The sequence below is a fragment of the Phyllostomus discolor genome, chromosome 9 (genome assembly GCF_004126475.2).
Source record: "Phyllostomus discolor isolate MPI-MPIP mPhyDis1 chromosome 9, mPhyDis1.pri.v3, whole genome shotgun sequence".
In the NCBI taxonomy this organism is placed as follows: Eukaryota; Metazoa; Chordata; class Mammalia; order Chiroptera; family Phyllostomidae; genus Phyllostomus; species Phyllostomus discolor.
Window position 1 is genome coordinate 82,634,794 of NC_040911.2, and position 223,937 is coordinate 82,858,730.

The window sequence follows — 223,937 nt, forward strand, 5'->3', positions numbered from 1 at the left end:
GTCTCCTGAGTACAAGCATTGTTAGGCTTCAGCAGCCTGAAGGGTGAGCTCCCCCAATACTTTCTAGTTTCGTAGAGCCCAGTAGAGGTGAGGGGCAAAGAGCTAACAGTCATCTCTTTCGTCTTCCCCCACTTACCGCCCCCCCCCCCGCCCACCCCCAAGAAGAACGTGCAGTTCTCCCCTGGGTCGGGAAGGCGAATGGCTGGCTGCTCCAGTGCCTCGAATGGGGTTCTGGGATGAGCTTGTCTCCCAAGTTGAAGCCCTTTATTATTTTTTTAATTTTTATTATTTTTCGTACAGAAAGCCCAAACCCTTTCCGCAGGAGCCCGCCCGCTACTGAGGGCCGAGCACAGTCTCTCAGCAGTTCCTTGCTGGGAAGGAAGCCTCCGGCTGCCCTCCAGTGGCAGGCGGGGTGTCGGGCGGCCCGGGTGAGGCTGACAAAGGAAGGCAGCCGAGAAGACAGCTTCACTTAGCGCGTGGCTCGGAGCGTCTGGAAGAGGGAGGGACGAACTACAGCCAATCCCCCCCTCCACTCCCCCCCCACCCCCCGCCTTGCTATTCAATGGTCCAGGTGGATCTTGGGAATCATGGGAATAGAGAATAATGGACTGGATCTGAAAGGCACAGCAGTTTTTTCATTCTGCTTTTATTTACTTCTGAATAGATAACACATTTACATGATTCAGAAGATTAAAAAGACGGTAGAGCGAAAAGGAAGCCTTCCTTCCACTCGCGTTCCCCAGGCTCCCAGTTCCCCTTCCCACGCGGCGGCAGCACGTGTCACGTGTTTCCTGCACGTCCGCCAGTGGAAAGTCGATGCAAATGGAAATGTTTCACAGGATCGGTACTTTCCTCTGCATGCTCTTGAGCATCTTGTCGCTTCGCTTTAAAATGTATCGTGGAATTTGTTCCATATTGATTCACATCAAGCTGCCTCATTCTTTTGGACAGCTGCATAATATTCCATTGCATAAACCTCATAATTATTTGCTTGGTCTTCTATTGAGGAGCTTTTAGGTGGTTCCTAATCTTTTGTAATAATGTTACAGCAAATCACCTTGTACATATACTGCTATGCCCAGGTAAGAGCGATTCACTTAGCTATTGCTATATAATGAACAAAGGGCTTTAAACAAAAAGCTTTTGTCATTGCTCATGTGAGTCGCTGGTGGCGCTGCTGATCCAGGCCAGGCTGGGCTCACTTTGCCTGGGCTCCTTGTGTCTGGATCAGAAGCGGGGCAGCTGGGGCAGGCGAGTCTAGGAAGAACGGGTCAATCACGTGTCTGGGAGTTGGCCAGTAAGGAGGGTGCTGGGCTACGTCTCTCATCATCCGGCAACGTGCAAGGCCTCCTGAAATTCCATGGCTGGCATCCTATTTCGTCACACTCTGTTGGTGTAGGCGAGGAGTGAGCTAGCCCAGATTCAAGAGGTGAGGAAATGGAAAAACCCCTCTCGGAGGGAGCAGTGGCAAAGTCATACTGACAAGGGCGCGATGCGGGGGGACATGACCTATTGTGGTCATTATAAAATAACATTTAAACAGTGGTTTTACCTTTTAATAGTTAGATTTACAGAAAGGTTCCAAAGACTGTGCAGAAGTCCTCTATACCCCTGCACCCAGTTTCCCTCATGGTTAATATTTTATGTTACTGTGATACATTTGTCACAACTAAAGAACCAACAGTGATACATTACTGTTAGCTAAACTCCATACTTTATTCATTGGTTTTTCCTTAATGTCTTTTCTCTGCTCCAGGATCCCGTCCAGAAGACCACACTGCATTTAGTCGTCAGGATCCCATCCGGAGCGCAGTACACACTCCATTTAATCATCGCAGCTCCTCAGACCCCTCTTGGCTGTGACAGTTTCTTAATGTCCTTGTTTATGACAACCTTGACAGATGACCACACTCCTCAAATAATCAAGTTTTCTGTGGAAGTTCCCTTAATTTAGGCTTGTCCAGTGTTTTCCACATGATTAGACTAGAGCTACCAGTTTTGAGGAAGACCACGGAGGTAAAGTATCATTGGCAACGCATTATATCAAAATCTAATAAAGAACATGCCATCAGCATCGCTGGTCATTAATGATGTTGACCTTGGTCACCCAGCTAGGATGGTGTTTGCCAGGTTTCCCCCATGGAATGTTAACTCTTTTTCTCCTTTTTATATTTTCTCTGTAAAAGGAAGTCACTCTGCACAGGCCACACTTGAGAGATGCAGAGTTGTTCTCTGCTTCCTCGAGGGGGCAGTATCTACATCAGTTATGTGGAGTTCTTCTGTTATCTGTTTATTCTCTCATTTATTGTATCAGTGTGGGCCCATGGAGATTTATTTTATATTTTGCATCATTACCTAAGTACTATGTTATTTATTTTGTTGCCCAAACTGTTGCAGTTCTAACTACTGGGACGAATGTTGGCTCCTGTGTCTCTTTGTTATGTCCTCATCACTTCCTTGCTTTCTGACACTAGGAGATGCTCCAAGCTCGTCTAATATACTTTCCACCCCAGCCCTAGAGTCGGCCATTTCTCCCTCAGTCCTCTTATTAGCTAATGGCATTAGAGGCCAAGATCTGGGTGCTGGGTATGCTCTTTGCTCCTGGGGTCCAGTCTCAGTGGACAGAACTAAGAATTATGCATATGGATACTAGCCTGCATATAGTAACTATAATGACTTCTGTATATTTCCACTAATATTTATATGAAGCTAAGCAGGAGTTCACGCTCGTGCCTCCAACTCAAATCCATCCATGTAGTTCATTTTGTCCCTTTCCCCTTGTTTGTCAATAACCTCTGACTTCCACGACGAGAACCTGACTCTCACCGTTGACCACCCCCTCACTTCATTGTTCAGTTCTGGGTCGCATGCGCAGGAGATGCGGAACTGCCCACCCACACCTCTGCGATGGCACTTCACCAGGCAGAGTACAGTGCTTGTGGACTGTTCTTCTGGTCTTTAGTCTTACTGCTTCCACTTGTTTCTAAAGTTATTTAGGTCCCCAGTGAGATTTGGTCATACATTTGCAATATAGTTAGATTCTTTTATAAGATCTGCGTACATTAAGGTGCGCTCTTTGTGCTGTAAAGTTCCATGAGTTCTGACAAATGGGTAGTCATGTATTCCCCACTACAGCGCCATGCAGAATAGTTTCATGGTTCTGAAATATCCACTGCACTTCACCGAGGCAACCATCTCTCTTCAAATCCCTGGACCCCAATGATCTGCTATTTGTTTCTATAGCTGTACCTTTTCCTTAATCATATAAGTGGAATCCAACGATCTGAAGCCTTTTGAGAATGGCTCCTTTCATTTAGCAGTATGCATCTAAGAGTCATTGACACTGTTGTGTGAATTAGTGGTGTGTTCCTCTTCATCGCTGAATAGTATTCTATAGTATGGATGCAACATTGTTTACTCAGTCACCTATTAAAGGGCATCTTCATAGTTTCCAACTTGATTAGGGATATAAAGAAAGCTGTTACAAGCACTTGTGTGCAGGCTTTTGTGTGGACATAATATTTCTCACCAGTTGGATAAATAACTGAAAGCACAATTGCTAGGTCATATGATGAATCTATTGCTAGCTTTATAAGAAACTGCCAAACTGTTTTTCAAACTAACTGTGCCATTTTTTCAATCCCGCCAGCAAGGAATGAATTCTTTTTCCTGTGCACCTTCATCAACACTTGGTGTTGCCATTTTTCTCAGCTTTTGTCCCTTTTAAAGGTATAGAGCAGCTGTTTGAATGGCATTTCCTTAATGACAAATGATGTGGAGAATTTTTTTTCCTATGTTTATTTGCCATCTGTACATCTTCTTTGCAGAGGTGTCTTTTCAAATCTTTTGCCCATTTTTAAATTGGGTTGTTTGTTTTCCTGTCGTTGAGTTTTAGAAATTCTGTGCTTATCCTGGCTATAATCTTTTGTCAGACGTGTCATTTGTCAACATTTACTCCCATTTTGTGGTCAATCTTTTTATTCTCTAACAGTGTTTTTTATACAATAAAATTTTAATAAGGTCCAACTTAACCAGTTTTTTTCTTTAATGGATTGCATTTTTGGTAGCGTATCTAAAACTTGTCACCAAACTCAAACTCAGGCAGATTTTCTCCTATCTTCTCTTCTAGAGTTTTATTGGTTTCTCCTCTACATTAAGGTCTATGAGCTATTTTGAGTTTAGTTTAGTCATTTTTCATATAAGGTATGATGTCTCCACTGAGGATGTTTTCTTCTCTTTTTGCATATGGGCGTCAAGTTGTTCCAACACTAGTAGTTAAAATATTATCTTTTCTGCATATAATTTCAATTTTTAAAAATTTACTAAAGCTTGTTTTGTGGCCTAAGATAGGGTGTTCTAGAGAACGTTTTCCATTAGAATCTTTACCGTATTAGTTATGGTCATTCTAAATTCCCTGTCTGATAATTCCAACATTAGTATTATATCTGAGTCTGCTTCTGATGATGGTTTTGTCTCTATGGCTACAATTGTTATTGCCATTTGGCATGTGTGGAAGGCTGGGTAATGGATCTTGAGGTGGGAAGATTATCCTGGATTATCCAGGTGGACTCTAAATGCAACCACATCTGTCTTTTTTAAAAAAGATTTTACTTATTTATTTTTAGAGGGGAAGGGAGGGAGAAAGAGAGGGAGAGAAACATCAATGTGTGGTTGCCTCTCACGTACCCCTAACTAAGGACCTGGCCTGCAACCCAGGCATGTGCCCTGACTGGGAATCAAACTGGTGACCCTTTGGTTCGAAGCCTGTGCTCAATCCACTGGGCTACACCAGCCAGGGCCACACATGTATTTATAAGAGGGAGAGAGAGGGAGACTCGACACACAGACAAGATGGTGATGTGACCACGGAGAAAATGATTGGAGTCATTCAACCCTGAGCCAAGGAGTGCTGGCAGCTACCAGGGAGGCCAGGAAGGGATCTGTCCCTTGAACCTGCAGAGGAATGCGGCTCTGCAGACACTTTGGTTTCAGCCTAGTGCAGCTGAGAGATTTTGGATTTCTGACCTCCAGAACAACATGAGAATAAGTTTGTGTTGTTTTAAGCCACCAAGCTCCGTGGTAATTTGTTACAGCAGCCTTGGGAAACTAACACAGCACACCTTGTAAATTTTTCTTGAAAGCTGGGCATTTTGTGTAGAATAATGAATACTGAAAGAAACAGGCCTTTAATGTAAGGATTGATGTTAATCTTGCTAGGAGTTGGGCTGCATTTAATGCTTGTTCTAGCTCTAGGTGCCTTGGGCTTCCGATTCCTTTGTATCCTTGTTTTTTCCCTCCCTTTCTGGCTCTGGAGCTCCCCTTTGTACCGGTCCTCTGAGACAGTGTGTGTCTCACACCTCTTTCAGCTGTAATTGCTCTTATTATGCTGGAGCTTTATTGCTGTGGTGGTCTAGTGGGGCAGAGGGAGGGCGTTCTCTAATCTAATTAAGTTTCAGGCTTCTAGTGGGCTTGCTTCTCATCTCAGGGGTGCAGCTTTTCGGAAGAGTTTCTGTTCCTCCTCCAGGGATAGAGCTATCCCCTACCTCCTTTTCTGGTCCTTTTCCCAGGTACAATATTCTAGCCTATTTCCTCTATTGTCTACGGTTTTTATTTTTCCCTGCCCTAGGTAAAACAGGAAGTCTGGAGAGGTTCCAGTTTCTTTTGCCTTAGCCACAATAGAGTCTCTGGGTCTGGGAGGGCTTCCCCATGGCTGTGCTTTGCCTCTCTCTGCTCCAGTTTCATGGGGAGCTCTGTCAGGCCCTCTGCATTGGAACCCAGTGAGGCTCCTGGAGGAAAAATCTGCAAAAGTGTGAGATGGTCCCCACTCCCCCATGACTGGGCACCCCAGGAGCTCCTGACTCTTACACTAGTCCCCACTCAGCCTTCAGCAGTTCATCAGAATTACCTCTTAAGTGTTCCCACCAATTTACGGCTTCGCTCCAGGGGAGCCAATCTTGGCGTTGTATCTCTTTGGAGGCAGCAGACTCCCTTGGTTTTTGGATGGCAGTTTGCCTTTGCAACCTCAGTTCTCCGATGGGTTCAAGGAAAGCCATTGATTTTCAGCTTGTCCAACTTTTTCTTGCTGTAAAAACAGGAATAATGGCTTTCAAGCTCTTTACATGTTGGAGTTGAAACCAGAAGTCCCTATTGTGGCCATTTTTATATCAATCTACCACAGCAAGTAAGAAATATTAAGAGTCACAAAATCACAGGACTGTAATCTTGGAGCCATAAAGACTTTAGCACATAGACTCAGAGCTGTGCAACTGAGAAAACATAAATTTAAGAATAAAACTTCCCCAGATTGAAAATCTCCATGGACTCTCCACGTCTTCCAGGCCAACGTGACATGAAATGTTTTTCGACATCTGTCCTGTCCCACCTGTCCAGCCTCACTCCTCACCACTTATCTCACCTCCTGCCCAAATCCCGCGGCCCTCTCTGCCCCCTAGAAAATGAACTTGACATCATACTCAGGGTTCCAGCCAAGGATTAAACTAATTGAAATACCCTGATGTACCTTGGACATTGTGGAGGACATGGCCAACCCTATTGTATTAGAGCAACAATCACTTGTTACTCTAGTCAGTGAATACAATTATAAAGCTCATATCACCACGTGTAATGTATAGAAGTATGAACAGTGGCCAGTCTCTATCATGCACCTAATTTGTGCCTGGTACCCTTCTAAGCCCTTCATTTGTAGCGATTTGTTTTATTTTCCTAACTGTATGTGGCAGGAATATTATTATTCCCATTTTAAAGACCAGGAAGCTGAGGCATAGAGAGGTTAACAACTTGCCCCGGGTTACCTAGATGCCAAGTGTCAGAGCTGGCCAGACTCAGGGAAGCTCCTCACTGGGTTGCAATCAGCGTGAAGCTCATACTATTTGCCAGTGCTCTGCTAATGCCAGATGCTTTATGTGCATGGTCTCCCACCTCGTGATAATTCCCACTTAACACATGAAGAAACGGAGGCCCAGACAGGTTAGGTGACTGGCCCAGGGTCACACAGCAAGTAAAAGCTGAAGCTAAAGTTCAAATCGGGTCTGCTTGCCCTAAGTTCCACACTCCCTCTTATTCTCTGCTTGGCTTCTGGGCTGCCCGTTGAGGAAAGGATGCCGTGACCACGCTGTCAGGCCAGCAGGCCCTTCCCTGCTCTTCCCTCAGACACAGTTCAAGGGTTGCTTCTGCTGTGATGTGCTCCTGTCCTCCCTCTCACCCCGCCCTCCCTCTCGCTCCACCCCAGCACCCCAGCCAGTCCTGTCGTTGTTGTGACCCTGCCCCCAGCCCAGCCCTCGGTGGTCTTGGGTTCCATCAGGACTCTGCTGGGGGACATCGAGGAGCCCTTTGTGTCACTGTTTGAGCCACGGTTCTCTCCTGTCCGCCAAATGGTGGCAGGAAAGTGCCTCCCTCTTAGGGTTGGATGAACCGTGCACCATCTCAGCCGAGTGCCCAGCGGAGCACTGACTGCGCTGTGTCATGATTTCCTGTGTGAAGGTCTATCTCCATCACGTGACTGGAGGGCGGGAATGGATTCTGATCCATCTCTTTGTTCCCACCGCCCAGTAGGGCTTAGAATAGGTATTAAGTAAACGTGAGATAAAAGGATAAAAAAACATGTACCTTAGACTCCTAGTCTTATAACTTCATACCTAAAATCTAAAAATGTTGCTTCACATCACTGGAAAGTTGGAAGGATCTTAGAGATCAGCTTCCCGAGGCTTTCAATCTTTCTGACAAACACCCACAGTTAGTAACACACTTTATGTTGCCATGTAGCGCACACATGTACACACTACACACACGCACGCACGGAAAGTTTCAAAAAATGGCATTTCCTCTTTCTATCTCCTGTCTTCTCTTTGTCCTCTCCTAAAATTGCTGGTTTTAGTTTCCATTTTAAAAAATGCTGGTTTAGTTTCAATACATTGATTTCATGACCCATACTTGTGTTGTGTCCTGTGGTTTGAAAAACGTGCCTGTAGCCCAGCCGCTCAGCCAGAATCCTCCTCCACATCCCGGGCCAGAGTCCTGGCCTCGCACAGCCTGCGAAGGGCAGCTTCCCCCTCAGACGGTGAGAGGTTTCATTGCTGAACAGCATTAATTGTTAGAAAGCCCTTCTTTCTCCTAAGATGAAACAAGCCACCCGGTGACTTCCCCACTGGTCGCCTCTGCCTTCCTGGTCTCTCTGGCTGCATGCTGTCGAGCTCACTTCACCCCACTGTGTTCCCCTGTCCCCCTGCTCCCACACATGAGCCCGCCTGAGTGCCCAGGGCCACTCTTTGGGCCTTGGTCTTCACCCTTCACCTCCTGTTGTCACACTTGTTTGCTTTCGTGGGGTGAGGGGCCCTGGAGCCGACCCATCCACAGCGGCTGAAGTCTTCGACTCCTGAACCAGGGGCGTGTGTTGGGGCCGAGTAGATATCAAAGCGCCTGGAGCCGTGGTGGGAGGGCAGTGCTAGTGATTTCAGGGACGCAAATGCCCCAGATCCTCCATTTAGATCCTCCATCTAAGGGTCCTCTCTCCTGAGGGGCCTCCTGCCTGCCCTCCCTGCCGGGCTGCCAAGTCGCGCCTGCTGCTTCCGTGGGAGTTTGCCTCCTTCACTGTGGAAGGCCGAGGGCCGGCGGCAGCACAGACCACACAGTCGGTGGCGCCTGGTGCACGTGGAGAACACACGGCCTGGTTCAGACATCATCGAGTGTTTCAATGACGGCAGAGCCGTGAGGCAAACACGGGTCCCTCTGAGTGAGGGCCTCTGCAATGTCAGGTGTCACACACCTGTGATGCCCACCTGGCACTTCGCAGGAAGCAGGCTCAGCAGAGGTTGTGAGTGAGGCCTGGGCCCGGGCTGGGGTGCCAAGTGCAGTATGTGAACCCAGGCCCTTGGGTCTTTAGTGATCACCTGGCCCAAACCTTTCCATGTTCATTTGTAAATCTGAGGCCCAGAGACAAGGCCCAATGTCAGCTTGCACGCTGGTGGCAGAGTCAGACCACGTCCAAGCCCTGGGACCTTCCCTCTCTTTCCTCTCCATGCTTTCCTGAACTGGTCTCATCCTGTGCAGTGTTTAGAAACCGTTCACATGCTGACAACTTGCAAATGTCTGTCTCTCCCCCAAGCCTCAGACTCTGGTGTCCAGCTGCCTACAGCTGCAGTGGCCTCCTGCTGCTTCTCTGCCCCTGCTCGCTCCCCGACCCTCTTCCAAAGTGACACCACCAGCCACCAGAGTGTGAGCTTTCAGTGCTCAGATTGGATCCTGCCACACCCCTGTTCTCTAACCACTCTCCCCTCACTCCCGCCCCAGCCTGTAAGGTCAGGCCTGAGGTTTCTGCCATAACTGGCAGCCCCCTCTCCCTATGCTGCCCCCTGGGTGACCTTGCTGTTGCTCAGCCACCCCCCAGCCCCAGCTCATACCTACCCTGCGAGCTGCATCCCTTCTCTGGAGCACTCTCCCGCAGATCTCCCATGCCTCCCGGCTCCATTCCCGGCTCCGCTCACATGCCCCTCCCCTGACAGGTCTTCCTGAGCACCTTGTGCCAGACACACCCCACCCCTCTCTTTCCCCCAGCCTTCTTGACTTTCCTTGTACCAGTTAACCTTCCCTGAAATTAGGCTGCATATTCATTTCATTATTTTCTGCCCTCCCCTCTAGAAAATACAATAGCTCGAGTAGCTTCCTTGAGGGTCAGGACCTGCCTCGCTCACCACTCGATGGCTCAGGGCCTTGATTGGTGCCCGGCACCCACTGGCGGTCTCTCAAGGGTTGTCGTGGGAATGAATGAGCTGCTAATGAAAGGAATTCATTCAGCAAAGGTGATCAGAGGCTTTTCTGTGTCAGGTGCTGGGTTAGGCACTGAGGACTCAGACACAGAGCAAGTGGACCAGCAAGGGTCTCTACACTCAAGGAGTTGTGTTGCTGTCTTAGGGAAAGACAGAGCCTTGGAGGAGCAGCAGGGTGACAGGGGTGGCTCATCCAAGCTGGGAATGGGCCCCATCTAAGAAGATGGATGAGGGTGAAAGCTAATGGGTCCTTGCAGCAGGGGGTGGGATGTTAGATGGCAATTTGCCGTGTAGGGGTCTTGACAGCCCCTATCCCCACCCCCACCCCCCCCTCACCTAGAAAGTCATGTTGGAGTTACCAGGTGGAAGAAGTATGAAGTGGGGGGTGCATTTCTTAGGATAGAAACTCACATCTATTTAGCTCAATTTTTATGCTTAGCACTTATAACCTTTTGTGCATAAGACTCAGTCACAGGTAGAGGTCACTCGTCCCTTGCAGATGAGGAAACTGAGACCTGGATTTGACCAAGGGCTGGGGCTGGTGCAACCCCTTCACTGAACTGGGTACACTTGGCAGGACTGGCAGCCTGAACCGGTTTTACATCCATGTCCCTTTCTGAGGAGCCTGGGCCTCTCCATGCCTCTCAGTCACTAGGCCCGGGCTGGGGCCCGAGCTCAGGAAGAGGCCTCTTGGGCCCCCAGACACATAAGAGGCTCAGCTTACAGACTGGGTGAGCCCCACTTCCTGCTGGTAGTGGAATCAGGAAGGAGGCTGGCATGGCTCCACTCACAGGAAACCAAGCCTCGCCCCGTGGGCATGTGGCCTGGCTGGCGAGCCCTGTGGGTGCCGTGACACTCAGACCGCCTCCCAGGTGATTCCCGTCTCCCCGCTTCTCTTCCAGCTTCCTAGCCTCACACAACAGGCAACATGTGGCTGCCCACCCCCTGCAGTCCCACCCTAGAGTCACCAGTCTCCCCCTTCCATGCAAACGGTGTGACTGAAGTTGTGGGGGCCATCGAGGTCTAGGTCACTGCCTCCAGGAAGCCTTCGAGAAGCTTTCCCATTGGTAGTGCTTCCTCCTTTTCCTTAGCCCCATAGCACTCCATAACTCTTCTTGTTCATTTATGCAACCATCCATCCATCCAACACACAGACACTTGCTGAGCGCAGGCTGTGCTCCCGGCAGTCATTCTCAGACATGAACAAGGACATGGCCCCTACCCTCGCAGAGCTTACTGTCCAGTCAGGGACACTGCACTCTAATGGCCTATTACGATTAAATTGCAGCTGTGATCTCCGCTATGCAAGAGAAGTACCTGAACCCACTCAGGGCGGGGGGTGGAGGGGGTATCAGGGCAGGAGACTTTCCCGGGGAAGGAGCACGTCGCCCCAGACCGTGCCGTCCAGTAGGGCAGCCACTAGCCCCGTGTGGCTACTGAAATGTGGCTAGACCCACAGAGGAACTGAATTTTAAATTTTATTTCCTGTTAATTACTTGAAATGTAACTTTTATAACTCAAGCAGCATAAAAATATGCATGTTTTGTTGTTAAACACAACTGTATTGTTTTGGTGGGACTACATTTCACTTTAACTGATGAAGATTTTTTAGACTGAAGAGGAAAATGAGGTAAGCTATCATACTATGTTTTATAGTGTTTACATGTTAAAATGATACAGTTTCAGGTATTGGGTTAAATAAAATATATTAGTGAAAATTAAGGTCTCCTGTTTCTTTTTCTATTTCTATCTGGATACCAGAAAATCTAAAACTCTCCGCATGGCTCACCCTGCATTTTTGGAGACAGAACTTGGCTGAGGGCAGATTGTCCTCTGGGAGGAGCTAACAGGTGGGCGGAGTGGGAAGGAGAACGATAGAGGAACCACATTTCTCAGGATTAGAACATTTATTTAGCTCCACTGTTATGCTTAGTACTCTAGACCTTCTGTGCGTAAGACTCGGCCACAGGCAGATACCACCAGCCTCTTGTTACAGATGAGGACCCCGAGGTCCAGATTTGACCAAGGCTCTTGGCTGGTGTGACCACTTCACTGAACTGTCCGCATTTTGCAGGGCGCCACCTGAACTGGCTTTATTGTTCTCTGAGCCGCTTTCAGCTCAGCTCCGTCCAGTTTCTCCTGCCTGCCCCTCTCAGTTTCTTAAGGCGGAGCCTACCCTTCTGGACACTGGCCGAAAGGTGCTCTGTAGTTGTTGCACGAACGGATGGCATGGATGACTCGTTTTATCAAACTTTTATGAAAAAGCTACTCTGTGTCAGGCTCTGTCAAAAGTCCCGTCTGAACTAGCTGGTTCTTTCAGTGCAGTGCCCACGTCATACCCTCCTCCTTGAGCCGAAGAGACCGCTGCCCCCACCCCTCCAAGTCCCTGCGGAGGGTTGGGAAGGGGTCATTTGTTCCTCCGCCTTCCTCAGAACTGGGTCCAGGTGTGGATCCTTTGCCGGGGGTGGGGGAGGGGTCCCTGTGCGTCTGCACGCATGTGTGTGCACTTGTGCATGTGTGCCCTTGGCCAGCTCTCTAGTGCACAATCTGATCCAGCTGCAAAACTCCGGCCCCTGGAGTTCATGCAGCAGTCTATGGCTTTGGGGGCCTTGAGTGGGCTACAGACAGGATGCTCAGTTTTGACCACACTCCTCAAGGGGGTGCTGTCCAAGAACCTCACCCCACCCCCTGCAATTCGGCATGGGGGAAGTTCAGACTGCACCCCTGCCACCCTGCCTCTCAGCTCTGCCATTCCTTTCCAGTTCCCTTTTCTCCTGCTCATGGCTGCAAGTCCACTGTGTGCTTCAGGAGACACTCAGAGAGGCTGACTTCCTCTTCCTACAACACTCCCCTCCCCGCTCCCCCACCTCTAGGAGTTACCGTTTAAGGGTGCCTAGCTTGGCTGAGATAGTGCTGGGCATGTGAGGGGAGAGATTTGATAAGTCTCCCTGTACCCCCATTCTCCCCGGCTACCCCCACAGTTAGCTGAGTGTGCAGAGCATGGGGCAGGTGGGGTAGCTGGTAGGGAGGGATGCACAGGCTGGATTTTGCTTCTTCTTAATCAGTCCTGAGCACATGTTCGGTCCCAAAGTTTCATTCATTATTACTGAGTACCTACTCTGTGTCCAGCACAGCGTTGCGTGCTGGTTGCTGGAGTGTTTGAAAGGCAGTAATCCTCATAGCCAATCATTTTTCATGGGAAACCAGAGAAAAACCAATAGTATGCATGTTTGGACTAGCCACTGGGAAGCCAAATAGAGCAGAAGCATATGGGGATGGGAGAGTCAGGAGCAGCCAAGGGGAGAAGCCCGAGAGATGCTGGTTGTGCTTGACATTTGCCTTCCCCAAACTTGGAGCCTGGCAGATAGTTCCGGGCAATGGGACGGGTCTTGGCTGACATTGTATGAGCTTAGGGGGTGATGGGGCAGGGTTTGGGTTCATGGTCCATGATGTACCTTTATCTTATTAGGTTGTGCATGCCCAGGCTCACTTCACCGGTCTTTTTCAGGCCGCATCCATTCATTTCCTGTGGTCCCCAAAGACATCCCTGGGCAGGGGCCAGAGCCAGCCCTGGATCACATCTCCATGAGGAGGGGGCTCACCTCCACCAGGGAGCTCTGTAGCAGAAGCCGGAGGGGAGCCAGTGCCTCCCTGTCCTGGCTGGAGGGACATAAGAGACAGTCGCACCCAGGTCCAAGGCAGGAGGCATCTCCCCCGCTGGAGACCTCAGCCCTGAGGGTTTGGTGTTTGGAAGGAAGCCTGGGCCACAGCGACCACTTCTCTCACACTGCTCCAGGCTGGGGGTGGGAGGGTGTCTGGGAGATACGGGCCCGCCCAGGCTGTCAGGACACCAGACAGTGCCTCCTGGGCGCAGGCAGAGCTGCATCTGGGGTGGGTGCTGGCACAGACCAGAGACGCTGTGAGCCTGCCGCCATGCCTGCCACACGTGGGCCGGCCCTGGGCTCCCTCCTGCCCACCCTGCTGCTGGGACTCACAGGTGAGTTTTGAGCGCTGCCCAAGGGAACCCTCAGGTCAGGCAGGGAGGCCCTCGGGGGTACCAAGTCCAGCCACCTTGTGCGTCGAGGGGTGGGAAGGGGGACTGAGACCCAGAGACCTAGCTGAGCTGTGTACCTGCTGGTCAGGGTGTTGTTTTACACCGTCTCCTCAATGTGGACCTTGTGGGACATAGATATGATGGGAGCTTTGGGGGCCAGGGGTTGGGGCGGGGGTCAGAGGGTGAAAGAGCAGCCCATCTCCCACCCAGTTTCTTTGATGTCAGCCCTGGTCTGGGTGGCCACCAGGTCTGGGTCAGAGAGGGCGTGGAGGTGGGAAAGACAGAGGGAGAGAGGAGGCCCTGAGTGAAGGAGCACCTGGTGCTGTGGGAAGAGCTGGCACCACAGGGATCCGGTCTGACCTGCTCCACATCCCCCCTTAGCCACTAATAGGCTGTGTGATCTTGGACAAGTCACTCAACCTCTCTGAGCCTGTGTTTCTTCCTCTGTAAAATGGGGATGATACCGATACTTCTCAGTTGGGATGTGGATGAAGATGAGTGCACACACTCATCTCCTTTGAAAGTATTTTACAAACCACGGGTGCTATGTGTGGATGGGGTGATAGCTGTCATTAGGGCTCACTCAGAGGAGAGCACTAGGCAGGAGGTACCAGAGCTCACTGCTAAGGAGACATATTCCTATGGTTCCCAGAGCCTTTTTCATCACCTGCCACCCTGTGCTGTCATTGCTGGTTTATTTGCACCCCTCCCCCCATACACACACCTGACCAGATGCTCCCAGGGGCAGGGATCCTGTCTGACTCACCTCTGTGTCTTCAGCACCCAGCTCACATGCTGGCTCAGAGCAGGGGCTCAGGGGATACTGCTCTCGGATCTCTGCAGACTGCCCTGAGTGGGAGGGAAGCCTCGAGCACTGCCGTGGTCCTGGGATGATTTTAGGAGACAGATCCTAGTTATGAGACAAAGTACTTTGTCCTGGCCCTGGCTCTGTGAGGACACAGGGAGCTGCCTCAGGTGGAAAGAGCCCCCATCGCTGGAGGTGAGCAAGCAGAGGACAGCTGCCCAGTGAGGCAGGTGCACTGTGTGCCGGAGGCGACACCTGGAGGAGGAGAAGGGCCAGCACCCTTGCCTGTGGTGATGCCTGACTCCACACTAGTGTCCAAAGTGGAAATCTCCATTCCCCACCACACCTCTCCCAGCCTGACTTGGTCCAGTCCCCACCCCCTCAAAAACTAGAACCACCATCCACCCAGATGCTCTGGAGAAAAACCTGGGAGTCACTTATGCATAATTCATTGTGTCTCCCATCTCCCACCTGGTCCATCACCAGGCCCGGCTGGCTCTCTCCTCCAAGTGTGCCTCCATCCCTCCATTTCCTCCCGAAGTCCACAGCAGCCTGCTCGCTGGCCTCCCTGCTCCCAGACACCACCCTCCGGGCCGTTGTCCACACAGCACCGCAATTGTCTTCAAAAGCGTGTGGATGGGCCCACCTTGCCGCTCAGCTACCGCCTCCCGGGGCCTCCCATCGCACTCAGAACAGGAGCGGAGTGCCCTCTCTCCACTCCCACAGGACCTTGCCCACTCGACCCTCTTTGCCCCCAGTGCTGCAGTCCTACTGATCCCTCAGCTTCCCGAGCCCACCACGCTCATCCTGACCGAGGTCTTCTCACCTGCTCTTCCCACTTTCTAGAATGTTCTTCCCCTGCCCCTTCTCATGGCTGGCTCCTCTCCATTCCTCAGTTTCAGCTCGAAATGTCACCTCCCCCAGGACTCCTCCTTCTAGAATAAGACTAAACCACCCTTCTAGAATAAGTCCTCCCAGCATTTCCTCTCTCTGTACTCTCTGGGTATCCCAGTTGCAATGATATTGTAGCCTGAAAGGACACTGGTGTTCGAGCTGCCTGTCACTACCAAACCCAATAAGCAATGACAGCGATTGAATCTTTAAGGGCACTTTACTCAGATGGCCGTCAATCTGAGAAGATGGCGGGTTCACACCCCAACAGACCATCTTGCCTTCTCTTTCTAGGCCTGACTTTTTATGACAGGGAATAAACAAGGTACGGTGAGGGCTTTGAGATTCAGGGAGGATTAGGTGAGCGAAGCTGCAGCATTCCTGTCCTGCGCAGTTAGTTATTCCCAGGGGCGGGCGGTGGCCATCTGTCTCTCTCTGGAACACAAAGGCCCGGATGCCTCCAGGTGTCCCCAGGCGGTAATCTTTAGCAGTGCCCCAGGAGGTCAGCGGTTCCCAGTAGCCAGTTGGAGCCTTATGTGTGGTTTCTGAAACAAAAGCTTTAACATACACACTACTTGTAACTTTTTACCTTAAGCTAACATTTCCAAGTCTTGAGTCCCCTATCCATATATTTGCTTGTTTACTTGTTACCATCTGTTTATATGATCCCTGAGGCTAGAACCAGACATGGTGCACAGTAGGTCCACAGGGCCTGGCAACACAGGCGCCTCTGATAGGCTGCCGAGTACCGGGTGCGTCCTGCTCTCAGCTGTAGACCCGTGCTCTTTCCCCAGCTGGGCAGCCCTCGATCACGCTCACCGGCCCGCCTCAGAGGACAGCCCCTGGGAATCCTGTGTCTTTCAACTGCACCGCTGGCCCCTTCAGCTCCTCAAACTTCAACGTCACCTGGATGAAGGACAGAGATGAGCGTCCAGCCTCAGCTCAGGGCCTGGTGACCAACAGCAAAGGCAATTACTCTGTCACCAGTAAGGTGTGGGTCACACTGGTGCAGCAAGATGTCTCATCGGAGATCACCTGTAAAGTCACCCACAGGGACCTGGCAGAGCCCCTGCATAAGACCATGAACCTCTCCCAGGTGCTCCGAGGTGAGTGGGCGGGAGGGTGGTGACACCGTTTGCCCAGCGGTGCTGGCTTCCAAAGCCTTCCCCCCAAAGCCCCATGTCGCTAACGGGAAAGTGAAATTCCTCGTTGCCAAGGCCCATCATGCAGTGCAGCCTTTAAAGGCACAGGCTCCGGGGTCAGCCATCACGGTTTAACCCTCTGCACTGCTGTACAGCGTGTGTGATGTTGAGCAAGTTGCTCAACCTCTCTGTGCCTCAACTTCCTCTCAGAATAGAAATAAAATGAAAACCTACCCCATAGGTGTCCTGTGAGGATTAAATGACTTATTTTTTTTAAGATTTTATTCATCCATTTTTAGGGAGGGAAGGGGAGGGAGAGAGAGAGAGAGAGAGAGAGAGGGAGAGAAACATCAATGTGCGGTTGCTGGGGATTATGGCCTGCAACCCAGGAATGTACCCTGGCTGGGAATCGAACCTGCGACACTTTAGTTCCTAGCCCGTGCTCAATCCACTGAGCTACGCCAGCCAGGGCTGACTTATTTCTTATAAAGCACCTAGAGTAGTGCCTGGCACACAGTAGGCTGTTTACAAATGTTTGGCATTATTATTATCTGGCCCTACTTTCCATTCCAAACATATATGTTCTATTAATATAGTTATTGTTTATTTTAAATATTTATTATCCATTCAATAAATGAGTATTGACTATGGGCCAGGTACTGTTCTAGGTGCTGAGGATATATAGCAATAAATAAAGCAAGTCCCTATCCTCATGGGCATTATATTTTAGTCACTCTTAAAATTATATTTCATGATATGAAATATTTCAAACGTGCAGAAAATACTATCCTACCCATGTATCCCTACCCATGTTTAACGTCTGTTAACCTTTGACTTCATTTGCCTTACATCGAACATACAGAAAAAAAAAATTAGTCTTTGAAAAACAAGTAACGGATGAAAGAGCGAGACCACCTTGCCCCTTTTGGGGCAGGCGCGGCAGGTGTAATTTCAACAGTTGCTTCTTCCTCTTTCTCCACCCAGTCGTCCCCGCCGTGAAGATCACCACCCAGCCCTCTCAGGCGTACGGCCCGCACCAGAGAGTGAATCTCACCTGCCACGCGAGCCACTTCTACCCCTCCCGCCTGCACCTCACCTGGATGGAGAACAGGCACACGGTCCAGACCGTGTTGTCTCCGCGGGTCACGAGGAACTCAGACGGGACCTACTCTCTGGAGCATGTGTGGCCGGCAGAGGCCAAGCCTGAGGGGAGCGAGTTTGCCTGCTGGGTAGTCCAGGATGATCAGCCCCCAGTCCAGGCCAACATCACCCTGCAAGCTCAGGCACCAAGGCAGCGGAAAGGTGGGTGTGGCCTGCAGCCCAGCCCCCCGGGAGGCGTGGCTGAGAGGGTCAGCGTGAAAACCTGGGCCAGGGGCTCAGAGCAGCACGGGATGGACGTGAAGGAAGTTTTATCACCTGGGTTGGTGATAAAACTCTCAGGCATCCACCCCTAAACCCCACTTCTCCCTCCCTCTCCCACAACCTTGCAAGGAAGGAGTGGGACTTCCCCTCCCCAGTTCCACACACTCTTCAGCTTGAAAGTTCTCCGCTTTAACCTTTGACTACAGGAAACTGCAGAGATTTGAGTGCTAGGCACCGAAGTCTTTCCTTGGAAGGATTTTAATCAAACTGGTTCACCTGGAAATTTCTGGAAGTCAATTTTCATGCGAGGCCCGACATGGTGGCTGCAACTGTGACCTTCTCTTTCTACTACTCAATTCGCTTTCTCCTTTCTCTACCTTTTACCCCCTCCACTTTATTCTCTTCCTCCTCCTCCTGCGCCTCCTAACAGCTTCTCATCTATCCTCACCCTTTGTGTCTGCAGTGGCTTTCTCCACTAGAGGGTGCTGCCGGCTAGCAGTTCAGACCCGGAGCAGCGAGCTGTTTTTTGGTTCGGCTTCTATCAGCTTGGGAGAAGGATAGACGGGCGGGAGGAGAAGGGCACTGAAAGCTAGAGTGGAGAGAAGGGAGAATTATGATTGGCCAGGCTTGGGTCATCCAGGGCTAGACCGGAGCATGGACTGACAGCTCTCCAGAACCCCAGGGAGTGGGGAAGGACTGCGACCTCCAGGAAGTAAGAGCTCCTGGGCCTGCGTGCGCCTAGGGTAGCCCAGCCACTACCGAGAAAGAGCAGATGGAATGCGCAGGGCTGGCGGCACAGCACATCTTCGCAGCACGGGTTTGACCCCGCACTCCACCTCTCCCGGACGGACAGACTGCGCCATTATCTGGCTGCTGTAAGGGCTCTCCGAGGGAATGATCCCCTTCACCATTCAATTTCTATATGACCTAATGTTTGCTGTCCAGTGGGAAAAAAACCCAAACTGGTCCTTTCCGATCAGAAGCAAGTTACATTATTTCTTTATTGACTTGTTTATTTAGCGACTGAATCTTTCCTCTGTCTTACTTTCCCCCTTTGCCTGCGTGCTGGCCCACTGGGGCAAGGTCAGCCTCCTGAGAACAGCACTCTGATTCTCCCTCACCCCTGAGCAGCTGTTCCAAGCGTCCTGTGGTCTGGAAAGGGGAAGGGCAGCTTCCTTTCCTGGAGTTTGGTGCGATGCACCTTTACAGTTGCACCTCCCCAGTCTGGCCCACAAAACCCTCCTTCATCACCCACCTCTGGTGTACTCCCAGCTGTGCCTCTGTTCGAGTTGGGCTGACACCTGCAGAGCATGCACTGTCCCCAAGGTGGCCTCACATGCCCATGTGACCTCAGACAGCCAGGAAAGGCAGCAAAGGGACCAAGGCTCAAGGATCTCAGAGCTGAAATTGGAAGGCAGGGCTGTCTCCTTACATGTTCAATGTGCTTTTCTGGGTTTCTCTCTTCCATCCTGCAGGAGAACACAAATCCTAGTTATCTCAAATCTCTTCTCAAATCGACTTTAAATACTCTGTTTCTGACATTTATTTCTTCCTGAATGGTCATAGCTGCCCATTCAGTTCTCACAATCGTCTCTCAAACTGGGGGGCCTCCTGCAAATCCCTGATGGGATTTACCTGTTGACACCTTCCTTACATGATGAGACTCTCAGCCTCTGACACAAACACTGGCTCCTGTGTTTGGAGGTGGTCGAGCTTGGAGTCTGATGGATCGGTGTCACATGGCAGGGCTGTCGCTGACCGTCTGTGACCCCAGGCACAGCACTGCCCCCTCCCGAGCTCAGTGTCCTATCTGTGCAGTGATAACTGTTGTGCATGCTGGGGACTTGTTTCCTGACTTCTGCTTGACCATGGGGCGCACAGTGGGTGCCCTCTGATGCATGGTTTGCTGTCCCCATGGTGCCCACACCAGAGCTGGTCTAAAAGTAGGAAACTATTAAACTTGTTGTATGTGATGATAGACCACTTATTGAGTGATTAATATGTGCCACGTATTCTACACTACTTTACTTACTTTATTTAGTAACTCTGAAGATTAAGAATCATCCCCATTTTGCAGATGAGGAAACCGAGGGTTAGAGTTGCGTTGCTCAGGCTCACCCAGTGGAGGACCTGGAAATACAAACTTGGGTTGAATGTGGTCCCAGAGCCTGTGCTCCTAACTTCTTCTCTGTGCCACCTGCTTTCACATGACCTGGCCTTGGGCAGTGAGGCACTCTTCCCTTCGCAGGGACAGAGGGCAGAGCTGGGCGGTGGTCACAGGCACAGACCCTGTAGGGAGACGGCTGGGCTAAAAACCTTGGCTCTGCTACTGACTGGCGGTAGGCTCTGGGCAGGTTACCTAGCCTGTCTAGGCCTCAGTTTCCTCAGCTGTGAAATGGGGACAGTCATAGCTTCCACCTCCTAGGGTTTTGGGGAGAACTTGGTGAGTTAGGCAGACCCCACCAGCAGGGTCATGTGGCATGGGCATGGCTTTGAGATGCAGGTGGCAGTCGGACTTCTTCCACGCTGCTGGGGTCCCCTGTAGTTTCATGGTCTGGCTTCTGATAACAGCTTCAGAAATGAACTCCTTTAAAATGTAGCCTTTAAACCCTGTGGACAAGGAGGCAATGAGGTTTCCTGACAGAGATGCTGAGGATTTGTTCTCCCTGGGACTTGGGCACCTTCGTGTCCTCTCACAGGGTGGTGTCTCCTTGCAGGCAGCAGCGCCTACCCTTGGGTCTTGCATGGCCCCCTCCAGCGATCTGAACCGGGCACCAGCATCCGCCTGACGTACACGTCCTCCGGGTTCCCCACACAGCAGGTCACTGTGACCTGGCTTAAAAACAACCACACGCTGCCACGCCCCCAGACCAGCGTCCACCTCAGTGGGGACACCTACAATGTGACCAGCAGTGTGCTCATCCCCCTGCAGGCGAATGACGTGCTCTCCCATGTCGTCTGCCTCGTCCAGCACAAGTCGAGACCCGCCTTCCAGAAAACCGTCAGCCTGGACCAGTACCTCCGCGGTAAGGAGTTCCTCTTTGTTCAGCCGGGTCAGTCGGGTTGCAGATGTCTCTGAGCCTCAGGCTCCTGGTGTGAAAAGTGGCCCATCCCCCACTTACTTATGGCAATGATTCGACACAACGATACCTTTAAAGTACTGAACACATGGCTTGCTTATATTAACCATGTAGAAGTGGCCATTGTTGTAATTTTTTATTATTACTACTATTCACGTCACCTCTCAGAACATGGTTTTCTCATCTGTAACATAGAGACAAAACATTTTCCAGGAATAAGTAATACATTTAATTTTATTATTATTTTATATGAAGAGGATGTAAAGGGCTCTGAAACTTCTACATTTAAGGGACCACGTTATCTTCTGATCATTACTCATACCTGGACAAGGGCCTAATTTTTCATCTGATATTTTTTGCCAATTTTCCTGGCCCGAACCAATTCTTGACAGGTGTGTGAATTCAGTGAGCTTATAATATATTATGCTTGGAAGGGATCGTGGTGACTGTTCCATTGTTAGTGACAGCTCCAAAGCCCAGAGAAGGCAAGTGAGTGGTCCAAGGTTGCACAGCAGTAAAATGAATTCCTGACTTGCATGCAGGACTTTAAAAAGTACAACACGTTTTCCTCTTTATTTTGTGTACTACCATCACGGAAGGAAACGCATCATCTCATAATACATAGATAAAGCTGTTGGCAATAACGTCTCGAATGAGCACAGCACGTGGTTGGAAAGCACCTCTGTGTGGGCTGGCTTATTTAATGTGTACAGCTGCCCTGTACTCTCTGTCCCACTCGTGGTTCACAGAAGGAAGCTGATGTTCGAGAGGTGAAGGCTCCCTGGGCTTGTAAAGCTGGTGGTTGAGGCGCATCTGACGTGATTGCTGGCTTCTGACTCAGCCGCTTACCGGCTGTGGCATCTCCTGCTAGTTACCTAAATTCTCTCAGCCTCAGTATCTGCCTGCAAAGTAGGAAAATGAGCCTTCAGGGATCCTTCTTATCTGAGTATTTATTATATAATTCCTTGGAGTTAGGACAATTGCGTAGAGAAGAAAAATCATAGAAAATGCGAGTCTCCACAAATGAACTGATTACTTATGAAACGAGCCCCCCACTCAAGGCTTCTCCTTGCTCAACAGTGCAGGCACCCCAGGTTGGGTTTTCTGTCATGGGAATGTTTTTGTGGGTGTCTTTGATCGGGCTGCCCTGAAGGCAGAGCCTGAAACTGGGACCTGGGTGTAGGTGGAGTAAGGGGTGGGGATAACAAGATGGGGAAAGTGGGACACCCAGGAAACAGGGAGATGTTGAACTGGGTGTCCCTCTGGATGACTGAAGCCCAGCGCCCCTGGGGGGCTTCTAAGGAACTGTGTAGATTAACTCTCAGGATGGTCCCACAAAAGAGGGGAGCCTGGGATGAGCCTGCATGAACAGGGTGGCATTTCATGGTTGTGGAAGAATCTTGAGGCAGGGCATCAGGGAAGTGTTTCGGGAATTTGAGTTGGGAAGTGGCACCACCTGGCACCACCCAGCACCACTGCTGAGAGCTGAGACAGTCAGTGGGCTGGCGGAGGTGTGTGGATCCCAGAAACTCCCTACTCTGGAGGGCGGGTCCTGCCTTGATGGATGTGTGTGTGGCCAATGGCAGGCCACACTGTGACAGAGAACCCACATGCACTGCAAAGTGAAGTTAGAGATCTGGGAACAGTTGTTATTTCAGAAAGTTGATGTGAACGGTGTTGGGGAACCTCCGAGATCATAGGCAAAGCCTCATGTAGTTCAAGATGGAAAAAAGAGAAAAACAAATCTATGGCCCAAATGATTCTGTAGGCACTTCAGAAGAGAACACAGTAACAGAGGCCCCTGTGAAAATTGATAGAACACACAAATAACTTTTCAAAATTTCCTGTGCTGTGAATGTGAAATTTAAAATGCAGGATTTGCTGATACTGTAGTATGTGATTCTGGGGAAAAATTGTGCCATCTTCCTCACACTCCCAACACTTATTCCTTCTACAAGTTGGTGCAGAGCTTTGACTATATTCTATACTTAATTTAAAATGTAAATCAATAAAATCATTTTTATAATTAGAATGTTTTTCAGGATGAAGTTTCAACCAATTCCTTTTTGACAATTTCTATAGATTTTGCATAAATTCCTTCTAAGTGGCTTTTTGTTTTGTTTAGTTTTCTGATAACAAGGAGCTTTTTGTGGTTATCTCATTTTTTAAAAAGATTTTATTTACTTATTTTTAGAGAGAGGGGAAGATCTGAGAAAGAGAGGGAGAGAAACATTCATGTGTGGTTGCCTCTCACATGGCTCCCACTGGGGCAAGTGCCCTGACTGGGAATCAGACTGGCGACTCTTTGGTTCACAGCCCACTGAGCTACACCAGCCAGGGCTCATTTGGTTTTGTGAGGATTAAGTAAGATGGCATATGCCCACTGCCCCAAATACTGCCATTCAGTGATGGAAGCAGTTATCCTCAGCTGTGCCCGGTATCTATCCTCCTGACCCTGCCAAGGACATCGGATAACCAGGAGACCCCACTGGTGGCTGGAATGGGCCATCTGAGCATCTTCATCCATCTATTGTTTTTGCCACCATCGAGAGCCCATGACACATGATGGTACCTTACCTGGACTGTTCTCCATAGCTGCCACGCCAGTGACCAAGCCTTCACCATCTTGGGTTTCCCCTTCTCAGGGTCCTGCTCTTTGCTTGGTGTGAATTCCTGCTTGTGTGCTGAAAGGGAGAGACTGAGTACAGATTAGGACCTTCTGGGGATGGTGTCTTGCTGTGGCTGTCGCACCCATTAGCATCACCGTTGATAGAATTTAATAGATCTGGGTGGGTTGAGTATGGAGAAAGGCTATTTTGGGATCAGATGCCCTTAGTTCTTTCAAATTACACAGCATAAGGAGTTACTCTCTCCACCATAGACCAAGAGCTGAAGTCTGTCTTAACTAGCCCTGTGAGAACTAATCTTACCTTAGACTATTTCATAATTTAAGAGTCTTGAGAACAGGGGAAGTGACTTACACAAGATCCTGCAGTTGGCTAAGGTGTCCGTGCGGGAACAGAATCTGACCTCCCATCCCTTGGTGTAGTGTTAGAACTACACCATGCTGTGTGTTCATATGAATTGTACTGAGACATTTCATGTTTTATAGTATTTAAAAATTCCCCAATTTTTCTTATTATCAATACATTCTATTGCACAGCTGAAAACTTGGTTGAAAAAAGTCTAGAAGTTGTTAGATCAAAATTTCAGAAGCCAGCCTTAAAGTCTGGGTGCCAGAGTAACATAAGGACATAATGGTAAAGCATACTGTCTCTGAGGTAATCCCAGCTGCTTGTGACCTGGTGAAGGTGTTGGCAGGCTGTTACTTAACTGCTCCAAACCCATGTTCCCTCCTATGTAAAACCTTAGCATCTTTGAGTCATAAAGATTTAGAGTGTATGAATCTTCAAGTCTTAGAATTACCAACTCATAGATTAGTCAAGTGGTTCATAGATTTTAAAAAAATATTTATTTATTTTAAGAGAGAAGGGAAGGGAGGAAGAAAGAGAGGGAGAGAAATATCAATGTGTGGTTGCTTCTCGTGTGCCCACACTGGGGACCTGGCCCACCACCCAGGCCTGTGCCCTGACTGGGAATTGAACCAGTGACCCTTTGGTTCTCAGCCCATGTTCAGTCCACTGAGCTACACCAGCCAGGGCTGATTCATAAATTCTTAAATGGAATTCAAAATTTATCTTTTCATTTTTAATGACCAAAATGGAAAATAAAGGATAGAGCATATGACTTTCATTTTTCCCACTCATTCTTCCATCCATCCTTCCTTCCATCCATCCATCCCACCATGCACTCACTCATGCATTCACACTGTCATTCAATCGTGCATTTACTTAGGCACACAGCTGTTGACCAGTGCCTACATCCTCCTCTGTACCAGACCCTGGGCAGATGACCCCATCCTTAAAGAGCTCCTGGTCTCCCACAGTGGACTTCCTATAGTAATTGTTTGCTTTCCCTGCTCTGTGTCAGTGCCCCCTGCAGTGTCACTGTCCCAGGCTTCACCTTCCTCAGACTTGGTGGCTATTACCTGTCATGTGCAGAGATTCTACCCACAACGTGTGCGTCTCACCTGGATGGAGAACTGTGAGGTGTTCACGGGAGCTGAGAAACCCACATCCAAACAGAATAGCGATGGGACCTACAGCCTGGAAAGCTTGCAGTTGGTAAATGCATCAGTGCAGGGCTCTGAGCGGGTGCTCACCTGTATGGTGCAGCACGAGGCACAGCCTCCTACCTTGGCCAATCTCATACTATCCCCAGCAGTCCATGCCACTTACAAGCCTACTGAAAGCCCAGGTAAGCTCACCTCTTCTCTTACGAACTGCTGGGTCACCTCTGTCTGCGGGGTGGATTCTGAAAGGCAATGGGGAAGCGTGCACGTAATTGTTAAAGGCTTGACCAACTTAAGAGTCTGTGATTCCTTAAATACCCAGAATGGTTTCTGGCCAGTGGCTTCCTTTAGATGTGGCCCTCTTGAAAGGTTCTTTCATTTCTGAGGAAAGAACAATCTCCCAGCTCAACCTCCTTGAAAATTCCTTAAAGAGTTCATCTTAGGATGCTCACTTACCTGCATTTCTATGATGGTCTTCAGCAATGCTCTCTTGTTAAAACAGTGTCTTTGGGTTATATGAAGATACTTGTCCATAACCATACATAACCACATAAGCACGCCTTTAAGACTTGCTTGAACCACCTTACCCTGTGGACCCCATGACATTTTCTGTCATGACAGAGACGGCCTTTGCACTTAATTCTTCTACAGGTTTTGACCTCTCCGTGCTTCGGCTTGGTCAACAATGGATGAGTCTAATGCAGTGTGGATTCACTGAATGAAGGTTCCTAACTCATAGGGTCCTTGTGAAGATTAAATGAATTAATATATATAAATTCTACATATATATCTACAGTAAATGTCAGCTACTATTATTTGAATTCCAACAAAATTATTTTAAAATTTAGTTCACAATAATTATAGTGTTGTAAACTCAGGAAGTGGAGTCAGTTATCCCCTCAGAGCCTCAGTTTACTCACCTGTAAAATGGTGCTGATGATACCAGCTCCTGAGATTGTATTAAAAGTTAATTTAAATGACCACAAGGCCTTGAGGACACCAAGCTCTGTACTGTGGAGGCTTGTTCCTCTGGATACTGGCACATTAGCTGGTGTGTGACACACGTTCCAAATCAGTATTTGTTGAGTTGAATTCAAGGTGAGGCTAAATGGTAAAGATCATTGCTTATTTCCAAGAGGAAGCTGAATGTAGAGAAAAGAACATGAGCTTGGAATCAAATAGAATTGGTGCAATTAGTAATTCTCAAGCTTTGCAGCAACATGACATCAAAGAAAGTATTTAAACTTGTGGAGCCCCAGTTGATGTTTCCTTCTGCCCACTGGTATTTTTAGGAACAGAGACACCGGTCCTTATATTTTTGGCTTTCCTCCTGGGCCTCAAGGTGCTGCTGGTGGTGAGTTTCACAGTTACCTACATCCACAGGTGGTGGAACCTATAACAGGTAATTTGGGAGCAGGCTGTAGTCCTTAGGGAAGGAGGTCAGACCATTGTAATGGGCTGGCAAGAGGAGTCCAGGGCATGCCCACAAAGTCACATGGCACCCACAAGGGTGATCCAACCCACAAGAGGGTGAACACTCATTTCCTCCAATGTCTCCTGGAATTCTAAGAGCTTTCAACTCTCAAGCACTTTGTAATAATGCGCTGAAGTTTGAAGGTTTTCAAATTAAGTTCCTTGGAACCCAGGAGGTGGGGGGGACAAGATATGCAGGTGGGATGAAGGTCAAAACTTTGAGACCAAAATTCCAAAGATTCCTCCATAAATTATTATATATTTTAGTTTTTATATATTATCTTTGTAATGAATAAGAAAGTATTGGTGAACTCAACTACCGCAATTCCTGTGAGGAACCTGAAGGGGCTGACTGCTGGTGAAGACGCATGTGGGTATGGGAGGGGTGCAGATTTCAGAAAGAAGTGTTGGGGTATAGTTTTGAGGGGCTTCCTTTCTGATCTGCACCATGAACCCGAGCCAAACAGAATGCCTGTCACTTAGCAGACGCTCAATAAATGTTTGTGGAATGAATGAATGAATGAATGAATGATTTTTCTACAGCTCTTCCCTGCACTGCGATACATTGCTTCCTGCCTTCTCCAAGGGGCTCCATTGAAGAGAAGAATCTGCAAGGACCTGCATGTTACCCAAGACCCCTCCCCTCACTCTACCAGCCCCACCTGCACCAAGGACAAGCTCCCTCCACACACCCTCCTGATGTTCCTCCCCACTGATAATAAATCTGAGTCAAGGATGAACTTTGGCTGTGGGGACTCGGGAATGTCTGGAGGCTGGTGCATGTAGAGATTCAGCCTGGCCGTGTCTCCACCCAAAACAGAACCAAGCAGATAAGAAGAATAGGTTTCCATCCTCCTCTGAGAGTGAACAACCCTTAATATTCAGAGTAGATTCCACTTTTACCCAAAACTTTTATGAGTATGATTTTATTTTAACATATTAGATATTTGAAATCACTGAGTTGAATAAACATTTTACTACTCTGAAATATATAAAGAATATTAAAGGTATTCATGAACCTAACACCTATCTTTGTGGAATATTAACATTTACCATTATACAGGGTCTGGCACAAATAACACCCCTTTTTTATTATAAAATCTTTTATTACAAAATTATAAGCATGTAATTCTGTAACATAACAATATCATACTCAAGCATACCATATAGCATTTTAGGTGAAAATTTTAAATTAAAACTATAAATAATTGCACCCATATTATTGCCCTACCAACCACACTAATGTGGGCGTTACTTCTGCCGGACCCTGCTGTACAGTATTCTCTGTTCCCTTTGAGCACTGTCCTGAATTGTGTGTTCATCGCTCTTCAGCATCTTACACTTTTACCACAATGTGTACAAACCCTTAAGTAATATCTAGTATTACTTTGCATGTTTTAAGTTTTCTGTAAATGCTGTCATTCTGTAGACAACATCTGGAACTAAATTTTTTATGCTTACCATTGTTTTGGGTGTTTGAATAATGTTGATATATGCAGCTTCATTTTCTTAATTCCCTACTGCTCTACAGTTTTCTATTATAAGAATAAGCCACAATTTATCTCCAGACAGGCTTGAAGCTTTCTCTGATGTTTTGCTAGTGCAGCTTCGCAACAAACATTCTATCTTTGTTTCCGGGCACGTAGGGAGAGTCCCTCCTGTTTCCCTAGTGCAGCCACAAAGAAGTAGTGTTGGTGTCATCTGGGAGCTTTTGTTACACAAAGAAAAGTTTTCAGTTTTTGATCAAGTTTTGCTCTTTCCATTGATACTTCTGACCTAAGCATATTTTTAGGTGTGTGTGTTGATGTGTATTTGGTAGGGATCTTTTTTTCAATTACAGTTGATGTTAAATAGTATTTTATATTAGTTTTTTAGTGTACACCACAGTAGCTAGACATTTATACAATTTACAAAGTGATTCCCTCAATATTTCTGGTATCCTCTGGCACCATATATAATTATAACAATATTATTGACTATATTATATTTCCTATGCTGCACTTTACTTCCCCATGACTGTTTGTAACCACAAGTTTGTACTTCTCAATCCCTTCACCTTTTCAAGCAGCCCTCCAACCGCTCTCCCATCTGGCAACCATCAATCAATTTGTTCTATTCCTTCCATGAGGATAAATTACCCAGCACTCACTGATACGCACGGACCTTTGCCATATATCACATTTCCATACATACATGGTTTTCTTTACAAGCTTTCTGGTTCATTAAGCTGCTTGTCTCATGGTCAGAACTACTTTGTCTTAATTAGGATAGCTTTGTAATAACTTCGATACCTCTTTTGGGCAAATCTTCCACCTTTTCTTTTGGGGCTATACTTGGCCCAAATGCATGTTAGAATGCCTTTGTCAAGTTTCACAAACAATCTCTTTAGAATTACTATAAAATTACATTGAATTTATATGTTTATTCAGGAAAATTGAGATGTTTTAAGTATTGCGTTTTCCATTCATGGTCATAATATACTTCTATTTATTTAGGTTTTCTTTTAAGACTCTCAGTTCACAATTTCACATGTTTCCCACCTCCAAAAATGCTCTGATGTGTTTCTAATTAGAGCTATCTTTAATGTTTTCTAGTTTATGGAATCTTTTAAAATCATAATTACTGTTTTAAATGATCTTTGAATACCCTTTAGGATGGTAATTGGTTTTGATCATCAATTTTACAACCAATAGCTTATAAAAAGTCCTACTAGTGCTCATAGTACGGGCATTGTTTTTATGTGTAACTCTTATAACAACGTTAATGTAATTATCTACAAGTAGTTACTGCCTTTATCAAAGTTACGTACGCACACAGTTAAAAAGTCAGCTAGTTCCATAAATCCTACATGTTGAAACTGGCATCTCCCTAACTTCTCACCATTTTCTGCCTCTGAGAAGCAACTATTTTCAGCCTTTGAACTGATTATTTTAGATCTTGTTGCCGCACCTCCTGTAGTGTGCTTCTGTTTTACTCCTCACTTTCTCACTCAAAGGCATCATTATGGACGTCCCACCAGAACGACGGAGACATCAGGTGCTGATACTCCTGACCTCATGCCGCACATGCACCCTTTCTACTCCCCATCACCCTACTACCATTACATTCTAATTTTGGATAACAGGATAGTCAGTGTCTACATTGTAATGACTTGAGGTTGATGTGTATAGCTGAATCTTGTAACATTCCCTGTTGTGCTGTGTTGGTCCCTCAGGTGTATGTATGTTGGTGTCGCTGCTGCCATGACCAGGATGCAGAGCAATTCCATGACCACAGAGGTCCCCTGTGCTCACCTTTACAGTAACCCCACCCCCACTGTGCCAACCTCTGCAAATGCCAGTCTGCTCTCCACTCTGTGGTTTCCAGAATGTGATATAGGTGGAATCATACAGTATGTGACATTTTGAGATTGAATTTTTTCACCCAACATAATGCCTTTGAGAAATTTACAAATCGTTGCTCATGTAAATAATCCATTCTTATTTATTTCTGAGTAGTATTCATACTTCCTTGTATGGGGACATCACAATTTATTTAACTATTCATTTGTTCTTGGACATTGTGGTTGTTTCTGCCTTTTTAAAGCTGCTATACACATCATGCATGGATTATATGTGGACATAATATTTCATTTCTCTGAGATAAATGCCTGGGAATGTAATTGTGGACATATAATCTACTTCCTTTCCCACGAGAAGTGAGGATACTATTCTGTTTGTTGGATGGAAGCACATACAAGTTCTGAGGTCCACTGAACACTTGCATTTGGCTATGTTTTTCCAGTGGTATCAATAAAGGGCTGGACTAGGGACCCATTGAGGAGCAGACCAGGTTCCATCCCAACATTGCCCAGGTTCTGGTGAACCCTCTTCCTTCCTTCAGCTGGGCAGCTCTTGGTGAGGCTGGTGAGGATGAGGCCACAGCTGGCTACATTCTAGGGTCTTGGACTTGGGAGTTTGAGGCACAGCACACAACCACAAACACTTCTTCTCCTGGGCCCCCAAGTAGGGCATCACCTTCAAGATCTCAGCTGGGGCAAGGGGCCCAGTGGAGAGCAGAGGCCCCAGGCAGGGGAAGCACTACTTCCTGTAGGCCTGTCCAAGTCTTTCTGACAACATAAGACAAGCAGCTGTTCACCCTGTGGCTGCCTTCTCTGCCTAATTCTATTTCACAATCTGGAAGCAGAAACTATCTCGAATCTGGAAGTAGGCTACTGTCTCACAGCCATTGCACCCCATCCTGAGCACTTCCTCTTGTATCACAGGAGGTGGGGCCTCTCTTCTCTCACAGAGCAGAGTCCAGCTCTCCCAGCACACATTACGACAGAGCAGGCTCCTCAGGCCTCCAGGATGCCTGTCCCTGCCTCCTGGCCCTGCCCTCCTTCTTGCCTGCTGCTGACTCTACTGCTGAGCCTCACAGGTGAGCACTTTTCGGGGGTACAATTCTCTTTCTCTACTCCTGGACCTCCTCCTGACCCTCAGAAATCTCAAAACCTGCAACAAAAACAGGGCACATCACCCAGTGCTTTCACAGAAGGCTTTAGAGCATGAGATCAGGGATCTGTGCTTCTTCTCTGTGGGTCTATCACCTTATTCTGGGTACCAGAGGCATCAAAACAGATGACACTTCAAACCACAACAGTAACAGCTCTGTGCATGTTAAAACCTCTAATCCTTACAACATCCCTGTGTGAGAACTACGACTATTATCCCCAACTTGCAGATGAGAAAACTGAGGCAGACACAGTAACTTGTCCAACATCACCTGTGTGAGGCAGAGGTTCAGCTGGATTCAAGTCCAGGCTGAGCAGCTCCAGAGCTCATTCTTTTAACCACGTGATTTGGGTTCTTAGTGGAGGCTGATTGTGGAAAATCAGAAAACACAGGGAACTAAATTGAAGAATAGTCATCTCCCATCAGGCTACTCTGAGACCCTGAGGTTCAAATTCTGCTGTTTACTCAGGAACTTTTGTTGATGATGTGTGGCATGGTTCCCCTGTGTCAAGTGTGTTACTGAGTGTTTAAAAATCTACTATCCTCAAATTATCCTATTTAATCCTCAAAACAACCTGTGTACTAGCATGTGAGTCCATATTCTGTATAGATTTGAGATGTATGTATCTGTGTGTGTTTGTGTGTGTAAGTGAGTGTGAGGGAGTGCACACACACAGATTTTTGAAAGACCTTTCCTTATTGTTTGCTTCAAATTGTTTTTTAGTCTACATGAAATGTGCATGAACAGATGTTTAGTTCTCTCTGTCTCTCAAACACCTTCTGTCTTTTCTGCTTCTCTAAACTTACCCATTACCTTCTCCAAACTTTTAGACAAGCAGGCATCTCTCTTGGTAAAGTGAGTAGAATTTTATGCATTATAATCTTGGCATCTTTTCCATGACTGATGGGGGTGAGAAGGAAAGAAGGAGATAAAAGATACAGAGTCTCCTTCTACTGTGATCTACATCTGTAGTTATATTTTTATCCATGTCTATATCCTCTAATGTTGGTTGAAGCATCATAGCTTCAGGAAGTAGGATGATAACACCTTTTTCAATTGCTTGAACACTCACCACGTTCAGACACTGTTGGACATTCCTGTGTCTGTAATCTCATGTGATCATCATTTCCAAGGTAGGTCTTTTCATCACCCTTAACTACATAAGAGAAAAGAGAAGCACGGAGAGGTTCAAGGTCACTCAAGAATAAATGGTAGAGCTACTATTTGAACTCAAACAGCCTGATCCTGGAGCTCATGGATTTCCCCATTACCCCACATCTATCCCATGAGATTTCTGCCATGTGGGCCACTGGGAGTGAGGCAGGGTGGGTGTTAGGGGGAGAGGGTTTGTGGTTTTCTACTCTCAGGTTCTTCTGCTTCCTGCACATACACAAGATGCTTTTGTTTTTCACTAAGTCATCTAGTTGGGAAACTCAGCTTCTGACATAAATACACAAATTGTCCCACTTAAGGTAAGCTTCAGCATTTCAGGGAGAAGTGTGACTGGCCAATTCTCATGTGTAATACAAATATTTATTAAATGCCTCCAACATACCAAAACATTACTGGAACTTGGGGTGTGCTGGTGAACAAAGAGACGAAGTAGCTGCCCTCATGGAGCTTATATCCCAGTGGGGAAATGACAGTAAACAATAGACATAATTAATCACTAACTATTATAGAAGTCAGAAAGTGGTATGTTTTAGGAGGAAATGAAAGCATTGCTGAACAAAAGAGTTGGGGGAATCTGTAAGTTGGGATGTGTGTTAAACAGGGATGTCTGGGTGAGCATCACTGAGAAGGGGAAGTTTGAGCCAAGAATAAAGAAGGTCAGGAGTCAGCCTTGGTGTTATCTGGGGGAAGAGCCTTCCTGTCAGGGAACAGCATGTACGAAGTCCACGGGAATAGAATCTTCTTGCTTTATGCAGGTATTCTAGCTTTATCTCAGTGTGAAAAGATTGCCATTGCAAGGTTTTGAAGAAAGAAGTGAGATAATGTGATATAAGGTTTAAAATATCATAGCATTTAGTTGAGAATAGACTACAACAGGACATAGAGAGAAGCAGGTAGAGCATTCATACAGACAGAAAGAAATGACTGGTACCAGGACAGTAGCTGGTGGAGACAGTGGGGAGATGGAGACCTGGGTGCATGCGCAAGGGGAACCACAGGGTTTCTGATGCACAGGATTCAGGAGCGAGGAGAGCAAAACTCCACGTGTTGGTGACGTGAGCATCTGGAAGAATGAAGGTGCCTCAGATGAGGCATAAAGAGCCTTTGGGAAAATTCAGGAGTTCACTTTGGACATGTTAACAGCAAAATGTGTTTTTTCATCCAAAGGAAAACATGAGTGGGCAGTTGGACATACAGCCCAGAGTTCAGGGAAAGGCCTGGGTCATGGATGTAGATGTGAGATTTACAGAAGCACAGACACAGTTTGTCATTCCCGCTCTTCTCCACGCTCTGATGTCTCTTTTGTCTTTCTTCCTCCTTTCCCTCCACTTCTCCCTCCAAGACTCATTCCTTTTTCTCCCATTTCTGTCTCGTGTTTTCCCCATCTTTCTTCTTCTGACTTCAAATTCAGTAAGTCTCCTGTTCTTGACATGAAAGAACCTGCCCTGTGATAGCACATGGCCTCCTTGGGGGCTGTGTGGTCACAAACATGCTAAGTGGGAGGGTCTCACCAGCTCACACTCTGCAAAGGTGACCCACAGATTTTCTCCCTGAGCAGAAGCTGAGAAACAGAGAAGAACACAGGGTTTATCTGTGGTGCCACAGCTGCCACCTCCTCTGAGAGACTGTTTTTTTTTTTTTTCTTTGTTGCCTGTGGTTTTGGTGTCACATTCAACAAATCAAAGCTACATCTAAAGTCATGAAGAGTTTTGCCTATGGTTTTTTTTTCCTAAGAATTTTAAAGTATTAGCTGTTATATTTAGGTTTTTGATTGATGTTGCATTTGTTTTTATTTATGACTTAAGATAAGGGTCCAACTTCAATCTTTTGCATGTGGATATCCAGTGTCCCAGCACCAGGTGTTGAAACACTGTCTTTGCTTCCAAGACCATTAAATGATCTTGGCATCCTCGTTGAAAATCATCTCACATGTATGTGAGGGCTTATTTCTAGGCTCTCTGTTCTATCCCATTGGCCTCTCTATTCTCACAACATGACAACACTACTGTGATTACTGTAGTTTTGTACTGAGTTTTTAAATCAGGAAATGTGAGTCCTTCAAGTACATTATTTTTTCAAGGCTTTCATTATTTGGGGTCCCTTGGCATTTTACATGAGCTTCAAAATAAACTTTTATTTCTTCAAAGAAAGCCACTGATATTTTGATAGATATTTTGTTGAATCTGTAGATTGCTTTAGTTGCTACTGACATCTTTATAATATTAAGTCTTCCAGTGCGCGAACACAGATGTTTTTCCATTTAAGTCTGCTGACACTTCTTTCAGCAATGTTTATTACTTTTCAGTGTACAAGTTCTTTCACCCCAGTGATTAAATTTGTTCCAAAGTATTTTATATATTTTTTGCTATTGAAAATGAAATTGTTAGTTTACCCTCATTTTCAAATTGTTCATCACCACCGTAAATTGTAACTGAGATTTGTTACTATAAAAATTTTAAGAATGTCTTTTTCTTTCTGATTTTACTTATTTAGATCTTCTCTCCTTTTTTGTTAGTCGATATAACTAAAGGTTTGTTAATTGTGCTGATGTTTCTGAAGAACCACTCTTGGTTTTGTTGATTTTTCTGTTGTTTTTCTATTCACATTTTATTTATTTCTACACTATTCTTTATAATCTTCTTCTTTCTGATACCTTAGGTTTGGGGTTTATTTTGATTTTCTTTCTTTAATTTCTTAAGGTGCATAGTAAAGTTATTCATTTATGATCTTTTCTTTCTCTCTTTCTTTTAAAGATCTTTTTATTTATTTTTAGAGAGAGGGGAAGGGAGAGAAAAATAGAGGGAGAGAAACATCGATGTCAGAGAGAGAAACGTTGATCATTTGCCTCTCATATATGCCCCAACTGGGACCAAAGGCATGGACCAGAGTTTACAGAACACAGGCTTGTGCCCTGAGTGGGAGCTACACCTGCAAATTTTGGTCTATAGGATGATGCCCCAACCAACTGAGCTACACCAGCCAGGCCTCTTTCTTCTTTTTAAATGCATACATATGCAGCTATGAATTTCCCTCTATGACTGCTTTGCATGCATCACATGTTTTGCTGTGTTGTGTTTTCACTCTTATGTTTCTTAAGGTTTTCTAATTTCTCTTGTGATTTCTTCTTTGACCTATTGATTTTTTTAGTGTGTTACTTAATTTCTTTTTATTTGTGACTACTTCACTTTTCTTCTGTGATTCTTTCTAGTTTTCTTTTTCAAATTGTTTCACCAGTCCACTGCTTGAATAGTTCTTCTTGTAGATTCCAGGCATGGCCTTGTCATTCATACAGTGTGACAATGCCACATACATATATGTTTTTACTTATAGCACTGGCTTCTGTAACTGTCATAAAGGTGCCCCTGGTACAGAGAGCCATGGGCCTTCAAAAGAGGTCTATGTCTTAGTTCCCAGAACCTGGGAATATTTTACTTCATATGGTAAAGAAGATTTTGGAGAAGTCATTAAGTTAAGACTTGATAGAAAGGTTATCCTAAATTTTCAGGTGGACACAATATAATCACAAGCATTTTTACAAAAAGGTGGTAAGAAAATCAAAGTTAGAGAAGAACAAGTAACAAAAAAAATCAAAAGGTTGGAGCTACAGGAAGCTGGAAATCACAAGGAAAGACATGTGGGCATCTTCTAGAATTTGGAAAGGCAGGGAACAGCCTCCAAAAATGCAGCTTGGCTGACAGCTTGAACTCAGTCCACTAACACCAACTTTGGATTCTGACCTCTGAAACTATAAAATAATCAACTTCAGTTGTTTTAAGCCACTGAGATTTTGGTATTTTCTTAAACCAGCAAGGCGCTATCGGGAAAAATCTCAGGAACTTGAAAGCTTCTTTTACTTCATACCTGAACGACATGTTCATTGTGTGTGTGGAGCTCTGCATGTCACTGTCACTCGGGTGTCCAGGCTGAGGGAGCAGAGCCCAGCATGACACGTGCATCTCCGTGGCAGAAGGAAGTTGCCCCCTAGAGGGTCTTGCAGTGAAATGCATGTCCCACAGCATACATTCCCACCTGCACACAGCTCAGTGGTTTAGAGAAGTCTCAGGGTCCCACCCTGCAATGGTCTGGAAGTGGGACACTCCATGAGGCAGAGAGTGCACAGCCAGAAATGTCTGGGGAAGCGTGACACTTCCAGAGGTGACGCAGCACTTAAATACATTCTTTGTTTAATTCAATGTCAATCATTTTATTATTGTAATGATAAGATGGATGACTTTTTTTTTCATATCCTCATTGCATTTATGCTAGGGATAACAATGCTTTCTGTGTTATAAATGTTAGTTGATCCTTTTAAAACACATTACTCACAATGCTTTGAATATTTGAGCATGCTTATTAAAATAAAAGACACTGACATATCAACTCTATTTGTACTGACATACATAAAAATTTTACAAATAAGGTACCCGTTTTCACTTACAATGGCAAAGATTAATTTTTTAAAATAGTATCTACAGTTTACCAGGGAGTATGCAGGTGGGGGTGGAAAGGTGGTCACACATATAAACTAGCTGGAAGTGTGAGCTGCACAGCCTTTTGGGGAAACCATTTGATAATACTTATCAAAGCTCTAAATGTATCTATCCCATTGAACCAATCATTCCACTTCCAGAACCTCTCTCAAGGCCATGACTAAGCACACACTCAGAACGTGGTCACAGGGTGCTCCCTGCACCACCGCTCACAGTGACATCTGCACACGACCAGATGTCTGACCCAGAGGAACACTGAGTAAGCGGTGGCCCTTCCCTTTCAGCAGGCGGTGGGCGTCCCCTCGATGCCACCCTCCCAGCCTCCCTCAGCTCCTCCCCTGCCCAGTGTCCACTTCCCACAGGGTCTAACCATCGCTTCCTCAGTGAGCTGACCCAGGGAACTGAGTCCAGGGAACCAAGGAGGAATCTTCTGGGGACCCGTGGGAAATGCACTTCTCACTGACAGACTGAGACATGAGAGGAAGAACAGCTTTTCCTGATCTTTAGATGCAATTCTGTGAGGATGTGAAGCTGCAGTTACAGTAGCAGCTCTCTGGACCAGTAGACAAACCTAAGGCCAAACACACTGAGGCTGAAGCAAAAAAGGTGTCCTTGATGACACCTCTGAGCTGCATGTGAGATAATAAATATGCTTGGTTACTTAAGTCCATTATGTTTGGACACTTACCTCTGGTCAAAATCATCCTAACTGACATTAGCCATAGAATAGAATGCTGTAGAGCCAGTGGAAGTTATGCCACAGCAGTATTTATAAACAGCAGATATGCAATTAGTAGAAAACATTACAAAATCATGTTACCATTTTGTGTTTAAAAAGTGAGTACATTCATTAGAATTCATTTGCCAAGAAAAAGTTTTAGATTAGTTATCTCTGCTATAGCTTGTCTTAAAAACAAAAACTTAAATGTTCTTTATTGCATAATTGCATTTTCTGTAACAAGCATGTGCAGGCTGCCTGAGAGATGCTGCAGGTGCAGTTTCAGACCTCTGAAACAACCCGAGTCGTGTTTTTACTGGTGCTCGGTCTTCTTGCCTTTCATTTGTGAAAAATGCGACACCTGTGACATGCAACAAACTGAAGCACAATAAAGCCAAGTGCGATACAATGGGGTACCCTGCACCACTGAAGGTTTGGCCATGCTTTGCTATTTCTTCTGTCAGTTCAATGCTATTTGGGGAGGAAGAAAAGGTAAACATGTGTTCTATTATGCTTTGGTAAACTGGAGGTATGCTGTTTTCCTTTTTCATCCTCATCTGAGGACACTGGTTTTCATTTGTTTTCAGAGAGAAAGAGAGAGAGAGAGAGAGAGAGAGAGAGAGAGAGAGGGAGAGAAGGAAACATCAATGGGACAGAAGCATCAATTGGTTGCCTCCCTACACACCCCGACCTGGGATCCTCACTGGAAGTGAGGATTGGACACATTCACATTCAGATGGGGAGTCCTTGAGCCTGCACAGGTACCAGGGATCAAACCCACAGTCTATGCTTGTGCCCTGTCTGGGAATCGAACTCACAGCCCTTCGGCTACAGGATGACACTCCTACCAACTGAGCCACACCATACAGGGCTAGGAATACACCTTTTTAATAGGAAAAGTTGTTTTTTTCTTTTTCTAACTGTTTTTTGAAATAAAATTTGATAGCATCAGGCATTAATTTTGTATTGACTACAGAATAAAACAAAACAGGTTTCATTTCTCTTGTTGTCTTATGATTACTTTGTACCATTTCATATCAAACTTTCTTCTGGGAAGCAAAAACAGTCCCTAAATGAAGGATCTTCAGGGGCCATGGGAACAGCAGATGATACAAGTCATTGATGGTAAGGATCCATTGGGTTTCCTAAGAGTCACTGCAACAAATGGTGCTCGTCATTCTACGTTCTTCAAACCTCCTTTCCTTTTCTTCTTCTCCCTCCAGAACCACTGGGCTTCTTTACAAGCCTGGCCTGCATCCAGGGTTAATGGGAACACAGCACACACAAGCCACTGCAGTTCAAACCCTAGTCCAAGTACCTATGGCTTTTATGAAGGTTTCTTTCAGTGCCGTGTCCCTGTAAAACATCCAGCCAATGCATTCATCCTCAAAGCTTCTGGTTGTTTCTTATTCTTTGTGTGTAAACACAAAGAATTCTGAAATTGAACCGTCACCTAGAAAATTTCTCCTCTTTACATCAACTCCAACTTGAAGCTCAGGTTCATCAGCACAGTCCCTTTCATGAGAGATGTTGAAGTTGAAATTAGGGTAAAAATTCAATGGCTCTTTAATAACTAATTTTGTCATTGTTATAAGATCAGCCATGGCTGCATCGGTGGCTCAGGCACAGAAGGACTGGCCGATGCGCTCCTTCTCCTCAGGCTGGATGGGTCACACCGCCAGCAGCCACTTGGCTTAGCTGGGCAGCCAAGCATCACAGGAAACGGCCCAGCACACACTCTCCATTGGTGGCACCAACCGGAACCTCTTGTCAGGGAAAGATTTAAAGCCACTCTTTGTCACATCACTTTATTCCTCTGTGCCTCAGTTTCCTCATTCTTAATAAGGTCTCACATTACAGGCTTGTTGTAAGGGTTACAGGTATGACACATGCAATGCCCTGAGCCCAGGCCCGCTCAGGGAGTACACTCAGTCAATGAAAGCTGTTGTTGATAAACACCTAACAAAACCCACCCAATCACACATGGAGGATAAATAACTGCTCTGTGTTTCCCTCCAGGAGGGGCAGGTGAGGAGCTGAGGGTGATTCAGCCTGAGAAGTCAGTGGCAGTGGCAGCTGGAGAGACAGCCACTCTGAACTGCACCGTGACCTCCTTTTCCCCTGTGGGGCCTGTCACGTGGTTCAGGGGGACAGGGCCAGGCCGGGAGTTCATCTACAGTCAAAGAGGAGGCCACTCTCCCCGAGTAACAAGTGTTGCAGACGCCACGAGGAGAAACAGCATGGACTTTTCCATCTGCATCAGCAATATCACCCCAGCAGACACCGGCACCTACTACTGTGTGAAGTTCCGCAAAGCAGAGCCTAACAACACGGAGCTCAAGTCTGGAGCAGGCACTCGGCTCACCGTGAGTGGTGAGTACAGTGTGGGACCCTCTGTCCCTGGTATGTGAGAAGAAGCCCATAAGAATAAACTTTGCTTTTAGAGCAGCAACTAGGAATCAGGTGTCATTGTGGGTGCTTATAGTCAGGGTCCGATTCCTGGTCTGATGTCACCCCTCCTGCAGGTCAGGAATGTTGAAGCTCAGGCCCCATGGCTGGTAAATGGTGGGAAAAGTCTGGAGTCCCCATCTGCCTGGTTTCCCAGCCATAGCCTTTTCCAGTGACTTGCCTGTCATGAAGTCAGACCTCACCGCCGCCTCCAGAGAGTGCTCCCCTCAGTGTGGCCGAGCCCCCCTCACTGACACTCACTGACACCCGCTGGGAGCCAGGTTCTGCCCTGGGTGCTGTGGGAGCTGCAGGGGACTGAGCAGGCAGAGCTCTTCTCCCATGAAGCTTCCTTCTCCTCCCTGCAGCTGGGAGAGATCCGTGCAGGGCAGGGAGGGGGACGTGTTTCTTTGTTTCCTCCTCAGAAGCATCACAGGAGAAGACATCCCTACGGGGCACACACTCCCTGTTTGCTCTGACAGCCCTGCTGGGAGGAGGTGCCAGAAGGTGGGCGCTCACTATGGGTCTGTCTAATAAACCCCCTTATTTCAGGGACCCGGTCACACTGTCACTCAGGCTCTGAGCAGAGTTTTCTCAGAGTGACCCTCAGCCTAAGAGGAGGTTCCCCATCTGGGGGCCTTTAGGGTTACCCCATTGAGTCAGCAAAAATGTTTACTTAGGGTTTTCTGCCAGAGGTCCAAGATCCTGAATCTTGGAATGTCCCCACACAAAGGACCTTTAGACATTCCTGCCTGATACTCCCATACACAGATGGGAACCTGATGCCAAGAGGGGACAGTGGTTTTGGTCACAGTCACATGGCCAGTGAGTGAGGGGATCGTTCCAGAGCCCAGTCTGAGTGCAGGCAACATTCCTTCCTGCCCTGTTGTTGAACGCTCTTTCCATGGAAGACTTGGCACATAGTAGGTGCCGAATGACCAGTAGTTACACCAAACCATTGAACAAGGAGCCAGAAAATCCCTTTCATTGTTTTCCCAAAGGTTCACATGCCTCTCACATCAGACCCTGAAGCCCAAAGTGATTAAAATCCACTTGATCCTTCAGCCCCATCCCCCCAAAACAAGCATCCACATCAGCACCTAGAGCTGCCTCTTCTTCAACAGCTGCCTCACCCTCCAGCATATGGAGACAGCATTGTTCATTGACATTCTGTTGATGGATATAAGTTGTTCCCAACCTCTGACTATCAGAACAGTGATGCAGGGGAGAACCTGGTCCATGTGTCACTTGCTCAAGGGGGAGATGCCCACCAGAAGTGGCGTTACTGAGTCAGAGGGTATGTGATTTTAATTTTTGTGGATATTGCCCATTTTTGTCCTAGACGTGGTAGCAGTGGAGTCTCCCCACAACCTCTGAATGTAGGCAGGGAAGGTGGCTTTATCCTGATTTTTCTGAAGTTACAGTAGTTCCCAATGGTGCGTCCCTTGCCTAAACAATCACAGGTAGTGAGTGACTCCATCTCGGGTCTGCTGCCTCCTGGTAGATGCTGCTTCTTCTTCCCCAAGCTGCCTGCCCAGAGGATGCCCTGGGTGAGGAAGCAGGGAGGCAGGAGTAGGCGGGGAGCAGGAGCGTTTCAGATGCCTTATCCTTCCTCATGGCATTTACTCTTATAACCGGTGCTGTGACAGGGGCTGTTGTTCACTGATGAAGACTCTGAGGCTCAGGGAGGGGCCTGACTGGTGAGCAGGTGGGGAAGCTAAGATTGACCCCGAACAGCCCGACTCACAGCCCCTGTTTTTTTGCTACCCCTGCATGCTTGCCAAAGTGTGCAGAAACCTCCACACCTCTCCTTTAAAATCTTAAACTGTTTTGTTCTACAGCAATAAACACTTTTTAAAAGGCTTCACAGGGGGATTGAGGGGTGAGTGGGCAACTTTACAACCCAGATCAGACAGGTATGCAGAAGTCTCACCATGTGCTGACCCTGCTCCTAATGACAGGGCTCAACACACAGAAGCATCCAGGAGGCTTTTCCACTCTGTGGTGCTGTTCATCCTTCCCTGAGCACCTGCAGGAGCAGCCTGGGGACAGTGGCCTTGACAGAGCAGAGAGGGGTCACAGCGCCCCCAGAAACACCTTGAATAATAATCCTGGATCTGCAGACTCAGAATAAGGAGGAACAGCCATTTCCTAGGGGCTGGTTGGGGCCCTGCATGAGCTGAGTTCATATTCTAGACTCGTTTTCCAGGAGGCCATGTCTTTTGTTTATTGCAAGAGGGTCTCAAGTCTTAGTCACTTGGAGTTGACTCCTCCCCATTATTCCTTAAAGTCAAAATTCTCTGAGAGAAAACAGGAGGCAGCCAGTGTTGGGACCTGTGTAGATGGACATGAACTGGGGGCCACAGCAAATACCCCAGGACCTAGTACTGGGTGAGGGACAGCCCCTCCATTTCTCTCAGCCTCCCTTTGCTCCTCTGTAAGATGGTGATAATCATGGGCTCCTCTGGAAAGTGGAAGAATTTGAGGTGCTCTGTCTGAATCTCCCAGCACAGAGTCGCTCCCCAAATCGTGTGTTATTTCACGGTCGTGGCCGACTGCCTCTTGCTGGCCCCTGTTTCCTCACCTACAGACAGTGGCCGCTCTCCCCACCCTCTGCAGGAAGGACTGAGGCTACAGTGAGCCTGGTGAGAGGGGCAGAGCCTTGGTGAGCAATGGTATCATCCCACTGCTGGCTGTTCTTGGGCAAGTCTCGGTGTCCCTGTGGTCCTCAGTGTCCCCATCTGTGCAGGGGTGATAGTCCCACCTCCCACTCAGGGGTCTGTGAGGGCAGGAGGGGATGTCTAGAAAGCCCCCAATGGGTGGGTCAGGGTGTCACTGAGCATCAGCTCCCAGCTGGTGAGCTTATAGGACAAGTCCCCTGCCTGGTCCCAGATCTCGGCTCTGCCACTTCCTGGCCTGTGACCTCTGACACATTGCTGCCCACACTGTGCCCGGTGTCCTCACCTGTCAGTGACAGCACTAACCTCACAGAGCAGCTCTGAGGACTGAGTGAGTGAACGCATGCATAGTGATCAGAGTGGTACCTGGCAGGTAGTAGATGTTCGATGACTATAGGCTATGACGCGCCAAAGACATAGGACCTTAGATGGGCCACTTTCTTTCCCAGGTCTCAATATGATGGGGTTGGAGGTGGAGTTCTGTGCTGTTCACCCTTCCCTGCTCATTGGAATCACCTGGGAAAGGTCCCAGAACCTGGATCCACCCTGGGAATTCTGGTTTAACTGTCAGACGTGGACCTGGCAGCTGAAGTTCTTCACTATCCAGAGGCAGAAGGCCCCGAAGTAGATGTTCCCTGGGGTCACAGAGGAAACCTCGTATTCTTTCCCCTGACAAAGGTGGCTCCCCCTGCTGCTGGAGCTGTGAGAACAACACCTTTGGGTGGTGGGGATGCTTTGGAATCTTGTGTGCCAGAGACAGCTCATCAGAGGCCCAAGAAAATGGGTGTGAGTGGAGGGGCAGAGACACCCTCCCGCAGAGCAGGCAGGGGGCTGAGAGTGGCATCCTGCACTCTCCAGCCCTCAGGATGCACAGCCCGGACACCCTGTTAGATACCAGCTCCATGGCTAGGGATGCTTCCCATCTTCAAACCCATGTGTGTGTCTAGACTGGGTCTGAAATCCCCACAAATACTCACTGCTCAGCCCCAGAGCCCTTCCTGCCCCAACACACCAGCTTGTCACTGCCGAAATCTCCTCTTCTTTTGAAAATGCTCCCAGTTTCTGTAAATATGCAGGGGAACACCTGTGGTCTGGTGAGTGAGTGTGTGTGCACATGCAAGTAAAAGATTTTATTTCTTTGTTTTTAGAGAGGGGAAGGGAGGGAGGATGAGAAGAAGTGGGAGAGAAACAACGTGTGGTTGGTTGCTTGTCGCGCAACTTGCACTGGGGACCTGGCCCACTACCCAGGCATGTGCCCGACTAGAAATCGAACCAGCGACCCTTTGGTTCGCAGGCCTGCACTCAATCCACTGAGCCAGGGCTGGTGTGTGTTTTGAAAGCCAATTTGTCAAATTTGTTTCCTGAGGAGATCATAAAAAAAAATTAAGTGAGAGAACATTAATTTGGTCGTTTCTTTTCTTTTTTTTTCCATCTGGATTTTTGCAGTCATCTGCTCTGTCTCCCCTGTTAGTGAGTCCACCAGGGCCGGCCTGCAGGGTGGTGGGAGGGTAAGCAGCTGAGGGGTACAGAGACATCAGCGCATCATCAGGAGCCCAAGAGGCTCCCGATCCATGGTAACTGATCCCAGCATCCATCCCCTCAGTGACATCCAGGCTGCTGGTGTTCTTATGACTTGACTTATTCAAGTGACACCCCCTTATCTATGTCCTCAAAACATTTGATGAGTTTTAGGAAGCAAGGTAGATATTTACGAATACAAAACTTTTTCATATTTGATGTGTACCGCCTGTTAGAGAAGGTGTTGGATGATAATTAACAATTTCAAGGCACCCTACAGAATCTTTCCACAGGGAGAGACTGCTCTTGGTTGTGACTCAATGACCCTTGGAATCAGTGCAGATCCTTTCAGGACATGGGGGTCTGCCTGCTTCCCGGGCCTGTGTCTGCGTCTCTTCTCATTTCGTGACCATTGGGAAATTAACCACCTTTGACTATCTCTCTTTGACTATCCTTTTGAACCCAAAACTTATCCAGGAGAATAACTCAAAATCAGAAAATCATCCCAAACCTATGCCTTGAAATTAAGCAATTGGCACAGATTCACCCCTACTGGAATATTTGTTGCAATAATGAAAATTATGGAGTAAACTTATTAGTGCTTGAAGGGAGAGTTCCAGATATAAATTAGATCCAGGTTTAAGACGGACCTGTGTTTATTTATTTTTGTGAAACATCTTCTGTTTCACTCAAAGCAAAACAATTTCTGTTGCCCAATTTCACCCTCCCTGTACCCTGGGAAGGAGGAAGTGCCTGCTGTCCCCTCTCACAGACGGGACTGGGATGTGCCCTGGCTGCCCCTCTCCTCGGCTGCCAGCCTGTTCCACTCCATGGGGTCCCGTCCCCACTGCTTCCCCCGCATTCACTCTGTGAACACTGCCTGTGAGGTCGGGGAGGTGTCAGGGGAGGCCAGACAGGGGAGTTAATATGAAGAGGGAGAGCGCTCAGTGCTGTTGTTCACCAGCCCAGACAGGTGAGAGGTCACCTGTGGGGGAAGGAAGGTGCACTTTGAACTCAGTCTAGAGCTGCTTGTGGGCCCTACCCCTCACTCAGAGTTCACCTCTGGGGACCAGAGTGTCCTGCTCTGTAGGATGAGGACAATGACACGCCCCCCCCCCCATTGTCAGAGGATAAAGACAATGTATGAGAAGGATCCTTACAGAGTCACATGCTTGTCATTGGTGGTGATGGTCACAATCATGTTCATTGTTCATTGTGCTCCTTTTACAGCCCAACCCTCTCCTCCCATGGTGTCAGCCCCCACAGGGAGGGCCACACCTGGACAGACAGTGAGCTTCACCTGCGAGTCCCACGGCTTTTCCCCCAGGAACATCGTCCTGAGATGGTTCAAAGATGGGAATGAGTTCCCAGCCTCCCAGACCACTGTGGACCCAGAGGGAGACAGCCCTTCCTATAACATCTCCAGCACAGCCAGGGTGCGGCTGGCCCAGGGGGATGTCCGCTCCCAGGTCATCTGCCAGGTGGACCATGTCACTCTGAAGGGGGGCCCTCCTCTTCGTGGGACTGCCAACCTGTCTGAGACCATCCGAGGTAGATGTCCCTCACACCCAGCCCAAGCCCATACCTGGCTCCTTCCCTCTAAGCCTGCTCCTCCCCCTGCCATTTGCTCCAGAGTGTGATTTCCCTGGAATCTAATTCCTGAACATGCTTCCCATCACCAGACACCTGGAGGTACCTGTCACTCACCACTGTTTAATGGCAGTGACCAGGGGAACACCTACCACTCTACTTGGTAGTTTCATCTGCTTTACCAAGAGCAATTCCAATAACTGGGCACCTACTATAAGCCAAGCCACTACGTGCTTGGTGATTTCATTTATTTTGCTAGAGTGATTATGTTCCAACTGCATGCCAGAGCTGTGCTTGGTTATTTTACTCCTATTACCCTGATAGAAGCTCCCAGTTCTTGAGCACCTACTGTATGCAAGGTGCTGTGCTTAGTGATTTCATTTACATGCAAAGAGAGCCCTGAGAGTTCTGAGCACCTGGTGCATACTTAGCACTGTCCTGAATTACCTCGTGCTGTGGTGGGGGAGCTGTGATATGGGCCCCTCCTCTGTGATCTGTGTGTCCATGAGGTCAGAGCCTCTGCCCTGTGCTGTTTCAGTTCCTCCCACCTTGGAGGTTTCCCGACACACCATGTCAGAGAACCAGGTGAATGTCACCTGCCATGTGAAGAACTTCTACCCCCAGCAACTACAGCTGACCTGGTTGAAGAACGGAAACATGTCCCGAACAGAAATGCCCTCAACCCGCACAGAGAACAGGGATGGGACCTTCACCTGGGGGAGCTGGATCCTGGTGAATTCATCTCCCCGTGGGGAGGCCATGGAGCTCACCTGTCTGGTGCAGCACGATGGGCAGCCGGCCGTCAGCGAGAGCCTCACCCTGGAGGCCTCCCCTAACCCGAAGGACCAGAGCACAAATGGACCCTCTGGTGAGGCCTCCACCCCAACTGACCAGCTCTATCTAAATTTTATTTTGCTTTTAATGTTATAAATAGTAATTAGTGCTTATATAGAGAAATCTAGGAACTTATCAATAGAAAGTAGAGTTTTGAAGGGAGGTCCCCTCTCCAAATTGCACACTATAAGAATCATCATTGGTAAGAATTTGACACGTATATTTATAGATCTGTTCACATCAATACACATTAAAGGAAGAAAGAGGGAGAGACGGAGGTGGTGTGTTCACAGTGTCCTGCCTGTCCCTCTCTTCTCCTAACAGTCCTTGCACCCACTGTCCACGTCAGCCACTCCCTCCTCCTTGGTGTTTCCACCCTGCTCCTGGTCTCCATTCCAACCTAGACTTTCCCATCCCCATCAGTAAGCTCACCCACAAATGCCTGAACCTGCTGCTCTGTGAAATTCCAGAAGGGGAGCCCTGAGGACATGGAGTTTGAGTCAGGACAGTCATCCAAGTGACCGTGGGCAGTCCCAGCACAGGCCTCCTTTTCCTCAGATTGGGACAGTGGACCAGCAGTCATCACACCCGTCTGCCTGCAGAGTTGCTCAGAGATTCCCTCATACACGGCTGACGTCTGCAGGGTCGGTGATTCTATCCCATTTTGTTCCTGATATGAAAATGTGTCATTCCTTTTTTTCCTCCATCAGTCTTGACAGAAAATTTTCAATTTATGGATCTTTTCACAGAACCCACTTATTGTTTCAGTAAGTTTCTCTATAATTTCTCTATTTTAAATTTCAGTAATATTTCTCTTCTTTCCTGTATAATTTCCTTCTTCCTGCTTGCTTTGTGTTGATTTTGTACCCCTTTTGCTTGTTTCCTGAGGGGAAAACATAGACTATTGATTTTAGACTTTTTAAATGCCACACCTGGGTTGCATTCTGTGCCTGGGGTGTTAGGATGGTGCCACTTCCGATGCCTGAATGCCGAGTTTATTCTCCCATCCTCAGGTCCCGAGCTAGTGTGCCTTTTGTCCCATGTCTCCAGTCCTCCTGTGCTGGAACCTGGTGTTATCTCCAGGGGTCAGAGCAGTGCTGAACAAGGAGAGCAGGAGAGATCAGTCTCTGCCATATTCCCTGCACCACCTTGGGTTTGCTTTTGAGTCTCCACCTTGCACGTGTCTCAGAGCAGGCTGCTACTTCTGAGTGCTTCCCATGGGCCTGGCCCCACACACTGCTGAGCACCAACCTGGAAACGGTTTTTGGGCTGTCTGGGTTGACTGGCTGAAGCAAAGTGCAAGATATAGACATGACCCTCTGCACTGGGATGTCACAGTCTGTACCAGTATCTGAGGATTCAGGCCACTGCAGTCCTGGGCCAACAGGTGTGGCATAACAGCACATGTCTTTTCAGTCATGTTTATGGTATTGACGTGTTTTAGTGTTTCTAGGTGAATGAAACCCTCTTGTGTCAATATAGCAAAATCCACATTTATCAATGCAGATTAATGGTGGATGGCTGGTTTTGATAATGAGAACATGGTTTTGAGTCCCCATAGTTTTTCTCTTTTTTTTTTTGTCTTTCATAACTCTAAATTTGCCACCTCCACTATTTCTATTTCCAGGTAACACTCAGTTCCAAACAGCCTTTTCCCCCTTGTTTCATTTTTGCATTTTCTCCATGGAAGTTGTGTGCTTAAAGTTGTGCCCGTCCCTTTTAAATATTCTTTTCTTCTTGTATTAGCTTCCTATGGCTGCTATAACAAATCACCACACATCAGTGCCTTAAACAACACAGGTTTATTATCTCCAGCTCTAGAGGTCAGAGGTCTGCAGTGGGTGGGCAGGACTGGGCTCCCCCTGGAGGCCCTAGGGGAGAATCCAGGTCCTTGCCTTTTACAGCCCTAGAGGCTGCCTGCACCCTCTGCTGAGGCCCCACAGCGCTCTGAGCTCTGGCCCTGTCATCACGTCTCCTTCTCTGGCTCATCTGCCTCCCCTTTCACTTACTTAGCAGGATCTGTGAGTACGTTGGGTCCACTTGGAAAATTTGAAAAAATATCCCCATTTCACTTTTTCGCTTAATCACTTTGACTAGATCCTTTTGCCAGGAAAGGTAACATAGTCACAGATTATGGGGGTTCTGTGCCAACCCTTTTGAGCAGATGTACTCTGAAGCCTTCTCCTATGGTCTGTGCTCTGATCTCCAGGACACTGTGCAGTATTTCAGCATTAGATGAACTCAGTATTGGTGGTGGTGCATCCCCAGTAGCTCTCAGCCCCTCTGCTAGCTGCCCTGTGCCTTGTGCCTGAGTGGGGGTGGGAAGGTGCCACATGGAAGATTATGTTGAAGGATTCGTTAATTTTTCTCTTTTGACTCAAAGTTACTTTGACTTTTCCAGTTGTTCTATTCACATAATACTGACACCCAGTTGTATAGTCCTTGGCCTAAATCTTAGCTTTTTCTGCCTTCTGATTCTAGATAAAAAGAATCTGTAATGTTATGAAGAAGTCTTCTGGCTCACACAAACTTTTCATTGTCTTTCTCCAAAGGAGTTATGCCCCAGCAATAGTCATCCAATCCCGTAGTCCTTATGATTATCATTTCTCAACTCACTTCCAAATGCCTGATGCCCAGGTATTCTCTTCTTCTGGTTACTCCATCCCAGTTCACCACCGGTGAAAATTTTAACAGTTGCAACAATAGAGCCTGCTGGGCCCACCCCTGCTGCACCTCCCACTAGTTCTGGGTCCTCTTGACCAGCCCCTGATGAGTGATCCAGTTTCCAAATTGCATTCTAGAGTTTGCTCTCCAGAAGACTCACAGTTGCCTCCCACAGGTCTTTCACCTTGGAAACAAACTCTAAGTGGATATGAGTATGGGAAGCTACTGCTGGGGGTTGTCAGGGTCCACATGCCTGAGAGGGTGCAGGAGCAGGAGAGGGAACTGCTGAACTACAGCACAGGTACCAGACTTGGTTGGTCTATAGGGACCTGACAGAAAAACATTCTCTGAGAAATGTTTAAATGGAGGGGAGGGAGCTGAACCTTTATACTTTTAGTCTAGCCAGTCCTCTACCCAGGCTGTCCTCTAGGAAGGGATGCAAACTTGACAATGAAGCTCTCTTCATCCGAGGGAAAGTCCCAGACAGCCTCTCAGCTGAGAATTGCCATTCTCTACCTTCCCACAGGAAATATGTGAATTCCTCAGTCCTACATTAAGTATTATTTTAATTGTTATGAATTTTAATATCTTCATTTTTTAATTAAGCAAAAATCTTAATGACCCTGTCTTTGCAGGGTCATTATAAACCTGCAAAGAATCTAAAAGTGTGCTCTCCAAGATCTGACTTTCTGTGTGCAGTAGAGCTGTTTCAGCTGACATGGACCCTGGGGTCACAGCCAATGGTGTTTCAGCTCCTCCCAACCTTTGACTGCATTTCTTCAAATGACAGTATGTTTTCCAGCCTGCAGCTCTCATGTGAAGTACACTGTTCCTGCAATTCTGAGAGTTTGGACTTGTCTGCACTCAAAAGACAAGGTCTTAGGGTCATCGTGTGGACAATAGCCATGTATTTCCTAAGTTTCAATCTCACTTATTTGTGACCTCCATAAACTCTCCGAGCTTCAGTTTCCACATTAGACTGAGGATAATACTACCTGCCTCATAGGGGAGTGAGGTCCTAGTTAGTAAATCAGGGGCCACACTCATGGGTCACTGAGCACAGGTTTTCTTCACCCTTTCCCTCAAAGAAGACAGCCCTGACAAAGGAGGAAGGAGGTGATTGAGGATGAGGAAGCTCTTTACCTTGATTACTGCCTTGAGCCTGAGAGCAAAGAAGGACTGAAGAGATTCAGAGCATTGGTGGGTGCAGGCAGCCTGAGTCAGAGCCAGTAGAGGCCCCTGGGAATGGTCTCCTCTAATGGCTCCTCCCGTTTCTCTGTTTTCAGGCCCAGGAGTATCTACTGATGTCCTTGTAGGGATCCTCCTGGGCTTCAAAGTGCTGCTGGTGGTTGGTGTCTCTGCCCTCTATGTCCACAGGAAGTGGAGACCCTGACTGTAAGTTGTGTGATGGGGAGAGCAGGCAAGGTCAGCAGGAGGGGCCAGTCCACAGTCCTCACAGGGTGAGAGGTAACATGGTGTAAAGAGAAGGTGACACATCTTCATACATACTCTCGGGAGTCTCTAAGATCCCTCTAAGAGATTCTCACTTCCTATGAAGTAGGTGGGGTGCTGCAGGAGGTAGCCTGGATCAAAGATGTTAAAGGGTTTCCACAATGTCTTAGGATTTCTCTGGAGGAAGTGGGCAGAGGGAGTTGAATGAGGGGCAGCTGAGAGGGTGGTTCTCTTGAAGACCATCTCAAGATTATTTGATCCCTGGGTATTTTGGAAGTTAAAGGAATTCCCACTGTGGAGTATTGTTGAGAATTCCTGAACCTGCTGCTCTGAGGGCTGTCCCGGCTCTGATCTTCCTTGTGACAGAGGGGAAGGGATGGGAAGGGGCATCAGTACTTGGGGAGAAAAGAAAGGCTGAGGTGGCAGAGTCTTATGCCACGTGCTGTATGTTCCCTCTTCCTGACACGCCTGTCTTCCTGACAGGCGTGTCAGGAAGAGGACAGCATGGAACACAGGAGACATGCAGGGAATACTTCTTGAATGATGAGCAGATAATTAAATGAGAACGTGTTTCTGCAGCCCCATCCTTCCTCCCCTGCTGCACGCCACCCTCCATCCCTGCAGTCTCCCTCCTTCCAGGAAACACTCAGCCTAAGGAAAAAAAGATTGACTGAAAGTGTCACTGACTCTTCTTCAAATGCCTCTCCCTGGAGCAGACTTGCTGCCCCCAGGCCCCTAGTGCCACTTCTCACAGTCTGTGATGCCTCCAGACCTGGGTCTTCATTCGTGGTCCTCTCAGACTCACACACAGAACCCCACATGGTCACCTGCACTGTTATCTCTCACTCATGACTTAAATGTGGTTGGAGGAAAAATGGGCTGCTGAGAATTGAGAACATGGAAGGGACGGTGACATTAATGGTATCAGACCTTTACCCGTCACCTTGGACCAGGAGCCACAGGAAGAGAAAGCAATGCTGTGACCAAATTGTACAGTTTGATGAGCAAGGTAGCCACCTTAATATTGGCAGTGGTTCAACAATGGAAACACCTTCTAAATAATGTTTTTCATTGCTCTTAAAGGACAGTATGAAACTGAGGTACAGCAAAATTTCATGTGAGCTGAGAATCCTCAACTGTTTCAACTGGGAGCTGGGCTAAGAGGCAGCCTGTGTTGGGACTGTTCGCATCTGGAGTGGTTTCATCTTGTGGAAGGGGCTGAGGGACAGGATCTTGATTCAAACACCACAGAATTTCACTTGTCATTCCTAGTGTTAGTACATTTTCTTGAATAGTCATTTTCCCCTTAGCGTATGCCTTCATGATTATCACTAGAGATTTTAAGTGATTTTTGAACACACACAGTCAATTAATATTCTTAAATGAATGAAGAAATGAATTATTTTCTTTCTACTTTCTTGGTATTAGCTTCCTTCTGTAAAGTGACATTTCCAGTAATGGCACACTATTTGAAATTATTTTTACTTGGAATATTAAGGTATAAAACTTTTTCAACAATGTGTTGACCTACAGTGTCTAAGTGTAGGAACCTGATGACCCATTAAAGACCACACCATCCTGTGGTACATCAGACACTGAGGGGCAGTGTGTTCACAGTTCTTTAGAGAATCAAGCAGAGAGGTTCCCTCTGAGGTCTGGTAGGCAGAGCCCTGGCTTCAGATACTGGAAAACCCATACCAGCTATGTGATGGTGGGCATCTCACTGACACTCCATGAACCAATTTTCTCCTCTGAAAAATGGGAATCATGCTGCCTCAAAGAAATGTAGGGGCTTTAAAGGGGAGAACAATGTGTGAAGCACACAGGGCCTGGAACAAGGTTGTGTGTGATAAGATCCTTTTCTTCCTTTGCTCAGGGAGGAACTCACACCATCTACAGGTTTCCAGCCTTGTGAAGATATGACATTGAAAGTTTTCCAGTGGCCTGGCAGCCTGAAGATGTCCTCAGACTTTTCTCTGAAAAATTTCTGTACTCACAGAATGGAACCTGGATCCAAAAATCACTAAAGGCAGCAAGAACAACATTTGTTCCGAAGTCAAGGGCATGCTTGCTAGCATGAGGGGAAATTGGAACAAATTCTAATGTTACTGAAATGAGGCTCTAACACTGAAACCAGACCTAATTGGGTTTTTTTGTTGTTGTTGTTGTTGTTTTATTTTGTTTTCTTTTTCCTTTCAGGAGATAACAGCAGACCTCTTCCCAGAGTCCCAGGTACCACCAGACTGAGCCAGATCAGACTGGTCCCAGAGGCACAGACAGTGCAGAAAGCAAACAAATGAACTCCACCTCACCCTGAAGGGTGGTCAGAGCCAAAGTTCTACCCCAGCCAGAAACTTTGTGCCCAGACCTGGTCCTCATAGACAGGATTCAGAGGCAAAGGAGTCCCAGGAATTTGCATCTGGCCAGGCACCTGTTGAGAACTGCCCTGCCTGGTTTCAGAAGCTGTTATCCCCTGTGGCTAAGGCTGAGTAAAGGACCTTGGGACCATAAGCAACTAAGGAGACAAAGCTTATCTTCCTTGTCAGGTTACCATCTCTGCCCCCTTTCTCTTCACCCTACTTGGCCCCAGGTGGATTGGGTAAGATTCCTCAAAAGAGGGATGACCTAAGATGGGCAAGGTTGAGAAGGACCCCTCAGGGAAGGACTTGAGGGTCTATAGAAAAAGGGGTGATGGACCCTTGCCACTTGGCTTTGACATAGCCTGAGTCCTCATTCTGTCTGCAAGAAGTCTCCTAATCTCTTGCCTGCCTTACTTCCCCTGTCTGACCAAAGCCTGAAATAATGCTGGAGGTGGGTGAGGTCCTGTGCTGAAAAAGGGCGGGTTCCCTAGAGCGATCAGGCCTGAGAAAGAATGCATCAAATCCTATAAAACCTACACTGCTAATACCCTCAATTTAAATGATAAGGGCCTAAGAAAGAAGTGAGCTTGTTCCCCAAAGTCTTATGACCCTTTAACTGTCTGGCCTTGACTCAGAATAAGCTCTCAGATTTTTTTGTTTGTTATCTACTGTTTAGTCATTTCTGCCTGACAATGATTGATGAGCTTTATGTATATGCCCTGTATTCCTGTGCAAACTGAACCCAATAAAATCTTGTGAAGGCAAGGGTTGAGGCGCTCTCCTCTGGAGAGAGAAGCCAAGGCCCTCTGAGGCTTTTTCTCCCCTTGAGAAAGGAGCCATGCCTTCCTTTTTCCGCCACAGGACTCAGTAGTCTGTGTGAGTCTGTCTCATCTCATCCCTAACATCGTGGACCCCAGGACCTGGGATCCAAGTCAGCCACCTAGATCTCAACCAGACTCTGCCCAGTAGAAATTCCTTTATACCTTCCAATTTCTTACCTTCGATGACTTAGTTTTAAGAATGTTCAAAAAAGACTCTCAAATTGGCCCTGGCTTGTGTGGCTCAGTTTGTTGAAGCATTGTCTTATAGGTCGAAAGGTCTCAGGTTTGATTGCCGATCAGGGCACATACCCAGATTGCAGGTTCTCTCCCCAGTTGGGCACCTACAAGCAGGCAATCAATTGATGTTTCTCTCTCACTCTCTCCTCCCTTCTCTTTCTAAAGGCAATGAAAAAATGTCTTATTCAATACACAAACTAGAATTAATAAATATGTATAGTTTCTCCAGCCTATCATCTCATAAACTAGCTCTCAGTCTTCATTCTGAGTGGAAAGGAGCCTGACCCGAGCCCTGGTTCTGGTCTTTGGTTCGGCAGCAGGACAACACACATCTTCTTAACAGAGTCCTGTTGTCTCAGACATTGGCTTCTCTTTGAACGTGGAACATAGAAATGGCTGACTTTCCTGGCTAAAATAAAAATGTTTTTTTCCTTTAAGCAAAACCTAATTGTTCAATGACATGTTAGGAGGCACCTGAACTCACTTTGCCCAGGAACTCACCAAATGTACTGCCACTAATGGAATCATTCCCTGAGAAAGAATTCCAAAAACTACTTGAGGGACCCCCACACATAGACAAAGGAAAAAAACTGACATTTCCACAAATCCAAGGGAATGAGACACAATCTCACTATGAAGTCTACCCCTACATGGGAACATACAATTACAAGGAAACACACAACCCCCAGCTTCTCCTTAAAGAGTGGGCTTTAAACCTAACATCTACCACCCCAATTCTTAAGGTTCCCCTGAGGAATGAACCCCCAAAGCAAGTAGATATGAAAGCCAATAGGGCTTGAATCCACAAAGCCCACTGTAAACAAGGAAGCAGTTCTTGATGGGCTGTGAGGACTTTATCTATCCCCCCAGGGCTCAGCACAGAGGCAGCAGAGAGAAATGTCCACCTTGTAGTGTCTCCCTTAAAGAGGCCCATTTGCTTTTCTTAAAAGCTGCAGCCTGAGGATCAGGCTCCTAATTTAGCCCACATCTAAGGACCAATAGTCCTCTCCAGACAACAGAGAGCTGAGTGGTATCATCTGCACATTTTCCCTTAGCTGCATGCCAGGTCCTGGTGTCCCCCTGAAGGAGCCTGTGCACATGACTGGTCCCTTAGCTCTTGTGACTTCTGCTCAGGGGATACAACCACCGATGGCCTGGCTCTGGTGGCCATGGGGCTTGTGTTAGTGGGTCCCACAGGCTGGTAGAGAACAAACAACAACAAAAATCATAGACAGCAGTCAGACCTCCCATCTCCCAGTCTTGCCCTGAGAGAGGTCTACCTGAATACTTTAGAAGCTTCTGCCTAAACATCCAGCTTCCAATCAGCCTGCAGCTAGGTGCAGACTGAGACCCTCGCCTCGGGACACTGAAGTGAAGTGTCACCTCAGTGACTGGGAGCCACTAAGAACAGACAAGGCAGCTTGGACAGTCACAAAGTCTGGAGAGACAACCAAGTGCTAAAACAGTGCTGAATTTTAAGATCCATCTTGTACAAGACACCACTTCATCAAAATTGGATGAAGTACCTCTTTTTTCTAGTGCACAGATAGTAACACAGAGAGTCAAGGAGAATAGAGAAGTAAAGGACTGTGTGCCAAACAAAAGAATAAAATAGAACTCCAGAAATATACCTTAATTAAATGGAGAAAAGTTATTTACCTGATAGGGTTTTTAAAATGTTCCTAAGGATGCTCGTCTGCCCAGGTGGGCAATGATGCACAATGTGATGATATCAACTTTGAGATAGAAAATACGAGAAAGCACCCAATAGAAATCACAGAGGTGAAGAATAGTATCACCAACTGAAAAAATCCACAGAAGGGGTTGACAGCTGACTAGATGAAGCAGAGGAAAGAGTCAGGAAACTCAGAGACTGGGCAGTGAAAGTCTTCCAATCAGAGCTTTGTCTCAGCCAGTGTGGAGGGGCTTAAAAAAATAATAGAACTACTTACTGTATGGCCCAGTGATTCCACCTGTGGGTGTATCTCCAAACAAAGAATGACATCTGTATCTCGAAGAGATGTCTGCACCCCCATGTTTATTGCAGCGTTACTTACAACAAATCAGGTGAAGTAAGTAATGTAATTGTCCATCAGTGGATGAATGCCTATATCTAATGGAATATTATTAATTCAAAAACAGAAAGAAATGCTTCCTTGGCAACAACATAAATGGAGCTTAGGGGCATTATGCTAATGTGATAAGTGAGACAAAAGAAGGACAAATGCTGTATGTTTTTCACATATTGTGGGGGACGCACACAAAATCAGAATAATCTTCTGGATGGTGTGTCCCTTGCAGTACAGGCTTCCCCCACTAGGGGGGTGTACTAGGAACCCATGTGGGTCAGTGTACCAGCTACTGTTGTGGTGACAAGCTGCATTTGACTTCAGTGAACTTGTTTTTGAAATTCTTTTCAATGCATTTGACCATTTCATGATGGGTGATTTACATGAACACTATAGGCAATGGAATTTTGTTTCCAGCTGGAGAAAATTGTTATGGAAATGGCTGTCATGCTACAGACAGCTTACAAAAGAACCTCTCTGAGTAAAACACAAGTTTATGAATGGTTGTCTCATTTTAACAAGGCAAAATGTCAGTTGATGATCAACCTCTTTCCTGGCATTGTTAGACCAGCCAGCTGAAGAAAATGTGGTAAGATTTCATCCAGCCATCTTGGAAGACTGACACTGGATGACTGATGAACTTGTGCAGCTGACTGGGGTGTGATGGACTTCCTGTCAGTGGATTGTATCTGAAGTGATTGTATCTCATTTTGGGCATAAAATGAGTTTCAGCAAATTCATGCCTCAGCTTGGTCATGCCTGTACAGAGAGACAATCACTTGGCTACAAGCTGTGCTTTGAAGGAGCAGTTGGAGACTGATATCCTGATTTCTTTTCCAAAGTCATAACAGGTGGTGAGTCTGGGTGCTATTGTTGCAGCCCCAAATGAATCAGAAATCTGCCGGTAACCAAGGGGAAACTGCCATTTCCCCAGGACCCAACAACGCATGATGAGTGAAGTGTCAAACTTGAAAAGAATGACTATTTCTTTGATGTGAGAAGGACTGTGCACCTGGAATTTTTTCCTCCAGGTCAAAGTGTCAACCAAAGTTTTTATCTTTGGAAAGTCTGAGAAGGTTGCATCACAGTTTGTGGAAGAAACGTCCCAGGTTGTGGCAAGCAGGTGACGGGTTCTTCCACTGTGACAACACACCAGCCCACTCGGCACTGAGAATTGAGCAGTTTTTGACCAAAACAGGTGCCTCACCCTCCCTGTTCATCCGATGTTGCCCCAGGCGACTTTTTTTTCCCCCTGGATGAAAAAAGTCCAGAAAGGGAAAGGTTTTGCTGACATGGAAGAGATGAAACAACAAACAGCAGGAGCACTAAAAGACATTATAATCCATGAGTTAAAAAATTTAGCAGTGGGAAAATGTCTGGATAGGTGTATTGCGTCCTATGGAGAGAACTCTGCAGGAGACTGAGGTTCAAGCATGTGAGAATAAATACACACTTTTTTATAAATGAATTCTAAACTCATGGATACCAAGGAGAGTTTGGGGTTTCCAGAGGCAGGTTGTGGGCATGGGAGAACAGGTGAAAGTGGTCAAATGCACACATGTCCAGTGATAAGACAACTACATTTGAGGTCACGATGTACAACATGGCGACCACAGTGAACAATGCTGCGTGCACATTTGAAATGTGCTGAAGAGCCAATATTAAAAGTTCTCATTCAAGGAAAAATTGACTTGGTGAGGTGATAGATGTTAACAAACTCATTGTGACAATCATTTTGCAATAATAACAATGTATATCGAATCATTATCTTGTACTCTAGTGTGCAAAGCTGTGTGTCAATTATGTCTCAATAAAACGGGGCAAAGAGCTAGACCTATTTTATTGAAAGCATTGCCTTTACATGTTTATGGTGTTAAAGCTTTTTGTTCTGTAATGAAATTATAGTGAAAGTTGATAATAGTCAATTGTGTTTAGCCTGATGTAGTAAAAGTTTAAGTTGCCAAAATAAAACTGAAAGTCTACACTACTGACTCAGACTGATGTAGGCCAATGGGACCACACACAGTCTGAATGCATTAGAGAGGTATCAGCAGCCTCAGCAGCAGAGATGGAAAAGGCTCTGGATTTCTTCCCCCACGGTTTTACTGCCAAGTCCTATATTCCAGTGACAGGGAGTTGGTGTAAACCCTGTCACACACACAGTCATCAGAGATCAGATGTCACATCAGAGTCAGTCCTGTGACTTCTGTGAAGTTCATTAGTCTGTCCCATTCCCATCTTCCTTCCCTCCTTCCTTCCCTCCTTCCTTCCCTTCTTTCTTTCTTTCTTTCTTTCTTTCTTTCTTTCTTTCTTTCTTTCTTTCTTTCTTTCTAGCACATTTAAGCATATAGTTCAGTACCATTAATTATATCCATAGCATTGAGAAATAGGTAGTAGGAATTTGTTCATCTTGAGAAAGTGAAACTCAGTAACCATAAAACTACCCCTACTCCTTCTTTCCTCCCATCCTTGGTGACCACAATTCTGCTTTCAGTCTCCATCAGTATGAGTCTTCTTGAGACCTCATAAAAGTAGAGCTGTACAGATTCTACTTTTTATATTTGTCCATTCTGTCTCCTTTATTTCACTTAGTATAATGTCCTCAAGTTTCATCCATGTTGTGGTAAGTGATGGCATGGTCAAAGTGGAAAAGATATATTAGGATGGTGTTCATCCCATTCAGAATCCCATCCATCCATCTATCCATTCATCCATCCATCCATCCACCCACCCATCCATCCAAGCACACGTTCACACTCTCACTCATTATACACTTATTTACACATGCATCTGTAAACCAGTACCTACATCCTCTTCTGTACCAGGCCCTGGGCAGAAGACCCATCCTCAAGGAGCTCCCATTGTCCCACAGTGGACTTCCTGCATCATTGTCTGCTTTCCCTGGGTGGTGTCAGTGCCCCCTAAAGTTGCAGTGTCCCATCTTCAATCTCCTTGGACTTCAGTGGCTCGTACCTGCCAAGTGCAGAGATTCTCCCCACAGAATGTGCATGCAGCTGTCTGGAGAACAGCCATGATTTCATGGAAGCTGAGTAACTCACGTCCATGCGGAAGAGCCATGGAGCCTACATCCTGGACAGTTAGCAGTGGGTGAATGTGTCATTGAGGGGTCTGAGCAGTTGCTCACCTGTCTGGTGCAGCATGAGGCACTGCCTCCCATCCAGTCAACCTCATGCTCTCCACAGCAGCCACTCCAACTATAAAAACACTGGGAGCCCCAGTCAGCTCACCTCCAGTTTTGTGAGCCTCTGGGTCACCTCTGTCTCCTGAGTGGGGTAGGTATTGACACTCACAGAGCCCCACTGGATGTCTCCTTCTTCCCATAAAGAGATATGGTCAGGAGATACCTGCCCTTATCTTTGTGGCTTTTCTTCTGGGCTTCTAGGTCTGATAATAAGGAGCTTCACAGTTACCTAATCTACAGATTGTGGAACTTGTAACAGGTGAATTGTGTGCAGACCTTAGTCAGGCCATTGTCGTGGGCTACCCTGATAAGTCCAGGGTACACCCACAAAGTCACAGAGGCCTCTCGGCTAATTCACCCTCAAGAGAAGGTGGTGAATGCTTATTTTTCTTCAAGTGTTACTTGGAATTCTCACAGACTTTCAACTGATACTTGTGGCTTAGTGCCCTGGAGGTTGGAAGTTTCAAGTTCACTTTCTTGGACAGTGGAGAGGGTGTCCAAGGTGTAGAGGAGGGAGAAATGCTCAAAGCTTTGAGACCCAAACTGCAAACAGTCTCCCTGTAATCTGCAGTATATTTCAGGTTTCACATAAATGAAGTATTGTCAAAATCAACCTATAGAATCTATCTGAGGGACATGGAAGTGCTGACTCATAGCAAAGGTAAGTGTGGGTATGGAAAGGAATTCAGAATTCAGAAAGAAGATTAGGGGTGAAGTTAGTAGGGGGTTTCATTTCTGACCTGCACTGTGAACAAAAAACAAGGGATGTGAGGACCACATAGTGGAAACTCAATAAATATTTGTGGATTTAATATATGAATGAATGCATGCATGAATGAATGAGTGAGTTTCCCTACAGCTTTTGCCTGCCCTGTGATCTACTGCCCCCTGCCGTTTCTGAGGGGCACAATTTGAGAGAAGCTGCAAGGACCTGCAGATTATCAGGATGCCTGCCTTTCATTCTGCCAACCTCACCTGCACCAGGGACATGCTTCCTCCATACTCCCTCCTGATGCTCCTTCTCTCTGACATTTAGGTCAGAGGTGAGCCTTGGTCAAGAGGATTCAGGGGTGTGCACTGAGCTTCAACCTGGCCCTGCTCTGCCCAAAAGAGAGCCAAGCAGGTCATGAAACCATGTTTCCAATTACCCCTCATCATTAACAACCCTCAAAAATCAGAGCAGATTTTATCCTTGTCCAGAGCTTTTGCAAGTAAGATTTTATTTTAAGACATACACATTTAAAATCACTTAATCAAATAAACATTTTTCCATCTGAAATATGTAAAGACTAATAAAAAATACATGGACTCCTCTTTGAAAAATATTAACATTTTATACTTTTATAACATGTGCATATACCCTTAAGCAATGTTTAATATTATTTTGTATGTTTTAATTCTTTTGTAAATACTATTATACTGTATATGATATTCTGAAACTTTATTTGTTATGCTCAACATGGTTTGAGTGATTTACTGTTATTGATATATGTAGGCAGATTTTATTAATATTCCACTGCTCTATTGTTTTCTGTTGTAAGAATATGCTGCAGTTGATTAACTCACCCTGTGATGAACACTGACACTTTATCCGATGTTTTGCTGGTACAGCTCTAGCACAAACACCTTCTCTTTGCTTCCTTGGCACATACAGGAGAGCCCCTGTTTCTCCTCCAGTGTGGGCTGCAGGCAGCGAGTTGGTAGCTTTTGGAAGCTTTGGTTATACCAATAACTTTTTCCACTTTTTATTAGGTCTTTCTCTCTGTATTTATGTCCTTTGCCTAGCTATATTTCCTAGAAGTGTGTGTGTGTGTGTGTGTGTGTGTGTGTGTATGTATATGTCTGTTATAGTTGGTGGGGATCTCTTTTCCTTCCATGAGGATAAATTACCCAGCACTCACTGGTCCACACAGCCACCTTTGCCCAACGTCAAGTTTCTTTAAATGCCTGCTTCTTTGTCTGAGCTCTCTGCCCCTTTGAGCTGCTGTCTATTTCCCTCACACAACTAGCCTGTCCTAGTTAGGGTAGCTTTATAGTCAGCTTTCATTCGTCTTTTGAGCAAATCTTCTACCTTTTGCTGTTCTTCAAAATGGTGTGCTATTTTGGGTGCCAAAACATTTTAGAATGATTGTAATGTTTTATGAAAAAGCATATTAGAATTACCATTGATCACATTGAATTTGTATATTAATGTAGGCAAATATGGCACCTTTTGAATATTCAATTTTTCCATGTATGGACATGATATTTTAGTTTTATAATTTTTTAATGAATTTCAATGCATATTTTCCATTTTTCCCCATAATCATCTTAGGCATCTCTAACTGGAACTATTTTTATACCTGTTAGGTAATCTTTTTTGTTTAGTTTTTAATACTCACCCAAGAATATGTTTATTGATTTTAGAGAGAGACAAAAAGGGCAGAGAGGAGAGTGAGAGGCATCAGTGTGAGAGAAACATCAATCAGTTGCCCCCCTAACAGGTCCTAGCCAGGAATTGAATGTGAAATCGTGGTATGTGCCCTGACCAGGGATCGAACCTACAACCTTTTGGTGTAGGAAATGATGCTCCAACTAACTAAACCACTTGGCCAGGGCTAGGTCATGAAAACTTTAAAAGTTATAATTAGTGTTTACAGTGGGTTTTAACTGTTGGTTAGGATGGTAACTGATTTTCATCATCTCTGTTATATCCACCAAGCTTGTGAAACACTTAGTAGTGCTAACAATATGGACATCCTTCTTATTTGGAAAACTTACAACATGAATTACCTAGAATTGGTTTCTATATTTATCAAACTTACACATGCACATATTTTAAGAGTCAAATAATTCTACAAGTTCTACATATGAAAACTGGAGTCTCTCTATCCTCCTACCAATTTCTACCTTTCAGAGGCAAACATTTACAACTATTTTAGCTGATTATCTTAGTTTTTTAAAAAAATGTTTGCTGTACTTTACATAGCATGCTTCTGTTGCTTCATGACATCCTCCTCACATTACTTATGCTCCTCCTACTAAGCAGGGTGGGGATGGGGGTTCTGGGACTCCTGACCTCCTGTGGCACGTGCGTGCATTCTACTCTCATCACCTACTCTCATCAGACACAGCTCTGAATGACTGAGTAGTCAGTGTCTGTCGGTATTTACCTGAATCCTGTTATGTTACCGGATTTTGCCCATGTTGGTCCCTCCCGTGTATGTTTGTGTCACCACCAGCATGACCGGGATGCAGAGCAATTCCATGACCACAGAGGTACCTGTGCTCGCTTTTACAGTGACCCCACCCCCACCGTACCAAAACCCCACATGCCAGTCTGCTCTCCACTCCACAGTTTCAAGTGTGTTATATACATGGAATTTTACAGGATGTGGGATTTTGGGATGCCTGTGTTCACTCAGCATCATGCCTCAGAAATTTTTAAATGTTTGCAAATGTATATGTCATCTATTATTTTTTAAAAATTTGTAACTGATGGCCCACCTAAAAAAGTTAGAAACATTCCAAACAACCTAACCCTATGTCTACAAGAACTCGAGGAACAACAACAAAGACAGTCCAGAGCAAGCAGAAGGAAGAAAATAACCAAGATCAGAGCAGAATTAAATGACATAGAGACTAAAAGCACAATTCTAAAGATCAATGAATCCAAGAGCTGGTTCTTTGAAAAGATAAACAAAATTGACAAGCCTTTGAGCAGACTCATCAAGACAAAAAGAGAGAAGACCCAAATAAACACAATCAGAAATGAAAGAGGAGAGATTACAACAGATACCACAGAAATACAAAGGACTGTAAGAAATTACTATTAAGAACTGTATGCCAAGAAATTTGAAAACCTAGGTGAAATGGACAAATTTCTAGAAAAATGTAATCTCCCAAAACTCAATGAAAAAGAAGCAGAAAGCCTGAACAAACCAGTAACAGCAAAAGAAATTGAAGCAGTAATCAAAAAACTCCCAAAACACAAAAGCCCTGGACCAGATGGTTTCACAGGAGAATTCTACAAAGCACTTAAGGAAGAGCTAACCCCTACCCTTCACAGACTATTCCTAAAAATCCAAAAAGATGGGAGACTCCCAAACTCTTTTTATGAGGCTAACATCATCCTAATTCCAAAACCAGATAAAGACACAACAAAGAAAGAAAACTTCAGGCCAATATCACTGATGAACTTTGACACTAAAATCCTCAACAAAATACTGGCAAACCACATCCAACAATACATTAAAAAGATTATACACCATGACCAAGTGGGATTCATCCCAGGGATGCAAGGATGGTACAATATTCTCAAATCAGTAAATGTAATACATCACATAAACAAAAGCAAAGACAAAAACCACATGATCATATCAATAGATGCAGAAAAAGCATTTGATAAGGTATAGCACTCATTTATGATAAAAACACTCAGCAAAGTGGGAATAGAGGGAGCATTCCTCAACATAATAAACACCATATATGAGAGACCTACAGCCAACATCATACTCAATGGGCAAAAATTAAAATCTTTTCCACTAAGATCAGGAACAAGACAAGGCTGTCCACTTTCACCACTTCTATTCAATATAGTACTGGAAGTTTTAGCCACAGCGATCAGACAAGAAAAAGAAATAAAAGGCATCCGAATCGGAAAGGAGGAAACAAAACTGTCACTGTTTGCAGATGACATGATAGTGTACATAGAAAATCCTATAGACTCCACCAAAAAACTGCTTGACTTAATAAATGAATTTGGCAAAACAGCAAGATACAAAGTCAATATCCAGAAATCAAAGGCATTTCTGTACACCAACAATGAAACAGCAGAAGCAGAAATCAAGGAAAAAATCCCATTTGAAATAGCAAAAAGAAAAATAAAATATCTAGGAATAAATCTAACCAAAGAGGTAAAAGACCTGTATTCAGAAAACTACATAACACTGAGGAGAGAAATCAAGGAAGACACAAACAAATGGAAACATATATCCGGTTCATGGATTGGAAGAATTAATATCACCAAAATGTCCATACTACCCAAAGCAATTTACACATTCAGTGCAATTCCTATTAAAGTACCAATGGCTTATTTCACAGACATAGAACAAACACTTCAAAAATTTATATGGAATCATAAACGAATAGCTGCTGCAATTTTGAGAAAGAAGAGTAAAGTAGGAGGGATCACAATACCCGACACTAAACTATACTACAAGGCCACTGTCATCAAAACAGCCTGGTACTGACATAAAAACAGGCACATGGACCAATGGAACAGAACAGAGAGCCCAGAAATAAGCCCAAGTCTCTATGGTCAATTAATATTTGACAAAAGAGGCAGCAACATAAAATGGAGTAAAAATAGCCTCTTCAACAAATGGTGCTGGGAGAACTGAACAGCCACGTGCAAAAAAATGAAACTCAAGCACCAACTTACACCTTATATAAAAATAAATTCAAGGTGGATAAAAGACTTAAATATAAAACATGACACCATTAAAGTCCTAGAGGAGAATGTAGGTAGGAAAATCTCAGATATTTCACTCAGAAACTTTTTTACTGACTTGTCCCCTAGAGCAAGGGACATAAAGGAAAGAATAAACAAATGGGATCTCATCAAAATAAAAAGCTTCTGCACAACTAAAGGAAACAGTATCAAAATTAAAAGAGAACCAACTGTATGGGAAAACATATTTGCCAATGATACCTCAGACAAGGGTTTAATCTCCAAAATATATAAAGAACTTACATGACTACACTCTAAGAAGACAAGGAATCCAATTAAAAAATGGGCAAAGGACTTGAACAGACACTTCTCCAAGGGGGACATACACAGGATCCAAAGACACATGAAACTATGTTCAATATCACTAGCTATCAGAGAGATGCAAATTAAAGCCACAATGAAATACCACTTCACACCAGTCAGAATGGCCATCACAAACAAAGCAACAAACATTAAGTGTTGGAGAGGTTGTGGAGAAAAGGGGACCCTAGTGCACTGTTGGTGGGACTGCAGACTGGTACAGCCACTATGGAAAGCAGTATGGGACTTCCTCAGAAAACTAAAAATGGATCTGCCTTTTGACCCAGCAATTCCACTGCTAGGACTTTATCCTAAGAACCCTGAAACACCAATACAAAAGAGTCTATGCATCCCAATGTTCATAGCAGCACAATTTACAATAGCTAGGTACTGTAAGCAACCTAGATGCCCAGCAGTAAATGAATGGATCAAAAAACTATGGTACATTTACACAATGGAATTCTATGCAGCAGAAAGAAAGAAGGAGCTCCTACCCTTTGCAACAGCATGGATGGAGCTGGAAAACATTATGCTAAGCGAAGCAAGCCAGGCAGTGAAAGACAAATACCATATGATCTCACCTTTAACAGGAACCTAAATAACAAAACAAAGAAACAAGCAAAATATAACCAAAGACCCTGAAATAGAGGACAGGCTGACAGTGACAGGGGAGAGAAGAGGGAATTTCAGGGGACAATGGGAAGGGTGTACAGGAACAAATTTAAAGGACACATGGACAAAGGCTAGGGGGAGGGTGGTAATGGGAGGGAAGAGGGGAGGGTTTGGTGGGTGGGCTGTATTGGGAGTAAAAGGGAGAAAACTGTACTTGAACAATGATTAAAATTTTAAAATGTAAAAAAATAAAAATAAAAAAAATTGTAACTGAGGAATATTTTTAGTTTTATTTTTTTACTTTGTTTTTGACACTATTACAGATGCCCTCCCATATCCCCTCTTTGCCTGCTTCCACCTTTTGTCCCCCTATGCACCCTTCCCTCTGGCCATCAGCACACTGTTGTCTGTGTCTATGGGTTATGCATGTATGTTCCTTGGTGAATTCCTTCACCTTCTTTCATTTAGTCCCCCTTTCCAACTCCTGACAGCTGTCAGCCTGTTCCATGTACCCATGCCTCTGTTTCTATTTTGTTTGTCAGTTCATTTTGTTCATTAGAATCCTCATATAAATAAGATCACATGGTATTTGTCTCCTTCTGACTGGCTTTTTTTCACTTAGCATAATAATCTCCAGGCACATCCACATTGTCATAAATGGTAAGATTTCTTTCTTTTTTATGGCCACATGCTATTTCACTGAGTAAATGTACCACAGTTGTTGTTGTTTCTCCCCACTCATCTACTGATGGACACTTGGGCAGTTTCCAGATTGTGGCTACGGTAAATAATACTGCTATGAACATAGGGGTGCTTATGTTATTTTGAATTTGTGTCTTGGGATTCTTAGGGTATATTCCCATCAGTGGAACCACTGGATTGAAAGGCAATTCCATTTTTAAGTTTTACAAGAAAATCCATACTGTTGTCCACAGTGGCAGCATTCCCACCAACAGTGCACCTGGTAGAGTTCCCTTTCCTCCATCCACCTCCTTGCCAGCACTTGTTGTTTGTTGATTTACTGATGGCCATTCTGACAGGTGTGAGGTGAGATCTCACTGTGCTTTAACTGCACATCTGTGATGACTGGTGACACTGAGTGTTTTTTCATTTGTTTATTGGTCTTCTGTTTGTCCTCTTTGGAGAGGTGTCCATTCAGGTCTTCTACCCATTTTTAATTGGATTGTTTGTCTTTTGGTGTTGAGTTGTGTAAGTTCTTTATATATTCTGGAAATTAAGTTCTTGTCAGGTGTATCATTGGCAAATATGTTATTTCACACAATGGGATATTCCCTTTTCATTTTGTTGATGGTTTCTTTGGCTGTGCAGAAGCTTTTTAGTTTGATGTGGTCCCATTTGTGTATTTATTTTTGTTTGTTTCCTTTGCCCTGGAAGACATATTGACAAAAACATTGTTCCAAGAGATTTCTGAGAGTTTACTGCGTATGTTTTCTCTTAAGATTTTTATGGTTTTGTGACTTGCATTTCAGTTTTTATCCATTTTGAGTTGATTCTTATTTATGGTGTAAGTTGGTGATGTAGTTTCATTTTTTAACGTGTATCTGTCTGGTTTTAAGCCATGTTTTTCATTGCTGACTAGTGCTTCCTTTTCTGGGTGCACTACTGTTTGTTTAGTCATATGCTTATTATCGGGCATCTTGTTGGGTGGAGGCTCATGCAAGTTGTGTGGTCCACACTGCACTGTGTATTTGGACTAAATGTTACCAGTTGCATCAGTAAAGGTTTGGAATAGGGTGTCATTCAATAGCATGCCTGGTTCTGTCCCAACATTGAACTTGTCTGGTGAAGCCTCTTCCTTTCTTCAGCTGAATAGCTCCAGGGGAAGACGAAGATGAGGCCATGAGGAGGTTATATCTTAGGGTTTGGGGCTTGGGAATTTGAGACAAGCCCACAGCCTCAGAATCTTCTCATCCTGGGGTCCTAAATGGGACATCACATGAAGATCTGAGATGTGGTGGGGGACCCAGTAGAGGACAGTGACCTCAGGCACTATTTCCTGTAAGCTTGTCCAAGTGTCTCTGAGAACAAACATGAGTAACCCTTCATCCTGCAGCTGCCTTCTCTGCCTAATTCTATGTCACAATCTGGAAGTAGAAACTGTCTGAAATCTAGAAGTGGGCTACTGTCTCACAGCCATTGCACCCCATCCTGGGCACTTCCTCTTATATGGCAGGAAGTGGGGCCTCTCTCCTCTCACAGAGCAGAGTCCAGCTCTCTCAGCACACAGTAGGACAGAGCAGGCTCCTCAGGCCTCCAGGATGCAGGTCCCTGCCTCCTGGCCCTGCCCTCCTCCTTGCCTGCTGCTGACTCTGCTGCTGGGCCTCACAGGTGAGCATGTGTCGGGGTAGTGTGCCTGGAATTTAGGGCCTCCAGGAAAACAGGGAACATCACCCCAGGCTGTCACAGAGGGCCAAGAAGAGTGCAATATCTGAGAGCATGAAATCAGGGATCTGGATGTTTCTTCTGTGGGTGCATCGCTTTTACCCTCTTGCTAGACGCATTGAAACAGATGATGCCTCAAACCACAATAGTGACAGCTTTGTGGGTATTAACCCCTGTGATCCTCACATCATCCCTGTGTGAGAATTACGACTGTTATCCCTGAATTGCAGATGAGGAAACTGAGGCAGAGAGAGTAAGTAGTCCAATGTCATCTGTGTGAGGCAGTGGTGCAGCCAGATTCAAGTCCAAGCCGAGCAGCTTCAGAGCTGATTCTTTTAACCACATGATACGGGTTCTCAGGGGAGGCTGACTGTGGAAAAGTCAGAAGACACAGAGAACTTGAATAGAAGACTAGTCATCACCCATCATATCATTCAGAGATCCAGAGATCAAGTTCTGCTGTTTATTTAGGAGCTTTGGTTAACATTGTGTGGCATGGTGCCTGTGTGCAAATATGTTCCTGAGTATTTAATATATGTTCTGATTTCATGAAATCTCAAAACAACCTGATACTATCATGGTAGTCACACTTGTATGTATATTTGTGACACATGTATCTGTGTGTGTGTGTGTGTGTGGACAAGTGGGTGTGAACTCCCATTCTCTTTTTTTTATACCCAGAAACAAACTTGTGTCTTCACAAACCTGGCCAAATTCAACTCGTTAAAACTCAAATCCTAGTCAACCACCTACGGCCTTTATCAACATTTCTTTCAGTGCCCAGTTCCTGTAAAACATACCCAGGCGAGTGCACTCATCGTTAAAGCACGTGATTGCTTCTCATTCCTTGTTGGCAAAATTTCTCTTCATATTATAAAAGGATTCTGAAATTGAAGCATGCCCTGGAAACCTAGAGTTTATTGTATCAATCCCAACTTGTAGCTCAGGCTCAGCAGCAGCCGCAGCAAAGTCCCTTTAATGAGCGATGTGAAAGTTGAAATTGGGGTAAGGATTCAGTGAGTCTTTTGCAAGAACTGGTTTTCCTTTCACACTTCATTGCAAACCAATTTTATTCTAATGATATTCAATTTCTGTTCAACTACAGCAATTTCCTCATTATTAGAACACCCCTCATGGCTACATTAGCGTCCGGGCACAGACAGACTGACTGATGCCTTTTTTCTCAGGCTGGATGGGTCACACCGCCAGATGCCACGTGGCTCAGCTCGGCAGCCAAGTCGCAGGAAAAGTCCCAGGGCATGCCCTCCATTGCTGGCACCAAGCACAACTGCCTGGTGGGGGGAAAACTTAAACTCATTCTTTGTCCCACCACTTTAACTCTCAGTGCCTCGGTTTCCTCATTGTTGATAGGGTCTCACATTACAGGCGTGTTGTGAGGGTTTCATGTATGACAAATGCAATGTGCTGAGCTCCATGCCCGCTCAGGGAGTGCACTCAGTCAATGAAAGCTGTTGCTGATAAACACTTGACAAAACCCACAGGATCACACATGGAGGATAAATAACTGTTCTGTTTCCCCACAGGAGGGGCAGGTGAGGAGCTGCAGGTGATTCAGCCTGAGAAGCCAGTGTCAGTGGCAGCTGGAGAGACGGCCACTCTGAACTGCACTGTGACCTCCATTTCCCCCGTGGGGCCTGTACAGTGGTTCAGGGGGACAGGGCCAGGCTGGGAGTTAATCTACAGTCAAAGAGGAGGCCACTCTCCCCGAGTAACAAGTGCTGCAGATGTCACAAGGAAAAACAACATGGACTATTCCATCCGCATCAGCGACATCACCCCAGCAGACACCGGCACGTACTACTGTGTGAAGTTCCACAAAGCAGAGCCTAACAACACGGAGCTCAAGTCTGGAGCAGGCATTTGGCTCACCGTGAGTGGTGAGTACAGTGCAGGATCCTTCTCTGGTGTGTGACAAAAATTTCATAAGAAGACCTTTGTTTTTAGAGCAGCAACTAGGAATCAGGTGATGGGTGCTGATAGGGTCTGATTCCTGGTCTGATGTCACCCCTCCTGCAGGTCAGGGAAGCTGAGGTCTGAAGAGGTCATGATATTTGCTCAGGCTCTCTGGCTGGTAAGTGGTGGGAAAAATCTGGAACCCCAGGTAGCCTGGCTCCCCAGACCTTGTCTTTTCCAATCCCATCCAGGCCCTTGTCCAGGGATGAGGGAACTGAAGGTCTGAGTGACTTGCCCGTCACAAGGCAGGCCTCACCCCTGCCTCCAGAGAGCGCTCCCCTCAGTGTAGCCGAGACCCCCTCACTGACACTCACTGACACCCGCTGGGAGCCAGGCTCTGCCCTGGGTGCTGTGGGAGCTGCAGGGCACTGAGCAGGCAGAGCTCTTCTCCCATGAAGCTTCCTTCTCCTCCCTGCAGCTGGGAGAGACCCATGCAGGGCAGGGAGGGGGGACGTGTTTCTTTATTTCCTCCTCAGAAGCATCACAGCAGAAGACATCCCTAAGGGGCACAGCCTCCCTGTTTGCTCTGCCGGCCCTGCTGGGAGGAGGTGCCAGAAGTTGGGTGCTCACTGTGGGTCTGTCTGATAAACCCCCTTTATTTCAGGGACCCAGTCACACTGTCACTTAGGGTCTGAGCAGAGTTTTATCTAGTGTTCCTCATCCTGAGAGGAGGTTCCCCATGTGGGTGACTTAGGTGTCTTTCTGTTAAGGCAGCAAAAGTGCTTATTTTGGATTTTATCTGGGATCCTGAATCCTGGAATGTCTGCACACAAAGGTTTTAGACCAGCCTGCCCGCCCCAGCCCCCCTGCAAAGAAGGGAGCTTGGGGCCAAGGGGTGACAGTGGTTTGGCCCTTGGTCACATGGCCAGTGCGTGACAGGATCATCCCAGAGTCCAATCTGAGTCCAAGCAGGTTCCTCCCTGCCCTGTCATAGGACCCTCTTTCCATGGAAGACTTGGCACACAGTAGGTGATGAATGAAAGCTAATTATGCAAACCATTGAACAAGGAGCCAAAATGTTCTTCCTGTCATTTTCTCAGAAGATCACATGCCCTTCACATTCAGCCCGTGAGGCCCAAGATTTCAGTCAGACTGAAATCCTCTCCCAGCCTCAGCCCCATCCCCCAAATCAAGCAGCCACATCAGCACATGGAGCTGCCCCTTCTTCAACAGCTGCCTCACTCTCCAGTATATGGAGACAGCATTGCTTATTGACTGTCTGTTGATGGATATAAGTTGTTACCAACCTCTGGGTATTAGAACTGTGATGCAGGGGAGAACCATGTCTGCGTGTCACTTGCTCAAGAGGGAGATGCCCCCTGGAAGTGGCATTGCTGGGTCAGAGGGTATGTGATTTAATTGCCAAATTTCCCACCTAGACGTGGTAGCAGTGACGTCTCCCCACAACCCCTGGACTTAGGTAAGGAAGGTGGTTTTCTCCCAAATTTTCAGATATTAGAAAAGTGTGTGTACCTCGCCTAGGCAACCACAGGTAGTAAGTGGCTCCATCTCAGATCTCCTGCCCCTGGTGGAGTGATTGTTCCTCTTCCCCAAGCTGCCTGCCCAGAGGATGCCCTGGGTGAGAAAGCAAGGGAGCAGGAACCATATCTTCACCGGGGCATTTACTTTAGAACCAGTGCGGTGAGGGAGGGGCCTCTGTTGCCCCTTTGGCAGGTGAGGACACTGATGCTCAGAGAGAGACCTTAACTCAGGGGAAGGGGAACTAAGAATTGAACCCCAAGCAGCATAAGTCACAGCCCCCACTCTATGCAAACCCCCTCCCATACACACTGTGCTTGTCAATGTGTAGAGACAGATTTAATCCTCTTCTTCACAGTCATATGTTGTTATGTTTCAGCAAAAAAACTTTCTAAAAGGGTCCTGTGGGGGAGGCAGATCTAGCTTTACAGCTGAGATGAGACAGATACTCAGCTGTCTCACCCTGTCCTGAAACTACTTTAAATGACACAACTCAGCATATAGAAGCATTCAGGAGTGTTTTCCCCAATTGTTGTGCTGTTTGTCCAACCACTGAGCACCTGAAGGAGCAGCCTGGGGACAGTGGCCTGGAGAGAGCAAAGAAGGGTCACTGCACCCCAGCAACACTGTGCAACCCTTTTCCTGTCCCCGCAGACTGAGGATGAGCAGCGTAGGCATTTCCTAGAGAGTATTGGGGCCCCACGTGAGCAAGAGTTCATATTCTAGACCTAGGTGTCAGGAGCTCACTGTTCCATTTATTGCTACAAGGTCCCCAGGCCTGGGCACTTGGAGGCCACTCTTCCCTGGAGCATGTGGCAGTAAGTGACAGGCTCCTGAAGGTGGACACTTGCTCTGCTGATGGTCATGAATACTTAGGGGACACAAAAAAGAGCTCTGGGACACATTAGTGGGGGAGATGACAGTCCCTTTGTTTCTCAGCCTCAGTTCTCCCATCTGTGAAATGGTGATAACCACGGGTGCTTTTGAGGAGTGTAGAAAGGGTCTGAGGTGCTCTGTCTGAGTCACCCAGCATGGAGCAGCACCCACAAGTCAGGTGTCATCTCAGTGTCTTGACCCAGGGAACATTGCAGGGCCTCAGGACCTCATTTGCAGAAAGCCTGTACAATATGTTAATAATGTAATATTTAAAAATAATGCAATATTCCTGGCTGGCATAGCTCAGTGGATTGAGCTCGGGCTGCGAACCAAAGCATCGCAGGTTCGATTCCCAGTCAGGGCACATGCCTGGGTTTCAAGCCACGGCCCCCAGCAACCGTACATTGATGTCTCTCTCTTTCTCCCTCCCTTCCCTCTCTAAAAATAAATAAATAAAATTTAAAAAATAATAATGCAATATTAATCAGATAATTGATTAATCCAATATTGATTACATAATCAAATCAATCTTTACAGGGTGTTACGAGGTGAGCCTGGGAGAGCACAGCCCTGGCTGAGCCTCTGCATCTCATCCCTCCACTGGGTGCTCTTGGGAAGGCTGGGTTTCGCTCAGTCCCCAGTTTCTCCACTTGATGAAGGCTGATAACCTCGGCTCCTGTTCGGGGGTCTGTGAGGGCGGAGGTCGGCTACAAACAGTCAGGGCAAATACTGAGACCAACCAGGACTCTGTTCCTGAGCCCAGACGGGTGGGAGATCACCTCAGGGTCAAAGAAGGTGCACTTTGAACTCGGGCCTGGAGCTGCTTGTTGGCCCTGCCCCTCACTCAGGGTTCATCTCAAGGGACCCGAGTGTCGTGCTCTGTAGGATGAGGATGATGACACGCCCTCCCAGCATTGTTAGAAGATAGAAAACAATGTATGAGAAGGTGTTTAACAGTTTCACATAATTGTCATTGGTGGTGATGGTCACAATTGTGTTCATTGTTCATTGTGCTCCTTTTACAGCCCAACCCTCTCCCCCCATCGTGTCAGCCCCTGTGGGAAGGGCCACACCTGGGCAGACAGTGAGCTTCACCTGCGAGTCCCATGGCTTCTCCCCCAGGAACATTGTCCTGAGATGGTTCAAAGATGGGAATGAACTCCCAGCCTCCCAGACCGCTGTGGACCCAGAGGGAGACAGCCCTTCCTACAGCATCTCCAGCACAGCCACCATGAGGCTTGGCCCGGGAGATGTCCACTCCCAGGTCATCTGTGAGGTGGCCCACAAGACTCCAAAGGGGGACACTACACTTCGTGGGACTGCCAGCCTGTCTGAGATCATTCGAGGTACATGCCCCTCACATGCAGCCTATCCCACACCTACCTGCATCTCCAAGCCTGCTCTTCACACTGACCTTTGCTCCAGGACTGCAATTGCCTGCATCTAATTCCTGACAGTCCTTTCCATCACCAGGTACCTGGATGTACCTGTCACTCAGCACTGTTTAATTGCAATTACTAGGTGAACACCTACCACTGTACTACCAAAGTTTCATCTACTTTACCCACAGCAACTCCAATAACTGTGTGCCTACTATAAGCCCAGCTGTATGTGCTTGGTGATTTCATTTATTTTGGTACGGTTATTATGTTCCTACTGCATGCCAGGGGCTGTGCTAGTTGATTTCATTCACATTATCCTAATAGCAGCTGTCAGTTTTTAAGCACCCACTGTGTGCAGGCACTGTGCTTAGTGATTTGATTCATATTCAAAGTGCTGTGCTTAGTGATTTGATTCATATTCAAAGTGCACCCTCAATTTCAGAGCACCTGTTGTTTACCTAGCACTCTCCTGGGTTAACTCTTGCTGTTGTGAGGGAGTTATGTTTTGGGCCCATCCTCTGTGATCTGTGTGTCCATGAGGTCAGAGCCTCTGCCCTGTGCTGTTTCAGTTCCACCCACCTTGGAGGTTTCCCAACACACCGTATCAGAGAACATCATCATCTGCCAGGTGAAGAACTACTACCCCCAACGCTTACAGCTGACCTGGTTGGAGAACGGAAACATGTTGCAAACAGAAACAGCCTGGATGCATTTAGAGAACAAGGATGGGACCTTCAACTGGAGGAGCTGTCTCCTGGTGAATTCATCTGGCCACGGGAAGGCCGTGGTGCTCACCTGTCTGGTGCAGCATGATGGGCAGCTGGCTGTCAGCAGGAACTTCACACTGGAGGCTCAGCAGAAGGAGGAAGGTAAAGTCCACGGAGAGGCCTGTACCACAACTTACCTGGCTCTGTGTAAAATTTATCTTTTTTTTAATGGTAAGAGTAGTAGCTTGTGCTTATAATAGAATGATCTAGGAGTCTATCAATAGAAAGGAGAATTCTGAAGTGAACTCCCCTCCCACAAACCCCCCCACTACAAGGGTCACCACTGGTAAGAGTTTGGTACATGTCTTTATAGATGTTTTTGACATCAATACACATTAAAGAAAGAGGGAGAGATAGAGGTCGTGTGTTCACAGTGTCCTGCCTCTCCCTTCCTTCTCCTAACTGTCCCTGCATCCACTGTCCACGTCAGCCCCTCCCTCCTCCTTGCTCTTTCCAACCTCCTCCTGGTCTCCATTCCAACCTAGACTTTTCCATCCCCATCAGTAAGGTCACCCAGCAAATGCCTGAACCTACTGCTCTGTGAAATTCCAGAGGGGTAGCCCTGAGAACGTGGAGTTTGAATTAGGACAAGTCATGCACATGACCATGAGTGGTCCCAGCACAGGCCTCCTTTTCCCCAGTGTTGTGACAGTGAACTAGCAATCATCACAAATGTCTGCCTGACGGGATGTTAATACTGTTCCCTTAGTAACTTTCTGATGATGCAGGGTCTGAAGTGACATCCCCAGTGTTGTGTCTGATATTGGAAATGTGTCATTTCTCTGTTTTTATTTGTCAGTCTTGATGAACGCTTTTCAATTTTGTGATTCTTTTCAAGGAATCTGCTTTTTGTTTCAGTGATTTTCTCTACTGTTTCTTGGTTTCCTAATTTATTGATTTTCTCCTCTTAACTTCATGAATTGCTTCCTTCTGCCCTTTAAGTTGACTTTGTTCTACCTTTTCCTGTTTCTTGTGATGGGAATGTAGATCACTGATTTTAGCATCTCTCTCTCTCCTAAGCCACACCTGAGTCACCTTCTGTGCCTGGAGATCTAGGGGAGTGCAGCCTCTGAAGCCTGTCACTCTGTTCTTCCTCCAGTCCTCAGGTCCGAGCCCATCTGCCTCCCTCTTCCATCGCTCAGAGTCCTCGTCTGCGTGTACCTTGTACTTGGTGTCATCTCTAGGGGTCGGAGCTGCACTGGGTGGGGAGAGCAGGAGAGCTGTGTCTGCACCATCTGGTCTGGAGCCCCCTTGGGTGCTTTGAGTCTCATCTCCTGTGGCTGCTCAGCCCAGCCTGTCACCTCCCAGTGCTCTCACTCTGTGTGACCCAGTACATCTACAGAGCATGAGAGTGAGGATGGTGTTTAGTTTGTCTGGGTAGCCAGTGGAGGCACGTGGAAGGGCCTGTGTGACCCTCTGCAGTGCAGTGCCACACCCTGCATGGAATCTGAGGTCTCTGGTCACTGCAGTCCTGGTGCAGTGGGCTCAGTGTGAGGATGCACAATGTTTTGGTGATGTGTATAATGCTGCAGTGTTTCACAACGCATCTGGGTTATGGGCCTCTTTCTTTTCCTTTCTCTCCTCTCCACTCAATTGTGAAACACATTTTTTCCTTCTTTTTTACCTTCTCATACCTCAAAGTTATGCACTTTATGTTTTTAATAATTTCTTTAAATTTTTGGATTACACCTCACATGCAAAATTACATTAGTTTCAGACATAGAACCTGGTGAGTAGTCATTTATATAACACAAAGTGACCACCTGGATAAATCTACTACCCATCTGACACCATACATAGCTATTACAATATTAAGAACATATTCTCTGTGTTGTAATTTATTAATCCCTGTGACTATTCTGTAACTATTAATTTGTACTTCTTAATCCCTTCGCGCCTTTGTCACCCATCTCCCCAAAGCCCCTCTAATTAAAATGTTCTCTGTGTGTATTGTCTGTTTGTCTTTATGTTCATTTATTTGCTTCTTTACCTAATTATTTATTTATTATTTAGGTTCTACATGTAATTGAAATCATATGGCACTTGTCTTACTCTGTCTGATGTATTTCACTCAGCACAACACCCTCTCCATCCATCCACATAGTTACAAGTGGTAAGATTTTATTCATTTTTTATGGCTGAGTTGTATTTCATGTATATATGCACCACTTCTCCTTTATCCATCCACTTATTGATGAATACTTAGGTTGCTTCCATATCTTGGCTATTGTCAATAATGCTGCAAGGACCATATGGATGCATATGTCTTTTGAATTTAATGTCCTGGTTTCCTTAATAAGTCCCCCAAAGTACAATTGCTGGGTCCTTTCTTGTCTCTTATTACAGCCTTTGTTCTAAAGTCTGTTTTGTTTGGTGTGAGTACAGCTCCCCAGCTTGTTTTGCTTTCTTTTGTTTCCCTTTTCATAAAATATCTTTCTTCTTCCCTTTACTTTCATTACGTTGTGTTTGAGCTGCAATGATTCTCTTGCAGACAATATATGTAAGGGTCTCATTTTCTTTTCCATTCAGTCTCTGTATGTCTTTTGATTGGAGCATATAATCCATTTGCAATTAAAGTAGTTATTATAGGTATCTGTTTATTGCCATTTTATTTTTCATCTTTTTTATTCTGGCCCCCCCCCCCCCCACCCTGCTTTTCTTCTTGTATTAGTTTGATAGTTTGATGGTGATGATGAACTCCTTTAGTTTTTTCTTGTCTGGGAAGCTCTTTATCTGTCCTTTGATTCTAAATGTTAGCTTTGCTGGGTAGAGTAATCATGTTGTAGGTCCTTGCTTTTCATCACTTTGGGTTTGTTTGTTTTGTTTTGTTTCTTTCATTGAATTGAATATTTTGTGTCTGTTCCTTCTGGCCTGCAATATTACTGTTGAGAAATCAGCTGACAGTATTATGAGAGCTCTACTGTAAGTAACTACTTTTCTTTTACTATTTTAAGATTCTCTCTTTGTCTTTAACTTTTAGCATTTCAATTATGATGTGTCTTGGTGTGGCCTCTTTGAGTTCATCTTGTTTGGGCCTCTCTGTGCTTCCTGGACTTGTATGTCTATTTCCTTTACCACATTAAGGAAGTTTTCGGTCACTAATTTTTCAAATAGGTTTTTAATTCCTTGCTCCCTCCCTCCTCATTTTGGCATCCCCATGATGCAAATGTTTGCTTCAAGTTGTCCCAGAGGTTCCTTAAACTATCCATATTGTTCTTTTTTGTTGTTGGTTTTTTTTCTGTTCTGATTGTGTGTTTTCTCCTCCCTTGTCTTCCAAATCACTGATTTGATCCTCTGCTTTATCTGCTCCACTTTGATTCCTGTAATGTACTGTTCATTTCAGTTATTCTGCTCTTCATTCCTGACTGGTTCTTTTTATGTTTTCTGTCTCTGCTTTTGTTTCCTATATCTTTTTTTTTTAGAGTTCTCACTATGTTTATCTACCCTCCTCCTAATTTCATGGACCACTTTTATAACCAGTGTTTTGAACTCTGCTTCTGGTAAATTGCTTGTTCCCATTTTTCATTGTTCATTTCTTGGAATTATCTTATCCTTTCCTTTGGCACATGTTTCCTTGTCTCCTCATTTTGACTGCCTCCCTGTGTTTGTTTCTATGTATCAGGTAAAGCTGCTAGATCTCTGAGTCTTGGTCCAGTGGCCTTGTGTAATAAATGTCTTATAGTGCTTGGGGCTACAGCCTTCCCAGTCACTCAGGCTCAGCACTCTAGGTGTTCCCCTGGTGTGGGAGTTGTGCATCCTGCTTTTTAAGTTGAACCTCAACTGCTCATTGTTTGTATATCAATGGCAGGAATTTATCCCCACATTGATTAGCTGGGAGGACTGGCTGAGACTACAGCAAAGGAACTGCTGTGCAGGGGATGACCTCATAAAGTAGGACTCACTTCAGCAGGAATCTGGTGCCTCCTAAGCCCACCCCTTGAGTGTACCAATTGTGGAAATGGTTGGGTGGTGCTTCTCTGTTGTTTAAACGTGTCCACTAGGTTCCCTGACTCTGGGGTTTTTCTTCAATTGCCTGTGACCTGTCTGGGGCCACCTGACAGGAGTTACAAAGCAATCTGCAGATGACTGCTTCTTGTGTTGGGGTTGATCGTGCCTGAGAAGGGCTAGGCTGCATATTGAGTCTGGCTGCCACTAGTGCTGGTCCTGGGATCACTTAGCAAGACTTACAGGGCACACCAAGGGTAGATGCAGCTGACTGTGGGCTTGTCAACCTTTGAGAAATTTCAGGACTATCAGGAGCACAAGCCAATAGAGGACATTTGTAAGCAAAACAACTGGAAATGACCTGGGTTGCCTACCAGTTGTATGGGGTGGGGTCTCAGGGAATCAGAAGTGTAGAGCTAACAGTGTTACCCAGAATGATGAGGATTCAGCTATGGGCCCCATTGTGCCCTCAGGGCTGGGCTCAGCACAGGAACAATAGCTCCTGTCAGCACTTCTATCTGGGAAAATGTGCCTTTCCAGCCCTCTCCATGTAGCCAGCCAATTTGGTTTGTTAGTTTATTGAGTTCGTTAGATTTGATACAAATGAAATCATGTGGTATTTGTGTTTCTGTTACTGGCAGCCTAATAAATTCAATAAAAACAATAAAATAATATTTAAATATTTTTTTTAAAAAGGAATATCTGGGACTCCAAAAGCCCTTTCTACTCAGTCATAACCCTGCTGGTTTAACAGCAAGAAGTATTGAGGACTTCTCTTCTGACACTGGAATTCTGGGTTGGGGGCCTGGTGTGGTTCTGAGGCTCTTGTTCCTCAGGAGTGACTCCACAGCAGAGAATCCCTCCTGGTATTTTTAACTACCACATGCGGGTATGTGACCAGCTCATTCCATGTCTCCGTCCCTCCTACAAGTTTAGATGTGGCTTCTACTGTATATAGATCTTCTGTTCAGCTAGAATTCAGCTGTTTCTATAAGATGGTTGTTCTGTAGTTTACTTGTAATCTTGGGATGGTGCATATTCACTATTTACATATTCCACCATCTTCACCAAAGCACAAGTTATAAACTTTAATTGTGCCTGGCCCTTTAATTATATCTGTCCTATTTAAATGTTCCTGACTCCCTGGATTACATACTTGCTGGCACTGTGACCATGCATTTAGTGGCTTAACACTAAATTTGTAACAAGACAAATTTATTATCTTGCAGTTTTAGAGGACAAAACTCTGCAATGGGTGGGCAGGGCTGTGCTCATTCTGGAATCTCTAGGGGAGAGTCTCCCCACATATAACACCTTTTGATATATATATATATAAACAGAACCATGCAGTATTTGCCATTTGGTAATTAGCCTATTTCACTTAGCACAATGCCCCCAAGATTCATGCCTGTGACCCAATTCCAAATTAGAAAAGAAAGAAAAGAGTAGGATGTCTTTGATCCCATTCAGAATCCCATTCATTCTCCTCCCATCCATCCATCCATCCATCCATCCAAGCACACATTCACTCTTGCACTCACACTCTCATTCAGTCATGCTTTACTTAGGCATGCATATGTAAACTAATGCCTACATCATCCTCTGTACCAGCCCCCGGCAGATGACTCCATACTTAAAGAGCTCCCAGTCTCCCACAGTGGACTTTTCTATGGTAATTGTTGGATTTCTCTGGGCTGTGTCAGTCCCCAGTGCACTGTCAGTGTCCCAGTATTCACCCACCTTAAATGTGGTGGCTATTACCTGTCTGGTACAGAGATTCTATCTACAGAGGATGCATCCCATCTGGCTACAGAACTGTCATATGTTCAAAGAAGCTGAGTAATTTGTGTCTGTGGAGTAAAATAATGGGACCTATCCTTTGGAAAGCTTACAGTGGGTGAATGTGTCATTCCAAGTGTCTGAGCCACTGCTCACCTGTATGGTGCAGCATCAAACACATCCTTGCACTCAGCCAACTCATACTGTCCCCAGCAGCCACACCACATAGAGCCTATTGGGAGTGCATAGAAGCTCACCCATCTCCACTCCTGTGAGCAGCTGAGTCACCTCTGTCACCTGAGTGCTGTGAGATATTTAAACTCACAGAGCTCCATTTGATGTCTTCTTCTACCCATTGGTGTTCAGGCCCACAGACATCTACCACTATTTTTGTGGTGTTCCTCCTGGGTCTCAAGACTCTGCTGGTGATGAGTTTCACAGTCACCTACATCTGCAGGTGGTGGAACCAGTAACAGGTGAGTTGGAGGCAGGCCTTAGTCCTTAAAGAGAAAGGTCAGGGCAAACCTCATGGGCTGACAGGAGAAGTCCAGGGTGTGGCTGCATAGTCACATGGTCTCCACAACATTGATTCAGCCTCAAGAGAAAGTTGTGAAAGCTTTTATTTTCCCTAAATATCTTTGGAATCTCAGAGGCTCCCAGCTCTTCCACATTGTGTTATGTCCTAGAGTTTGAATGTTTTCAGTTTAAGTGCCGTTTAAGTGCCCGGGACCCTGGTGATGGTGGTCTGAAGTGTGGAGGTGGGATGAAAACCAAAGCTTTGTGACCCAAACTGAAAAGAGTCCTCCATAAACTCTTGCATATTTCAGTTTCATTTAATATGTCTTTTGTATGAATAGAAAAGTACAACCAAAATTAATGAATATAACCTGAGAGACTTGGGGGTGCTTCCCAGTGTTGAAGATGAATGTGGGTATGAAGGGGGGAGCAAAACTCAGAGGAGGGGTTTGGGTGAGGTGAGTAGGGGCTTGATTTCTGATCTGTGCCACTAACCCAGACCAGAGTGCTTGCCACTTGGCATGTGCTCAGTAAATATTTGCGAAATTAAAAGAAGTGAATGAATGAATGAATGAGTTTCTCTCCATCTTTCCATGCCCTATGATACATTGTCTCCTGCCTTTTCCAAGGGGCTCCATTGGAGAGAAGAAGCTGCAACTACCTGCAGGTGACCCAAGACCCTGGCCCTTCGTTCTACCAGCCCCACCTGAGCCAAGAACGTCTACCCCCATGCACTCTCCTGATGGCCCTTCTCTCTGATAATGAACATGAGTCAAGGGTGGACTTTGGTCATGGGGACTCTGAGATTCTGGACCTAGATGCACGGAGCTGCAAACTGGCCTTGCCTCCACCCAAAAGAGGCCCTTTCTGAGCAAGGGAATGGGTTTCCATTCTTTCTGATTGTAAACAGTCCTTAATATTCAGAGATTTTACTTTATACAGAGATTTTGTAAGTATGATTTCATTTTAGCACATAGATATCTAGAATCACTAAGCTGAATAAGCATTTTGGTATTCTGAAATAGATAATGAATAATGTAAAAAAACCCATGGACCCATTACCCTATCTTTGCAAAATGGTTACATTTTGCCTTATGATTTGTGTTCATTTTGAAAAACATTTTCTCAACTTGGTGTTATTATTTTCCAATAGGATTTTATGCTTTTACAATATATGTGTAAATATTTAAGGAGGATTAATATTATTTTGCTGGTTTTAGATTTTATTTAAATATTATTCTACTGTGTATAATATTGTGTAACTTTATTTTTGTGCTTAACATAGTATTGTGAGTTTTCATAATGTTGATCATTTTAGCTCCATTTTATTAATTTTCCATGCTCTATCGTTTTCTGTTGTAAGATGGACATCTACATAGGTTTACTCTTATGACTTTCAATTCACAATTTTACATGGTTTTTCCCATTAATGGTCTTATTAATCTCTAATTTAGAGCTACATATAACACTTTCTATTTCATGAAATCTTTAAGAGTAATTACTATTTTCAGTGTTTTTTGACTATGGTTTAGGATGGTAATTGATTTCAATCATTGCTCTCTATCCACCAAGCTTATGAAACCCTAACTAGTGCTAACAGTACGTACACTTTTTATTTGCAACACTTTAGACAGTAATGATCTATCAGTAGTTTCAACCTTTGTCAAAGTTACATGTGCACGTGTTTAAAGAATCAAAGAGTTCTACAAGTTCTACATGTGAAAACTGGAGTCTCCCGAGCCACCCACTGTTTCCTACTTCCAAGAAGGAACCATTCTCCACTCTGTGAACTGATTATTTTAGAGTTTACTGTCACAACACATACAGCAAACTTCTATTGCACTTCTTGATCTCTAACCCTCAGGATTTATGTGTGGACGTCCTGCTAAGGAAGATGGGACATAAGTCTTACTCCTGACCTCATGCTGCATGCACACACTTTCTACTCTCATCACCCCAATATCATTGCAATACAATTTAATAATCTAATGACATTGATAACTAGTAGTCCATGTCTTCATTACAATGACTATGTCTTGTAATATTTTGAGCTGTGCTATATTGGTCCCTCAGGTGTATGTTTGTGTCACCACCACCATGACCAGGAGGCAGAGCAATTCCATGACCACAGAAGTCCCTGTGCTCACCTTTAAAGTGACCACATCTCCACCTCACCAAATCCCTCAAATGCCCATCTTGTCTCCATTTCATAGTTTTGAGAATACGCTACAGGTGGAATCATATAGGGTGTGAGACTTTGAGATTTACTTTATTTACCCAAAATAATGCCTTTGAGAAACTTACAAGTTGTTGCATGTCCTTGTATGGAGGCACCACAAGGTATTACAGTTTGATTAACTGTTCACTTATTATTGGACCTTTGTGATTTTTTGCTGCTATTACAGAGAAAACTGCTATTAACACTAGCACACAGGTTTTGGTTGTAACATAAATTCATCACTGAAATAAATGCCTGAGAATCAAACACTGGGTCTTATAATCCCCTCTTCTTTTGAAAGAAGTCAGGATATTATTTCTTTAGTTGGATGGAAGCACGTACAATTTCTGAGGTCCAGAACACACTGTGCATTGGGCTACATTTTACCAGTCCCATCAGTAAAGGTTAGGTACAGGGAGTCATTCAGGACCAGACCTGCTTCCATCCCAATGTTGGCCAGAACCCTGGTGAACTCTGGTGAACTCTAGTGAACCCTCTTCATCCCTCCATCAGTGTAGCTCCTAGTGAGACTGGTGCAGATGTGGCCAAGAGCCATACATCTTAAGGTTCATGGCTTGGGAGTTTGGGACACAGTCCACAACGACAGACACTTCCTGTCCTGGGTCCGAAGTGGGGCATCACTATGAAGATCACAGATGGTGCGAGGGGCCCAGTGGGGAGCAGGGGCCCCAGGAAGGAGGAAGCACTATTTCCTGTAGGCCTGTCCAAGTCTCTCTGACTACTAAGATGAGTAACTCCTCACCCTGTATTTGCCTTCTCTTCCTCATTCTATTTCACAATCTGGAAATAGAAACAGTCTTGAATCTGGAAGTGGGCTACTGTCTCACAGCCATTTAATACTACCCTGGGCACTTCCTCTTATATCCTGTGATGTGGGGCCGCTCTCCTCCCACAGAGCACAGTCCGGTCTCTCCCAGCACACATCAGGACAGAGCAGGTTCTTCAGGCCTCCAGGATGCTGGTCCCTGCCTCCTGGCCCCTCCCTCCTCCCTGCCTGCTGCTGACTCTGCTGCTGGGCCTCACAGGTGAGCATGCCTTGGGGTAGAATTTCTTCTGTCTGCCCCTGGACCTCTTCCTGACCTTCAGAAATTTTAGGGCCTCCAGGATGACAGGGTGCATCAACCAGTGCTTTCACAGAAGGCCAAGGACAGGACATGATCTGAGATCAAGAAATCTGGGATATGGGCTTTTTCTCTGTGGGTCCATTGACTGCATCAGTTTACTAGTGGCATCAAAGCAGATGCTGCTTCAAACCTCAATTGTGACAGCTCAGTGGGTATGAAATCCTCTAATCCTCACAATATGGCTGTGTGAGAACTATGACTTTTATACCTGATTTGCAGATGAGGAAACTGAGGCAGAGAGAGCTACTTTGCAATGTCACCTAAGTGAGGCAGTGGTTCAGCTGGGTTCAAGTCCAGGCACAGCAGCTGCAGAGCTCATCTTTTAACCATGTGGTGCTGCTGAGCTTTTCAGTGGAGGCTGATTTTGGAGAAATCAGAAAACACAGAGAGCAAAGAGGAAGAACAGTCATCTCCCATCAGGTCACTCAGAAACTCAGAGTTCAAGTTCTGCTGTTTACTCAGGAACTTTTGTTAGTGGTGTGTGGCATGGAGCTTGTGTGCCAAGTATGTTTCTCAGCATTTAATATGTATAATCATTTCATTTAATCTTCAAAACAACCTGTGACTGGAATGCAAGGCCATACTTCCATATATATTCGTGACACACGTACCCGTGTGCGTTTGTGTGTACAGTTGGTGTAAGTGCGTGCACAAAGACACATGAGATTTATGAAAAGTCTTTTCTTACTGTTTAATTCAAACCCTTGTCAGTCTACAGGAAATGCACATGAACAGATGTTTGGTTGCCTCCTTCCTTTCTACTTCTGTGAACTTACCCTTTACTTTCCCTGAATTCTTAAGACAAGCAAGCTTCTCTCTTGGCAAAATGAGTACAAGTGTGCATTATTATATTGGATTCCTTCTTTTATAAGGGACAGCAGTGAAGCAGAAAGAAGTGATTAACAGATACAGAGATGCCTCCCTGTATGGTCTGCATCTATAATTATATCTATATTAATATCAATATATCTACCTATATTGATATCCATATCTACATCTACATCTTCTAACGTCGGATGAAGCCTCAGAGCTCTAGGAAGTATGATGAGTAATGCCTTTTCAATCACTTGAACACTCACCACGTGCAGATATGCTAGAAATTCCTGCGTGTGCTCTCTGTCGTGGTCATTATATCCAAGGCAGGTCCTCCTGTCACCTGTACCTATAGAAGAGAACAGAGAAGCACAGAGGGGTTTAAGGTCACTCAACAGTAGGTGATTTATCTATTATTTGAACCCAAACAGTCTCATCCTAGAGCTCACTGGTGTCCCTGTTATGCCACATCCATCCCATGAGATGTGTTCCATTGGACCAGTGGGTGTGGGGAGGGGTGGGTGCTGGGGGAGAGGTTTGTGGTTCTCTCTCCTGGGTTATTCCTTTTCCTGCACATGCACCAGATGCTTTTGTTTTTTACCACATCATCTAGTTGGGAAACTCGGTTTCTGACATAAATGCTATTGATTTGCTGACTTAAAATAGGCTTCAAGATTTCCAGGAGGAGTCTTACTGGGCAATTCCCACACATAATTCAAATATTTATTGGATACGTACGATGTACCAGGAACATTATGGGAACTCGGGATGTGCTGATGAATAAAAGAGACAAAGTAGCTGCCCTCATGGAGCTTGTATCCCAGTGGGGAAATGACAGTAAACAATAGACAGAATAAAAATAGATAATATAGAATATTAGAAAATAAGATTTAGTGGGAAATTAAAGTATTGTTAAACAGGAGAATCGGGGGAATCTCTAAGGTGCTATGAACTTTAAACCGTGTAGTCTGGGTGAGCATCCTTGAGAAAGTGAGGTTCGAGCCAGATTAACAGAAGGTCAGGAGTGAGCCACAGTGCCTTCTCAGGAAAGAGCCTTCCTGTCAGGGAACAGCATGTGCAAAGGCCATGAGAGTAGAATCTTCCTGCTTTGTGCAAGGTTTTGAAGAAAGAAGTGATCTAATCTGACATAAGTTTTGAATTATCATAGCACTTGGCTGAGAATAGACTCCAACAGGAGACAGAGAGAAGTACAGAGCAGTTATGCAAATAAATGACTTGTACCAGGACAGTAGCTGGTAGAGTCAGGGGGAAGTTGCAGACTTGGGTGCATAGGGAAGGGGAGCCACAGGGTTTCTGATGCACAGGATTCAGGAACAGGGAGAGCAAGACTCTGAATGTTGGTGACCTGAGCATCTGGAAGAATGAAGGTGGCTCAGGTGAGATGGAGAGAGCTGTGGGGGAAACTCAGGAGTTCACTTTGGACATGTTAACTGTGAGGTGTTTGTTTCCATAGAAGGAACATGTAGTGTGGGCAGTTGGACATACAGCCCAGAGCTCAGGGAAAGGCCTGGGTCACAGATGTAGATGTGAGATTTACAGAAGCACAGAGACAGAGTTTGTCATTCCTGCTCCTCTCCACCTTCTATGTCTCTTCTTTCTTCTCTCCTCTGTTCCTTCCACTTCCCCCTCTAAAATTCGTTCCTGTTCCTCCCATTTTAGTCTCAGCCATTCAGCTTCCCTGTCCACATTTCTTCTTCTCCTGACCTCAAATTCAGTCAGTCTCCTGTTCTTGACATGAAACAACCTGCCCTGTGACAGCACATGGCCCCCTTGGGGGCTATGTGGTCACACACAGTGCTAAGTGGGAGGGTTTCACCAGCTCGCACTCTGCAAAGGTGACCCACAGATTTTTCTCCCTGAGGAGAAGCTGAGAAACAGAGAAGAACACAGGGTTTATCGATGGTGCCACAGCTGCCACCTCCTCTGTGGGACTGTTTTTTTTTCTGCGTTGCCTGTGGTTTTAGTGTCACATCCAAGAAACCATTGCCAAATTCAAAGTCACGAAGAGATATTCACCTATGGCTTTTTTTCTAAGAATATTCAAGGGTATTTAGGGTTTGTATTCATGCTGTTTATTTTTTTTTAAATAAGATAAAATTGAACTCCATTCTTTTGCATGTGGATGTCCAGTTTCCCACAGCCATTTGTTGAAACACGACTTTTCCCCATTAAATGTCCTTGGCATCCTCGTGGATGATTATTTGACCATCTACGTAAGGGCTTATTTCTAGGCTCCCTATTCTATTCAGTGGGTCTCTCCATCTACTCTAATGATGGGACAACACTGATTACTTTAGTTTTTGTAGTAAGTTTTTAAATCAGGAGGTAGGACATTCTTTTTTCAAGATTGTTTCATTATTTGAGACCCCTTAAAATTATCTATGAACTTCTAAATAGGCTTTTTATTTCTTCAAAGAACATTATTTGGATAGAAATTATACCATCAGGACCATGAGACAAGCCTAAGGCAAAATAAACTGAGGCTGAGGAAAAAAAGTTTGTTTAATAACATGTCTGAGTTATGTGTTGTGTGAGATAATAAATGTGCTTGGCTATTTAAGTCAATTATTTTGGAGTCTTACTTCTGGTCAAAAGCATTAACTGATATTAGCCATGAAATGGAACATTTAGAGCCTAGTAGTGGAAGTTATGCCATAGAGGTATTTCTGAACAGTAGATGTGCAGTTAAGATAAAAAACTTACACAATCATGTTACCATTTTGCATTAAACACTCAAGTACATTAATATGAATTCATTTGTCAAGAAAAAGTTTTTAGAAATAGTTATCTCTAATATAGTTTGCCTTAAAGACAGAAATTTAAATGTTTATTGCAATTACATTTTGTGGGGTTTTTTTCTGCAACAAGCACGTGCAGGCTGCCTCAGAGGTACGGTGGGTACAGTTTAGACCTCTGAAACAGAGCAAGTTGTGTTTCTTCCAGGGAAGGGTCTTCTTGCCTTTCATTTGTAAAACACACAGCACCTGTGAAGTGCAGTAAGTGAAGTCCAGGAAAGCCAAGTGCAGTAAAATGGGGTATCCTGTATCACTGATTCAGCCACCCTTTGCTACTTCTTCTGTGAGTTCAATGCAATTTGGGGAGGAGGAAAAAGTAAACATGTCTTCTACTAAGCTATGTTGAACTGGGAGTATTTTTTTCTTAATCCTCACCTGAGGACATTTTTTTTCATTTGGTTTTTTAGAGAGAGATAGGAAGGGAGAGACGAAGGGAGAGAGGAAGGGAGACAAACTTCTATGCAAGAGAAGCATCAGTTAGTTGCCTCTCTATGTGCCAAGACCCTATATCTGTGCCAAGGCGGGTGAGGGATCAGATGCATTCAGATGGGGGTCGCTGACACCCACACGGGTACCAGGGATCAAACCTACAACCTAGGCTTGTGCCCTGACTAGGAATTGAACCCATGACCCTTGGGCTATAGGCTGATGCTCCAATCAACTGAGCAACACTGGTGAAGACTGGGAGTACACTTCTTTAATAGGAAAAGTTGTGTTTTTCTTTTTCAAACTGTTTTGTGAAATAAAATTTGATAGCATCAGGCATTCATTTTTTTATCGACTACAGAATAATACAAAACAGGTTTCATTCTTCTTTGTTGTTATATGATTACTTTGTACCATTTCGTATCAAAATTTCTTCTGTGAAGCAAAAACTATCCCAAAATGAAGGATATCCAGGGACCATAGGAACAGCAGGTGCTACAATCATTGACAGTAAGGATCCTTTGGGTTTCCTAAGAGTCGCTGCAACAAATGGCTCTTGTCATTCTACGTTCTTCAAACCTCCATCCCTTTTCTTCTTCTCCCTCCAGAACCACTGGGCTTCTTTATGAGCCTGGCCTGCATCCAGGGTTAATGGGGACACAGCACACACAGGCCATTGCAGTTCAAACCCTAGTTCAAGTACCTATGGCTTTTATGAGGGTCTCTTTTTTTTTTCATTTTTCTATTTCTTTTTATTGCTGTTCAAGTACAACTGTCTCCATTTTCATCCCACCAAACCACACCCTGCTCCACCCATCCCTGCCTCCCACCCTCAATCCTACCCCACTTTGGCTTTGTCCGTGTGTCCTTTATACTTGCTCCTTGATGCCCTTCCCTCATTTTCTCCATTTCATCCCTCTGCCCCCTCCCCTCTGCCTACTGTCAGTTTGTTCTTTATTTCAATGTCTCTGCTTATATTTTGCTTGCTTATTTGTTTTGTTGATTAGGTTTCACTTATAGGTGAGGTCACATGGTTTTTGTCTTTCACTGCCTGGCTTACTTCACTTAGTATAATACTCACCGGTTCCATCCATGCTGTTGTGGTCACACAGCAATATTTTCACTGATATGTCCCCTAGAGCAAGGGACATAAAGGAAAGAATAAACAAATGAGTTTTCTTCAAAATAAAAGCTACCGCATGGCTAAAGAAAACAGCAGCAAAATGAAAGGGAACCAACCATATGGGAAAACATATTTGTCAATGATCCTCAGACAAGTGTTTAATCTCCAAAATACATAAGGAACTCACACAACTCCGCTCCAGGAAGACAAACAACCCAACTATGAGGTTTTCTTTCAGGGCCAAATTCCTTTAAAACATATCCAGCCAAGTGCATTCACCCTTAAAGCTCCTCATTGTTTCTTATTCTTTGTGTGTAAACTTTCTTTTCATGATCTGAAGGAATTCTGTAATTGAACCATCACCTAGAAAACTTTTCCTCTTTACATCAGTTCCAACTTGAGGCTCACGTTCAGCAGCACAGTCCCTTTCAAGAGAGATGTTGAAGTTGAGGTAAAGTTGGGGTAAAAATTCACTGAGTCTTTAGCAACTAGTTTCGTCATCATTACAAGATCAACCATGGCTGCCTTAGTGTCTCAGGCACAGATGGACTGACAGACACGCTCCTTCTCCTCAGGCTGGATGAGTTACTCTGCCAGCAAGCCATGCAGCTCAGCTGGGCAGCCCAGTGTCACAGGGAAAGGCCCAGCACACACCCACCAATGTAGGCACCAAGCAGAACCACTTGGCGGGGAAAGATGTAAACCCAATCTTTGCCTCATCGCTTTACCTCTCAGTGCCCCAGTTTCCTCATTTGTAGTATGATTTTACATTATAGGTTTGTTTTGAGGGTCACATGTATGACACATGCAATGTGCTTAGCTCAGGTCCACTCAGGGTGAGCACTCCATCATTGAAAGCTGTTATTGATAAACACTTGACAAAACCCACAGGATCACACATGAATGAATAAATAACTTCTCTGTGTTTCCCTCCAGGAGGCGCAGGTGAGGAGCTGCGGGTGATTCAGCCTGACAAGTCAGTGGCAGTGGCAGCTGGAGAGACAGCCACTCTGAACTGCACCATGACCTCCATTTCCCCTGTGGGGCCTGTCATGTGGTTCAGGGGGACAGGGCCAGGCCGGGAGTTAATCTACAGTCTCAAAGGAGGCCACTCCCCCCGAGTAACAAGTGCTGCAGACACCACGAGGATAAACAACACGGACTTTTCCATCCTCATCAGCGATATCACCCCAGCAGACACTGGCACCTACTACTGTGTGAAGTTCCGCAAAGCAGAGCCTGACAACGTGGAGCTCAAGTCTGGAGCAGGCACTTGGCTCACCGTGAGTGGTGAGTACAGTGTAGGACCCTTCTTCCCTGGTGTGTGACAACAAGTCCATAAGAAAGACCTCCATTCTTTGAGCAGGAACTAGGAATCAGGTGTCATCATGGGCGCTTATACTCAGGATCTGATTCCTTGTCTGATGTCACCCCTCCTGCAGGTCAGGGAAGTTGAGGCCTGGAGAGATCCTACTATCTTCTCAGGCCCCATGGCTGGTAAATGGTGGGAAAAGTCTGGAGCCCTCATTTGCTTGATCCCCACCCCCTGCCCTTGCCTTTTCCAATCTCATCCAGCCCCTTGTCCATGGATGAGGGAACTGAAGGTCTGAGGGACTCGCCCATCACAAGGTCAGACCTCACCCCTGCCTCCAGAGAGCGCTCTCCTCAGTGTGGCTGAGCCCCCCTCACTGACACTCACTGACACCCGCTGGAAGCCAGGCTCTGCCCTGGGTGCTGTGGGAGCTGCAGGGCACTGAGCAGGCAGAGCTCTTCTCCCATGAAGCTTTCTTCTCCTCCCTGCAGTTGGGACACATCCATGCAGGGCAGGGAGGGGGACATGTTTCTTTATTTCCTCCTCAGAAGCATCACATGAGAAGACATTCCTAAGGGTCACAGCCTCCCTGTTTACTCTGCCAGCCCTGCTGGGAGGAGGTGCCAGAGGTTGGGCACTCACTGTGGGTCTGTCTGATAAACCCACTTTATTTCAGGGACCCAGTCACACTGCCACTCAGGCTCTGAGTAGAGTTTTCTCAGACTGTTCTGGAAGAAGGTTCCAAATGTCACTCAGAGTCACCCCACTAAGACCGAGAAAATGTTCACTTAGGGTTTTCTGCCAGAGACCCAGCATCTTGTATCCTAGGATGTCTGAACACAAAGCCCTGTTAGACCACCCTGCCTAACACCTCATGCAGAGAGGGAGCATGGGACCAACAGGGGACAGTAGTTTTGCCCTTGGTCACATGGCCGGTGAGTGAAGGCATCATCCCAGGGTCCAATCTGAGTCCAAGAAACATTCCTTCTTGTCCTGTCATAAGACCCTCTTTCCATGGAAGACTTGGCACACAGTAGGTGCTGATTAAAAGGTTATTACACCAAACCATTAAGCAAAGAGCCCTAATATTCTTTTCATTGTTTTCTCAAAGGTTCAGGTGCCCCTCAGATTCAGACCCTGAAGTCCAAGGTCATTGAAGTCCACTGGATCCTTCAGCCTCATCCCCCAAAATCAAGCATCCACATCAGCACCTAGAGCTTCCCCTTCTTCAACTGCTGCCTCACCCTCCAGCGTATGGAGACAGCATTATTCATTGACATTCTGTTGATGGATATAAGTTGTTCCCAACCTCTGACTATTAGAACAGTGATGCAGGGGAGAACCTTGTCCATGTGTCACTTGCTCAAGAGGGAGTTGCTGTGACCGTTGCTAGGTCACAGAGTATGTGATTTTAATTTGTGTGGATATTGCCAATTTACCTCCTTGGTGTGGTAACAATGGAGTCTTCCACAACCCCTGAACATTGTCAGGGAAGGTGGCTTGATCCCGCATTTTCTGATATTACAGTAGTTCCTAATAATGTGTCCCTTGCCTAGGCAATCACAGACAGTGTGTGCCTCTATCTCAGATCTGCTGCCCCTGGTAAAGTCCTGTTTCCTTCTCCCCAAGCTGCCTGCCCAGAGGATGCCCTGGATGAGAAGGCAGGGAGGTGGGAGTGGGCAGGATCAGCAGCGTTCTAGGTGCCTGATCTTCCTCATGATATTTACTCTTATAACCGGTGCTGTGACAGGGGCTATTGACTGATGAGACACTGAGGCTCAGAGAGGGGACCTGAATTGTGAGAAGGTGGGGAAGCTTATATTGACCTCCAAACAGCCCTACTAACAGCCCCTGGTTTTTGCCACACCCCACTGTGCTTATCAAAGAGTGCAAAAAGCTCAAAACTTGTCCTTCAAAACTTCAATTGTTTTGTCTTCAGCAAAAACACTTTATATCAGGTTCTGTTGGACAGATGGGGCAACTTTACAACCCAGATCACACAGGTACGCAGAAGTCTCACCATGTGCTGACCCTGCTCCTAATAACATGACTCAGCACATAGAAGCATCCAGGAGGCTGTTCCCCTCTGTTATGCTGTTCATCCTTCACTGAGCACCCTCAGGAGCAGCCTGGGGACAGTGGCCTTGACAGAGCAGAGAGGGGTCACAGCACCCCAGAAACACCTTGAATAATAATCCTGGACATGCAGACTCAGAATAAGGAGGGGAAGCCATTTTCTAGGGGCTGGTTGGGGCCCTGCATGAGCTGGGTTCATATTCTAGACTCATTTTCCAGGAGGCCATGTCTTTTGTTTATTGAGAGAGGGTCTCAAGTCCTAGTCACTTTGAGTTGACTCCTCCCCATTATTCCTTAAAGTCAAAATTCTCACAGAGTAAAGAGGAGGAGGCAGCCAGTGTTGGGACCTGTGTGGATGGACATGAATTGGGGCCACAGCAAACACCCCAGAACCTAGTACTGGGTGAGGAGAAGCTCCTCCATTTCTCTCAGCCTCCCTTTGCTCCCCTGTAAGATGGGAATAATCATGGACTCCTCTGGAGAGTGGAAGGATTTGAGGTGCTCTGTCTGAATCTCCCAGCACAGAGTTGCTCCCCAAATCGTGTGTTATTTCACAGTGTGGCCCACTCTCTCTTGCTGGGCCTTGGTGTCCTCACCTGCAGACATGGCCGCTCTCCCCACCCTCTGCAGGAAGGACTGAGGCTACAGTGAGCCTGGTGAGAGGGCAGAGCCTCAGTGAGCGATGGTGTCCTCCCACCACTGGGTGCTCTTGGGCAAGTCTCAGTGTCCCTGGGGGCCTCAGTGTTCCCATCTGTGCAGGGGTGATAGTCCCAGCTCCCACTCAGGGGTCTGTGAGGACAGGAGGGGATGTCTGGAAAGCTTCCAGTGGGCGGGTCAGGGAATCATTGAGCATCAGTGCTCAAGGGGTGAGCATATGGGACAAGTCCCCTGCCTGGTCCTAGATCCCAGCTCTACCACTTCCAGGCCTGTGACCTCTGACACATCACTCCCCACACTGTGCCTGGTGTCCTCAACTGTCAGTGACAGCACCAACCTCACAGAGCAGCTCTGAGGACTGAGTGAGTGAATGCATGCGCAATAATCAGAGCAGTGCCTGGCACGTAGTAGATGTGTGATGAGTGTGGGCTATGACACGCCAAAGACATAGGGCCTTCGACAGGACATTTTCCTCCCCAAGTCTCATTATGATGGGGTTGGAGGTGGAGTTCTGTGCTGTTTACCCTTCCCTGCTCATTGAAATCACCTGGGAATCTTTGCAAAGGTCCCCAGACCCTGGCTCCACCCTGGGAATTCTGATCTAACTGTCAGACATAGGCCTGGCAGCTGAAGTTCTTCACTATCCATAGTCAGAAGGCCCCGAGGTAGATGTTCTCTAGGGTCACAGAGGAAAGCTCATCTTCTTTCCCCTGACAAAGGTGTATCCCCGTGCTGCTGGGATGTGAGAACACCTTTGGGTGGTGGGGATGCTTTGGAATCTTGTGTGCCAGAGACAGCTCATCAGAGGCCCAAGAAAATGAGCCTGACAGGGCTCAAATGAGTGACAGGGACACCCTCCCTTAGACCAGGCAGGGCTTACAGTGGGACCCTGCTGTCTCCAGCCCTCAGGACGCGCAGCCTGGACACCCTGTCAGATGCCTTCCCATCTTCAAACCCCTGTGTGTGTCTAAATTGGGTCTGAAATCCCACAAATACTGCTCAGCAACAGAGCCCTTCCTGCCCAACACACCAGCTTCTCAATTCTGAAATCTGCTCTCCTTTTTCAAAACGCTTCTAGCTTCTGTAAGAGCTGATCTACAGGGAAACGCCTGTGACCTATTGTGTGTTTTCAAAATCAGTTCACTAAACTTGTTTCCTGAGGGGATCATTAAAAAAAGTGACAGAACCCTAATTAGGTGGTTTCTTTGCTTTTATTTTCATTGGAGTGTTTGCACAGCAGCTGCAGAGAGCAGGGTTTGAGACTTTCCTTGGTGTTCCTGTTACCTGTCTGTTTTTCCTTCCCACAATTTACAAAACAATCAGCAGTGTCAGAAACAGAAAGACCAGATGTTATGCTACCATCATAGGTGTTATTTATTAGGCGCCTTCTATAAGCCAGCCTCTGTGTTTTACATACCTCCTCACTCCTCCTACCAGGTGGTGTTTCGATCCACTTTATGCAGAAACAGACATTGAGGCTCAACGACAAAGAACAGAGATGCTAAAATTAACCCAAGTGCAGAGAGATGAGCCCTGCCCTTTGCTCCCCGTGTGCCCTTGGTCAGCCGGGTTCTGCTCTCAGCCTCCTCCCATGAGTGAGTCCACCAGGGCCAGCCTGTAGGGCAGTGGGAGGGTGAGCAGCTGAGGGAGCAGAGGGATCAGCCCCTCGGCAGGAGCCCAAGAGGCTCCTGATCCATGGTAACTGATCCCAGTGTCCATCCCCCCAGTGACATCCAGGCTGCTGGTGTTCTTATGACTTGACTTATTCAAGTGACACCCCCTTATCTATGTCCTCAAAACATTTGATGAGTTTTAGGAAGCAAGGTAGACATTTAGAAATGCTAATGCTTTTTCATATTTGATGTGTACCCCCTCTTAGAGAAGGTGTTGGGTGATAATTAACAATTTCAAGGCACCCTGCAGGATTTTTCCACAGGGAGAGACTCTTGGTTGTGACTCAATAACCCTTGGAATCAGTGCGGATCCTTTCAGGACACGGGGGTCTGCCTGCTTCCCAGGCCTGTGTCTGCATCTCTTCTCATTTCATGACAATTGGGAAATTAACCACCTTTGACTCTCTCTCTTTGACTATCCTTTTGAACTCAAAACTTATCCAGGAAAATAACTCAAAATCAGAAAATCATCCGAAACCCATCCCTTGAAATTGAGTGATTGACACAGATTCATCCCTAGTGAAGTATTTGTTGAAATAATGAAAATTATGGAGTAAACTTATTAGTGCTTGAAGGGAGAGTTCCAGATATAAATTAGATCCAGGTTCAAGATGGATCTGTGTTTATTTATTTTGTGAAACATCTTCTGTTTTATTCAAAGCAAAACAACTTCTGTTGCCTGATTGCACCCTCATCTGCAGCCTGGAGAGGAGAAGTGCCTGCTGTCCCCTCTCACAGGCGGGACTGGGATGTGCCCTGGCTGCACCTCTCCTCGGCTGCCAGCCTGTTCCACTCCATGGGGTCCCACCCTCATGGCTTCCCCCACATTCACTCTGTGAACACTGTCTGTGAGGTCAGGGAGGTGTCAGGGGAGGCCAGACAGGGGAGTTAATACGAAGAGGGAGAGCCCTCAGTGCCGTTGTTCCCGAGCCCAGACAGGTGGGAGGTCACCTGTGGGGGAAGGAAGGGGCACTTTGAACTCAGTCCTAGAGCTGCTTGTGGGCCCTGCCCCTCACTCAGGGTTCACCTCTGTGGACCAGAATGTCCCGCTCTGATGGATGAGGGTGATGACGCGCCCTCCCAGTATTGTTAGAGGATAGAAAACAATATATGAGAAGGATCCTTACAGAGTCACATGCTTGTCACTGGTGGTGATGGTCACAATCATGTTCATTGTTCATTGTGCTCTTTTTACAGCCCAACCCTCTCCCCCCGTGGTGTCAGCCCCTGTGGGGAGGGCCACACCTGGGCAGACAGTGAGCTTCACCTGCGAGTCCCATGGCTTCTCCCCCAAGAACATCATCCTGAGATGGTTCAAAGACGGGAGTGAGCTCTCAGCCTCCCAGCCCACTGTGGACTCGGAGGGAGACAGCCCTCCCTACAACATATCCAGCACAGCCAGGGTGCGGCTGTCCCGGAGGGATGTCAGCTCCCAGGTCATCTGCCAGGTGGACCATGTCACCCTGAAGGGGGGCCCTCCTCTTCGTGGGACTGCCAACCTGTCTGAGACCATCCGAGGTAGATGTCCCTCACACCCAGCCCCAGCCCATACCTGGCTCCTTCCCTCTAAGCCTGTGCCGCCCCCTGCCATTTGCTCCAGAGTGTGATTTCCCTGGAATCTAATTCCTGACAGCCCTTCCCATCACCAGACACCAGGATGAGCCTGTCACTCACCACTGTTTAATGGCAGTTACCAGGGGAACACCTACAATTCATTGTACCTGGTACTTTCATCTGCTTTACCAAGGGCAACTCCAATTATTGAGCACCTACTATAAACCAAGCCTTTATATGCCTGGTGATCTCACTTATTTTGCTACAGTTATTACATTCCTACTGCATTCCAGAGCTGTGCTGGTTTGATTTCACTCAGATCACCCTAATAGCAGTTTCTACTCCTGAGCACCTACTGTGTGCAGGGCACTATGCCTAGTGGTATCATTCACATTCAGCGTGAACCCTCAGTGTCAGAGCACCTGCTGCTTACCCAGCACTCTCTTGGGTGTCCTCTTGCTGTGGTGGGGGAGCTAAGCTACAGAACCTTCCTCTGTGATCTGTGTGTCCACGAGGCCAGAGTCTCTGCCCTGTGCTGTTTCAGTTCCGCCCACCTTGGACATTACCCAACACACCGTGTCAGAGAAACAGGGGAACATCTTCATCTGCCAGGTGAAGAACTTCTACCCTCAGCACCTACAGCTGACCTGGTTGGAGAATGGAAACATGTCCCAAACAGAAACACCCTCAACCCGCACAGAGAACAAGGATGGGACCTTCACCTGGGGGAGCTGGATCCTGGTGAATTCATCTGCCCACGGGGAGGCCGTGGTGCTCACCTGTCTGGTGCAGCACGATGGGCAGCCGGCCGTCAGCAGGAACCTCACCCTGGAGGTCTCCACTCAGCAGAAGGGCAAAGGTAAAGTCCAGGGAGGGGCATCCACTCACACTCACTCAGCTCCATTTAAATTTTACTGTTATAAATAGTAATTAGTGCTTATTATTGAAAAATCTTGAAGTTTATTGATAGAAAGTAGAATTTTAGAAGGAGAGCCCCTCCTATAACCCCCCCCCCACTAAAAGAGTCACCACTGGTAAGAATTTGGTACATGTCTTTATAGATCTGTTCACAGACATACACATTAAAAGAAGAGGGAGAGATGGAGGTCGTGTGTTCACAGTGTCCTGTGTCTCCCTTCCTTCTCCTAACTGTCCCTGTGTCCACTGTCCATGTCAACCCCTTCCTCCTCCTTGCTCTTTCCAACCTCCTCCTGGTCTCCATTCCAACCTAGACTTTTCCATTCCCATCAGTAAGGTCCCCCAGCAAATGCCTGAACCTGCAGCTCTGTGAAATTCCAGAGGGGGAGCCCTGAGGACGTGGAGTTTGAGTCAGGACAGTCATCCAAGTGACCGTGGGCGGTCCCAGCACAGGCGTCCTTTTCCCCAGATTGGGACAGTGGACCAGCAGTCATCACACTCGTCTGCCTGCAGAGTTGCTCAGAGATTCCCTCATACACGGCTGATTTCTGCGGGGTCAGTGATTCTATCCCATTTCGTTCCTGATACAAAAATGTGTCATTCCTTTTTTTCCTTCATTAGTCTTGATAGAAAACTTTCAATGTATGGGTTTCTTCACAGATCCCACTTGTTGTTTTAGTGAGTTTCTCTATTTTCAATTTCATTGATATTTGTTTTCTTTATAATTTCCTTCCTGCTGTTTGCTTTGGGTTGATTTTACACCCCCTTTTCTTGTTTTTGAAGGCAGTAATATAGAGTGTTGATTTTAGACTTTTTAAATGTCACACCTGGGTTGCATTCTGTGCCTGGCGTGATAGGATGGTGCCACCTCTGATGCCTGAATGCCGAGTTCCTTCTCCCATCCTCAGGTCCCGAGCTAGTGTGTCTTTTCTCCCATGTCTCCAGTCCTCCTGTGCTGGAACCTGGTGTTATCTCAAGGGGTCAGAGCAGTGCTGAACAAGGAGAGCAGGAGAGATCAGCCTCTGCCACATTCCCTGCACCACCTGGGCTTTCCTTTTGAGTCTCCACCTCCCACGTGTCTCAGAGCAGGCTGCTACTTCTGAGTGCTTCCAGTGGGCCTGGCCCCACACACTGCTGAGCACCAGCCTGGAAATGGTTTTTGGGCTGTCTGGGTTGACTGGCTGAAGCAATGTGCAAGATACAAACATGACCCTCTACACTGGGATGTCACAGTCTGTACCAGCATCTGAGGAGTCAGGCCGCTGCAGTCCTGGGCCAATGGGGGTGGCATAACAATGCATATCTTTTCAGTCATGTTTATGGCATTGATGTGTTTTACAGTGTTTCTAGATGAAAGAACCTCTGTTCTGTCAATATACCAAAATCCACATTTATCAATGCAGATTTGTAGTGGATGGCTGGTTTTGGTAATGAGAACATGGTTTTGAGTCCCCATAGCTTTTTTTCTTTTTTTGCCTTTCAGAACTCTATATTTCCTACCTCCACTATTTCTATTTCCAGTTAACTCTCAGTTCCAAACAACCTTTTTGTTTCTGTTATGTTTTTGCCATTTTTCAACAGAAGTTGTGCCTGTCTCTTCAATTTCCTCTGTCTTTTTATAACATTCCTGCTTCTTTGCATTAGTTTCCTATGGCTGCTATAACAAATCACCACACATTCAGTGCCTTAAACAACACAGGTTTATTATCTCCAGCTCTAGAGGTCAGAGGTCTGCAGTGGGTGGGCAGGACTGGGCTCCCCCTGGAGGCCCTAGGGGAGAATCCAGGTCCTTGCCTTTGCAGCCCTAGAGGCTGCCTGTACCCTCTGCTGAGGCCTCACAGCACTCTGAGCTCTGGCCCTGTCATCATGTCTCCTCTCTGGCTCATCTGCCTCTCCTTTCACTTTGCAGGATCTGTGAGTACATTGGCTCCACTTGGAAAATCCTGGATCATGTCCCCATTTCACTTCTTAATCACTATGACCAGATCCTTTTTGCCAGGAAAGGTAACATAGTCAGAGATTATGTGGATTCTGTGCACCCCTTTTGTGCAGATTTACTTTGAAGCCTTCTCCTATGGTCTATGCTCTGATCTCCAGGACACTGTGCAGTATTTCAGAGTTAGGGTGGATTCAGTATTGGTGGTTGTGTATCCCCAGTAGCTCTCAGCCCCTCTGCTAGCTGCCCTGTGCCTTGTGCCTGAGTGAGGGTGGGATGATGTCACGTGGAAGACTTTGCACTACGATTTGGTCACTCTTCTGTTTCACCTACAGTTATTTTGACACGTCTACATTTTCTTTTCAAGTAATACTGAGGCCAGTTGTGTGTAAGATTTACCTTCCCCATTGTGGTTTTCCTTTGGTTTGGAGAGGCCATAGTTGCAGTTAAGTAGCTGTGCTTCTGCCATTGTCCCCAGCAGCCCAAAATGGGACTGAAGATTGTTGAGTGCTCTGGTCCATAGGCTCCTGTCTCAGGGTCCCTTGTTTCCCCATTAGGGCCCTGCTCTGGCTGAGAGGGCCCATTGAAGTGGAGAGTTCAATCTCCTCTGGGTCCTGCTACTCCTAGAATTATGTCCTTGACCCACATCTCATTTTTGTCTGCTCTATGGTTCTAGAAATAAAGCAATCTGCAGTACTATGAAAAAAACTCTTCTGGCTCACACTTAACCTTTACCTTGTAATTAATCACTCTTAACTTTTCTTTGTCTTTCTCTAAATGATAGATGTCCCAAGAGCAGTCATCCAAGTGCATATTCCTTATAATTACCATTTCCCAACTAATTTACTAATGACTGATGCCCTGTTATTCCCTTGCCCTTGTTAGAGACTTCTGTTCACCACCAGTGAAAATTTTAACCATTACATCCATAGGGCCAGAGGGGCTGACCCCTGGTCCTCCTCCAGTTAGAGCTGGGTCTTCTTGACCAGTCAGCTGATGAGCGATCCAGTTTCTAAATTGCATTTTCATGTTTGTTCTCCAGAGGACTCCCAGACATGCTCCTTTAGGTCAGTTTCCATGGGAAGCAGACTCTGAATGGACATAAGAGTGTGGGAAGCTCACTGTGGGGAGCTGTCAGGGTCCACATGCCTGAGGGAGTGAAGGAGCAGGAGATGGAGCTGCTGAACTGAAATGCAGGCTCCAGACTTGGCTGCTCCATAGAGACCTGGACAGAAGAACTGTCTCTGAGATTTGTTTATATGAAGAGGAAGAGGCCAAACCTTTACACGCCCAGTCCAGCTAGTCCTCTACCTGGGTTGCTCTTAGGAGAGGTGCAAACTTAACAATAAAGCTCACTTTACCTGAGGGAGAGTCCCAGAGAGCCTCTCAGCTAAGAATTGCCATTCTCCACCTTCCCACAGGAAATATGGTGAATTCCTCAGTTTTACATTAAGGATTATGTTAATTATGGTGAATTGTCTAATATCTTCACTTTTTTAAAAAAATAAAAGTGGGTCATTGCAAATCTGCAAACATCTAAAAGTGTGCTTTCCCAGATCTGACTTTCTGTGGGCAATAGAGAGTTTTCAGCTGACATCAACCCTGGGCTCACAGCTACCTAAACGGTGTTTCAACTGTCCCCAATCTTGGTCCTCATATCATTGAATCCCTGGAGGTTTTCCAGCCTGCAGCTCTTATGAGAAGTACTGTGGCTCTTGCTCTGTGAATTCTGTCCTCACTGCTCTCAAGTGCCTTGTTGATGTCGTCCGTGCATCTCTGAGAATTTGGACTTGTCTTCACTCAAAGGACAAGGGCTTAGGGTCATCAAAGGGACAACAGTGATGTATTTCCTAAGTTTCAATCTCACTTATCTGTGACCTCCATAAACTCTCCGAGCTTCAGTTTCCTCATTAGACTGAAGAAAATATTACATGCCTCATAGGGGAGTGAGGTCCTAGTTAGTTAACCAGGGGCTGCACTCATGGGTCACTGAGCACGTATTTTCTTCACCTTTTCCCTCAAACAAAACAGCCCTGACAAAGGAGGAAGGAGGTGATTAAGGATGAGGAAGCTCTTTACCTTGGTTTCTGCCTTGAGCCTGAGAGCAGAGAAGGACTGAAGAGATTCAGAGCATTGGTGGGTGTAGGCAGCCTGAGACAGAGCCAGTAGAGGCCCCTGGGAATGGTCTCCTCTAATGGCTCCTCCCGTTTCTCTGTTTTCAGGCCCAGGAGTATCTACTGATGCCCTCGTAGGGGTCTTCATAGGCTTCAAGGTGCTGCAGGTGGTTGGTGTCTCTGGCCTCTATGTCCACAGGAAGTGGAGACCCTGACTGTAAGTTGTGTGATGGGACGAGCAGACCAAGGTCTGTCCCAGAAGGGGCAAGGTCAGAAGGAGGGACCAGCCAACAGGTCACACAGGGTCAGAAGTAACATGGTGTAAAGAGAAGGAGACACACTTCTTTCAATACCCAAATTCCCACTTCCTATTTTGGCAGTGGTGGTATTCCGCATTAGCTCTCAGCCCCTCTGCTACCTGCCCTATGCCTTGTGGTTGAGTGAGCATAGGAAGGCAGCCACATGGAAGACTTTGCAGTAGGATTTGGTGATTCATCAGTTTTCATCTAAATTATGTTGACACTTTTACATTTTCTTATCAAGTAATACTGAGAGCCTGTTGTGTGTAGGATTTACTTTCCCTTGTAGTGGGAGGGTTATGCAGGAGGTGGGCTCGATCGAAGGTGTTAAAGGGTGTCCACAATGTCTCAGGGTTTCTCTGGAGGAAGTGGGCAGAGGGAGCTGAATGAGAGGCAGCTGAGAGGGTGGTTCCCTTGAAGACCATCTCAAGATTATTTGATCCCTGGGTATTTCGGAAGCTAAAAGAATTCACACTGTAGAGTATTGTTGAGAATTCCTGAATCTGTGGCTCTGAGGGCTGTCCCAGCTCTGATCTTCCTTGTGACAGAGGGGAAGGGATGAGAAAGGGCATCAGTACTTGGTGAGAAAAGAAAAATTGAGGTGGCAGAGTCTTATACCAGGTGCTGTATGTTCTCTCATGACAGGCGTGTCAGGAAGAGGACAGCATGGAACACAGGAGACATGCAGGGAACGCTTCTTGAATGATGAGCAGATAATTAAATGAGAACGTGTTTCTGCAGCCCCATCCTTCCTCCCCTGCTGCATGCCACCCTCCATCCCCGCAGTCTCCCTCCTTCCAGGAAACACTCAGCCTAAGGAAAAAAAAATTGACTGAAAGTGTCACTGACTCTTCTTCAAATGCCTCTCCCTGGAGCAGACTTGCTGTCCACAGGCCCCTAATGCCACTTCTCACAGTCTGTGATGCCCCCAGACCTGGGCCTTCATCCATGGTCCTCTCAGAATCTCACACAGAACCCTGCATGGTCACCTGTGCCGTTCTCTCTCACTCATGACTTAAATGTGGTTGGAAGAAAAAATGGGCTGCTGAGAATTGTGAACATGGAAGGGACAGTAATATTAACACAATCAGACCTTTGCCTGTCACCATCGACCAGGAACCAGAGGAAGAGAAAGCAATGCTGTGACCAAGTTGTACAGTTGGATGAGTGAGGTAGCTGTCTTCATATTGGCAGTGGTTCAATAATGGAAATGCCTTCTAGATAATGTTTTTCATTGCTCTTAAAGGATAGTGTGAAACTGAGGTACAGTAATTTCATGTGAGCTGAGAATCCTCAACTGTTTCAACTGGGAGCTGGGCCAAGAGGCAGCCTGTGTTGGGGCTGGTCGCGTCTGGAGTGGTTTCATCTTGTTGAGTGGAAGGGGCTGAAGAAGGAGGATCTTCATTCGAACACCACAGAATTTTACTTCTCATCCGTAATGTTAGTACATTTTCTGAATACACGTTTTACCATTAATGTATGCCTTCATGATTATCATTGGAGATTTTAAGTGACTTTGGAACATCACAGTCAATTAATATTCTTCAATGAATGAAGAAATACATTCTTTTCTTTCTATATTCCTGGTATTAGCTTCCTTCTGTAAGGTGACATTTCCAGTAATGGCACACTATTTGAAATTATTCTTACTTTGAGTATTAAGGTACAAAAATTTTTTCAACATGTGTGGACCTACAGTGTCTAAGTGTAGGAACTGGATGACCCATTAAAGACCACACCATCCTGTGATCCATCAGACACTGAGGGGCAGTGTGTTCACAGTTCTTTAGAGAATCAAGCAGAGAGGTTCCCCTCTGAGGTCTTGTAGGCAGAGCCCTGGCTTCAGATACTGGAAAACCCATACCAGCTATGTGATGGTGGGCATCTCACTGACACTCCATGAACCGATTTTGTTTTCTGAAAAATGGGAATCATGCCGCCTCAAAGAACTGTGAGGATTTTGAAGGGGAGAGAAACATGTGAAAGCACAAGGGACCTGGAACAAGGTTGTGTGTGATAAGATCCTTTTCTTCCTTTGTTCAATGAGGAACTCACACCATCTGCGGGTTTCCAGCCCTGTGAAGTGAAGACACTGAAAGTTTTCCAGGGCCCTGGCTGCCTGAAGATGTTCTCAGACTTTTCTGGGAAAAATTTTCCTACTTGTATCCTGGTATCTGGATCCAAGAATCTCTCTAAAGGCAGCAAGACCAACATTTGCTTCAAAGTCAGGGACACGCTCTCTAACATGAGGGGAAATTGGAACAAATTCTAATGTTACTGAAATGAGGCTCTAACACCGAAACCAGACCAAATTTTTGTTTGTTTGTTTGTTTGTTTGTTTGTTTTCCTTTCAGGAGATAACAGCAGACCTCTTCCCAGAGCCCAAGGTACCACCAGACTGACAGATCAGACTGGCCCCAGAGGCACAGACAGTGCAGCAAGCAAACAAGTGAACTCTACCGAACCCTGAAGGGGGGTCAGAGCCAAAGTTCTCCCCCAGCTGGAAACTTTGTGCCCAGACCTGGTCCTCATAGACAGGATTCAGAAGCGAGGGAGGCCCAGGAATTTGCACCTGGCCTGGCACCTACATATCTCCTAATCAGACTCTGCCCGCTAGAAATTCCTTCATACGTTCCAATTTCTTACCTTCGATGACTTAGTTTTAAGAATGTTCAAAAAAGACTCTCAAATTAGTCCTGGCTGGTGTGGCTCAGTTTATTGAAGCATTGTCTTATAGGTCGAAAGGTCTCAGGTTTGATTCATGGTCAGGGCACATGCCCAGGTTGCGAGTGCTTCCCCTAGTTGGGTAACTAGAAGTAGACAATCAATTGATGTTTCTCTCTCTCTCTCACTTTCTCTCATCCTTTCTCTTACTAAAACAGTAAAAAATGTCCTCAGGAGGATTTAAAAAAGACACACAAACTAGAATTTATAAATATGTATAGTTTCTCCAGCTTATTATCTCATAAACTAGCTCTCAGTCCTCATTCTGAGTGGAAAGGAGCCTGACCCGAGCCCTGGTTCTGGTCTTTGGTTCGGCAGCGGGACAACACACATCTTCTTAACAGAGTCCTGTTGTCTCAGACATTGGCTTCTCTTTGAACATGGAACATGGAAATGGCTGACTTTCCTGGCTAAAATAAATATGTTTTTTTCTTTTAAGCAAAACCTAATTGTTCAATGATGTCTTAGGAGGCACCTGAAATCACTTTGCCCAGAGACTCACCAAATGTACTGCCACTAATGGAACCATTCCCTGAGAAAGAATTCCAAAAACTACTTGAGGGACCCCCACACATAGACAAAGGAAAAAAACTGACATTTCCACAAATCCAAGAGAATGAGACAGTCTTACCATGAACTCTACCTCCACATGGGACATACAATTATGAGGAAACACACAACCCCCAGCTTCTCCTTAAAGAGTGGGCCTTAAACCTAACATCTACCACCCCAATTCTTAAAGTTCCCCTGAGGGATGAGCCCTCAAAACAAGTAGATCTGAAATCAATGTGGTTTGAATGCACAACTCCCACAGCACTGTAGTGAACAAGGAAGAAGTCCTCAGTGGGCTCTGAGGACCTTATTGATCCCCCCAGGGCTCAGCACAGAGGCAGCAGAGAGAAATGTCCACCTTGTAGTCTCTCCCTTAAAGAGGCCCATTTGCTTTTCTTAAAAGCTGAAGTCTGAGAACCAGGCTCCTAATTTAGCCCACATCTAAGGCCAACAGTCCTCTCCAGACACCAGGGAGCTGAGTGGTATCATCTGCCCATCCTCCCTTAGCTGCATGCCAGGTCCTGGTATCCCCCTGAAGGAGCCTGTGCACCTGACTGGTCCCTTAGCTCTTGTGACTTCTGCTCAGGGGATACAACCACCGATGGCCTGGCTCTGGTGGTTGTGTGGCTTGTGTTAGTGGGTCCCATAGGCTGGTAGAGAACAAACAACAACAAAAATCATAGACAGCAGTCAGACCTCCTATCTCCCAGTCTTGCCCTGAGAGAGGTCTACCTGAATACTTTAGAAGCTTCTGCCTAAACATCCAGCTTCCAATCAGCCTGCAGCTAGGTGCAGACTGAGACCCTTGCCTCGGGACACTGAAGTGTCACCTCAGTGACTGGGAGCCACTAAGAACAGACAAGGCAGCTTGGACAGTCACAAAGTCTGGAGAGACAACCAAGTGCTAAAACAGTGCTGAATTTTAAGATCCATCTTGTACAAGACACCACTTCATCAAAATTGGAAGAAATACCTCTTTGGTGCACAGAAACTAACACAGAGAGTCAAGGAAAATGAAGAAATAAATGAATGTATACCAAACAAAAGAATTAAATAGAACTCCAGAAATACACCTTAATAAAATGGAGAAAAGTTATTTACCTGATAGGGTTTTTAAATGCTCCTAAAGATGCTCGTCTGCCCAGGTGGGCAATGATGCACAATGTGATGATGTCAACTTTGAGATAGAAAATACAAGAAAGCACCCAATAGAAATCACAGAGGTGAAGAATACAATCACTGACTGAAAAATCCACAGAAGGGGTTAACAGCAGACTAGATGAAGCAGAGGAAAGAGTCAGGAAACTCAGAGACTGGGCAGTGAAAGTCTTCCAATCAGAGCTTTGTCTCAGCCAGTATTGAGGGGCTTAAAAAAATAATAGAACTACTATATGGCCCAGTGATTCCACCTGTGGGTGTATCTCCAAACAAAAAATGACATCAGTATCTTGAAGAGATGTCTGCACCCCCATGTTTATTGCAGCATTACTTACAACATACAAGTGAAGTAAGTAAGGTAAGTGTCCATCAGTGAGTGAATGCCTGTATCTAATGGAATACTATTTGTTCAAAAACAGAAAGAAATACTTCCTTTGCAACAACATAAATGGAGCTTAAGGGCATTATGCTAAGGTAATAAGTCAGACAAAAGAAAGACAAATACTGTGTGTTTTCACATATCAGGGGGAAACCCCCAAGATGAGAGCAATCTTCTGCAGAGCAAGTCCCTTACAGTACAGGTGTCCCCTGCTAGGTGAATGTACTAGGAACCCATCTGGGTCAGGGTTTCAGCTGCTGTTATTGTGAGAAGCATCGTTTGACTTCAGTGAATTTGTTTTTGGAGTTTTTTTCAAAGCATATGACCATTTCATGATGGGTGATTTCCAGTTAGAGAAATTTTGTTTCCAGCTGGAGAAAATTGTTACGGAAATGGCTGTCATGCTACAGACAGCTTACAAAAGAACCTCTCTGAGTAAAACACAAGCTTATGAATGGTTGTCTCATTTTTAACAAGGCAAAATGTCAGTTGATGATCAACCTCTTTCCTGGCATTGTTATACCAGCCAACTGAAGGAAATGTGGTAAGATTTCATCCAGCCATCTTGGAAGACTGGCGCTGGATGACTGATGAACTTGTGCAGCTGACTGGGGTGTTGTGGACTTCCTGTCAGTGGATTGTATGTGAAGGTTTGGGCATGAAACGGGTTTCAGCAAATTCATGCCTGAGCTTGGTCATGCCTGAACAGAGAGATTATCACTTGGCTACACGCTGTGCTTTGAAGGGGCAGTTGGAGGCTGATCCTGATTTCTTTTCCAAAGTCATAACAGGTGGTGAATCTGGGTGCTATTGTTGTAACCCCAAACGAATCAGAAATCTGCAGGTAGCCAAAGGGAAACTGCCACTTCCCAGGACCCAGCAAAGCACGAGAAGTGAAGTTTCAAACTTGAAAACAACAACCATCTGTTTCTTTCACGCGAGAGGCATTGTGCACTCAGAATTTGTTCCTCTGGTCAAAGTGTCAACCAAAGTTTTTATCTGGAAAGTTTTAGAAGGTCGCATCCTGATTTGTGGAAGAAACGTCCCAGGTTGTGGCAAGCAGGTGACGGGTTCTTTCACCATGACAACACACCAGCCCACTCGGCACTGAGAGTTCAGCAGTTTTTGACCAAACAGGGGTCCCACTCTCCCTGTTCATCAGATCCTGCCCCAAGCGACTTTTTTTGTTTCCCTGGATGATAAAGGTCCTCAAAGGGAAAATTTTTGCAAACGTGGAAGAGGTCAAACAAAAACCAGCAGGAGCACTGAAAGGCATCAGAATCAATGAGTTCAAAAACTGAGCGGAGAAAATGTCTTGATACGTGTATTGCATCAAATGGAGAGCACTCTGCAGGTGACTGAGGTTCAAACATGTGGGAATAAATACACGCTTTTTTATAAATAAATTCTAAAGTCATGGATACCAAGGAGAGTTTGGGGGTTCCAGAGGCAGGTTGTGGGCATGGGAGAACAGGTGAAAGTGATCAAATGCACACACGTCCAGTGATAAGACAACTACATTTGAGGACACGATGTACAACATGGCGACCACAGTGAACAATGTTGCGTGCACATTTGAAAGGTGCTAAAGAGCCAATATTAAAAGTTCTCATCAAGGAAAAATTGAATTCCTGGGGTGACAGATGTTAACAAACTCATTGTGACAATCATTTTGCAATAATAATAATGTATATCAAATCATCTTTGTACTCTAAAACTAATGTACAAAGCTATGTATTAATTATGTCTCAATAAAATGGAGAAAAGAACAAAATCTATTTTATCAAAAGGATTGTTCTTTATATGCTTATGGTGTTAAAGCTTTGTGTTCTATAATGAAACAATAGTGAAAGTTGTTAATAGTCAATTGTGTTTAGCCTGATGTAGTAAAAGTTTAAGTTGCCAAAATAAAACTGAAAGTCTACACTACTGACTCAGACGGACCTAGTCCAATGGGACCACACACAGTTTGGGTGCATTAGAGAGATATCAGCAGCCTCAGTAGCTGAGATGGAAAAGGCTCTGGATTTCTTCCCCCACGGCTTTACTGCCAAGTCCTATATTCCAGTGACAGGGGGTAGGTGTAAACCCTGTCACACACACAGTCATCAGAGATCAGATGTCACATCAGAGTAAGTTCTGTGTCTCCTGCGAATTTCATTTGTCTGTCCCATTCCAGTGTTTTTCTTTCTTTCTTTCTTTCTTTCTTTCTTTCTTTCTTTCTTTCTTTCTTTCTTTCTTTCTTTCTTTCTTTCTTTCTTTCTTTCTTTCTTTCTTTCTTTCTTTCTTTCTACCTTTTGAGCACTTTTAAGTGTGCAGTTCAGTACTGTTCATTTTACTGACACTATTGAGAAATAGGTAGTAGGAATGTGTTCATCTTGAGAAAGTGAAACTCAGTAACCATTAAACTACCTCTGTTTCCCCTTCCCTCCTGTCCCTGGTGACCACGATTCTGCTTTCAGTCTCCATCAGTATGAGTCTTCTTCAGACCCGGTAGTAGAACAGACAACGGTAGTTGTCTGCTGTGTTTCCTTTATTTCTCTTAGTATAATGTCCTCAAGTTTCATCCATGTTGTGGTAAGTGATGGAATGGTCAGAGTATAAAAGATATATTATGATATTGGGATGGCATTCATCTCATTCAGAATCCCATCCATCCACCCACCCATCCATCCAAGTACACGTTCACACTCTCACTCATCATACATTTACTTACACATGCATCTGTAAACCAGTACCTACATCCTCCTCTGTACCAGGCCCTGGGCAAAAGACCCATCCTCAAGGAGCTCCCATTGTCCCACAGTGGACTTCCTGCATCATTGTCTGCTTTCCCTGGGTGGTGTCAGTGCCCCCTAAAGTTGCAGTGTCCCATCTTCAATCTCCTTGGACTTTAATGTCTCATACTTGCCACATGCAGAGATTCTCCCCACAGAATGTGCATGCAGCTGTCTGGAGAACAGCCTTGAATTCAAGGAAACCAAGTAACCCATGTCCATGTGGAAGAGCCATGGAACCTAACTTTCCTGAAAAGTTAGCAGTGGGTGAATGTGTCATTAAGGGGTCTGAGCTGTGGGGTGTCAGACTCACCTGTCTGGTGCAGCATGAGGCACTGCCTCCTATCCAGTCAACCTCATGCTCTCCACAGCAGCCACTCCAACTATAAAAACACTAGGAGCCCCAGTGAGCTCACTTCCAGTGTTCTGAGCCTTTGGGTCACCTCTGTCTCCTGAGTGGGGTAGGTATTGACACTCACAGAGCCCCACTGGATGTCTCCTTCTTCCCATTGATATTTAGGCCAGGAGATACCTGCCCTTATCTTTGTGGCTTTTCTTCTGGGCTTCAAGGTCTGATAATAATGGGCTTCACAGTCACCTAATCTGCAGATTGTGGAACTTGTAACAGGTGAATTGTGTGCAGACCTTAGTCAGGCCATTGTCGTGGGCTACCCTGATAAATCCAGGGCATACCCACAAAGTCACAGAGGCCTCTTGGCTAATTCACCCTCAAGAGAAGGTGGTGAATGCTTATTTTCTCTAAATGTTTCTTGGAATTCTCACAGACTTTCAACTGATACTCATTGCATAGTGCCCTGGAGGTTGAAAGTTTCAAGTTCAGTTCCTTGGACAGTGGAGAGGGTGTCCAAGGTGCGGAGGAGGGAGAAATGCTCAAAGCTTTGAGACCCAAATTGCAAAGAGTCAGCCTATAAACCACTATATATTTCAGGTTTCACATAAATGAAGTATTGTCAAAATCAACTAATACAACCTATCTGAGGGATGTGGAGGTGCTGACTCGTAGCAAAGATAAGTGTGGGTATGGAAAGGAATTCAGAATTCAGAAAGATGATTAGGGGTGAAGTTAGTAGGGGGTTTCATTTCTGACCTGCACTGTGAACAAAGGACAAGGGATGTGAGGACCACATAGTGGAAACTCAATAAGTTTTTGTGGATTTAATACATGAATGAGTGAATGTGTGAATGAATGAGTGAGTTTCCCTACAGCTTCTGCCTGCTCTGTGATCCACTGCCCCCTGCTCTTTCTGAGGGGCACAGTTTGAGAGAAGCTGCAAGGACCTGCAGATGACCAGGATGCCTGCCTTTCACTGTGCCAGCCTCACCTGCACCAGGGACATGTTCCTTCCACACACCCTCTTGATGCTCCTTCTTTCTGGTATGTAGGTCAGAGGTGAGCCTTGGTCAAGAGGATTCAGGAGTGTGCATTGAGCTTCAACCTGGCCCTGATCTGCCCAAAAGAAAGCCAAGCAGGTCATGAAAACATGTTTCCAACTGCCCCTCATCATTAACAACCCTCAAAAATCAGAGCAGATTTTATCCTTGTCCAGAGCTTTCAAGTATGCTTTTTTTTAACACACAGATATTTGAAATTACTTAATTAAACATTTTTCCATCTGAAATATGTAAAGACTAATAAAAAATACATAGACTCTTTGAAAAATATTAACATTTTATACTTTTATAACATATGTATATACCCTTAACCAATGTTCAATATTATTTTGTATGTTTTAATTCTTCTGTAAATACTATTATACTATAAATGATATTCTGAAATTTTATTTGTTATGCTTAACATGGTTTGAGTGATTTACTGTTGTTGATATAGTAGGTGAATTTCATTAATATTCCACTGCTGTATCGTTTTCTGTTGTAAGAATACGCTACAATTGATTGACTCACCCTGTGATGAATACTGACACTTTATCGGATGTTTTGCCGGTACAGCTCTAGCACAGACACCTTCTCTTTGCTTCCTTGGCACATACAGGAGAGCCCCTGTTTCTCCTCCAGTGCAGGCTGCAGGCAGCCTGTTGGGATCATTTGGAAGCTCTGGTTATACCAATAACTTTTATCAATTTTTATTAGATTTTGCTCTTCCTGTTCATGTCCTTTACCTAGGTATATTTTCCTGGTTGTGTGTGTATGTGTGTGTGTGTGTGTGTGTTATACTTGGTGCTGATCTCTTTTCCTTCCATGAGGATAAATGACCCAGCACTCACTGGTCCGCACGGCCACCTTTGCCCTACATCAAGTTTCTCTAAATACCTGCTTCTTTGTCTGCCCCTTTGTTTATCTCCCTCATACAACTAGCCTGTCCTAGTTACAGTGGCTTTATACTCAGCTCTCATTCCTCTTTTGAGCAAATCTTCTACCTTTTGCTGTTCTTCAAAATGGTGTGCTGTTCTTGGCCCCAAAACATTTTAGCATGATTGTGAAGTTTTATGAAAAAGCATGTTAGAATTACCATTGATCACTTTGAATTTGTATATTAATTTAGGCAAATTGTCACCTTCTGAATACTCAATTTTCCCATGTATGGACATGATATTTTAGTTTTAAGATTTTTTAATGAATTTCAATGCATATTTTCCATTTTTCTTCATAGTCATCTTAGGCATCTCTAGCTGGAACTATTTTTATACCTGTTAGGTAATCTTTATTGTTTAGTTTTTAATACTCACCCAAGGATCTGTTTATTGATTTGAGAGAGAGACAAAAAGGGCAGAGAGGAGAGAGGGAGGCATCAGTGTGAGAGAAACATCAATCAGTTGCCTCCCTTATACACCCCAGCCAGGGATTAAATGTGAAATGAAGGTATGTGCCCTCACTAGGGATCAAACCTACGACCTTTTGGTGTACGAAATGATGCTCCAACTAACTAAGCCACCTGGCCAGGGCTAGGTCATGAAACTTTGAAAGGTGTGTTTATTGTTTACAGTGGGTTTTGACTATTGGTTAGGATGGTAACTGATTTTCATCATCTCTGTTATATCCACCAAGCTTGTGAAACACTTAGTGGTGCTAACAGTATGGACATCCTTCTTATCTGGAAAACTTACAACATGAATTACCTAGAATTGGTTTCTATATTTATCAAACTTACACATGCACATATTTTAAGAGTCAAATAACTCTGCAAGTTCTACATATGAAAACTGGAGTTTCTATATCCTCCTACCAATTTCTACCTTTCTTTTTTTTAATTTTTTATTATTTTTTTAATATATTTTATTGATTATGCTATTACAGTTGTCCCATTTCCCCCCTTCTCTCCCCTCCACCCTGTACCCCCTCCCACCCACATTTCCCCCTTTAGTTCATGTCCATGTGTCATACTTATGAGTTCTTTAGTTTTTACATTTCCCGTATTATTCCTGCCCTCCCCCTATCAATTTTCAACCTACATTCTATGCTACTTATTCTCTATACCTTTTCCCCCTCTCTCCTCCTCCCACCCTCCTGCTGCTAACCCTCCATGTGCCCTCCATTTCTGTGGTTCTGTTCCTGTTCTAATTGTTTACTTAGTTTCTTTTGGTTTTGTTTTAGGTGTGGTTGTTGATATTTGTGAGTTTGCTGTCCTTTTACTATACATTTCTTTTCTTTATCTTCTTTTCTTAGATAAGTCCCTTTAGCATTTCATAAAATAAGGGCTTGGTGATGATGAACTCCTTTAACTTGACCTTATCTGAGAAGCACTTTATCTGCCCTTCCATTCTAAATGAGAGCTTTGCTGGATAGAGCAATCTGGGATGTAGGTCCTTGTCTTTCATGACTTGGAATATTTCTTTCCAGCCCCTTCTTGCCTGTAAGGTCTCTTTGGAGAAATCAGCTGACAGTCTGATGGGAACTCCTTTGTAGGTGACTGTCCCCTTACCTCTTGCTGCTTCTAGGATTCTCTCCTTCGTTTTTACCTTGGCTAATGTAATTATGATGTGCCTTGGTGTGTCTCTTCTTGGGTCCAACTTCTTTGGGGCTGTCTGAGCTTCTTGGATTTCTTGGAAGACTGTTCCCTTTGCCAGATTGGGGAAGTTCTCCTTTATTATTTGTTCAAATACGTGCTCAATTTGTTGCTTTTCCCCGTCCAATTCTGGTACCCCTATAATTCGGATATTGGAACGTTTAAAGGTGTCTTGGATGCTCTTAATCTTTTCCTCAATTTTTTGAATTCTTATTTCATCATGCTTTCCTGCTTGGTTGATTCTATCTTCCTTCTGGTCCACTGTATTGTTTTGAGACTCATATTCCTTCCTTTCACTATTGGCTCTCCTCCGCGTGTCTTCCTGCATCTGTTTTATGGTACTCTGCATTCTTTCATCTAAATTTCGTCCAAAATCAACCAGTTCTGTGAGCTTTCTGATCACCAGTGTTTTGAACTGCGCATCTGATAGATTGGCTAATTCTTGGTCGCTCAAAAGGATGAGTCCTGGGGGACTGATTTGTTCTGGTGAAAACATGGTTTTTTTTTTCCCCCCCGTCTCTCCTTTTTTTTTTCTTTCCCCCCGGTCTGGTTGCTCTTGTTACGGTGGGGGGTGGGGCCTTAGGTGCTCTCCGGGGCTGGGCACCCCAGTCGCTAGATTGTGACGTTATATGTGGGGGCGGGGCGGGAGCGGGGCGGGAGAAAACAATGGCGGTAGTTCCGTTCTCCTGGACTCAGACCCTTGTCTGGGCTTCCGGGCCACGAGTTCTGCCCTGGTCCACAATCGCTGCCCCTCTGGGTCTGCCAGCCACAGCTTGCGTACTCAGGGATCACCGTTGCCTTCTTACGCGCCTGATGGCTTTTGCGCCGATTTCGCGCCAAACCTTCCCCCGACCTCCGCCGCCGACCCGAGCCAGCCCCGCACCCGCCGGCTTGTCTTCTCCTACCAGTCCGGATGAAGGCGTCTACTTCAGCTTCTTGGCTGCCCGACTTCCATTCAGATAAATCCTCTGCCGGATCTGGGTGTTATTCTGATAGTAAATTATTGTTGTAAATTATTGGTTTTCTAATCTTGGTTGTACGAGGAGGTACGGTGCGACCACCTATTCCTCCATCTTGCCGGAAGTCCAATTTCTACCTTTCAGAGGCAAACATTTACAACTATTTTAGCCAATTCTTTTAGTTTTTTAAAAAAATGTTTGCTGTACTTTACATAGCATGCTTCTGTTGCTTCATGACATCCTCCTCACATTACTTACACACATCCCACTAAGCAGGGTGGGGATGGGGGTTCTGTGACTCCTGACCTCCTGTCGCACATGCGCACATTCTACGCCCATCACCTGCTCTCATCAGACACAGCTCTGAATGACTGAGTAGTCAGTGCCTGTTGGTATTTAACTGAATCCTGATATGTTACTGGATTTCACTCATGTTGGTCCCTCCCATGTATGTTTGTGTCACCACAGCCATGACCAGGTTGCAGAGCAATTCCATGACCGCAGAGGTCCCTGTGCTTGCCTTTACAGTGACGCCACCCCCACTGTACTAAAGCCTCACTTGCCAGTCTGCTCTCCACTACAAGGTTTCAAGTGCATTGTGTACATGGAATTTTACAAGCTGTGAGATTTGGGGATTGCCTGTGTTCACTCAACATCATGCCTTTGAGAAATTTTAAAATGTTGATGACATGTATATGTCATCTATTATTTTTTAAAAATTTGTAGCTGAGGAATATTTTTAGTCTTGCTTTTATTTTATTGTTGACATTATTACAGATGCCCTTCCATATGCCCTCTTTGCCTGCTTCCACCCTTCGCCCCCATGCACCCTTCCCTCTGGCCATCAGCACACTGTTGTCTGTGTCTATGGGTTATGCACGTATGTTCTTTGGTGAATTCCTTCACCTTCTTTCATTTAGTCCCCCCTCCAGAACTCCTGACAGCTGTCAGCCTGTTCCGTGTACCCATGCCTCTGTTCCTATTTTGTTCATCAGTTTATTCTGTTCATTAGATTCCTCATATAAATGAGATTATATGGTATTTGTCTCTTTGTGACTGACTTTTTTTCACTTAGCATAATAATCTCCAGGCACATCCACATTGTCATAAATGGTAAGATTTCTTTCTTTTTTATGGCCACATGCTATTTCACTGAGTAAATGTACCACAGTTGTTGTTGTTTTTCCCCACTCATCTACTGATGGACACTTGGGCAGTTGCCAGATCGTGGCTATGGTAAATAATACTGCTATGAACATAGGGGTGCTTATGTTCTTTTGAATTTGTGTCTTGGGATTCTTAGGATATATTCCCAGCAGTGGGATCACTGGATTAAAAGTCAATTCCATTTTTAAGTTTTAGAGGAAAATCCATACTGTTCTCCACAGTGGCAGCATTCCCACCAACAGTGCACCTGGTGGGGTTCCCTTTCTCCATCCACGTCCTCGCCAGCACTTGTTGTTTGTTGATTTACTGGTGATGGCCATTCTGACAGGTGTGAGGTGAGATCTCACTGTGCTTTAACTGCACATCTGTGATGACTGGTGACATTGAGTGTTTTTTCATTTGTTTATTGGTCTTCTGTTTGTCCTCTTTGGAGAAGTGTCCTTTGCCCATTTTTAATTGGATTGTTTGTCTTTTGGTGTTAAGCTGTGTAAGTTCTTTATATATCCTGGAAATTAAGTTCTTGCCAAGTGTATCATTGGCAAATATGTTATCTCATACAATGGAATATTCCCTTTTCATTTTGTTGATGGTTTCTTCGGCTGTGCAGAAGCTTTTTAGTTTGATGTGGTCCCATTTGTGTATTTATTTTTGTTTGTTTCCTTTGCCCTGGAAGACATATTGGCAAAAATATTGTTCCAAGAGATTTCCGAGAGTTTACTGCACATGCTTTCTCTTAGGATTTTTATGGTTTTGTGACTTGCATTTCAGTTTTTATCCATTTTGAGTTGATTTTTGTGAATGGTGTAAGTTGGTGATCTAGTTTCATTTTTAACATGTATCTGTCTGGTTTTAAGCCATGTTTCTTTTTTTTTTTTATCGCTGACAGTTCTTCCTTTTCTGGGTGCATCACTGTTTAGTCATATGCTTATTATCGGGCATCTTGTTGGGTGGAGGTGCATGCAAGTTGTGAGGTCCACACTGCACTGTGTGTTTGGACTAAATGTTACCAGTTGCATCAGTAAAGGTTTGGAATAGGGTGTCATTCAGTAGCAGGCCTGGTTCTGTCCCAACATTGAACTTGTCTGGTGAAGCCTCTTCCTTCCTTCAGCTGAATAGCTCCAGGGGAAGACGAAGATGAGGCCATGAGGAGATTATTTACATCTTAGGGTTTGGGGCTTGGGAATTTGAGACAAGCCCACAGCCTCAGAATCTTCTCATCCTGGGCCCCCAAAAGGGGCATCACATAAAGATCTGAGATGTGGCGAGGGACCCAGTAGAGAACAGTGGCCCCAGGCAGGGGAAGCACTATTTCCTGGAGGCCTGTCCAAACATCTCTGAGAAGGAACATGAGTTTCATCCTCCAGCTGCCTTCTCTGCCTAATTCTGTGTCACAATCTGGAAGTAGAAACTGTCTGAAAGCTAGAAGTAAGCTACTGTCTCACAGCCATTGCTCCCCATCCTGGGCACTTCCTCTTATATGGCAGGAAGTGGGGCCTCTCTCCTCTCACAGAGCAGAGTCCAGCTCTCCCAGCACACAGTAGGACAGAGCAGGCTCCTCAGGCCTCCAGGATGCCTGTCCCTGCCTCCTGGCCCTGCCCTCCTCCCTGCCTGCTGCTGACTCTGCTGCTGGGCCTCACAGGTGGGCATGTGTCGGGGTAGTGTGCCTGGAATTTAGGGCCTCCAGGAAAACAGGGGACATCACCCCAAGCTGTCACAGAGGGCCAAGAAAAGTGCAATATCTGAGAGCATAAAATCAGGGATCTGGATGTTTCTTCTGTGGGTGCATTTCTTTTACCCTCTTACTAGAGGCATCGAAACAGATGATACTTCAAACCACAACAGTGACAGCTTTGTGGGTACTAACCCCTGTGATCCTCACATCATCCCTGTATGAGGACTATGATTATCATCCCTGATTTACAGATGAGGAAACTGAGGCAGAGAGAGTAAGTAGTCCAATGTCATCTGTGTGAGGCAGAGGTTCAGCTGGATTCAAGTCCCGGCCGAGCAGCTCCAGAGCTTGTTTTTTTAACCACGTGATTCGGGTTCTCAGGGGAGGCTGACTGCGGAAAATCAGAAAACACAGAGCAGTAAACCAAAGACTAGTCATCACCCATCATACCTCTAACCAATCCAGAGATCAAGTTCTGCCCTTTACTCAGGAACTTTTGTTAACAATGTGTGGCATGGTGAGTGTGCTAAATACGTTCCTGAGTATTTAATATGTGTGCTGATTTCATGAATTCTCAAAACGTGTGAACTGTCATGGTAGGTGACAATTGTATGTATATTTGTGATGCATGTGTGTGTGTATGTGTGTGGATGAGTGGGTGTGAGGTAGTTCACACACAGGTTCCCATAATATTTTTGAAAAGCCTGTCCTTTTTGTTCTCTTTAGAATGTTCTATAGTCTACATGAAATGCACATGAACAGATATTAAGTTCTCTCTTCTCTCAGCCACTCTCCCTCCTTTCTACTTCTCTGAACTTACCCCTTACCCTCCCCAAACTTTTAAGACTAGCGGTCTGCTCCTGGCAAAAATGAGTGGAATTTTGTGCATTATAATCTTGGTGTCCCTCCTCCATGATGGAGGGGGGTGAGGAGGAAAAAAATTGGATACATGATACAGACTCTTTTTCCTGTATGATCCATACCTATCATTGTATCTATGTCTATATCTACATCTATATTTAAATTCTCTAATGTCAGTTGAAGCACCCAGGCCCCACGAAGTGTGATGAGTAATAACTTGTCAAGTTCATGAACACTCACCATGTGCTGACACTGTAGGACACTATGCCTGTTATCCCATGTGATTGTTACACCCAAAGTGGATCCTCTTCTCACCCCTATCTACAAAAGAGAAAAAAAGGCATGCAGAGGTTCAAGGTCACTCAGTGGTAAATGGTACAGCTATTATTTCACTCAGACGGTGTGATCCTTGACCTCACGGGTTTCATCAGTACCCCACTCCTTCCTATTATAGATCAGGGGTGGCCTAGAGTGGGTCTGCCTCAGGCTGCCTGTAGGTTCTTGACTGTCGGTTCTTGACTTGGTGCAGGAAGGACCTCACAGCATGGGTCCAGGTGATTTTGAGGGTGCATTTATTAAAGCTGGGGACAGTGAAACAAAAGAAAGGCTTAGGGTAGAAGTAGCAGCCAGAGACAGCCTCGGTGGAGCTCTGCTTTGGCTCCTTAGAAACATGATAGAAAAGGAGTGAGTCATGGCGGGGCTGCGTAAACCCACTGAAAAATAGAAGTCCCTGTGACACAAGTGAGTGAAAATGGGGCTGCTGTGAGCTCACTGGAAGGTCAGGGGGAAAGGGGCCTTGGAGTCAGGATAAGGAAGTAAGCCCAGGCCAAGCTACTCAGAGGTCCCCTGGTTGCAAGTCTCATGGGCACCCTTAGAGTTGAGGAGAAAGAATGTGACAGTTCATGTCTGAGAAGGGGCAGGGGCATCTAGGGCAAGCCCATGCTGGGATTCCTTGTCTAGAGGGTTTTACCTCTCTTCTGTAGGCAGGTGGCAATCGTGGGGGAGGGTTTCAGCAGAATATTCATCAACTTTCCAGGTATGTCTTTAATATGCTAATACATCAACAATGAGCATATAAAAGAGTTTGGAATTATTCTTCTGCTTGTTTTACTTTTACCTTGGGTCAATCTGCCCCTAATGGGTTCTTATTGATTAATCCACTACACTATATTGAACTGGGAGTATGCTTTTTTTTTTTTACAGGAAAAGTTCTGCCTTTCTGCTTCAAACTGTTTTGTGAAATACAATTTGATAGCATCAGGCATTTTAAAAAATGAGTGCAGAACATTGCAAACAGGTTTCATTTGTCTGTGTTACTTTTCATGTCATGATTTCCTACCATTTTGTATCAGAATTTTCTATGAAGCAAGAAGAGTCCCCAAGTGAAGGCTCTTCAGGGCCCACAGGAACCACAGACGATGTGAGTCCTTGTGGGTGAGAACAGAAAACTGCCCTGGGAGGGTCTAGACTCGCCTGGAGACCAACCATCCCGTGTCTGCATCCATTGGGGGGCCTGAGAGCTGCGGCAACAAAGCGGTGCTCCTCTATGTTGTGTTCCTACAGTGGTCATTGTTTTTCTTCTTGTCCAACCTGAAACAGACGTGTTCTTCTTTATAGTCCTGGCTGACGTCCGGGTTTAATGGGGGTAATGCAAAGTCAAGCCACTGCGGTTCAAATTCTAGTCCACCACGAAGCTTTCTTTCAGTTCCCAATTCCTTTCAAACATATCCAGCCGAGTCCATTCATCTTTAAAGCTTCCGAATGCTTTTATGTTTATTCCTTGTTGGTAAAATTTCTTTCCATAATATGAAAGCATTTTCAAACCACACCCTGGAAAATCAGTGTTCATTGTGTCAATTCCAACGTGTAGCTCAGGTTCAGCAGCAGGTGCAACACAGTCCCTTTCATGGGAGATGTTAAAGCTGAAATGGGGTAAGGATTCAGTGAGTCTTTTGAAAAAAACTGGTTTTCCTTTTGCAGTTCATTGCAAACTACTATTATCCCAAGGATATTCTATTTCTCTTCAACTATGGCAATTTCCTCATCTTCAGAAGACCAGTCATGGCTGCCTTAGTGTCCCCAAGAAGAGACAGACTGGCCAAGGTGTTCCTTCTGCTCAGGCTGGACGGGTCACACCACCAGCAGCCACTCAGCTCTCCTGGGGAGCCAAGCATCACAGGAAAGGCCCAGGACACACCCTCCACTTCTAGAACCAAGGAGAACTACTTGTTGGAGAAAGATTTAAACCCACTCTTGGCTCCATCACTTTACCTCTTTGTGCCTCCGTTTCCTCATTTGTGATAGGGTCTCACATTACAGGCTTTTTGTGAGGGTTACATGTATGACACATGTAATGTGCTGAGCTCCGACCAGTTCAGGGTGTGCCCTCAGTTAATGAAAGCTGTTCAGTTGACAAAACCTACATGATTACATATGGATGGATAACTAACTGCTTTGTGTTTCCCTCCAGGAGGGGCAGGTGAGGAGCTGCGGGTGATTCAGCCTGACAAGTCAGTGGCAGTGGCAGCAGGAGAGACGGCCACTGTGAGCTGCACCATGACCTCCATTTCCCCTGTGGGGCCTGTCATGTGGTTCAGGGGGACAGGGCCAGGCCGGGAGTTAATCTATAGTCAACAAGGAGGCCACTCCCTCCGAGTAACAAGTGCTGCAGACACCACGAGGAAAAACAACACGGACTTTTCCATCCGCATCAGCGACATCACCCCAGCAGACACTGGCACCTACTACTGTGTGAAGTTCCGCAAAGGAAGCCCTAACACAGAGCTCAGGTCTGGAGCAGGCACTCGGCTCACCGTGAGTGGTGAGTAGAGTTTGGGACCCTTCATCCCTGGTGTGTGACAACAAGTCCATAAGAAAGACCTTTGTTTTTAGAGCAGCAACTAGGAATCAGGTGTGGTCGTGGGTGCCTACAATCAGGATCTGATTCCTGGTCTGACTTCACCCCTTCTGCAGGTCAGGGAAGTTGAAGTTGGGAGAGGTCATGGTATCTTAGCAGGCCCATGATTGGTAAAGGGTGGGAAAAATCTGGAGACCTCATCTGCCAGATTCCCCAGCCCTTGTCTTTCCAATCCCGTCCAGCCTCTAGGTCCAGGGATGAGGGAACTGAAGGCCTGAGGGACTTGCCCATCACAAAGTCAGGCCTCACCCCTGCCTCCAGAGAGCACTCCCTTCAGTGTGGCCGAGCCCCCCTCACTGACACTCACTGATACCCGCTGGGAGCCGGGCTCCGCCCTGGGTGCTGTGGGAGCTGCAGGGCACTGAGCAGGCAGAGCTCTTCTCCCACAAAGCTTCCTTCTCCTCCCTGCAGCTGGGAGAGACCCATGCAGGGCAGGGAGGGGGGACGTGTTTCTTTATTTCCTCCTCAGAAGCATCACAGGAGAAGACATCCCTAAGGGGCACAGAGTCCCTGGTTACTCTGACAGCCCTGCTGGGAGGAGACGCTTAGAAATTGGACATTTGCTATTAGTCTGTCTGTTAAACACTCTTTAATTTGGGGACTCAATACTGTGTCTCTTAGCCTCTAAGCAGAGGTTTCTCAGACTGTCCTTTATCCTGACAGGATGTTCCCCATGTGGGTAACATAGGTGTCATCCTGTTGAGGCAGCAAAAGAGATTATTTCAGGTTTCCTGCCAGAGACCCAGGATCCTGAATCCTGGAATGTCCACACAGAAAGGACTGTTAGCCCATCTTGCCTGACTCCATGCACAGATGGGAGCCTGAGGCCAAGAGGACATAGTGGCCTTGTCCAAGGTCCCATGGCCAGTGAGTGATGGGATTGTTCCAGAGCCCAAAATGAGTCCAAGCGTGTTCCATCCTACCCTGTCATAGGAATCATTTCCATGGATGACTTGGTGCATAGTAGGTGCTGATAAAAGCTAATTACACCAAACCATTGAACAAGAAGCCAAAATACTCCCCCTATCATTTTCTCAAAGGACCATATGCCCTTTGCATTCAGACCCTGAGGCTCAAGGTCACTGAAACCCTCTCCCAGCCTTCAGCCCCATCCCCCAAAACAAGCATCCACATCAGCACCTAGAGCTGCCCCTTCTTCAACTGTTGCCCAGCCCTCCAGTGTATGGAGACAGCATTATTCATTGACATTCTGTTGATGGATATAAGTTGTTCCCAACCTCTGACTATTAGAACAGTGATGCAGGTGAGAACCTTGTCCTTGTGTCACTAGCTCAAGAGGGAGATGCCCACTGGAAGTCATAATGCTGGGTATGAAAGTATGTGCACTTTACTTTTTGTGGACATTGCTAGATTTCTCTCCTAGATGTGGCAGCAATGGAGTCTCCCCACAAGCCCTGGACATAGGCAAGGAAGGTGGCTTTATCCCACATTTTCAGGTATTTCAAAAGTTTTCAATGGTGCATCCCTTGCCTAAACAATCACAGTAGTAAGCAGCTCCATCTCAGGTCTTCTGCCTCCTGGCAAAGTCCTAGCTCCTCTTCCCCAAGCTGCCTGTCCAGAGGATGCCCTGGGTGAGAAAGCAGGGAGGCAGGGTGGGGCAGAAAGTACATCTTCATTATGGCATTTACTTTATAACCAGTGTGGTGAGGGAGGGGCCTCTGTTGTCCCTTTGCTAGATGAGGACACTGATACTCAGAGAGGGAGCTGAACTCAGAGGAAGGAGAACTAAGATTTGAACCCCAAGTGGCATAAATCACAGCTCCAGCTCTCTGCACTGCTCCACCGTGCTTGTCAATGTAAGGAAAACTTTCTTCTTCACAGTCATATATTCTTATGTTCTTCAGGAAAAAAGCACTTTTAAGAGGATTTTGTGGCAGAAGCAGGTCTAGCTTTACAACTGATATGAGGCAGATAGATACTCAACTGTCCCACCATGTCCTGGAACTACTTTAAATTACACAGCTCAGCGTATAAAAACACTCCAGAGTATTTGCCCCAATTGTTGTGCTATTTGTCCCTCACTGAGCACCCATAGGAGCAGCCTGGGGTCAGTGGCCGGGGTAGAGTAGAGAGCAGCCACTGCACCCGCAGCAACACTGTACATTCCCTTTCCAGTTGCCACAGACTGAGGATGAGGAGGGGGAGGCTCATCCTCCCCGCAAAGTGCATTCTCATCCAAAGTGCACGCCTTCCCAGCATTGTAAGAGGATAAAGACAATGTATGAGAAGGATCCTTACAGAGTCACATGCTTGTCATTGGTGGTGATGGTCACAATCATGTTCATTGTTCATTGTGCTCCTTTTACAGCCCAACCCTCTCCCCCTGTGGTGTCAGCCCCTGTGGTCAGGGCCACACCTGGGCAGACAGTGAGCTTCACCTGCAAGTCCCATGGCTTCTCCCCCAGGAGCATCGTCCTGAGATGGTTCAAAGATGGGAATGAGCTCCCAGCCTCCCAGCCCACTGTGGACCCAGAGGGAGACAGCCCTTCCTACAGCATCTCCAGCACAGCCAAGGTGAAGCTTGCCCTGGGAGATGTCCACTCCCAGGTCATCTGTGAGGTGGCCCACAAGACTCCAAATGGAGACACTACACTTCGTGGGACTGCCAGCCTGTCTGAGATCATTCGAGGTACCTGCCCCTCACATGCAGGCCATCCCACACCTACCTGCATCTCCAAGCCTGCTCTTCACACTGACCTTTGCTCCAGGACTGCAACTGCCTGCATCTAATTCCTGACAGTCCTTTCCATCACCAGGTACCTGGATGTACCTGTCACTCAGCACTGTTTAATGGCAATTACTAGGTGAACACCTACCACTGTACTACCAAAGTTTCATCTACTTTACCCACAGCAACTCCAATAACTGTGTGCCTACTATAAGCCCAGCTGTATGTGCTTGGTGATTTCATTTATTTTGATATGGTTATTATGTTCTTACTGCATGCCAAGGATTGTGCTGATTGACTTCATTCATATTATCCTAATGGCGGCTGTCAGCTTCTAAGCACCTACTGTGTACAGGCACTGTGCTTAGTGATTTGATTCATATTCAAAGTGCCCTCAGTTTCAGAGCACCTGCTGCTTACCTAGCACTCTCCTGGGTGACCCCTTGGTGTGGTGGGGGAGTTACATTATGGGCCTCTCCTCTGTGACCTGTGTGTCCATGAGGTCAGAGCCTCTGCCCTGTGCTGTTTCAGTTCCACCCACCTTGGAGGTTTCCCAACACACTGTGTCAGAGAACCAGGGAACCATCATCATCTGCCAGGTGAAGAACTTCTACCCCCAACACCTACAGCTGAGCTGGTTGGAGAATGGAAACACGTCCCGAACAGAAACAGCCTGGATCCAGGTAGAGAACAAGGATGGGACCTTCAACTGGAGGAGCTGTCTCCTAGTGAATTCATCTGCCCTCAGAGAGGCCGTGGTACTCACCTGTCTGGTGCAGCATGATGGGCAGCTGCCCGTCAGCAGGAACTTCACACTGGAGGCTCAGCAGAAGGAAAAAGGTAAAGTCCATGGAGAGGCCTGTACCACAACTTACCTGGGTCTATGTAAAGTTTTCTTTTTTTAATGGTAAGAGTAGTAGTTTGTGCTTATAATAGGATGATCTAGGAGTCTATCAATAGAAAGGAGAATTTTGAAGTGAGCCCCCCTCCCACAAACACCCCACTGCAAATGTCACCACTGGTAAGAGTTTGATACATGTCTTTATAGATGTTTTTGATATCAATACACATTAAAGAAAGAGGGAGAATGGAGGTCGTGTGTTCACAGTGTCCTGCCTCTCCCTTCCTTCTCCTAAGGGTCACTGTATCCACTGTCTACGTCAGCCCCTCCCTCCTCCTTGCTCTTTCCAACCTCCTCCTGGTCTCCATTCCATTCCACATTTCTCCATCCGCATCAGTAAGGTCACCCAGTAAATGCCTGAACCTGCTGTTCTGTGAAATTCCAGAGGGGGAGCCCTGAGAACGTGGAGTTTGAATCCAGGCAAGTCACCGAAGTGACCGTGGGTGGTCACAGCACAGGCCTCCTTTTCCCCAGTGTTGTGACAATGAACCAGCTGTCATCACACCTGTCTGCTTGAGGGAATGTTAATACTGTTCCCTTAGTGTCCTTCTGATGATGCAGGGTCTGAGGTGACAGCCCCAGTTTCATTACTGGTATTGAAAATATGTCATTTTTTCTTTGTCAGTCTTGATATATTCTTTTCAGTTTTATATGTTTTTTCCAAGAACCTACTTTTTTTCAGTGATTTTCTCTACTGTTTCCCTGTTTTTTATTTCATTGATTTTCCCTTTTTACTTCACAAATTCCTTCCTTCTGCCCTTTGGGTTCACTTTGCTCCCTGTTTTCCTGTTTCTTGAGATGGGAATGTAGATCACTGATTTTAGCATCTCTCTCTTTCCTAAGCCACACCCGAGTCACCTTCTGTGCCTGGAGATCAGGGGAGTGCAGCCTCTGAAGCCTGTAACTCTGTTCTTCCTCCAGTCCTCAGGTCTGAGCCCATCTGCTTCCCCGTTCCATCGCTCAGAGTCCTTGTCTGCGTGTACCTTGTACCTGGTGTCATCTCTAGGGGCCGGAGCTGCACTGGGTGGGGAGAACAGGAGAGCTGTGTCTGCACCATCTGGCCTGGAGCCCCCTCGGGTGCTTTGAGTCTCATCTCCTGCTGCTGCTCCAACCAGCCTGTCATACCCCAGTGCTCTCAGTGCCTGTGACCCAGCACATGTGCCAAGTATGAGACCGAGGATGGTGTTTGGGGCATCTGGGTTAGTGAGTGGGGCAACGTGTAAAGGCCTGTGTGACCCTCTGCACTGCGCGGCCACACCCTGCATGGAATCTGAGGTCTGGTCACTGCAGTCCTGGTGCAGTGGACTAGTGTGAGGATGCACAATGTTTTGGTCATATCTATATAATGCTGCAGTGTTTCATAACACATCTGGGTTATGGGCCTCTTTCTGTCAGTGTAGATTAATCCATGTATATTGATAGAGTTAATTGGTTAGTTGTGATAGTGAGAGAAAGATTCTGAGTCCTCAAATATTTTGATTGTCTTTTGACTTTCATGACCCTCAGTTTCCCTCCACCCCCTTTTTCCTTTCTCTCTTCTCCACTCTATTGTGAAACACATTTCTTCCTTCTTTTTTGCCTTCCCATACCTCAAAGTTATGCACTTTATTCTTTTAATAATTTCTTTAAATTTTTGGATTACAGCTCACATGCAAAATTACATTAGTTTCAGACATACAACCTGGTGAGTAGTCATTTATATAACATACAAAGTGACCACCTGGATAAATCTACTATCCATCTGACACCATACATAGCTATTACAATATTAAGACAATATTCCCTGTGCTGTAATTTATTAATCCCTGTGACTATTCTGTAACTATTAATTTGTATTTCTTAATCGCTTTACTTTTATCACCAATCTCCCAAAAGCCCCTCTAATTAAAATGTTCTCTGTGTGCATTGTCTGTTCATTTATTTGTTTCTTTATCAAATTATTTATTTATTGTTTAGTTTCTACATGTAAGTAAAATCATATGGCATTTGTCTCACTCTGTCTGACTTAATTCACTCAGCACAATACCCTCTACATCCATCCATGTTGTTAGAAATGGCAAGATTTCATTCATTTTTTACGGCTGAATTGTATTTCATTTATATATGCACCACTTCTTCTTTAGCCATCCACTTATTGATGAATACTTAGTTGCTTTCATATCTTGGCTATTGTCAATAATGCAGTGACCATATAGATGTATATGTCTTTTGAACTTAATGTTCTAAGTTCTTTGAATAAATTCCCATAAGTACAATTGCTGGGTCCTTTCTTGTCTCTTGTTACAACCTTTGTTTTAAAGTCTGTTTTGTCTGGTATGAGTATTGTTGCCCCAGCTTGTTTTGCTTTCTTTTGTTTCCATTTTCATGAAATATCTTTCTTCTTCCCTTTGCTTTCATTACGTTGTGTTTGAGCTGCAAAGATTCTCTTGCAGACAATACATATAAGGGTCTCACTTTCTAATTCAGTGTACAGCCACTATATGTTTTTTGATTGGAGCATGTAATCCATTTTCAATTAAAATAATTGTTATAGGTATCTGTTTATGGCCATTTTATTTTTCATCTTTTTTACTTTTTCCCTTATATTAGTTTGGTGGTGATAAACTCTTTTAGCTATTTCTTGTCTGGGAAGCTCTTTATCTGTCCCTTGATTCTAAATGTTAGCTTTGCTGGGTAGAGTAGTCACATTGTAGGTCCTTGCTTTTCATCACTTTGGGTTGGTTTGTTTTGTTTTGTTTCTTTTCATCACATTGAACATTTGTGTCGGTTCCTTCTGACCTGCAATATTACTGTTGAGAAATCAGCTGACAGTATTATGAGAGCTCTATTGTAAGTAACTACTTTTCTTTTACTGTTTTAAGATTTTCTCTTTGTTTTTAACTTTTAGCATTTTAATTATGATGTGTCTTGGTGTGGTCTCTTTGAGTTCATCTTGTTTGGGTCTCTCTGTGCTTCCTGGACTTGTATGTCTATTTCCTTTACCACATTAAGGAAGTTTTCTGTCACTATTTTTTTTCAAACATGTTTTTAATTCCTTGTTTTCTCCCTTTTCCTTTTGGCATCCCCATCATGCAAATGTTTACTTGAAGTTGTCCCAGAAGCTTCTTAAACTATCCTTATTGTTCTTGTTTTTCTTTCTGTTCTGATTGGGTGTTTTCTCCTCTCTTATCTTCCAAATCACTGATTTGATCCTCTGCTTTATCTGCTCCACTTTGATTCCCTATAATGTACTGTTCACTTCAGTTATTCTGTTCTTCATTCCTAACTGGTTCTTTTTATGTTTTCTCTCTCTGCTTTTATGTTTCTTATCTCTTTGCTGGAGTTCTCATTGAGTTTATCTACTCTCCCCCTAATTTCATGGAGCATTTGTATAATCAGTGTTTTGAACTCTGTTTCTGGTACATTGCTTGTTTCCATTTTTTATTGTTCTTTCCTTGGAATTGTCCTGTTCTGTCCTTTTGGCATATGTCTCTCCTCATTTTGGCTGCCTCCCTGTGTTTGTTTCTATGTATCAGGTAAAGCTGCTATGTCTCCACATCTTGGTTGAGTAGCCTTATGTAATAGATGTCTTATAGTGCTTAGTGCTGCAGCCTTCCCAGTCACTGAAGTTCGGCACTCTAGGTGTTCCCCTGTGTGGGAGGTGTGCATCCTGCTTTTTAAGTTGAGCCTTGACTGTTGTTGGGACATCAACGGCAGGAATTTATTCCCATGTTGATTAGCTGTGAGGACTGGCTGAGACTACAGCAAAGGAACTACATTGCAGGGGATGACCTCATAGAGTAGGACTCACTTCAGCAGGGCTTTGGTGCCTCATAAGTCCACCCCTTGAAAGTACCAGTTGTGGAAGTGATTGGGTTGTGCTTCTCTGTTGTCTAGGCATGCCCACTGGGTTCCTGGCTCTGGGGTTTTTCTGTAATTGCCTGCACCTGCCTGGGGTCATCTGACAGGAGCTACAAAGCAATCTACAGATGGCGACTTCTTGTGTTGGGGTTGGAGGTGCCTGAGAAAGGCTAGGCTGCATATTGAGTCTGGATGCCACTAGTGCTGGTCCTAGGATCACTTAGCAAGACTCACAGGGCACACCAAGGGTAGATGCAGCTTGCTGGGGGCTTGTCAACCTTTGAGGAATTTTAGGACTATCAGGAGCACAAGCCAATAGAGGACATTTGTAAGCAAAACAAATGGAAATGACCTGGGTTTGCTCACAAGTTGTATGGGGTGGGGTCTCAGGGAATCAGAAGTGTAGAGCTAACAGTGTTACCCAGAATGATGAGGACTCAGCTATGGGCTCAATTGTGCTGTCACGGTTGGGCTCAGCAAAGGAACAATGGCTCCTGTCAGCACTTCTGTCTGGGAAAATGTGCCTTTCCAGCCCTCTCCATATCACCAGACAATTCAGTTTGTTAGTTTATTTATTTCGTTAGATTTGACATACAAATGAAATCATGAGGTATTTGTCTTTCTGTTACTGGCAGCCCAATAAATTCAATAATAAACAATGAAATAATATTTAAATAATTATTTTTTTTAAAAAGAGGAATACCTGGGACTCCAACAGCACTCTTTCTATTCAGCCATAACCCTGGTGGTTTTCATAGCAATAAGTATTGGGGACTTTCCTTCTGGCACTGGAATTCTGGGTTAGTGGGCCTGGTGTGGTTCCAGGGCCCCTTGTTCCTCAGAAGTGACTCCATAGCAGAGAATCCCTCCTGATATTTTTAACCACCATCGTAGGTGTGTGACCAGCCCATTCCATTTTTCCATCCATTCTACTAATTTAGACATGGCTTCTCCTGTATATAGAGCTTCTGTTCAGCTAGAATTCAGCTGTTTCTATAAGATGGTTGTTCTGTAGTTTAGTTGTAATCTTGGGAGGGTGCATATTCAACATTTACATATTCCACCATCTTGACCAAAGCACAAGTTATGAACTTTAATTGTGTATGGCCCTTTAATTACATCTGTTCTATTTAAATGATCCTGGCTCCCTGGATTACATTCCTGTTGGTAGTGTAACTCCATGTTTAGTGGCTTACACAGGACAAATTTATTATCTTGCAGTTCCAGAAGTGAGAAGTCTGCTGTGGTTTGGCAGAGCTGAGTTGCTTCTGCAGGCAATAGGGCAGAGTCTCCCTGAGTATGACATCTTTTGATATGTATATAAGTAGAACCATGCAGTATTTGCCATTTGGTGGCTAGCTTATTTCATTTAGCATAGTGTCCTTAAATTTAATCCATGTTGTAGTCCGTAACCAGATTCCAAATTTTTTTAAAAATAAAAGAGTAGGATGTCTTTGATCCTATTCAAATTCCCATTGATTATTCCATCCATCCTTCCATCCATCCATCCATCCATCCATCTATGTATGGTAGCATACATTCACTCATGTGTTCACACTCTCATTCATTCTTGCATTGCTTAGGCACGCAGCTGTTAACCAATGCCTACATCCTCCTCTGTACCAAGCCCTGGGCAGATGACCCATCCTCAAGGAGCTCTAAGTCTCCCACAGTGGACTTCATACAGTAATTGTTGGCTGTCTCTGGGCTCTGTCAGTCCCTTCTGCACTGTCAGTGTCCCAGTCTTCACCCACCTTAAATGTGGTGGCTTTTATCTGCCTGGTACAGAGATTTTATCTACAGAGTGTACATCCCACCTGGCTGGTGAACTCTCATATGTTCAGGGGAGCTGAGTAACCTGTGTCTATGGAGAAAAGTAATGGTACCCCTTGCCTGGAAAGCTTGCAGTGGGTGAATGTGTCAATCCGAGGGTCTGAGCTGGTGCTCACCTGTATGGTCCTTACTTGTACAGTGCTCACCTGTATAGGCAGCATGAAACACATCCTCCCATCCAGCCAACTTCATACTGTCTGCAGCAGCCAACACTACATAGAGCTTATTGGGGGTGCAGAGGAGCTCACCTCACTCCTATGCACAGCTGGGTCACCTCTGTCTCCTGAGTGGTGTGAGGTATTTAAACTCACAGAGCTCCCTTCCGTGTCTCCTTCTGCCCATTGGTGTTTAGGCCCACAGACGTCTACCACTATTTTTGTGGTGTTCCTCCTGGGTCTCAAGACTCTGCTGGTGACGAGTTTCACAGTCACCTACATCCACAGGTGGTGGAACCAGTAACAGGTGAGTTGGAGACTGGTCTTAGTCCTTAAAGAGGAAGGTCAGGGCAAACCTCATGGGCTGGCAGGAGAAGTCCAGGATGTGGCTGCATAGTCACATGGTCTCCACAAGATTGATTCAGCCTCAACAGAAGGTTGTACAAGGTTTTATTTTCTCTGGATATCTTTGCAATCTCAGTGGCTTCCAGCTCTTCCACATTGTGTTGTGTCCTAGAGTCTGAAGATTTTCAAATTAAGTGCCCTGGAATCTTGGAGATGGTGGTCCAAAGTGTGGCAGTAGAATGAAAACCAAAGCTTTGTGACCCAAACTGAAAAGAGTCCTCCATAAACTGTTGTGTATTTCTGTTTCACATAATACATCTTTGGTATGAATAGAAAAGTACAACCAAAATCAGTTAATACAACCTGAGAGCCTCGGAGGTGTTGACTAGTGGTAAAGATGAATGTGGGTATGAAAGGGGAAGCAGAGCTAGAGGAGGGGTTTAGTGAGGTGAAGAGGGATTTAGTGAGGTGAGTAGGGGCTTGATTTCTGATCTGTGCCACCAACACAAACCAGAGTGCTTGCCACTTGGCATGTGCTCAATAAATATTTGTACAATTAATAAAGGAGTGGATGCATGAATGACTGAATCTATGAGTGAATGAATGAATGAATGTTACTACATCTTTCCATGCCCTCTGATACATTGTCTCCTGCCTTCTCCAAGGGGCTCTATTGGAGAGAAGATGCTACAAGGACTTGCAGGTGACCCAAAACCCTGGCCCTTCATTCTGCCAGCCCCACTTGAACCACGGATATGCTCCTCTGCAACCCTCCTATGCTCCTTCTCTCGAATACTGAACATGAGTCAAAGAAGGACTTTGGCATGGGGACTCTGAGATGTCTGGACCTAGATGCACTGAGCTTCAACCTGGCCCTACCTCCTCCCAAAAAAGAACCATTCACATGATGGCAACTGGTTTCCATTCTTTCTGATTGGAAATAACCAGATTGTAAGTAACCTGATTGTTTAATATTCAGAGAAGATTTTATTTTATCCAGAGATTTTGTAAGTATGGTTTCACTTCAACATGTAGATATTTCCACTCCAAGGTAGAGATGTAGGTAGATTCACTTTGGATCCTTGTAGAACCAAAAGAAGGACAACAATAGATTTAAAAACAAAAAAACAACCACAACTGCTAAAAAATCAAACTATATGGTTGTCATATTACCAAGCAGTTTAAGACAAAATATTCATCCAGAGGATGTGCAGCAAGGCAGTGGCTGGAGGACAGGGTGGGCGAGGTGGTAGCTGGCAGACCAGGCAGTCCCACAATCGAGTGTGGATAAGCCAGAAGGAATAACTGGGGAGCAAGACAGACCACACCACCCAGGGTTCTAGCACTGGGAAATAAAGTGTGAAAGCCTCTGGCTGTAAAAACCAGTGAGGGTTGAGATGGCCGGAGAAACTCCCAGCCTTACAGGAGAGTTGGATGGAGAGATCCACAGGATCCTAGAACATACACAAACCAACATACCTGGAATCAGCACCAGAAGCATCCAATTTGCTTCTGAGAAGCAGGGGAAGTGACTAAAAGCAGGGTGAGAGCTAAGCAAGCAGCATTGTTCCCTTTTGGACACCTCCCCCACATAGAACACCACAATGCAATTATGTGGGTTGCCCTGTCCTGGTGTTCCACCCCTTAAACATAACAGGCGTGTCAAGACAAAAAAAAATATGATCCAAATGAAAGAATAGACAAAGCTCCAAAATTAGAACTAAGCAATGAAGACATAGCCAACCTATCAGATGAACAGTTCAAAATACTGGTAATCAAGATGCTTAGAAATCATTGAGTGTGCTCACAAAATAGAGGAAGAAGTGAGGGCTATGCAAAATGAAATAGAGCAAAATATTCAGGGAACCAACAGGGAAAGGAAGGAAACCAGGATTCAAACCAATGATTTGGAGCAGAAGGAAGAAATAAACATTTGACCAAAACAGAATGAAGAAACAATAATTCAAAAAGATGAAGAAAGGCTTAGGAAACTCCAGGACAATTATAAATGTCCCAACATCTGAATTATAAAGCTAACAGAAGGAGAAGAGGAAGAACAAGAAATTGAAAACTTATTTGAACAAATCATGAAGGAAAACTTCCTCAATCTGGCAAAGGAAATAGACTTCCAGGAAGTCCAGAAAGCTCAGAGAGCCCCAAAGAATTTGGATCCAAGGAAGCACATGCCAAGGAACATCATAATTACATTACCCAGATTAAAGATAAGGAGAGAATCTTAAAAGCAGCAAGAGAAAAGCAGAGTTACCTACAAAGGAGTTCCCATACACCTATCAGTGATTTCTCAAAAGAACCCTTGTAGACAAGAAGGGGCTGGAAAAGAGGTGTTCCAAGTCATGAAAGGCAAGGACCTACATCCAAGATGACTCTATCCAGCAAAGCTATCATTTAGAATTGGAGGGTAGATAAAATGCTGCACAGATAATGTCAAGTTAAAGAAGTTCATCATCACCAAGACTTTATCATATGAAATGTTAAAGGGACTTATCTAAGAAAAAAAAGATCAAAACTATGAACAGTAAAATGACAACAAACACACAACTATCAACAACTGAACCAAAACCAAAACCAAAACCAAAAACCAAGCAAACAACTAGAACAGCAACAGAATCACAGAAATGGAGATCACCTGGAGGGTTATCAGTGGGGACAGGGAGAGGCCAGAATGGGGTCGGGGGGAAGTACAGGGAATAAGAAGCAGAATTTGTAGGTAGAAAATAGACAGGGGGAGTTTAAGAATAGTGTAAGAAATGACGAAGCCAAGTTAAATGTATGACCCATGGACATGAACTAAGGTGGAGGGAATGTTGGTGAGGGTGCAAGGTGGAGAGGAATAAAGGGGAGAAAAATGGGATAACTGTAATAGCATAATCAATAAAATATACTTTAAAAATGAATTGGAAAAACTGCCTAGGATTGCTTTGATCCCATTCAGATTCCCACTGATTCTCCACTCAGGCATCCATCCATCCCAACACACATTCACACTCTCATTTATTCTTGCATTACTTAGACAGGCAGCTGTTGACCAATGCCTATACCCTCCTCTGTGACAGGCCCTGGGCAGATGACCCATCTTGAAGGAGTCCCCAGTCTCCCACAGTGAACATCCTGCAGTAATTTCATCTTTCTCTGGGCTGTGTCAGTACCCCCTCTAGTGACAGTGTCCCAGTCTTCACCCTCCTCAGACTTGGTGGCTATTACCTGCCTGGTGCAGAGATTCTATCCACAGAGCATGCATCTCACCTGGCTAAAGAACTGTCATATGTCCAAGGGAGCTGAATAACACACATCCATGCAGAAGAACAATGGGACTTAAAGCATGGAAAGCTTGCAATTGATGAATGTATCTCTACAGAGGGTGCTCACCTGTATGGTGCAGCAGGAGGTACATCCTTCCATTCAGCCAAACTCATACTGTCCACAGCAGCCACACCACATAGAGTCAATTAGGAGTGCATAGAAGTTCACGCACCTCCACTCCTGTGAGCAGCTGGGTCACCTCTGTCTCCTAAGTGGTGTGAGGTATTTAAACTCAAAGAGCTCCCTTCCATGTCTCCTTCTGTCCATTGGTGTTCAGGACCACAGACATCTGCCATTATTTTTTGTGGTGTTCCTCCTGAGTCTCAAGGTTCTGCTGGTGACAGGTTTCATAGTCACCTACATCCGTGGGTGGTGGAACCGGTAGCAGGTGAGTTGGAGGCAGGCCTTAGTCCTTAAAGAGGAAGGTCAGGGAAAACCTCATGGGCTGGCAGGAGAAGTGCAGGTGTGGCTACATAGTCACACGATCACCACAAGATTGATTCAGCCTCAACAGAAGGTTGTGAAAACTTTTATTCTCTCTAAATGTCTTTGGAATCTTACTGGCTTCCAGCTCTTCCACATTGCATTGTGTCCTAGAGTTTGAAGATTTCAAATAAAGTTCTCTGGGTCCTTGGAGATGGTGGTCCAAAGTTTGGAAGAGGGATAAAGGCCAAAGTTTAAAGACCCAAACTAAAAAGAGTCGTCCATAAAGTGTTATATAGTTTAGTTTGCATGTGATATATGTTTGGTATAAACAGGAAAGTAGAACTGAAATCAACCAATACAAACTCAAAGACTTGGACGTGCTGAGCAGTGATGAAGATGAATGTGGGTATGAAAGGGGAAGCAGAACTCAGAGGAGGGGTTCAGGTAAACTGAGTATGGGCTTGATTTCTGATCTGTGCCACCAACCCAGGTGAAAGTGCTTGGCACTTAGTATGTGCTCAATAAATATTTGTAGAGTTAATAAAGGAGTGACTGACTGACTGAATGAATGAATGAATGAGTTTCTCTCCATCTTTCCATGCCCTGTGATACCTTGTCTCCTGCCTTTTCCAAGGGGTCCATTGGAGAGAAGAAGATGCAACTACCTGCAGGTGACTTAAGACCTTGGCTTTCATTCTGCCAGCCCCACCTGAGCCAAGAACGTCTCCCCTCACACACTCTCCTGATGGTTCTTCTCTCTGATAATGAACATGAGTCAAGGATGGACTTTGGTCATGGGGACTCTGAGATGTCTGGACCTAGATGCACGGAGCTGCAAACTGGCCTTGCCTCCACCCAAAAGAGGCCTTTCTGAGCAAGGGAACGGGTTTCCATTCTTTCTGATTGTAAACAGTCCTTAATATTCAGAGATTTTACTTTATACAGAGATTTTGTAAGTATGATTTCATTTTAGCACATAGATATCTAAAATCACTAAACTGAATAAGCATTTTGGTATTCTGAAATAGATAATGAATAATGTAAAAAACCCATGGACCCATTACCCTATCTTTGCAAAATGGTTACATTTTGCCTTATGATTTGTGTTCATTTTGAAAAACATTTTCTCAATTTGGTGTTATTATTTTCCAGTAGGATTTTATGCTTTAACAATATATGTGTAAATATTTAAGGAGGATTAATATTATTTTGCTGGTTTTAGATTTTATTTAAATATTATTCTACTGTGTATAATATTCTGTAACTTTATTTTTGTGCTTAACACAGTATTGTGAGTTTTCATAATGTTGATCATTTTAGCTCCATTTTATTAATTTTCTATGCTCTATCATTTACTGTTGTAAGATGGACATCTACATAGGTTTACCCTTATGACTTTCAATTCACAATTTTACATGGTTTTTCCCATTAATGGTTTTATGCATCTCTAATTTAGAGCTACATATAACACTTTCTATTTCATGAAATCTTTAAGAGTAATAATTACTATTTTCAGTGTTTTTTGACTATGGTTTAGGATGGCAATTGATTTCAATCATTGCTCTATATCCACCAAGCTTATGAAACCCTAACTAGTGCTAACAGTATGTACACTTTTTATTTGCAACACTTTAGACAGTAATGATCTATCATTAGTTTCAAACTTTATCAAAGTTACATGTGCATGTGTTTAAAGAATCAAAGAGTTCTACAAGTTCTACATGTGAAAACTGGAGTCTCCCGAGCCACCCACTGTTTCCTACTTCCAAGAAGCAACCATTCTCAACTCTGTGAACTGATTATTTTAGAGTTTACTGTCACAACGCATACAGCGAACTTCTATTGCACTTCTTGATCTCTGACCCTCAGGATTTATGTGTGGACCTCCTGCTAAGGAAGATGGGACATAAGTGTTACTCCTGACCTCATGCCACACATGCACACTTTCTACTCCCATCACCCCGATGTCTTTACAGCATAATTTGGGATAGCTGGGTAGCCCATTTCTCCATTACAATGACTATGAAATTGGTACTTAACAGCTAAATCTTGTAACGTTTTGAGCTGTGCTATGTTGGTCCCTCAGGTGTATGTTGGTGTCACCACTGCCATGACCAGGATGCAGAGCAATTCCACAACCACAGAGATCCCTATGCTCGCCTTTACAGTGACCCCACCCCCACTGTGCCAACCTCTGCAAATGCCCGTCTGCTCTTCATTCTATAGTTTTGAGAATGTGATATAAGTGGAATCATATAGGGTGTGAGATTCTGAGATTTACTTTATTTACCCAAAATAATGCCTTTGAGAAACTTACAAGTTGTTGCACGTCCTTATATGGAGGCAAAACAAGGTATTACAGTTTAACTGCTCACTTATTATTGGACCTTTTTGATTTTTTGCTGCTATCACAGAGAAAGCTGCTATAAACACTAGCACACAGGTTTTGGTTGTAACATGAATTTCATCACTGAGGTGAAAGCCTGAGAGTCTAACACTGGGTCCTACAATGCCCTCCCTCATTTGAAAGAAGTCAGGATATTATTTTGTTTGTTGTATGGAGGCACATACAAGTTTTGAGCTATGTACATTGTACATTGGGCTATGTTTTACCAGTCCTATCTACAAAGGTTAGGTACAGGGAATCATTCAGGACCAGACTTGCTTCCTTCCCAATGTTGGCCACACTTTGGTAAAACTTCTTTCTCCCTCCATCGGTGTAGCTCCTAGTGAGGCTGGTAAGAATGAGGCCACAAGCCATACATGGTAAGGTTCATGGCTTGGGAGTTTGGGACACAGTCCACAACCACAGACACTTCCTGTCCTGGGCCCGAAGTGGGGCATCACTGTGAAGATCCCAGATGAGGCGAGGGGCTCAGTGGGGAGAAGCCCCAGGAAGGAGGAAGCACTATTTCCTGTAGGCCTGTCCAAGTCTCCCTGACAAGTAAGATGAGTAACTCCTCACCCTGTATTTGCCCTCTCTTCCTCATTCTATTTCACAATCTGGAAATAGAAACAGTCTCGAATCTGGAAGTGGGCTACTGTCTCACAGCCATTTAATACCATCCTGGGCACTTCCTCTTATAACCTGTGATGTGGGGCCGCTCCCCTCCCACAGAGCACAGTCCGGTCTCTCCCAGCACACATCAGGAGAGAGGAGGCTTCTCAGGCCTCCAGGATGCTGGTCCCTGCCTCCTGGCCCTACTCTCCTCCCTGCCTGCTGCTGACTCTGCTGCTGGGCCTCACAGGTGAGCATGCCTTGGGGTAGAATCTCCTCTTTCTGCCCCTGTACCTCCTCCTGACCTTCAGAAATGTTAGGGTCTTGAGGAAAGCAGGGCGCATCACCCAGTGCTTTCACAGAAGGCCAAGGACAGGACATTATCTGAGAGCATGAAATCTGGGATCTGGGAGTCTCCCTTGTGGATCCATTGTCTGCACCTGTTTACTAGAGGCATCAAAACAAATAATACTTCAAACCACAACTGTGACAGTATTAACCCCTCTAATTTTCATAATATGGCTGTGTGAGAACTATGACTTTTATCCCTGATTTACAGATGAGGAAACAGAGGCAGAGAGAGTAAATTGGCAGCATCACCTGTGTTAGGCAGTGGTTCAGCCAGGTTCAAGATGAGGCACAGCAGCTGCAGAGCTCATCTTTTAACCATGCGATGCTGCTGAGCTTCTTAGTGGAGGCTGATTTTGGAGAAATCAGAAATCTCAGAGAGTAAAGAGGAAGAACAGGCATCTCCCATCAGGTCACTCAGAGACCCAGAGTTCAGGTTCTGCTGTTTACTCAGGAAATTCTGTGAGTGATGTGTGGCATGGAGCCTGTGTACCAAGTGTGTTTCTCAGCATTTAATATGTATAATCGTTTCATTTAATCTTCAGAACAACCTGTGAGTGGAATGCAAGGCCATACTTCCATATATATTCGTGGCATGCGTACCCGTGTGTTTGTGTGTACAATTGGTGTAAGAGCATGCACACAGACACATGAGATTTCTGAAAAGTCTTTTCTTGCTGCTTAATTCAAGCCCTTGTCAGTCTACAGGAAATGCACATGAACAGATGTTTGGTTCTCCCTGTTGCCTCCTTCCTTTCTACTTCTGTGAACTTACCCTTTACTTTCCCTGAATTCTTAAGACAAGCAAGCTTCTCTGTTGGTAAAATGAGTACAAGTGTGCATTATTATATTGGATTCCTTCTTTTATAAGGGATGGGAGTGACTGGAAAGAAGTGGATAACAGATACAGAGATGCCTCCCTGTATGGTCTGCATCTATAATTATATCTATATTAATATCAATATATCTACCTATATCGATATCCATATCTACATCTACATCCTCTAACGTGGGATGAAGCCTCAGAGCTCTAGGAAGTATGATGAGTAATGCCTTTTCAATCACTTGAACACTCACCACGTGCAGATATGCTGGAAATTCCTGCGTGTGCTCTCTGTCGTGGTCATTATATCCAAGGCAGGTCCTCTTGTCACCTGTACCTATAGAAGAGAACAGAGAAGCACAGAGGGGTTTAAGGTCACTCAACAGTAGGTGATTTATGTATTATTTGAACCCAAACAGTCTCATCCTAGAGCTCACTGGTGTCCCTGTTATGCCATATCCATCCCATGAGATGTGTTCCATTGGACCAGTGGGTGTGGAGAGGGGTGGGTGCTGGGGGAGAGGTTTGTGGTTCTCTCTCCTGGGTTATTCCTTTTCCTGCACATGCACCAGATGCTTTTGTTTTTTACCACATCATCTAGTTGGGAAACTCAGTTTCTGACATAAATGCTATTGATTTGCTGACTTAAAATAGGCTTCAAGATTTCCAGGAGGAGTCCTACTGGGCAATTCCCACACATAATACAAATATTTATTGGATTCGTACGATGCACCAGGTACATTATGGAAACTCGGGATGTGCTGGTGAATAAAATAGACAAGGTAGCTGCCCTCATGGAGCTTGTATCCCAGTGGGGAAATGACAGTAAAGAATAGACAGACTAAAAATAGATGATATAAAATATTAGAAAATAATATTTAGGGGGAAATTAAAGTATTGTTAAATAGGAGAATTGGGGGAATCTCTAAGGTGCTATGAACTTTAAACCATGTAGTCTGGGTGAGCGTCCTTGAGAAAATGGGGTTTGAGCCAGATTAACAGAAGGTCGGGAGTGAGCCACGGTGTCATCTCAGGAAAGAGCCTTCCCGTCAGGGAACAGCATGTGCAAAGGCCATGAGAGTAGAATCTTTCTGCTTTGTGCAAGGTTTTGAAGAAAGAAGTGATCTAATCTGACATAAATTTTGAATTATCATAGCATTTGTCTGAGAATAGACTACAGCAGGAGATAAAGAGAAGTAACAGAGCAGTTATGCAAATAAATGACTGGTACCAGGGCAGTAGCCGGTAGAGTCAGGGGGAAGTTGGAGACTTGGGTGCATGTGGAAGTGGAGCCACAGGGTTTCTGATGCACAGGATTCAGGGTGGGAAAGCAAGACTCCACATGTTGGTGACCTGAGCATCTGGAAGAATGAAGGTGGCTCAGGTGAGATGGAGAGAGCTGTGGGGGAAACTCAGGAGTTCACTTTGGACATGTTAACTGTGAGGTGTTTGTTTCCATAGAAGAAACACATAGTGTGCGCAGTTGGACATACAGCCCAGAGTTCAGGGAAACGCCTGGGTCACGGATATAGATTTGAGATTTACAGAAGCACAGACGCAGAGTTTGCCATTCCCAGCTCCTCTCCACCCTCTGATGTCTCATCTTTTCTCTTCCACCTCTGTTTCCTCCACTTCTTCCTCCGATTTCATCCCTGTCACTCCCATTTTATTCTCAGCTGTTCAGCTTCCCTGTCCCCATCCTTCTTCTCCTGACCTCAAATTCAGTCAGTCTCCTGTTCTTGACATGAAACAACCTGCCCTGTGACAGCACATGGCCTCCTTGGGGGTTGTGTGGTCACACACAGTGCTAAGTGGGAGGGTCTCACCAGCTCACACTCTGCAAAGGTGACCCACAGATTTTCTCCCTGAGGAGAAGCTGAGAAACAGAGAAGAACACAGGGTTTATCGGTGGTGCCACAGCTGCCTCCTCTGAGGGACTTTGCTTTTTTTCTTCATTGCCTGTGGTTTTAGTGTCACATTCAAGAAACCATTGCCAAATCCAAAGTCATGAAGAGATTCACTTATGGCTTTTTTTCTAAGAATATTCAAGTTTTAGCTCTGGTATTTAGGGTTTGTGTTCATATTGTTTATTTTTGTTAAAAAAAAGTAAGATAAAGTCAAACTCCATTGTTTTGCAAGTGGATGTCCAGTACCCACCGCCATTTGTTGAAACACGACTTTTCCCCATTAAATGTCCTCGGCATCTTCGTGGACGATTATTTGACCATCTATGTGAGGGCTTATTTCTAGGCTCCCTCTTCTATTCAATGGGTCACTCCATCTACTCTAATGATGGGACAGCACTGATTACCTTAGTTTTTGTAGTAACTTATTAAATCAGGAGGTAGAACATTCTTTTTTCAAGATCGCTTCATTATTTGAGACCCCTTGAAATTATCTATGGACTTCTAAATAGGCTTTTTATTTCTTCAAAGAACACTATTGGAATAGAAAATATACCATTGGGATGATTAGACAAACCTAAGGCAAAACAAACTGAGGCTGAGGCAAAAAAAAAGTTTGTTTAATGACACGTCTGAGCTGCATGTGGGTGAGATAATAAATGTGCTTGGTTATTTAAATCATTTATGTTGGACACTTACCTCTGGTCAAAAGTATCCTGACTGACATTAGCTGTAGAATAGAAGACTGTAGAGCCAGTGAAAGTTATGCCACAGAGGCATTTATGAACAATAAATGTGCAGTTAACAGAAAAACTTACACAATCATGTTACCCTTTTGCATTTGAAAAACGAGTACATTAATATGAATTTATTTACAAAGAAAAAGGTTTTAGAAATAGTTATCTCTGATATAGTTTGTCTTAAACACAAAAATTTAAATGTTTCTTTATTGCAATTTCATTTTCTGTTTTTTTTTTTCTGCAATAAGCACGTGCAGGCTGCCTCAGGGATACTGTGGGTACAGTTCAGACCTCTGAAACAGAGCAAGTTGTTTCTGCTGGAGCGTGGTCTTCTTGCCTTTCCTTTGTAAAACACACAGCACCTGTGAAGTGCAATTAAGTGAAGTCCAGTAAAGCCAAGTGCAGTAAAATGGGGTATCCTGTATCACTGATTCAGCCACCCTTTGCTATTTCTTCTGTCAATTCAATGCAATTTGGGGAGGAGAAAAAGGTAAACATGTCTTCTACTAAGCTATGTTGAACTGGGAGTACGTTTTTTGTTTTATCCCTGCCTGAGGACAATTTTTTCATTTGGTTTTTTAGAGAGAAAGAGGAAGGGAGAGAGGAAGGGAGAGAAACATCGATGCAAGAGAAGCATCAGTTGGTTCCCTCTGTATGCACCCAGACCCAGTATCTGCGCTAGGATGGGTGGGGGATCAGATGCATTCAGATGGGGTTCACTGGTACCTGCACAGGACCAGGCATCAAACCCACAACCTAGGTCTGTGCCCTGACTGGGAATCAAGCTCATGACCCTTGGTCTATGGGTTGATGCTCCAACCAACTGAGCAACACCAGCCAAGTCTGGGAGTACACTTTTTAAATAGGAAAAATTGTGTTTTTCTTTTTCAAACTATTTTGTAAAATAAAATTTGATAGCATCAGGCATTCACTTTTTATTGACTACAGAATAATACAAAACAGGTTTCATTCTTCTTTGTTATCATATGATTACTTTGTACCATTTTATATCAAAATTTCTTTTGTGAAGCAAAAACTGTCGCAAAATGAAGGATCTCCAGGGACCATAGGAACAGCAGGTGATACAATCATTGACGGTAAGGATCCTTTGGGTTTCCTAAGAGTCACTGCAACAAATGGTTCTTGTCATTCCACGTTTTTCAAACCTCCATTCCTTTTCTTCTTCTCCCTCCAGAACCACTGGGCTTCTTTATGAGCCTGGCCTGCATCCAGGGTTATTGGGGACACAGCACACACAAGCCATTGCAGTTCAAATCCTAGTCCAAGTACCTATGACTTTTATGAGGGTTTCTCTTTTTTTTTTCATTTTTTTATTGTTGTTCAAGTACAACTGTCTCCATTTTCATCCCACCACACCACACCCTGCTCCACCCATCCCTGCCTCCCACCCTCAATCCTACCCCACTTTGGCTTTATCCTTGTGTCCTTTATACTTGCTCCTTGATGCCCTTCCCTCATTTTCTCCATTTCATCATTCTGCCCCCTCCCCTCTGGCTACTGTCAGTTTGTTCTTTATTTCAATGTCTCTGCTTATATTTTGCTTGCTTGTTTGTTTTGTTGATTAGGTTCCACTTATAGGTGAGGTCACATGGTTTTTGTCTTTCACTGCCTGGCTTACTTGACTTAGTATAATACTCACCGGTTCCATCCATGCTGTTGTGGTCACACAGCAATATTTTCACTGATATGTCCCCTAGAGCAAGGGACATAAAGGAAAGAATAAACAAATGAGTCTTCTTCAAAATAAAAGCTACTGCACAGCTAAAGAAAACAGCAGTAGAATGAAAGGGAACCAACCATATGGGAAAACGTATCTGTCAATGATCCTCAGACAAGGGTTTGATCTCCAAAATACATAAGGAACTCACACAGCTCCACTGCAGAAACACAAAAACCCCAACCGTGAGGTTTTCTTTCAGGGCCAAATTGCTTTAAAACATATCCAGCCAAGTACATTCATCCTTAAAGCTCCTCATTGTTTCTTATTCTTTGTGTGTAAACTTTCTTTTCATAATCTGAAAGAATTCTGAAATTGAGCCATCACCTAGAAAACTTCTCCTCTTTACATCAGTTCCAACTTGAGGCTCAGGGTCAGCAGCACAGTCCCTTTCAAGAGAGATGTTGAAGCTGAGGTAAAGTTGGGGTAAGTTGGGGTAAAAATTCACTGAGTCTTTAGCAACTTATTTCATCATTATTATAAGATCACCCATGGCTGCCTTAGTGTCTCAGGCACTGATGGACTGACGGATGCCCTCCTTCTCCTCAGGCTGCATCTGTCACACCTCCAGCAGTCACTAGGGTCAGCTGAGCAGACAAGTGTCACAGGGAACTGCCCAGCGTTGGAACTGCTCCAATGTGGGCACCAAGCAGAAATAGAAATGCTTGGTGGGGAAAGATTTAAACCCACTCTTTGTCCCATCAGGTTACCTCTCGGTGCCTCAGTTTCCTCATTTATAATAGGGTGTGATATTACAGGCATGTTGTGGGGTTACATGTATGATACGTGCAATGTGCTGAGCTCAGGCCCCCTCAGGCTATGCACTCCATCAATGAAAGCTGTCGTTGATAGAGACTTGACAAAACCCAGATGATCACACACGGAGGATGAATAACTGCTTTGTGTTTCCCTCCAGGAGGGGCAGGTGAGGAGCTGCAGGTGATTCAGCCTGAGAAGTCAGTGTCAGTGGCAGCTGGAGAGACAGCCACTCTGAGCTGCACCATGACCTCCATTTCCCCTGTGGGGCCCACAGTGTGGTTCAGGGGGACAGGGCCAGGCCGGGAGTTAATCTACAGTCTCAAAGGAGGCCACTTCCCCTGAGTAACAAGTGCTGCAGACACCATGAGGAGAAACAACACGGACTTTTCCATCCATATCAGCAACATCACCCCAGCAGACACAGGCACCTACTACTGTGTGAAGTTCCGCAAAGCAGATCCTGACACGGAGCTCAAGTCTGGAGCAGGCACTCGGCTCACCGTGAGTGGTGAGTACAGTGTGGGACCCTCTGTCCCTGGTGTGTGACAACATTGATAACAACAACATTCATTCTTTGAGCAACACCTAGGAATCAGGCATGGTGTTGGATGTTCATAGTCAGAGTCTGATTCCTGGTCTGATGTCACCCCTCCTGCAGGTCAGGGAAGTTGAGGCCTGGAGATACTGCTATCTTCTCAAGCCCCATGGCTGGTACATGGTGGGAGAAGTCTGGAACCCTCAATGCTTGACCCCCCTCTCTGGCCTTGTCTTTTCCAATCTTGTCTGGCCCTTTGGTTCCAGGGATGAGGGAACTGAAGGTCTAAGGGACTTACCCATCCCAAGGTCAGGCCTCACCACTTCCTGCAGAGAGCACTCCCCTCAGTGTGGCCGAGCCCCCCTCACTGACACTCACTAACACCCGCTGGGAGCCAGGCTCCACCCTGGGTGCTGTGGGAGCTGCAGGGGACTGAGCAGGCAGAGCTCTTCTCCCATGAAGCTTCCTTCTCCTCCCTGCAGTTGGGAGACATCCATGCAGGGCAGGGAGAGGGGACATGTTTCTTTATTTTCTCCTCAGAAGTGTCACAGGAGAAGATATTTCTAAGGGTCACAGACTTCCTGTTTGCTCTGCCAGCCCTGCTGGGAGAAGGTGCCAGAGGTTGGGTGCTCACTCTGAGTCTGTCTGGTAAACCCCTTTTATTTCAGGGACCTGGTCACACTGTCACTTAGGCTCTGAGTAGAGTTTTCTCAGACTGCTCTGGTTAAAGGTTCCAAATGTGGGTGCCTGCAGGGTCACCCCATTGAGTCAGCGAAAGTGTTCACTTAGGGTTTTCTGCCAGAGACCCAGGATCCTGTATCCTAGGATGTCTGAACACAAAGCACTGCTAGACCACCCTGCCTGATGCCCCATGCAAAGAGAAAGCATGGGACCAAGTGGTGACAGTAGTTTTGCCCCTGGTCACATGGCCAGTGAGTGAAGGCATCATCCCAGAGCCCAATCTGAGTCCAAGCAACATTCCTTCCTGTCCTGTCATAAGACCCTCTTTCCATGAAAGACTTGGCACACAGTAGGTGCAGGTTAAAAGGTTATTACACAAAGAGCCAGAATATTCCTTTCATTGTTTTCTCAAAGGTTCAGGTGCCCCTCACATTCAGACCCTGAAGCCCAAGGTCATTGAAATCCACCGGATCCTTCAGCCCCATCCCCTCAAAACAAGCATCCACATCAGCACCTAGAGCTGCCCCTTCTTCAACAGCTGCCTCACTCTCCAGTGTATGGAGACAGCATTGTTCATTGACATTCTGTTGATGGATATAAGTTGTTCCCAACCTCTAGCTATTAAAACAGTGATGCAGTGGATAACATTGCCCTTGTGTCACTTGATCAAGAGGGAGATGGCCCCTGGAAGTGGCATTGCTGGGTTAGAGGGTATTTGATTTTAGTTTGTGTGGACATTGCCAATTTTCCTCCTTGATGTGGTATCAATGGAGTCTTCCACAACCCCTGAACATTGGCAGGGAAGGCAGCTTTATCCTGAATTTTCTGACATTACAGTAGTTCGTAATAATGTGTCCCTTGCCTAGGCAATCACAGACAGTGTGTGCCTCCATCTCAGATCTGCTGCCCCTGGTAAAGTCTTGGTTCCTCTTCCCCAAACTGTCTGCCCAGAAGACACCCTGGATGAGACAGTAGGTAGGTGGGAGGGCGCTGGAGCAGCAGTGTTCTAGGAGATTTATCCTCCTCATGACATTTACTCTTATGACCAGTGCTGTGGCAGAGGTTATTGTTGACTGATGAAGACTCTAAGCCTCCGAGAGGGGGCCTGACTTGTGAGCCGGTAGGGAAGCTAAGATTGACCCCAAACAGCCTTACTAACAGCCCCTGGTTTTTGCCACCCCATTACCCTCCCCCAACCTGCGTGCTTCTCAAAGTGTGCAGAAAGCTCCAAACCTCTCCTTTAAAATTTAAATTGTTTTGTCTTCAGCAGGAAGCACTTTTGAACAGGTTCTGTGATGGAGGTAGGGCAACTTTACAACCCAGATCAGACAGGTATGCAAAAAGTCTCACCACGTGCTGACCCTGTTGCTAATGACAGGGCTCAGCACACAGAAGCATCCAGGAGGCTTTTCCCCTCTGTGGTGCTGTTTGTCCTTCTCTGAACACCTGCAGGAGCAGCCTGGGGACAGTAGCCTTGACAGAGCAGAGAGGGGCCACAGCGCCCCCAGAAACACCTTGAATAACAACCCTGGACATGCAGACTCAGATAAAGAAGGGGCAGCCATTTCCTAGGGGCTGGCTGGGGCCCTGCATGAGCCAGTTTGTATTCCAGACTCTTTTCAGGAGGCCATGTCTTTTGTTTATTGCGAGAGGGTCTCAAGTCCTGGTCACTTGGAGTTGACTCCTCCCCATTATTCCTTAAAGTCAAAGATCTCATAGAGTAAAGAGGAGGAGGCAGCCAGTGTTGAGACCTGTGTTGATGGACATGAGTTGGGGGTCACAACAAATACCCCAGAACCTAGTACTCGGTAAGGAGAAGCCCTTCCATTTCTCTCAGCCTCCCTTTGCTCCTCTGTAAGATGGTGATAATCATGGACTCCTTGAGGAGAGATGAAGGATTTGAGATGCTCTGTCTAAATCACCCAGCACAGAGTCACTCCCCAAATCGGGTGTTATTTCACAGTGTGGCCCACTCTCTCTTGCTGGGCCTTGGTGTCCTCACCTGCAGACAGTGGCCGCTCTCCCCATCCTCTGCAGGAAGGACTGAGGCTACAGTGAGCCTGGTGAGGGGGCACAGCCTCAGTGAGCGATGGTGTCCTCCCACCACTGGGTGCTCTTGGGCAAGTCTGTGTCCCTGGGGTTCTAAGTGTCCCCATCTGTGCAGGGGTGATAGTCCCAGCTCCCACTCAGGGATCTGTGAGGACAGGAGGGGATGTCTAAAAAGCCACTGGTGGGCAGGTCAGGGTGTAATTGAACATCAGTGCCCAGCAGATGAGTGTATCGGCCAAGTCCTCTTCCTGGTCCCAGATCCTGGCTCTGCCACTTCCTGGCCTGTGACCTCTGACACATCACTCCCCACACTGTGCCTGGTGTCCTCACCTGTCAGGGACAGCACCAACCTCACAGAGCAGCTCTGAGGACTGAGTGAGTGAACGCATGCGCAGTGATCACAGTGGTACCTGGCACGTAGTAAATGTTTGATGACTATAGGCTATGACACACCAAAGACATAGAACCTTGGATGGGCCACTTTCTTTCCCAGGTCTCAATATGATGGGTTTGGAGGTAGAGTTCTGTGCTGTTCACTCTTCCCTGCTCATTGGAATCACCTGGGAATCATTGCAAAGGTCACCAGACCCTGGCTCCACCCTGGGAATTCAGATTTAACTGTCAGATGTGGGCCTGGCAGCTGAAGTTCTTCACTACCCAGAGGCAGAAGGCCCCAAGGTGATGTTCTCTGGGGTCACAGAGGAAACCTCGTATTCTTTCCCCTGACAGAAGTGGCTCCCCTGCTGCTGAGGCTGTGAGAACAACACCTTTGGGTGGTGGGGATGCTTTGGAATCTCGTGTGCCAGAGACAGCTCATCAGAGGCCCAAGAAAATGAGCCTGAGTGGAGGGGCAGGGACACCCTCCCTCGGAGCAGAGGGGGCTGAGAGTGGCACCCTGCTGTCTCCAGGCCTGAAGATGCACAGCCTGGACACCCTGTTAGACCCCAGCTCCATGGCTGGGAACACCTTCCATCTTCAAACCCCTGTGTGTGTCTAGACTGGGTCTGAAACCCCACAGATACTCACTGCTCAGCAACAGAGCCCTTCCTGCCCAACACACCAGCTTGTCAGGTCTCACATCTGCTCTCCTTTCTCAAAATGCTCCCAGCTTCTGTAAACAGCTGATATGGAGGGAAATACCTGTGACCTGTTGTGTGTTTTGAAAATCAATTCACCAAATTTGTTTCCCAAGGGGATCATTTAAAAAAAGTGACAGAACCCTAATTAGGTGGTTTCTTTGCTTTTATTTTCATCTGGGTGTTTTCAGGGTAGCTGTGGAAAGCGGATTTGAGACTCCCAATCCATGGTAACTGATCCCAGTGTCCATCCCCCCAGTGACATCTAGACTGCTAGTGTTCTTATGACTTATTCAAGTGACACCCCCTTATCTATATCCTCAAAATGTTTGATGAGTTTTAGGAAGCAAAGTAGATCTTTATAAATGCTAATGCTTTTTCATATTTGATGTGTACCCCCTGTTAGAGAAGGTGTTGGGTGATAATTAACAATTTCAAGGCACCCTGCAGGATTTTTCCACAGGGAGAGACAGCTCTTGGTTGTGACTCAATGATCCTTGGAATCAGTGCAGATCCTTTCGGGACACGGGGCTCTGCCTGCTTCCTGGGCCTGTGTCTGCATCTCTTCTCATTTCGTGACCATTGGGAAATTACCCAACTATGACTGTCTCTCTTTGACTATTCTTTTTGAAGCCAAAACTTATCCAGGAGAATAACTCAAAATCAGAAAATCATCCGAAACCCATCCCTTGAAATTGAGTGATTGACACAGATTCATCCCTAGTGAAGTATTTGTTGAAATAATGAAAATTATGGAGTAAACTTATTAGTGCTTGAAGGGAGAGTTCCGGATATAAATTAGATCCAGGTTCAAGATGGATCTGTGTTTATTTATTTTGTGAAACATCTTCTGTTTTATTCAAAGCAAAACAACTTCTGTTGCCTGATTGCACCCTCATCTGCAGCCCGGGAAGGAGAAGTGCCTGCTGTCCCCTCTCACAGACGGGACTGGGATGTGCCCTGGCTGCACCTCTCATCGGCTGCCAGCCTGGTTCAACTCCATAGGGACCCACCCTCACGGCTTCCCCCGCATTCACTTGTGAACACTGCCTGTGAGGTCAGGAAGGTGTCAAGGGAGGCCAGACAGGGAAGTTAATAGAAAGAGGAAGAGTGCTCAGTGCTGTTGTTCCCAAGCCCAAACAGATGGGAGGTCACCTGTGGGGGAAGAAAGGGGCACTTTGAACTCACTCTAGAGCTGCTTGTGGGCCCTGCCCCTCACTCAGGGTTCACCTCTGTGGACCAGAATGTCCCGCTCTGATGGATAAGGATGATGATGCGCCCTCCCAGTATTGTTAGAGGATAGAAGACAATATATGAGAAGGATTCTTACAGAGTCACATGCTTGTCACTGGTGGTAATGGTCACAATTGTGTTCATTGTTCATTGTGCTCCTTTTACAGCCCAACCCTCTCCCCCTGTGGTGTCAGCCCCTGCGGTCAGGGCCACACCTGGGCAGACAGTGAGCTTCACCTGCAAGTCCCATGGCTTCTCCCCCAGGAGCATCGTCCTGAGATGGTTCAAAGATAGGAATGAGCTCCCAGCCTCCCAACCCACTGTGGACCCAGAGGGAGACAGCCCTTCCTACAGCATCTCCAGCACAGCCAGGGTGAGGCTGGCCCAGAGGGATGTCTGCTCCCAGGTCATCTGCCAGGTGGACCATGTCACCCTGAAAGGCGGCCCTCCTCTTCATGGGACTGCCAACATGTCTGAGACCATCTGAGGTAGATGTCCCTCACACCCAGCCCCAGCCCATACCTGGCTCCTTCCCTCTAAGCCTGCTCCTCCCCCTGCCATTTGCTCCAACTTAATTTCCCTGGAATCTAATTCCTGACAGTCCTTCCCATCACCAGACACCTGGATGAGCCTGTCACTCACCACTGTTTAATGGCAGTTACCAGGGGAACACCTACAATTCATTGTACCTGGTAGTTTCATCTGCTTTACCAAGGGCAACTCCAATTATTGAGCACCTACTATAAACCAAGCCATTATATGCTTGGTGATCTCACTTGTTTTGCAACAGTTATTACATTCCTACTGCATTCCAGGGATGTGGTGGTTTGATTTCACTCAGATCACCCTAATAGCAGTTTCTACTCTTGAGCACCTACTGTGTGCAGGGCACTATTCCTAGTGATGTCATTTGTATTCAAAGTGAACCCTCAGTGTCAGAGAACCTGCTGCTTACCCAGCACTCTCCTGAATGACCCCTTGCTGTGGTGGGGGAGCTAAGTTACAGAACCTTCCTCTGTGATCTGTGTGTCCACGAGGCCAGAGTCTCTGCCCTGTGCTGTTTCAGTTCTGCCCACCTTAGACATTGCCCAACATACTGTATCAGAGAAACAGGGGAACATCTTCATCTGCCAGGTGAAGAACTTCTACCCCCAGCACCTACAGCTGACCTGGTTGGAGAATGGAAACATGTCCCGAACAGAAACGCTCTCAACCCACAGAGAGAACAAGGATGGGACTTTCACCTGGGGGAGCTGGATCCTGGTGAATTCATCTGCCCACGGGGAGGCCGTGGTGCTCACCTGTCTGGTGCAGCATGATGGGCAGCCGGCCATCAGCAGGAACCTCACCCTGGAGGTCTCCACTCAGTAGAAGGACAAAGGTAAAGTCCAGGGAGGGGCATCCACTCTCACTCACTCAGCTCCATTTAAATTTTACTGTTATAAATAGCAATTAGTGCTTATTATTGAAAAATCTTGAAGTTTATTAATAGAAAGAAGAATTTGAGAGGGGAATCCTCTTCCACAAACCCCCCACTAAAAGAGTCACCACTGGTAAGAATTTGGTACGTGTATTTACAGATCTTTTCACAGCAATGCACATTAAAAGAAGAAAGAGGGAGGGGTGTGGTGTGTTCACAGTGTCCTGCCTCTCCCTTCCTTCTCCTAACTGTCCCTGTGTCCATTGTCCACACAAGCCCCTCCCTCCTCCTTGCTCTTTCCAACCTCCTCCTGGTCTCCATTCCAACCTAGACTTTTCCATCCCCATCAGTAAGGTCACCCACAAATGCCTGAACCTGCTGCTCTGTGAAATTCCAGAGGGGGAGCCCTGAGGATGTGAAGTTTGAGTCAGGACAGTCATCCAAGTGACTGTGGGTGGTCCCAGCACAGGCCTCCTTTTCCCCAGATTGGGACAGTGGACCAGCAGTCATCACACCAGTCTGCCTGCAGAGTTGCTCAGAGATTCCCTCATACACAGCTGATGTCTGCAGGGTCGGTGATTCTATCTCATTTCATTCCTGATATGAAAATGCGTCATTCCTTTTTTTCCTTCATTAGTCTTGATAGAAAAATTTCAATTTATGGATTTGTTCACAGAGCCCACTTGTTGTTTTAGTGAGTTTTTCTATTTTCAATTTCATCAACATTTGTCTTTATGATTTCCTTCCTGCTTCTTGCTTTGAGTTGAATTTGCTCCCCCGTTTCTTGTTTTTGAGGGTGGTAACATAGATTGTTGATTTTAAACTTTTTAAATGTCACACCTGGGTTGCATTCTGTGCCTGGCGTGATAGGATGGTGCCACCTCTGATGCCTGAATGCCAAGTTCCTTCTCCCATCCTCAGGTCCCGAGCTAGTGTGCCTTTTCTCCCATGTCTCCAGTCCTCCTGTGCTGGAACCTGGTGTTATCTCCACGGGTCAGAGCAGTGCTGAACAAGGAGAGCAGGAGAGATCAGCCTCTGTGGTCTTCCCTGCACTGCCTTGGGTTTGCTTTTGAGTCTCCACCTCCCACGTGTCTCAGAGCAGGCAGTTACTTCCAGGTGCCCTCAGTGGGCCTGGCCCTGCACACTGCTGAGCACTAACCTGGAAACGGTTTTTGGGCTATCTGGGTTGACTGGCTGAAGCAAAGTGCAAGATACAAACATGACCCTCTGCACTGGGATGTCACAGTCTGTACCAGCATCTGAGGATTCAGGCCACTGCAGTCCTGGGCCAATGGGGGTGGCATAAAAATACACATCTTTTTGGTCATGTTTACGGTACTGAGGTGTTCCTAGATGAATGAACCCCTCTTGTGTCAATATAGCAAAATCTACATATATCACTGCATATTTAGGCTGGATGGCTGGTTCCGTTAAACAGGACATGGTTTGGAGTCCTCATAGTTTTTGTTCTTTTTTGTCTTTAGAATTCTAAATTTTCCACCTCCATTATTTCTTTTTCCAGTTAGCATGCAGTTGCCAAACAACCATTTTTTCTGTTGTTTTTGCCTTTTCTCAACAGAAGTTTTGCCTGTCTCTTCAATCTCCTCTGTCTTTTGTAACATTCCTGCTTCTTTGCATTAGCTTCCTATGGCTGCTATAACAAATCACCACACATTCATGCCTTAAACAACACAGGTTTATTATCTCCAGCTCTAGAGGTCAGAGGTCTGCAGTGGGTGGGCAGGACTGGGCTACCCCTGGAGGCCCTAGGGGAGAATCCAGGTCCTTGCCTTTTGCAGCCCTAGAGGCTGCCTGCACCCTCTGCTGAGGCCCCACAGCACTCTGAGCTCTGGCCCTGTCATCACATCTACTTCTCTGGCTCATCTGCCTCCCCTTTCACTTAGCGGGATCTGTGAGTACATTGGCTCCAGTTGGAAAATCGTGTCTCATGTCCCCATTTCACTTCTTAATTACTATGACCAGATCCTGTTGCCAGAAAAGATAACATAGTCAGAGATTATGTGGATTCTGTGCCAACCCTTTTGTGCAGATTTACTTTGAAGCCTTCTCCTATGGTCTGTGCTCTGATCTCCAGGACACTGTGCAGTATTTCAGAGTTAGGGTGGATTCAGTATTGGTGGTTGTGTATCCCCAGTAGCTCTCAGGCCTTCTGCCAGCTGCCCTGTGCCTTGTGCCTGAGTGAAGGTGGGAAGGTGTCACGTGGAAGACTTTGCACTACGATTTGGTCACTCTTCTGTTTCACCTACAGTTATTTTGACACTTTTACATTTTCTTTTCAAGTAATCCTGAGGCGAGTTGTGTGTAAGATTTACTTTCCCTTTTGTGATTTTTCTTGGTTTGGAGAGGCCATAGTTGCATTTAAGTAGCTGTGCTGCTGCCATTGTCCTCAGCAGCCTAAAATGGGACTAAAGCTTGTTGAGTGCTTTGACCCATGGGCCTCTATCTCAGAGCCCCCTGTCTCCCAGTCAGGGCCCTGCTCTGGCAGAGAGGGCCTATTGAAGTGGAGAGTTCAATCTCCTCTGTGTCCTGCTACTCCTACAATTACATCCTTGACTCAAATCTCAATTTTGTCTGCTCTATGGTTCTAGAAGTAAAACAATCTGCAGTACTATGAAAAAAACACTTCTGGCTCACACTTAACCTTTACCTTACAATTAATCCCTCTTAACTCTTCTTTGTCTTTCTCCAAAGGACTGATGTCCCAAGAGCAGCCATTCCAGGGGCATATTCCATTTTACTTACCATTTCCCAACTAATTTCCTAATGACTGATGCCCCGTTATTCCCTTGCCGTTGTTAGAGATTCCTGTTCACCATCAGTGAAAATTTTAACCATTACATCCATAGGGCCAGAGGGGCTGACCCCTGGTACTCCTCCAGTCAGAGCTGGGTCTTCTTGACCAGTCAGCTGATGAGTGATCCAGTTTCTAAATTGCATTTTCATGTTTGTTCTCCAGAGGGCTCCCAGACATGCTCCTATAGGTCAGTTTTCCTGGGAAGCAGACTCTAAATGGACATAAGAGCGTGGGAAGCTCACTGTGGGGAGCTGTCAGAGTCCACATGCCTGAGGGAGTGAAGGAGCAGGAGACAGAGCTGCTGAACTGCAATGCAGGCTCCAGACTTGGCCTCTCTATGGAGACCTGGACAGAGAACAGTCTCTGAGAGTTGTTTACTTGGGGGGGAGGGCCTGAGCCTTTATACTACCAGTCCAGCCAGTCCTCTGACCCGGGCTGCCCTCTAGGAGGGGTGCAAACTTACAACAAAGCTCCCTTCCCCTGAGGAAAAGTCCCAGACAGCCTCTCAGCTGGGAATTGCCATTTTCCACCATCCCACAGGAAATAGGTGAATTCTTCAATCCTACATTAAGGGTTATTTCAATTATAATGAATTATTTAACATCTTTGTTTCTTTATTTAAGCAAAAATGGGTCATTATAAGAATCTAAAAGTGTGCTTTCCCAGATCTGACTTTCTGTGTGCAGTAGAAAGGTTTCAGCTGACATGGACCCTGGGGTGACAGCTGCCTGAATGATGTCTCAGCTCCTCCCAGTCTTTGACCTCATTTCTTTGACCCTGGGATATTTTCCAGCTGCAGCTCTGATGAGAAGTACATTGTCCTTGCAACTCTGAGAGGCTGGTCTCGTTTTGCTTAAAAGACAAGGGCTTAGGATCATCAAATAGACAAGAGTTATGTATTTTCTAGGTTTGAATCTCACTAATCTGTGACCTCCATAAACTCTCCAAGCTTCAGTTTCCTCATTAGACTGAGGATAATACTACCTGCCTCATAGGGGAGTGAGGTTCAAGTTAGTAAATCAGGAGCCACACTCATGGGTCACTGAGCAGAAGTTTTCTTCACCCTGTTCCTCGAGGAAGACAGCCATGGCAAAAGAGGAAGGAAGTGATTGAGGATGAAGAATCTCTTTACCCTGATTTCTGCCTTGAGCCTGAGAGCAGAGCAGGATTGAAGAGATTCAGAGCATTGGTGTGTGCAGGCAGCCTGAGACAGAGCCAGTAGTGGCCCCTGGGAATGGGCTCCTCTAATGGCCCCCTCTGTTTCTCTGTTTTCAGGCCCAGGAGTATCTACTGACATCCTTGTAGGGATCCTCCTGGGCTTCAAGGTGCTGCTGGTGGTTGGTGTCTCTGTCCTCTATGTCCACAGGATGTGGAGAGCCTGACTATAAGTTGTGTGATGGGGAGAGCAGGCCAAGGTCTGTCCCAGAAAGGGGAATGTCAGCAGGAGGGTCCAGTCCACAGTCCTCACAGGGTGAGAGGTAACATGGTGTAAAGAGAAGGTGGCACACCTCTATAAATACCCTCGAGAGTCTCTAAAATCCCTCTAAGAGATTCTCACTTCTTGTGAAGTGAGTGGGTTCTGCAGGAGGTGGCCTGCATCAAAGGTGTTAAAGGGTTTCCACAACATCTTAGGATTTCTCTGAAGGAAATGGACAGAGGGAGTTGAAGCAGGGGCAGTTGAGAGGGTGGTTCCCTTGAAGACCACCTCTAGATTATTTGATCCCTGGGTATTTCGTAAGTTAAAGGAATTCCCACTGTAGAGTATTGTTGAGAATTCCTGAACCTGCTGCTCTTAGGGCTGTTCTGGCTCTGATCTTCCTTGTGACAGAGGGGAAGGGATGGGAAGGGGCATCAGTACTTGGGGAGAAAAGAAAGGCTGAAGTGGCAGAGTCCTATGCCAGGTGCTGTACGTTCTGTCATGACAGGCGTGTTAGGATGAAGACAGCCTGGAACACAGGAGACATGCAGGGAACGCTTCTTGAATGATGAGCAGATAATTACATAAGAACATGTTTCTGCAGCCCCACCCTTCCTCCCCTGCTGCACGCCACCCTCCATCCCTGCAGTCTCCCTCCTTCTAGGAAACACTCAGCCTAAGGAAAAAAAAGATTGACTGAAAGTGTCACTGACTCTTCTTCAAATGCATCTCCCTGAGCAGACTTGCTGCCCATGGGCTGCTAGTGCACCTTCCCACAGTCTATGATGCCCCAGACCTGGGCCTTCATTCATGGTCTTCTCAGAATCTCACACAGAACCCCACATGGTCACTAGCACTGTTCTCTCTCACTCATGACTTAAATGTTGTTGGAGGAAAAATGGGGTGCTGAGAATTGAGAACATGGAAGGGATGATGACATAAATGGTATCAGACCTTTACCCATCACCATCGACCAGGAGCCTCAAGAAGAGAAACCAATGCTATGACCAAGCTGTACAGTTTGATGAGTGAGGTAGCTGTCTTCATATTGGCAGTGGTTCAATAATGGATATGCCTTTTAAATCATGTTTTTCATTGCTCTTAGAGGACAGTGTGGAACTGAGGTACAGTAATTTCATGTGAACTGAGAATCCCCAACTGTTTCAACTGGGAGCTGAGCCATGAGGCAGCCTGTGTTCAGGCTATTGGACTCTGGAGTGGTTGTCACCTTGTTGAGTGGAAGGTGGGTGAGGGACAGGATATTGATTCAAACACCACAGAATTTCACTTTTCTTGTCTAGTTTTAGTAGACTTTCTTGAATACATGCTATCCCCTTAACGTATACCTTTAGAATTATCTCTAGATATTTTAAGTAATTTTTCAACATAGACAATCAATTAATATGTCTTAATGAAAGAAAAAATGAATTATATTCTTTGTATTTTCCAGGTATTAGCTTTCTACTGTAAGATGACATTTACAGTGACTGGATGGGTATTTGAAATTAATTTTCTTTGAAAACTGACATACAGAATTATTTTTCAAAAATGTGTTGGCCTACAATGTCTAAGTGTAGGAATCTCTGGACCTGATGAGCCTTCAAGGACCACACCATCCTGTGATCCCTCAGACACTGAATAAGGGTGTGTTCAAAGTCTTGAGAGAAATCAGGCAGAGATGTTCCCCTCTGAGGTCTGGTAGACACCTGGGTTCAGACACCTGGTTTCAGTTATGTGACCTTGAACTTGGACAACTCACTGACCTTCTCTGAGCCAATTCACCCCTCTGAAAAATGGGAATCATGCTGCCTCAAAGAACTGTGGGGCTTTAAAGGGGAGAGCCATGTGTGAGGCACACAGGGCCTAGAACAAGGTTGTGTGTGATAAAAGCCTTCTCTTCCTTTGCTCAGTGAGCAATGCATACCATCTGGGGGGTTCCAGCCCTGTGAAGAGATGACATTGAAAGTCTTTTTTTTTAAACAATTATTTTTTTAAAGATTTTATTTATTTATTTTCAGAGAGGGAAGGGAGGGAAAAAGAGAGAGAGAAACATCAATGTACGGTTGCTGGGGGCCTTGGCCTCCAACCCAGGCATGTGCCCTGACTGGGAATTGAACCTGTGATGCTTTGGTTCGCAGCCCATGCTCAATCCACTGAGCTACACCAGCCAGGGACATTGCAAGTCTTAAAGTGGCCTAGCTACTTGAAGGTGTTCTCAGACTTTTCTGGAAAAAATTTCCCTACTTGTAGCCTGGCATCTGGATACAAGAATCTCTTTAAAGACAGCAAGAGTGACATTTGCTGAGGGGAAACTGGAGCAAATCACAATATAATTGAAACTAGGCTCTAACACTGAAACCAGACCATACTAGTTTTAGGGGTTTTCCCCTCTTTTATAACAGCAGGCCTCCTCACAGAGCAGAGTCTCAGGGACACAAGTCCAAACCACTTCAGACTGGTCCCAGCGGCAAAGGCCATGTTCCGAAAGCTGACAAAAGAGCTCCAACTAACCCTGAAGGGTGGCCTGAAGCTATATTCACTCCAGGCCAGAAACTCTGAGCACAGACTTGGTCCTCAGAGACAGTAATCAGACGTGATGGAGGCCCAGGAATCCGCGCTTGGCGGGGCACCTAAATCCCACCCGATGAGACCCTGCCCACAGGAATTCCTTTATACCTTCTCTCACCTTTCCCATTCCTTCCCATTGATGACTTAGTTCCAAAATTGTCCAATCAAGACTCATGAATTAGATTTAATAAATATGTATAATGTCCTCCTTAACATTATTTTTAAAACTTGCTTTAAGTCTGTATTCTGTGGTGCAGGAGGGACTGATCTGAGCTGTCTCTGTCTCCTGGTTTGGCAGCTGGACGAATAAATCTTGTTTCTCCAAAACCCTGTTGCCTTGGGTTTGGGCTTCCCTGTGAACATTGAACATCGAACTGGCTGCCTTTGTTGGCTTAAATAAGAAAAATAAGATTTTGTTCTTTTAAGCAAAACCTAATGGTTCAAGAATGTGGAGGCACCTGAAATCACCTTTCCCCAGAGACTCACTGCATCTACAGCTATTAGGGGAACAATTCCCTGAGAAAGAAATCCGGAGACTATTTTGGACACTCCCACGCATTGGACACCCAAGGAAAAAACTCACATCTAAACCAAAAGGAGAGAATGGGACACAATCTCATCCTAGACCCCACCCTCAGCACAGAGACCTACACTCAGTAGAGACTCACGACTCCCAGCATCTCCTTGACAAATAGAATCTAAACCTAACATCTACCACCTTAATTGTTGAAGTTCCTCTGAGTGATCAGCTCCCAAAACAAGTAGATCTGAAAGCCACTGGGGCTTGGATCCACAACGCCCACAGCACTGCAGTGAACAAGGATGCAGTGAACAAGCTCTCAGTGGGCTGTGAGGACTAACTTGCCTGTCTATCCCAATACCCTGGGCTCAGCACAGAGGCAGCCAGAGAGAAATGCCCATTGCCCAGTCTTCCATAGAAAGAGGCCTACAGTATTTACGTTCTGTAAAAGCTGCAGTCTGAGGGCCAGATCCTAATTTAACCCACATCTAAGGCCAACAGTCCTCTCCAAACAGCAGGGAGCTCAGCCCTGTCATCTGCACATTCTCCCTCTGCTGCACTCCGAGTCCTGCTGTCCCCCTGAAGGAGCCTGTGCACATGTCTGCTCCCTTAGCTCTTGTGACTGCTGCTCAGGGGATGTACCCACTAATGGCCTGGCTCTGGTGGCCATGGGGCTTGTGTTAGTGAATCCCACAAGACTGTAGCATACAAACAACAACAAAAAAAACATAGACAGCAGTCAGAATCTCTCATCCCCCCGTCTTTCCCTGAAAAAGGTCTATATACTTTACAGTCTTCTGCCTGAGGATCAGTTGCCAGAGGGAATAGAATTCATCCACGGTATCACAGGAAGTGCATTTCAGGACACATGCTTAGGAGGACTTAAGGCGTAGTGGCAAGATTTATTGGAGCAAAAACAAAGGAAGGGCTTAGGCAACGTCTTATCCATGACCAGGCTGCTCAGCTCCATCTTGCTATGAAAGAATTTCAGCCTCCGGGGCTGCAGGCTTGCCCTTGGGCCCTCCAAGTCCTGGAGGGCAGTCAGGATCCAGAGTTGCCATGCCCTTAGCCTGGAATACGAAGCCCCAGTAGTCCAGCACAGTTTCTGTTCCCAACCAGCCCACCAATGGCACTGTGCTGGGGCCTGCACAACAGCTGAAAAGAGAGAGAGTTTGGATGCCCCCCAAACTTTGTTAAGCTTTGATTATATTTCCTTGGGCTTGGGCTAAAGCAGGCTTTATTCAAACTACCTAGTTCCTTTCCTGGATCTTCCCTGGGCTACGCTGGTGCAAACTTCTACCTGATCTGTCTTCTCAGGTTTGTCCCTGTCCCTTTGTGGTCACCACTTAGGCTTCTATTGCACATGCCTCAGCAGAGGAATTTCCCCCTCACTGTGTCTCCCGCCCCACCATGTTGTTCCTTGGGGAGATTGCAAAGCTGGTCTTTCCTGCCTACTAGGGGATTAGTGGTGGTTTGGCAAGGATGCTGCTGTTCCCCGTGTGTCTGTGAAGCTTCCCCTTCCTGGCTAATCAGGCTTACTGTCTGATCCCATTTGCTCCCTTCACTGGTCAATAACTAACTAACGAACTATGTACTGGAAAAGATGCAGGTTCCAAGCAGGCTGCACCTAGGTGCAGACTGACACTGTCCCCTTAGGACACTGAAATGTCACCTCAACTATCGGGGGCCACCAAGAACAGACAAGACAGCTTGGACAATCACAAGGTTTGGAGAGACCATCAAGTGCTAGATCAGGACTGAATTATAAAATTCATCTACAACAAACCACTTCATCAAAATTGCTCAGAAACGAACACTGAGAATCAAAGAAAGTGGAGAAAAATAAAGGAATATGTAGCAAATAAAAGAATCAGATAAAACTCTAGAAATATACCTTAATGAAATGGAGAAAAGTGTTTTACGTAGTGCTGATAAAGATACTCACCTGCCCAGGTGAACAATATTGCACAATGTGAGAATTTCGACAAAGAGATTAAGTATATCAGAACAGAACAAACAGACGTTACAGAGGTGAAGATATACAATGCCTGAACTAAAAAATTCAAAGGAGGGGCTGAACAGTAGACCAAATGAAGCAGAAAAGAGAATCAGGAAAATCAAAGAAACAGCAGTGAAATTCATCCAATCGGAGGTTTGGTGCAACCACTGAAGAATATAGCAGAGGCGGTCTTCAAAAACATTAATAGAACTACCACACGATCCTGCAATTCCACTTCTGGATCTAGGTCCAAGTGAAATAAAATTACTATCTTGAAGAGATACCTGCACCCCCATGTTCACTGCAACATTATTCACAATATACGAGTCAAGGAACCAGTGTAGCTATTCATCAATGGATGACAGCATAAAGAAAATGTGCTGGGATATTATTCATTCATAGAAAGAAGAAAATATTGCCATTTGCAACAACATAAACAGAACTTAAGGGCATTGTGCTAATGTGATAATTCAGAGAGGGAAAGACAAACACTGTATATTCTCATTTATATGTGGAATCAAAAAAACAAAACTCATACATACAGAGAACAGATTGGGGATTGCCAGGGGCAGGGCGTGGGTGGGGGAGAACAGGTGAAAGTGGTCAAATGCACACATGTCCAGTGATAAGACAACTACACTTGAGGACACAAGATACAACACGGCGACCACAGCGAACAATGCTGCATGCACATTTGAAAGCTGCTGAAGAGCCAATATTAAAAGTTCTCATCAAGAAAAAAATTGACTTCGTGAGGTGATAGATGTTAACAAACTTATTGTGACAATCATTTTACAATAATAACAATATATATTAAATCATCATCCTGTACTCTAAAAGTAATGTGCGAATGCTATGTGTCAATTATGTCTCAATAAAATGGGGCAAAAGAGCTAGACCTATATATTGAAAGGATGGTTCTTTACATGTTTATGGTGTTAAACCTTTGTGTTCCATAATGAAAGGATAGTGAAAGTTGATAATAGTCACGTGTGTTTAGGCTGAACTAGTAAAGGTTTAAGTTGCCAAAATAAAACTGAAAGTCTACACTACTGACTGAGACGGACCTAGGCCAATGGGACCACACACAGTCTGGGTGCATTAGAGAGATATCAGCAGCCTCAGGAGCTGAGATGGAAAAGGCTCTGGATTTCTTCCACCACGACTTTACCACCAACTTTTATATTCCAATGAGAAAGGGTCAGTGTAAACCTTGTAACACACACAAACATTGTCAATTGGATATAAAATCAGAGATTTTGTGTGATTTCCTTTTAACACATAGATATTTGAAATCATTTAGTCAAATAAACATTTTGCTAGTCTGTAATATACAAAGAATAATATAAAAATATCTGTGGACATCTCTTGCAAAATATTAACATTTTATTATTTTATAACATGTGCATAAATACTTAAGCAATATTTAATATTACTTTGTATGTTTCAATTTTTGTACAAATATGATTATACTTTATGCATCATTCTGTAACTTTGTTTTTCATGCTTAACAGTTTGTGTAAGTTATTCATGTTGATATGTGTAGCTTCGTTTTATTACTTTTCATTCCTTTATTGTTTACTATTATAACAATATGCTACAGTTTGTTTTCTACTGTAACGATATGCTACAGTTTATTGGTTTTTATCATGCTGGATGTTGAGGATATATCTAACGTTTTGCTAGTACCACTTTAGAACAAATATTCTTGTCTTTGCTTCCTTGACACATATGGTGGAGTCCCTCTTGCTCCTCTTGTGAGGGCTGCAAAGAAGCAGCGTGTTGGTACCATTTGGGACCTTGTTCACACCAAAAACTGCTTTCATTTACTGATTGTTGGGAACTTCCCTGCCTGGTTTCAGAAGCTGTAACCCCCCACCAAGGCAAAGGCTGAGGGAGTGACCTTGGACCATAAGCCACCAAGGAGACAAAAGCTTATCTCCCTGGCAGGAGCACCGCTTATACTCCTTTTACTTTATCCATAACTGGCCCCCAATACTTGGTCAGTTAGTCAATGATGGGTAAGATTCCCCAAGGGGCGGGGACGATCTAAGACAGGCACAATCACATGGGAGGCCCCCAAGGAAGAACTTTGGGGGCTACAGCAAAAAGGGGTGATGGACCCTTGCCCCTTGGCTTTGACATGGACTGAGTCCTCAATGTCTGCGAGAAATCTTCTAATCTCTTGGCTGCCTTATTTCCCTTGCTCCACCTAAGCTTGAAACAATGACAGAGGGTGGTGCAGCCCTGTGCTGGAAAGGGTAGGTTCCTCGTGATCAGGCCTAAGAAAGAATATGTAGAATCCTGTGAAACCTGCTTTGTTTAGAATGCTTTCAATGAAATGATAAGGGCCCAAGCTATAAATAAGTTTGTTCCTCAAAGTTTTACAGCTTTTTAGCTATCTGACCCTGACTCAAAATAGGCCCTCAGAGTTCCTTGTTATCTCTTGTTTGATCCTTACTGCCAGGCAATGATTAATGAGCTTTACCTGAATTCCTGTGTAAACGAACCCAATAAAAGCCCGTGAGGAAAAGGCTCTTGGCCCCTCTCCTGTGACAGGGGATTGGTCACCTTTCCTCCCCAAGCAGATCATGTCTTGGTAGACTTATTCTTATCCGTGGCAAACGGTGGGGCTCTGCGGGCAAAGTTCCCCACAACTGATCATTCTTTGTATCTGTGTCTTTCATCTAGCTGTATTTTCCTGGTGTGTGTGTGTTATAGGTGGTGAGGTACCTTTTTTCTTCCACGAGGATAAACGACCCAGCACTCACTGGTCCACACGGCCACCTTTGCCCTAGTCAGGTTGCCCTGCGTACCTGCTTCTTTCTATGAGCTCTCTGCTCCATGGAGCAACGTGTCTATCTCTGTGCCAGAACTTCACTGTCTTAATTAATATTGTTTTATGTTCAGTTTTCAGACTTCTTTGGGGAAAATATTCTTACTTTTGTCATGTAAAATGAGAACTCTAAAAATCTTTTTGTCATGTTTCATGAAAAACCATATTAGAATTATCATTCCATTGCATTCTATTTATATATCAATTCTGGCAAACTGATATCTTCTCAACATTGAGTTTCCAGATGATGGATATGAGATTTAAGTTTTAGGGTTTTTTTTTAAGACTTTCAATTCACAATTTTGCATGTTTTTCCTCATAATCATCTTATGCATCTATAGTTGGAACTATCTTTACATTTTCTAGGTCATGAAATCTTTAAAAGTTACCGTTACTGTTTGCAGTGGTTTTGACTATGGAGTAGAATGGTAATTGATTTTTACCATTGCTTTTATATCTGCCAAGTTTATGAATCCTTTATTACTGCTAATAGTACGGACATTTTTTTATTTGCCACACTTACAACATCAGTGATGTAAAATTGGTCTCTACCTTTATTGAAGTTACCCACGTACATGTTTAAGAGTCAAACAGTTATATAAGTTCTGCATATGAAAATGGGGGTCTCCCTCACCCCCTCCATTTCTACCTCTCAGAGGCAGCCATGTGCAACTTTTAGCTGATTATTTGCAGGTGAGGTTTTTTCTGCCATACCTAATATAGCCTACATAAAATGCTACTTGTTGATATCTCACTTTTAGACATCATTATGACTTCCCTGTAAGGAAGATGGGACATCAGGTGCTGATACTCCTGACCTCATGCTGCACACCCACTCTTTCTACCCCCCCCATCACCCTACTACCATTATATTCTAATTTTGGATAACAGGATAGTCAGTGTCTACATTGTAATGACTTGAGGTTGATGTGCACAGCTGAATCTTGTAACATTCCCTGCTGTGCTGTGTTGGTCCCTCAGGTGTATGTTTGTGTCACCACTGTCATGACCAGGATGCAGAACAATTCCATGACCACAGAGGTCCCCTGTGCTCGCCTTTACAGTGACCCCACCCCCACTGTGCCAACCTCTGCAAGTGCCAGTCTGCTCTCCATTCTCTAGTTTCATGTTAAATAAATGGAATCATACAGCATGTGACATTTTATGATTGCCTTAGTTCACTTAGCACAATACATTCGAGAAACTTAAAATTGTGGCACAGGTAAGTAGACCATTACTTTTTCTCTCTCTCTTTTTTTTATTGTTGTTCAAGTACAGTTGTCTCCATTTGCCTCCCCACCACTCCCCACCACCCCATTCACCCCCACCTCCCACTCTCAATTCTACCCCCCCTTTAGCTTTGCCCATGTGTCCTTCATGCATGGTTCTTAATGAACTTTTGCCTCTTTCCCCCCATTATCCTCACCCACCTCCCTTTTGGTTACTGTCAGTTTGTTCTTTATTTCAATGTCTCTGATTGTATTTTGCTTGCTTGTTTGTTTTATTGATTAGGTTCCACTTACAGGTGAGATCATATGTCATTTGTCTTTCACTGCCTGGATTATTTCAGTTAGCATAATGCTTTCCAGTTTCATCCATGCTATGTCAAAGGGTAGGAGGTCCTTCTTTCTGGGGCATAGTATTCCATTGTGTAAATGTACCACAGTTTTTTGACCCACTTGTTTACTGATGGGCACTTAAGTTGCTTCTAGCACTTGGTATTGTAAATTGTGCTGCTATGAACATTGGGGTGCATGAGTTCTTTTGAATTAGTGTTTTAGGATTCTTAGGGTATAATCCCAGCAGTGGAATTGCTGGGTCAAAAGGCAATTCCATTTTTAGTTTTCTAAGGAAGTTCCATACTGTTTTCCACAGTGGCTATAGCAGTCTGCATTCCCACCAACAGTGCACTAGGGTTCCCTTTTCTCCATATTCTGTCCAACACTTGTTTCTTCATTTGTTTATGATGGCCATTCTGACCAGTGTGAGGTGGTGGCTCATTGTGGTTTTAATCTGCATCTCTCTGATGACTAGTGATGCTGAGCATCCTTTCATATGTCTCTGGGCCCTCTGTATGTCCTCCTTGGAAAAATATCTGTTCAGGTCCTTTGCCCATTTTTAAATTGCATTGTTTGTCTTCCTGGAGTGGAGTCGTGTGAATTCATTATATATTTTGGAGATCAAACCCTTCTCAGAGGTACCATTTGCAAATACATTTTCCCATATAGCTGGTCCCCTTTTCATTTTGCTAATGTTTTCTTTGGCCATGCAGAAGCTTTTTATTTTGAAGAAGTCCCAGTTTTTTATTCTTTGCTTTATGTCCCTTGCTCTAAGGGGATGTATCAGTGAAAATGTTGCTGCATAGAATGTCTGAGATTTTCCTGCCAATGTTTTCCTCTAGGACTTTTATGGTGTCACGAATTATATTTAAGTCTTTTATTTATCTTGAGTTTAGTTTTGTATATGGTATTAGTTGGTGGTTGAGTTTCATTTGTTTGCATGTAGCTGTTTATGTCTCCCAACACCATTTGTTGAAGAGGCTATTTTTACTCCATTTTATGCTTCTTCCCCCTTTGTTGAATATTAATTGGCCATAGAGACATGGGTTTATTTCTGGGCTCTCTATTCTGTTCCATTGATCTATGTGTCTGTTCTTCTGCCAGTCCAGACTGTTTTGTTTATTGTGGCCTTGTAATATAGTTTGATGCCAGGTATTGTGATCCCTCCTACCTTGTTCTTCTTTCTCAAAATTGCTGGGGCTATTTGGGGTCGTTTATGGTTCCATATAAATTTTCGAAATGTTTGTTCTATATCTGTGAAATATGTCATTGGTATTTTAATAGGAATTATGTTGAGTCTATAAATTACTTTGGATAGTACTTTCTATTGCTGACTAGTGTCTCTTTGTCTGGATGCAACACAGTTCATTTAGTCATTTGTTGTTAGTGTTACAGGGTGCAGCCAAGAGGGGGCCCCCAAATAGGCATTTGAAATGAGGTCCAGAACTTAAGGTATCCAGGAGATTTTGGGATGTCTCCATCCCCCCACCCAGGGTGTGGGTTGGGGGAAGGGACAAATGGAGCAGGGCCATTGAGAGCTGTTTAGCATAGCAACAGCCTTGCAGCTAAACTCTGGCGTGGTCGTTTGGCATATCTATAACCTTTGACTGGATGCATAGATATGTTAAGTAGCTGTGATCAGCTCTAAGCCAGGGGAATGGAAGTAACTTCCCCACCCAGAAGTAACTTCCCCACCCAGATGTAACTGGGGGGGGGCAGGTCCCCTGAGTTACAGCGCCTGTGTGGGAGCTCAGAGAGGATTGGCTCCAGGACATGGGGCCACGCCTGCCCAGACTCAAGATGGCAGCCCAGTAAAGCTGGAAGGATACGAGTTCTGGCATGTGAAGCCGAGTGTGGGAGGAGTTGGAAATGAGGCTGCAGAGGAAGAATGGCCGTGGGGATTAAAAACCCAGACTTGGCGGCCATTGAGGAGGAGGAGGAGGAGAAGCACGCGGACTTGACTGAGTGTAGACTCCTGCAGCCCTGAGAAGAGAACCACGCGGCCTTGACAGAGTGGGGACCCCCACCCCCCGCAGCTTTAGAAGGGGGAACCACCACCTGGTTTTAGCAGAGATCCCGGAGACTCAGCTGAGGGTGCTGGGAACCCAGGGAGGTCTCCCAGTCAAGATGGAGTACTAACTGGGAAGAACCAGAGGACTACCTGAGCCATGGACTTCTATTTCCTTTCCTGAGATACGGTACTCTAGACTGGGCAAAGGGGGAAGGAAGGAAGGACTGTGTCTGTTTGTGGGTGTTTTCAGGGACTTTGGGATTTTGGTGAAGACATTAGGTCACTAAGTTAGTATAGCATTAAATAAACATTTCCTTTCCTTTTCACGAATCTCTGGCATTGAGAGACGTCTTTCCTCTGGCGGCGGACATAACGGACCCGGGGCCTCTTTCAGTAATAGTATATCATCCCAGGCCCCCCTTGTTTGTTCTGTAACATTAGTGGACAATTTGTTGGATTGAAGCGCATACAAGTTGTGAGGTCCATACCACACTCTACATTTGGGTTTTTATTTGTTCCATCAGTATATGGTTAGAATAGGGAATCATTCAGTAGCAGGCCTGGTTTTATCCCAATGTTGAACAGGGTCTGGTGAACCCTCTTCCTTCCTCCAACTTAGCTGCTGGTGAAAATAAGGAAGATGAAGCCATAAGCTGGCTACATCCTAGGGTCCTGGGCTTGGACACATCCTGTAATGGCAGCCCCTTCTTGTCTGTGTCCCCAAGTGGGGCATCACCATGAAGGTTTCAGATGGGGTGAAGTGCCCACTGGAGAGCAGAGGCCCCAGGCAGGGGAAGCACTATTTCCTGCAGGCCTGTCCAAGCATCTCTGGCAATGAACATGAGTTACTCTTCCTCCTATAGCTGCCTTCTCTGCCTGATTCTATGTCACAATCTAGAAGTAGAAACTGTCTGAAATCTAGAAGTGGGCTACTGTCTCACAGCCATTGCACCCCATCCTGGGCACTTCCTCTTCTATGACAGGAAGTGGGGCCTCTCTCCTCCCACAGAGCAGAGTCCGGGCTCCCCCAGCACACAGTAGGACAGAGCAGGCTCCTCAGGCCTCCAGGATGTCTGTCCCTGCCTCTTGGCTCAGCCCTCTTCTTTGCCTGCTGCTGACTCTGCTGCTGGTCTTCACAGGTGAGCATGCCTTGGGGTAGATTTTTCTCCTCTCCCTGGATCTTTTCCTGCCCTGAAAATTTAAAGCCTCCAAGAAAACAGGGAGCAACAGTGCTGTCACAGAAGGCCAAGAAGAGTGCAATCTCTGAGAGCATGAAATCAGGGTCCATTGTTTTTCTCTGTGAGTCTATTGCCTGAACCTGGGTACCAGAGACATCAAAACAGATGATGCTTCAAACCACAACAGCGACAGCTCTGTGGGTACATGAAATGCTCTAATCTGCACAACATCTCTGTGTGAGAACTATGACTATTATCTCTAATTTGCAGATGAGGAGACTGAGGCACGGAGAGTAACTTGCCCAGTGTTGTCTAGGTAAGGCAGAGTTTCCCCCATAATTCAAGTCCAGACCAAGCAGCTCCAGAGCTCATTCTTTTAGCCATGTGATATGGCTTCTCAGTGGAGGCTGACTGCAGAAAATCAGAAAACACAGAGAAGTAAACCAAAGACTAGTCATCACCCATCAGGCCACTCAGAGACCCAGAGTTCAGATTCTGCTGTTCACTCAGGAACTTTTGTTCATGCTGTGTTCCATGGTTCCCATGTGCCAAGTGTGTTACTGAGCATTTGATATAATCATTTCTATTGCTATAGTCATTTCATTTAATCCTGAGAACAACTTGTGTACTAGCATGTGAGGCCACACTTCTATACATACTTGTGGTGCATGTATCTGTGTGTGTGTGTGTGTGTGTGTGTGTATGAAAGGTATGAGGGAGTGTACACACACACCCCTACATGAGATTGAAAAACGTCTTTCCTTTTTGTTCTCTTCAAATCACTTTAGTCTATATGCAATGATTGAGCAGATGTTTAGTTCTGTCTGTCTCTTAGACACCCTCTCTCCTTTACTTCCTTAAATGTACCCTTACCCTCATCCACACTCTTAAGGCAAGCAAGCTTCTCCTTTGGTAAAATGAGTAGAATTTTGAACATTATAATCTTGGCCTCCTTCTTCCATGATGAATGGGAACAAGGAGGAAAAGGGGAATTAAAAGATACAGAGAATCCTGCTTGTATGAATATAGAGATACCAATATAATATAATATAATTAATATAATATAATATAGAGGCATTTCTATATTCATAATATATCCTGTAATGTCAGATGAAGCATCAAGCCCCAGGAAGTAAAATGAGTAATAACCTGTCAATTTCTTGAATACTCACCATGTGCAGAAACTCTTGGAAATTGCTGTGTCTCTTATCTCATGTGATCATTATAGCCAAAGTAGATTCCCTTGTAACCCTAATTACAGAAGAGAAAAAAACACAAAGAGGTTCAAGGTCACTCAGTGGTAAATGGTAGAGCTATTATTTGAACTCAAACAGTCTGATCCTAGAGCTCATAGATTCCCCCATTACCCCACATCCATCTGATGAGATTTCTGCCACTGGGTCGGTGGGTGTGGAGCAGGGTGGGTGCTGGGCCAGTGGGTGTGGAGCAGGATGGGTGCTGGGCGAGAGGGGTTTGTGGTTTTCTGCTCTCGGGTTCTTCTGCTTCCTGCATATGCACAAGATGCTTTTGTTTTTCACTAAGTCATCTAGTTGGGAAACTCAATGTCTCATATAAATACACAAATGTTCTCACTTAAAGTAAGCGCCAGAGTGTCAGGGAGAAGTGTGACTGGCCAATTCTCACGTGTAATACAGCTATCTATTAAATACTTCCAATGTACCAAAACATTATCAGAACTTGGGGTTTGCTGGTGAACAGAAGAGTCTAAGTAGCTGCCCTCATGGAGTTTAAATCCCAGTGGGGAAATGACAGTAAATAATAGACATATTTAATCATTAAATATTATAGAATGTCACAAAGTGATGAGTTTTAGGGGGAAAGGAAAGTATTGCTGAATAGGAGAGTTGGGGGAATCTATAAGTTAAGATGTATGTTAAACAGGAATGTCTGGGTGGGCGTCACTGAGAAGGGGAAGTTTGAGCCAATATTATAGAAGGCCAGGAGCGAGCCTTAATGTTATCTGGGGGAAGAGCCTTCCTGTCAGGGAACAGCATATGCAAAGTCAGTGAGAGTAGAATCATCTGCTCTGTGCAATTATTCAAGCTTTTTCTCTGTGTGAAAAGTTTTCCATTGCAAGGTTTTAAAGAAAGAAGGTACATAAAGAAAGAAGGTGACATAAGGTTTAAAATATCACAGCATTTAGTTGAGTATAGACTACAACAGGACATAGAGAAAAGGAGGTAGAGTATTCATGCAGACAGAAAGAAATGACTGGTACCAGGACAGGAGCCAGTAGAGATAGTGGGGAGATGGAGACCTGGGTTCATGCGGAAGGGGAGCCACAGGGTTTCTGATGCACAGGATTCAGGGTGGGAGAGCAAGACTCCACGTGTTGGTGACCTGAGCATCTGGAAAAATAAAGGTGCTCAGGTGAGATGGAGAGAGCTATGGGGGAAATGCAGGCATTCAATTTGGACATGTTAACTGTGAGCTGTTCATTTTCATCCAAAGAAAAATGTGAGTGGGCAGTTAGACATACAGCCCAGAGATCAGGGAAGGGCCTGGACAGAGGTATAGATATGAGATTTAGAGATGCACAGATGGCAGAGTTTTGAGTCCTCTTCTCTCCTTCTCTGTTCCCTCCACTTCTCCCTTGAGGATTCATTCCTGTTTCTCCTAGTTTGTTTCAGCTATTCAGCTTCCCTCTCCTCAGTCTTCTTTTCCTGACTTAAAAACCCAAACCGTGATGTGCTTGGTACCAAAGCACCTGCCCCACCCAGCACATGGGGCTATGTGGTCAGAAAGAGTGCTAAGTGGGAGGGTCTCACCAGCTCACACTCTGCAAAGGTGACCCACAGATTTTCTCCCTGAGGAGAAGCTGAGAAACAGAGAAGAACACAGGATTTATCGATGGTGCCAAGCTGCCTCGTCCCCTGAGAGACTTTGTTTTTTCTTTGTCTTGTCTGCTTTTTGGGTCAGAGCCAATAAATCATTGCCCAATCAAAGTCAAGAAAAGATTCACCTATAGTAATTGTTTCCAAGAATTTTAAAATTTTAGCTCTATGTTTAGGGCTTTGATTCATGTTGCATTTATCTTTTTATGACACAAGATAAATGTCCAACTTCATTCTTTTACATGTGAATATTTAGTTTCCCAGCCCATGCCTTAAACAGTATCCTTTCTTCATTCAATGGTCTTGCCATCCTCGCTGACAATCAGTTGACCACACATCTGAGGGCTTCTTTCTAGGCTCTCTGTTCTGTCCCATTGGTCTCTCCATCTACTCTACGACAGGACTACACTACTGTGATTACTGTAGCTCTGTACAAAGTCTTTAAATCAGGAAGTGGGAGTCTTCTAACTACATTCTTCTTTTTCAAGATTGCTTCATTATTTGTGGTCCTTTAAGATTTTACATGAACTTCAAAATAAGCTTTTTTACATCTACAGAAAACCCCATTGGTATTTTTATATGGATTTTATGGAATCTGCAGATTGCTTTAGGTACTGTTGACATCTGAATAACATTAAGTCTTCCAATCCATGAACACAGATATTTTTCTATTTAAATCTGTTTAAACTTCTTTGAACAATGTTTTGAACTACAAGTCTTTCATCACAATGGTTAAATTTATTCCTAAGTATTTTATATTTGTGGTTTCTATTGAAAATGAATTTGTTGCTTAATTTCATTTTTGGATTGTTCCTCACCACTGTTTCAAAATAAGTTTTGCTTCTTTAAAATTGTTAGAAATGTCTTCATTTTTGTTTAATTCAAGGTTAATCACTTTACTTATAATGAAAAGACAGATGACATTTTTTCATATTTTCTTTGCATTTATGCTAGGGATAACAATATTTCCTCTGTTATAAATGCTACTTGTTCTTTTTAAAACATTATTTTTTATGATAGGAATATTGGAAAATATTTACTTTTTATTCTTTATTGTTGTCAATTACAGTTTTCCCCATTTCTCCCACTTTGCTTTCCCCTGCCCTGCCCATCCACCCTCTCTCGTATTCAATCCCCACCCCCAACATTGTCTTTGTCCATGGGTCCTTTCTACATGTTCCTTGACGACCCTTCCCCTTCTTTCTCCTGTTATTCCCTCCATCCCTCCCCTCGGGTCACAGTCAGTTTGTTCTCTATTTCAGTGTCTCTGGTTCTATTTTGCTTGCTTATTTGTTTTCTTGATTAGGTTCCACTTATAGGTGAGATCACATGGTATTTGTCCTTTACCACCTGGCTTACTTCACTTAGCACAATGCTCTCCAGTTCCATCCATGCTGTTGCAAAGGGTAGAAAAGCTCCTCCTTTCTTTCTGCTGTGTAGTATTTTGGGAAATCTTTAGTAAAATAAAAATTATAAAACTTTCCATCTTTTTCCTAAGCAATGTATATAATTTTATACAATTTACACACAACTTTCAATTTTAGTAATGGCAACAATGAAATTATTTCACTTCTTGATATTAAACAATAACAACACCAGCTCCCCAAGACATGCACTGCAACCATATATCAGACTCTGTCATCAGTGTGATGGTCTTGGTATTTTAGATATTATGTTCCCACTTTTGAATTAAGTCCTATTTACTGAAATAAAAACAAGCAAGACAATGAACAGGAAAATCATTTTTAAAAAGGAATACCAATAACAACCAAATAAAAAATCCAATAACAACACTGACATATCAAACTTATTTGTAATAAAAGAAATAAAAATTGAAAATAAGGTACCATTTTTCACTTACATTGGCAAAGATTAAATCTTTAAAAACCTGGAATCTACAGTTTACCAGGGAGTATGCAGGTGGGGGGTGAAAGGGTGGTCACACATATAAACTAGCTGGAAGTGTAAGTTGCAGTATTTGGGGAGCCACTTGGCAATATTTATTAAAACTCTAAAAAAGCTTAATCCCTTGGAACCAATCAATCCAGAACCTCTCTCACGGACAGGGCTAAGCACACACCTCAGAATGTGGTCACAGGGTGCTCCCTGCACCACTGCTCACAGTGACATCTGCACACGACCAGATGTCTGACCCGGAGGAACACTGAGTAAGCAGTGGCCCCTCCCTTTCGGCAGGCCATGGGCGTCCCCTCCATGCCACCCTCCCAGCCTCCCTCAGCTCCTCCCCTGCCCAGTGTCCACATCCCACAGGGTCTAAGGATCACTTCCTCAGTGAGCTGACCCGAGTCCAGGGAACTGAGGAGGAGTCTTCTGGGGACCTGTGGGAAGTACACTCCTCACTGACAAACTGAGACGTGACAGGAGGAGTAGCCTTTCCTGACCTTTAGACGCAATTCTGTGAAGTTGAAGTTGCAGCAGCAGCTCTGGGGACCAGGAGACAATCCTAAGGCCAAACACACTGAGGCTGAGGCCAACCAGTGTCCTTAATGACACGTGTGAGCTGTGTGTGTATGAGACAATGAATGTGCTTGGTTACTTAAGTCCATTACGTTTGGACACTTACCTCTGGTCAAAAGCGTCCTACTGACATTAGCCATAGAATAGAATGCTTTAGAGCCAGTGGAAGTTATGCCACAGAAGTATTTATGAACAGTAGATGTGCAGTTAAGGGGAACAAATTACAAAATAACATGCTTCCATTTTTCTATTAAAAAACAAGTATGTGGGCCCTGGCTGGCATAGCTCAGTGGATTGAGCTCAGGCTGCCAACCAAAGTGTCGCAGGTTCGATTCCCAGTCAGGGCACATGCCTGGGTTGAAGGCCATGGCCCCCAGCAACCACACATTGGTGTTTCTCTCTCTCTCTCTTTCTCCTTCCCTTCCCTCTCTAAAAATAAATAAATAAAATCTTAAAAAAAAACCCAAGTATGTTAATATGGATTTACTTGCCAAGAAAAGGTTTTAGAAATAGTTATCTCTGATATGGTTATGCCTAAAAGCTAAAAATTAAATACTTCCTCTTTGCATATTTTCATTTTGTTTTTCTACAACAAGTATGTGCAGGCTTGCCTCTGAGATATAGGGGTTCAGCGCCAGACCTCTGTAATAAGGTGAGTCATAATGTTTTTGCTGGTGGAAGGTCTCCTTGCCGTTCGGTCCCCAAAATCTCAACACCTTTGAACAAAGTATGTCTGTGTCACTTAGAATTCTGTCACCTCCTTTCCATTTGTTCTCTCTATTCAACGTGAGTCTCAGGAGGAAGAAAAGGTGAACATGTAGTCTGCTAAGCTTTGTTGAACTGGGACAGTGCTTTTCTAATAGGAAATGTTGTGTCTTTCTATTTCAAAATGTTTGCTGAAATAATATCTGGGTGTATCAAGCATTTAATGTTATCCCTTTATCATATCATGACTTTGTACCATTTTGTATCAGAACTTTTTCTGTGATGCAAACAGTCCAAAAATGAAGGCTCTACAGGGCCCACAGGAACCAGAGATGATGTGTGTCCTTGTGGGTGAGAACAGTAAACCGCCCCGGGAGGATCTAGGCTCATCTGGAGACGAAACACCCTGATCTCCAGATCCACTGGGTTTGCTCACAGCTACTCAGAAACATGGTGCTATTGTTCTGTGCTCCTCAAATGCCCATTCCTTTTCTTATACTCCATCTAGAACCTAACATATTTCTTCACAAGCCTGGCCTGTATCCAAGTTTAGTGGGGACATAGCAAATTCAAGCTGTGCAATTCACATCCCAGTCCACCACCTATGGCCTTTATAGGGCTCTCTTTCAGTGCCCTGTCCCTGTTAAACATACCCAGCCAAGTCCATTATCCTTAAAGCTTCCGATTATTTCTAATTACTTATTGATAAACTTTCTTTTCATAATATGAAAGGATTCTCAAATTAAACCATGACCTGGAAAACTAGTGTTCACTGTATCAATCCCACCTTGTAGCTCAGGTTCAGCTGCAGGTGCAGCACAGTCCCTTTCATGAGGGATGTTAAAGCTGACATTGGGGTAAGGATTCAGTGAGTCTTTTGCAAGAACTGGTTTTCCAGTTTTCTGTAAAGGAGTATTATTCCAAGAGATACTCACTTTCTCCTCAACTCATTTCCTCATCATCAGAAGACCACCAGAGCTGCCTTAGCATCCTGGCCACAGGACTGGCCGAGGTGCTCCTTCAGCTCAGGCTGCATGGGTCACACCACCAGCAGCCACTGGGCTCAGCTGAGAAGCCAGGCATTGCAGGAAAAGGCCCAGTGCATGCCCATCATTGGTGACACCAAGCAGAATGGCTTGGCGGGGAAAAAATTAAACCCACTCTTTGCCACACACTATACCTCTCTGTTCCTCGGTTTCGTAATTTCTAATAAGGTCTCATCCTACAGGCTTATTGTGAGGGTTACATGTATGACACATGCAATGTGCTGAGCTCCAGGCCTGCTCAGGGTGCGTCCTCAGTCAGTGAAAGCTGTTGTTGATAAAGAATTGACAAAACCCAGACGATCACACATGGAGGATAAATAACTCCTCTGTGTTTCCCTCCAGGAGGGGCAGGTGAGGAGCTGCGGGTGATTCAGCCTGACAAGTCAGTGGCAGTGGCAGCAGGAGAGACGGCCACTCTGAACTGCACCATGACCTCTGTTCTCCCTGTGGGGCCCACAATGTGGTTCAGGGGGACAGGGCCAGGCCGGGAGTTAATCTACAGTCTCAAAGGAGGCCACTCCCCCCGAGTAACAAGTGCTGCAGACACCACGAGGAAAAACAACACGGACTATTCCATCCGCATCAGCGACATCACCCCAGCAGACACGGGCACCTACTACTGTGTGAAGTTCCGCAGAGGAAGCCCTGACACAGAGCTCAAGACTGGAGCAGGCACTCGGCTCACCGTGAGTGGTGAGTACAGTGTGGGGCCCTTCGTCCATGGTGTGTGACAACAAGTCCAGAAGAATGACGTTTGTTTTTACAGCAGGAACTAGGAATCAGTTGTCATTGTGGGTGCTTATAGTCAGGGTCTGATTGCTGGTCTGATGTCACCCCTCCTGAAGGTCAGGACAGGTGAGGCCTGGACAGGTCTTGCTGTTTGCTTAGTCTGCATGGCTGGTAAGTGGTGGGAAAAATCTGGAACCCCAGGTAGCCTGATTCCCCAAACCTTGCCTTCTCCAATCCCATCCATCCCTTGGGTTCCAGGGATGAAAGAACTGAAGGTCTGAGTGACTCACCCATCACGAGGTCAGGCCTCACCCCTGCCTCCAGAGAGCGCTACCCTCAGTGTGGCCGAGCCCCCCTCACTGACACTCACTGACACCCACTGGGAGCCGGGCTCCGCCCTGGGTGCTGTGGGAGCTGCAGGGCACTGAGCAGGCAGAGCTCTTCTCCCATGAAGCTTCCTTCTCCTCCCTGCAGTTGGGAGAGATCCATGCAGGGCAGGGAGGGGGACGTGTTTCTTTATTTCCTCCTCAGAAGCGTCACAGGAGAAGATATTCCTAAGGGGCACAGACTCCCTGTTTGCTCTGCCAGCCCTGCTGGGAGGAGGTGCCAGAGGTTGGGCGCTCACTGTGGGTCTGTCTGATAAACGCCCTTTATTTCAGGGACCCGGTCACATTGTCACTAGGGCTCTGAGCAGAGTTTATCTACTGTTCCTCATCCTGAGAGGAGGTTCCGCATGTGGGTGACTTAAGTGTCATCAGTCAGGCAGCAAAAGTGCTTATTTTGGGTTTTCTGCTGGAAGCCCAGGATCCTGAATATTGAAATGTCTGCACACAAAGGACTGTTAGCCTCTCCTGCCTGACCCCCATGCCAAGAAGGGAGCCTGAGGCCAAGTGGTGACAGTGGTGTTGCCCACAGTCACATGGCCAGTGAGTAGTGGAATCATCCCAGAGCCCAATCTGAGTCCAAGCAGGCTCCTTCCTGCCTTGTCATAGGACCCTCTTTCCATGGACAACTTGGTGCATAGTAGGTGCTGAATGAAAGCTAATTACACCAAAACACTGAACAAGGAGCCAGAATATTCCCCCCATCATTTTCTCAAAGTTCACATGCCCCTCACATCAGACCCTGAAGCCCAAGATTGAAATCCTCTCCCAGCCTTCAGCCCCATCCCCCAAACCAAGCATCCCCATCAGCACCTAGAGCTGCCCCTTCTTCAACAGCTGCCTCACCCTCCAGTGTATGGGGACAGCATTGTTTACTAACAGTCTCCTGATGGATATAAGTTGTTCCCAACCCCAGGCTATCAGAACAGTGATGCAAGGGAGAACCTTGTCCATTTGTCACTTGCTAAAGAGGGAAACAGCCTCTGGAAGAGGCATTGCTGGGTCAGAGGGCATGTGAATTTTAGCCTTTGTAGCTATTTCCAAATTTCCCTCCTATATGTAGTAGCAATGGAGTCTCCCTACAACTCCTAGACCTGGGCAGGGAAGGTAACTTTATCCTGAATTTTCAGATATTAGAGTAGTTCCCCGATGGGATATCCCTTGCCTAGGCAACCACAGGTTGTATGTGCCTCCATCTCAGATCTGCTGCCTCCTGGTAAAGTCCTGGTTCCTATTCCCTAAACTGTCTGCCCAGAAGACACCCTGGGTGAGAAGGCAGGGAGACGGGAGGGGGCGAGGATCAGCAGCGTTCTAGATTCCTCATCTTCCTCATGGCATTCACTCTTATAACCAGAGCTTTGGCAGGGACTCTTGTTGACAGGTGAAGACACTAAGGCTCAGAGAGGGGCCCTGACTTGTTACAAGTGGGGAAGCTAAGATTGACCCCAAACAGCCTGACTCACAGCCCCTACTTTATGCCACACCCTGCTGTCCTTGTCGAAGTGTGCAAAAAGCTCCAACTCCCTCCTTTTAAATTATTGAATTGTTTTGTTCTTCATCGATACGAATTTTTAAAAAGTTCTGTGGGGGAGGCAGGGCAACTTTACCACCCAGATCAGACAGGTACACAGATGTCACTTGATGTGTTGGCCCTGCTCCTAGTGACAGGACTCAGCATATAGAAGCATTCAGGAGGCTTTTCCCCTCCATTGGGCTGTTTGTCCCTCACTGAGCATCTGCAGGAGCAGTTGGGGACAGAGGTCTGGACAGGGCAGAGAGAGGCCACTGCAGCCCCAGCAACACCAGGCACAGAAATCCTAGATGTGCAGACTGAGGATGAGGAGGGGAGGCATTTCCTAGAGGCTGGTTAGGGCCCTGCATGAGCAAAGTTCTTATGCTAGACTCATTTTTGAGGAGCTCATGTCTTTCATTTGTTGCTAGAGGAATTCCTTAAAGTCAAGAATGTCTGACAGCTGTCAGAGGGGACACAGTTGGGGGACTGGATGAACAAAGGTGAAGAGATTACCAAAAAAACATATGTGCATAACCCATAGACACAGGCAACAGTGAGGTGACGGCCAGAGGGACGGGCAGTGGGAGGCTCGGTGGAGGATGGTTAAGGAGGGTGGGTAAATGAAAATATCTGTAACGGTGTCAACAATAAAAATAAAGTTAACAAAATTAACTAAAAAATTCTTAGTGGGAAAAGTGGAGGATGGCAGCCAGTGTTGGGCTTATGAGGTGGTCCACTTACCCTGTGGATGGACATGAAGCTTGGGGGCCACAGAAAATGCCACAGGGCACAGTGGGAGGTGAGGAGACAGCCCCTCCATTTCTCTCAGCCTCCCTTTGCTTCCCTGTAAGATGGTGATAATCATGGGCTCCTTGAGGAGAGATGAAGGATGTGAGGTGCTCTGTCTGAATCTCCCAGCACAGAGTCACTCCCCAAATTGGGTGTTATTTCACGGCGTGGCCCACTCTGTCTTTCTGGGCCCCTGTTTCCTCACCTGCAGACATGGACGCTCTCCCCACCCTCTGCAGGAAGGACTGAGGCTACAGTGAGCCTGGTGAAGGGGCAGACCCTCAGTGAGCGAAGGTGTCATCCCACTGCTGGGTGCTCTTGGGCAAGTCTCAGTGTCCCTGGGGTCCTCAGTGTCCCCGGGGTCCTCAGTGTCCCCGTCTGGGCAGGGGTGATAGTCCCAGCTCCCACTCAGGGGTCTGTGAGGACAGAAGGGGATGTCTGGAAAGCATCCAGTGAGTCAGGGTGTTATTGAGTGCCAGCACCTGAGCGCATGGGCCTAGTCCCCTTCCTGGGCTCACTTCCAGGCTCTGTCACTTCCCAGCTGTGTTACCTCTGACGCATTGCTGCCAATGCTGTCCCTGGTCAGTGACACCACCGACCTCACAGAGCAGCTCTGAGGACTGAGTGGGTGAATGCATGCAAAGTGCTCAGAGTGGTGCCTGACCTGTAGTAGATGTTTGATGACTGTGGGCTATGACAGGCTGAGGCCATAGGACCTCGGATGGGCCACTTTCCTTTCCAGGCTTCAATATAAATAGGGTTGGAGGTGGGGTTCAGTGCCTTTCAACCTTGGCTGTCATAGGAATCACCTGGGAATCTTTGCAAAGGTCCCCAGACCCTGGCTCCACCCTAGGAATTCTGATTTAACTGTCAAATGTGGGCCTGGCAGGTGAATTTTTTCACTATCTGAAGGCAGAGGCCCTGAGCTAGATGTTCTCTGAGGTCACAGAGGAAACATATTTTTCCCCTGACAAAGGTGGCTCCCCCTGCTGCTGGGGCTGTGAGAACAACACCTTTGGGTGGTGCAGGTGCCTCAGAATCTCATGTGCCAGACACAGCTTATCAGAGGCCCAAGAAAATAAGCCCCGGTGGGATGATAGGGACACCCCCGGGAAGAACAGGTGTGGGGTGACAGCCTTGGGGAGAGGCAGCCCAGACCCCCTGTCAGATCTGAGCCCACTTGCTGGGGACACCTTCCCATGTTTAAACCCATGTGTGTGTGAGCAGGCTCTGGAACCCCACCATATGCTCACTGCTCAGCCCCAGAGCCCTTCCTGCACCAACACACCAGCTTGTCACTGCAGAAATCTGCTCTGCTTTTTGAAAATGCTCCCAGCTTCTGTGAAGAGCTGATGTTCAGGGAAATGCCTGTGATCTGGTGTGTTTTGAAAGTCAATTCTTCACATTTGTTTCCTAAGGAGATCACTTTTAAAAAGTGAGAGAACCATAATATGGTAACTTCTCTGCTTTCTTGTTTATAATCCTCACCCAAGGATGATGTGTTTATTGATTTGAGAGAAGGAGGAAGAGACAGACAGACAGAGAGAGAGAACACAGATGTGAGAGAAAGAGATGGATTGGTTGCCTCTTGTACACACACCGACCAGGTCCAAACCTGAAACCTAGGTGTGTACCCTGACCAGAAATGAAACCTGCAAACTTTTGGTGCATGGGATGATGCTCCAGCCCAGTGAGCCACCTGACCAGGGCTCTCTGCTTTTCTGATCTAAGGTTTTGCACAACAGCTGTGGGGAGAAGGACTTGAGACTTTTCCTGCTGTTTTGTAGGCAGACATGAGCAGAGTAAGGACAGGGGGCCAGGTACTGCAGGTCACGAAGGAGAAAAGCCCCGGGTGCCTAGTATCCAGCAAAACTAAGAAAACAAAGACCTTGACCTCACAGTAGCCTTTCCCCCATAGCCTATCTCTGGGCATGTGGTTTGGATCCCCTGACCTCTCCTCCCCAAGCATAACATCCAGGCCCAGAAAAGCAGCAAAACCAGGACCAGCTGTGTTGACAAATGACCCCCTGCCCTGACACTGACCCATCAGTGGAGACCACGACCCTGAAAGGTCACACCTTGAAAGCTGATGAATATGCTATTGACATCTTCCCTTGAGACCACCATTAACATCCCCACCTGCAAGAGAAAGATAAAAGCTTCAACACAAAGGACCTGCTGAGCTCTCTTCCTCCCAGCCACACCTTTTCCTTTGCCCTCTTCATCCTCCATAGGCACCTGCCTCCTGCTCTAAGGGACCCCATGAGACTTACAATGAGGGGGGCAGTGGGCAGTAGCAGCTCGTACTGGGCTCACCCCCTGAACCTGTCTCCAAGGCCCCTTTTCTCTGACCAGCCAGTGAGCCAAAGCCCCTGCCCTCCTGCTGCTTCTTCTGTGCTAAGTCCATCCTGCTTTCACCATCCTGAGTGTGCTTTTGCTGCGGCCAATACTTTCTCGCATTACTGCATTTTGTCTGTTGACCAAAATCTTTCCTTCAAGAAGACAAGAACCAAGGTCTTGTCATCTTGCTGGTAAAACCTACACTATGCTTTTCTTTGCCTTCTTGCTGCCTAAAGAACAGTTCAATCCAGAACTAGAAAGACTGAATCTAATGATAACAATAAGAGATGTTATTTATTAAGCACCTACTGTATTCCAAGCACCTTGTTTTATATACATCCTCACTCCTCTTACCAGGGTGGTGTTTTGATCCACTTTGTACAGAAAACATACATTGATGCTCAAGGATAAAGAACAGAGATGCTAAAATTAACCCAAGTGTAGAGAGATGAGCTCTGCCCTTTGCTCCCTGTGTGCCCTTGGCCAGCCGGGTTCCCCTCTCAGCCTCCTCCCATCAGTGAGTCCACCAGGGCCGGCCTGCAGGGCAGTGGGAGGGTGAGCAGCTGAGGGACACAGGGTCATCAGCCCCTCATCAGGAGCCCAAGAGGCTCCCAATCAATGGTAACTGATCCCAGCATCCATTCCCCCAATGACATCCAGGCTGCTGGTGTTTCTATGACTTGACTTCTTCAAGTGACGCCCCTTAACTATGTCCTTAAAATGTTTGAGGAGTTTTAGGAAGCAAGGTAGATATTTATAAATGCAACACTTTTTCATGTTTGATATGTGTCCCCTGTCAAAGAAGGTGTTGGGGAGTGATTAACCATGTGGAGACGCCCTGCAGACCCCTGCCACAGGGAGCAACTACAGCCTTCGCTGGAGATTTACTGCTGGCATGTGGATGCTTTTAGGACAAAGGAGGAGCCCTGGCTGCTCTGTGGGCCTGTGTCTGTGTTTCCTCTACTTCACTAATGATTAAGAAAATTAGTCTGAGGGGAGGTGGACTGTGGAGCTGGGTGAAAGTGAAGGGGTTAAGTGAAGAAAAAGAAGAAAAAAACTCATAGACACAGACAACAACATGCTGACTACCAGAGAGAAAGGGGAGATAAGTAGTGATGGAAGGAGACTTGACTTGGGTGGTGAACACACAATACAACATAGAGATGGTGTATTGTAGAGCTGTACACCTGAAAGCTATATGATTTTATTAGCCAGTCACCCCAATAAATTCAATAAATCAATCAATAACATTAACCACATTTGGCTTTCTCATCACTCAGTGATCCTTGTTTTCAACCTAAAATAGACCCGAGAGAAAAACCCTAATTCAGAAAAACATCCCATCTGCCCCTCCATTTGAAATTCAGGGACTGGCACAGATGAGACCCTACAGGAATGTTTGTGAATATAATGAAAACTTTGGAGTAAACTCATAAGTACCTGAAGGGAGAATTCTGAATATAAATTCATTCTAAATTCAAATTACACTTGTGTTTATTTTTGTGAAGCATCTTCTGTTTCACTCAAAGCAAAACAACTTCCGTTGCTGGATTTCACCCTCCCTGCAGCCTGGGAGGAAGTGCCTGCTGTCCCCTCTCACAGACGGGACTGGGATGTGGCCTGGCTGCCCCTCTCCTCGGCTGCCAGTCTGTTCCACTCCATGGGGTCCCGCCCCCTCAGCTTCTTCTGCATTCACTCTGTGAACACTGTCTGTGAGGTCGGGGAGGTGTCAGGGGAGGCCAGACAAGAGAGTTAATATGAAGAGGGAGAGCGCTCAGTACTGTCGTCCCCGAACCCAGACAGGTAGGAGGTTACTTGGGGAGGAATGAAGGTGCACTTTGAACTCAGGCCTGGAGCTGCCTGTGGGCACTGCCCCTCACTCAGGGTTCACCTCTGGGGACCAGAGTGTCCTGCTCTGTGGGACGAGGATGATGACATGCCCACCAGCATTGTTAGAGGATAGAAAATAATAATATGAGAAGGTTCTTGACAGTGTCATATACTTTTCATTGCTGGTGATGATCACAATTGTGTTTATTTTTCATTGTGCTCCTTTTACAGCCCAACCCTCTCCCCCCACGGTGTCAGCCCCCACCGGGAGGGCCACACCTGGGCAGAGAGTGAGCTTCACCTGCGAGTCCCATGGCTTCTCCCCCAGGAACATCGTCCTGAGATGGTTCAAAGATGGGAATGAGCTCCCAGCCTCCCAGCCCACTGTGGACCCAGAGGGAGACAGCCCTTCCTACAACATCTCCAGCATAGCCAGGGTGCGGCTGGCCCGGGGGGATGTCCACTCCCAGGTCATCTGCCAGGTGGACCATGTCACCCTAAAGGGGGGCCCCCCTCTTCGTGGGACTGCCAACCTGTGTGAGACCATCCGAGGTAGATGTCCCTCATACCTAGCCCCAGCCCATACCTGGCTCCTACCCTCTAAACCTGTGCCTCCCTCTGCCATTTGCTCCAGAGTGTGATTTCCCTGGAATCTAATTCCTGACAGTACTTCCCATCACCAAGCCCTGGATGAGCCTGTCACTCACCACTGTTTAATGGCAGTGACCAGGGGAACACCTACCACTCTACTTGCTAGTTTCATCTGCTTTACCAAGAGCAACTCCAATAACTGGGCACCTACTATAAACTAAGATCCTGTGTGTTTGATGGTTTCATTTATTTTGCTACAGTTATTATCTTCCAACTGCATGCCAGAGCTGTGCTTCATGATTTCCTCCTATCACCCTAATAGCAGCTCCCAGTTCTTGAGCACCTACTGTGTGCAGGGCACTGAGTTTAGTGATTCCATTCACGTGCAAAGTGAGCCCTGAGTTCTGAGCACCTGCTGCACACCTAGCACTGTCCTGAATTACCCCCTGCAGTGGTGGGGGAGCTGTGTTACGGGACCCTCCTCTGTGATTTGTGTGTCCACGAGGTCAGAGCCTCTGCCCTGTGCTGTTTCAGTTCCGCCCACCTTGGAGGTTTCCCACCACACCGTGCCAGAGAACCAGACTAACGTCACCTGCCAGGTGAAGAACTTCTACCCCCAGAGCCTACAGCTGACCTGGTTGAAGAACGGACACATGTCCCGAACAGAAACGCCCTCAACCCGCACAGAGAACAAGGATGGGACCTTCACCCGGGGGAGCTGGATCTTGGTGAACTCATCTGCCCTCAGGGAGGACATGGTGCTCACCTGTCTGGTGCAGCACGATGGGCAGCCAGCCGTCAGCGAGAACCTCACCCTTGCGGCTCACCAGAAGGGCCTGATTCCAGATGGATCCCCTGGTGAGGTTCTACCCCAACTGACCAGTTCTATTTAAATTTTATCATTTTTTAAATAAAATTCTGAGTTTGGAGGCTTATCTTTTTTTTAAGATTTTATTTATTTATTTTTTAGAGAAGGAAGGGAGGGAGAAAGAGAGATAGAAACATCAATGTATGATTGCTGGGGGCAGTGGCCAGCAACCCAGGCATTTGCCCTGACTGGGAATCGAACCTGCAACTCTTTGGTTCGAAGCCTGCGCTCAATCCACTGAGCTACACCAGCCAGGGCTAAGTTTTATCATTTTTTAATGTTACAAGTATTTACTCATGCTTACTATAGAACAATCTAGAAGTCTGTAGATAGAAAGTAGAATTTTGAAGTGAGCTCCCCTCCCCCAAACCCCAAACCCCATAGTCAGCACTGGTAGGAGTTTGGTACATGTCTTCATAGATCTTTTGACATCAACATACGTTAAAGAAAGAGGGAGGGACAGAGGGAGACCATGCTGTTCCCTGCCCTCTTGCTGTCTTCACCCAGCAGTCACTGCGCTCACTGTTCACGTTGGCCCCTCCTGCTTCCTCGATCTCTCTCACCTCCACCTGGGCTCCCTGGCGGCCATTTTGAGCCTGCCCCCCAGGGAGTGGGCGGGGCTTCAGGCTGTGTGTGGTTTTCCCCAAGCATAATCCCCCCTGCAATCAGTGTCCTGGTACCTATTCTGTCACGTGTGCAGCCGTCTCTGCCGGACGGTTTTCCAAAGCGTGTTTCTAGGACAAAGTGCATGCTCGTGTAGATGATGGTAATGCGCCTCTCTCGTGGGGGAGTGCAGGGTGTCAGGGTGTCACTTTCTCAGCCCCTCTCAGTATGTTGTCATGTGTCTCTGTTTCTTCAAATGGCAGCACCTGGTTGGCATTTTGGTGCCATCGTGAAAGGTTCTGCCACCTGTCGTTAGCATGGCTATGCCTTCTCCATAGCAGACCCTTTGAATGGATTAGGACAAAGGCCATTTCTTTCCTCCACGTGTCCTTCAAGGGAACAGGGAGTTGTAAAGGAATTCTGTGACCCTGTCAGGGTGTCCCTTTGATGTCACTGAGGCCTGGTTTTCATAGGGTGAGCGCTGCCCTAGGACACAGGATGTGCAGATAAACCTCTGGCTCTGTCAGAGACCTGCTGGTGACCATGGACAAGTCAGCGCCTCTCTTGGGGCCCCTCTGCTTACACATGGCCGTGCTGAAGGAGAGGAGCTTTGTGACCCTACCTTTGAGTCCCAGCTGCTGGGAACCATGGCAACGTGGCTTCAGGCCCTAGCACACGGCCTGGCACACAGTAGGCATTCAGGAAGTAATACTTTTAGAAAGGATGAGAGAGTTGGCTGTTCAGTCAGTGACTGAGTCATCCCCAGAGCTATCCAATGTAGTGGAGATTATTCCTGGCCTCAGGGACCCAGGAGGAAGCCCGTGTGTGGAGGTCTAAGTGACTCGCTCGAGGCCACACAGCAGGGGTGCTAATCTGAGCCCACATGTCTGCAGCTCGGCCCTGCCCCCTGGGGTCAGAGCCCCTACGCCCAGGTCCTGGGCACGAATCCATGGACAGACCCTGAGAAGTCTCTAGAGACCACTAGTCACCTACATGTCTGCCCCTCCTCACTCTTCCCCTTGTGACTCTGGATTCTGATGGACCCGTGTTACCATGTGGCCACCCTGGTCCCACTCAGACGAGGAAGAGCGTGTCTCTGTCCCTCGGGAGTGCTGTCCATGCCCACGTCCTGCAGCCCGGTTTCCACTCTGGCCTCAGCGCCAAACAGTTTCCCTCCCGGCACCTCAGCATGGTTTGTGCGCTGCTGCGGTTCACCCTCGTGGGGACGCAGGTGCAGAACCATGAACGTGCCCATGTGGCTCAGAACATTGGAGAAGACCCAGCCAGGTGTCCTCAGTTAATGATGCCTGTCTAGTGGTGAACAGAGATGCTGGGTATCGACTTTCTTTGTTTGTAATTTGCGTGCATGAAGCTTCCATTCTGTCTTGTCTATAGACAGCACTCCCAACCTGAACAATATCTTCATCGCGGTGGGCGTGGTGTGTGCCTTGCTGGTGGCCCTGCTGATCGCTGCCCTCTACCTCCTGCGAATCCGACAGAAGAAAGGTGAGTGGATTCCCTGCTTCGTCCCCAAAAGTTTGCCCCGTGCTGGCCCTTCCAGGGCAGAGGCCACAGGAGTGCTCTGGGCTCCGTGTAGCTCAGGCCAGGAGGCTGTCTGGTCACTTGTAGTCATGAGAAAGGAGCCCAGAGGAAGTAGTGCCGGAAGGTGGGACAGCTTCACCAGGCTGCAACCTGGGTGGGTCCCTCTGGAGCCTTCCCCTCATGGGTGCAAGATGACCACCTCTGCCCCAGGCCTCCCCTTTTCAGGGACCACTGTCCAGGTGGGAAACAGGGAGCTTCCAGGGTGGCAAGAGGGCCTCAGGGAGAAATATTCCCAGGAACACCTGGCAAATTTTTGCTTTCCTCTTACCTGTCCAGGCTACATGCCCAGCACCTAGGCAGGAGGCCAGAAGGAGGTAAGGATACTACCACCCCCTCCCTGCACGGCTGTTGAGATAATTAAGAGCTCTCCCATTCATCCTAGGCTTTCCCACCCAGACCAAGCACTCAGGTGACTGGGAGTGGTCACAGCATGGGCCTCCTTCTGCCTGTATTTATGACAGTGAACCAGCAAAATCCCAACCACCCACTGAGCATTTTCTACAAACAAATTTCAGTCCCTCTATGATATCCTTTCCTGTCAACTACCCCGTCAGTTTGGAGTCTCACAGGAGGGACTCAGGGAGCGATGCAGGGGTGTTGGGAAGACTTCTTGTCAGAAAACCAGGTGATTGGGTCTAAACTAACCAAGGTAATCTGAGACCCTGAGGACAGGGCCACCAGCCTGTACAACAACTATGTGATGATTATTAACATGTTCCCCTTCATTTAGGCATTGTCACAAGGGCCTAGAGAGTCTCCTTTTCTGTGAATGAAATATGTCTAATTTCTCTCTCATGGACCATCAGGAAGGGATTGGGTCAGGTTCCTAAAAGTCTTTACTCCAGAAGACCTTTCCAGGGCCCATATTCCTCCCAAGTCCACTGGCATTGTCCTCATCTGCTGGGTCAATGCTGAGTCACTGAGTGTTATGTCCCTGCGGGCTGGAAGAGTAAATGTGGGGAGGAGGTGACATTTTCCTTAAAAGAAGAGAAATACAGCCTTGGCTGGTGTGGATCAGTGGACTGAGTGCTGGCCTGCAAACCAAAAGGTCACCAGTTCGATTCTGAGTCAGGGCACAGGCCTGGGTTGTGGGCCAGGCCCTTAGTAGGGGGCATGTCAGAGGCAACCAATGGATGTATCTCTCACACATTGATGTTTCTCTCCCTCTCTTTCTCCCTCCTTTCCCCTCTCTCTAAAAATAAATAAAATCTTAAAGAAAAGAAGAGATACACAGGAGTTGCATAAATGTGTTTCCTAATAACTTAGTCATGTGTGCACCGCAGTTTGCAAGTGAAGCCCATAATGGTGTGGTGGTATCCTTAAAGACCTGGGTTTTCCACAAAATCGACACCATTACACATGACAGTTATTCCCTAAGGGCATCTAAAGTAGAGCATGTATTGAAACTTTCCAAATTCCTTTTGTAGCTGTTTACTGGTGCTCCAAAATTGGTTTCAAGTCAAATATAAATGCTCGGTAAAATTTTTCTCTGAAACCATCTGGGCCTGGACAGTTTTGAGAGGGAATTTTCAATTGTGTGAATTTCCATAATAGTTGAGGGCTATTCGCAGTATTCATTTCGTATTGGGTGAATTGTGATAGGTTGTGCTTTTTGAAGAATGTGGTCCTTTTTTCTAAGTTGTCAAACATCTGCCTGTTGAGTTGTTCATAATATCCTCTCATTACCCTTCTGGTGTCTGTATGACCTGTACCGCCATCCTGGGTCACTCCCGACAGTGGAGCTCTGTCATTTATCTGTTATTCTTTGTTGGGCTTGCTAGAAGTTTTTCATGTTGATCATTTCAAAGCACTCACTTTTTGTTTTATTGTCTCCATTGTTGTCTGTCTTCAGTGTCATTGGTTTATTTTTAAACTTTGTGGTTTTTTTACTTTCATTTCACATTCAGTTTTATCTTACTAGTTTATCTTGACATTACCAGTTTCCAGGGTACAGCATAGTGGTTAGGCAATCACATGCTTTACAAAGTGTCCCCTCCTGTTTCCACCACCTGACTGGCACCACACATAGTCACTGCAATATTACATAGTGGACTATGCTGTACTGTCCATCCCCATGAACATTTTGTAACTACCCATCTATACTTCTTATTACCTTGACCTCTTACGCCAAGTCCCCCAATCGCCCCTTTCCTCTGAAAACCATCAGTCCACTCTCTGTATCTATGCATCTGTTTCTCTCTTCTTTCTTCATTTATATTGTTCTTCAGATTCCACATACAAGTGAGATCTTATGGTATTTATGTTTCTATGATTCACTTATTTCACTTAGCATAATACCCTCCAGGTCCATCCATACCGTTGTAAATGGTAAGATTTCTCTTCTTCATGCCCAAGGAATATTCCACTGTACATATGTACTACTGCTTTTTTATCCACTTACCTACTGATGGGCTCTTGGATTGCTTTCACAGCTTGGCTGTTGTAAATAACACTGTAGTAAACATAGGGGTGCACATATTCTTTCACATTGGTGTTTTGGGTGTCACATATATTCCCATAAGTGGGATTGCTGGGTCATAGAAATTCCACTTTTTACTTTTTGGGGGAACCTTCATACTGCATTCCACAGTGGCTGCACCAATCAGCATTCCCACCAACAGTGCACAAGGCTTACCTTTCCCCATGTCCTCACCAATGCTTACTGTTTGTCATATATGGTCTTTATTTTGTTGAGATATGTTCCCTTTATTTCCACTTTGCTGATGGTCAATTTGATTTTTCTCCTTTTTCCTTTATAATTTCCTTCCTTCTGCTTCCTCTTGGTTGATTTAGTTCTTCCTTTCCTCATTTGTTAAGATAGAACTTAGATAACTGATTTTAGACTTTGTTTTTGCTAATGCCACAACCAAGTCAGCTTTTGTGCCTGAGGAATTGGGGGCAGGGCAAACTACAGTGCCTATTGTAGGCATTGCCACCTTTTTCCTCCAGTCCTCAGGTCAGGAGCCAGGGTGCCTTTCTCTTCCACCTCTCAGAGTTCTCTGTTGTTCGTACCTGGTGGAATTTCTAGGGTCCAGAATAGTACTGAACAGGAAAGTGGGAGAGATGAGTTTCCTCCACCTTTGCTGGACCAGCTTGCCTTTTCATTTTAGTCTCTGTCCCTGGTTCAGGATCAGACTGGGCTGTTACTTCCTGGAGCACTCAGTGTGCCTGACACAGAGCACTAAGTACTAAGTACCACTCCTGGAACTGATTGTGTTGAGTTGTCTGAGCTGGCAGGGTAAAGCAAAGCACAAGAGGCCTATATAACGCTCAGTACCAGGATGCCCCACCTCACACTGGTGTCTGAAGGCTCCAACCACTGCATTAATGGTCCAGTGGGTCTGATGTAATCATGCACATCATTTTGGTCATGATTATGGTGCTGGGCTATTTACAGTACTTCTAGATTAATGAATCTCTCTTCTGTCAGTATAGCATAGTCAGGCATGTAAGTATATCTTTTGGCTAAATGATTTTTTAATAGTGAAAAAAAATATTTGAGTTCTAAAAATTTGAGTTCTTTTTTGACTTTCACAACCCTACCTTACCCACCATCACCATTTCTTTTCCCTTTAATACTTATTTGGCAATTAGCACATTTTCCCTTTATTCCCACAGAAGTTGTGCACTTTAAATTGTGCCTGTCCCTTCAATCACATCTGTCCTTTTAAACGTCCCTGTCTCCTTGTATTATATTTCTGTGGCCACTGAAACCAATTACCACACATTGAGTGTCTTAAAACAAGACAAGTTTATTTTGTTGGGCTCTAGAGGTCAGAGGTCTGCAGCCGGTTGGCAGAACTGGGTTCCCCCTGGAGGCTCTGGGGGAGAATCTGTGTCCTTGCCCCTCGGCTGAGGCCCCACAGCACTCCGAGCTCTGGCCCTGTCATCACGTCTCCTTCTCTGGTTCATCTGCCTCCCCTTTCACTTAGCAGGATCTGTGAGTATGTTGGCTCCACTTAAAAAATCTGAAAAAAAAAAACCCTTTCCATTTCACTTTGTCACTGAATCACTACAACTGGTCCCTTTTGCCAGGTAAGGTAACACATTCACAGATCATGGGGGCTGTATGCCAACCCCTTTGAACGAACTCACTTTGAAGCCTTTTCTCACAATTTAGCCTGTACATCCTGATCTCTGGGCCGCATATTTCCCCATCAGAGTCCTACTCTTGGTGGAGCAGGCACATTGAAGTGGAGAGTTCAACCTTTTCTGTAGCTCTGCTATTCCTTGAATTGTGTCCTTGGCTCAAATATCTGCTTTTTCTTCCCTCTGGCTCTAGAAGAAAAGAGCCTACAATGCCACCTAGAATTCTTCTGCCTCACATTTTACCTTATAATTAATCAGTCTAAACTTTTCATTGTCTTTCTCCAAAGGACTGATGCCTCGGCAACAGTCATCCAAGTGCACATTCCTTATACTTACCACTTCCCAACTAACTTCCTAATGACATATATCAGGACATTCCCTTCCTCTGGTTATCCATCCCAGCTCACCACCAGTGAAAATTTTAACAATTGCACCAACAGTGCAAGTGGGAGCAGACCCCTACTGTACCTTCCACCAGTCTGGGCTCCTCTTGACCAGACAGATGATGGGTGATCTGGTTTCTAATTTGCATTTTAGAGTTTGTCCTCCAGAGGACTCCCAAACATGCTCCTATAGGTCACTTTCCCTGGGAAGCAGACTCTAAATGGACATAAGAGTGCGGGAAGCTCACTGTGAGGAGCTGTCAGGATCCACTTGCCTGAGGGAGTGAAGGAGCGGGAGAGGGAGCAGGAGAGGGAGCTGTTGAACTGCAGTGCATACACTGGACTTGGCTGCTCCCCAGAGACTTGGATAGAAGGAGTCTCTGAGAGTTGTTTACATGGACAGAAGGAGGCTGAACCTTTATATTCCCACTCCAGCCAGTCCTCTGACGTGGGCTGCTGTCTGGGAGGGGGTGCAAACTTACAGTGAAGCTCCCTTCGCCTGAGGGAATGTCCCAGACAGCCTCTCATCTGAAAATTGCCATTCTCCACCATCCCATAGGAAATATGATGAATTCTTCAGTCCTACATTAAGGATTATTATAATTATAACAAACTGTTTCATATCTCTATTTTTATTTAAATAAAACTGGCTCATTGTAAATCTGCAAAGAATCTAAAAGTTTCCTAGATCTGATATTCTGGGATAAAATGAGAGATTTCAGGTGACATGAGCACTGGGGTCAAGGCTGGCTGAATGGTGTGTCAGCTCCTCCAAAGCATGTGACACCATGTCTTGAGTCTCAGAGTATTTCTAGCCAGCAGGTCTCATGAGCTCAGGCCTGTGAGTCCTCCCTCAGCTCCTGAGGACATGGGTCACCCAGCCCTGTCCATGGTGCCAGAGAGCAGCACTGCATCTCTCTCTGAATCTGTCCTCACTCCACTCACTTGCTCTGTTGACATTTGTTTCTGTACCTGTGAGAGGTTGGACTGTCCTCACTCAAAGACAAGTCTTAGAGTCATCGTATCAAACAACTGTAATGTAATTTTCTGGGTTTGAATCCCACTAAATGTGACCCTCCCTCACTCTCTGAGCCTCAGTTTCCTCATCAAAATGAACATAACTGCCCCATAGAGGTGAGAGGACTGAGTCAGTTAATCAGGTGCCACCCTTACATGTCATTAAGCGCACATTCTCTTCACCCATATCCTTAAGGAAGACAACCCTGGCAAGCTAAGAAAGGAGTGATTAAGGATGAGGAACCTTTATAACCTGATTTCTGCCTTGAGCTTGAGACCAGAGTGAGATTCAAAAGATTCAGAGCATTGATGGGTGCAGGTAGCCACAGATGGAGTAAGTGAAGGACCCTGGGAACGGTCTCCTGTAATGTCTTCTCCTGTTGTTTGATTTTCAGATCCAGTGCTATCCACTCAATTCTTCATAGCTGGCCTCCTAGGCATCAAGGCGCTGCTGGAGATTTGTGTCATTTCCATCTATGCCCACATAAACTGGAGAGCCTGACTGTAAGTTGTTGGGGATGGAGGGCTAGCCAACGTCTGTCCCAGAATGGCCAAGGTCAAGAAGAAAAATAAGCCTGCATATTACACATGGTCAGGAGCAACATGGGGTAAAAAGAACGTGACACACCTCCATCAATACCCTCAGGAATTTCAGAGTACCCTCTCAGAGGGATCCACATCCTGGGGAGTGTGTGGGGTCCTTTAGGGAGTTGGCTGATGTAAGGGTTGCAAAGGATTTCCACACATTCCTAGAGCTTTTGTACAAGAAGTGGGCAGAGGGAGCAGAATGAGGGGCTGCTGAGGGGGTGGTTCCCTTGGAGACCACCTCTAGGTTATTTGATCACTAGGGCTTCTTAGGCCCAAAGAATCCACATTTCAGAATACTGTTGAGAGGTCTCGGATCAGCTGCTCTGAGGCCTGTTCCAGCTCTGACACTGTGGGTGACAGAGTGGAAGGGATGGGAAAGATGATCAGGACCTGGGAGGAAGGCTGATGGGGCAGAGTGTTGCCTCTGGGACTTCCTGTCCTCTCAGGACAGACATCCCAAGAGAAGGACAGCCCAGGACATAGGGACATGCAGGGAACGTTTCTTGAATGATGAGCAGATTATTAAATGTAAATATATTTGCCACAGCGCTTTTTTATTTCTCTCCTGCTATGTGATACTGTCAAATTCTGCTGTCCCCTTCCTTCCATGAGAGGCCAGCCTAAGAGAAAATGTTTACTAGAAGTTTCTGCAGACTCTGCTCCAAATGCCTCCCCCTGTCCCAGACCTGCTGCCCACAGGCCACTTCTGCTCCTTCCCCAGAGCTGCGTCTTCACACGTGGTCCTCTCAGAAACACACACAGACTCCCACATTGTCCCTCCCCTGTTGTCCCGTACACATGACTTAAACATGGTTGGAGGAAAATATGGGAAGCTGGGAAATGAGAACATGGAAGGGACTGGGACATTAATGCAATGAGACCTTTACCCATCACCACTGACCTAGAAGCTGGGGGAAGGAAAACCAATATTATAATATATATTGTGCATTATATTGTACAATTTGACACAGCGAGCTTGTCACATTAATGTTGGCATTGGTTCAATAATGGATATATCTTTTTAAGTATGTGTTATTGATTATGCTATTACAGTTGTCCCAATTTTTTCTACCCTTTTCCCCCTCCTCCCTGCACTACGGACTTCCCCCCTCCAGCATTCCCCTCCCCTTAGTTCATGTCCATGGGTGGGACATGTAAGTTCCTTGGCTTTTCCATTTCCTGTACCTATCTTAACCTCCCCTTGTCCACTTTGTACCTACCATTTATGCTCCTTATTCCCTGTACCTTTTCCCCTATTCTCCTCCTCTCCCTCCCCACTGACAACCTTCCATATGATCTCCATTTCTGTGATTCTATTCCTGTTCTAGTTGTTTGCTTAGTTTTTGTTTTTGTTTTTTAGGTTCAGCTGTTGACAGTTGTGGATATATCTTTTTAAAAATCTTTTTGTTTGTGCTTTAAAGACATTATGGAACTGTGGAACAGTGACTTCAAGTGAGCTGAGAATTCCTGAAGTGTTTCACCTGGAAGCTGGGCTGACAGGCAGCCTGTGTTCGGGCTGTGCGTGTCTGGAAAGGGGCTGGTCTTGTTGAGCTGGAGGAGGGTGAGGGGCCGGATCTTAATTCAAACACCAGAAATGCTCACTTTTCTCACCTAGTTTTAGTGGATTTTCTTGAATCTATGTGATTTCCCTTAATGCACATCTTTAAGATTACCTCTGAAGACATTAGGTGAATTTTTAACATAGACATTCAGTTAATATCTTAAATGAATTAAGAAATGAATTCTTTCCTGTCTATTTCATTGGTATTAAAATATCCTTTCCTCTGTAAAATGATATTTATGAAAATTGGAAGACTATTTGAAATTGTTTTTCCTGGGGAAAATAATATATACAATTGATTTTCAAAAATTTTGTTGACGACTTCTGGCCAAGATGGAGGCATAGGTAGACACACTGTGCATCCTTGCACAACCAAAATAAAGACAACACAATTTAGAAACAAAAAACAACCAGTACAGAGAGAAAATTGAACTGTATGGAAGTCCGACAACCAAGGAGTGAAAGTAGACACATTCATCCAGACCAGTAGGAGGGGCCGAGTCGGGCAGCTGGGCAGAGAGGGATCGCGGCAAAGTGGAGACTGGCAGACCCTAGGCATGCAAGGCAGCAGCTGGAAGACCCATTGAGGTGGCAGATTCTGGAAGGGCACAGCACACAAGGCGGCTGGCGGACCAGGTGGTCCCACATTCACACACAGATAAACCAGGAGAAACTGGGTAGCGAGACAGACCATGCAACCCAGGGTCCCAGCGTGTGGAAATAAAGCCTCAAAACACCAATCGAAAACACCTGTGGAGGTTGAGGTGCCAGGAGAGACTCCCAGCCTCACAGAAGATTTTGTTGGAGAGACCCACAGGGTTCTAGAATGTACACAAGCCCACCCACATGGGAATCAGCACCAGAAGGGCCCAATTTGCTTGTGGGAAGCAAGAGAAGTGACTGAAATCTGGCAGAGAGCAGAGCATGTGCCATTGTTCCCTGCCAGACCCCTCCCCCACATATAGCATCACAATGCACTGACATGGATTTCCCTGCCCTGGTGAACACCTATGGCTCCTCCTCTCACTACATAACAGGCAGGTCAAGACAAAAAAAAAATGACCCAAATGAAAGAACAGATCAAAGCTTCAGAACAATACAACTAAGTGATGAAGAGATAGCCAACCTATCAGATGCACAGTTCAAAACACTGGTAATCAGGATGCTCACAGAATTGGTTGAATTTGGTCGCAAATTAGATGAAAAACTGAAGGCTATGCTAAGTGAAAAAAAGGAAAATATACAGGGAACCAATAGTGATGGAAGGAAACTGGGACTCAAATCAATGGAATGGACCAGAAGAAAAAAGGAAACCTCCAATAAGAAAAGAATGAAGAAACAAGAATTCAAAAAAATGAGGAGAGGTACAAGAACCTCCAAGACATCTTTAAATGTTCCAATATCCAAATTATAGAGATACCAGAAGGAGAAGAGGAAGAGCAACAAGTGGAAAACTTATTTGAACAAATAATAAAGGAGAACTTCCCCATTCTGGCAAAGGAAATAGACTTCTAGGAAGTCCAGGTAGCTCAGACAGTCCCAAAGAAGTTGGATCCAAGGAAGAACACACCAAGGCACATCGTAATTACATTACCCAAGATGAAAGATAAGGAGAGAATCTTAAAAGCAGCAAGAGAAAAGGAGAAAGTTACCTACAAAGGAGTTTCCATCAGACTGTCAGCTGATTTCTCAAAAGAGATCTCGCAGGCAAGAAGGGGCTGGAAAGAAGTATTCTGATTCATGAAAGGCAAGGACCTACATCCAAGATTGCTCTATCCAGGCCCAGCTTGTGTAGCTCAGTGGATTGAAAGCAGACCTGTGAACCAAAGATTGCTCTATCCATCAAAGCTTTCATTTAGAATGGAAGGGCAGATAAAGTGCTTCCCAGATAAGGTCAAGTTAAAGGAGTTCATCATCACCAAGCCCTTGTTATATGAAATATTAAAGGGACTTATCTAAGAAAAAGAAGATAAAAAAACATGTACAGTAAAATGACAGCAAATTCACACTTATTAACAAGCACACCTAAAACAAAAACAAAGTAAGCAAACAACTAGAACAGGAACAACCACAGAAATGGAGATCGCATGGAAGGTTAACAACAGGGCAATTGGAGGATGAGAGAGGGGGAAAAGGTTCAGAGAATAAGTAGCATAGATTGTAGTAGAAAACAGACAGGGGGAGGGTAAGAATAGTATGGGAAATGTAGACATTAAAGAACCTATAAGTATGACAGATGGACATGAACTAAAGGAGGAGAATGTGGGTGGGAGGGTGGGGTGGGGCGGAGGGGAGTGAAGGGGGAAAATGGGACAACTGTAATAACATAATCAATAAAGTATATTTTAAAAAGAAAAACATTTTGTTGACTTACAATGCCTAAAAGTAGGAATCTCTGAACCTGATGACCCATTAAAGACCACACCGTCCTGTGATCCATCAGACACTGAGGGGCAGTGTGTTCACAGTTCTTTAGAGAATCAAGCAGAGAGGTTCCCTCTGAGGTCTGGTAGGCAGACTTGTGTCCAGATACTGGAAAACACGTACCAGCTATTTGACCTGGGCAGATCGCTGACACTCCATGAACCAATTTTCTTTTCTGAAAAATGGCAATCATGCTGCCTCAAAGAAATGTAGGGGCTTGAAAGGGGAGATCCATGTGTGAAACACACAGGGCCTGGAACAAGCATGTGTGTGATAAGATCCTTTTCTTCCTTTGCTCAGGGAGGAACTCACACCATCTGTGGGGTTCCAGCCCTGTGAAGTGAAGACACTGAAAGTTTTCCAGGGCCCTGGCTGCCTGAAGATGTTCTCAGTCTTTTCTGGGAAAAATTTCTGCACTCGCAGGCTGGCACCTACATTCAAGAATCTCTTTAAAGGCAGCAAGAGCAACATTTGCTCCAAAGTTGGGGACACGCTTGCTGGCATGAGGGCAAACTGAAGAAAACCTTAATGTGATGGAAACTGGGCTCTAATGCTGAAACCGATCTAACAGTTCTGTGTTTGTGTTTGTTTTTTCCTTTCAGGAGATAACAGCAGGCCTCCTCACAGAGCCTCAGGATGCACCAGGCTGAACCAAGTCAGGCTGGTCCCAGAAACACAGCAGGTGCAGAAAGCCAGCAAATGGACTCCAACTAACACTGAAGAGGGGTCAAAACCCAAATTCACCCCAAGCTGAAAACTTTGTGTGCAGGCCTGATCCTCACAGACAATACTCAAAGCGAGGAAGGTCCAGCAATTTACCTTGGCCAGGCCCCTAGGTCTCACCCAGTCAGACCCTGCCCACTAGGAATTCCTTATACATTCTCTCATCTTCCCCATTCCTTACCTTAGATAACTTTGTTCCAAGATGGTCCAATCAGTACTCTTGATGAAAACGAACAAATATGCATAGTTTTTTTTACCATTATAATTTAATTTTGCTCTAAATCTTTATTCCTAGGTGTGGGAGGGGACTGACCTGAGCCCTGTCTCTGGCCTCCTGCTTTGGCAAATGGACGAATAAAAATTTTCTCTATGAAACCCTGTCGCCTCAGACTTTGGTTTCTCTGTGAGCATCAGACATCAAACTGGCTGCCTTTGTTGGCTACATAATGAACTGAGAAAAATAAGTTTTTTGGCTTTTATAACAAACCCTAATGGTTCAAGATTATGACTTAGGAGGCACATGAATCCACCTTCACCCAGAGACTCATTGATTACACGGCTACTGAGAGAGCAATTCCCTGAGAAAGAAATCCAAAAACTATTTGGCATTCCCAGACACACACACACACACAACCCTCACATCTAAACAAATAAAAGAGAATGAGACATAATCTCACCATAAACCCCACCCTCAGCACAGAGACCTACAAATGGGAGAGACTCACAATTCCCAGCTTCTCCTTGAGGAGTGGGATTTGGACCCAATGCCTAGCATTCCAAGTGTTAAACTTCCTCCTGAGATTGAGCTCCAAAGGAAGGGACTCTGAGAGCCAATCAATGTGAGGCCTCCAGACCCACCCACTATAGCAAACAAGGAAGCAGTTCTCAGTGGGCTGTGAGGGCCCACTGTAGCTACCCCCTAGGGCTCAGCACAGAGGCAGCAGAGAGAAATGCCCATCTCCCAGTCTTTCCTTGACACAGGCCTGTTTGGTTTTCACAAAAGCAGCAGTCTGAGGACCAGGCTCCTAATTTAGCCCACATCTAAGGCCAACAGTCCTCTCCAGACACCAGGGAGCTGAGTGGTATCATCTGCACATTCTCCCTCTGCTGCACGCTGGGTCCTTGTGTCCCCCTGAAGGAGCCTGTGCACATACATATCTGGTCCCTTGGTTCTTCTGGCTGCTGCTCAGGGGGTGTACCCACTGATGGCCTGGCTCTGGTGGCCATGGTGCTTGTGTTAGTGGGTCCCACAGGATGGTATAAAACAAAAAAGAATAGTCCTCAACTGGCTGTACTCCAAAGGCTTACCTCTGAGACAGCAGTCAGAAACCCCAATCTCCCAGTCTTTACATGACAAGGGTCTGCATGCATACTTTAACAGCTGCTGCCTGATGATCTAAATTCCAATCAGCCTGCAACTGGGTGCTGACCAAGACCCTCTTCTTGGGACATTGAAATGTCACCTCAACTATTGGGAGCCACTAAAGCAAAGAATGCAACTTGAACAATCACAAAGTTTGGAGAGACACACAAGAGCTAGAGAAGCGCTAAACAATAAAATTTATCTCGTACAAACACCACTGAGTCAAGAGTGGAAGAGGTGCCTCTTTTATATAATGCTCAGAAAGCAACACAGAGAGTGAAGGAAATTGAAGAAGTAACAAAATATGTAACAATCAAAAGAATAAGACAGAACTTCAGAAATATACCTGAATAAAATGGAGACAAGTGATTTACCTGATAGAGTTTTTTTAAATACTGATAAAAATGGTCACCTGTTTCAAAGAAGAATGCATACACAGTGTGATTTTCAACAGAGAGATAGGAAATGTGGAAAGCACCAAACAGAAATCACAGAGGTGACGAATACAATCACTGAACTGAAAAATTCAATAGAATAGGTCAACAACAGACTACATGAAGCAGAATAAAGAGCTGGGAACTAAAGAAGGAATGTGAAATTCATCCAGTCAGGTGTTTGGTGCGGCCACTGTGGAAAGCAATATGGAGGGCCGTCAGAAAATTAATAGAACTGCTATATGGTCCAGCAATTCCACGTCTGGGTCTGTATCCAAATGAAATCGAATCACTGTCTTGAAGTGAAGCCTGCACCACGGTGATCATTGCAGCATTATTCACAGTATACAGGTAACCTAACTGTTCATCAATAAATGAATACATAAAGAAAATGTATAATATATGTCACATCTCTGTGTTGCATATAATATATAACATATAATACATATTACATATATACATGCATGTCTTTCTCTGTTGAACTTAGCATAATACCCCTAACTTCCATTTATGTTGTTGCAAATGGAATAATTTCCTTCTTTTTATGGCTGAGTAGCATTCAGTTACATATATATGTAACTGTTTATACACACACACACACACACACACGACAGTATCCAGCCTTGTAACATGAAAAATAGAGACATTTAATGAAGAAGATACAAGAAACAGTGTACATAGGACAATGTCACCTCAGTCCCCTTCAAAGTAGGTACTGTCAGACCTCACACAGTTCTCCCAATTGCCATTGGCTGCCCCATTGTATTCCCCTGAATCTCATCAATAGCCTGAAATCTCTTCCCTTTCAAAGGTGATTTTAGTTTTGGGAAAAGCCAGAAGTCACAGGGCACCAAATTGGGGCTGCAGGGGCTGAGTCACCTGGTTGATTTGATGTTTCGCCAAAAATGAGCAGGCATCTTATTGTGATGAAGCTGCCTCTCACCAGTAGCCCATAGCTGCAGCCTTCTGAATCATCCAAATAGTTTCCATGGAGGAATGTTCAAGCTTAATGCAAAATCTGATGCAGATTCATTGCTCTATTCACTCATTTTGAGTGCAACAACCACACAGTACACGCACTCACTCAATGGCATCTACCGCCCTTACTAACTAGTACAGTAAAGTTGTCATTGTTCACACATGCACATTCCAGTCTACTCTGCTTGACTGCAAGGTTACATTGATGTCCCACAAACCATTCTCATTATAGTAATAATGGTTGGACTCTTTCCTGACAGACCATGTATAAGTAAAATCATGTGGCACTTGCCTATCATTGGCTGGCTTATTTCACTTAGCATAATGTTTACACATCCATCCAAGCTGCCACAAAGGGTGAAATTTTCTTCCTTTTTATGTCCAAGTAGTAGTTCATTGTGTAAATGTGCTATGGCTACTTTCCCCACTCATTTATTGATGGCACTTGAGCTGCTTCCATATCTTGGTGATTGTAAATAACACTGCAGTGAACATAAGGTGCATATATTCTTTCGAATTAGTGTTTTGAGTTTCTCTGGATATATTCCCAGAAGTGGAATCACTGGGTCATAAAGCAGTACCATTTTTGATGTTTTGATGTACATACTGCTCCCACAGTGGCCACACCAATCTGCATTCTCACCAACAGTACACAAGGGTTCCCTTTCTCTATGTCCGTGCCAACACTTGTAGTTTATTGATTTATTGGTGACAGTCATTCTGACAGGAGTGAAGTGGTATCTCATTGTAGTTTTCATTTGCATCTCTCTGATGATTAGTGACGTTGAGCATTTTTTTTCCTCTGTCTATTGACTATGTGTGTGTCCTCTTTAGAGAAGTGTTTATTCAGGTCCTCTACCCATTTTTCAATTGGATAGTTTGTATTTCTGGTGTTGAGTTGTATATGTTTTTATATATTTTGTAAATTATCAGATGTATCATTGGCAAATATGTTCTGCCATTCAACGGGTTTCCTTTTCATTTTGTTGATGGTTTCTTTTGCTGTGCAAAAGCTTTCTAGTTTGATGTAGTTTCATTTGTTTATTTTCTCCTTTGTTTCCCTTGCCCAAGGAGATATATTGGAAAAAATATTGCTGCAAAAGATGTCTGAGATTTTACTGCTATGTTTTTTTCTAGGATTTTTGTGGTTTCATGACTCACAATTAAGTCTTTCATTCATTTTGAGTTTGTTCTTGTGTATTGTGTGAGTTGGTGATATAGTTTCCTGTTTTGTATGTACATATCCAATTTTCCCTACCTCATTTATTGAAGAGACTGTCTTTACTTCATTATACGCGCTTGGATCCTTTGTCAAGTATTAATTTCCTAGGTGTTTTGTTTTTTCTAATGCCACACCTGAATCACCAACTGTGCCTGGGGAGTTAGGAGAGGGCAACCTATGATGTCTGATTGCTGTGTTCTTCTATCTGTCCTCAGGTCCCGAGCCAGGGTGCCTTTCTCTTCCGTCTGCCAGAGTCCTCCTTTGTTTGTACCTGGTGCAGTCTTAAAAGGTCAGAGTTGTACTGAACACAAAGTCAGAAGAGATGAATTTCTGTCATCTTTTTGGGACAAGCTTGGGTTTGCATTTTAGTACCTGTGTTCTGTTGGAGCTCAGACCAAAGCTGGTGCATGCTGGTGCTTTCACTGGGCCTGACCCAGAACTGTTGTTAAGTACTAGTGACCACACCTGGAGATGATTTTGAGTCGTCTGAGTTGGCAGGGTAAAGCAAAGTGCAAAGGGTCTATCTCACCCTCTACACTGCACACCGCACCTTACACTGACATCTGAGGCCTCCGGCCACTGTGGTCACATGGTCCCGTCAGTCTGGTGTAACGATGCACATCTTTTTGTTCATGTTCACAGCACTGGACTATTTAAAATATTTCTACATTAATGGAATTCTGTCAATATAGCATAGTTTAGGCACTTAATGCACTTTCCAGATAGGTGATTTGTTTCAATAGTGAAAAAATTTTTGAGTTCTCAGAAGTTTGGGTTCTTTTTGCCTTTCAGATCTCTAAATGTCCTGCACCCACCATTTCCTTCCACTTTAACACTTACTTGCCAAATAACACTTCTTCTTTTTTTTTTCTCACAGAAGTTCTGTATTTTAAATTGTACCTATAATCACATCTGTCCTTCTAAAATGTCCTCGCCTCTTTGTATTAGGTTCCAATGGCCACTGAAACCAATTACCACACATTCATGCCTTAAACAACACAGGTTTATTATCTCGAGCTCTAGAGGTCAGAGGTCCACAGTGGGTGGGCAGGACTGGGATCCCCCTGGAAGCTCTAGGAGAGAATCCGGATCCTTGCCTTTGCAGCCCTAGAAGCTGCCTGCACCCTCTGCTGAGGCCCCACAGCGCTCTGAGCTCTGGCCCTGTCATCACGTCTCCTTCTCTGGCCCATCTGCCTCCCCTTTTACTTAACAGGATCTGTGAGGGCATTGGCTCCACTTGGAAAATCCTGGATCATGTCCCCATTTCACTTCTTAATCACGACAACTAGGTCCTTTTGCCAGGAAATGTAACACGGTCACAGATTATGGGGATTCTATGCTGACCCTTTTGTGCAGACTTACTTTGAAGCCTTCTCCTATGGTCTGTGCTCTGATCTCCAGGACATTCCACAGTATTTCAGAGTTAGGGTGGATTCAGTATTGGTGGTGGTGCATCCCCAGTAGCTCTCAGCCCCTCTGCTAGCTGCCCTGTGCCTTGTGCCTGGGTGGGGGGGGGGGGGGGGGGAGATGCCGCATGGAAGACTTTGCACTGGGATTTGGTGACTTTTCTACTTTGACTCACAGTTATTTTGATGTTTTCACATTTTCTTTTTAAGTAATACTGAGAGCCAGTTGTATGTAGGGTTTACTTTCCCTTTTTGTGTTTTCCCTTTGGTTTGGAGAGGCCATATTTGCAGTTAAGTAGCTGTGCTGCTGCCATCATCCTAAACTGCCCAGAAGGGGCCAGAGGACTGTTCAGTGCTTTGGCCCGTGGGCCCCTCTCTCTGGGTCCCCTATTTCCCCATCAGGGTCTTGCCCTGTCTGAGAGGAGGATTCAAGCTCCTCTACAGCTCTGCTACTCCTCGAATTATGTCCTTGGCCAAAATATCAGCTTGTTCTGCCCTCTGGCTCTAGAAGAAAAGAACCTGCAATGTTCTATAGAACTCGTCTGACTCACACTTAACCTTTACCTTGTAATTAATCACTCTTAACTTTTCATTGTCTTTCTCCAAATGATTGATGCCCCAGCAACAGCCATCCAAGTGCATAATGCTTGTAATTACCACTTCCCAACTAATTTCCTAATGACCAATGACAATATATTCCCTTTCTCTGCTTAAAACGATGCAATTCTCCAGCAAGGAAAATATTAACAGTTACACCCATAGGGCCACTTGGGGCTCACCCCTGCTCCACCTCCCACCAGAGCTGGGTCCTCTTGACCAGCCTGCTAATGAGTGATCCGGTTTCTAATTTGCATTTTAGAGTTTGTCCTCCAGAGGGCTCCCAGACTTATTCCTCCAGGTCAGTTTCCCTGGGAAGCAGACTCTGAATGGACATAAGAGTGTGGGAAGCTCACTGTGGGGAGCTGTCAGGGTCCACATGCCTGAGGGAGTGAAGGAGACAGAGCTGCTGAACTGCAGTGCAGGCTCCAGACTTGGTTGCTCTACAGGGGCCTGGACAGAACGGTCTTTGAGAATTTTTTAAATGAAGGGGAGAAGGCTGAGCATTTGTTCTCCTAATTTAGCCAGTTCTCTGACCTGGGCTGCCCTCTAGGAAGTGGTGCAACCTTGGCAATGGAGCTCTCTTCACCTGAGGGAAAGTCCCAGAGAGCTCTCAGCTGGGAACCACCATCCTCCACCACCACAGCGGAAAAACACTGAGGCTTTCAATCCTCTATTAAAGATTATGTTAATCACAAGAAATTGCTTTAGTATCTTTATTTTTCATTTAAACCAATACTGCTCATTGTAAATCTACAAGTGTGCTTTCCCAGATGCAGCTTTCCATGTCCAATAAAAAGATGTCAGCTGACATCATGACTGAATGATGTCTGAAGCCCCTCTCAGGGGGTTTCCCTCAGAGGGGAAGCCTTTACAAAACTCTCAAGAGTGAAAATGCTCGGGGTGCTCCAGTAGCTTCAGCCAGACTGGGATGGGTGTGGGCGGGGCTTTAAAAAATGCCACAGGAAAATCTAGGCCTGATTTAAAAAAGGGTGCCAGGACTTCCTACCCGGAGCAGCAGCAGCAGCATGGGAGGCCTGTGAGGGAATCAAGAACCTGGGAAAGGAGTGGGCACCGGAGGCAGTGGACTGAAGTATGTGGGGGAGGTGAGGGGGGAGGGGTGAGGAAAGCCCCAGTGGGTTCCTAATGAGCCCAGAGGGATCTAAGAAGAAACATTTTGTAGCAGTCACTTGCACATCTAGTGCCTCAGTGGCATGGGTATGTATTTTCCAGGGCTTTCTGCAAATTCATGCACTTAATTGTAAAGCTGGAACCATTATTATCTCCTTTCACAAAGGCTGAATCCAAGGCACAGAGAGGTAAATAATTGTGAAAAGTCACACAGCTTGTGAGTCACAGAGCCAAGATTTGACTTGACTCTGGGCCTTCTGCTTCCAGCATCCAAGCCTTTCACTCTTGTGCCTGTTTCCTTAACTGTTCAAAAGACACTCACAATGGTCCTTCTGTCACAGAACTGTCTGTCCCCAGGTCAATTAAAAAGCATTTCCTTCATCTTTTCGAGGAATTCACAGCAAATTTTTTAAAATAGATAAAATGATGAACACAGATTCTGGCGCTGAAAACTTTGGAAAAAAATGTTAGCTCTAAAAATATGTTGGTCACATACTTCACTATGAATAGATGAGCTCTGTTAGAGCAGAGTTCCGTGTCCATTCTTCAACATCCCTGGGAATGCAGAGGAGGCACTTGAGAGCAACATCTTCACGGCTCACAGCTCACTAATTAACAAGTCATATAAAGGAAGGAAAAAAAGCTGCTCGATGTCAGGCTATGTCACTAAAACCAGGTTCTGTTAAGAACAGAGACATCCTTACCAAGTATACACTGGAGCCTAACGTTATTTACTATGTAGCAGTGGGTGTTCCCACACATGATAAAGAGTAGAAAGAAGGTACTGGCTCATCACCTACACTAGACACAACATACTGAAAAGAGAAAACAATCTGGGATTTTATTAAAAAGTATACTGACTTCTAGGGTTAATTTTGTTTTAACTTAAGATACCTCACATTTAGAAAAGAATGATAACAGCTGGTTATGAGATTACATCAATGCTTATTTCAGAAGTTAATGACTACAAAAAAGCCGAAATGTAATAGACAAAGATTTATTTCAATATGCTTTTGAAAACACATAAAGTAAATGTAAGAGGTAGAAAGAAAAAAGTAAATCCATTTCAAAGTAATCAAAGACCAATACTTTTAGTCTTCCTTGAAAAAACATCATGGAGTGGCAGATTTGGTCTTTTCGTGTTCCAGTTCACCTCTCTCATCCCTCCCCTGGAAACGAGAGGGGACCCATGACTGACTGAGGCAAATCTCTCCCGTGTGTCTCAACAAGGGTTGCAAGTGGAAGCCATCTGGTGATGCAAATAATTGTAACATGCACAAGCCTTATAAACTGGAGTTTTTCGATTCTCATTCTCATCTGTATAATCCAAACAATTAGGCGAATTTTAAATTAAATAGTTATAAAGCCACAAGTCAACATATCACAACTAAAATCATCCACAGCCCATCAAGTCTCCACTGCTCCAGATCTGGCCTCCCCTTCTTCCTCCACTGTGAGGTGTTTCCCTCTATTGGTCTGCTCAGGTCCCTCTCTTTCCTCCATTTCTCCCCACTGTTGTCCTTTCCTGGCCTCCCCCGCTCTTTCTACCCTGTACTCTATTCCTTCCCGCTACCTGTTCAGTGAAACTCCTGAAACCTGTCTCATCTTCATCAGCACTTTCTCCTTAATCATTCTCATTGTTCCCCATCTCCATATATTTCTGCCTCTTTCTCCCCCATCCTTGTGTCCCCTCTGTGTCCTCCCGATTACACCCGCCCCGTCTGCCTGACTCGCGGGCGCCCCCAGCTGGCTAAACTCTCAGTGTTGTTCCTTCCTCGGTCCTGCCGTCCCCACCCCCTACCCCCTTTCCTGTTCCTGCACAGGGCTCCTCCGACCCTTTTTCTCCGAACTCTCGTCGTCTGCAGGGCCTTGCCCTTTGTGACCCTAACTTCTTTCTGCTCAGCAAGGGCTCCTCTCCCTTTCTGCGCCCCTTCGTCTCCTTCAGCTTCTCCCACTCCTCCATGTTTCTCTATTTTCTTTCCCGAATTACTCTTCCAGTTACTGTCGCTTTACAAGGCCCTCTCCCATCCTCAGGTTTGCCGTCCCTTTACGGACCCCCTCACTGACCTTTGTGCCCTCTCACTGCTCCGATTCTTTCTCATTCTCTCTTTCTCGTGACCCCCTTCTCCCCCACGTTGGGCCTCTTTCTTTGCCTCCCCCCCCCCCCCCCCCCCCCCCCCGCCGCAGGCACCGCTTCCACAAAACCACTCACTGCCGGGCAGGTGACCGCTTCTTGGGACACCCCTGTGCTTCAGCCCAAAACCCCATCTCACTGACAAGTGTGCTCTTCCTTGTCAGCCGACTCTTATGCACTAAACGGGAGATGGGGGGCGTCTCCGGAGAAGTTGGGGGAGAGGTCTGCAGAGCCCTAGGCCGGGGAAGAATCCCGGCCTCTTCATGGGGAGAATTGCAGGACGGGCGGGGGGCGTGCATAGGGTGTGAACCCATCCCCCAAGACTTTAAGGGCGCGGAGCGGGATGGCTGGCCAGGGAAGTGTTTAGGCAGGAAAACTGAGCGGCGGGCCGTGTCCCCTGGCCCGCAGACGGAAAGACCACAGGCAAGGGCGACTCAGAGAGAGTTGAACCAGAAACTAACGCGGACTCACCCTGGCAGCGAAGTCCTCGGAATCCGGGCGCCTTGGCGGGACGCAAGACTTACCCCTGCTGGAGGCGCAGGTTTGGGGATTTCCAGGTCCCTCGCGACCCCAGGCTTCATGTGTGCAGAACTGTGGACAGAGATGCTCAGGTTTAAATGACAAAGACCAAAAGTCGCCAGAGTGATCTTCCCTCCGCGCTATCCGCTGAAAGAAACTGCGCGTGCGCGGTGCGGGACCAGAGACCCCGGGGCTTGGGCGCTGCACCGCCACCGAGGACCTCCCCCGCCTCCTTGAGACCCAGGGGGTCTGCGGAGACCAAAGTAGGACAGGGTGGGGCCAGGCTGGAGGTTGAGAGCAAGAGGGCGGTGGGGCAGGGCTGCGCCATCCGGGAGGGGCTGTGCTAAGCTGCGCCTGGGTCTGTAGGGTGAATGAATGAAGCAGTGCTCACCCAAGTGGCGAGGCCGCTGCAGATGTGGTGCTGCCTGTGGAAGGGTGTGGCAGGGCCCGCGGGAAAATGTGGTGTGGCCGGCTCAGCAGGGTGTTTACTGCGGGAGGGTGGGATGGGGTGCTGCGGGTGGGGGTTCTCCAGAGGACGCCAACGTCAGCGCCGCGGTAGGAAACGCTGAGCCCCCAACTCTAGCTCTCTTGTCTCTCGGGTTGTCTGAGTCCTGAATCTGTTCAGTTTCTTTCTTTTCATTTATTTATTTATTTTAAAATATATTTTATTGTATTTTGCCATTACCGTTTACCCTCCTTATACCCCTCTGCCCATAATCACCACACTGACGTCCAGTGGCTGAGTCCTTTTTCCTGTTTGCTGGATCCTTCCACCCGCTAATCTCCCCTCCCCCTTAGCTGTCATCTGCTCTCCGTCTATGAGTCTGTCTCTGTTTTGCTGGTTCATTCAGTTTGTTCATTAGATTCCACAAATGGGTGAAATCATATGGTGTTTGTCTGAGTGGCTTGTTTCACTCAGCATAATGTTCTCCAGGTCCACTCATGCTGGGTCACAAAGGGCAAAATTTTCTTCCTTTTTGTGGCCAAGCAGAATTCCAAGGTGTAAATGTCCCATAGTTGTTTTATCCACTCATCTACCAATGGACACTTGGGCTCTTTCCATATCTTGGCAATTGTATATAACACTGCAATGAACACAGGAGTGCTCATGTTCTTTCAAATTAGTGTTTTGTGTTCCTTCAGATATATTCCCAGACATGGGATCGCTGAGTCAAAAGGCAGATCCACTTTTAATTTTTTGAGGTATCTCCCTACTACTTTTCATGGTGGCTGCACCAGTCTGCATTCCCACCAACAGTGCACAAGGGTTCCTCTTTCTTCTCATCCTCGCCATCACATGTTGTCTGTTGATTTATTGATGACAGCCATTCTGACTGGTGTGAGGTGATATCTCTTTGTGGTTTTAATGTGCATTTCTCTGATGATTAATGATGTTGAGTATCTTTTCATAAGTCTATTGGCCATCTATATGTCCTTTGGAGAAGTGTCTGTTCATTCCTGTGCCCATTTTTTAATTGGATCATTTGGGTTTTTTGGTGTTGAGTTTTTTCTTTTGTGTCCTGTGAGACAGGGCTACTCCCTGCCCATTTCAAGTTGATGTTTCAAACAGCTTTATGTAAAATTTAGAGTTCTGTGGCCACTTACGTTGAAAGCTAAAATGTCTTTGTTTCAACAGGCTGAAAACGGTTTTACTGAAAACTGCTTTTGGGAAGTGGTGGACATGCCTGCATCTTGGCTGAGGAGCCAGCTGAACTTCAGCTCTGGAGTCTGGAAACCTGGACGTCCATAGCGAATTGCAGTGGAGGTCTCTTGTAATTAGAATTTATTTAAACAACTAATCAAGCAAGGAGTACAGTTGTATGTGCAAGGGATGAAAACTTTAATGTGAAATTCAAAACTCTACCTGTGAGAAATGCACCATCATACACCCACATCTATCAGAACATCATTTCCATTCTTGGTCCCCATTCACCCGGTGCTCAGTCCTGAGCTCAGTCTCAGAGGCTTTTATGAGGACAAGACGTAAAAAGATGAAGCATGTGATAGTTTAGGTCACCATCCATTTAAAATAAATACTTCAATGACTTTTATGAAATAGATATAAATTGCATTATTCATTATGTATTTGACATGAGCAGACTGATAAACTCAAGTATTTTCAAGATAAACTTTTGAAACAGCGTAATTTGTCATTAACTTTTGTATATTAGCATAACAGAATTTCAAGTTCACTTTATATTTGCACTCAAGTAACTAGAGAGACTATTTTTACCCTTTTGCTGTTGTTTAACTCTTTTCTCTGTTTGCTACTTACTGAGGTTCTGTCAGGTGTGAATAATAAGCCATGTAAAATATACATACCCTTTAGAACATGGTGTCAAACTCATTTTCACCAGTGGCCACATCAGCCTTGCCGTTGCCTTCAAAGAAGTATTCAAAGTCATAAAAGGCAAGGACCTACCTCCAAGATTACTCTATTCTGGAAAGCTATCATTTAGAGTGGAAGGGCAGATAAAGTGCTTCCCAGATAAGGTCAAGTTCAAGGAGTTGATCATCACCAAGCCCTTATCATATAAAATATTAAAGGGACTTATTTAAGAAAAAGAAGATAAAAATATGGACAGTGAAATGACAACAAACTCATAGTTACTAACAACCAAACCTAAAACAAAAACAAAAACAAACTAAGAAAATAATTAGAACAGGAACAGAACCATAGAAATGGAAATCACATAGAGGGTTATCAGTGGAACGTGAGGGGACAAGAAGGGAAAAAAGTACAGTGAATAAATAGCATAAATGGTAGGTAGAAGATAAACAGGGGAAGGTTAAGAACAGTATGGGAAATGTAGAAGCCAAAGAACTTATATGTACAGCCCATGTCCAGGAACTAAAGGGGGGAAATGAGGGTGCAAGGGGGTGTGCAGGGCGGAGGAGAATAAAAAGGGGGAAATGGGACAACTATAATAGCATAGTCAATAAAATACATTTAAAAAATTAAAAAATATGCACAAGAAAATCTCCAGCATGAAACCTCACAAACCACTTTTTACACATTTGATCAGTCACAGCACCTTCTCTATACACTGCACAAATCTTTTTCTGCATTTCAGTTGCATTTTTACCTTTCTTAAAATAATAAAGGATGGTACATTTATACAATGGAATTCTATGCAGCAGAAAGAAAGAAAGAAGGAGCTCCTACCCTTTGCAACAGCATGAATGGAGCTGGAAAGCATTATGCTAAGTGAAATAAGCCAGGCAGTGAAAGACAAATACCATATGATCTCACCTTTAACAGGAACCTAGACAACAAAACAAAGAAACAAGCAAAATATGACCAAAAACACTGAAATAGAGAACAGGCTGACAGTGACCAGAGGGGAGAAGGGAGGGAATTTCAGGGGGGAATGGGAAGGGTTTACAGGAACAAATTTAAAGGACACATGGACAAAAACTAGGAGTGGGTGGTAATGGGAGGGAAGTGGGGAGGGCTGGATGGGTGGGCTGGAATGGGAGTAAAAGGCAGAAAGCTGTACTTGAACAATGATTAAAATTAAAAAATAAAATAAAAACAATAAAATAATAATAATAATAAAGCATAATATGCCACAATGCTGCGTATTTTCTTCCATCTTCAATATTGAATGGCTATACAAAAATTCACCTATTTTGATTTATTTTTTAAATGCATGATGATGACAGATGACTCAATACAATCTAATGAAATTGTTTCAAATGAAGTTAAAGACAGCTAAGTACTAAGTAATACTTACAGAAAAAAAAAATGGGCATTTTGGACAACCCAATATTTAGAAGAAAACATAGGTATATGAGGTCTGTCCAAAAAAAGTCCACCCATTGTTAATATAAAGAGAACAGTTTGCATGGCGTTGGTGTAACCTGGAAGCCAAAGAGAATAGACTTGAATGTGTACCTGTAAACAATGATGACTTCACTGTACTGATCATTGGGGGCAGTAGACACTATTGAGTGAGCATGTGTACTGTGTGGCCAGCACATTCAAAATGACCGAGCAAGTAGAGCAATGAATCTGCAGCAAATTTCATGTTAAGCTTGAACATTCCTCCACAGAAACTATTTTGATGATTCCAAAGGCCACAGCAATGGGCAACTGGTGATTGGCAGCTTCATCATGACGACATGCCAGCTGGTACATCCCATCTTGTGCAGAGTCTTTTGGTGAAACATCAAATCACCCAGGTGACTCAGCCCCTCTACAACCCAGATTTGGTGCCCTGTGACTTCTGGCTTTTCCCAAAACTAAAATCACCTTTGGAAGGGAAGAGATTTTTGACTGTCAAAAAGATTCAGGAGAGTATGACAGAGCAGCTAATGGCAATTTGGAGAACTGTGTAAGGTGCCAGCATTGAAGGGGACTGAGGTGTCATTGTCCTATGTACAATGTTTCTTGTATCTTGTATTTTCTTTAAAAAAGTCTCTGTTTTTCATATTGCATGGCTGGATACTTTATGAACAGACCTCATGAATCATCCAGACATTGGGTTAGGCAATGCATTCTTAGATATTACATAAAAAACTCACAGAACCCTTCTCAAAATAAAATTTTATTAAAATTTTGAACTTGGGTATCAAAAGACACTGTCAGGAAAGTAGAAAGATAATCTACAACATGGGTGAAAATTTTTGCAAATCATATATTTGATAATAGAATATTTATCCTAAACAAGGAATACTTAAAACAATCCAAAAAAGACAAATAACCTAATTTAAATACACATATAGCAAGTAAATAGATAGTTCTCAAAACAAGATACACTGATAGACAAAAAATGAAAAAATGCTTACAATCATTTGTCATTAGAGAATGCAAACCAAAACCATGCGATGTCACTTTACATTTACATGAAATGTCCAGAACAGACACACACATGGAAACAGAAATTACATTAGTAATTTCCATGGGATGCATGTGGGATGTACTAGACGTTATGGCATTTTATTCAAAGGTAAGGATAATGTTCTGGAGTTAGTGGTGACAATTTTATAAAATTTGAATATATAAATACCAACTAAGTTATACATCATAAAGGGTTCAGTTTTATGGCATGTAATTATGCATAAATAAAAAGAAAATTCCAGTTCTTTCCTTAAACTAAAGACATAGAGGAATCTCTTTCTTTACATTCACAGAGTATCTACTTTGTACCTGCCATTATTCCACGAACACTTGTAATGAAGTGACTCTCCTTTTGTCATTGTACATTACTGGGTCCTTGCCATCTACGGCTCTGTTCATCTGGGGTTTTGCACAGCAGCTGCAAACAGCAGGGTTTGACACTTTTCTTGGTTTGTTTCTGCTCTGTGTTTGTTTTGCCTTCTTACCGACTAAAGAACGAATATGTAGTTTCAGAACTAGTAAATACCAAATGTTATAATAATAATCATAGGTGTTATTTATTAAGCACCTTCCATATGCCAGGTTCTATATTTTACATACATCCTCACTCCTCTTACCAGGGAGGCATTTTGATCCACTTTGTACAGAAAAAGACACTGTGGCTCAAGGATAAAGAACAGAGATGCTAAAATTAACCCAAGTGCAGTGAGATGAGCTCTGCCCTTTGCTCACTGTGTGCGCTTGGCCAGCCGGGTTCCTCTCTCAGCCTCATCCCATAAGTAAATCCACCAGGGCCGGCCTGCAGGGCAGCGAGAGGGTGAGCAGCAGAGGGGCACAGCCCAATATCAGGATGCCAAGAGACTCTCAACATATGGTAACTGATCCCAGTATCTCATCCCTCTAATGATATCCAGACTATTAGGGTTATTCAAGTGACACCCTCTTAACTATATCCTCAAAGTGTTTGACAAGTCTTAGGAAGCAAGTTAGATATCTGCAAATGCACACACTGGTGAATATTTGCTGTCTGCCCACTGTTAGAGAAGGTGTTAAGTAACCATGAACAATTTCAATACACCCTACAGAATCTTTCCATTGACAGATTCACTCACTTCTGATTCACTGGCATGTGGATGCTTTTAGGACACAGAAGCCCTGCCTGCCTCATCAGCCTGTGTCTGGGCCTCTTCTCACTTAACATGATGAGAAAACTAACAGCCTCTGGCATTCTCAGCCCTAAGTGATCTTTGTGTTCCAACCAAAACTACTGACCCAAACGAAGAACACAGATTCAGAAAAACATCCCATTGCTGCCTATTCTTTCAAGTCAGGATTGGCACGGATTAGACAGGCCCTGCTGCAAGATGTGTAGTGTGGACGAAAACTATCTAGTAAATTCAAAAATGCCTGAAGGGAGAGCTCTGGATGGAAATTAAGTCTGGGTTCAAGATGGATCTGTGTCTCTTTATTTTTGTGAAAGCCTCTTCCATTTTGCTCAAAAAACAAAAACAAATGAAAAAAAAACTTCCTTTGCCTGATTTAACCTTCATCTGTTGTCCCATCTGACAGAGGGGAACAAGGTCTGCCCCGGCCTCACCTCTCCTCGGCTACCAGCCTGGTTCCCCTGTCATGGGGGTGTCACTACCCACTGCTTCCCCTGCGTGTACTTCTGTAACATTTTCTTTGAACTTTGGAAGGTTTTCAGAAGAGGCCAGCTAGAATCAGTTAATAAAAAGAGTAAGATGGCTCAGCAATTTTGTTCCTGTGCACAGATGGATGAGAAATTGCCTGGGGAGGAAAGAAGGTAGACTTTGAACTTGGGCCTGGAATGGGTCTCAGCCCTGCCCCATTACTCAGAGTTCACTTCTGGGCGCCTGAGTGTCCTCATCTGTAATTTGAGGATGATGACATGCCCTCTCAGCATTATTAGAAGCATAAAAAACAATATATTAGAAGGTTCTTAACAGTGTCACATGCTTATCATTAAAGTTGATAATCACAGCCATTTTCACTATTCATTATGCTCCTTTTACAGCTAACCCTCTCCCCTCTACCATTGATTATCAGCCCCGTGGGGAGGGCCACACCTGGGCAGACAGTGACTTCCCCTGCAAGTCCCACAGCTTCTCTTCCAGAAATACAATCCTGAAAAGATTCAAAGATGGGAATGGGATTCCAGCCTCCCAGACCACCATGGACCCAGGGGGAGATAGCCCTTTCTTTGTACAGCATCTCCAGTACAGCCACAGTGCTGCTGGCCCTAGGGGATCATTGCTCCTAGGTCATTTGTGAGGTGGCCCGTGACACCCTAAAGGGAACTCTACTCTTTGTCAGACTGCCAACTTGTCTGAGACCATCCAAGGCAGTTGCCAACTATCCTCTCCAGACACCAGGGAGGTGGGGAAGTATCATCTGCACATTTTCCCTCTGCTACACTGGTGTTCCCCTGAACTTGTGCACACACCCTGTACCTTGGCTCTTGTGGCTGCTGCTCAGGGGATGCACCCACTGATTGCCTGGTTTGGTGGCCTTCAGACTTGTGTTAGTGGGTCCCACAGGACTATAGAAAACAAAAAAGAACAGTTCTTACCTGGCTGTTCCCCAGAGGCTTATCTCAGAGGCTGCAGTTGAAACAGCTGTCTCCCAGTCTTTTCATGACAATAGTCTACACAAATACTTTTATAGCTGCTGCCTAAGGATTTAGCTTCCCATCAGTCTGAAACTGGGTACCAACAAAGATCCTCTTCTTGGAACAATGAAATGTCACCTCAAGGATTGGAAGCCACTAAGAAGACAGAAGGCAGCTTGCACAATCACAAAGTACTAGAACAGGGATGAATTCTAAGTTTCATTTTTACAAGAGACCGCTCCATTAAGATTGGAAGAGGTGCCCCTTTCATTTAATGCACAGAAAGCAACACACAGAGTCAAGGAAAATTAAAAAGAAGAATAACAACATGTATCAAACAAAAGAATAAGATAAAACCTTACAATATACCTAGATGAAATGGAGGTAAGTGGTTTACCTGAGAGAGTTTTTAAATGCTGATAAATATGCTCATTTGTACAGGAGAACAGTGCATGCACAATGTAATAATTTCAACAAAAAATAGAAAATAGAAGAAAGTACCAAACAGAAATCACAGAGGTGAATAATACAATCACTGAACTGAAAAATTCAATAGAAGAAGTCAACATCAGACGAAATGAAGCAAAAGAAAGGATCAGGGAAGTTCAGAAAGGATGTGAAACTCATCCAATTAAGTTTGGTGCAGCAACTATGGAAAACAATATGGAGGATCATTAAAATATTAATAGTCTGCTATATAATCCAGCAATTCTACTTCTGGGTCTACATCCAAGTGAAAGACACTCACTGTCTTGAAGTGATGTGTACACCACCACAATCATTGCAGCATTATTTAAATATACAAGTCTAAGAATTAACCTAAGTGCCCATCAGTGGGTAAATGCATAAAGAAAATGTGATATAGATATATAGGTAATCTGTCCAGGATGTATCCAGCCATGCAATATGAAAAATAGAGACATTTATTGAAAAGGATACAAGATACAAGAAACAGGTCAGGATCAAGATGGAGGCATAGGTAAACATGCTTTGCCTCCTCACACAACTGCAGAAAAATCACAACTAAATTACAAAACAAATATCACCCAGAACCATGAGAAAATTGAGCTGCATTAAAGTCCGACAACCAAGGATTTAAAGAAGCCACATTCATCCAGGTGGGTAGGAGGGGCAGAGATGTGAAGAGAGGCAGAGAAGTGCAGAGCCATGGAATGGCAAGGAATGTCATGGAAGGTGGCAGAGTGGATGGCCCCACATTCATGTGTGGTGGGTAAAAAGCAGGAAAGATATATTGGGAGCAATCGATCCCAACCCCAAGTCAGACCAACCAGCAGCCCATGGTCCCAGCTCCAAGAAGATACAGCTCCATAACTTCTGACTGTAAAAACCAGTAGGGGTTGTGAAGGCAGAAGAAACTGCTGGATCTCAGGAGACTCCTCTGAAAGGGCACACATGGACATTGCACTTATGCAGACCCACCCCTTCCCAGATTCAGTGCCAGGGAAACAGCTGGGAGGGCACAAGTGGAATACAGGGAGAAAGTGAAGTGACTGGGAAAAGGGTGAGTGCTGGGAGAAGGCTTCTGCCAGGGCAAACCTTCAGAAGCCAGGCAGCAGCATTGTCCCTTCTCCAAGCCCTCCCCACATAAAGCCACAAAACAGTAAAACATGTGACCCTGCCCTGGTGAGCACCTAAGGCTCCACCCCACACAATTTACAGGTGACTTTTCTATAACAGGCCATACTACTAAAAGAGGAAGTCAAATCAGCTCTACCTAATACACAGAAACAAGCACAGGAGGCTGCCAAATTGAGGAGACAAAGAAATATGGCCCAAATGAAAGAACAGAGCAAAACTCCAGAAAATGAATTAAATGAAATTGAGATAACCAACCTATCAGATGCAGAGTTCCAAACACTGGTTATCAGGATGATGAAGGAACTCACTGAGTACGGAAACAGAATAAAAAAGACCCAGGTAGAAATGAAGGTTACATTAAGTGAAATAAAGAAAAATCCATAGGAAACCAACAGGGGAAGGGATGAAGCCAAGAATCAAATCAATGATTTGGAACATAAGGAAGAAAAAAAGCATTCAATCACAATAGTGAGAAGAAAAGAGAATCCAAAAGCGAGGATAGACTAAGAAGCCTCTGGGAAATCTCCAAATGTACCAACATCCAAATCACAGGGGTGCCAGGAGAAGAGGAAGAGCAAGAAATTGAAAACTTTGAAAAATGATGATAGAAAACTTATCTAATTTGGTGAAGGAAATAGATATACAAATCCAGGAAGAACAGAGAGTCCCAAAGAAGTTGGACCCAAAGAGGACCACATCAAAATACATCATAATTAAACTGCCAAAAGTTAAACATAAAGGGAGACCTTAAAAGCAGCAAAAGAAGAGCAGAGAGTTAACTACAAAGGTGTTACCCAAAAGACTGTGAGCTGATTTGTCCAAAGAAACTTTACAGGCTAGATGGACCAGTGAGAACTATTCAAAGTGATGAAGAGCAAGGACCTACAACCTAGATTACTCTATCCAGCGAAGCTAGCATTTAGAATGGAAAGGCAGATAAAGTGCTTCCCAGACAAGATAAAACTAAAGGAGTTCATCGTCACCAAGACATTATTATATGAAATGTTAAAGGGACTTATTTCAGAAAAAGAAGAAGATCAAAACTATGCACATTAAAATGACAACATTAAAATTCACAACTATCAAAAAACTGAATCTAAAAAACAAACTAAGCAAACAACCAGAACAGGAACAGAATTAGATATGGAGATCATTTGGAGGGTTATCAGCTCAGAGGGGAAAGAGAGAGAATGGGGGGAAAGTACAGGGATTAAGAAGCATAAATTAGTAGGTACAAAATAGACACAGGGATGTTAAGAATACTGTAGGAAATGAAGAAGCCAAAGAACTTATATGCATGACCCAGGACATGAACTAAGGGGGGGATATTGCTGGAGGAAATGGAGTTTTCAAGCAGAAGGGATCAAAGTGGGGGGGGGGGGACTGGGACATTGTAATAGCATAATCAATAAAATATATTTTAAAAATAAAAAAGATACAAGAAACATTGTACATATGACAATGAAATGACACCTCAGTCCTCTCCAAAGTAGGCACCTTGGGACATCACACAGTTTTCCCAATTGCTATCAACTGCCTTGTCTTATTCTCCTGAACTTCATTGATGGTCTGAAATCTCTTCCCTTTCAAAGGTTATTTTAGTTTGGAGAAAAGCCAGAAGTTGAGGACACCAAATCTGGGCTGCAGAGGGGCTGAATCACCTGGGTGATTTGATGTTTTATCAAAAAACTCTGCACAAGATGTGATGCACCAGCTGGCATGTTGTCATGATGAAGCTGCCAATTACCAGCTGCCCATAACTGTGGCCTTTAGAATTATCAAAATAGTTTCTGTGGAGGAATGTTCAAGCTTAACACAAAATTTGCTGCAGATTCGTCGCTCTACTTGCTCAGTCATTTTGAATGTGCTGGCCACACAGTACACATGCTTACTCAAGGGCGCCTACCACCCTATAGTGACTAGTACAGTGAAGTCACCATTGTTCACACATGGGAATTCCAGTCCACTCTCCGGGCTGCCAGGTTACACTGATGTTGCACAAACCATTCTCACTATATTAACAATGGCTGGACTTTTTCTGTACACATTTTGTGTGTGTGTGTGTGTATTTATAACTGTATGTCATATATATATGACAGAACACTATTCACCCCAAAAAAAGAGTATTCCATTTTCAACAACATATGTTAGTGGAATCATGCCAAGTCCAACAGAAAAAAAAGCACATATTGTATTTTCTCATTTATGTATGAAATCTAAAAAAAATGAAGTCATAGATACAAAGAACAGATTGGTGGTTCCAGAAGCAGGACATGGTGGTGGGAGAAGTAAGTGAAAGTGGTCAAATGTGCAAACCTCCAGTTATAAGACGAGTAAGTTTTGAGGACACAATGTACAGCATGGTACCTACCATTAACAACACTGCACTGTGTATTTGAAAGTTACTAAAAGAGTAAATCTTAAAAGTTATCATTATAAGAAAAAATTGTACCACATGATGTAATAGATGTCAAAGAAACTTTTTGTGGCAAACATTTGCAAAAAAAACACACATCAAATCATTATCCTGTACACTACAACTAATGTGCAATGTTATATATCAATTATATCTCAATAAAACTAGGTTTAAAAAAGCTAAACTCTTTTTATTAAAAAGGATTGTTCTTTATATATTTTTGGTATTAAACTCCTTATTCTGTTATGAAATGGTAGTGAGAGTAGATAGTAGCTGCATTTTTTTAGCCTGTAATTAATAAAATTTTAAGGTGCCAAATAAAAACAGAGAATGCACACTCCTGTTCCAAACTGACCTAGGCCAATCGTACCATGCACAATTTAGGTGCTTTACGGTAATTATTGGCAGCCTCAATAGTTCGGATAGAAAAGACTCTAAATTTTTTCCCCATCCACTTTACAATCAAGTCCTAGATTGAGTGAGAGCTGGTGTAAGTCCTGCCACACACAAATATGGGCAATCAGATATAAAACAGAGCCTGTTCCATGAGTTCAATGACGTTGAATTTACCTGCTTCACTGCACTGTTTCTTCTTCCAACTGTTTTAACCACTGTTAATTATGTTCACATTATTTTGAAATACATCTCCAAAAGTTTTTCAGCTGTGAAACTGAAACTCTATAGCCACATCCCCCAACCTTTAGCCACTGGTAACACAGTTCTGCTTTCTGCCTTCATGAGTGTGATTCCTGACAACTTATACATGGGGTCCAGCACAAACAACACCCCTTTTGTATTACATAAAAATCTTCCATTACAAAATCATAAGCATGTCATTCTGTGACATAACAACATCACACTCCAGCACACCGTATGACATTTTATGTAAAATATTCAAATTGCTGTCCATCTCATATGAGATATTCACGTACCCTACTAACTACACTCAATGGCATTACTTCTGCCGGACCCTATACGTAGAACCAACCAGCCTTTGCTCTTTTGTGTCTACCTTATTTCATTTAGCACAATGTCCTCAAGTTTCATCCGTGTTGTGGCATGTGACAGAATGGCCAAAATGGAAAAGGGAAATTAGGAAGTCTTTCATTTCATTCAGAGTTGGATCCGTCCATTTGTCCATCCACCACCTATCTATCCATTTATCCACCCATTCACTCATGCATTCACACTCTCACTCATCATACATTTACTCATGCATGCATCAGTTAACCAATGCCTGCATCCTCTGAACCAGGCCCTGGGCAGATGACCCATCCTCAAGGAGCTCCCAGTCTCCCACAGCAGACTTCTTACAGAATTGTCTCCTTTCTCTGGGCTGTGTCAGTTCCCCCTGAAGTGACAGTGTTCCAGTTTTCACCCTCCTCAAGCTTGATGACTATTACCAGCCACATCAAGAGATTCTACCCACAGAGTGTGCACACGCCTGGCTGCAGAACTGCCATATGTCCATGGCTGCTGAGCAACCCATGTCCATGCAGAAAAGCTATAGGACCTATGTAACAGGGTGTAGGTTTAAGAGGATGTAGGCTGAGAGGCCCCAGGGTCCCCCACAAGCCTAGTTGAGGACTGGGAAAAGCAGCAGCACAGGGATTGAGAGGTATTTTGCATATCATTAACAGGAGGCTAGCTTTGTAGCCTGCATGAAGCCAAGGAAATATGCATGACTTTGATCACCCAGCTGCCCACCCTCTTTACAGCACCTGCTTGAGAATTTGGAGATGGTTCCCTCCAGGCTAGGGACCACACCTGCCCAAACTAACTGTGGAAGCCAAGAAAGGCAGAGAATATGGGAGTGCAGGCAGGTGTAGCCGATTGTGGGAGGAGACGGAAATGGGGTTATAAGGAGGTTTCATGCTGGGATTTAAACAAAATGTGGGCCACCATGTAGGGTGGAGAATGCAAGACCTGGAGGGAAGAAAATGGATGAAAGCACTCTTGCTGGTGGGCCATGAGAAGGTGCCACATGGTTTTGGATTAAGAACTGGAGATCCCAGCAACGAAGCTGACAGTGATGGGAACTGCAGAAGACCTGTCCAGCCAAGCACAGGTTACTGGAAGGAACCAGGAGAAGTGAGCTGTGAACTTCTGTTTCTTTTCTTGCAGAAGGCAGTACTTCTGACTGCCATGCTCTGAGACTGGCCTGACTGGGTAAAGGGGGGAGGGCAGGACTGTGGGTTTGTGGGTATGTCTTTGTTTCTAAAGGGAGTGAGATGTAACAGTAGAATTCTGCCATTGTTCTAAACCTGTATAACTTTTCATTAAATTGTTCCTTTCCTTTTTACCAAACTCTGGCATTGAGAGCCACAGTTCCTAACACAGTGGTGGGCAGAGAAGAACCATAGTACAGAAAGACCCCAGGGGAGAGGGCTTGTTTCTGTAGCACCTACAGCCTTCAAAGCTTGCAGTGGGTGAACGTCATTGCAGGGGTCTGAGCAGGTGCCCACCTGTTTGATACAGAATGAGACACAGCCTCCCATCCAGCCAACCACATACTGTGACAGCAGCCTAAGCCACATGCAAGCTCATTGGGACTGCATGCAAGCTCACTTCCACTCCTGGGAGCAACTGGGTCACCTCTGTCTCCTGGGTGGAGAAAGGAATTTCCACTCACAGAGCTCCATTGGATGTTTCCTTCTGCCCATTTGTATTTAGGTTCACAGGCATCTGCCATTATTTTTGTGGCTTTCCTCCTGGGCTTCAAGGTGCTGCTACATCTGCAGGTGATAGATCCTGTAACAGGTGAGTTGGGGGAAGACATTAGTCTTCAGTAAGGAAGGTCCAGGAAAACTTCATGGGCTGGTGAGAGGAGTCCTGTGGGCACCCACATAGTCACATTGTCACCACAAGCCTGAATCAGCCTCAAGAGAAGGTTCCAAATGCTTTTCTTTTCTCTAAGTGCCTTAGGAATCTCAGAGGCTTCCAACACTTACACATTGTGTTGTGCTCTAGAGTTTGAAAGTTTTCAAAACAAATTCCATGAAACCCTAGAAATGGTAGTCCAAGGTATGGAGGTGGGATGAAGGCCAAAGCTTCAATACCCAAACTGCAAAGAGTCCCCCATAAACTATTATATATCATATTTCAGTTTTCATATGATATATCTTTGGAATGAATAAGAAAGTATTGCCAAAGTCAACTACTAGTACAGATATAAAAGACTTGGAGGTGCTGGATGATGGCAAAGATGAGTGTGGGTATGGAAAAGAGTTCAGAACTCAGAAGGAGGTGTTGGGTGTGGCAGGTAGGGGCTTCATTTTTTATCTGTGCCACCAACCCAGGCCAATCAGAGTGCCTGTAGATTATCCAAGACCACGGCCCCTCACTCTGTCACACCCACCTCCATCGCAAACATGCTGCCCCGTGCACCCTCCTGATGGTCCTTCTCCCTGATAATGAAGCTGAGACAAGGGTGGACTTTGGTCATGGGGACTCGGAAGTGTCTGGACCTAGAAGCACTGAGCTGCCAACTGGCTCCGCCCCCTCCCAAGGGAGAGCCAAGCCTATGAGGAGAAAAGGTTTTATCCTCCGGGATCATAAACAACCCTTACTCTTCACAGCAGATTTTTTTCCCAGGGCTCTTACAAGTATGATTTCATTCAAACATGTAGCTATTTGAAATCACTAAGTTGAATAAGCATTTTGTATTCTGAAATACGTAATGAATAATGTAAAAATTATCCATGGACTCACCATTCTATCTTTCCAAAATAGGAACTTTGCCTATATTCTCTGGTCCTTTTGAAAAAAAATGTTGAAAATTTGGTGTTGTCATTCCAGGCAAGATTTTATACTTTACAACTTATGTGTAAATCCTTAAGCAATATCTAATATTACTTTGCATGTTTTAAGTTTTATTTAAATGCTGTTATACTGTGCTAACATTCTGAAACTTTTTTATGCTTAATACTGTTTTGTGTGTTCTACCAATGTTGACATATGTAGCTCCATGTTATTAATTTTTTATGCTCTATAGTTTTCTGCTGTAAGTTGTGCTACAATTCACACTGTATTAAAAGTTGACCTAATATTGAACAACAAACACTCTGATTTGTGCTCCATGGCACCTGTGGGAGAGTCCCTCCTGTTCCCCTAGTGTGGGCCACAAAGAAGCAGGGTTGGTGTCATTTGGGAGCTTTTGTTTCACCAAAAATAGTTTTTCAATGTTTGATCAAGTTTTGCTCTTGCAATGTATGCCTTTCAGACAATATTTATGCCTTTGCTTTATGTATATTTTACTGGTATGTGAGCATGTGTGTGTGTTACAGGTGGCGTGAGTCATTATTTCTTCCACAAAGATAAATGACCCAGTGCTCACTGGTCCGCGCAGCCACCTTTGCCATATGTCAGGTTTCTATCAATACATGGTTCTTTGCATGAGCTCTCTGCCCTGCTGACCTACTTGTCTCTTGTCAGAATTACTCTGTCTTAGTTAGATTAGCTTTCTAATCAGTTTTCATATCTCTTTTTGACAAATCTTCCCATCTTTTCTTGTTGTTCAAAATGGTGTGATATTCTTGGCCCAATGGCATTTTAGAGTGACTTTGTCATGTTTCATGAAAAAACATTAGAATTATTATTGTAGTTCATTGAACTTTTGTATTAACTCAGGAAAATTGGTATCTTTTCAATATTGAGTTTTCCAATTCATGGACATAGCATACCAGTTTTTAAGTTTTCTTTTATGACTTTAAGTTTACTATTTCACATACTGTTTCCCATAATGTTCTTATGCATCTTTACTGGGACTAACTTTAAAACTTCCTAGTTCATGAAATCTTTAAACTTATAATCACTATTTCCCATGGTTTTTGACTGCTGTTTAGCATGGTAATTGATTTTGATCATTACTCGTATCCACTCACTACCACTAACAGTATGGACTTTCTTTTTATTTGTCACACTTAAAACATTAATTATCTAGAATTTGTTTTTATCTTTTTCATGTTTTAAGTATGAAATAGTCTTACTTATAGAAACTGGTGTCCCTTTCACCTCCTACCATTTTCCACCTCCAAGGACAACCATTTTCAACTGCTGATTACTTAGATTTTACTCCCATACCTCTGATATTGCACTTCTATGCACTTCTTGATTTCTGACATTAGGATTCATTTTGCTCACAGCTTTTTGTGTGGACATTAGTCACATTTCTCTGAGACAAATTCCTGGGAGTATAGATTGGGTCATATACTACACATCTTGTCCTGAAATGTGTGAGGAAATGATTCATATTGTTGCATGGAAGCACATATAATCTGCGAGCACATACACCACACTGTGCATTTGGGTTACGTTCTACCAGTGCCATCAATAAAGGGTAGAATATGGACTCATTTAGGAGCAGACCTGCTCCCATCCCAATGCTGACCAGGCTCTGGTGAACCCTCTTCCTCCCTCCTTCTTAGTAGTCCCAGGGGAGGCTGGGGAGGATGAGGCCACATGTCAGCTACTCAAAGTTTGGAACCCAGCCCACAGCTTCACCTCCTGGGCCACCAAGTGGGGCATCACCATGAAGATCTCAGCTGGGGTAAGAGGCCGAGTACAAAGCAGAGGCCCCAGGCAGGGGCAGCACTACTCCCTGCAGGCCTGTCCA

At 45.3% G+C, this 223,937-nt stretch overlaps 3 protein-coding genes, 1 long non-coding RNA gene and 5 pseudogenes across 5 annotated transcripts; 4 read left to right on the forward strand and 5 right to left on the reverse strand.

Annotated features, from left to right (window-relative positions):
• Nucleotides 1-31,173: 31,173 nt before the first annotated feature.
• On the reverse strand, nucleotides 31,174-39,769 carry LOC114506541 (annotated as a pseudogene).
• Nucleotides 39,617-197,322, forward strand: LOC114506273 (tyrosine-protein phosphatase non-receptor type substrate 1-like). 2 transcript variants are annotated; one of them, XM_036009653.1, is made up of 7 exons: nucleotides 137,926-137,976; nucleotides 144,196-144,546; nucleotides 182,835-183,155; nucleotides 183,729-184,052; nucleotides 186,061-186,171; nucleotides 192,152-192,260; nucleotides 196,932-197,322. In XM_036009653.1, exons 2-6 carry the CDS (start codon nucleotides 144,402-144,404, stop codon nucleotides 192,256-192,258), a joined length of 1,008 nt encoding a protein of 335 aa, XP_035865546.1. In that variant the 5' UTR covers nucleotides 137,926-137,976; nucleotides 144,196-144,401; the 3' UTR covers nucleotides 192,259-192,260; nucleotides 196,932-197,322. The 2 variants fall into 2 exon arrangements, with proteins under 2 accessions (XP_035865547.1, XP_035865546.1); XM_036009654.1 differs by lacking the exons at nucleotides 137,926-137,976; nucleotides 144,196-144,546; nucleotides 182,835-183,155; nucleotides 183,729-184,052 and adding exons at nucleotides 39,617-39,969; nucleotides 45,468-45,788; nucleotides 46,366-46,695.
• On the forward strand, nucleotides 50,616-51,646 carry LOC118496807. Its single transcript, XR_004899362.1, has 2 exons — nucleotides 50,616-50,720; nucleotides 51,261-51,646. It is a non-coding gene; the product is annotated as an uncharacterized LOC118496807 (long non-coding RNA).
• Nucleotides 68,541-69,590, reverse strand: LOC114506542 (annotated as a pseudogene).
• On the forward strand, nucleotides 84,115-103,101 carry LOC118496806 (signal-regulatory protein beta-1-like). The gene is made up of 6 exons (XM_036009652.1): nucleotides 84,115-84,254; nucleotides 90,468-90,821; nucleotides 96,447-96,767; nucleotides 97,348-97,662; nucleotides 101,880-101,988; nucleotides 102,716-103,101. The coding sequence occupies exons 1-5, from the start codon at nucleotides 84,185-84,187 to the stop codon at nucleotides 101,984-101,986; spliced, it is 1,167 nt and encodes a 388-aa protein (XP_035865545.1). The 5' UTR covers nucleotides 84,115-84,184; the 3' UTR covers nucleotides 101,987-101,988; nucleotides 102,716-103,101.
• On the reverse strand, nucleotides 119,868-120,596 carry LOC114506543 (annotated as a pseudogene).
• On the forward strand, nucleotides 120,762-130,940 carry LOC114506091 (signal-regulatory protein beta-1-like; the record flags this gene model as incomplete). Its single annotated transcript, XM_036010119.1, has 4 exons — nucleotides 120,762-121,122; nucleotides 123,548-123,868; nucleotides 124,439-124,747; nucleotides 130,834-130,940. Coding segments are annotated over 4 exons (1,098 nt in total), but the record flags the coding sequence as incomplete, so codon positions are not given.
• LOC114506270 lies at nucleotides 142,532-143,835 on the reverse strand (annotated as a pseudogene).
• On the reverse strand, nucleotides 174,216-175,024 carry LOC114506274 (annotated as a pseudogene).
• Nucleotides 197,323-223,937: the final 26,615 nt, after the last annotated feature.

What these genes read in the sequence shown, in the direction of transcription:
- LOC118496806 (XM_036009652.1), top strand. Translation starts at nt 84,185, where the DNA reads ATGCTGGTCCCTGCCTCCTGGCCCCTCCCTCCTCCCTGCCTGCTGCTG. An exon ending in TCTGCTGCTGGGCCTCACAG is followed by an intron (nt 84,255 to 90,467) that starts GTGAGCATGCCT and finishes GTTTCCCTCCAG; the next exon opens with GAGGCGCAGGTGAGGAGCTG. An exon ending in CCTGTCTGAGACCATCCGAG is followed by an intron (nt 96,768 to 97,347) that starts GTAGATGTCCCT and finishes GTGCTGTTTCAG; the next exon opens with TTCCGCCCACCTTGGACATT.
- LOC114506273 (XM_036009653.1), top strand. Translation starts at nt 144,402, where the DNA reads ATGAGGAGAAACAACACGGACTTTTCCATCCATATCAGCAACATCACC. An exon ending in CACTCGGCTCACCGTGAGTG is followed by an intron (nt 144,547 to 182,834) that starts GTGAGTACAGTG and finishes CTCCTTTTACAG; the next exon opens with CCCAACCCTCTCCCCCCACG. An exon ending in CCTGTGTGAGACCATCCGAG is followed by an intron (nt 183,156 to 183,728) that starts GTAGATGTCCCT and finishes GTGCTGTTTCAG; the next exon opens with TTCCGCCCACCTTGGAGGTT.